General features: G+C 42.4%; 3 protein-coding genes across 18 annotated transcripts; 2 read left to right on the forward strand and 1 right to left on the reverse strand.

Annotated features, from left to right (window-relative positions):
* The first annotated feature begins 71,342 nt into the window (after nucleotides 1–71,342).
* Nucleotides 71,343–87,154, forward strand: Nsmce4a (NSE4 homolog A, SMC5-SMC6 complex component). Its single transcript, XM_052713367.1, has 11 exons — nucleotides 71,343–71,738; nucleotides 72,732–72,809; nucleotides 76,105–76,235; nucleotides 78,498–78,649; nucleotides 80,343–80,442; nucleotides 81,209–81,299; nucleotides 82,889–82,983; nucleotides 84,749–84,797; nucleotides 85,858–85,949; nucleotides 86,029–86,115; nucleotides 86,993–87,154. The coding sequence occupies exons 1-10, from the start codon at nucleotides 71,456–71,458 to the stop codon at nucleotides 86,101–86,103; spliced, it is 1,146 nt and encodes a 381-aa protein (XP_052569327.1). The 5' UTR covers nucleotides 71,343–71,455; the 3' UTR covers nucleotides 86,104–86,115; nucleotides 86,993–87,154.
* Nucleotides 87,155–87,941: 787 nt separating this feature from the next.
* LOC128094805 (uncharacterized) lies at nucleotides 87,942–105,759 on the reverse strand. 9 transcript variants are annotated; one of them, XM_052713370.1, is made up of 5 exons: nucleotides 105,619–105,759; nucleotides 103,642–103,742; nucleotides 95,928–97,214; nucleotides 91,323–91,398; nucleotides 87,942–90,071 (listed from the first exon to the last, which is right to left on the reverse strand). In XM_052713370.1, the coding sequence occupies exons 3-5, from the start codon at nucleotides 96,137–96,139 to the stop codon at nucleotides 89,265–89,267; spliced, it is 1,095 nt and encodes a 364-aa protein (XP_052569330.1). In that variant the 5' UTR covers nucleotides 96,140–97,214; nucleotides 103,642–103,742; nucleotides 105,619–105,759; the 3' UTR covers nucleotides 87,942–89,264. The 9 variants fall into 9 exon arrangements, 4 of the variants coding, with proteins under 4 accessions (XP_052569330.1, XP_052569331.1, XP_052569329.1 ...); XM_052713371.1 differs by lacking the exon at nucleotides 105,619–105,759 and adding an exon at nucleotides 105,177–105,288; XM_052713369.1 differs by lacking the exon at nucleotides 105,619–105,759 and adding an exon at nucleotides 104,266–104,378.
* On the forward strand, nucleotides 105,254–238,025 carry Ate1 (arginyltransferase 1). 8 transcript variants are annotated; one of them, XM_052713366.1, is made up of 13 exons: nucleotides 105,254–105,449; nucleotides 110,214–110,277; nucleotides 113,379–113,441; nucleotides 126,306–126,409; nucleotides 128,154–128,408; nucleotides 134,420–134,646; nucleotides 137,462–137,590; nucleotides 138,382–138,510; nucleotides 155,657–155,689; nucleotides 172,592–172,773; nucleotides 176,130–176,229; nucleotides 212,232–212,352; nucleotides 237,001–238,025. In XM_052713366.1, exons 1-13 carry the CDS (start codon nucleotides 105,365–105,367, stop codon nucleotides 237,177–237,179), a joined length of 1,671 nt encoding a protein of 556 aa, XP_052569326.1. In that variant the 5' UTR covers nucleotides 105,254–105,364; the 3' UTR covers nucleotides 237,180–238,025. The 8 variants fall into 8 exon arrangements, with proteins under 8 accessions (XP_052569326.1, XP_052569321.1, XP_052569322.1 ...); XM_052713365.1 differs by lacking the exon at nucleotides 105,254–105,449 and adding an exon at nucleotides 105,766–105,986; XM_052713361.1 differs by lacking the exon at nucleotides 138,382–138,510.
* Nucleotides 238,026–288,358: the final 50,333 nt, after the last annotated feature.

The following is a 288,358-nucleotide window of genomic DNA, read 5'->3' on the forward strand; positions in this document are numbered from 1 at the left end:
ATTAACCAGTTGGGTGTGATGGTACAATGCTTTTAGGAGGCAGAAGCAGGTGGATCTCAGTGAATTTCAGGATAGCCAGGGTTACATAGGGAGATCCTGTCTTAAAAAAAAAGACTGACACACCAACAGATTTACTGTGGTTTTTTACTGTTGTTGTTTGAGATAGGGTCTTTCTGTGTAGACCTGGCTGACCTGGAGCTCAGAGATGTGCCTGCCTCTGCCTCCTGAGTGCTGGGGTTAAAGGTGTACACCTCCACCCCATGCCAGATTTATCCTTCAAGAAATGGTAAAGGAAGGCAGCCCTTCACTAGGAGGGAAAGAATGCCAGATGATGACCAGATTCTACACCAAAGAACAACAAACGGGCACTGTGCACATAGCCTCCCCCCTTCCCATTCTAAATCTCATTTAAAACATAAGGAGTTGTTGAAGCAAAAGAATCAATTACCATATTTGTAACTTACACAGGAATAAAATGTGTAAAAACAATAGAAGACCAAAATGGGAGTTTTCTTTTTTCTTTTTCTTTTGTAAGATTTATTTTTATGTTGTGTGTGACTATTCCTGCACTGTGTCTGTGCATCATGTGTGTGCAGTGCCCATGGAGGCCAGAAGAGGGCATCAAATTCCCTTGAAACTGGAGCTACAGGCAATTGTGAGAGGCTGTGTGGGTGCTGGGAACTGATCCTGGGTCCTCTGCGAGAGACAAGTTCTCTTAAGCGCTGAGCTGTCTCTCCAGCCCCTGGAAGCTTACTCTTGCAAGACGCTCCTGATGTACATGAGATGCTATCCCATCATTCAAAGCAGATCCGGATACACTAACAATATATATAATAGTTCCTAAAGCAACCACGTAAACCAAATATCTGTGGCCACTGAGTCAAAAGGAAAAAAGAAAGAATCAGAAAGATAATCAAAACAAAAGAGATTGGCAAATAGAAAATAACTCTAGATTATTTATTGTAGACTATGGAATAATGCCAACTATTTAATACTCATATTAAATACTATTAAGCCTCTAGTTAAAAGGCTTAGAATTTTCAAAGTGGATTAATGACCTAAGACCCATATATATCTTGCCTACATACAATAGTGACACTTAACAACTTATTTTTTAAGTACCAATAAGTTAAAAGTAAGGATGTGGAGGCTGGATGTGGTGGTACATGTCTTTAATCCCAGTATTTGGAAGACAGAGGCAAGCAGGTCTCTGTGAGCTTGAGGCCAGCCTGCTGCTCTACATAGTGAGTTCCAGACTAGCATGGGCTGCATAGTGAGACCCTGTCTCAAAAAGGAGGAGGAGGAGGAGGTGTATAATATACAAACACTGAACAAGAAAGAAATCTGTTTATCTTGTATCAGACAAAGTAGATCTTTGTGCAAAGAATATTATAGGCATAAGATTACTTCATAATAAAAATGAAATCTTTAAGAAGATATTAAATATATTTAATAATAATAAAAAATATAAAAATAAAAATCTTTAAGAAGATATTAAAATTTCCTAAAACTCTATGTACCTAATAACAACAGAGCTTCAAAATACAAAAATCAAAAACCAACAGAACAGAAATGAGAAATGGGGTACCAGAGCAATGGCATAGTGGTTAAGAGCCCCTGATGCTCCTGCAGAAGACCCAAGTTTGGTGCCCAGCACCCACATCAGGCTGCTTACCACCACCTGGAACTCCAGCTCCAGGGTATCTGATTCCCTCTTCTGGTCTCTGTGAGCACCCACATACCCAAGCACGTGTGTACTGTGAGTGCGTGCACGCACAAATAAAAATAAAATAAATGTTCTAAAAGAAAGGGAGAGAGAGAGAGAGAGAGAGAGAGAGAGAGAGAGAGAGAGAGAGAGAGAAATTACTTGGGGGTAATTGTACCACCTATAATCCTAGCACTTGGGAGGCGAAGTAGGAGGATCAGGAGTTCAAGTTCATTCTTGGCTGAACATTGAGCTCAAAGCCAGTCTGGGCTACTTGAGACCCTGTCTTAAGAACAAAACAAGTGGACAAACAAAAAACAGGGCGGGGTGATGGAGAAACAGATGAAGATGCACTGTAGTTGGATATTTTTCCCATGCCCACTTTCTCAATCATTGGCAGAAAATCGTTCTGTGTATTTAATCCCTAACAACACGGTCATCCTGTTTGACCAGCCAACACTACCAACAATACCAAATCTGTATTTTTTATTTGTGTGTGGGTGTGTATGCCAGAGGACGATTTCACAGAGTCAGTTCTCTCCAGCATGTGGGTTCTGAGGATTCAATCAGATTGTCAAGCTTGGCAGCAAGAGCCTTTACCCTCTGAGGCATTGCTCCAGCCCAAAGGTAGCCCAGGCTGGCCTTGACTTTGTGGTCCTCTTGTCTCTGTCTCTTCAGCATGTCCTATGGGCATGTGCTGTGACAATGGCTTAAATAGTATCTACTAAAAATAAAATGGCTTCCTCTTTAAGAACAGAGAGAACAGCTATAAGACAGATCATATCTGCACTCAAACGGTCTCAGTAAAATCAAGATAATTCAGATAATATGAACAATCTGTCTATAATAGGATTAAATTATAGATCCCTAACAGAATGAAATCTAGAAAACCCACAACCACTTGAAGACCAAACAACACACTTCTCAATAGTCCATAAGTGAAAATGCAACCAAAGGGAGATGGAAGTGCTGGGACTGAGTGAAAATGAAAATGTAAAACTTTATGGGCTGCATCAAAAATAGAGCTTGGAGGTGGCCGGAGAGATGGCTCAGTGCTTAAGAGCACTGGCTGCTCTTCCAGAAGACCCGGGTTCAATTCCCAGCACCCACATGGCAACTCACAACTGCAACTCCAGTTCTGGAATACCTGACACCCTCATGCAGGCAAAACACCTATGCACATAAACTAAAAAAGAAACCGAGTTTAGAGAAACCGGCATGATACTGCCGCAGCTGGACTTTAGTCTCCAGGTAATCAGTTCAGCTTCCCTCGTACAACGGAAACAGACTGAGTGCACTCTTAACCCCACAGCCCAAGGTTAGAAATGACTGAGGGGGAGCGGGACGGGAGGCTCAGCGGCTAAAGGCGCCTCCACCAGCATGGACAATCTGAGTTCCGTTCCCAGAACCTACAGTGTGGAAGGAGAGAACTGACTCTCAAAAGTTACTCTCTCTCTCTCTCTCTCTCTCTTACACACACACACACACACACACACACACACACACACACTTACTTTTGAAAAATAAGAAAATGCTGAAATGGTAAATTTTATGTCCTATATTTTTACTACAATGAAATAATATTTGAAAAATAATCAACAAATAGCAGAGTATAAAAATCAAGTACCAAACCATACACATACACACACACACACACACACACACACACACACACACACACACACACACACCATTTAATCTCGTTCTAGGTAGTTAAGAATTAGCAAAGCCATAGCCAGGGGTTGGTGGCACATGCCCTTAATTCTAGCACTTTGGAGGCAGAGGCAGGTAGATCTCCTCAAGTTCAAGGCCAGCCTGATTAACAGAGTTCCAGGACAGCCAGGGCACAGAAAAACCATGTATAAAAAAAAAAGGAATTGGCAAAACCAATCAGTGATGGCAGAAGTCAGGAGAGCTGTCACTCCAATCTAGGTTTGGATGTGATTATATAAGGATGGAGAGGTGTAAGTGCTCACCAAATTCTCAGGCTTAGATATCTACCAGTATGCATTTTACACACACACACACACACACACACACACACACCCAATTTTTTTTTTTGAGACAGGGTTTCACCGTGCAGTCCTAGCTTGCTGGCCTAGATCTCACTATGTATACCCAAGCCTGTCTTAAACTCACAGAAATCCACCAGTCTCTAAGTGCTGGGATTAAAGGTGTGTGCTATCACACCTGGCTACTGATTTTAAAAATAAAGAAACTACAGGGATTCCTGGAAGAGGATCAGTAATTGCCAGGGTCTGGGGAACGGAGAAGGGAGAGATGACTAGGTTGAAGCCCAGGGGATTTTCAAGGCAGGAAACTATTCCGTATGACATCACAATGAAGGGGACATGACACGGCCATTCTGACAAACCCATCGCAGGTGCATCACAGTGAGCCTTAGTGTGTGTGCTGGACTGGAGAGAATAATACTGCTCCAGCATTGGCTCCATGGTGGGACAAATACACCAGTTAATACATTCACAATAGCAGAAACCGTAGAGAGGAGGGAGAGCAAGGTGCCTGGGGACTTTCTATACTATCTTCCTCCTCCTCCTTCCCCTCCTCCTCTTTTTCACTGCTTTTAAAAGCCATACACTGTGGTGCATGCCTTTGATTTAAAAAAAAAATTATGTGTGTATGTATGCATGTGTGTGTAGGGAGTGTGCACGTGAGTGGTGTACCAAACTCAAGTCCACTGCTCTTAAAAGCTGATCCATCTCTCCAGTCCTTATATCATCTTCAAAACTTTTCTGTACATCTAAAACTATTTTTAAAATAGCCTATTATTTTAAAAGTATATATGTATATATGTGAAGTGTTTATATCTACACACACACACACACACACACACACACACACACACACACACACACAAAATGTAGATGTAGCTTTCTCACAATTGAGAAGCAACTGGAAAGCAAACCCAGAAAAGCATGAGAGGCACCAGCATTTCCACAGATAAGAAAAGCAGGAGAGGTTTTCTACTCTCCACTTTCCTCTGAGTTCTTGGCTGTCCCAATGAATAGGTATTGTCTCACGACGGAAAAATACTCCCCTTCCTCTTTTTAAAGCTCAAGATGGCCAGTTGCCCCCAGACTGGGCAGAGAGCAGACCCAAGGCTCCTTTCCAGCCAGCAGCAAAGACCCACTTAGCCGGGACACTTCCAGCCAGCCGCTAAGGTGCCTGCTGGTTCCTGGCCTGCCTTCCACTCCCCTCCAGGGTTCCTTCTGGCCAGAGGTAAACAATGAGTCAGAAGAAGGACAAAGGCAGGCTGACTCTTCCCCTTAGGCAGAAGCCAGGAGAGCAGAGAGGTTGCAAAAGGCGGATGGCAAAACAGTGTGCTGCCAGGAGCCTGGGACCTCAAGAACGGACCCCACAGCTGCTCATAGCAAGGAACAAATCTCTAAGTTTTCTCCTTCTAAGACCTGACTTTGTTTACAGGAAAATTGGACACTAAGGATTGACAGGGTCTTCCGTTCTAATTATGAAGACCACAACACACTTTCAGGCCCTTGTGAAAGCAAGTCTGTGGGTATGAGTTTGGATGTAAGGTGGCATCGACCATGAATGCGTCTAACTCCATTGTGTCGTGTCCGTCCCCATCCCCATCCTCCTGGGTGAGTTGTCTAGCCTCTCTGAGTCTTGTTTTCCTCCCAGGGTTCCCTCAGGTCATCTATAAACACGTACACAGAATTCACAGAATTGCTTTGCATGGGGATGTGTTCAGTCTTGGACCTCATGCCTAGCACAAAGCAGCCAAGGACACGCCCTTGCCTTCCAGTGAAGCCCATTAATTTTTTTTTTAAATCCCCAACTACCTACCCCTATACTGCTTTTACTCATACATGAAGGGTTTTCTCTTGAATCAGGAGGCTGTCTTATGGAAAGCAGCTAGGAAAGGGATAGTTTATCCAGTGTCCATGTGATTCTGTCCTGCTCAGAGGAAGCACCTAGCTGCTGTTGCTTTGGGACTGACAGGGGCATGGGCGTTGCTATTTACCCAACACATAAGTGAATCTTATAATCAGGGAGACTGAGGACTACTGCTCCCCGCCCTGTGAGTCAATTCACTATGGTCCACCCCAACCCTGCTCCATTCCTCTGCTCTAGAACATGGTTTGAAGTCACTGAAATAAGAACACTGGGATGAGCTGGCCTATCTGGGCATAGCTATATAAATCATAGAAACCACAGCATGGACCTCATAGAATCTGGGGCCATAATCACCCCATTAAATTATCACCAGGGGCCTGCTTAAATAAAGGCCTTCCCAGCTAGTCTCTCCTGCTCATAGTCTTTCCTTCACCGTGTCTAAGTTGATCAATTCTCCACAGTTGATCAATTCTCCACAGTTGCTCATAAGCGAACTGCCTGGTTTCTTTGGTTGTTCTTGACCCCAAACCTTAGCACCTTCAACTCACCATTTCCACCATCCCCCATAGAGCACGATGAGATCTTAGGATTGTTTCTCAGATACCCTGAAAAGGATTATAGGTTGGCCTAGAACTTACATCACAGACCAGGCTGGCTTCAGACTCACAGAGGTCCAGAGTCTCTGCTGATAGCATTGAAGGCATGTGCCATCACTAATTTTTTTTTTTAAACAGAGATTTCAAATGAGAATGTAAAATTAGCAATCAACCATGCTTGAGGCCTACGCACAGGTGACCTTTGAGAGTCACACACTCTTGCCAGCTGAAAACAGTAATTTGCTGAGATGATGCACCTTGTTTACAGTCAAAACAAATGCCTTACCTTCCTCCTGACCTTCTTACAGTAAGGCGTTCGTTGACCTTTTGACTTTATTTATTTTTTTTTAACCAGACTATAATCCTGTCCAGTGTATCTGAGAAACTGCACTATGATCTCATTCTCATTAAAGAAGGGGGAAAAAGTTCCTTATGAACCCTGTGAACAGAGCCAGCAAGGAGACGCAGCGGGTAAAGGCACTTGCCACCAGGCCCGATGACATGAGTGAGCTTGATCCCCGAGAACCACATGGTCGGAGAGAACCAGCTCCCACAAATTGTTCTCTGACCTTCCGAAGTGTACCATGGCATATCTACACCCCTATAAATAAGTGCAATTATAAAAGGAACTCTGTGAACAATGACTTCAGAAGCCACCAGTATCTTCCTATATAACTAGTTCGAACTAGTATTACGATGGTCACCTGTGTACCTGTCCCTCCTGAGAATCCTGTCTCTGTGTCTTGAATGTGCACTGTTTCTCTCAAGAGCATCTTCTCTATAACACCCATGCTTAATTCTAGTTTATTTAATCTTTAAAATGATTTATTTTGCTGGGCAGTGGTGGCACACATCTTTAATCCTAGCCCTCAGGAGGCAGAGCCAGGTGGATCTCTGTGAGTTCCAGGCCAGCCTTGTCTACAGAGCGCGATCCAGGACAGGCACCAAAGCTACACAGAGAAACCCTGTCTTAGGGAAAAAAAAGAGAGAGAGAGATATTTATTTTTACTTATGTGTATGTATATGCATGTGAAGGCGTGTACCTGCAGAAGACAGACCGGAGTACTGGTATGATACTGTCGAGCTGGAGTTACAGGTAGCTGTGAGCCACTTGATATAGATGCTGGGACCTCTGCAAGAGCAGTAAGCACTCTTAACTGCTGAACCATCTCTCCAGCCTTTTGAATCTACTTTAAACCCTTTTCTCACTAAACTCTGACTTTGCTTCCTATGGAATCCTGAACCCTTTTCTGTGGCATAGTCAAAAATCCTGGCCCCACCTGAGTAGAGGTTTCTCCAAAGAAGCCCCAGTCGGGGCTACTGCCCTGCTTCCCCCCACTGCAGCCTCATAGCTCTGCTGGTCTACAAAGGTCACGTGACAAAAGCAGCTTCATTTTGTGGGGCTACCATTCTTAATTGTTGGTACCTAAGGAGAGAAGGTCCCCTGGACCTGATGGGCCTGGAACCAGTCCCCAGATGCAGACATCCGGGCCAGCTGTGTTGGGAAGACATGGGGAGCGGGCACAGGTGTTAGCTGGATCAAGCTAGCTTCACTCCGGGGGCACAGGACTGACTTCCCTCAGAAACCCAAGTCCAGGCAGGGATGGACACTTAATGAGTTTGGACTATGCAGGGTTGTTATAACAGTGACACCATGTGGCAATCAGGAAGCAAGGCAGTTGGACAAGCTCCTCTCTAGGTGAGGAACCTACCCCTGGGGGCCATATAAACCCCTGGTTCTACTACAATTCAAAGAGGGGGATAGTTCTTAAGGCAAAACAGTGGACTTTCTACCACTAATGAAGATCAGGAAACACTCCAAGTCTGTGTCTTTGTTTGTGGTGTGGAGATAAAGGCCTGGGCAGAGAGACCCTGGCAATAATTTGTGCCTTTTCCTCTGTCATTCTCTCTATTTGCAGAGAACTGACTCTAGGCTCCCCCAAAATCAAAGGGTACTCAAGTCCCCACTACTCAAATCCACAGTGTACTCTCCCAAATACTTCAGATCATCTTGATTCCTTTTTAAATCTGTCTGGTTGTTGTTTTTGAACAATGTCTGGCTATATACTCTGTTGTAGCCCATACTGGCCTCTGACTCATAGTGATCCCCCTGCCTCTGCTCCAAGTGCTGGGTTCAGAGTGGGGTCTACTACACTATAACTCACTAGACTACTTATATCTAAGAGAATAGAAATAGACGCCCCACTGTATTGTCTAGGGGGTAATTTTTAAATCTGTATATGTTCATTACAAATGCGTTTTCCCCTGTCCACAGTGGGCTGAATTCACAGATGCAGATGCCAAAGGATAAGGAGGGCAATTGTTTTCTTCCCACACCTCAGCTGTCGCAGACCTTCCTGCATTTCTCATCTCTGGAGCTTTTCAGAGTAGAAAACACAGTCTGAAGTTCATGGCTGTTCCTAGCTTCTGTAAAACCCTGCATCCTTTCAGAGAGAATGCTGGTTGTACAATTAGGCCACCAAAGAAGACAAATGAATTTAAAGATGAGAGAGCAGAGAAAAGTCCTGGATGGAGGTGGGGGTGGGGTGGGGTGGATGTATGGATCGGGGGTTTGGGGGATATTGTGAGGATCCCTCCCCTGGCTTCCTGACCATGTTCTGAGACTCAGAGGTGTGTTGTGGGATATTTGTACACTGTGTGAAGATGTATTGCTGTGATTGGTGTAATAAAGAGCTGAATGGCCAATAGGTAGGCAGGAGAGGATACCCGGGATTTCTGGGGAGAAAGAGGAAGAGAAGGAAGAATCTGTGCACATGGATTTCACCAGCAGACTTGGAGCAAGTCTGACACTCTGTACTGAGGTAACTGAGCCACGTGGCTGACATAGATTGAAAACATGGGTTACTTAGGTCTCAAGAGCTAGTTGGAAACAAGTCTAAGCTAAGGCCAAGCTTTCATAATTAATAATAAGTCTCTGTGTTATTATTTGAGGGCTGGCAATCTAAAGATAGTCCGACAAAGAAACTTGCTACAGAGGTGGATGAGCATTGAGGAAGCAGCCCCAACGGAATGGTCATGTGGCAAAGGTTACAGGGAGGCAGTATAGTCACGTTGTCAGTGGATAAAGAGGCTGGACCAATGGATATCTTAGTGGTGGTATAGGCAACCTCAGTACACCAGACTTTAGAAAAGGGACATTAGGCCAGGCATGGTGGCACACGTCTTTAATTCCAGCACTCGGAAGGCAGAGGCAGGAGGATTTCTATGAGTTCTAGGCCAGCCTGGTCTAGGACAACCAGGTCTATGTAGAGAGAGACCTTATATCAATCAATCAATCGAAAAGGAGTGCCCCAAGGACAGCAGTTGTGGGAATTCCCTCTACCCTGGAAGAGTTAAGGATTCAGAATCAGAGCTGAATCGGTTTAAAGAAAGCAAAATTTCATTTTGTAGCCATGGCTCATTTGTCATGGTGTCTGGCACCTGGATGCAAGTGAGTATTACACTGCTGTCCTTCTGAGTGATGCTTAGGCTGTTGTGACTCACACAGGGGCCCTACCACATCCTGCCTCCTATAAACAGCCTGAGTACATGAAGGATCCAGGGGGCAGGTCAGCTTTGGGATGAGTTCTGGCTCTGCATGAGCACAAACACTCATTTCCCGAGGGCTGCCCTGTTTTCAGTTGTGAATAAGATGTTGCCTTTTCCTAGACACACATCATCTCTTTCATGCTCAGTTCCCAGGCCTTTGAGAGACAGTTCTTCAAGAGAAAAATGATAAGTGACTAAAGCTGAGGAACATGCAACAAAGGAGCTTTGAGCTGCAGTTGCTCAGAAATTCGTCTGTGACACAAGCTGGGGACATGGCCCCTAGTCTCCTTAGAGACCCCAGGACTCCCTGAGGATGAGGCAGGAAGAACTGGACCTTGAGTCTCAGCCAGCAGTGGTTCCCAAGTGTGGGATCTCAAAAAAAAAAAAAAAAAAAAAAACCCATGTCATTGGAGTCAACCTAGACGTTTGGGTAGATCCGACGACTAAAAGCCTTGTCCTGTTATTTGTTTGTAACAGGGAACAGATGATAGCGATCTGGGGGACAAGGAGGTTCCCATGCTGAGATGACAGAGGTCAGAGGGGCAATGCAAAGGACCACTCCTGTGCCCAGCCTAGAGGTACAGGCCTTTAATCCCACTCCCCAGAAGCAGAGGTACGTGGGTTCTGAGTTCAAGGCCAGTCTAGTCTACATAGAGAGTTCCAGGCCAGCCAAGGCTACATAGTGAGACCGTGTATCAAAAAAAAAAAAAATCACTCTTTTGAACCAACAAAATACTATGCCCCATCTGACGATTTCCCTAAAGAAACTTAATGTTCATGCCAAGAAGAATTTCTTCTGGGTACCACTACCCAAGCTACCTAGGAAACACTCACCCTCTCCACATGGCAATTCCTGCCACCAGGGGCCACTTGTACATATCCAAAGTAAAACATTGTCACTTTGTACATGGAGGCTTGAATATGCTATGACGAAATATGCCGTGGTCCAGTTTCACTGTCTGTGACAGGGACTGTTCACTTCATTTCGAAGTTTTGGTCCAAGGAGCTGGTGTTTGTTCCTTCAAGGCCTGTAATTACAGACTCCTGGGAGCTGTTCAAGAGGGTTACACTAGCCAGCTCTAAGGCCTATTCATGACTTGAACCCACAAGTGGTCCCTAATCGACTCCACTATGCTTGGCCTATGTCCCTGTTGGGGACCAAGTATTCACATCTACTGGCTTTCAGCTTGTGAACACCTGTAGAATCAAAGGTGCAGAACACTAGGTAGAGAAAGGTTTATTAGGGAGCCGTGAAAACCAGGCTTGGCCATGGTCATGATGAGGGGCCACTGACCACTGGGCTACACTTGGACTGGCCACACGCCATGGCCACAATGTGGCTGTGTTGGCTTCTGGAATCTATCCACCAGCCTCCCTGGGTGGCTTGAGGAAGGGCCTCCTGGATCTTAGGTTCTGGGGCCCAGTGCCACATCTCTACTGCCTCCACCCTGGATTACACACTGCATGTAACCACATATTAAGCCCCTTGGAAGCCTCACTCTTTCTCATTTTTAGTTCTGATCTTGAAGCTGAACTACTTGAAACACTGCTGGAACAGAAATGTACCGTTATTAATTTCATCTCTGGGCAGAAAAGCTATGAATTCTCCAATCCCCGCAGGCTCAAGCCAACCACAGAGTGTTCCATGAATCATGGGTCTGAAAGCACATCCCTGAGGACTTCTCACATGTCTGAATTTCCCAACACAAGTGCAGTAAAGCAAGGGCTGGAGCAAGCAGTGAGTGGAGCATGCTGCAGGCTGCATCTGTGCATGCCCCAGAGCCGGGTCCCTACCTGCCAGCACCGGTTCCAGGAGAGTCCCCTTGCTGCTTCTGTAGAGATTGACTGTTCCCAGGTGGTTGCAATGATCTTGGACTCTGAACTGGTGAAGTCCTCTGAACCAGAAGAAAAAAAAAAGATATTGGAAAGGAAGTCAGGAATCTAAAACCGCAGCAATATTTTTCAATAAGCCACTGACCAAAGACATGCACGATAAAGCCTGTGATTCACAGGACTACTGCCACCAGCCAGGGGAGTGAGCGAGCGAGACTTAGAAGGTATAGCAGAGGTGTGGAAAGCTGAGCAGAGGTGGCCCAGCTCTCTTCACACACACAGTTCTGGTCAAGCAGGATGACTGCTTCAGTAAGAACCCAAGAGTGGGGGCTGGAGAGGTGGCTCAGTGGTTAGGAGCACTGGCCACTCTTCTGGAGGATCCAGGTTCGATTCCTAGCACCCACATGGCAGCTCACAACCATCTATAATTCCGATATCCTCTTCTGGCTTTGTGGGCACTAGGCACGCACATGATGCATGTATATACATGGAAGGAAGAAAAGAAAGAAAGAAGGAAGGAAAGCTAAGACTGGTGACACCTATCAAACTCTGGGGGGTTCCAGGATGGAGAAAGAGGATGTACTTTCTTTTCTTTTCTTTCTTTCTCTTTTTTGTTTTTGGAGACAGGGTTTCTCTGTGTAACCCCGGTTGCCCTGGAACTTACTCTGTAGACCAGGCTAGCCTCAATGGCTGCCTCTGCCTCCCCAGTGCTGAGATTAAAGACATGTGCCACCACTGCCTTGTTAATTTATTTTTATCTATTTATCTCTTTTTTTTTTTTTTGGTTTTTCGAGACAGGGTTTCTCTGTGTAGCTTTGCGCCTTTCCTGGAACTCACTTGGTAGTCCAGGCTGGCCTCGAACTCACAGAGATCCGCCTGGCTCTGCCTCCCGAGTGCTGGGATTAAAGGCGTGCGCCACCACCGCCCGGCCTCTTTTTTTTTTTTTAACCAGTGCTAAGGGTAAAGCCCGGGACCTTGCGCATGCTAGGCAAGTGTTCTGCCTCTAGCGCCACATCTCCAATCCCAGCCACTATTAGTTTTTCAAACCAAATCATACAAGTATCAGGCTCAGAATTTAAGTCAAGGGACAGAACAAGGGGATGCTGTTTTTTCCAACACTTGATTTCAGTAATGCTTGCTGAGGCACAGTTCAGAAATCAGGAGAGGAGAAGAGGCTCCTGTAAACCCCAAGGCATATTTCCAAAGGCAGTCATTGTGTTTTGTCTTACCAGAAATGTCCTTGCCCCATCTCCCCACTAGACAGCACACCCTTTGGGGAGTGGTCTGCCTCTGTTTAAATGTCCCACCTATGCCCTCTGTCCCTCAGAGTCTCTTAGAAAATGTAAAGCACGGTGCCCCTTGCCCACCCACTAGAGTGTGAACAGACACAGGTGTGGCCAGGTCCTTCCACAGGACTCTTTGAAGGAACAGAGACGTTAGGATCTGGTAGTGGGTTTGGTTTGTTTCTGAGCACCTTGATCTTAGTCATGGTGGAGAAGGCATCCTACAAGCGAGGGAAAGAAGATCATGTAGAACAAAACTAGGTTAACATTATGGAGAGTGCTCTGGGGTGTCCGGACCCCTAGATCCATTCTTACTGACCCACCTAACTAGAGGTGATTAGAAAAGGCATTGAACTCAATATTTTACCTTTCTGGTACAAGTTGGACATTTGTTACTTGGAACTAAAAGATTTCTGCATGTCTATTACTTGGTCAACTTGGAAGGAAGCAAAGCTTCCTTTGGTCAAATGAATCTGAGGTACTACATTTCATAACCCTCTTTCAGAAATCCACAGAGCACGTTAACATCTGAAAGGTTCTTGCGGGGAGGGGTCCCACATGAAATAACTTACTGGATTTTACTTTTTTTTGAGTCAGAGTTTTCTTACGTAAGTCAGATAGGCCTGAAATTTGTGGTCTTTCTGTCTCTGTCTTCCCAATGCTAGGATTACAGGCATGTACCACCACGACTAGATTTATTTAATGAATTTTAACTCAGACTACCCAAAGTTTCTTGGCCACTCTGTGTTTTTGACCTATTTGGTAATGTCTCATAGAACTGGTGTTATGGGCACATACTTTGGAAGGCTATTAGCACATGGCCTCCTTCCTTTTGCCCTTGCTCGTTCAATCTAGAAAACGATCCAAGTCCACAGAATAAGAAGTCCTGGTGCCTTTGCCTTTATGACTGGGAAGGTAGCAGTCTTCAGGGTCAAAGGCATGGTGTGAGAGCTGGCTTTGCTTCTTTGGGTGTTTTGTCCATCATGAGGGAGTGGTAAGAATGGGTACTAGAATCCAGACAACAAATACTGCAGTCCCTGATTCTGATTGCTGACCATCTTTCTCATCTTAATGGTTCCTTCACATGGCCCAGAGAGCAAGACCTCCTCTGTCCCTGCATTTCTCTGGGGCAAGTGGAGACACAGAAGTCCTCTGATAGACCAACCAATTCATCAGCTCAAGCCATGGACCCTGCTGTAGCAGAACATTCGATGAGTGTCTCTTCTCAGTGACAGTTTGGGAAAGAATTATTTTCACTGGCTATTAATTCTTTCAACCACCCAAGAAACATTCACCTAAAGCCTGCCATGGGCTAGAAAGTTGCCTGGGGAACATCTGGTTCTCCTCCTGAGCTGCTCACAGGTTAAGATGACACACACCAGTATTATGGTTGGAGCGTGTCAATATGAGGGACACCAAAGAATGCTCCCACTGTAGGAATGGCACACAGTCTCTAGCCTCTCAAGAAGGGAGCTCTCTTCTGTGCATGTGGGCATGAGCACTCCCTCCCCCAACCTCCCCCTAAAAAATAAAACAAAGCAAAACAACCTCCAGGCAGCGGGGGGGTTGAAAGTTAATTTTGGAGTTTCTGAAGGACAGAGCATGAACCTTCTACCCTCTCTGAACCTGGGGCTCTTTTTGAGATCTTCAATCCCCTGTTACATGGCCATTGCCTTTCCCTGGCTTTGTCTGCTTCCTTATCCGGGTTTATTCAACTATGTCCAAAGATAAACCATAAACGATACCTCAATATCCAAGAGCATGGATGGTCTGGTGTGAACATGAACACTGCAATGTGAAATCTCCCTTCACTTTAGCTGATAGATGGTACAATGAGGAGGGAATGGCCTGCCTATAACCCTAGCCCCCAAGAGGCTGAGACAGGAGGATGATGGGCTTGAAGCTACAGAGCAAGGTCCTTTTTCAAAGGCAAACAATTATGGACAAGAGGAGCAACAATGGCTTCTGTTCATGAAACACTAACAGAGGCACCGGGCTGGCATGTTCTCATGAACTCTCAGCAAATCATCACTACTTACAGGAAGATGCTGCCTACATCCTTGCTTTAGAGCCAGGGCCTTCAGAGGTTCAATAACTTGGACCACAGAGCAGGGGTCTATTGAGATATTTGTACACTGTATGAAGATGATTTGCTGTGATTGGTTTAATAAAAAGCTGAATGGCCAATAGCTAGGCAGGAGAGAATAGACAGGACTTCCAGGGAAAGAGGAGAGCTGGAAATGAATCTAGACATGTGGGAGATGCCAGCAAGATGCAGAGCAACTTGGGTGTACAGAATGGAAGAGAGGGGGTTGGGGATTTAGCTCAGTGGTAGAGCGCTTGCCTAGCCCTGGGTTCAGTCCTCAGCTCTGGAAAAAAAAAAAAAAAACAGAATAGAAGAAAGGCACATGGCAGCCAGGCAGTGCTGGTTCAAGCCTTTAATCCCAGCACTTGGGAGGCAGAGCCAGGCAGATCTCTGTGAGTTCGAAGCCAGCCTGGTCTACAGAGCGAGATCTAGGACAGGCACTAAAAACTACACAGAGAAACCCTGTCTCGAAAAACAAAAACAAAAAACAAAAAACAAAAAAAAGAGCCATGTGGCAGAACATAGATTAATAGAAACAGGTTAATTTAAATTATAAGAACTAGTGGGATAAGCCTAAACTACAGGCAAAGCTTTTATAATTAATAACGAGTCTCCCTGTCCCAAAGAAAGTCTGACTACAGAGGCCCAAGCAGACCTGCTTCTCTCTGCTCCCAGAGCTTGACACAGGATATTTCTTTCCTTGGCCACCTCAACAAGGAAGTGAATAAGGAGGCAGAGAAAGCTGAAAGCTGGTCCCCACCTTAGGGGAGGTCACTGCTGTAGTGCTGGAACTTAACGGGGTTCCCTACCTGCCTGCAGGACTCAGCCTCCCAGTTGAACATCCAGGGAGCACCCATCCCTAGGACAGTAGCAAGAGAGTGAACCCTTGGATCAATTGAGTTTCAAACTCTACACTCTTCAGAGGAAGGGTCCTCATCCGTTTGGTATCTCTACCCTTGCATGAGTGGTTTTCTATGATAACTCAAGAACCAAAAGGAGGAACATTTTTATATCAGGGTCTTGGATTTTTCAAGATTTATTTTTATTTTAACTGTGTGTGTGTGTGTGTGTGTGTGTGTGTGTGTGTGTGTGTGTGTGTGTGTGTGTGTGTGTGGTGGGTCTGTATGTGTCTATGTGCATGTGTATATGTATATGGGTGCCCATGGAGGTATCTGATTCCCCTGGAGTTGGAGTTACAGGCAGTAGTGAGCCACCCAATGTGGTTGCTGGGGACTAAACTTAGGCCCTCTGGAAGAGCACTCTTAACTGCTGAACCATCTGTCCAGCCCCAGGGTCTTGAATTTTTTAAAATCACTACCTAGTTCTTGCTTGTCTATCACACAAGTGCCAACCTTTAATGCCCACAGCCAGCTCCCTTCTCATTACTACGGTATCAGTGCTGAATATGCTGCAAATAATTGGCAAATAAATTCCCTACCCCTGTTCCTTGATCAAGGTTTCTTTCCAGTGACTCTGGAAATACATCAATTCATCTAGCGGCTCAGGCAGATACAACCAACAGAAGGGAAAGGAGGCTGATCTCAGGTCTCTGTTCAAGCTAAAGGCCACGCGGATGGAACAAGGGCTCAGTCCGTCTCTGGAGGAATCAAAGGGTCAGGCCTTTCCTCTTCCATCAGCCCAGCTCTTTGATGCCACGGCATGGTTCTCATAGCAGAAACTGGTCCGATAAGAATTCAAAGAAAAGCAGCAGGGCAGGGGTATAGCTCAGTGATGGCGCACAGGCTGGCATGGGTTTAACCCTCCCCTCTATCAATAACAGTAACTGTTATTGTCCTCATTGTTGTTGTCATCATAAAATAAAAGCAACAGAGCAATCCACATAAATGGCACACACACTTTTCAAAGACACCCCTGGGACTCTTGCAGAATCCCTATTTACCTAAACAGACAGTAAAGAAATGTTTTCTGTTTTCTAGATAGTAATGGGGAATTGAGGGGCTTGTCCAGTCTTCTGATTGGAAGTCTGCTCTTTCCACAATAGTAATAATAACTGCCACTTAGAGAGCATCCTGCTATGATGGAAAACAGCAGAGACATTATTAGATATGTGCTCTTAACTGTTCTATACATTTAAACCCATTTAATACTGCTAAATAAACACACAGATAAACAGAGCGGTTAAACCACTTGCCAAAGGTCGCAAAGATCACCACGGAAGTGGTGAATTTGAATATGGATGGTTTGTGCTCTTTTATTTTAGAGACAGGGTCTCTCTATGTAGCCCTGATTGGCCTGGAACTCACAGAGATAGATCCGTCTGCCTCTGCCCTCTGTGCGCCACCATGCTCAACTCAGTTTTACCACACAGTGGGAACAGTTGCTTTATGATCTCTGCCATGCTGCCATGCTCCATCAGGCTCCAGAACAACTGGGCATTCATTCGTGGCTGCTGCTGCCCAAGAGCCTGGGTCGGATGTCTAGACTCGCACCTGGTGTGGAGGAGGCAGTCTAGACTGTTGGCTAAGTATGTGAATCACAGCTTCTATCTATTCAGTCCAGCAGCTACTTCCACAACAGCTCTTGCCTTCGTTGCTTTTCCTACAGTGCCTTTGAATCCCCCTTTCCAGCTTCCCCTTCTTAGCCATGGTCCTAAGACTACTGTGTGCGGGATTCCTGCTGTGTCAGCAGACGTCACTATGAAACCTCATTGCTTCCACCATTACCCTCCCTCCACTTCCAAACAGCAGGCTGGAAAGATCAGAAGCAGTAAGCAACACTCAAGTGGCAACCCAGCTGCCCAGTAGCTTCACCTCACCTCTGAACTGTCATTGCTTGAGTAAACAAACAGCCTTCCTGGCCCAGAAATACTCCAGAGCCCTCGGTATGTCTCAAAGTAACCTTTAGACAGTGACAGCCACTGTCCAGTCCTAAAAGCATCTTCTGTCAAGAGTAAAGCATTTACCATTTAAAAAAAAATGTTTTTCACTGCTCTTACCTTTTAAATGTGTTCCATCTCTCTAGACCATGACAATAAAATTAAAGCAGGCTTACTCAGCATGGCTAGAACATGCCCAGAGTGCCTACCTACGCCATCCGTCCACTCCTTGAATGAGCTTCTGGGGAGCAGAATAAGTGCAGGTGAGGGCTGGGAAGTAGATCAAAGGTCATCCCCATGGTACTAAGAGTCAGATTTCAGAAATAACTGCCAGGCTGGTCAAATACGGGAGATGAGCACATGTCCATGCTCCAGCCAGGAGGCAGGCAGCCCATCTGCCTGTCAAGCAAAGGCAGCTGCTCAAACCAGTTCTGATCACCCCAAGTCCTTCACCCCAAGGGGAGCACAGGAAAGAAGACTCCCCAACACAGGCTGGGAGGACACCCCAGGATCAGGCAGGGAACACTGCAGTTAGGTCTACAAGGGAGAAACCCTCAGGGTGGGGTCTCAACTCATCAGACCTGAGTGTTTTCTAGTATGGATCAGCATGATGTCTCAGGAGGGATTAACAAGCTCTGGGGACAGCAAACAGGTCTGAGTTTGTGTGTGTGTGTGTGTGTGTGTGTGTGTGTGTGTGTGTGTGTGTGTGTGTGTGCGTGCGCGTGTGTGTGCCACTGCTGGGCAGCAAGAGTCCCAATTCTCAGCAGACACAGATGAAAGGTATCAGGTAAGGTGGCAGCTGTTATAAAAGCTGGTGGACTGTCCACATGAGAGAGTGCTATCTGCATTATCTGAAACTTTCCAGTAAGTCTGAAATACTCCAAAAGTTTAATTTAAAGAAGACACAATGCTGGGTGTGGTGGTATACACCTTTAATCTCAGGACTTAGAAGGCAGAGGCCAACAGATCTCTGTGAGTTCCAAGACAGCTTGGTGTACCAAGTGAGTTCCAGTCCAGTCAAGGCTATTTAGTGAGACCCTGTCTCAAGATAGATAAATAAATAAATAGAAACAAGCTTTGGCCTAAGAACATTCCACTACAGAGCAGAAGAGGGGCTCCTGAAGACTCTCTGGGCAGCTAACGGTTGAGGAGGAAGGGAGAGACATTTTCCTCAGTGCTGAGGTGGAAGGTGAGAGGGTGAGGTGCTGGAGCGTCTGTAAACTATGCCTCGTCCATGTTCCTGTGAGTCGCTCTGAACAAACTCAGAGGCTCAGGAAAAGAGAAAAGACATGGGAACAGAAGGGGACTAGGTGGGGAGAGAAAGGGAATCAGTAGAAGTAGGAGGGGGATAACAGAGGGGAATGAAGGGTAAATGTAAAAATATCATATATACATTAAAATATAATCAAAGCCATTATTATATGTAATTAATATATATCAGCAAAAATTTTAAAGACATTTCTTTTTTAAAAAAGGATTTATTTTTAACTTTTATTTATGTGTACATGTGTCTATCTGTGCATATGTCACATACACATGGGTACATGAGGAGACCAGAGCTGGGTCCCCTGAAGCTAGAATTACAGGGTTTGGTGAGCTGCCTGATGTAGGTGCTGGGAACTGAACTCCAATCTTCTGTAAGAGCCGTATGTGCTCCTGACCACTGAGCCACCTCTCCAATCCCAGTCAAAAACCTTCCAGAGTCCTCCCTTCTGGCTTTTCAACAAATACAGTACATGACTGTTACCTACAGTCACAGAGCTGCTCACTCGGGCTCGCTGGAACCTAGTATTCACAGACCACCCTAGTCCCTCTCTCCCCAGCCTCCTCAGTCTCTGGTAGCCCCCCACTCCCCCGTCGACTCTTGATTTCTGTGATATCAACTTTGTTGAGCCCATGTGAGTAAGATCACCTGGCATTGTCTTTGTGTGCCTGGCTCACGTCCATGATCATAAAGCTGTCCAGTTGTAAGCATCCATGTACCTTCTGAATTATTTGTTTATTCACTTGTCTGGTTTGCATGTAAGCTCCATGAGGCAGGGGTTCACCTGCCTCTCCTTTGGACCGGGTGGTGGTGGGAGTGGGGCTCCACAAATGGCCATTGACTAGGAGTCTCTGCCTAAGTCTTAGGCTCTGCTGCGGTTCCTTGTGCAGTGTCCTAAGCCAGAAGACCATACTATGGTGATATTTTATTTGTGCTGAAATGTGATTTTATTTGTATGTTAATAAAGTTGCCCTGGGGGTCAGAGCTAATAGCCAGCCATTTGGCAGAAGTCGGGCAGTGGTAGCACAGGCCCTTAATCCGATCACATGGCAGGCAAAGTCTCTGTGTGTTCAAGGACACAGCCAGCATGGAGACACATACCTTTAATCCAAGTACCAACCATAGAGACCTGAAGGTCTGTATAGACAGGCAGTGATGAAGTCATGTGGTTGGGTTTACAACCAATGAGAAGGCAGAACAGAAAGTCAATAAAAAGACACACAGGAAGTAGGTCTCTTTTGGAGGGGAAGGACGACATCGACAGCAAGGGGTAAGAAGGTGGTCTTGGTCTCAGCTCTTGGCTGCTGCTCTGACCTCTTGGGCTTTTAACTCTGCATTTGGCTCTGTGTTTCTTATTTAATAAAACGGTTCAGAATTACAACTGCACCATACTGCTCCTAGCCTTGCAGAGGTCCCCTTAGGAGCCTAGACCTGGGGGCCCCAGGACAGCCTGTTGTCCTGAATCCGTCGCAGATTTATGGAGGTGGGCAAATGCCTTGACCTTCTGATCAAACACAGAAAATTGAAAAACAATTGAGATGAAAATGTGGTGGCTTTCTTCCAACTTTGACTCCGAGCCTTACTTAGGTGCCATATTAGGCAAGCTGTGCTGGTTGGTGGCCTGGATTCTCCTCGAAAACTTTCTCTTTGACCTTGGGCCAGTCCTTAAGGATAGAAGAACTCAGCTCGGAAACCACTGGCCCTGGCATTTTTTTTTTTTTCAGCTTGCTGGAGGCCAGGGTTGTAATTCTCACTCATAGCTCATTCAAATGGCCAGGCTGATGAACAGCTAAGCCCCCTTTTCTGTAAAATGTGAGTGATCCACCAAGGCTGCTCACTCATGGGACTGTGAGGAAACCAGAGGACAGTGCACATGCATACAGTCTTCACCATGTACGCTCAGCTGTAATACCACACAACTTCAGAGCTGCCAGGTTAGGGGAGACAAATGCCTTGAGCACACCCACCTGGCAGCCACCTTCAGGGTGGAGTGGCTTTTTAAAGCAAACCACAACATCACCTGATGACAGACACACCTGTACAGGCAGGATCAGGATTGTAGCCTCCCTGGCCACACCCAGAGGCGCTCACCCCCACCACCTCTCCAGAAAGCTCCCCTTTCTTTGAACTGCAAACACCTCGAGCTACCCTGCCACTATAAGCTCAGCTAGCTGCCTTACTGTGCAACTGACACCCATAGCTGACTCTGAATCGAATCTTTCTAATGACAAATCATTTTGCCCACTGGCATGGAAGGTGGGGCCCGCCACACCATTTCCCAGCCTCCCTTTAGGACAAAAGACATCAAAGTCAAAGCCCGTGGAAGGATTAGTGCTGGTTCCCAGCATCTTCCTTCTCTTCTGTTGACAACACAAACATTCAGCATCTCACAGCCCATCCAGCAAGCCGGTTCTCAGAGAGCCACATTCAACATGTTATTTCTAAAATTCTAAACCCATGTTGCTGATTTCTAGTGTGTTTTGCAACTTAATAGGGAGAGACAGGAATAGGCATTGGGGCAGGGGAGGGGGCAGGGAGAGGGAAAAGCTAAATATTCCTGTGCCCACGCTCTGCCCACTGTCAGTAGCACCTAGATGTTGGACAGCTGAGAGACCAGCTGTGCAAAGTACACACGTCTGTACCTGTGGAGAGCCAGGGTTTGGAGGCCACAGGATGGGCTTGTGTGAGCCAGTGTCCTCCTGTTGAAAGCAAAGGGTCTTCCTGTTAGGCCACAGAGTGAGGAAGAAGCATCTTCCAGGACCTTTAGTTTCAACACCTGCCCAGCTTGTGACTTACTGTCTCTGTTGTTGCCATGACAAAACATTGACCAAAAGGGACGTGGGGAGGAAAGGGTATATTTCATCTTATAGCTTGTAGTCTACCATCTAGAGAAATCAGGACAGACACTCAAGACAGGGACTGACGTAGAGGCCATGAAGAAGTATTGACTACTGGTTTGCTCCTCGTGGCTTTTCCAGCCTGCTTTCTTATAGTACCCAGGACCACCAGCCTAGGGTGGTACTACCTACTGTGGCCTGGGCCCTCCTTCATCAATAAAAAAAAAAAAAATGCCCCACAGGCTTGCTCATGGGCCAGTTGGGGGTGGGGCATTTTCTCAATTGAGGTTCTCTCTTTCAAAATGACTCTAGCTTGTCTCAAATAGACATTAAACTAGCAAGAACAGGTACCCAAGGGAAATTAAACACTCCAGAGGGAGAGGAATCTAGAGCTTGAAGATGTGTGAGGCAAGCAGGGCCGGGGCTCAGCAGACTTCCCTCCTCCTTTGCCCTGGTGACAAAGCTGATCCTTAATCTAGGGACAGGAGGCTCACCAAAGCTCACATCTTCTCTCCTAAGCAGAATATAGAGGAACCCTCTGCCGAGTGTTTCTTCATAGATGAAGAATCTTAAGAAATGGAAACCTGGGCAGGACAGGAGAGTGTGGGAGGCATAGAAACCAGTTAGAACTGTTACCAGTGCTTCAGGTGTGAAATAAAAGGGTCATGGAATGTCAAGGGGAAAGTGGTTGGACAAGAGGACAGGATGAATCTATCTCCCTTTGTCCTCTAAGAATTTGCTCCAAGCAATGCTGACAGGCTGTCATTGTGCCCTACAGGGTGGATATAAGACGTGGGATGGACTATTTTGCATGCAGACACAGTATCTGCCCCCACAGTGGGAATATGACACATTCAGAATGGATCTGTGTGGAATATTCCTTTACACTGTGTGAATATATGTTGCTGTGATTGGTTTAATAAGCAAGCTGATTGGCCAATTGTTGAACAGGATAAAGTTAGGTGGGATAGCCGAACTGAGAATGCTGAGAGGAAGAAGGGCAGAGGAAGGTGTCGCCAGCAGATGCAGAGAGAAGCAAGATGGGCATGCTGTACTAAGAAAAGGTACCAAGCCACATGGCAAAGCATAGATAAGAAATATGGGTTGATTTAAATGTAAGAGTTAGCTAGTAACAAGCCTGAGCTATTGGCTGGGCATTTGTAATTAATATAAGCCTCAATATGTTTATTTGGGAGCTGCTGGAAGGACAGGAAAACTCCACCAACAGGTCTGATTCTTTACAGGGAGCAGGTCAGGCTGGACCACTAGCTGGGAAAAGCACGGACACTTATCTGCTATCTGCACCTCTTTTTTTCCCCCTCACTAGACTGAAGGCACCTCCTGAACACTTAGAACTGAGGGAAATAGAGCAAGATCCAAAGGGGAGAGCTCCTACATTATCTACTGGAGCCTTGGACTCAGCCAATACTGCAACTAGAGCCGTGGGCATCTCAGTTCTGTAAGCCAACACCCCTTCTGTTTGTGGTCATTAGTAGAAATGGGGTACCTGTCTCTTAGAGTCCTCTAAAGGCCTAAACAGAAATTCACAAGGCTAAATGTCCAGCCCACCAATTGACTAACTAACCAATCATAGGATGATGTATTAGGTGTGTAAGGAGACAGTGGGTAGAGTCAGGGTGACCTTCAGATTTTGGTTTTTGGATAGCAGGAGAGTTCATGCTACCCAGGAAGAGAAATGTAGCATGAGAAGCAGAATGATGAAAGATGTTGATTTGGGTTTGAGGAACTCAGGAGGCTGTGGTGGTACCAGTAGAGGTATCTGGACAATGTAGAAGATGCAGAAAGATGAGCCCACGGCCCCCTCTCCAACCTACAGCCACACATTCCCACACTTTATCCCTCTGCTTCTCTGTGGAAGGCAAACCTCATTCTGCTCCGGAGCCCTATGACAACCCGGCAAAGGCTCACTGGCTCGTGTCTGATTTGACTGGAGATGTGGAAACTCCCAGAGTCAGGAAGCACCCCCCTATCTACTCTAGGAAGGCAGAGCTAGAGGATAGATGATGAGGTTGGAGATGGTAGGAGGTGGGAACCGAGGGAATGATCAGGAGGAAGGTATTTCATTCACCTGCAGAGCATCTTTACTTTTAAGTAGCAAAGCCTTGAAGCATTAAAATAGACTTGCAATGAATAAAAAAATTTAAAAAAGAATAAAAAAAATAAAAATAGACATTGCTGGTAAGAGTACAGTGAGATGGTTAAAGAGCAAGATAGCATCAATTTGTTTTGAAAAGCCTTTTGCAACATATATAGCAAGAGCCTTGCAAAAGTCCTTGCCCTATGACCCAGAAGTTCCCTCTCTATGGAATCCATGCTTGGTAAATAGTAAGTATCTCATTCTGGACAGCATGGTTTGTGAGAATAATGGGGAGAAATTATAAGCCATCTTAAACTGCCAATATTCAGGTTGAAGTTTATCTCTTTTTTTTTATAACTTATTTCTTTTTATTTTATGTACATTGGTATTTTGCCTGTGTGAGGGTGTCAGATCTTGGAGTTACGAACAGTTGTGAGCTGCCATGTGGGTGCTGGGGATTGAACCTGGGTCCTCTGGAAGAACAGTCAGTGCCCTTAACCACTGAGCCATCTCTCCAGCCCCCTGAAGTTCATCTTGAGTAAGGCAGGCAGGGTAATTGGAATGAGAAAGGCCGCTCTTTTCCTCCGGCGCGCCACCGACGATCCTATTGTCATTATGGGTCGCCGCCCTGCCCGTTGTTAGCGGTATTGTAAGAAAGGCCTCCATAGGTGCATGTTTGAACATGTGGTCTGTGGTTTATGGAACTCTTCGGGAAGGGTTAGGAGGTGTTACTTGTTGGAGGTGTGTCATTGGGGGTGGGCTTTTAAGGTTTCAAATATATCATTCTCTCTCTCTCTCTCTCCTCCGTGTTTGTGTGTGTGTGTGTGTGTGTGTGTGTGTGTGTGTGTGTGTGTGTGCTCTCAGCTACTGCTCCAGTGCTTGCCTGCCTACCTGATGCCATGATCCCCATCATTATGGTGATGGACTCTAACCCTCTGAAACCATAAGTCTCAAATAAACCCTTTCTTCTACAAGTTGCCTTGGCTGAGGTGTTTTGTCCCAACAGGTTTGCTCATCATCCCTAGGGGTGTGTTCAAGTAGTCAAAGCAAGTGTTCCTCCAGTCTAGGTACATTCCTCATGGTTGATGACGTGGACTGTAGAATATTTTGCAGAATTCTGACTTCTCCCAACTACAGACTGATAGCACCTTTTATCACTGTGGTGACAACCCAAACTATTGCTAGATATTGCTACATGACTCTTTCCCAGGAAGACAGTATGACCCCTGGGTAAGAACTACTGCTCCATCCTGTTTGTACCTAGTAGCAGGGCCTATGGGGAGCTTGGAATTTATACAGATCTGTAAAACCTCAGAGAAGGGAAGCTAGCTGGTGTATGAGGAGGAACAAGGGCCAAAGTATGTCTAGTGCCCCTCAAGGGCTCTCAATTGATGGCCATGCCCTCCTCCACTCAAGCTCATGATGGAATGTTCCTGTAAGGGGCAAGTTCAAGGAGGCTGACTTGAGCCAACCCCAGCCAGCAGGCACCTTTATTGACTCACAGAGCATTTAAAAATAATTGGAATTAGCTGTTAACATGATTTTTATTGTTTTGATGGTGGATTTTTTGTTTGCTTGTTTTGTTTTTGAGACCAAGTCTTCTGCTTCATAGACCAGGCTGGCCTTGAACTCTGAGAAGATTCACTTGCCTCTGCTTCCAATTAAAGTTGTGTACCATCATGCCCAGCTGTGAACATGTTTTTAAATGTAAGACTTCTACAATCTTCGAGAAACACAGGAGCAACCATTTCCATGCATTTTGTGAGGTTAATAATACTCAGATACAAAAAACAGACCCCAAAACTAGCCAGGAGGTGGTGGCGCATGCCTTTAATCCCAGCACTCAGGAGGCAGAGGCAGGAGGATCTGTATGTGTTCGAGTCCAGCCTGGTCTACAAAGCAAGTACCAGAACAGCCAAGTCTACACAGAGAAACCCTGTCTTAAAAGACCAAAAAAACAAACAAAGAAAACCCTATATCTAATAGTTTACACAACACTAGAAAACTTAATAATCTCCCCCTTGAAATTAGGAATAAGGGCAAAATATTCATTCTTTCTACCCTTAGTTAACAAAGCAATGGGTGTCCTTATCACTATAAAAAAGAAAAAGAGAAAAAAAGGATTAAAAAAAGAAAAAGTCGCCGGGCGGCGGTGGCGCATGCCTTTAATCCCAGCACTCGGGAGGCAGAGCCAGGCAGATTTCTGTGAGTTTGAGGCCAGCCTGGTCTACAGAGCAAGATCCAGGAAAGGCACCAAAACTACACAGAGAAACCCTGTCTCGAGAAAACAAAAAACAAACAAAACAAAACAAAAAAAAAAGAAAAAGTCTCTTCAACAACAACAAAAAACGTTCAGAAGGGTGTAGGGGAAGTAAAACTGTCTCTATTTACAAATTACATGATTTCATAGGAAATCTCAAAGAAACAATGAAAACAACAACAATAAAAAAATCATTTGAACTAATAACTGAGTACTAATAACAGAATACAACAGCACACAAAACCCAACTCCCTAAATATAAATATGTGGACACTGAAGCGATTCTCTACTATCTATAGTCACTCTAAAGAAAAATGTAGTACTTAGGTAAAAACTCGATAGCACATAGGCAGGATCGATCTGTTTGCTAAGGAATACCAAATGATTAAAAAAAGAAGAAGAAGAAAAATGGCTGAATAAATGGGAACACCGTGGTTCATGAGCTAGAAAACTCAACATAGCAAGGAAGTCAATTCTTCTTACTTGATCGACTCTTTAATATAATTTTTATCAAGATCTCAGCAACTCTTTTGTAGACATAGGTTTATTCTAGCATTTAGATGGAAAAACCACAGATCACAGGACACCTAAGACAACATTCTGTGAAGATAAATGTGAAGACTCTCTATTTGACTTTAAGAATTAACACATAACTACCATATCAAGAGAGCAATCACAGCTTCTGTGTAGAAGTTCACTGAGGTGTCTAGACTTTCGATCTGGTTAATGTTGGTGTGATATTTTTATTTATTTGCAAGTTTTTTAAAATAAAGTTTATAAAAAACTTTTTTAAAAAAGCTAATTAAAAAGAGAGTCAATGTTGTAGAACAGAGGACCCAGACTAGACCTACACAAATATACCTATTCGATTTGTAAAAGAAGCAAAATCCATTCAGTGGAATAAAAACAGTCTCTTTTCAACAAATAGAACTGGGATATGAACATTCATGACCAAAACAAATAAACATCAAAATAACAAACAAACGAATTGTCATCTTCAAGAGAATGAGAACATAAATCAGAAATTGGGAGGAAAGTATTGGCAAAAGGAACATCTAAAAGAGGACCACGGGGAAAAAAAACAAGAATTTTAGATAGATTTTGTTAAGTCAAAGAAGTTGATCAGAAAAGACTGCACACTATATAATTCTAATTATATGACATTGTGGGAAAAGACACCCCTGTTGAAACAATACAAAGATGTGTGGTTACACCAGCAAGATGGCTCCTGGGATAAAGACATCTGTCATGCACATGCCTGGTAACCTGGATTCCATCCCCAGAATTCATATAATGGTAGAAGGTGTGAACTGATCCTTACAGATGTCCTGTGGTATGTGTACCCAAAAATATACATACTGATGATGATAAATATGAAAATAAGTCATTTTTGAAGATCTGTGGTTGCCAGGGCCTGAAGGATGGAGAAAGGTCAAGCATAGAGGATTTTGGGAATATAATACTATTATGCAAACTGCACGTGGTTATACATGTCAAAGTCCATAGAATGCATACCATCAAGAATGAATCTTCACATAATGCATGGACAGTGAGTGGTAAGATGTGTCAATATGGCCACGCACGCGGTGGTGGAGCATGCCTTTAATCTCAGCACTCGGGAGGCAAAGCCAGGTGGATCTCTGTGAGTTAAAGGCCAGCCTGGTCTACAGAGCAAGATCCAGGACAGGCACCAAAAACTACACAGAGAAACCCTGTCTTGAAAATGCCCCCTCTCAAAAAAGATGCGTCAATATGAATTTGCCAGTCCTATCAAATGTACCACTCTAGTGGAGGAAGCTGGTAGTGAGGATGACTATGAAACTAAAATTAACCTCAGGAAAGAGAGCAACAGTCAGGTAGGGTGGCACAGATCTGAAACTGTAGCACTTGGGAAGTAGAGACAGGAAGATCAAGAATGCAAGGCCATCCTCAGCAACATAGGGAGTTCAGGGCCAGCCTGGGCACATGAGTTGAGTGTTTGTGTGAGAGACAGAGACAGAGAGGAAAAAAGGAAAAGTGGATGAACCTCAAACCTACACTTTGTACCTTATAAAAGTTAACTCATGGATCATGGACTTAAATATAAAACGTTAAACTTTAAAGATTTTAAGAAAAAAGAAAATCTCCAGGATGTGGAACTAGGCAGACTTAACAGTAGAACTATCCAAGAAAAAACGAATACACTATATCTCACTAAAATTACAATATTTTGTTTTATGCAAGACCTTATTAAGAGGATGGAAAGATAAGTTACAGAACACGAAGGCATCTACAAATCGCAGTTTGACTTCTAGACTATGAAAAGAACTCCCAAAATCCAACACTAAAATAATAATAATATTTATAAAATGAACAAATTTTATAAATTTTGCCAAAGAGATTACTTGTCCCTTATCCACAGGAGATACACTCCTAGACCCTGGAAGGTTGCAAGGTGGGTAGAAACAGTGGGTAATATTGAACTTGCACTGATTCTGCTCTTTGCTGTACATACAGACCTGTGAGGAAGTTTGCTTACAAAGTGGTCAACTAAGAGAATAACAATAACTAATAAAAAAAAGCCGGGCGGTGGTGGCGCACGCCTTTAATCCCAGCACTCGGGAGGCAGAGGCAGGCGGATCTCTGTGAGTTCGAGGCCAGCCTGGTCTACAAAGTGAGTTCCAGGAAAGGCGCAAAACTACAGAGAAACCCTGTCTCGAAAAACCAAAAAAAAAAAAAAAAAAAAAAATTAGTAAAAAAAAAGCCATTAAGACAATATACTATAGTAAACGTTATGACTGTTTCTTTTTCTCCTTCAAACATCTTTTTTAAAATTTACATGTGTGTGTGTGTCTGTCTGTCTGTGAATGTGGGTGCAGATGTCCAAAGAGGCCAGAAGAGGGCACTGGGTTACCCTGGAGATGGAATTACAAGGCATTTGTAAGCCACCTGACACTGTGCTGGGAACTAAACCCTTGTCCTCTATAAGAGCAGCAAGCGCTCTTAGCCTCTCTCCAGGCTTCAAGCATCTTATTGTACCGTGTGTACTGCTGTGGATATCGCTCTGTATAAATAAAATGCTGATTGGCCAGTAGCCAGGCAGGAAGTATAGGCGGGACAAGCAGAGAAGAGAATTCTGGGAACAGGAAGGCTGAGTCAGGAGATGTTGCCAGCCGCCGCCATGAGTACCAACATGTAAGATACTGGTAAGCCACGAGCCATGTAGCAAGGTATAGATTTATAGAAATGGGTTAATTTAAGATAGAAGAACTAGATAACAAGAAGCCTGCAACAGCCATACAGTTTGTAAGCAATATAAGTCTCTGTGTGTTTACTTGGTTGGGTCTGAGTGGCTGTGGGACTGGCGGGTGAGAGAGATTTGTCCTGATCGTGGGCCAGGCAGGACTGGAGAAAACTCCAGCTACAGTGTACCTTCCGTACGACGGTATAAGATGACGCTGTCTATGGGATGATTGGAGAGAGGTGCATGGTAGACACTGTGATGTGGATTTGGGCTGCTGTGAAAGGGTAGCTTGAAGACAAGCACTACAGTATGGTTGGTCTGGAACCTGAGACTGCCATTAAGTGACTAATGTAGAGTGGCCTGTGCAGCATGCATGGCTTCTTCAGTGACTGATTCTCATCCACACAGGACAGAGTGAGGTAGTCTAAGAGAGTTCGACTGACGCTTCTCAGATGCAGGGAAAGTGATCTTTTATAGTGTACTGTGGGAAGGTAAGAAGGCATAGTGACTGGGAAACATAGTCACTGGTGACCATGGTGACTGGGAAACATAGTGACTGGGGACCATGGTGACTGGGAAACATAGTGACTGGGGACCATGGTGACTGGGGAACATAGTGACTGGGGACCATGGTGACTGGGAAACACGGTGACTGGGAAACATAGTCACTGGGGACCATGGTGACTGGGAAACATAGTGACTGGGGACCATGGTGACTGGAAAACAGTGATTGGAGACCATGGTGACTGGGAAACATGGTGACTGGAAAACATGGTGACTGGGGAACAGTTTGACAATGAAACTAAACATGCAATCATTATAGGAGCCAAAAATTGAACACTTGGGTGCTTATCTCAGAGAAATAAACATGAATACACACACACACACACACACACACATGCACACACTTGAGTGTGTGCACGTGCATGTATGCCTATACATAAATGCACATGACAACTCCATTGGGAATAACTAAAACTAAAAACAAAACAGATATGCTTCGATGTGGGGATGACCTGAAAACTGTATTGCACCTTCACAGCGTGGAATACAACTTCCTAGTGACAGAGAACAGAATGATACACAACAGCTTCTGCATTCTGCCCACTGAAAAAAGCCAGTTCGAAAAGATAACATGTTGTCTGACCCTGTCTTAGAAAAAGTTAGGATTTCTATTATGAAGACACCATGACCTCAGCAACTCTTATAAAGGAAAACATTTCACTGAGGTGGCAGCTTACAGTTTCAGAGGTTTAGTCCATCATGGTGGGGAACATGGCAGTGTGCAGGCAGACATGGTGCTGGAGAAGGAGCTGCTACATGTTGACTTGAAGGCAACAGGAAGTGGTATCTGACACTGGCATATTGAACATAGGAAACCTCAAAGCCCGCCCCCATAGTGATACACTTCCTCCAACAAGGCCATACCTACTCCAACCAAGCCACACCTCCTAATAGTACCACTCCCTATGAGCTTATGGAGACCAATTACACTTTCAAACTACCACAGACTCTATTTCTATATTAATCTTGAAATGATAAAACTGTAATACTGTCAGCTGCCAGAGTTACAGGTGGTAGACAGGAGAGAAGTAAGTACGGCTATAAAGGGCAGCAATAAGAATCTGGCTATGGAAAAGATTTGACTATCTCCATGTCTAGACTGTGAAACTGTAGAATAATTTTGCAAGATATCACCCTTGAAGTTCTCTTTGTATTTTTTTAAACTATACATAAATTTACCATCATCTTAAATTAAAAAGCTAAAAAGAAATGTAAGAACAAGACGGCTCAGTGAGCAAGGGTCCTTGCTGGTAAGTTTGATGACCTGAGTTTGGTCTCCAGGACCCACCTGGGAAAAGGAGACAACTGACTCCGATGAGTTGTCCTTTCTGCACATACGTTGTGGCATGTGCATGCCTCCACACAGACACAGATACAGACACACACTCTAAATAAATAAAACTGCATACAAAAAACATTAAAGACTTCGTAGAAAACTATAGGCTTCTGACTTCTTTTGAACAAATAAAATCCTGCTGCACCGGGCCCACTTCAGCCCATGACCACAATCAGCTGGAGTCCGTGGCTTCCTCCCTTAGGCCAGACCTGCCTGTTTACCACAGTTCCTACCTCTCGCTATTGTCTCATCCCCACAGTTACTGCTTCTTGCCTGTCCCCTAAAATCCCTAGAGTTTGACACAGCTTTTCTTTTCACACTGATATTTCCCTGCCTGAGAGAAGATTATTCAGAAGAAGGAGGGCAGTTGACAATAGACTGCCTTTTGTGTTTATTTTTAAACTGTGTGTGTGTGTGTGTGTGTGTGTGTGTGTGTGTGTGTGTGTGTGTGTGTGTGCAGGGTGCGCAATCCTGAATGTCATTCCTCAGGCACCACCCACTTTGTTCTTTGAGACAGGGTCTCTCACTGAAACTGAAACTTTCCCATTCTACCAGGCTGGTTGGCCATTGAACTCCAGGGAATCCTCTTGTCTCCACCTCCCCAGTGCTGGGATTAAATGTGCAAGCCACTGAACCTGACTTTATATGTAGGTTCTGTAGGACTGAATTCAGGTCCACATACTTGGGTAGCACACACTTTATCAACGAAAATATTCCCCAGCCCCAGGCTGCTTTTTAAATCCAATTTCTTCAATCAAAGAGGCCCATACCATTAATCCAAAATGTTCACACTGTGTGAGTCAATGGGAAAGTGTCTCTGACTTTGTTCACCGGGGCATTAAGCTAATATCCTCAAACTTAAAATGGATAATGGCAAAATTTGGAGATGTATTATTATCCCAGGCTTACACAATAAAACTGTTAAAAGTCCATTCTTCAACTGTGAAAACCTTTTCTGACTCGAAAACAATTATTTGCATGAAGTCAGCTCTGCATTCATACATTTGCAAATCATTTTAATCTCTGCTGAGTCTATGGAAGTGGCTGAGTAGATACAATCTGGAGAAAATGTGCTTGGTTCTCATGACATTGATTTTAAAAGCACAGGATAAAAAGCAGTGTTTAGGACTTGTAAAATGAGACTGGCTGTAGCGCTAAAGGAATTCCGAAAATGTAATGACGAAACGGCCCCACAGGTACAAATACACCACACGGATCCAGGAGGAGGCTGTGTCTGCCCTTGCCTCTGGACACAGATGTTGGGGGAGGGGGGCAGTGTAGTCAAGAGAGCTGTGCAGCAGGAGGCAGAGAAGCCTCCCGACCCACCTGGTGGTCCGAGGTGCTGTTCTCGTTGCCCATGGTGACTCAGGGTGCCCAGCGTCCCTCAGAATGTTGTCAGAGTGACTGGAAAAAACGAAAGGGCATAAACATCTGGAAAATGGAAGGAGAGCTGAGGTTTTTTTCTCTTCTGCTCATCTCCCCAAACTCAGAGCCAGACGATGGTAAATGTTTATCTCTTCAGCCACATCATGGAAAATCACTTTGGGTTTTCTTTTGCAACATGCCACCCAGACTTCTTTCCCAACACGGGCTGCTGTTCTCACTCCCCCGCCCAGGGTTGGCAGCAGCTTCTGAGAGGCAAGTTTGTTCCTGAGTCGGAGTTAACACCAGCGTGCACACATATGCACATACACAAATGAGTGACAAAAAGCTCCCCCCAATGCCAAGAAGCCCGGGAACACGCTCCCAGGAGGATTTTCTGTTTCCAATTGTACCCAGTTTGGAAACTCAGTGAGGCTGCTTTCGAGCTGTTGGGGACGGTACAGCCTGCTGTCAAACATTAGGAGGCCTGAAATCTACTTCTCTCCAACAACGTGGTTTTTGTTGTTCATCCCTCGGAACACTTGTCTCATCGACTCAGCTCCACTTCTGTGTGTGTTTTTATGAAAGCAGAGCGGGCTCCTTGCTGGGGAAAATAGGAATCTGGGGAGGGCGGGCAGGCTAGGAATACATACTCATATAAAACTGCTGAGACAAATAGAACCGTGCTGTGGGGCATTCGGTGACAATGTTAACAATCCTCGTAACTAAAAAGCGCCCTACACAGTGATCAGAGAGGCCCCACTCCTTGCCTGACGTCACTCACTAGAATTCAGGGATCATGTTAGCACCTTCACTTTTTTTTTTAACTTCATGGAGAAATTAAACCACGGAAACTTTGAAGAAGAAAAAAAAACATCAGACACTTTTTAAAGCTGGTGCCTCAGAGAACACCAGTCTCAAGCAGTGGGGAGGATCAGAGTTCAAGCTCCAGAACCCAAGAAGAAAGCCAGATGGGGCTGCGCACATCTGTATTCCCAGCATTCCTACAGCAAGATGGGAGACAGAGGCAGAAGAATGTCAGGGAGTTTGCTGAGCAGCTAGCCTGGAGTACGTGGTCCAGAAACAAGAGACATCTTGTTAGTCTTGACCAGCAGGTGGTGAGAAGGATTCCTCTGACCTCTGTAAGTGAGCTATAGGAGTATGACTTCTGCATGGATGCGTCCACGCGCACGCGCATACACACACACAAAATTAAAAGGAATTCATTTTAAAAGCAAAACGTAAAACTAACCTATTGGTTTGTTCAGTCATTCAACCAATACTGATGGAGTAACCAGAACATGCTCTGCATACTGGACAATCACTGATCAATACAATGTAAGTATTATAAGCAGGCCCAATTAAAATGCAGTGGGGGCTGTGGCTCAGTGAGAGAGCCCTTGCCTAGAATACACAAGGCCTTGGTTCAATCCCCAGTACTGATAAAATAAAATACTTCAAAACTGATGAAATGTCAATAATGTCACCCTTGTGCTCAAGTCTCTTGTTTCTAACTTTTAAATTAAAAGAATATGGCTCATCAATAATTTCAATTTGCTTTGAATATTCACTCCACATATGTATCATACTAAGTTGTAGAATGAAAAGAAAAGTCATTTATTTGAAATTGGTCTGTATTGTTTATTTTTATTTTGTTCATTTTGGAGACTCCTCATAAGCAAATAATGTTGCTAGAACCATTATTCCTAAATCAGTTATTAAATTCCTTGTATGTACCAGGCTAAAACATGACGTTAAATTTCATATGATCCATTGTAATATTAATTTTTTTTCTTTTTTAGCTTTTTTGAGACAGGGTCTCTCTACATCTCCCTAGCTATCCTGGAACTTACTATGCAGATCACGCTGGCCTTGAACTTGCAGAGATCTGCTTGTCTCTGGAATTAAAGGTATGCACCACCATGCCCAGGTGTAATATTCACTTTTGATACTCATTCACTAAATAAATTTAATAATTTTATTAAAAAACCATAAAAGCTAACTTTTTTCAAAGTGTCCTCAAACTCACCATGTTGCTAAGGATGCCCCGATCCTCCTGCCTCCACCTTCCAAGTGCTGAACTGACTTTATGAACAGTCAAAAACAAGTGGCAAAACTCCTTCTGACACAGCATGACCGAGACAGCAAAGAGAGGGCTGCAGAGTCCCATGGGAACCCTCGTCTGGGGACTCCAGGACGGCATCCTTCAGCTGCCCCTGGCCAGAAAGGCAGGTGCACTTACCTTCGGAGACAGTCTGCACTTCGGGGCTTTCAGCCCAAGGAAAGTTTGCTTTTCAGCAACTGGACTTTCTCCTTATCCATTCAAACGCCAGGGAGGTCTAAGCCAAGCCCGGCTCCAGTTGGACAAACAACTGTTCCCCACCCTGGTGCTGTCACAAACCAGCTGGCTTCATACCTGGGCTGTGGCTGAGTTTATCCAAGCCTTCCTGCCTGGGAGTCTGCACCTCCCAGCTGGCCCCTCCCAGGGCCTTTATGCGGAGCATTTTCCCTGCCGTGACATGGGCAGAGGCTCCTTTCAGAACAGGCTTAGTCTAACCAAAGCTGCCCCTGCCCTCTGATTGGTCACACCAAGCATTGCTTGCTTTTGTGCACGAGATCAGGGAACAGATCTCTTTCTAGAAAGAAGTCACATGTTCACAGAGCTTCTTGTGTGCACCTGGGGAAATTCCACTGCAGATACTATGGGAAGACAAAGAAAACTCGTGGAAACCAGATGACGTGGCAGTCTGGCACCGTTGGTGTGTGCAGAATGAACTTATCCAGGCGTGGCTTGAGTTTCAACCAGTGAAGTCATGAAGCACTGCATGACTGGATGTGCTGATAGGCAGGCTGCCTGCCCTCTGGGGTGAGGGAGACCCACAGGCCTGGCAGAGGAGCCACAGGCACCCAGAAAAATCATCTCCTGCCCACTCTCTTCTACTGCCAAGATTCCTTCACTTCTTACTCAACCTCAGCAAAAGAAAGTGCCTGCAGAAGGCTCTGACCCTGTGACCAGACAGAAGCACTCAGGGAAACAAATCAGTGTTTTGTCCAAGGGTCCCTGGATACTAGGGAGGATACCGCACACTCCCTGGAGGTGTTTAAGGCCCTCCAGGGGGAAAGCTGGAGGCAAAAGAACTCACTACCCTACTTTGCATTTGAATAGAGCAGAATTGTGTGTGAGGAGGCAGAGACCAGGTAACCAGTTTTCTAGTCGTACAATGAAATATTATTCAGCCATAAAAAGGAAGGATTGGTTCATGGTACAACTCTGATAAGCGTCAAAAGCATTGAGCCGTGAGAGAAGACAGACACAATGGGCCACACACTGTGTGACTCTGCTAACATTGACAGACTTGACAAATCCATAGGGACAGAAAGCGAAGCTGTGGTTCCCAGGAGTTAAGGAAAGAATATAACAGCTGAATGGGTTGTGGGATTTATTTTGGTGTGATAAAAGTGTTCTAGAAGTTGCCGGGCGTGGTAGCACACAGCTTTAATCTCAGCACTTGGGAGGCAAAGGCAGGCAGATCTCTGTGAGTTCGAGGCCAGCCTGGTCTACAAAGCAGGTTCCAGGACAGCTAGGACTGTGACAAAGAGAAACAGTCTTGGGGGAAAAGAAAAAAAAAAAAAAGAGGCAACAGCTCCACCAGTGACATCCAGGAACAGAATATGCACAAGAATACCACGACTGAATCAGTCATTTAAAATTAAATACTTAGGTCAAGTAGTGGTGGCACACGCCTTTAATCCCAGCACTCAGGAGGCAGAGGCAGGCGGATCTCTGTGAGTTTGAGGCCATCCTGGTCTACAGAGTGAGATCCAGGACAGGCACCAAAAACTACACAAAGAAACCCTGTCTCGAAAAAAAAAACAACCATAAATAAATGAATGAATGAGTGAATGAATGAATGTACATTATCTGAATTTCATCACAATTGTTTTCTTGAGTTTTTGAGATCTGTAGTCCAGGGTGCCTATGTAGCCCAGACTGGCTTTGAACTCCTGATTCTTCTGCCTCTACTTCTGAAGCACTGGGATCAAAGGTACACACTGCCATGCCTGCCTATAGTTCTTCTAAAGTCATGTTTCACATCTTAGGGTTCTATATAATGTATAGTTTGGAGGGTAGGGTGAGGAGAAAGAATTCTGGCATTGAGGGGGAAAGGTTTGAAGACCATTTCTTTTGTGTTTATCAAAGGTCAAGGTTCAGAGAAATGGGAAAAAGAATTCTTGCCTCTGCACTCTTAAATCACAGGGGAATTTTTCTAGGGTAGATAAAAACCCTATTAAGGATGAGCAGTTGCGGATGCCAAAGGGAATCTTCAACAGACATAAAGAACAATGAAAACTGGGCAGTGAGAAGTGGAAGGAATGGGGAGCTGCTCCTGAAGGAAGGGGAGAAATATGAAACTAGCCAACTCAGGTAGGCAGGGCTCTGGAGGTGGGGCATGCGCAGTACCCAGTTTTCAGGTCCACACATTTTGATGACGTCACTTCCTGTCACTGACCACCAGCTCTACAGCTCATACTCAAAAGGTTGTGAGTGTTCAAGATTTCTCCAAGAGTGTGAGTGGGTTCAAGGCCCAGTGCCATGAAGGGTCAGCTCTGAGCTGGCTTGGTTGAGTGACTGAGACTAATGTAGAAGAAAATGCCTACACACAGTGAGTCACCCTCTCTCCTTGGGAGTCCTCTCTCTGCCCTGGAGACATCTGTCCTCTTCCAATGCCTTCCCATGGTCATCTCTCAGTAGCTGCTTATAAGGACACCAGGCAAGTTGCAGATTAAGGCCCACCAATATGACCTCATTTTACTATAAGCCCCTCCTTCAGGGCTGTGTCTCCAAATATGGCCATATCCCCAGCACTGAACCTTATGAGCTCAATATATGAATTCTGGAGGATACAAACAAAATTTGGAATCTATCAGAAGAAATGTGAAGACACTTGGAAAAAAACAAAGCCAAAGAATTATAAAAAGCCTTAGGGAAGGCGAAGGTACCTTCAGGGCTCAGAGTGGGCGGATAAGGAGTTTGATCTGATTAGCTTTTGCAGTCTAGAGGTCTCTCGATACACAGGCTAGCTGCTTACTGGGCTGCTAGGGTGTAAAGTGCTGGACGTTTAACTCGTGAGGATACAGAAGGCCTGGCCTGGAACAGAGAAGGTATGAGGAAGAAAGGAAAGTTTGCAGGGCAGAGTGAAGTTGGGTAATTGCCCAGGCCAGCTTCATCCTAGTGCTGGAAGATTAAAGAGAGAGAAGAGGCTGGGGAGCACAAGGCAGACATGCAAAACATCCCCAGAGACCTTGCCCAGAACCATGCTGCAGGCCATTGCCCGCTGCATATCTGGACCAGCAGCCTCTACGCAGGCAGTGCTCAGGGCCTTGACACAGTGCCCTAGTCCCCTTTCTGTTGCTATGATAAACAACCCTGACCAAAAGCAGCTAAGGAGAAGAATTTATTTGGTTTACAATCCCAGGCTACACTCCCTTAGTGAAGGGAAGGCAGGGCCGGAAGGAAGTCAAGAGTCGCATCCAGTCAAGAGCAGAGAGAAGAGTAAATACACGGATCCTCGCAGCTCCCCTCTCAGTCCCCCTGGCCCACACTGTTCAGCACCCACTGTTCAGGAACAGCACTGGCCACGTTCAGGGTGGGTCTTCCCATCTCAATTAAACATCAAGACACTCAGACACGCCAACAGGCCAGCCTGATGTAGGGAATTCCTCATTTCCAGGTGATGCTAGGTTGTATCAAGCAGTTAAAGCTAATCAGCACACACACAAATGTGTTGTCCATGTGAAGACTCAGGTCTAAGAACCACCTATTCCAGTTGGACCCAAAATGGGCTTCCTCTTGCTTTAGTTCCCCTGGGAGCTAAAAACCCCAGACACCTCAGGACTAGAGGCTTTTTATTATGGAATATTTTTTTTACACTGTGTAAATATTTGTCACTGTGATTGATGTAATAAAGGAGCTGACTGGCCAATAGCTGGACAGGATAAGGTTAGGGAGAAAAACCAGACTAAGGACACCGGGAAGAAGAAGGGTGGAGTCAGAGGAGTCGCCAGTCAGACATGGGGAGGAAACAGGATGTGCAAGAGGAAAGAGAGGTAACACCACGTGGCAGAATGTAGATTAATGTAAATGGGTTAGTTTAATTTGTAAGAGTTAGCTAGTAACAAGCCTGAGCTATTGGCTGGTATTTATAATTAATAAGAAGTTTCCATGTGATTATTTGGGAGCAACTGTCGAGACACAGAGAAACTCCACCTACATTTTATCATTATGACTGTTATTGAAGTGAGGTGGCTCTTCTTGAGTAGTTATTATTTGCTGAGGGATTGCTATGGTCCTGGTACTATGCTTGGTTCACATATAATCTTTATGGCAAACCTAAATGGTCAGAACTATTATCACTCTTCAGCAGGTGAGGAACCAGAGACTCACTAAGGTCAGAATGTGGCCAAGTGACAGCCATCCTATCTGAAGCCAGGATTAGAATCCAGGCAGGACTTTTTGATCCTCCCCATGTCCCTTTTGCCCACAGGGGGCATAAGCTTCTATGGATTCATTCCAAGACAGAATTTACTGACATGCTGTATCTCAGGGAAAAACAAAACAAACAAAACACTCACATTACCGGGCCTCCTAGGCTGGCGTACACAGGGTTGTTTCCATAAAGCCGTTGCTGGCAGGGAATAAGAGAGCTGGTTGTCAAGCAGATCAGGGCATTCGGGTTGGCTAGAGCTACAACTGGTCCCCTTGGACAGAACATGTGACTACTCTGTCTGAGGAGGGCTGTGAGTGGGACACCAGGTAATGGGGACCGGCTCCTGATAACTGCACCTGGCTTCTGAATAAAGCACCTGTGTTCTGTCCCATTCACTCCAGTGATGGCTCTAGAGTGCAGACAGCTGGCATCTTCAGACAAGGGAATCTTGGAGAGCAAAATGGGCCACACTCATTGACACTGAGGACATTCAGACTGAGCAAACCTGAGCCACCGTCCAGTACTAAGGTCATGCCAAGAAGAGGTCTGATTGGGCATTTCCTTTGTTGTCTTAGTGGTGGTTGCTGTAACCACTGTTGATACCACCATTCCCCTTGGACACGGCCAACAGTCACCATGACTGGGGCTGCTAGATGTCACCTCTGACTCCTGCCCTGGCCACCATCAGGCACCCAGGGCTGCCACTGCCAGTGTGGAAGAAAGCCAAATGAATGCACAGACCATGCTGGTTACATTTCTCACTGTGATAAAGTACAGAGCAGGAACAGTTTATGTGTAAGAAGGATTTCTTGGTCGTGACTTGACGTTTCATAGCCGGCAATGCACGGCTGCCATTCACAGGGTGGCTCCACCCTAAACTCTGTGACAGCAGGAGCTTCAGGCAGCTTGCTCACACCTTGGTAGATCAGGAAGCAGAGACTGGGCCTGTAGGTGGAAGGCCCATCCGCAGGCAACCCACTTCCTTTAGTAAGGTCCAACTTCCTGAAGGTTCCACAGCTCCCAAAACAGTGTCACTATCAGGGACCAAGTGTTCAAAAACACGAGTCGGGGGCATTTCACATTTAAACTATAACATGGGCTTTTCAGCTGCTACCCCAGAAGCTGGGGCTGTGTTTCTTATGATCGATGAGGGACGGGACATAGAAACAGGCCCAGCACCGGAGCATCTGGTGCGCCTTGACCCTCTCTCCAATGGCAGTATTTGAAAGGAACTCATCGTCAGTTTCTGTGACTTACCACTGTGTGGACGAACCGTGGCAGATAAGCTTCTTCCTTTTCACACTGGCTTCCTCTGACCCAGATATGGTGCAGAGTGGCCAACCCTCCACCCTGACAGATAACTAAATGCATGTGTGTGCGGGCTTGTCCATTCATGCTTCAGGACAGCTTCACTCTGAAGGCAGTAGAAGGGCCATCGTCCCTTCCCACTACTCAGGTGATAAGTAAACTCTGGTAAGTTAGCTTCTCCCTAATCAGTTTTGTCGTTTCTAAATGGGCATCACAATAATATCTACCTTACCGGGCTACAGTGAGCTCACTCCTATAAAGCTCTGGAAGAAATCAGACTGTTTGTTTGTTTTGTTGTTGTTTTTTTCAGACAGGGTTTCTCTGTGTAGCCCTGGCTGCCTGGGAACTCGCTCTGTAGAGCAGGGTGGACTCTGAGAGCTCTGCCTGCCTCTGCCTCCCGAGAGTTAGGGTCAAAGGTATGTGCCACCACCGCCCAGAGAAATCAGACGTTTGATGAACTGTGGACCAACTCTTAACAGTGGGTCTCTGAAACCTCCAGGCAAATCCCTCTATAAAATGAAGCTCTCCCCTCCCCAACAGTAAAATTGTGTATTTTAGACACTACTAGCTCATCACACTAGAAGAAGTTCACATCTGCAAGAAAGCACAACTAAGTTGTGCACTGGTGGAGAAAGATGTTTGACTACGGAAAGGAATAGTTTAGGCCTGATGAGAAGAAGGTAAGTGCTTTCACCCAGCCATTTATACTGAAATAATTGTAGGGCTAGTGACTCCGGCCAGTCCCTCAGTGTGGCTACTCGTGGATGTTGGATGCTCACGTAGCTATAGACCCGTCTTTCTGCTTTCTGACCCACCATGATGTGAACACGCCACACACATGCTTCCACTGCTGTGTCCCACCATCATGGTGGACCAATATGCCAAGCCAAAACAAATTCCCCCCGCTGCTTCCTGCCAGGTATTCTGTCTCAGTGATGAGAAACAGAACTTATACAGGAGCCAAGGGTATAAATGAAGATATGAAGTGTGGGAGAGAACAACTGTACAGGAGCATCACTGTAGACGAATTTCTAAATGGTCTTATTACGTAAAAAACACGGAGCCAGATATAGGGGTGAAAACCTGAGGGATCCAGGAAATAGGGAAAACCACAGCTAACCTCACCTCACCGACTCCACCGCTTCCAAAAGTGAGCTACTTCCCGTCTACCCACGCCTATATGCCTTGCTGTTCTGCCATCTGATTTGCTCTCTCTGTCCAGCTACATCACTTCTTCTTCCTGCCCAGCTCTGTCACTTCCTGTCTGCACAGACCTCCAGACCTCCATGGTCAAATAGTGTTGGAATTTAAGGCATGTGCCACCCACCACGCCTGGCTCTGTTCCCAGTGTGGCCTTGAACTCACAGAGATCCAGATAGATCCCTGCCTGCTAAGTGACAGGATTAAAGGCATGTGCTACCATTGCCTGATTTCTATACAGTGGCTGGTTTTTTCCTCTGATCCTCAGGTAAATTTTATTGGGAGACACAGTATACTGGGGGACACAATATATCACCACACTTCACATGGGTAGGTCAGGTGGAGAACATGGCTGCTGCCCTAGACTGTGAGCCTGGGCTGTGCAGGCATGGGGAAGAGGGGAACTGGAGAATCAGAGATGACGCTACATGGAAGCACTCCCTCCATGATGGGACAGAGGCACAAGGAGGTTTTCTAGCCCCACCTGCCCTGGTAGAGAACTGTGTGTAACCTGCTGGGCTTTGTAGATATGTCAGAGAATCCATTACATTTTTCTATAAGAAAAAAAAAAAGAAAGAAATTCTCTTTTTCCTAGGTGTGCTCGAAACATGCATTTCAAACATTTGATAAACTCTGGAGATTCTCTGGATACAGATGTAATGCTGGAAAAACATGAAGGTCATCTTCTCCACTGCTTCCTTTCATCTGTGAAGAAATGATTTCCCCCAGCATCTCTGAGCATAAAGAAGCTGGGCCAGGACCAGCCTCACACAGGCTTGTCCCAGGAAGTCTTATCTGGCACAGCCCTCATGCCTGCAAGGTGCTTCTCTGGAGCAAGAGCAGAGAAGCCAGTACAGATGAGAGGTTCATGTCCCGTTTCCTATGGCCTCTGGCCATCGGACCCCCGGCAGTTGAGTGTGCACCAGTAGAAAGTGGAGCCCAGGTCACATTACTCACCATGGGACGATCAGGGAATTCTCCAGCTGCTTGGTCGGTCCAGTTGCCCACACCAGCTTGATCCTCCAGACCAGCCAGCCCTCTTCCTAGGCAGCCAGGAGCCTTGGCTTTCCCCTCCTGGATCCAGTTCAGTTGCTCTGACACCCTACCTTGCACAGCTAAGCCCAGAGCTACTTATAACTCTGTTATCATGTTCCCACTTCAATACAAACAAACAGCAGTCGCCCGGGAAAGAGATTGATGAAGAGACATCGCCTGGTTTTTACTCTGGCAAGAGGCCTTCAGAAGCACCAAGGACCTGCTGGCTCCCCTAGGTTTGAGTTTGAAATGACAGCTCTTCCTTCTCACCCTCCCTTGGGCATCTTGCACTTTTCCCTTCCTCCATTTCTCAGGCCACTGAGAAATTTGGATATCCAGAGTTCATCCCCACAGAACATTAGAGCCAGGAGAATGAAGGACCTCTGATCCCAGAGCCCTGTGATCAGAGATAAGACTGACATATTCCCTCCCGCTTTGCAATGTAGACAGACTGGACGAGCTGCTCAAAGGTTTGCTCCGCACAGGCCGTCTTTACCAGCTAGCTCACACCAGGAGCACACAGGATAGTTCCAGCTATACAGACCAGTCATGGAGGTCTGCACCAGTGGGGAGAGGCTTCCTGTGGTGTTACCTCCCCACCCCCCACCACACTCATTCACTCTGTCTTGCTTTGTTAGGTCTTGGTAGTGGTTATGGGGGATGAACTGGAAGAAGCGGCTAAACTTTACTCATGCTGGTGACTAGAGTACACAGAAGCAAAAGCCTGAATGCCCAGGAGACCAGAGAGGATGAGCCCTTGGGAAAATATAATCTCAGGTAGACTTCAAAGATCTGCCAGTTATGCAGACTAGAGCTTGAGCCTAAGGGACAGGGAAACCCCAGCTGACACCTGAGTAGACATACATGTGTGTACCTACTTCCTCTTCCAGGGCCTCCTGAATGTAGGCAAGGTGTCTACCAAAAAGCTACGCTCCCAGTACAATCACATTTATAAGCACAAAACCCACAAAAGCAAAATGGGATTTTGAAACTGCCTTTTATAAAAAAAAACTTAACAGTTATATAACAAGATTTTCCCATGGCCACAAAAGAATGTTTTACAACTGTAGTGGACACCAAGGTGTTTCCCGGATTTTTCTGGTTACAAACATATCCTTTATTCTCTGTAACTTCTCTCTGTCTGAGATGTTGTTGCAGTTATAAGAAGGGAGCCTAGGCCTGCTTTTGGTTAGATCAAGCCAGAAGACTGTTGAAACAAGGGAATTGTGAACAGGGGACAGAGCTGAGGCAAGTTCCTGCTGATCGTGTTGGAAGAGGACAAGGACTGAGCAGCTGCATGTAACTGGGGCAGAGAGCAGGCCAAAGCTGGTCAACAGGGACACAGGTTATTTGGTGAGATGGGAAGAAAAGCTGTAGCCAAACTGAGGACCCAGGATAGCTTGGGATGCAAGAAAGCAGGAGAGCTCCGCTCTGAACCCTTGTGCTGTATTTTAGTGGAGAGACAGAAAGTGGTAACACAGGATGTTTGAGGTATGTCTTGATGGCCCAGCCCACGAGCGCCATTTGGTTCTTTGGGGAGGCCCAGGTGCTTTTGGAACTACTGTCTGTCAAGTCATGACTCTTTAACGTAGAACCTGGGCTAATTATGGACTCTCTCGTACTGGTTTGGGTATTCCTAGTAGTAGGAAACTCACTACCTCCTGATGAAATAGACATTCTATCTGGAGAAGGTGACTCTGGATCCCTAGGAACTTATGTCCATTGTGCCATTATCTACGTCCCATCAGGACTCTGTAAAGTACTCTCCCAGAGCTCTCTGACCCATGGTGACGTCACTGGGCATGAACTGGGCAGCAGTCAGTGGTGAGGCCTGCAGACGAACGAGAACACTCTCATTGAATTTCTGCACCACCATCCGAACTTAGTTTTAGGTCCAACTTCAATTTGCCCCGTTCTGGGATTACACTGAGCCAGCATGTTCCTCTGTCTCTCCAACTGATTAGTGGTGGCTGAAAGCTAGCCAGCCCATAGTTGGCCACAGACATATGAGAGATCCCAACAGAAACCATGAGAACCACCCAGAAAAGCAGCTGGCCCACCTGAAAGTGTTAACACAGAGAATAAAAGCTAAAGAGGTCTCTCTTGTTTTAGACCATCAAGCTTTCGGGGTAGTTTGCTATGTAGCATAAGTTAACCAATCAGATTTCACTACAGGTCCTGCTAAATCCCTTTCACAGCAGCCCACGTCCAGTCCTGGTTGGCACTGGCCGCAAGGGAGGTCTGAGAGATGGGCCCCTCAGTTCAGATGGTAATTGACAAGCATGGCCCTTGCCTGATGGCTACTAGTGTCAGTCTATGCCAGACTTAGACCTCTGGGGATGAGGCTCTGAGGATCCTGTTCTGGAATAAAAAATGTGATATTAGCTATGCAGAGCCCCTGGGCGATGAATGAAAACATGAGCTTGCATCTGGATTTGGCGTAGAGGGTCTCTGTTCTTGCTACACAGATAATGTGATGCCACGCTCAAGGATGTGGTTCTCTTATTCACAATTTCCACATGTCCCTCTCTGCAGATGAGATTAGCAGAAACCACATGGCTTATGAAAACAAGCTGTAGTAACCCACAAAAAATTCAGACATCAATTTGAATCCAAAAGTTGAACTGCGCTGTCACATTTGGGAATCAAATGTAGTATCAATATAATTGGGAACTGTGGGCTAAGGGAAGGGTTGAGACTGGATAGAGAGAGGGTAGAGACTGTTCCAGAGCAAACCACATGACAGAGATCTTAAGTGGAGGAGGGATGGTATGAGTGTCAATTACAGCAGAGCCAAAGGTATCAGTAGTAACAAGACATCTGTTAGGGCCCAAATGAGAAACTGAAGACATCTGCCCTCCATATGACATTGTAGGACTTTATAAATACTGTTATTAGACTTTGCAATTATTATTTAAATAGAAAATAGCTTTTCATTTAAAAAAAATTTTTTTAATTAATGTATGCCTGCATGTGGGTATGCACACATGAATGTGAGTGCCTTTAGAGGCCAGAGGTGTCAGGTCCCCCAGGAACTGGAGTTGTGAGCTGCCCAACGTGGGTGCTTGCTGCTTCTGGGTGGTAGTGATGCACACCTTTAATCCCAGCACTCGGGAGGCAGAGGCAGGTGGAGCTATGTGAGTTCAAGGAGAGCCTGGTCTACAGAGCGAGATCTAGGATAGCCAGGGCTACATGGAGAAACCCTGTTTTGAGAGAGAGAGAGAGAGAGAGAGAGAGAGAGAGAGAGAGAGAGAGAGAGAGAGAGAGCTTGCTGCTCTTCCAAAGGAGTTAGGTTCAATTCCTAGCACCCACATGGCCACTCACAACCACTTCCAGGAGATCTGACACCCTTGTTTGGCTTCCACAGGCACCAGGCACACGAGTGGCACATGGACATACATGCAGACAAAACATCCATACACATAATTTAAAAAATCAACTAGAAATCTAATTACTATATATAATCTGAAGGGCTAGTGACCCAAAGCCTCAGGTGGGCTGAGAAGCTCTGGAAGAAAAGTTGCCTTGACTGACAACACCTGTGGAAGCTTCTGGTCAGGAGCGCCACATCCTAAACCTGCTGATATCTGCCACCCCCTGACTGCAGGGGAGCTGCCCCGCAGATGGGACTCTTCCATCCCCAAGCCTCCCCGCATCATGTGAGCATAGTCTCCATTCTGCAGAGGGACTGTGTCCCTTCAGTTATTGTGATTAAAGAACATTTCTCTCTGTAGACACCTGCCTGCTTTCTTTTATTCCCATGTCTTTCCACCAATCCCGACCTAACAGAATCTACAAATCTGAAGTCAACAGAGAGCTTGGTAAGTACTGTTCGGCTCAACTATTAACACTGAAAGGCAATGAGGAGAGTGTATACACACGGAACAAGCCTCTCTGCCTTCAGGGAATGAAAAGAGAAGTATAAGCATCCTCCAAAACAACTTTAAATAAAGAGTGCAGTCATAAAACCTTAGCACAATTTGTCAAATTTTGGCTTCTACACTCCTACAAATGTTTATAGGCCACAGACTGACGTACCTCCCAAGAGAAATGTAAGAAAGTAGAAGCAGGTAATAATGGAGACTAGATGGAACTAGAGTTCATGTCAGATCTTTAAATGGCCAGAGAAGGATCCAAATCAGATTTCAAAACATAGGGGTGTAGGGTAGAAAGGGCCGGTGAAAGAACACTCTGGCCCTGAGAACAGAACCAAGGAAAAACACCCTGCCCTTAACCAAGTTCCCCAAATCTCACCCATCCCCAAATACAAAATCCAACCAATCCCTGATTTTGGCCAAGAGTCTGACCACGGAATCCCACCAAGCTCAGGAATTGAAATCCCACCAATCTCTGACTTGTCCTATCCTCAAGACTTGAGAATCCACCAATCCCCACCCTGGAAAGCTCCACCCACCCAAAGACCCTGTATTCTCTTCACTTTCCTACTGTTTCTCGCCTGGGCAGAGGCAGACACTCTCCTAGTTTTTCCCTCCCAATAAATCTCTTGTGTGAGGTTTGTTGTGTGGTGTGACTTCGTGGTATTCCTTGACTCCCAACTGCCAGGATACCTTTCCATCCGAGCTGTAACGCTTACACAGGGACTTGAAGGGATAGACAGAAGTTAAAGGCAGTCTTCAAAAATGCATGGACTCTGGGGGCGGATGGGGGAGGGGAGTGACGAGCAGAAACAACAGAAGCACCCAGTGTGTTGAAGGAAGGAAGAACATTTAGAGTTCTCCAAGAAGGAAACAGAAGCACAGAAGCAGAGGCCTAGGATACTTTCCTGGCACCTGCTCACAGAAAACATGGCCTCCCTGGTGGAGTCAGAACCAGGGTTGACAACTGGGGATCCTGGGATAGACCAGAAAAGACACACAAAGCTGCCAACAGGTCCATACAGAGCCACTGAAAAGAAAAGTCAGGAGAAAACTCTCCACACACATCACTCAAGAAAATCTTATACACTGAAACTAGCCACGAGGTAGGAAGAAGCTGTAAGTCAGCATTCTCACCAAAATGACATATCCTCCAACATTTGAAAACATGTAAAGTAACTTGGATAAGAAATTTAACAGTGAAAACGGAAGTGGACAAAGCTGAAGGACCACTCACTCTTGATTTGAAAATCGAAGATCAAAAACTTATAACTGTAACAGAACGAGGCTCTGAAATAATTGAGAGAAAAAAAGGAAAGAAGGAGGAAGGAAAGAAGGATGACTAGGCACAAACAAAAAGGTTATTGATTAAACTCAGAAAAGAAAAATAGAGAAAAAGACAAAGCTGCTCTGGAAATAATAGATTACAAGATACAAATACAAATTTAATAAAGGACATTGAAGAGCACGAGGAAATAAAGAGAAGGACTGTCCAGAAGCGAGTAAAGAGTCAGGGGAACGGGAGACAGGGAGTTAGGCAGAAAAGGAGGAGGAGTGTAGACAGTACTTGGACACCTGAGATAAAAGGCAAACAGTCGGGGCTGTTCTATACACACATGTACGCGTACGTGTATTTTATGTATCCATATCCATACATAACGCAAGGTAACAGTTGCGCCAGTTCCTAGACCAGTCAGGGCTTCAGAGGTACAGCTCTAACAGAGACCATGAAGGATCACTGCTTACTGGCTTGCTCCCCATTGGTAGGTCACAAAGTGGGCCCAGAATGGCAGTGTTGATGGCAATGTTTTAGGGCAATGGCTTCATACCCCATCGGAGCTGGGTTTTGCCAAGAAACAGAAACATAAAGTGTTTCTTGAAGCCCTTAAAGGCTGGCTGAATGCTCCTGACTGCAACTGCCAGCATCACATCTGCCCGAAAGAGTCCCCACACCAATTACCTGGCTGCTCCAGTTTTCGAACAGGCTCCCTCTACCATGAACCCATATAAAACCCAACAAGCTTTTGCAACTGGATGCTGTCCAAGGCAGCCTGGTAGGTTTTTTTCTGTTTGTTTGTTTTCAAATAAACTGCTTTCTGTCCATGGAGTGACTTTGATAGGTGGTTTCTAAAAAGGTTTCCTACCTTTTTTTTTTTTTTTTTTTTTTTTTTTTTGGTTTTTCGAGACAGTGTTTCTCTGTGTAGCTTTGAGCCTTTCCTGGAACTCGCTTTGGAGACCAGGCTGGCCTCAAACTCACAGAGATCTGCCTGCCTCTGCCTCCCGAGTGCTGGGATTAAAGGCGTGCGCCACCACCGCCCGGCCTGAACCTACTTATATATGGTGCCAAAACCTGGAAGGAAGGGACACCAGAGTCCCCCTTTGGTGGTGCAGTCCCTTCTTGAGCCAAAACTGCGAACTTGGCCCTCCTGAGGTATGGATCATTTGCCTCTGCTGGCCTCTGTCATCAACCATTATCTGACTCCAAATTTAAGAGTTACTTAATTTCAGCTGTTTCCCTCCACCACCTACTCTGACCGCTAGTCTCCCCTCACTTACTTGGGTAAGGGCCCTCTGAGAGCTGACTGCTCTCTCTCATCCTCAGTGGAGCCTTCTACAAAAGCTATGCGGGTATGCTGGGCAGCCTCCTTATGCCCTTTTGGGTGTTCATCACAGAAAGAGGGGCACCCCTCCGCTGTCCCAGGGCATCTCTCTGACAATCCTTGATCTCTTGGGGATGCCCTCAGATCGTGGCTCTGTCTTGCAGCGCTTACCCTGTCCCCATTCCTTCACAATAGGAGTCCTCCCTCTGGCGAGATTCCTGCTTACAGTCCCTTTTCTAAGTCTCTCTCTCCTCTGCCTCTTGGAAATGCTTTGCTTTCACCCTTTTTAGGATGCCTCCTTTTGTACCTGCTCTGTCTCTTGCTTGCTCCTGGAACTTTCTCTGTCTCTCTTGCTGGCCTGCGGGAGCCTGAACTAACCGTGGGCTCTTATTATCCACATCGACTCCTCACCTACCTTCTCTAATCTCTTTCCCCCCTTGGACTCATACTCCAGGAAGCCTCACTGTCTTACTGTAAACGGCTTGGCCTCAATACAAACTAGATAAATCCGTCTCAATGGACAGAGAATGACACACTCCATTTCCAAATTCTCAAAGACCTGCCACCACACAAGCAAATGATCTCCAAATCCCTTGTCTCTAAGCTTCCTTTACTCTCTCTTCTCAAAAAAATCTCTTATCTCTAAGTCTTCTTTGCCCTCTGCTCCTGTCCCTCCCTCTCATCCCTGGATTTAGTCTTTCCGAAGTTCATGTCTTCCAGATAGGGATAATAGAGAAACATTGTTACATACTGTTCTGATCTATACAAGGCTGACTCCGGAGAGGGGATTTGGCATGCCTGCTCCAGACCCAAGTGTGTTTATTTACAAGTTTCCTCCAAAGTCTTTGTCCTGGGTCAGGATGACCACCTGACTCTGTGACGGGGAAAAAGAACAAAACAGAACGTCTCAGGAAAAGACCCCGTGCTTGAGAACAGCTGAGAGGTAAACTATTCCCAATAGAGGTTACAAATGACAAAGTATAATTTCAGAAGTTTAGTTCTCCAAATACCATCTCCTTTTCCTTGGTTTTGTTTACTTTCTTTGAAGCTTTTGTTGAAAATGTAAACTTTCTTTATCTCAGGGTCTGTGAGAATATTGGGAGTGTGGTTTAAAAAAAAATCTCTAAATTCTGTAATAGAAAAAGTTATCTTAAAACTTGTAACAAACAGGTTGATGGTTTAAAATCTATATATGGATAATCTTAATTTGCTATACTGTACTAAAATAGATTTGCTACAGCATACAATGTGTATATCTTGGACTCAACTCTTGCTTATGAAACATAGAATCTGGCACACCTCTTATGCCAGCACTCGGGAAGCAGAGACAGGCAGATCTCTGTGAGTTCGAGACCAGCCTAGTCTACAGAGAGAGTTCCAGGACAGCCAGAGCTGTTACGTAGAGAAACCCTGTCTTGAAAACAACAGCAACAACAAAAATAGAATCTATCTGTATCTATCAAATAGCTAACAACATATTTGACAATTAACATTTATGAATTCCTAAGGTTATAAAGGTCTGTTCAAACTAATAGAAACTGACTTAAATATGTAATCTAAATGCTTTGTCTTTGCTAACTTTGTTAAGCTTTATCTATTTGGAAAAACTGAGTAATATAAGAAACTGTGATATTTTGTAAAGATATACTATGAGAGGACCAGGAAATTGAGATTCCCAGTCTCTCCATGGATTGTGTTTATGGTTTAAATTTTATTCTGACACTAAAAAAACCTTCAATTCAAAAGTACATATTTTAGGTCTCAAACTTAACAAGAATAAAAATTATGAACTCGTAATCTTATAAAATCTACTAATTTGTTATAAACTGTTATGATTAAGGCATGCAAGTTACAGGTAAGTCACCTCACAAATGTTCAGACTCTTTAATGTGCTCACAATTATGTTTGTAGTCATGCCAAGTACAAATTAATTCATTTACAGGGACAAGCTTCAGCCTTCTGTATATCTTACAAAAATCTAAGCCTAAAGCAAGTAACTGAAAACAAGTAAATTATTTTATATTTATTATATAAAATGATATTCAAAATCAGGTATACTAAAAAAAAAAAGAAGAAGAAGAAGAAGAAGAAGAAGAAGAAGAAGAAGAACTTGAGAGGCTAGATGATGGGCCTCCAACCTCTCTGGAGAGATTTGCTGAATATGGCATTTGAGGTGTTTAGTGAAAGGGAGGAGCAGGAAAAGGCCCAGAAAGCCTCCTGTGAGAGAAATACAGCTTCTGGCAGCAGCCCGAGGTCGCCTGTAAGAAGATGGTGTACTAATGGACTCCACTCCAAACCTGTTCAGATTTGGCAGCATTGGTCACTGGACAAAGAACTGCTTCTCACCTCACCTGCTGCCAGGACCCTGCCTAAACTGCGGACAGGCAGGACACTAGAGGGTTGGTCCCCCCTCTTTGGCACGCCAAGGTAGGGCAGTCCCTCAAGTTCCTCCTCCGCGGGGGAACCTTTGGACCTCAGCCCCAGCAATACCATCAAGAGTACGGTGGAGGAGCTAAGGTAACTCTCAGATAATAAGTCTCTGTCATTCTTAACAGATTTTGGAGCGACATGGTCTATACTTCCTGCTTATTCCAGTAAAACTTATCCTTCTCAGATTTCTGTGATGGGGGTTGATGGCCAGCCGCACCGGCCTAGGGCTGCAGGTCCTCTTTTGTTTCTACTGTGACCACCTGAAGGCTTGCTCACGTCTTCCTTCTTACGCTTAGCTGCCTAACCTGGTTCTTGGGGAGGGATATCATGGCCAAATGACGCTTTTCCTTTTCTTTTCATCAAAGTCCTTCTGGAACTTTCCTTATTCTCTCAGCCTCTGATGAGAAAACCCCTCTGGTTTAGCTTTTCTTTTAAATACAAAGTGAGTATGTTTTCTTATTTAATATCAAGTAAAGAAGTCATGCCAGCCATGTGGAAAAACCACTGAGATGCCTTGACAGATAACAGACTTTTGGTACTTCAACATTTAAAAGGCTGCATTCACCTTAAAAACATTCTGGCTTTACAATGACTGTAGATACAAAAGGTAGACATGTTGCCTACAGATGATAGAAATTTGAGAGCTTTAAAGGAAAGTTTAAATTACTCAAGTCTCTTAAATAAAAAAGCTTCAAAGCTGAGGTGCAGTTACCTACCAGGCTAAATTGGTTTCAAGTGTATAAAAGTCAGACCTTGTTTTTTTCCTAGAACTAACAGGCTTTCTGCCAAAATGGGCAATTTCACAAACAGGTTTCATGAAAAGATAAAAACAAAAAAACAAAACACACCAAACCTTAAAACTACAATGCTGTTGTTACTGACTTTAAAAATTGCTTTTTATTATTCCCATGCTCCAATGATGATTTAAAAAGGACCCGCTTTATCAATGACTAATCTCAATAATCAAGCACCTATGTCTCATGGTATAAAAAAAAAGTTAAACTTCTAGTTATATCAATAGAGTTTTCATAAGTAATTAATCTACTGTTGGTGACAATTGTAAGTACTGGCTACCAAAACTCTTTAAAAAAATTATAATTATTATAGTCACAGACTCAAAAATTTGAATTTCCTTTGGTCATTTTAAACTTGTTCATGTTTATGTTGCTAACTTTTCAGACTTTATTTTTGCTATGGCTCAAAAACATGAGTCTGCTCAGTAGTTAGAAGAAATGACTACTCTTCCAGAGGACCTGTGTTTGATTCCCAGCACCCACTTGGTGGCTCACAACCATCTGTAATTCCAGCTCCAGGGAATCCCTCTTCCCATCTAGCCTCTGTGGGCACTGTATACACATGGCACACAGACATATATTCAGGGAAAACACCTATGTACATAAATAATAAAATAAAAGCAATTTATGAATCCTGTTTGGATCATGATTTTTTTTTAGGATTTATTTTTATCTTGTATGAAATTTGCATATATATATATATATATATATATCTGGTGCCTGTAGAGGCCAGAAGAGTAAAAATCCCTTGGAACTGAAGTTACAGGTGGTTGTAAGCAACCATGTGCATGCTGGGAACTGAATTCAGGTCCTTGTATAAGAGCAACAAAATTAGAAAGTGAGAGAGCCAGGGATATTTGAACAAAAACTAGACTTTAAATATTAAAGAATTATGTGGATAAGTACACTGTGGCTATGCACATACAAAGAGAGTCCTCATCTTTTAAAAAAGTTTAATTACATTTTGATTTATTATTGTGCATGCACATGTGTGTGGGGTGTGCATGTATGATAGCACATGTGGAGGCTGGAGGACAGTTTTTGAATGTTGGCTCTCTATGGTCACCATGTGGGTCCCAGGGGTTGAACTCGCTCGGGTTGTCAGTCTTGGTGACAGGCATCTTTACTCACTGAACCACTGTTCTGGCCTGAGTCCTTGTCTTATAAACAGATACTAAAATAGTACTGATTGAATGGTGGGCTTATTTGCTTTAGACCAATCTGTCAGTGAGGACAGGGCAGGGGATGGCAGTGGAAAGTGGGTTAATAAGCGAAATAAGACTGATTGGGTGTGGACAGTTGTTGAAATTAGCTACGGGCACATCAGGAGGTTCCCTCCACTGTCTTTATTTTTGTGTGTGTTTTAAACATCCATCATAAAACACCTTTAATCCCAGCACTCGGGAGGCAGAGCCAGGCTGATTTCTGTGAGTTCGAGGCCACCCTGGTCTACAGAGTGAGATCCAGGACAGGTACCAAAACTACACAGAGAAACCCTGTCTTGAAAAAAAAATTAAAGACAAAAAAAAAGGGGGGGAGGGAAAGAAACCCTCCCTCTCTCATTCCAGTTCCTCAGCTAATCCTGGCTGGGCCAAGTTACATCCTGTCAGTGGAAGACTCCACGGTTAGCTCACCCTCCCCTGACATCAGGCAAGCCGTGATGCAAACCACTAAAGCAAACTAGTTTTGATTTCCTTCTTTCCTTCCTACCATTTCTTTTTTAATTTTAATTTTATTTTTGAAATAAGGTCATACTATGTAGTTTTGACTGTCCTGGAACTCGCTATTATGTAGACCAGGCTGACCTCCAAACTCAAAGAGATCCTCCTGTCCCTGCCTTCCAAGGCCTGAGATTAATAGCCACTACACTTGACTTCATTTACTCACTTGTTTCTTTCCTTTTTTTTTTTTTTTTGAGATTTATTTATTTTTACTGGGTGGTGGTTGTGCATGCCTTTATTCCCAGCACTTGTGAGGCAAAGGCAGGTGGATCTCTGAGTTTGAGGATAGCCTGGTCTACAGAGTGAGTTCCAGGACAGCTAGGGCTACACAGAGAAACCACCTCCAAACCAACAAACAAAAAACAATAACAAAAAAATATATTTGTTTTTGTTCTATGTGTATGGATATTTTGCTGCATTATGGCTGCATACCACCTGTGTGCTTGGTGCCCTTGGAGGCCAGAAGAGGGCATTAGACTCCCTGAAACTGGAATTACATGCAGTTATGAGCTGCCACATGGGTGCCGGGAATCAAACCCAGGTCCTCTGGAAGAGCAGCCAGTGTTCTTGACAGCTGAGCCATCTCTCCAACCCCTACCCTCCTTTAAGATAAGGTCTCACTGTGTAGCTTTGGCTGGCTTGGAACTCACTGAGGTAGAGAAGATTGGCCTTAAACTTGAATGATCCTCCTGCCTCCGTTACCTGAGTGCTTTGGTTACAGGTGTGCACCACCAAGCCTGACTTAACTCTCATTTTCCAAACTGAATTTCTCTGTTGTACTTGAGACAAGGGAACCAGGGCCTCTAGTGAACTCTACGCCTAAGTGTTGCTAGGCTTCACTCGGCCCTCCCCCCATTGATGTGGGTTTGGGATGGGGTGTCTGACCATGACCTACTGCTAGGACTTGGACCAGAGGTCTGTTCTTACCATGTATGAATGCATTTCCTAAGGATAACTTTGGATTTCCCTCATGCTGATATCTATCAAGCTATGCTGCCAATCACTGGTTACCCGTGGGCATGTATCATTCCTTCTTCAACTGCTTCTCTAAAGTTAGTATCTGTGGACCAAGCTACATCAACCTGAATCTCTTTATGCTAAATGAAAAGAAGATGCTTGCAAACATTAGAAACTCCTGGGGCAGGAAAGCAAGGAGGAGCTGGGAAAGCAGAGGTGCTCCTGACAGGGTCATTATGAATGTTCCAATAGCAATGCAAACACATTGCCACCAGGCACTCTTCAGAGAACTGGGACACATGACACCATGATCTTATAACAGGTCAAAATTCAAGATGCGGTGGTTTCTCCTGTTTGCTATGAAATATGACACACGAAATCACTGTCAATCCTGCTTCACACCTCATGATCCACCTCAGCAGAAGCATATCCCCGGGAATAGTTTTCCAAATGACCAAAAGCTAATACAGAACCACGGTTTTTTGTTTTCCCTGCTTTGTTTGTTTGTGTTTGTTTTTGAAATGGGGGTCTTATGGAGCGCATCTGGCCTCCAACTAACAATTCTCCTGTCTCTGCCGCCAGCGTGCTGGCACTAACTGCATGTGCCACCATACTCAGCTAGAGCATTTTTTTTTTCAAGTTCACAGATTCATTTGTAAAATTATGTCCCCTCAAAATGAAAACCTTGGTTCTACTTATAAATGACCCGGTTGGTTTCACACACACCTATCCCCTTTTAACGCCTTTCACTCCATCTGCTTCTTCACCTACAGCCAGTCTCCGACTCTTGCCTCCTCAAATTCCTTCCTTTGACTCCGTTTTTTTTCCCCTCTCCTTCACTTGGGCCTGATCCCTTTCAGAGCCACCACAGAAGCAAGCTCCTTCTGTCCCAAAGTAGCGTTCTCAGGAGGTAAAGGCAGCAGGGATCTTTTTGAACTACCCAAGTCCTTTTTCATACAGCTGGGATATTTCTTCTTTGAAGGCTGTGAACACCTACATGTGGGTTCTTTCTGCTTTGAACTTTGTACAGATGTACAGAGCTTGACTGCCAAACACAGCTCTCTGTGCTGAACATAGGCTTGTGTTGCTGAGTTTAATCTCTTCATGATTCCTTGGTACCAGTTCTGGCACAGAACTCTGCCAACACTGACTGTTCCCCGACTTGAGTGCAGAGACAATTTCCCCTTTTTAGGTCACAAACTCAGAGCCTTCACTCGTCACAGCCTCTCTCCCCTGTGTCAATTTTAAACACTCACATGAATAACATTCACGAAACACCGGCAAGTCCAGTGATCTTGACTCTCTCCTGCTATATACAGGCATCTCACTGATTTAAAACACAGGGACTAATCTGCCTCTTCAGGCTAGGAGTATAAAAACACCTCTTCTAAACACAGACGAATTAAAAAGCCAGGGATGAGAATCTCATTAGGCTGTCAGTGACACACAAAAGATGCCAACGGCAAGCTTGTCTCAGCTTTTGGCTCTGCTGCCATGAACCACACACTTGAACAGCAGTGTTTGCAGGCTTGTTTTGTACTGTGCTCTGAAAGCTCTCATCCATCACCCCTTCCGCCTGCTAGTTCCCTGTTCCTTTTCTCATCTTCTTACTGATGGAGTAGCCTGGGGCCACACATACCCACCTCTGGATACTACTATTGGTCCCAGAACTAGATTCTGGCTCAAAATGGGTCAATCAGATATTCTCTCTTTGTATATTTGATAGGGGCCCTGAAAGTCAATCGAAAGAGCCCCCTAGTAATAAGGGGTGGAGATCAGTGACTGAGAACCCTCCTCCATACTTACTGAAATTAAGGAGGGGCAGGACAAGGGACCCCGCAGAGACTAGTCTTCCCCTAAGAGCTAAAGGAAGCCCCTGCTTGTGTGGAAGCTGGTGTGGAAGCTGCTGCAGGCCCATGATCCAGCCACACAATAAATACTCCCTACTTCCTCTTCAGAGTTCCTGCTTCTTGCATCCCGAGGGTACTAATTGACACTACACTCAGAACTCAGAAGCTGCTCATGACCCCAAACTCACACCTCATCTCAGACCCTCCCTCAGTACCTGGACAGCACTGGCCTCTTCCCTTTCAGCCTTCACAAACAAGGTGCTGCTCAGTTCTGCTCTACCTTCCACCCGCCCAGGAAAGCTGTTTCCTGAGAATTGGGACCTGGTCGCCTAGCTCGGTCTTCTCCTTGGAGAGTCTGCTAGCTCCCATGGACTTCTCACTTCTACCCTAAGTCAACTTTTTCCTCCCTACTGGGCACCCCTACTTAATGACTGCAGTGGACTCATCTATTTAGAAGTAAATTTCCCCATCTTTCCTCCTAAGCCGAGCCCTCTACCTCACCTTTCCATTTCTATTTAAAAGACCCATTCTTTCAGTCACATGATCTGACACCATTATGGCAACTCTCTGCCTCGTGGTGGTCCGCTTAGTATCCACCTCATCCACCAGAACAGGAGCTCTGTGTGGGCAGAGATTATGTCAGTGTGGAATACAGCCACAGCCTGTCTAGTTGAGAGCACCAGAGGAAGGGAGCCCTTGAATGTTGCTAAGTGGAATGAAGGGATGGACGTCGGGCTACTGCTTGCCCTCTGCTTCATTTCTCTAACTTTTTCATATACAGCCAATCTCCACACTCTCTGGATGCTTGCCTCCTCAATTCCTTCCATTGCCTCCTTTCTTGTCCTCTCCTTCGCTTGGGGAAGATCCCTACTAGAGTTACCACAGAAGCAAACGCCTTCTCCTGTCCAGCAAGTCTCGTTCTCAGGAGGCAAAGGCAGCAGGGATCTTTTTGAACTGTCTACGTCCTTTTTCATACAGCTGCAGAGTGACAAGATGTGAAACCGGAAACCCAGGGCCATATTTACAGCAAAACTAGCTAAGAAGTTTTCCTCCACACCGAACCATACATGAAGAAGGTGAGGGGAGCCAACAGGACTCTTACCACACCTGAGAAACATGAAGAAGGTAAGGGGAGCCAACAGGACTCTTACCACACCTGAGAACAGAGCCCCAAAGACAAAGGACAGTGGGCAGATCTGAAAGCAGCTGCTAAAACTTGGACTGCTGGTTTTGTTTTGTTTTGTTTTGTTTTGTTTTGTTTGTGACTGGGTCTTAGGTAGCCTAGGCTGGCCTTGAACTCTGTGTATATGGAAAGAAGGATGACCTTGACCTTCTGATCCTCCTTTCCCCAGTGCTAGGATTTCATGTGAACCACCCACTCCAGGTTTCTGCAGTGTCGGGGAGGTGCTGGGGATTGAAGCAAGGGCTGTGTGTGTGCTGGGAAACACTCTTCCAGCTGAGCTCCACCCTGCCCTCTGTGCAGATGTAGACACTTATATTACATGATAGATGTTACATGGTAATATAATTTAGATAAGGAATTTCAGTCTTGTTGCCTTTCTGGTTTGGGGGACATGGTGAAAAACAGTGTATACACACACACACACACACACACACACACACACACACACACACACACACACACCCCTTTTTGAGTAACTGAACAGGATTTTGCTTAACTCCTCATGAGTCAATTATAACTGCTATCAAGTGAAACTCAGAATTGCAGCCTTGTCGAGATCAGATGGCAGCTGATGGAGTTGGCAGCCACAACATCAACAAAAGGTCTGAGAAGCTACCAATGAGTGCTGATAGAAATATATTCTCAGATACCCCAAGGCCGACAGCAACATGAGTTCTAAAATAACTCACCCCCAAAGGCCTTAGGGGCCAGGGCCTTAGGGGCTCTCAAATGAGTATTCTACACAACCACCAATACTTGGGAAAACAACATGCAAAGCACAGAGCTACAGAGCCCAGGAAAAATTGCTGTAGTTATCTACTGCTCCAATCGCTCATTTTATAACCAAGGTCCAGTTTAATGGGGTTGTATCCAACCCAAAGTAACCAGTAATACCTTAGAAAGAAAATCAGACAGCTCGTTTAGTTTAGGAGGCAATGGGGGGAGGAGGGGAAGCACAGATCTACTTTGATTTCACTTTATGAGGAGAAAATTGTGAAACCTTCTAACCTTCGCAACCAAACCAGGTTAAAGGCATGCACCAAAGGAATGAAGTCGTCCTTCGGAGACTCACTTACCCGGTGGTATCCTCTTAGTGTGGAGAGCAGCAAGGAGGTAGGAGGCCTCTCTCCGAGGTCACATCTAAGCACTGTCCTCTGGCTGTGGTCTGCCTGCCTCAGGATCACATGGAATTGTTCTATAAATGTGCACTGGCTTAAGGTTGGGAACACTGGCTTGTGAGGCAGTGGTGTGTAAGCAATCTGACCCGGGCCAGGTGGCAGCTTTCCAGAAGGCTCTTTCAGCCCAGCAGGGAGGATAACAAGGAGCAGGGAGCTTGCAGGTACTTCTTGCCAGCCGCCCGCTCTCTGTTTTACTCCAAGTTCACCTGAAATAGTTAATGTCTCCGGCCATGGGCTGCAATTGAATCCACGTGGAACAGTGCTACATTTGGCCTGGGACAGCTGCTGCTCTGCAAAACAAAGCAACCTTTAAAAAATAAAATAAAATAAAAGCAACAAAATGAGAAGTGCTTCTAGTAAATTGGACAGGTCCTCGTCAGCTTCAGCTGACCTTTTAAATATCAAGTCGTCCTTTCTGAAATGCCAGTAGGCTTCCTTGAGAACAGAACGATGAACAATTACTAGCGCACCAATTGTAGGCAACCAGATGCCTACAATTCCATCAGTCCTTAGTGGAGTAAAGGAGCGACCATATAATGGCAAACTTGAAAAGGATATGGAGATCTCAGTGGACCAACACTGAAAATTCTCCAACACATAAGTGACAAGTGTAAGGGGCAGAGAAGTGTCTAGAGCATGCTGTCACTGGTGCAAAGGAAAGAAAAGCAGAGCTAGCCTTGATTTTCTGATGGTTTTTTTGCCTCAGCCCCCCTCGCCCAAATGCTAAGAAAAAAATTATTAAAGAGTTTGTTAAAAACTGAAGAGGCCATCTGTTTATATGGGACTTTTTCATGTGTGTGGACACGGAAAGTGGGTGGCAGTTTGGTAACAGAGGCAAGCAGGGCAAATGTGGCTCACTCTAGAGTTGGGTTGGCATTGAGGTAGAAGGGACCCAACCAAGCAAGATGCCTTGGTTGACCTAGAATTCAGAAATCCACCTGCCTCTGCCTCCAGCATGCTGAGATTAAAGGACCATTTTTATGTTGTTTTGTTTCATTTGAAACATGGTCTCTTGTGTCTCAGGCTAGCCTGGAACCCATTTGTAGACACAACCTTGAACTTAATGATCCTCCTGCCTCTACCTTCCCAGTGATGGGATTACAGGTGTGCACCATGATGCCTGGTTTTATATAACACGGGGGATTGAAGTTGGGGCTTCCTGCTTGATAGACAAGCACTCCACCAACGTAGTCACATGCCCAACCCAGTAGCAGACTCATTTTAATGTCAAGGAGTTTCCTGTGCTAGGGCTTTCAAGTAGAATATGATTTCCCTGTATCTTTGCACAACTGTTACAATCAAATCTCATTTCAAATGTCACCTAACATTTAAAAAAATATCCATAGCACTCAGACTTAGCAAATCATATGTCATTCTTTATTTTTTTTTTTAGTTTCTTTTTGATATATTGTTGTGGGATATTTGTTTAACTATGCAAAGATGTGTTGCATTTGTTTAACTATGTAAAGATTTGTTGCATTTATTTAATTATGTAAAGATATGTTGCTGTTTTACCTTGCCTGTCTAAGGCACATGATTGGTCTAATACAAAGCTGAACAGCCAATTGTGAGGGAGGAGGTATAGGCATGACTTCTGGACAGGGACAGTAAGTAGGAGGAGGAATTTAGGCTTCAAAGAAGAAAGAGAGGGAGACAGAGGGGGAAGAGAGAGACACCAGGGAGACTCCAGGGAGGCACCAGGGAGATGCCAGGGGCCAGCCAGCCAGATAGACATGGAAGAAGCAGAAAAGCAGGACATACAGAATGAAAGGTAAAAAGCCCTGAGGAAAAACATAGATGAATAGAAACAGGTTAAATTAAGTTATAAGAGCTAGCGGGGAGCCGGGCGGTGTTGGTGCACGCCTTTAATCCCAGCACTCAGAAGGCAGAGCCAGGCGGATCTCTGTGAGTTTGAGGCCAGCCTGGTCTACAGAGCGAGATCCAGGAAAGGCACAAAGCTACACAGAGAAACCCTGTCTCGAAAAAAAAAAAAAAAAAAAAAAAGAGCTAGTGGGACAAGCATAAGCTAAAGGCTGAGCTTTCATAATTCATAAGAAGTCTCTGTGTTATTATTTGGGAGCTGGCTGGCAGAACAGAGAAAGAGCTTGGCTACATTTGGTGTCCAATGGGAGGCCTGAATTTCCACATTGGGCCTGAGAAAGCTGAAAAAAAAAAAAGGAAAAACAAAACAAACAAACAAAGAAATGGATACTGCTCCATTAAGAGGCACTGCTGTGCAGCACAGCACTTGAGCAGCCGGCAGCCTAAGTAGAAACATTAAGCTAAGAAAAAAGCTTGCTCCAGTGCGGGCACCAACTTCCTAGAGCTGGAGCATTAAATGCAGCTCCCAGTTAAATGCAGTTCTCAGCCAGGCCCTCAGGCTTAAGGCTCAACTCTCATGGACCTGAGAAGGAAGTGGAGTCAACTGCCAGAGCCAACCAGTGGAGGGCTTAGCTGCCGCCTAACAGTTTCAGATTTGGCTCATGTGGTGCACAGTAAAACAGGTCCAGCTTGGAAAAAAAAAAAACAAAGCTGTAAACAGGTTACAACATGTGTAGATGCTTAAGAAAGAAAAAAAAAATGGGTATAGACAGTCATAGGAAAAAATAGTCTAAAAATAATTAAGTAAAGTCTTTAAAGAAAGAATGAAGTAATAAAAAAAGAATGAGCCATGTAAAGTTGGGAAACACACAGGGAGTCTGAATCCTGTATAGTGCTTTGTTGACTTTGAATTTTTTTGAATGCTGATGAGCGAGTGAGTGACAGCTGTTGAGTCACACTAGATTTTAAAAGGAATTGCTGAATTAAACCAGCCTAGATACTTTAGGGACATCATAACTTTAAAATGGAATTCAGAAAATGTATTGCATTAGAGAGGTTATCCATATTTTCCCCAATAGGAAATGAAAGGCCATGGATTCCTTCAAAGTTAATAGAGACCAGATTTGATTGGGGGAGACACCCTGAAAATCTTGGCTACAGATGTAAAGAAATAAACCCAGAAAAACTACAAGACAGGTGACATATATGCTGGTTCCTTGACATGGGAACAGCTCTGAGGCTGGATGAGCATGATAAATCTTGTTGGTTACTCGGGGTTTATTATTACATGCCATCCTTTTATACAGCATGGATAGAGGTTTGGTTATACAGTCCAAAACAAACTTATAAAGTTGACAGCTGTCTTTTACCTGCTTAAACATAAAACAACAACAAAAAAATCTTTGACTGGCTTGTGTACAATGCACAGTCCATACTTATGTTACTGCAGATATGTATGTTATCTTTGAAAGTTTGTGTCTTCTCAGAGCGAAGGGACCATCATATGTCATTCTTTATTTTTTTTTTTTTAGTTTCTTTTTGAAATATTGTTGTGGAATATTTGTTTAACTATGCAAAGATGTGTTGCATTTGTTTAACTATGTAAAGATGTGTTGCATTTGTTTAGTTATAAAAACATGTGTTGCTGTTTTACCTTACCTGCCTAAGGCACCTGATTGGTCTAATAGAAAGCTGAGTGGCTAATAGCGAGAGAGGAGGAGGGAGGGTGCACAGGTGGGACTTCTGGGCAGGGAGAGTAAGAAGGAGGAGGAGGAATTTAGGCTCAGGAGAAGAAAGAAAAAGAAAATGCCAACTACAGAAGATAGTCTTATACAGTATGTCAAACTGGCCTGAAACTTACTGTGCACCCCAGGCTGGCCTTCAGGTGATCCTCCTGCCTCAGCCTCTTCAATGCTGGGTTTACAGGTGTGAGCATGCTTGGCTTTCTCTTGCTAATTATCTGCCTTATTTCCCAGAGCTTAAAGCATACCTGGAATATGTATCTAGTGAATATTGTTTGAAGAGCTGTTTCAAGAAGCTTTTTAAAGAATAGTTCCTTTAAATTCTTTGGGGTTTATTATTCTTGTTATTGTGTGTCTCTGTGTAAGAAAGAGTGTGAGGTAGAATAAGATAGAAAAGACCAATTATAAGTACTGATTTATTGATTTATTTAGTGAAATCATTGTGTGCACTGCTTATTGTCAAACATAACTTCACCTTGTTACCTGGAACAGAACAACCTGGACAAGGCCCAAAGGAATTAAAAATTCCCAGCCCCAAGATGCCCATTGCCCTTAGCAACTGGACTATAAAAGCTTACACCTGTTACCTGTAACATAGGTCTTGGAAAAACAAAAGACCCCGAGCTAACTGCCACACATGCTTCTGGAGAAAGTCCTGCTCACTTACTTACTTCGCCTTGTGGTTTTAGAGTATAAAATGAGAATGTAACTGGACTTGGGACCGGAGACCTTCAGGAGCTAGCCTGATTCCAGTCCACCCATGAATAAACGCATCTCTCTTTCACCGTCATGAGTGCTGGAAGTCCATATTCCAAAAGATTCCCACAACAAGTGTGCATGCGTGATGTGTATGTGTGAGTGTGGAAATCAGAGGACAACTCTGCAGAGTTGACTCTCCTTTACATGGGTTCCAGAGATTGAACTCAGGTCACTAATCTTGTGTGTCGAGCACCTTTTTTGGCTGAGCCATATTGCTGGCCCCTCCTTTACATTTTTTTTTTTCATTGAACTAGCCTAAAATTTTCTTACTTAGCAAAGCTTCGTATTTATTTTGCTTTCTGATTTTGCTTGTGCCCTTATTCTTTCACAGTGACTCTCTGGTGATAAGGAAAGCACACGTGATCCTGTCACGGACTGCACTTAACACACATGGCACCACTGCAGGCGTGGCTGATGTGCCTTTTTATTTTAGTTGATCTCACAAAGTCTTTAGGTCTCATAGAACAAACCTCTTGAGCTTGACCTGGGAACATACCATATGAAGATTTTTGGTGCTTCCCTGACCTTCTTGCTATGAAGTTAAATAATCCTACTTCTAAGAGTTCACTACCTAGTTTTGCGAGAGGCTTGCTGGGGAACAATCTTTTTGTGTACTGTGAATATGTATTGCTCTCATTGGTTAATAAAGAGCTGACTGGTCAAGAGCTAGGCAGGAAATGGTTAGGTGGGACTTGTGGACAAAAAGAGAGCACAGGGTAAATGAGGGCGATTCGTCAGCCAGATGAGGAGAGAAGCAAGATGAACATGCTGTGCTGAATAAAGGTACCACCACATGGTAGAGCATAGATTTAAAAAAATGGGTCAATTTAAGTTGAAAGAGCTAGTTAGTAACAAGCCTAAGCTATTGACTGAGCATTTATAATTAATAATAAGTCTCTGTGTGGTTATTGGGGAGTCGGTGGTCCTGATGAAAAAACTCCGCCTACAGAAGCTATATTGTGGGAAATTCTATAAAGGTATATCAAACACCACTATTCTGGATACCTTGAGCACTGTCCTCAGAAGAGGCTTCCTTCAGAGTATTCTATATCCAGTCAATTCATCAACTAATTGAAGGGGTAAAATAAAGACTTTTTTTCGTTTATTTATTTGGCCTTTTTGAGATAGGGTCTCTATTATGTAGCTCTAGCTGTCCTGGAATTTGCTATATAGCCCAGGCTGGCTCTGACTCGCAGAGATCTGCCTGCCTCTGCATCCAGAGTGCTGGGATTAAAGATGTGCACCACCACACCTCACACAAAAAGGCATTTTTCTTGACTCTTAAAACTTTGTCAACTGGGCGGTGGTGGTACACACCTTTAATCCCAGGAGGCAGAGCCAGGCAAATCCCTGTGAGTTCGAGTCCAGCCTGGTCTACAAAGTGAGATCCAAGACAGGCTCCAAAGCTACACAGAGAAACCCTGTCTCAGAAGAACAAAACAAAACAAAACAAACAAACAAAAAAACCAAAAAACTTTGTTTTTGAAAGTTGGGAGTGGTGACACAAATCTGCAATTCCAGCCCTTGGGGAAACTGAGGCAGAAGAGCTGCAGAGTTCAAGGTAAACCCAGGCTATGTATCCAGACCTTGCCTCAATCCCACTCCAAACACATCTACACATACACACACCATCACCACTTCCACCATCCAACTTGGCCTTCTTTGTATCTCTTCTAAAAAAAAAAAAAAATTTAAAAGTACCCTAGGAAAGCCAGGGAATTAATCAAACACAGAACCTGAAGGGAGTAACCTTCACCGAGGACGCTGGTAAAGGGAGGCCCAATGGAAACAGTTGTGCAGCAAGACTGGAGTGACATCCAAGCCGAGGTGAGCAGGCTGGGGGCTCCTGGGATGCAGATCTCCAAAACACAAATAAAGGTTTCAAGAGAAGAGGGAAATGGGTGGAGAGCTTGGAAAAAGCTTGCCACTGTGTTGATTTAAACAGTGAAATAAAAGCAATCAGCAACTATAGAAGAAAACAAAATCACAAGAAAATATAATCATTGAGTAGAGTGATCACTTTCTCCACACAAAACCAAACAACAAAAACCAACACTCACAGGAACCCCAAAAAAAACATTCTTCAGTGAAATTTGAGAAGCAACCTGCAGAGAAAGGGCAGGTGACTCTCTTGTGGTCACAGAACAGCCTTAGGGTGTTGGGGTGGAGTGTGTGACGCAAAGTCAGGTATGAAAGAATTTATACCCCCAAGTGTTGAAAGTGCTTTAAGCAGATGGTCTCTCTGAGCTGCCTCCCCTGCAGAAAGACGCCTGGTGCGAAGCTCAGTTGCTTCCTCTGCCTGGTCTTGCTCCACCCTGCTCACCAGCACTGCCCAGCAAACCTACTTTCTGGACTGTGTTATGGTCTGCTTCTGGCAGCACCTGCCTCTTGTGCTCGCGTTTTGACGTGGGCTCTTCAACAGAGGCATCGGTGGGATTTGGGAGCTAGACTACTAGCCACCTGGACACTGGACACGATCTGAATTTGGAGAAGCTAACAGTGCAGTGTTAAATGCTTTCACAGTGGGAGCTTACGCGGTACTCTGGGAAGGAAACATGTTAGCAGGGATGTATCAGATGTTAGAGGTGTGAAAAAAAATGGTGACCACAAGGTTATTGCCAAACTTGATTAGGGCTTTGAAAAAAAATAATAAAAGCTAAGGGATTCATCAGCAACTGCCGATAAATATGAAAGGCCAAGAGCCCTGCACAGCAGAGATTGTTACTCACAGGAAGATTAGGTGAAAAAAGAACTAAATAGATGATAGTAGAAACCAGACTTCTCACTGTTGAGAAAGAACTTATAAATATAAAAAGAGGATGCATCAGTTAGTGAAGAACCAAAGCACCCCCATTTCAAGCAAGCTCCTCACCCCAGCTTGAAACAGGCCTGAGTTTCAAGATTCTCAGAGCTGCTGATGCAGGTCCCAGGACAAAGTCAGGATGTTTGAAGAGCCATCTGGTAGCAACTGATTAACCATAGAATGCCCCAATGCCAGAGATGATCAAAAGTACAAAGTCAGGATGTTTGAAGGACTATCTGGTAACAATTGATTAACCACAGAGTGCCCCAATGCCGGAGGTAGTCTATAAAGTTTGACAAACAACCGGTTAAAACTACAGAGTAAGATAACACAGAAATTCTGAAAAGCCCCTAAAACTTGAGCCAACCAGAATTGTACCCGTACTAGCACCCCTAAATGATGTAACCTTATGTTTTTTGCCTTTAAAACCTGAGCTTGAGGGTGGGCACCTCCTCCAGCCTCTACTGTGTTGGATGGCTTGACAAGGTCCCTGCCACAGCTTGAACTGCTTCAGTAAACCTTGCTTTTGCATTTCGGTGAGTGAGTTCGCGTCTCTGGTGGTCTCTTGGTAGGGGGGGTCTTGCACCCAGGGCACAACAGTTAGGGCTCTGTAGAGACCCATAACCAGACATCTGTATAGATACGAATGAGGAGATTTATTATATGCCTTGCCTCGGGCAGTAGGGAAAGCAGAAAAAAAAAGAAACCTCAACATGTGGTCTGGAGAATGAATTTAGTCTGTGTCTCAAAGCCAATGAACCAGGGAAGTTGGTGGTGTATTTCCTAGTCCAAGGTCAAGAGAGAGAAACGGATGATAAAGAGGTCAGGGCAGTACAGGTCCATGACCTAGAACCAAGAGTCCAATGTCTGAGGGCAGAGATAGATTGCCCTGCTCAAGGCAAGAGAGAAAGTTCTCTGTCTGTGCCTTTTTGTTCCACTGGATCAGGTCCTGAACTGCATGGGACCCACCCATGTTTCTGAGGGCAGATCTTCTTTACTAATCTGAAAACTACCCTAAACTCACCTACAAATAATGTTTCTGCTGAAAGGACCAAGCAGACGCCATAACAGGCTGCTCAGTCTTCTCTCAGAGATCAGGCCTCAATTTCAGTTTCCTGAGATTTAAGCAAGCAGTTTCTGGGAGGGCCATGAACAAAAGACAGTCCTTGCAGTAGTTCCCTTTCTGCACGTACTCTGTTGGCTCAAGGTTCAGCCAATTGTTTACTATCTGTGACCCCTCACCAACTTAGAGCTATGTGCATGAGTCAAGGACAGAGCCTGGGCCACTGAGTCAGCCCCAACAGTTACTACGTGCGAGGCCAGCCAGCCTCCATGGCAGGTCAAGGACAAAGCCTGGAATTTGTCCAGGCCTGCTCAAAAATGGTAATTGTAACCCCCAACTAACCCTAGCCAATTAAAAGTTAAAAGTTACTAACATGATTGCCACTTGCACAAACCAGTCCTGAGTCTGTTCCTATGTAGTCTGTAGGCCCCCAAATCCCCTTTGCTTTAAACCCGCCCCCCATTGCTACTTGGGGTCTCTCTTGCTCTGCTGCTGTGTCAGACAGACAGAGAGTTTTGAGTTAACTCATAGTAAAAAGACTCTTTGTTTTTGCATCAAATTTGGTCTCTTGGTAATCTTTGGGGGGACTCTGGGTACAACACCTGCCAGTATTCTGGGCATCCCTTATATAAGTTGTCATGTAAATAAATGGCATAAAATTTATCACCACAGAGTACAGAAATCCCCCCTGGAGTGCTAGATTAGAACCAGAGGCATTGCTATAAGCTTGAGTTTTATTTCTTAAAAACGATTTGTTATGTGTACACATGTATGTCTGGTGATCTTATGTATATATGCTGGAGCCCAAAGAGGGTGTTAGATTTTCTAGAACTGGAGTTATCAGCAGCTGTGAGCCACTATATGGATGTGGAGAACTGAACCTGTTATGCCCAGATCATGACCCCAAAGAGACCACCGAAGACCTTGGATGTCCAGAATGCAACAGCAAGGTTTATTGTATAGATACAAGTCTAGACAGGGAACTCATTCCTACACCCAATATAGTGAGGTAGGGAGGAGTTGCTCTTTCTTTGTGAGGCTAGCTTTTTAAAGGCAAAAACCACAAGTCCTTCAGGGCAGTTGGGGGTGGGGGGTGGGGTGCAACTCGGATTGGTTTATTTTTATCTCTGTTCTCTTTTAATTGGGTGAGGGTATGTAACTTTTGAATTTACTGGTTGGGGGTTACAATTATCATTTTGGGGGCAGTCCAGCACAAGTCCCAGGCTTTGTCCTTGAGCTGCCATGGGGGCTGGCTGGCCTAGCATGTACTGACCGTGGGGGCTAGCTCAGTGGTCTAGGCTCTGTCCTTGACTAATGAACATAACTCTAAGTTGGTGAGGGGTCGCGGACAGTAAAGGTCTGGCTGAACTTTGAGCAGTCAGAGTATGTGCAGAAAGGGAGCTACTGCATGGCCCTCCCAGAGACTGCTTGTTTAGTCTCAGGAAACTGAAATTGAGGCCTGATCTCTGAGAGAAGACTGAGCAGCCTGTTATGGCGTCTGCTTGGTCCTTTCAAACCCAGGTCCTCTGTAAGAGCAGTAAGTGCTCTTAACTGCTGAGCCATCTTTCCAGCTCCAAGTTTTACTTCATCTCACTAGTCTATATTAATATGAAGAATAATGGATTTCACCAATCACATTCACCTTCTTCTTCCCCAATCCTCTTGATTCCAATGCAAGTTTGTGTTTTAAATTTACCTAGCAATATAAACTATAAATACATATATTTATGTAGGTGTAAGGGTGTTTATGCATAATTTCCTAGCTCTTTTTCTTTGGAAGCTCTAGAAGCAATGATATTTCAGTAGCAATGAACACACTAGGCTTTGGGTCTTGGTTTCAAAATCCACTCAGCCCTTGGGAGGTAGTTAGATTCAGGAGGATCAAGAGCTCTGCATTATCTTTAGCTGCACAGTTTGAGGCCAGTCTGAGCTGCAGGAAACCCTATGTTGAGAGGAAGGGAGGGAGGGAAGGAGGAAGGGAGGCAGAGAGGACATGACCTCAGGATTCCTAATGCGGCATAAAAGCTGGTACTTGGTAGTGTGGATATATAATCCTAGTGCAGTAGAGGTGGGGACAGGAAAATCCCTAGGACGTGTGGTTGTTTTTTGTTTTTTTACTCTTAGTCTTTTGCTCTTTGGGGGGCCTGCCACTCCGCTCCCAAATAAACCACACAAGGAGACTTCTTTTTTTTTTTTTGGTTTTCAAGACAGTGTTTCTCTGTGTAACAGTCCTAGCTGTTCTGGAACTAGTTCTGTAGACCAGGCTGGCCTCAAACTCACAGAGATCCACCTGCCTCTGCCTCCCCAGGGCTGGGATTAAAGGTGAATGCCATCACCATCTGGCCTACATGGAGACTTCTTCTTTCTTATAAATGTCCAGCCTTAGTTTGGCTTGTTTCTAGCCAGCTTTTCTTTCTATCTATCTATCTATCTATCTATCTATCTATCTATCTATCTATCTATCTATCTACCTATTTATTTATTTATTATGTACAGAAGAGGGTGCCAGATCTCATTACAGATGGTTATGAGCCACCATGTGGGTACTGGGAATTGAACTCAGGACCTCTGGAAGAGCAGTCGGTGCTCTTAACCTCTCAGCCATCTCTCCAGCCCCTATAGCCAGCTTTTCTTAACTTAAATTATCCTGTCTACCTTTTGTCTCTGGGCTTTTTCCTTTTCTTACTTCTGTAATCTTACTTTCACTCCTAATCTGTGGCTGGCTATGTGGCTGGGTATCTAGCCCCTTCTTTTCTGGCTCCTTGATCTCTCTTGCTTCCCAATCTCTCTTTTTCTCCTATTTATTCTCTCTGCCTGTCAGCCCCTCCTATCCTTTCTCCTGCCTCGTTATTGGCCGTTCCGCTCTTTACTAGACCAACCAGGTGTTTTAGACAGGCAAAGTGAAACACAGCTTCACAGAATTAAACAAATGCAACATAAAAGAATGCAATACATCTTTGCATGATTAAACAAATGTTCCACAGCCTAAACAAATGTAATACATCTTAATATTCTACAACAAGGACTTGCTGGCTAGCTAAGTCTTGTCAAAACTATGAGTTCAAGGTTCAGCTAGAAATACCTATGGTAAACTATATGGAGAGTGGGGCTAGAGAGATGATTCAGAGGTTAAGAGCTCTTGTTGCTCTTGCGGAGGACTAGGGTTCCGTTGCTACCATCCACAAGGCAGCTCACATCCTCCTTAACTCCAGGGGAGGTCTGGATGTCCTATTCTGACATCTGAGGGCACTGAATGCATTTGGTACACGACATTCATGTGAACAAAGCACTTATACACATAAAAAAATCTAAAAAAATGTGAAGAGTGATGGAGGAAGACCTCTGAAGCCAACCTTTGGTCTACACTTGCAGATGCACACTTATGCATGTGCACCTATGCACAGTGCATGAACACACAATTATGTGGAGTGAAATGCATACACATATCTTTGAAACCACATTGAATATGATTATCTTTCTCAGACCTGTTATAGGGTATTTGTAGTTGGAGAATCAGCTGTGAACATGTCGCTGTGATGTAGATATTTAGAAGGATAGTTAACAATTTACTATGAGACAGATAGTCAAGGAACTCTGTTGTGTCCTCCCCAAGGTCAGAGTCGCCAAAGGAACTCTGGAAAGATGCATGGTTAATGTGGGGTGGGCACTGGGATCAGGGAGCCAAGGTCCCAAGTTTCTGGCTTGCACTGTGCGGTAAATGATGATAGCCACAGCAATGTCAAGGGACCTCAAAGAGAGCCGCTGCCAGGCACAATCACAGCCAGCCCCGCCTCCGACCTCCCACCAGAGGGGTCGCTGTGCGCTCGCGCGCAAGCCGGGGAGCTGCGTTGCGCCGGGAGCCGGCGCTCGAGCCCAGCGGGGGGTTTCAGTTTCTGGCGCGAACTTCCGCCGCTCCGAAGTTGCAAGGCGAATTGGCGCGATGTCTGGGGATAGTAGCGGCCGCCGGTCCGAGGGCCGGGGCCGGGGTCGCGACCCGCACCGGGATCGCACCCGCTCCCGTTCCCGCTCGCGGTCCCCGCTGGCCCGCCGCGGCGCTGCGCCAGAGCGCAGGGAGGCAGCGGAGCGCCCGAGCTTGGAGGACACCGAGCCGTCTGATTCCGGGGACGAGATGATAGACCCGGCCTGCTTGGAGGCCGAGTACGACCAGGGCCTGTGCCGCCAGATCCGCCATCAGTACCGCGCTCTCATCAACTCCGTCCAACGTAAGGTGGCGCTTTGGGGCTGCGCGGGCCGGCGGCGTTCCGTGGCCCGGGAGGGCGGCGGGAGGTGTGGGCGCAGGCCGGTCGGCGCGGGCTCGTGGCTGCGCGCCTTCGTTTGTTTACTCAGTGTACCCTACACGACCTTGGCGCCGGGCAGGCAGGTGCCCTGTTGCTGGTTGGAAACGGGGGAGGTCAGATCTGGTGGTGACTTGCTTGAGCTCAGCCGGGCAGTAGGGAAGACAAGCGGAATAAGCCCCAGGTGCTTTTTGTTGTTGTTGTTGAATCCAGAGTGGTCGCCTGAGCTACGGAGTCCCTCGGGATTGTTAAAATACACGTTTCCTTACCCATCTCGGATTCACTGTATCAGAAATGCGGGGTAGGACCATGCGTTTGTTGCGTGGTTCTTCAGGTGACCCTGTTGCTTGCTAAATTTGACAACCGCTTCCTAATCCAGCCCCTGTATGGGGGAGCGGAAAAGTCGGCCCGTTTGATTAAGGTTAAAGGGAGCAAGGCTTTCCTGTTAAAAGTTCAAGTTGGAGGGCTCGGGAGATGACTGAATAGGCAAGTGCTTCTCTTGGAAGCGTGATGACCTGAGTTAGAGCCCCAGAACCCACCAAAAAATGTCGAACTAGTGGTGCAAACTTGTATCCTCAGCTCCGGGGAAGCAGAGCCCCTGGGTCCCCTTGTCAGCTCGCCTAGCTTACTGGGCTAGTTCCAGGTTAGTGAGAGCCTGTCTGAAAAGGCAACGGTGATGGTGAGCTGAGGGAAAGACACCTAAGTTGTCCTCCTGGCCTTGTGAACAACACACAATACTTCAAGTTGCTTGAAACAGTAAGCATTACCTCTTTCTGTACAACTTGGTTAAAAAGATAAGACATTTTAAATAATTACCCAGGAAGTAGGGGTGGGACTTGGCGTCACTGCTGTAAGTGACAGTTGTCAGCTACTGGTTAGTGAAGGGTGAGCACAATTCTCTGTTTGTATTCTTTTAAATAGAAAACCGGGAGGACATACTGAATGCTGGTGACAAATTAACAGAGGTCCTTGAAGAGGCCAACACTCTGTTCAATGAAGGTAATTGGTGATTTTTTAAAATATGTTGTCGTAGCTTATACTCATTGAATTACTTTTTTTTTTTTTTTTTTTTTTTTTTTTTTGGTTTTTCGAGACAGGGTTTCTCTGTGTAGCTTTGCGCCTTTCCTGGAACTCACTTGGTAGTCCAGGCTGGCCTCGAACTCACAGAGATCCGCCTGGCTCTGCCTCCCGAGTGCTGGGATTAAAGGCGTGCGCCACCACCGCCCGGCTAATTTCTTTTTTTTTTTTTTTTTTTTTTTTGAATTACTTTTATAGAAACAAATTATTGTCATTCCACGATTCCCCTTTAGTGCACCCAACAGGCCCAGAACCTTTTCCATTTTAGCAACAATATTACTTTCACTGTGTATTTACCGTTTGGCTCAGCATATACTTAAGGGTTCTTCATGACTTTCTGGGAGTTGGGAGGAGTCATACAGTCTGTATTAAGAAGCCTTTTCCATGAGTTGGGTCCAGCACTCTGGAGGTGGTGGCACATGCCTTGAATCCCAGCACTTTCAGAAGACAGAGGCAGGCGGATCCCTGTGAGTTCGAGGCCAGCCAGGGCTACACAGAGAAACCCTGTCTCAGAAACCAAAACCAACGAACAAGAAAAGAAGTCTCTTCCTATGATTCTTTTGCCGATCCGAATTTGAGAGCTTTATATGTGTGTTCCATTTACTGAGTAGATGAATTAGAGAAGAGTGCAGCTAGCCTCAGACATCCTGGTTCTTTTCCCGGCCTTCTCATCTCTGCCCTCTTAGCTGTTCATCCACCTGTAACCTAGTGGAGGTGGTCATGTCTACAAGTACACTCATTGTATGTGGTGGGAGGCAGTCGGGGAGAAGCATGCACTTTAGGGTGTTGCAGTCTGCCTCCTGGGAGTTGTTTTTTGTTTGTTGTCAATTCCGAGGGTATGTGGATTTGTGCACACCAGTGCGGTTTCTGTGGTGGCCAGAGAGGGCAGCAGATTCTCCCCTGGAGCTGGAGTTATAAGGAGGGTGTGGGGGTTATGAGTTGCCTGACACGGATGTTGGGAACCAAGCTCAGGGCCTCTGGAAGAGCAGTACTCTGTGTGTTAGCTGCTGAACCTCCTCTCCAGCCCGCGAACGTGGAGTTTTCAACTACAATCTTGGTTTGAATTACAAGCAGTGGCGTGGTTGTAGTGGTAACCGCTTTGGCCGTTGTCCAGTGATGGAGGTGGAGGTGCCCCAGGACAGCTACGCAGACCATGTCCTCTTTAGCCCTCTCTCACTGCCCTGGGAACAGAAAGGGGCAGCTGCAGTGACATAGGATTGTCTTGTTCCCTGCTGACCACCATTCTTCACGTTCCTGAGGCCCATTTACTTCTGGTTGCCTGGTCTGCCTGGTTGTTTCAGTATTACCTCAGTGTGTGGTGCCTTCTTCCTTGCTCTGGCCATGGCCTCCCTTACAGTTCCCCTTCTGGGTCTCCACATGGAATCACCTCCAGAACTTTTCCCTGGAGTAGACCCCTTCTCCACTGGTAAGCTTTCTCTCCCGTCCCTAGCCTTGACTCACAGTTCCCTCCTGGTAATGGCTTATTTACTCCCCTGCTGTCTGCTGTACATCTGACTGACTTCATCCACATGTCACCTCCCTCGGTTACTGCCCATGTTTAAAGCAGAAGACAAAATTATTCACTTAACTGGGCCTCAAGGCTTTCTCTGCTTGGCATCCATGGCTGTTACACCTGTTTTACTTCTATAGAGAACTTGTTCTTAGCTAGACAGGATGTTTGCGCTTTCCTAGCGGTGGCTGCGGGGGATGTTGGGCAAGGGGTGTGTAGATGAGAGTCCAGCAGCCAGCATCTGCTTCCCCTTTCTCTTACTGCCACTTCTGCCGTGACTATTTGTTTATTTTTCCTTTTTCTTTTTCTTTCTTTTTTTTTTTTTGGTTTTTTGAGACAGGGTTTCTCTGTGTAGTTTTGGTGCCTGTCCTGGAACTCACTCTGTAGACCAGGCTGGCCTCGAACTCATAGAGATCCACCTGGCTCTGTCTCCCGAGTGCTGGGACTAAAGGCGTGTGCCACCACCGCCTGGCAGTTTTTTGGTTTTTCAAGACAGGGGTTTCTCTGTGTTACAGCTCTGGCTGTCCTAGAACTCACTTTGTAGACCAGGCTGGCCTCGAACTCACAGAGATCCACCTGCCTCTGTCTCCAGAGTGCTGGGATTAAAGGCGTGCACCATGACTGCCCAGCCTTGTAGTGACTCTTGAAGTGATTAGAATCTTGCCTTCTTTGAAGAAAAGTGATGGATAAAAACAGAAGCCAGAGCCAGCAAGTTCCGTAGACGTATATTTGCTATTTTTGTGAGGATTATTAAGGAACTCAGTGCCTCAAATGAAAGTGGTCTTGAGGGGCATGCTGGGCATTTCTGTTTGAATCTGTCAGGGTTGGTTTATCTTGATTTACATTAGAGTTTTTCTAGACGACTATTTCAAATTCTCTGGGACCCATAGGATAGGGGCTGTTAAACCCAGCATCCTTCGCTCTTCTGTGTTCTTCAGTTGAATGATTTTTCACCACCGTAGACTTGGTATCTTGTCTCCCCACCTGTAGTGGACATTCCATTTGAGTTACATCAGTTCAGATGAGGGTGGTGATTAGAAAATGTTAGTCGCCAGGCAGTGGTGGTGCATGCCTTTAATCCCAAGCAAAGGCAGGTGGATCTCTAAGTCTGAGGACAGCCAGGGCTACCCAGGGAAACCCTGTCTCAAAACAACAACAACAAAGAATGTGTTAGTCAAAGAGATAGGTGTTACGCACGACAGAAGTTTTGTTATACTGGAGTTAATAAGAGATTGTGGTTCATGGGGTCTGGAGAGATGGCTCAGCAGTTAAAAGCACTGGCTGCTCCTGCCAAAGACCTGGGTTGGCAGAAGATGTGTCGGCTCATGACTGTCCATAACTCCAGTTCCAGAGGATATGTTGACCACTTCTGATCCCCATGGGCATCAGGCTCACACATGCTGCAGTACATACATGTAGGCAAAACACTCATATACATAAATACATCTAAAAGAAAAAAAAATTAAGATTCTGGTTCAGTGACCAGGAATATGAAAACTAGAGAGTAAGCTTTAAGGAAGACTGGTTAGCAGTGATTGAGATTTTAGTAAGGTGGGGAGGGAACTGGTTTTTAGAAGTCCATGGGTCCGCTTCCAGTCTACTGAGGCTTATTTTGGCCCAGTGGAAGGGTACTAATAGGTGCTTGGAAATTTGGGGGAATATCTGTGGATTGTGTGTGTTTCTTAACATGTATTTCTTGCTCTACAGTCTCACGAGCAAGAGAAGCAGTTCTAGATGCCCAGTTTCTTGTTCTGGCTTCAGACCTGGGCAAAGAGAAAGCCAAACAGCTGCGCTCTGACCTGAGCTCATTTGATATGTTAAGATACGTGGAAACTCTAGTAAGTTCCAAGCTGCGAAATTTTAATTAAGTGCTTCTTGAAAATATCTCCTTATGCAATTATCTACCTGCTTATATCACTTTGCAGATGGGTTTTACTTTGTTTCCTTTTTATTCTTTTTTTTTTTTGGTCTCAGAGTCCTCCAAGGAGGTTTTAGGAAATGAACAGATCAAAGTTGAGCTGTGTGGAGGGATTTAGGGTGGGGGCTTTGAGCCATTTGAAACCTCTTGGCTCCCTCTTCTAAGACTCCGGGTGCTCTGGTTGTTTATTAATGGCCACTTCCTCAGTTACTTCAGAAGTGTCTAGGTCATTCTGGGTCATCTGTCCTAGGCTGGACCAGAGCTCACACTGCAGAGGGGGGCCTTATTGTGTGGACATACTCTGTCTTGGAAAAGATTTTAGAACCATATAAATAGGATGGTGGTTTTGTATTTAATTTAGTTTTAAATTTACCCACCTTTGCCTCTTAACAAGCTTGAATAGTTGGTACCTGAAATTTTAAAACTTTTCTCATGGATGTGTCCAAAAAAAAAAAAAAGAATAGAGTCTCTGGATAGAGTCTCTGGTGTTTTGTTTGTTTATTTTTGAGACAGGGTCTCTATGTAGTCCTGGCTGTGTTGGAACTCACTGTGTAAACCAGACAGACCTGGAACTCACAGAGATCTGCCTGCCTCTGCCTTCTGCATGCTGGGATTAAAGGCATGTGTTACCACACCCAGCTAAACACTGAATTTTGGACAGTGTTTTTATGCTTAAATGGTTATTAGGATGCCTTAAGCGGTGTGTGCTAGGACACACCTGTAATCCCAGCTACTTGGGAACTTGAAGCAGGAGGATTGCAAGACTGAGTTATAATAGAGAGGCCCTCTCTTAAAATAAAAATTGCAGAAAAAGGGGCGTGGAGGTGTAGTTTAATAGTATAGCTCTTATAGCATGCATGAGCCCTTGATTTAATACCCAATATTAAGTTTTAATGTTTTCTTAAAATAAAAATGGTGAAGTACAGTGTATTTTGGAAATGCTGACTAGTGTGCACATGATAAGTATTTTTAAAATAAAAAATAGGTTATGCTTTAACCTTTAAATAACATCACAATAAGTTAGTCTTAAAGCCGTCTGGTTGGGGAAGCCTTTCCAAGTATAACATCACAAATACGACACTAAGGAAAAGGCTGGGTGTGGTGGCCCTTGCCTTTAATCCCAGCTCTCCAAGGGTGGCAGAGACAGGTGGATCTCTGAGTTCTAGCCAGCCTCACATCTGGTTCCAGGCCAGCCAGGCCTACATAGTAAGGCCCTTTGGACTGGATGGCAGAAGAATGGAGGAGAGCCAGTTGCCCACTCTGAGCAGATGCTTGCTGCTTTTTCCCTTCAAAGTCTGGCTGCTTTGAGGGCTTTCTAATTATTGTTTATATATACTACTGCTACTTTAACTTAAGAACTTTTAGGCATATCGCAGCCTCGTACAATAAACATGCTCTTTCCTAAGAAACAAATATAATACCCACTACACCTGGCTCTAATAATACACTTCTGTAAAAGAGAGACAAGAGAATTGTTTGACTCGTTGCCAAGTCTCCTCAGGAAGAGAGACTGTTAGAAATCTCTTCTTGTGTGTTACTGCTCTCTGGGTATACTGAGATCCCTTCTAGGAAGTTGACCAGTCACTGGGATCTCAGAGCCATCTGAACTTCCGGTTCCGTACTGGAGTGCTTCGTGTGGGGTCTTCAGTTTCCCTGCTAGTATAGTTTTTGCTCCCGATGGAGCTGCTTGTGCTCCAGTAGGCCCCTATGAGCTTAATGCCTGCCATTCTCAAGCCCCTTAGGCTGGGATGGAAAGGAATGGGTTTCTCGGCCTCAGCACCAGTGATAATTTGGGCTGGGTACATCTCTGTATTGAATGCTTCTACTGTGCGCTGTCGGACAGTTTCTCTGGCTTCTACCCACTAGGTGCCACAGCATGTCAGTTACTGACTCGAAAATGTTTTATATTGCCAAAAGACCCCCTAGGGGCAAATCACCCTGGTTGAGAACTATTAAGCTAAATCATCTCACTGTCTTCACCAAATGTTCTTCTAAGTATATTGAGGAATATTTTCTCACAATGAAAGGTACTTTTGAATAGGAATTTATATGTAAGATTATCTTTGTAATAAGAAGTTGAGCCAGTATGAAAATAGGCTCTCCCTCTGGCCTGTTTATTAAATTTGGTGAATGGTTGCCTGTAGTTTAACTGACTCTTTTTCTTCATTTTTTTTTTCTGTAGCTGACACATATGGGTGTAAATCCACTAGAAGCTGAAGAATTCATCCGTGATGAAGATAGAACTGATTTGGAATTAATTGTCTATGATTCCTGGAAAATATCAGGCAAAACAGCAGAAAACACCTTTAATAAAACCCATACATTCCACTTTCTGTAAGATTATTTTCAAAATCCAACAGACCAGCCATTTGTAAACCTTAAGTTGTTTTTTATTGTAGGGACAAAGATAGTAAAGTAGTAAAAGAGGTCACAGTCATGAAGCCATTGTTCAGGGACTGGCTACACTTGGACAGATGGCCGTAAACGTAAACGTAACTGGAATCAACGGGTCTCTGTCCCCCTTAGCAGGGAGGCCGTGGGGCAGGACCCTACCATGGTGCTCTCTGCTTGTTTGCTGCCTAGCTCAGGGGTTTGAGGTCTGCGGCGTGTTTCTGATTGTTTATTACCCCTGAGTTTGTTACCGTGCTGGAGGATGAAGGCTCCTACTGAGGGTATGTTGAGATTATGGCAGTTTATGTCAGGGCCATTTATTCCAGCATCCTTTGCATGATCACTCACTTGCCCAGTTCATTGTCTCAATTTAGGAAATGACGGTGGCTAATCTAGTCCCGGCTCTGGCAAAACCAGGGATGGCTCTTGCTGCTTCTTTAAAGACAGCCTTCAAGTGTCTAGCCTTTCTTTCCTGGTAGGTCTTTTCCCTGGGGTAGCTGTCCAATGTGTTCGAGTCCTTCCTTCCCATAGCTCCAGGCTACTGGTCTCAAATTCCTTTAAGCCTGAGATTGGTAGAGTCTGTGTTAGACAGCTTTGGAGCTTGGGTTGTAGCAGGGCTGTGTCCTGGCCCAGGCATCTATAACATGCCTTCTGGCAACTCAGATGCCCAGAACTATTGTATAAAGATCACCTTTTTCTTAATGATGTGATAAAATCCAAGTCTGTGTTTTGTTTAGTGCTAATAGGTCTTGAGTCCTGGCATCTGAAGGGAAAGTCTTAGCCTTTGGCATCACCCAGCTCAGTTTCTAGCCACATGCAGTGTTTACAACTCTGTCTGCATACTGTGTTCCCTCACCCACTGACGTCCTTCCCCTCATATTTCTGGTGAACTCTACTTACCCCTTGGTCCCAACCTGGATGCCTCCAGTAACTTTTCCAGAGGGAATACCAGTAAATGATCAGTTTTCCCAACCAGATCCCTTCTGTGTTTGGGTAGATATTTCTGCCAAAAGGCTCTCATAGCAGTATATTATAGGAGCTATCACATTGAGATGATATGCAGATTAATCTCATCCCATCTATACGATATCCTTTTATCTCAAGTATAACGAGCAAATGGAACTAGATTCTAGGGGCCTTGAACTCTGCATGATACATATATTACTTCAGCTTAAGGCTGTATTAGGGTTAGTTTTGGTTGTTGTTGGTTGAATTTTTTGTTTGTTTGTTTTTGTTGAGAATAGAGCCTTAAAAGAAAAGACCCCATCATGATAGGGGTGCTCAGTAGTCCTCAGCTGTGAACTGCTACTCAGACATACCTAGACCCATGTACTCACCTTTCTGATCTTAAAAGTCGCCTTTGTGTGACAGGTAAGAGGCTAGTTGGAAAGATTCCACAGGTGCATTCAGTGGCTTTACTGCTGCCCAGAGCACCAGGAAAGCATGAGAGAATATCTGATTGACAAAGCGTAAGGAGTTCTTGTAGGAACACAGATGGAGCAGAGAAGATGTCACAGTCTAAGTCTCCTCACTGATGCCTGGTCTGAATTTGACTATGCTACACCAACTGCTTTAGTCATTGGAATGGGGTTGTTTATAAAGGAAACAGTAAAGACATGAAAGCCTATTTCCTTAGGTTGGGTTCAATACATGGAGAATTCCCTGTGCCAAAGCCGCGAACTGATCGTCCGAGACAACCTCGCATGATAGAAGAGCAGCGGGCAATGCCTGCTCAGGTTTGCTTTTCAGATACTGCTTTTTAGACTAACCTATGCTTAAATACATGCAGTTGGGCGTGGTGGTGCAGAGCTTTAACCCAGGTGGGGCTCTGGGAGTTGGAGGCCAGCGTGACTTACTTAGCAAGTTCTAGGTCAGGCCAGCCAGAGCTACATAATAGCACCCTGACTCCACTTTAAAAAAAAAAAAAAAAGTTGTAAGTATCTAAGTGTTAGGGTCTAGAGTCAGGTTCTAGTCATTTAGATATTTTATTTAAAATGTCTCAGTGTTTTGTTGGATTGACCACTTTTAACTCATTTTCTGTGGTTTTACTCAGTTCTCCTAAACCAGAGCTTCTCACCCTTAGTGCCCTCAGCATGTAGGGCTGGGTCATTTTTATTGTGAGGGAATTGTCCTGGGCGTTGGAAGTCAGCCCTCTGCTGACTAGATGCTAATAGCACTGCCCACCCCTGCTATAACCAAGAATGTCTCCAATATTGGCAGGTGTCCCCTATGGGTGGAGCAAGATCAAGTCCAGTCAAGAGCTACTGTGTTGTGACTTTGTGTTTTAAGACAGTTGAGGTAGCAGTTTGGTAATGTCACCCTTCTATAATAAGAATATAAGAATATTACTGAAGTGAGATAACTTTTTTTAAACTAAATTTTAAGACATGTTAAAAACTAGCAGGCCCAAGTGAAACTCTGAAGTTGGGATGTGCAGCAGAGAGAGAAAGGTTAGTAACTGACATGAGGGTGAGTGGGCGTGACGATGGCTTTCGTTCCCAGTTGAAATGCATGGAAGAGTCTCATCAAGAAGCAACTGAAAAAGAAGTAGAGAGGATCTTGGGATTGTTGCAGACATACTTTAGAGAAGACCGTGAGTATGGCACCACATTAAAAGGTGCAGCCATTGTGTGTATCGGGCGGGCCACTTCCTGCAAGGTTATTTTATTTAGAAGGCATTTCAGTGGCATATATTTGAGTTAATTGTGATTCTCCTCCTCCTCCTTTCTTTTAAAGTAGTCTATTGCCCAGGCTGGCCTGGAGCTAGCTCAGCATACTCTTGGCTGGCCTTAAACTCATGGCAGTCTCCCTGCCTTAGCCTCCAGAGTGCTGGAATTACAGGCATAAGACATAACATCTGTCTCATTTTGATTCTATTTTTGTCATATGTATTTAATGAATCTTTTCCCCTAGTACCTCACATGAGGATGTTGATAAAGTAACTTATTTTTTTAAACCATTCTTTTTTTTAAATTATTTATTATTTTATTTTATGTATATGGTTGTTTTGTCTGCCTGTGTGTCTGTATATGACATACATGCCTGGTGCCTCAGGAGGCCAGAGAGGGTATTGGATCTTCTGGAGCTGGAGTTACAGGCGGTTGTGAGCAGCCACATGGGTGTTGGGAATCCAACCCTGGTCCTCTAGAAGAGCAACAGTGACTCTTAACTGCTAAGCCATCTTTCTAGCCCCTAAGTTTTTTTTTAGGCAGATTTATGTGTATGAATGATTGTGGGCTTAGATATAAGTGTACCAGGTGCATGCAGTGCCCTCAGAGGCCAGAAGAGGGTGTCAGGTCCTCTAGAACTGGAGACTGCATCTTATGAGTGCTGGAACCAAACCTTGGTCCTCTTTAAGAGCAGTCAGTGTTCATTTTTTTTTTTTTTTTTGGTTTTTCGAGACAGGGTTTCTCTGTGTAGTTTTGGTGCCTGTCCTGGATTTCACTCTGTAGACCAGGCTGGCCTCGAACTCACAGATACCCATCCGTGTGGCTCTGCCTCCCGAGTGCTGGGATTAAAGGCGTTCGTCACCACCGCCCGGCGCAGCCAGTGTTCTTAATCTCTGAGCCGTGTCTCCAGCCCCCATAAAGTAAAAGTATCATCTCCCTCCCTCCTGTTTCCATGAGGGTCACTTGTCAAACATGAGGTGCCTGTTTTCATGGTTTTTCTGTTTATGTCATGTAATATGAATGCTGTTGTTGTTTGGTTTGGAGGTTACTTTCGTTTCCCTTTTTTTTTCCCAAGCTAATCATGATACGCACTTTCTGCACTATGACTTTGCCCTGTAGACATTCTTCTATATCATCCAGCTTTTCCTTATTTGCAGGGATTCCCATGGTATGGCTCTATCATAAATAAAGTTAATGACCCTTATCACTGGAAAGGCTCTTTGTTGCATTTTCCTGTTGTACAAACTGCTGAGGTGAAAGTCTTTGTGTAACTGGCATGTTTAGGCCATCATTCCTGAGGAGGGCTCTTTGGAAGGCAGCCAGGTCAGTGAGCATCTCCATTTTAATAGAAATGCCAAACTGACCTTCACAAGAGTTTACTCCCCACAGCAGGAGGCTTGTGTGTTCCTTCTTGTCTTTGGTGAATGTTAGGGCATAGAGCTTGTTGTGAAACAAAAATAATTTTTTGTGTTTTGAAGATTATTCTTTTTTCTTTTTTTTTTTTCTTCTATAGCTGATACTCCAATGTCCTTTTTTGATTTTGTGGTTGATCCACATTCTTTCCCCCGTACAGTGGAAAACATCTTTCATGTTTCCTTCATTATACGGGTAAGGTTTTAGATTTCTCTAACATCTTTTACATGTTTTAAAAATGATACACAGCTGATAAAGGTATTTGTCCATTATAGCAGAACATTGATTGGTATGTTAGGTAAACGAAAATTTATGGCTTGCCTTTAGTTTTTAAAAATCACAAGCTGATAAAGGTATTTGTCCATTATAACAGAACATTAATTGGTGTGTTAGGTGAACTAAAATTTATGGCTTGCCTTTAGTTTTTAAAAATACAAATCTGAGCCGGGCGGTGGTGGCGCACGCCTTTAATCCCAGCACTCGGGAGGCAGAGCCAGGCGGATCTCTGTGAGTTCGAGGCCAGTCTGGGCTACCAAGTGAGTTCCAGGAAAGGCGCAAAGCTACACAGAGAAACCCTGTCTCGAAAAAAAACCAAAAAAAAAAAATACAAATCTGAAATGCTCCAAAACTTGAAACATGAGAACATAATTGGAAAATTTCACAGCTACTGCATATGATTGGTCACAACTGAAAAGCAGGCCCATTAAAAATAGAGCATAAAGTGACCTTCAGGCAGTGTGAGGTATATATGGAGCATAAATGAATTTCATGTGTAGATCAGCTCCCATCTCCAAGACACCGCATTGTATCTATGCAAACAGTCCCAAATTCGAAACACTTCTAGTTCCAAGTATAATGGTATAACTATATGGAATTATTACAGTATGGTACATTTCCTGAGGTTTTCGTGTTATATAAAAATAAGCTTATTCTCAAGACACAGACCCTGAAGAAGCAGAAGGAGACAGTCCTAGCAGTCACCCTCATCTCTCATGTGATAATATAGAAAGCAGTCAAGTAAATGTGGCCAAACAGCTGGGGAATATGAATAAAGGGTCTATGGGAGGGCTTTATAGTAGTTTTATAGCTGATTAAATGTGAAAAATTTTAAAACTAGTCAAACAAAACCCTATCAATGTACCATAGATGTTTGAATTAAGACTCGAGTCTTACATCATGTTGCATTCCTAAACATGGAAGATGAATTTGGCTTTTTAAATTTAGACAGAAGCTTATATTTTTTTTTTTTTAAAGATTTATTTATTTATTATGTATACAGTATTCTGCCTGCATGTGTCCCTGCAGGCCAGAAGAGGGCACCAGATTTCATTACAAGTGGTTGTGAGCCACCATGTGGTTGCTGGGAATTGAACTCAGGACCTCTGGAAGAGCAGTTGGTGCTCTTAACTACTGAGCCATCTCTCCAGCCCGACAGAAGCTTATATTTATCCAAGTACTTTCTCAAACAACAAAGGCATGTTTGCCAGTGGTCCCAAGGATAGAATTGTGTGTAATAAAATGTGGAAGGTATATGACAGGATATGCATAAATCGTTAAAGAACAAGACGGTTGTTCCTTAGAGTTTCTAGGATTGAGGGCTGATGAGTTGGCACAGTGGGTAAAAACTCTTGCCAAGTCTCACCTGAGTTTGATCCCCAGGATGCACCCGGTGGAATGAGAGAACCAACTTTCACAAGTTGTCCTCTGCCTTCCATCTGTGTACCATAGTGCCACTCCATTCCAAAAAAAGAATCAATGTAGTAATAATAATAAAGTCAATGTGGAATCTGTCCAGTAAAAGTTCATTTGAAACCTGAGCAATAATCTTTTTTGAAGAAAGATGTGAGAAAAGTTTTGTCTGTAAGTTTGGGTAAATTTTGACTGTCCGAAGTACAGATTTTTCTAAGTGTTTTCATGCATTAGATTTTGGTGTTTGTTTCAAACCATGTTTTTGTTTTAGGATGGTTTTGCAAGAATAAGACTTGACCAAGACCGACTACCAATAATAGGTAAATTACACTATGTTTATAGAAGTTAGTTTTAAAAAAATATTAAGGAGTTTATGAAATGTATTTTATTTGAGTAAATGTAAGTGGGGTTTTTTTTGTTTTGTTTTTTGAGATAGTCTTGCTCTATGGCCCAGTCTAGCCTGGAATTTGCTATGTAGTACAGACTGGCCTTAAACTCTCAATCTTCCTGCCTCAGTCTTCTTAGTGCTAGAATTACAAGCTTCTGTTTTGTTTTGGTTTTGATTTCTTTTTGGAGACACACTCTGTCAATATAGAGCTCTGGCTGTTTAGGAACTTGATCTGTAGACCAGGCTGACCTTTAACTCACAGAGATCCACCTGCCTCTGTCTCCCGAGTGCAGGGATTAAAGGTTTGTGCCGCCACGCCTGCTTTTGTTGTTATTTTAAACCATAGAAATTCTGTGATGGAGACAGTCTGACTATGTATCCCTGGCTAACCTGGAATTCTCTATGTAGAACATGCTGGCTTTGAGCCCAAAGAGCGCCACTTGTCTCCATCTCCTAGATATTGGGATTAAAAGCAGGTGCCACCATGTCTAATAAGTTCCCAATTTTAATAAGATTTATATAAACAAAAATTCAAATAGTGTACCTTTCCTGGTTAACTGAAAATATGAGCGTGGTTTAAAACTGATGGATTGATATCATTAATTCACTGTCTGATGTAAAGATTAACAAAGTGATAAACTGTGATAGATTTTAGTAGTGTTTGTAATTGGAGTCCTGTGTGTGGTTTCCTTCTTTCCAACCACTCGTCCGTGATGCCAGCGCCCTCCCTTGAGTTTCTGGGCTATTTCATGCTTACCTGTTAGTCTTGCCCCTCTAAAGTCGTGGGTGGAGCATTTAGGACTTTGATTGCAGTTACTTGATACATGTTCTCAGTTTCATATGGGGCTCACTAGGGTTTAGCTGAATGGCTAGTGCACAGGTACGCATGGCATTCTGGGAAGTACATACAAGTCTCTTCTCAGGACAAACTTCACTCCTATAAAGTTACCTGTTCTGATTGATGATGCTTGAAAACTTTGTCTTTCAAACAGAGCCAGTGATTAACGAAGAAAATGAGGGAATTGAACAAAACACGCAAATTAGGAGTCAAGGCATTATAGCCCTGAGTTACCGTGACTGGGAGGTAAGACCCTGCAGTGCAGTTCTGACTGTGACTTCGTCTGCTATAAACCCACTGCCTGAATGTTCCTGTTTCCGACCAGGAGATTGTGAAGACCTTTGAGATTTCTGAGCCTGTGATCTCTCTGAGTCAGAGCCAGCAGCGACTAAGTGCCTGATGCCAGCTGAAGGTAACATTTCCTACATGACAGCCACACGGTTGTGTTAAAATTTTATTAGGCAACCCAAGCTATAGTAGTTCCTCATTCCCGTGAAGTTTGGGGTTTGCCTCCCTCTAGTGTCCCATTCCTAGAACTGTAACTGGTAAGGAAGGCAGGAGGCAGGCTGCTGCTGGTGGCTGTCCCTCAGGATTCCTTGCTTTGGTGTTCTTAAGGTCTGTAGATGAAAGAGCAGTGCAGGAGAATTCTATCAGTCTGTTTTCACCTAACCGTGGATGAGTGATATGTAATCCTCCCCGGCGTCGTTCGCTGCTCTGTTAGATGTCTTTATTTAATGGACACAAAGCAGAAAAGGAAGATAAGGCTCCAGTGACCTTCGAGGGATGCTCGTAAACGGACATTTCTGAAATGAATAATGCTAGGGAAAAAAACATTTCTTACAGAGGGGAAGATTTTGAAATCGTAGTGAATGATGTGGTATTCTGTACTGGAGATAGCAGTGGATGGAAATGACCTTGAATCTGTTGGCCCTGCCCCTCAATTTAAAACCTTGTGGAGCCATTTCATTTTAGTACACATTTATTTTATCTGTAAGTCTGTCTATAAAAGAACTTAATAGTTTTTTAGCTTCAATTTTCTCTCATTTTGAGAACTAAAATGAGCTTTTAAAGTACTTTATATAACCTCAGTGTCTATTTCAATTAACGGAACTTCTTTTGTTTCAAGATAGCTTACCTCTGTCAGACTATCTTGAAGGAAAGGGAACTATCCGAGCACAGTGGCTTAACCTGGTCCTCCTCACTGACAAGGGGCTAGTCACTAGATTGCATGTATGTGTATACTGGGTCAGCCGTTAACCAGCTATCTTTTATTTCATTTTCTTTTTTAGAACTGAAGGCAATAATGAAATCCTGAGAGGAAAGCAGCATATATTGTATATATGTATGATTAAATGTTTTTAAAGATGAAGATTGTTTTCAGTAAAATGTAGCTTTTGATAGTTAATGGATTTGTCATGGTTGTCTTTGATTAAAGAAAATTCACTGCCATATTCACAAATAATTGTCTTTATTGTCTCTTGGGGGGGGGTTATGGTCCTCCTTTTTCTAGTCCTGTTCCAATAAAAGTTTTAATTAGATTGTCAGTGCCTCATAGATTATCATAGTTTTTTTTGTTTTGTTTTTTAATGTTTTAGTTATAAAATTAGCTGGCCAAGCCAACAGATAGGTTGTGCCAAATGAAATTGGTTTTTTGTAGGTTAAAAATGGTCAAATATTTTTTGATGTGACTTGGCCTATGCTTTATACTTAAGACACCGTTTTATCCTCTGTCAAGTCAGACTAGACTGTGCCCCTGGCAGCACCAAGTGTGGGCTCATCCTCCTGTATGTCCCTCTGCCCTGCTCATCCATGTTGGGCCTTCTAGTTGGCCCTGGATGCTTTCTGGGTTCCTTCTCCCTAGCTTTCTATATTTAATTTTCCTCTTCTTGCAGGTACTTTTGTCCCAGGAGACAGCCCTATCAGTCATCTCTTCTACTTTGTCTGGTGTTTATCCTTCACCATGCTTCTCTCTCTAAAACAATCAATACAAAGTCCTGTGATTGCCATCTTACCTCTTTAAATAAGAATTGCTTGGCGGGGGTGGGGAGTGGGGGTGGGTAGGTGTGATGGTGCACGCCTTTAATCCCAGCATTCAGGCATAGGCAGAGGAGGTGGGTCTCTGAGTCGAGACCAGCCTGGTTTACAGAGTGAGTTCCAGGATAGCCAGAGCTGTTATACAGAGAAACCCTGTTCAAAAAAAAAAAAAACAACAAAAAAAACACAACACTTGGCGGCTGGTGAGATGGTTCAGGGAATGAATGTTTCATACCCATGTAAAGGAAGGAGAGAATCAGCTCTACAACTCTGACCTCCACATGTACGCTCTGTGACATGCCCCCTTCCCATGATATACACACACAGTAATACATAAGAATTTAATACAAATCATTTGGAAATCTGTTTCAAAACCCTGGTGGAGTAGCCCCTTTCCCACCAATCTTCTGAGTCTTTCTTTTTATGCCACTTTTACCAGTTGCTTTCCAAATTAACTCCAATGGATAATGCTGTATTTGATGTGAATTTTTACCCCTGAAATCTACATTCTCAGAGTTTCTCTCTCCCTGGCTCCCTCCCACTCTTCTACTCCTTTGCGTTATACCATAATGCATTTATACTATAAGGGAAGAGTCTCAGAATTTTGTGTTTAAAGAGGCTAGAGCTATGTTAAGTGATTATTGGCCATTTAAAAACATGTAATAAAACAATTTCTCAAATCTTAAAATCTTTGTACCAATATTTTTACCACATTTCACAGGCAAGTTCATTCTGTAAACTCCTCCCCTTCCCCCATCCTTAACCAGTCACTACTTTCCTTGTAGTCTTTTTGTCCATCTTGCTCAGGCTCTGCCCAGACATCTATGAAGTATCCATTGTTTTGTCTGTTCAAACCTCTTGCCAATTCCTAGTGATTATCTCTGCCTTCAAGATTTTATTTATTCTTATGTATGTGTGTATATGAGGCATGTGTGTGTTAAGGGCACGTGTGTACCACAGTACACATCTGGTGGTTAGAGGGTAACCTTGGGTCCCTGTCCTCTCCGGCCACCTTGTTTAAGTCAGGGTTTCTTTTGTTTGCTGCTGTACTGTGCACTACTTACTGTCCATGAGTTTCGGTGGACTTGGTTTCCACCTTCTATCTTGCTATAAGAGTACTGGGATTAGACATGTGCACCCATGTCTGGTTTTTACATGAGTTCTGGGGATCTGAACTCAGGTCGTCAGAACAGCTTTGCTGAGAGTTCATCCACAATCCAACTCATCCAATTAGGACATGATTCAGTGCCTTAAAATCATTGGGGCATGCAACCATCACCAAAAAATACTATAGAGCACCCCTCCCCAATCCTATGCCATTAGCTGCCATTCTGTCCTCATGTAATGTTCTTACTCCTTAGCCCTGACCCGTGAGTACCATAAGAATGGAACTGAACAACCTGTGGCCTCAATACCGTGCTTTTCCAGTATGTATGTCTAGAGCTGCCCTTTTCCCCTTAGATGTCTGTTTTCCATGATTTCATTGTACTAATTACTATAAAATATTCTAAGAAAGAAATACGATAATCAAGGAAATAATTGAAGCTTTTTTTTCTTTTCTAGTTGACTTTTCAGAAATGGTGGCATACTCAAGAGCTCTCTTTGGAGTGGTTTTTGCACTTTATCCACTTTCGACTTTTCCATCAGAATAGTCACCTCGATAAGTTTTTCCTGGGAAGGCTGGAAGATAGGATAAGCGGTGACCTTTTCAAACTCTTTCTTTCCCTCCTTCTTCACTCGTGATTTGAAGAGAGGACGGCCATGGCTGGGGCATTTTTGCGTCTTCTTTTCATCATTCTTCTGTTCTGTGAGTTCTCTCGCTCGAATCATTCGGTCTTTATGTCGCTTCATCTGCTCCTTTGCCCATGCTACTTTGGGCTTTTGGGGTACAGCTTTGTATGTTTTCTGGATATTTTTATTCTTTTCATTTTCTTGTATTAATGGTTTTGGGGAAAGTGTTTCACTTGGAATTCTCTCAGGGAGTAGTCTGTATTTGTTGTCTCTGAGGCCTCTAGCCCGCTCAGCTCTGAGTATGTGCTTTTCTATGTGATTTATTTCTCTCTCAGATACTAGATAGTCCCATTTTTTTTCATTGTCTGGTGTTTTTCTTCTTGACTTCTTCTCTTCCTCTGGGTTAATGTTCCATTCTGAATCTGGTGTATAATTCCATGCTTCTTTGATCATTTCTTGATGTTGTTGATAGTAGTAGGAATCTGCTTTAGCAAACCGCAAGTCAAAAGACATGGTCTTAAGTTTATCAACTGTTTTGCTCTCCTGTTGTAACTCCTGGACTAACAGTTTTCTCGATCGTGAAGAATGGGTGCCACCTAAACGCTTGTGAGAGGGAGTAATCAGAACTTTTTAAGTTGGATGTCCTTTATTTTAGTTCCATAGTACAGCTCTCAATGTCTGGCACTCCTATATACCACACCTAGTTTGGGTCTGACTTTCTCCCTCTTTAAGCCTCCTACCCTCCTACCCCCCACACCCAGACCATGTTCTGTCCTAGGTGAGGACTCTGACTTAGACTTCCTTGTGAAAATGAAAGCACCCAGCAGCAACCCCTTCCCACCATCAGAGCCACCACCCCTCTATCCCAGACTCCACCTTCCTGCTTTTGTCCTGGAAACATTCTTGTCTGTCAGAAGCGAATTCTTCACCTGTGCCTGTTGAGCTTCAAGGGTTTCCTTTCTGTATCATCAGAACTGCCTACTGGGTCACTTAGATCAGCATAAAGTACCCCTCAGCACAAATGGTCTTCAAACAAGAGAGACTCTTTCTTACTTCATTCATAGCCGTGGCTTTTACCCCTCTGCTATCTCATTTGCTGAATATCCCTGTATTTTTGTCTCCCTACCTTAGGGCTCCCTTATTAGCCTTACTAGTCTTACCAGCCTTACTCATCTGTCTGTAAGGTAGAGCATGATCTCGATGAGCCTTTCTTATATGGATGCCTCCCTGTGTATGGGTCAAGCACTGACTTAGAGTAGGAGGAGAGCTGAACGATTCATAAGCCACACTGAGAAGGTAATTCCCTGCTCTCACCTCTCAACTTCAGGCCTGGTTTGTTTGCTTGTTTACTGTTTTTTGTTTGTTTGCTTATTTTTCGAGACAGGGTTTCTCTGTGTAGCCCTGACTGTCCTTGAACTCACTCTGTAGACCAGGCTGGCCTCAACTCAAATATCCACCTGCCTCTGATTCCCAAGTGCTAGGATTAAAGGTGTGCACCACCACTACCTGGCAGACTTGGTTTATTTGATCTCTCTGCTTGCTTCTTTCTCCAGTTTCTACCTTTTGAATCTTATCACTTCCAGCTTCATTCATGTTTTCCTTTAATTCTCCTGCCTCCACCACAGGGTGCTAGCCCAATTGTTATCTGAGTCCACATGTTTGTCCTGTCTTCCCAAGCCCATCAAACTAATGACTATAGCCAGAGTGTCCAGCCAGCACTGCTCAGAGAACCAAATGTGGAACTAAGCATGAGTCAGGACATTCTCCCCTAAAATGCTGGGGCCCTTTTTACCTCCAGTAAACTTTATGATTTTATCACAGAATCCAAAGTTCATGGCAAATGGATTTCCTCACCTTTATTTTCTTTTCTAGTGGGGAATAGGAACCTACTGCAATCCGAGGGTCTTCAGAACACTTAGCCCAGGCCAATCTAGGAGAAAAGAGAAATGATACTGGGATTGGAGAAAGATGTCAGGAAACAAGCTCTGGAATGAACTGCAGAAGGGAGTTGATTTGGGACCTGCTTTTCATAGGTAGCAGAAGGCCCTTCTCTCTGCCAACAGGTAGAACTCTGTGTATGTTTAACTTCGGTCTTCACCAGAATGAAGGCCTGCTTGTACTTTTGATTAAAGTCTACAGAAGGAGCCATATTTGTTTGGGGTTGTAACTATCAGAAACAACTTTAACACTGGAAAGACTGAGTTGCTGTTACTGTTTCAAATACCACAAACTTCTGTAAGTAGGTAAAAAAAATAAGTTTTGACATGAAAAATTTCAAATATAACTTTTAATTGAAGTTACATATAAATATATATTAGATTTCCCACAATAGATACTTCACTATAATAGTTCATTTTTCTGTTTTTTTGTTTTTTTTTTTTTCCGAGACAGGGTTTCTCTGTGTAGTTTTGGTGCCTGTCCTGGAACTCACTCTGTAGCCCAGGCTGGCCTCAAACTCACAGAGATCCGCCTGCTTCTGCCTCCCGAGGGCTGAGATTAAAGGTGTTCGGCACCACTGCCTGGCCTAGTTCATTTTTCTTATCACTTAAAATTGATTATTTATTTTGGTTGTTAATCTTGCCGTTAATGGCTGAGCCACCTCTCTAGCCCTTTCTCTTTTTCTTTCTTTCTCTCTCTCTATCTCTGTCTCTCTCTCTTTCTTAAGACAGTTTGTAAAGACACAGCTCCTTTAAGAGGCACCTCGCAAACATGGGTGTGGCTCTTTTAAGAGGCCCTGCTACAGAACACTTACATGGGGTTTATGAGCAGGGGGCCGTATGCTACTCGGTGGCATTGTGGACCCAACACCTTCTGAGAGCTGGGGTGGTAAACACCCCCCCATACCTCTGCCATGAGGCTAAGTTCTCAGGGAACCAAGCGGGGAGGAGCCAGGTGCCAACCACCACGCACTACCGCCATCCACTAAGCTGAGCAGTGCCGGTGACGAACATAGCAGTTTAAGACTGGTTTCATGTGATGACAGAACAACACAGATGTTCAGTAAAGATAGATCTAGATGGGAAAAACCTCTAAATGGGTTACAGTGTATTTAAAAATGTACGTAGACTTGGGAGAGAAAAGGGAATGGTATGGACAGTCATAGAAAAAAATAGATTAAAAATAATAAAGTCTTGTGCCTGTGGTGTGACGCCTTGCACAGCCTTGGTGCAGTGGGAAGGGGCTTGGACCTGCCTAGGCTCAGTGTGCTGGGCTCTGCTGACTCCCCATGGGAGACCTCGATTTGGGGGATGTGGGGATGCAGGGTGGCTTGGGAAAGAGGGCTGGAGGGGTGGGAGGAGGAAGGAGGGGGTATCTGTGGATGGTATGTGGAGTGAGTAGAAAATTTCTTAATAAAGAAAAATGAAAAGACAGAAAAAAATTTCTGATTTGTAAAAAAAAAAATAAAGTCTTTAAAGAAAGAATAAAGTAATATAAAGGATAAAACCCATGCAAAGATGGAAAATATACAGTGAGTTTGGATCCTGTATGTTACTGTGTTGTCTTTGAATTTTCTGATTGCTGATGAAGGAATGACAGCTACTAAGACACACTGGATTATAAAAACTGCTGGATTAAACCAACCTATATGTTTAAAAAATATCTTTACGTCAAAATGGAAGTCAAAAGGTGTGTTGCTTTGGGGGAGAGGTTATGTTTTTATTTCCACAGGAAATGAAAGGCTAGGGTTCATTCAATGTTAAGGATGATCAGGTTCGATTGAGGCAGACTCCCTGAAAATCCCGACTGCAGATATAAAGAAATAGAAGAACCATAAGACATGCGATATATATTTCACCTGCTCAAACATAAAAAATCATTTTTGGCTAACTTGTATACAACACACAGTTTATACATGTGTGTTATATACATGTTTAATAACACATACATGTATGTTACTTTTAAAAGTTTATGTATTTTCAGGACAAGGGGACCAGACACCAATGAAAATGGATGGCCCAGGTGATCCAGTATCTCAAAATGCCTCTGTTACAGTTTCCTCAGAATTCTGCATCCAAAACAGATTCAAGGCTGCTGGCTGAGATGGACCAGCCTCACAGACTACTCCAGCCAAAACTTAATCATTATCCTGATTTCCTCAAGTTCCCTCCCAAAGATGCCAGTTCCCCCAAACAACAGGAAGCAATCTATAAAAAAATGACACCCACATTTTCAAAAGATGGGTTATGGATGTCTGTTATCATTTAAGGGTGGCTGGTTACAAGTTGTTATTGGTCACAGTCAGGAAAAAAGAAGTTAAATTCAAAGATCTGTTTCTAAAGGAAAGAAAAGGGGGATATGATATAGGAGTGATAGAAAAAAAAGGGTAGATTATTGAATCAACTTTAATCCAAAAAGCAACCATTAATCTCAAAATATTTTACATTGGTATGGATTTTAGTTTATTGATAGAAATTTAAAGTTAAGTTTGTTATATTGTATATATGCTTCTACTCTTGTTTGGGGTATTGAATTTAGCAGCTCATTTAAAATGTAATTTATACTTAAATACAGATTAATAGTCATTTATAATAGTCAAAATTATAGTCAGGTATTTCTTTCAAGGTCATACACAGATATATTAGATAGATAGTCTTCAAACACTTCAGAGATCTACAGAATATGGCATTTAATAAGTTTAATAACCTAAGGCTTTTCATGATAGTGAGACACATCTGATCTCAACAGCACCAATCTACTTCTAAGAAGATGATGGGCATCGAAGAACCTCTGTATGGAGTTTACTTTCTTTATAGTAAAGGTAGCCATTTGTGCAAAGAAGCTTCCTTTGCCTCAATTGCTGATAGGATACTGTCCAAACAGGACCAGTAGGATGCAAAAAAAAGTGACTGCCAAACTTTGCCAAGACAAGGTAGGACAGTCCTTCAAAATTCCCTGCTTCTCAGAAATGTCTGTCAGATATACTAGGCCTGTAGGCCAAGGTTGGATGCCCCAATGTTACAGAGGAACTTTGGTTGACTGTCCAAGCAGCCAGATGTCCCTGTGATTAGGTAGCATTACACCCTTCTGGAATCTTTTGAGGGAGTTAAAGGCTAAATAATTAAACTTATAATTTTCCTTAGTTATAAAAAAAGTGAATTAGGTATAAAACTTTAGATTCACAGAGATTAGATAATATTAATATTTTCTCTAATTTTGTCAAATACAAGTGGACTGGCTATTGTAACTAATTCTTTTTTTTTTTTTTTTTTTCGTTTTTCGAGACAGGGTTTCTCTGTGTAGCTTTGCGCCTTTCCTGGGACTTGCTTGGTAGCCCAGGCTGGCCTCGAACTCACAGAGATCCACCTGGCTCTGCCTCCCGAGTGCTGGGATTAAAGGCATGCGCCACCACCGCCTGGCCTTGTAACTAATTCTTACTTGATAACTTTTTGTTTTATATAATTTTACTATGTTAAAGTTAAAACTTCCTTTATTTAGACAAAAAGGGGGAAATTCTGTGGAATAATTCTTCCATATACTGTGAAAATGTGTCGTTTTCAGTATTAATAAAAAGCTGAATGGCTGATAGCTAGGCAAGATTTTCAAGGCAGAGAGAATGCTGGGAAGAAGAAGGGCAGAGTTTGAAGAATTGCAAGCTAGATGTGGAAGAAGCAACATGGGAAGTTCATAGATGAGGCAAACGAGCCTCGGGGCAGCACATAGTTGAATAGAAATGTGCTAATTTAAGTTGTAGCTTTGCGCCTGTCCTGGAACTCACTTGGTAGCCCAGGCTGGCCTCGAACTCACAGAGATCCACCTGGCTCTGCCTCCCGAGTGCTGGGATTAAAGGTGTGTGCCACCACCGCCCGGCCCCAATCAGCTTTTTATCAACAATGAGAGCAACACATTTTCACAGTGTATAGAAGGATTATTCCACAGCACAGGTTCTCACTATGTAGTCCTGTAACTTATAGAAACCTGCCTACCTCTGCCTCCACTATGCCTGGGTCTAAAATTTACATTTTAAATAGATTTTAAAACAATTGGAAGACAAGTTTTAAAACTTATGAAGAAAAATATGACAGGAAAATTGTTCTTTAGGATGGAGTAAAGTCACATTAACCTGATTAGTAAGCAAATTAGTGCTGTTTGTCAACTTAAGCATAAACACTGTTTTATCAGCAATAAAAGGTTTTTATAACAGAACTGAACACAACCTGTCTTTAATTTCATTTCTGCTACTTCTTTAAGAGTTTATGTTTCCATAGCAACATTTATTGAATTTACACTAGGTAATGTTACAGAAGCCTACATGAAATTACTTAATCTTCTACACAATCTTAGGAGGTTCATATTCATTATTCCCTATATGTGGCAAAGAGAATGGAAGCCATGAAAGTAATGACTCATTAGTGGTCCTAGTGTTAGTTTCTTAGGCAGTTGAGTCCTATGGGACTCCATCTGTTCCCAGATACAGACATATATTCTTTTGCCTATATCCCAAATGGAGGGAACACTTACTGTTCCTCTGCACTCAGACCAAACCACTCTGAGTCTGCTACCATGGGCGGCTGTGAGATGACAGCTCTTGGCGGTCCATTCTGCGGTGGTAGTCTTGCAATGCATGGTCTCCTCAAAGGCTCTGTGTTCACTTGTGCTAGCTCTGCACTCTGATGCTCTTTCTCCACGGTGTTCTTGCCTTCAGCCATCGTCCTGCTATTTGCCAGCTCCATGAACAGTATCTTTGCTCTTCATTCTTCCTCCCAGCCCCTTCTGCCCTGAGCTCTGATTTTTCATTCTCTATTCTGCAAAGAACTGGTTTCTAACCACGGAATTTCTGCCCTCAATTCAGATTTTCAACTACCTACTGTTGATCCTTGAGGTTGATTTCTAAGGCAACGCAAAGCAGTCACCACTTTCTGTGTGTCATCACTATCACAGAAGGAGCCTACTATGAGGTGGTATATGACGATATAGTCTGTTGGCAGGAAATGGACTTCCCTTTGTGTGAGCTGTCAGCAACTAGAAGGAACCATTTCTTAAGACATAGGAATTCAACTACAGTATATGTAGTCAAAAACAGTTTCTAATAGCACCAAGGGTATCTTTTCAATTTTTGTGCTTTAGAACATAAACTGGACAAACTCCATGTGAATGGAACCAATAGAAATACTTGGTGATCATACATATCTGTGTTGTTGGAGGCTAGATGTATATGCTGATGGTCCAGTCATATGGTGTCATATATTAGCTGGTATATCACTCAGCTAAATACTGCTTAGATAGAGGTTTTACTGTATCTTTAGTCACAGTATTTAACTTATAACTGACCAGCATTTAAAGACAAAGAAGCAGAAAATAACTCAGTGTTAAAATACAAATTAATTAAAATCATACTCAATTCATGACATTTTATGTGTGGAAATTATTCACCCAACAAAATTATCCTGTAGTCCATTGAGATATTTCTAGCTCTTAGAAATACAACGTGAAAAGAAGAGTTTGTAATCAATTACAACCTTGCTTTTTATTTAGTAGAAATCTGTCCCTCTCAAAATATGCTGTCTACAAACAAGTACTTGAAACTGCAGGCTCCCAATAAGACATCAGAAGCAAGGCTATGAAAGTAGATATGTGTATCTTAAGTTTAAAAAATCATGCTGGACAGTGGTGGCTCAGGCCTTTAATCTGCACTCTAGAGGCAGAGGCAGGTGAAACTCTGTGAGTTCAAGGCCAGCCCGGTCTACAAAGGAGTTCCAGAATAGCCAAGAACTGTTATACAGAGAAACCCTGTCTGGGACCCCTCCCCTCCAAAAAAAAAAAAAAATAAAGAAAAAAAGAAAAGAAAAGAAAAAAAAAGAAAAAAAAATCAACATACTTCAAATATTAGATCATAAAAGTTGTTATTTAAATTTTAAAATATATTTTAATATTTACTTGCTCTCTAAACCTAACATGATCATTTATCATTCTTTTCTTTCTTTCGGTTTTTTGAGACAGGGTTTCTCTGTGTAGCTTTGCGCCTTTCCTGAAACTCACGTTGTAGCCCAGGTTGGTCTCGAACTCACAGAGATCCACCTGCTTCTGCCTTCGGAGTGCTGGGACTAAAGGCATGCGCCACCACCCGGCCATTTATCATTTTAAACTTTATAGAAAACCATGTCACTCAGATCAGTCATGTGCTACTAGCCAAAAACTACACACCCAGAACCTGATCACACTGTATTATCACACCTGAAACTTACTAGCCAGGTACTGTATAAAGTGCTAAAAGGCATCATCTTGTGAAAACAGAATCAAGGCCTTTTTTTTTTCCCGTTTTTTGAGACAGGGTTTTTCTGTGTAGTTTTGGTGCCTGTCCTGGATCTTGTGCTGTAGACCAGGCTGGCCTCTTTGTTTTGTTCTTAATTTTATGGAAAACTATCTAGTTTGTTACTGTGGATTTAAAAAAATAAACTTTTTTTATTTAATAGACAGGGTTTTACTATGCAGCCCTAGCTGGCTTGAAACTCTTTGTAGTCCTGGAACTCAGAAATTCCTCTTGCCTCCACACCTAGTACTGTGGATTTGTGTGTGTGTGTGTGTGTGTGTGTGTGTGTGTGTGTGTAGATGTTCAAGTTCCCTGCTCCTAGTTTGACAAAAGTTCTCTTCATGAATGAGTTCTTTATTACTGATACTGTCATATGATTTCTCTTTCTTTACCTGTTGATATGACGAGTTATATTTGGTGTTTTTGTAATGTTGAGTCAGCTTTGTGTACCTGAAATCAACCTCATCTGCTAATGGTCATTTTTTAAAAGCTTGTTGGACATGATTACTAATATTCTGCTGATTTTTGCATGAATGTTCATTAGAAATAATGGTCTATAGTTTTCCTAGCATGATGCTAGCTAGCATTTTGAAATCGGTTAGAACATATTTCATCTGCTTTTCTCTTCTGTAATAACCTGCAGGGAACTGGTATTTTTTCCTTAAATATTTGGTAGAACTCACTAGTGAACCCATTTGGGCCTTGGGTTAGCTTTTCATAGTTGTGAGAAACCTGAAATAAACATGAACAATGGGGGTTGGGGCATTTCATATTTAAACTAAAACAGGCACAGAGTTTTCTACCCCCCAAAGGTCATTAATTATTGACTCAATATAGGCCTATTCCTATTTTGTCTTTTAGGATTTTTGGTCAATTACTTCTTAGTTAGGTTTCCATTACTGAGTTAAATACTATGACCAAAAGCATCTTGGAGAGGAAAGGTTTATTTTATTATACAGTTTTTAAGTCAAACTCTATTACTGAAGGGAGTCAGGACATGAACTCGAGGCAAGAACCTGGAGGTAGGAACTGATGCAGAGGCCATGGAGAAGTGCTGCTTACTGGCTTGCTCAGCCTGCTTTCTTATACACCTCAGGACCACCTGTCCAGGGATGGCATCATTCACAGTTGGCTGGGCATTCCCACGTCAATCACTATATTAAGAAAAGACAATATAGAACTGCCTACAGGCAAATCTTATGGAGGCATTTTCTCAACTGGGAGTCCCTCTTCCTAGATGACTGGCATGTGTCAAGTTGACATAAATCTAGCTAGGGCAGTATTTTTTTTTTAAAGAAATGAATCTGTTTCCTCTAAACTGTCATATTTAGGCACAAATATGTATTAATAATCTTTTATTACCTCATTAATGCCCATGGGATCAGCAGGAATTTTTTATTATTCTCTTCTGGGGATCAACCCTGGGGCCTTGTGTTTCTTGCCCTTCCTTACCTATGATACTGGTATTTTTTCTTTTCTTTTTCTTTCTTTCTTTCTTTCTTTCTTTCTTTCTTTCTTTCTTTCTTTCTTTCTTTCTTTCTTTCTTATCTATCTATCTATCTATCTATCTATCTACTTATTTAAAAAAGTTTATTTATTATGTATATACAGTGTTCTGCCTGCATGTATGCCTGCACTCCAGAAGAGGGCACGAGATCTCATTATAGGTGGTTGTGAGCCACCATGTGGTTGCTGGGAATTGAACTCAGGACCTCTTTAAGATCAGCCAGTGCTCTTAACCTCTGAGCCATCTCTCCAGCCCCTCTATTTTTAACTTACTGACCTTTACCCACTTTTTTGTTTCACTGATTTTTTTCTCTCTTGATTTCTTTAATTTTACTGATTTCTGCTCTTAATTTTTAATCTCTCCTAGTTTTGGATTTAATTTTCTCTTTAATTTCCTAAGGCAGAAATGTAAATTATTGATTTAAAATTTTCTTTTGTAATGTATTCATTTAATGCTTTAAATTTTGAAATGTGGCTGATTGCATCTCACAAATTCTAAGTTGTAGCTTAATATTTTGAAATTTTTATTGAGAGTTGACTCAAGCTTGCTAGCTTGCTAAGCTTGCTACCTTGCTTTCTTTGAGACAAGGTAGCCTTGGCTTTCTTGGAACTTGCTGTTTGACATAACAGCGTAGGCTCAAACTCACACACATCCTCCTGCTTCAGTCTCCTGAGTGTTGGGACTGCAGGTGTGCATACTCCTCTTTAAGTGTTATTTACAAGTGTTAGTTTGGAGTTTTCTAGAAATCTAGTATAATTTCACTGCACATATTGTATATAATTTTTGCTCTTTCAAATTTAAAGTACTTTTTCATAACCCAGAATGTAGTCTATTTTAGTATGCTGTGTGACCTTGAAAAGAATGCATTCATTCTGCTTTCGTTGGATGAATAATTTATAGGTGTCAATTAAATCCAGTTGATTGATTATACTGTTCAATCCAACTACGATTTTCTTTTTTCTTTTCTTTTTTTTTTTTTTTTAAAGATTTATTTATTTATTTATTATGTATACAGAAGAGGGTGCCAGATCTCATTACAGATGGTTGTGAGCCACCATGTGGGTGCTGGGAATTGAACTCAGGACCTCTGGAAGAGCAGTCGATGCTCTTAACCTCTGAGCCATCTCTCCAGCCCTTCTTTTTTTTTTTTTTTTTTTTTGGTTTTTCGAGACAGGGTTTCTCTGTGTAGCTTTGCGCCTTTCCTGGAACTCACTTTGTAGTCCAGGCTGGCCTCGAACTCACAGAGATCCGCCTGGCTCTGCCTCCCGAGTGCTGGGATTAAAGGCGTGCGCCACCACCGCCCGGCTTGGTTTTTTTTTTTAAGACAGGGTTTCTCTGTGTAGCTTTGGAGCCTGTCCTGGATCTCACTTTGTAGACCAGGCTGGACTCAACTCACAGAGATTCGCCTGGCTCTGCCTCCCAAGTGCTGGGATTAAAGGTGTGCACCACCACCACCGCCCGGCTGATTTTCTTTAAATTTCTTCAACCAGTTCTCTTCTGGACCTGTCAGCTACTGAGAGGGAAATACATCTCCAACAATAAAAGTGGATTCACATATTTTTCCTTGCAGTTCTATCAGTATATACATCATATACTTTGCCACTCTGTTGTTATGTGCACACATATTTAAGGCTGTTATACCTTGAATAATTTGTCATTTTATCATTATGTAATATTCCTCTTTATCCCTAATTTGTATTGCTATTGGGTCTTGTCTACAAAACTGATTTAGTGGTTTAAAGTTTCTCAAGGCATGATGTTTTTACTCATCATTTTCATCCATCTATTTTTGTTTAAAGTGAGTTTCTTGTGGATAACATTTATTATTATTTTGACAAGTTCTCACTATGTAGACCAGACAGGCCTCTCAATGCATTTTCCTCCTGCCTCTACTTGCTAGCTGATAGGAGTCCATGTATGTACCACATCTATGGGTTTATTTTTTTGTGGGGCTGGGTAGTATACCCAGGATTGGATTTAGAGCCTCTTATATCCTAGGTAAGCACCCTGTCATGGAGCTGTGCCTGCCCAGGGACAGTTTGTTTTTTCAATTGCTGTATTTTGGTCACTGGTATCTAAAGTAATTATTGGTTAGACTGTTGTCATATTTATTAGTTTTCTATAAGATTTTCATTTTATTTTTTTTTAAGGTAACCTTTCCCTATGTAGCACTGACAAGCTTTGAACTCTCAATGTAGGTCAGGCAGGCCTTGAATTCACAAAGAATTATCTGCCTTGGCCTCCTGAGTACTGGGATTAAAGGCATGTCACCATACGCATATATAAGTTTGCACATATATAAGTATCATCTTTCTTTTCCTGCATTTTTAAGTTTAGTTAGTTATTTAATGATTCCATTTCTTTTTTTTTTTTTTTTCTTTTTTTGGTTTTTCGAGACAGTGTTTCTCTGTGTAGCTTTGTGCCTTTCCTGGAACTCACTTGGTAGCCCAGGCTGGCCTCGAACTCACAGAGATCTGCCTGGCTCTGCCTCCCGAGTGCTGGGATTAAAGGCGTGCGCCACCACTGCCCGGCCCATTTTCTTTTTAGCATATTTTCTATACTTCTTTTCTCTTTTTAAAAATGGTTGTCTGGCTGGGTGGCGGTGGCATAGGCCGGGCATCGGTGGCACATGCCTTTAATCCCAGTACTCGGGAGGCAGAGGCAGCGGATCACTGTGAGTTCGAGGCCAGCCTGGTCTATAGAGCAAGCTCCAAGACAGGCACCAAAACTACTCAGAGAAACTCTGTCTCGAAAAACCAAATAGATAGATAGATAGATAGATAGATAGATAGATAGATAGATAGATAGATAAGTGGTTGCCCTTGGGTTTGTAGTGTATGTTTACAATGGATCCAATTTCTCTTTCAGATACAATACACTACTGTATGGGTTTTACAGTACCTTGTGATAGAGCATCTGCAGCCCTAGCCCACATCCTTAGAAGCCTACTGCCATTCATTTCCAAAGCTGGAATTATCACATTACTTATCCATAAACTATAATTACGGAATACAAGTTGCTATTATTTCATGATTGAGCAATTCAGATTTAAAAACAAATTATTTTACATCTATTTTTCTTTGCCTAGGGCTCTTCCTTTCTTTAGAACATCTGAATCACCAGACTTGCATTGTTTTCCTTTTCCTGAAAGAATTTACATTTTATGCAAAGCAGGCAGACCAGAAACACATTTCTTCATGGGAAAGTCTGGATTTTTCTTTCATTTTTGAAGGGTAAGCTCTCTAGATACAGAATTCTAGGTTTTTTTTTTCTTAGAATACTTAGAATATTTCATTCTTGTTTCCATGGTTTCTGAAGAGAATTCAGATATACAGAATATAGGTGGGGTTTTTTTTTTCCACTTTATTATTTCATTATTTTCTTTGATTTCCTGCAGGTTGAGTATGATAAACCTCTGGGTTGTGTTGACAAAAAATCATTTCATTTTATGTGTGCTTGTGTACACATGGCGGTACATTTTTACCACTGTGCAAGTGTGGAGATCAGGGAGTAACTGGTGGGAGTCAGTTCTCTCCTCCTCCCGTGTGGCTCCAGGGATGAAATCTGTGGAGGATGAGACTTGGCAGTAAATGGCTGTCCCTTCCGAGCCACCTCACCAGCCCTGTGTATAGCTTTTTGGAGGCATTTTCCTGCTTGGTATTTGGTAACTGTATTTGGAAAATTCAGATTTAAATAAAACTAAAAATTTTGTTCCCCAGTGATATAAGCTATACACAGGTGCTCAGTAGCCACATGTAGCTAGTATGTACCAGACTGAAGATCCAGGCAGGGCAGGCTGGGACAAGAAGCAATTTCATCACCTGACTCAGAATGACACCTAACTTAAAACTTCTGAGTTGTTTATTTGAGAATATTATATGCTTTTGGACATATTGGCATTATTATATAATTTTAGACAGTAATTGACTATGGATAACTGAAATAAGAAAGAAAAAAAAAGTGACGCCAGTACTGGGCATGGTGGTTCACACCTCTGATTGCAGAACTTTAGAAGTAGAGGCAGGCAGAGCTGGTTGAGGCTAGTCTGGCCTAGTTCCAGGACAGCCAGAACTACATAGTAAGGCCCTATCTCAAAAGGGAAAAAAAGTGAAACCAAGGTCTAGAGAGATGGTCCCGCAGTTAGGAGCTCTGGCAGGGGCCCTGGGACCAATTTCCAGTATCTATAAGGTGGAGCACAGCTGTCTGTAATTCTGGTTCCAGGGGGTCCGATGCCCTCTTGTGGATTCTTTTGGCATCAGACATGAACTAGTGGCACACACAGGCACGCAGGCACGCACGCAAGCAAAAGCACTCATACACATAAATAAACAAATATTTTTTAAAAAGCGAACTGATTTCTGGGGTGTGGGATGGGGGAGCTACTATTTAAGAAAGGATCAAAAAGCTGTTCTTCCTACCTTCTGTGCAGGGCATGGTGTGCCCTTTTTCAGTCAATCCACATGTCCTTGCTTTTATTCAAATCAGAGCTTCTCTGGGAACAGCCCGGCAAGAGTTAAACCTGCCATTAACACAAAACAAAACAAAACAGATGAAACTTTTCATGAACATATGGGCACTGAGCTGCAACAAGTTATCTCCAATGTTACCCTAATACACTGCAAGGTCATCTCTTAGGTTCTTTAACAACTGTATGAGATACAAATGATGCTCAGCAATGTTAAGTCACCAGGCCAGGAACTATAAAACTTAACTAGACACATCTCCAACACAGACAACCTTAGGCCCTAACGCTTAGGGTCAAAAAACAATGAAACTTGGGGCGATGGTGGCGTATGCCTTTAATCCCAGCACTCGGCAGAGCCAGGCGGATCTCTGGGAGTTCGAGGCCAGCCTGGTCTACAGAGCGAGATCCAGGACAGGCACCAAAACTACACAGAGAAACCCTGTCTTAAAAAAAAAAATAAGAGAAAACAAAAAACAAAACTAAAAAACAAAAACCACTGAAACTTAAAAGTCTATATATTTAATATTAATATACATTTAGTATATATTTAATATCATGTGCGGTGGTGCACACCTACAATTTCAGCACAGTGGACCCTGGCGCAGGGGTGTACAGAGTTCTAGTCCATCCTTAGCTCCATTAACAGTCGAAAAAGTTTATTCACAAGCAGGAGAGATGGCTCAGTGGCAGGCGGAGGAGGACTTGGTTCCCAGCACCATGTATGGTAGGTAGCTCAGAACTGTCTGCCAGGCAGGTTCCAGCGGGTGCAATGCCTTCTGGCCCCCTCTGGCACTGGATGAAGGTGGCACACATATCTGATATTTGCAGGCAAGACAGGCACAAACCATTTTTAAAAGTTTGTTTCATGATTTTACTTTCTAGACACTGCAAACGGGAATTAATGTTATTGTGGACTGTGGAAATTTGATGCCAGACAAGACTTAAACTGTTGTACCCAGAGGGAAAGGCTAAGGAACATTATCACGGCAGAAACATGCATTCATTTTTATACTTTGCCTCACACCCTGATTCCCTAAAACATGCTCCTTACAACTGGTTGAAAATTGGAGGAGACCCATGGGATGAATTCAGCCTATATAAATGTTTGGCCTATAGAGTAAGAAATTCTTTTTCAGTGATATTTAAATATTTTGTGCATAAACCACCATCTGGATTTCTACCTTCCCTTGAAAAGATATGTGGCACTTCATTGTTAGCTAATTAGCTCCTGCTAAGAGTTGTTTCAACTCTAGTACCCTCACTGGAGTGTTTCTGCTCTTCTACCTATAGCATTTAAGGCAGCTGGTTTGGGAAAAAAAAAACTCCAGCTCATCCTTTTCAGGTGGTCAGGCGGAGCGGTTGCGAGAGGGTAACTTTCCACCCGAGACCTGGGGGAATCCCTCTCTGGAACCTCAGTTTCCATATCTCTAGAACGGGCTGATAACTCGCGGAAGAGATAAGGATTGTTGATCGAGCAAGGAAACCTACTGGGCACAGACCCGGCCGGGGCTTGCCACCTAGGCTGGCGTCCAGAGGCCCGTCCTGGGAGCGGGCGGAGAGGCGCGAACCCGGCACCCGCCGCCCTCCCGTCCCTCCCGCCTGGGCTCCCGCGCCCTGCCGAGGTCGGGCCCCGGCTCCGAGAGGCGTGGCCGGCCCTCAAGCCCACAGCGGCGGCCATGGCCTCGGTGGTGGAGTACAAGGGCCTGAAGGCCGGCTACTACTGCGGCTACTGCGAGTCCCCGGAGGGCAAGGCGTCGTGTGGTGAGTGTCCCGCCGTCCGGGGGGGGCCGTGACCGCCTCCCGGCAGGCTCTTGCTACGTCCCGGCAGGTCCCTGGCGCGGGGTGGAGGCCGTTGGTCACCGGACTCCAGCATCCCCGGTCCCGTTCGTCTCTCCCTAGTCTGCCCTCCTTCCCGTCTCGGTCTTCCCACCTCAGCGTCTCAGATGATAGCCGCCCCTCGCAGAGGAGGAACGGAAATAGCGGGACAACTGCCCTCAGTCAATATGGCGCGGGCGGCGTCAGGCACGAAGGTTGCCCGGTCTTTCCGGCCCGCGAGCGTTCGAGCGGCTTCGCGCGATCTGCCGAGGCGCGCGCACGGCATTGTGGGGTGGTGGAGGCGACGGCGGCGGCGGCGGCGGCGGCGGAGGCTGCTGCGCGGGACTGGGTGGCGCTGAGCCGGCGGGGCCGAGGCGATGGCTTCCTGGAGCGCGCCTTCTCCCAGCCTCGTAGAGTATTTTGAGGACCGGTCCTTGTTCCACTGTGGCTATTGCAAGAATAAGTCGGGCAGTCTCTCCCATGGTGAGCGAGCGGGGCCGGCGGGCGTGGGAAGCCCGCAGCCGCGGCTTTGGGCCGGCGGGGGGGGGGGGGGGGGGGTCTGCGTGGTGACGCTCGAGGGACTTGGGCGGCCGCCGCCTGTGGAGCATCGGGAAGAACCCCGGGTGTGCTCCGCCCTCGCTCCGGTCAGCGAAGAGCTGCTGGCCTCTGCGAGACGGAAAGCGAGGCAGGGAGACGGGGAGGCATCCCCGTGCCCCCCCCCGCCCCCCCCCCCCCGCCGATGGGGCGGGAGAGCCGGGGCCTCCAGCTGCCTGTGTGGAGGGGGCGTGTGCGTGCACACCTGCGCACTGCCATCTTTGGATGAGTGTGCCTGGGAGGACACACGGGGAACCAGGGGCTCTATTTGCCTCCATCTGCTGGATTTTTTTTTTTTTTTTAATCAGGGACTCAGCCCTGCCATTCTGTCAACCCACCTCGAAGAGCACAATAGCGTCAACACACGGTGTTCTGTCAGGATTCGGGTTTCGTTCCTTTTCTTAATTTTTTGGTTTTTTTCGAGACAGGGTTTCTCTGTGTATCCCTGGCTGTCCTGGAAGAACTCACCCTGTAGTCCAGGCTGGCTTCGAACTCGCCGCTTGCTTCTTCCCCCCTTTCCCCCCAAGTGCTGGGATCAAGGGGTGTGCCGCCACCACCGCCTGGCTAGGATTCAGGTTTCTTAAGGAAGATTTGTTTGTAAACTGAATACCGTACTTAATGTCTCATGTGTCATGATTGGCAAACACGGAATGTAGGAGGAACGATTTAGATAATCCAACAGGTGGAAAACGAGATAATTGTGAAAAATATAAATTTAGGTTAGACGTTTGTGCATTTTGAAAGACTGTTAGGTGATTTAGTCGAGTATGGTGTGCTGGTTTACAGATTCATTAAAAGTGTTTATTAGGTAGCCAGGCAGTGGTGGCTCACGCCTTTAGCTCCAACACTCGGGAGGCAGAAGCAGGCGTGTTTCTACCTAAGTTTGAGGCCATCTTGGTCTACAAATCGAGTCCCAGGACAGCCAGGGCTACACAGAGAAACCCTGTCTTGGGAAACAGCAACAACAAAAGTGTTTATTGGGGAACAGTGTGTTATTAGGTGAGCTGTGGTCTTGGGTAGACAGTTACACAATCATTAGAAGTACCGTTATGAAAGACCAGTTAAGTGGAAAAATGCTTACAGCATAGGGTTAAATAAAATAAACAGGATGCAGATGGTTTACGTGACAGCTGAGAGGATTAAGGCCCAAAGAGAAGCACCTCGAGTATTAACAGTGGCTGCCTTTGAGTGATAGATGCACTATTCTTTTTCAGACTTTGTATGTTCTGACTATAATATCTGTAGGGCAATATTACAGTAAATATGACTGAAATTTGATACTTTAATAGGGAGACCTTATCACCTCCTCACCCCCAGTAATTGGCCAATATAAACGTTTTGTGTTTCAAGATTTGTGGGAGAAAAGTCTTTTCATCTAGAGAAATAATTATAAATTTCTAACATTTCAGTTTTAATATTCACTGTAGGGCACCCTTCTGTTGGGTGACTGATATTCCTATTATAGACCTGACTGGCCTCAAACTGCAGAGGATTAATTTGAGGTTTAGATGAGTAAATTGTTGGTATTAGAGAGTGACTGCCATTTGAAAGTTATTAGTTTTTCTATTGTTGTGATAAACACTATGACCAAATGCAGTTTGGGGTGTGTTGTTGGTTGTTTTTGCTCTTTTGAGGGGCCTGCCAACCAGCTCCCAAATAAATCACTCACAGAGACTTATTCTTACTTATAAATGCCCAGCCTTAGCTTGGCTTGTTTCTTGCCAGCTTTTCTTAAATTATCCTATCTATGTTTTGCCTCTGGACTTTTCCCTTTTCTTCTGTTTATTTTACTTTTACTCTTACTCCTTTACTGGCTGTGTGGCTGGCTGGCTAGGTGGCTGGCCCCTAGCGTCCTCCTCTCCTTGTTCTCTTGCTCTTTTTGCTATTTATTCTCTTTGCCTGCCAGCCCTGCCTATCTTTTCTCCTGCCTCTGGGCGCTTGAGCTCTTTATTAGACCATCAGGTGTTTTTAGACAGGCACAGTAACACAGCTTCACAGAGTTAAACAGATGCATCATAAAAGAATGCAAGACATCTTTGCATCATTAAAACAAATGCTCTACAAATGTAACACATCTTTTTTTTTCAGAGCTGAGGACCGAACCCAGGGCCTTGTGCTTGCTAGGCAAGCGCTCTACCACTGAGCTAAATCCCCAAACCCAAATGTAACACATCTTAAAATAATATTCTACATCAGGGCAGAAAGGGTTTATTTATCTTTTTGTGTTTTTTTTTTTTTTTTTTGAGACAGGGTTTCTCTGTGTAGTTTTGGTGCCTGCCTTGGATCTCGCTCTGTAGACTAGGCTGACCTTGAACTCACAGAGATCCATCTGACTCTGCCTCCCGAGTGCTGGGATTAAAGGCATGTACCACCGCTGCCTGGCAGGTTTATTTATCTTACAGCTTAAAATCCATCCTGAAGGGAAGTCAGGGCAGGAAGTGGAGGCAGGTACCTCGAGGCAGGAACATGGTGGCAGGAATGAAGCATAGGTCATGGAAGAACTGGTTTACTGACATTTCTATTGGACTCTGACACCATTTCTCCCCAATCTGCATGCCATTCTATAAAGTATGCTCTTATACATATCTCTGATATAATTTCCTTAATTTACAAAAGGAAGAAAAAAATCCTTGTCTTTTTAAACTTTAGGTATACCCTTTACGTGTTAATTCTCCTCATCTTTTTCTCTCCATAGTTTCATAGTTATTCCACAATATTGCTAATGTCAGATTCCCTGTCATCATCTTTTTGTACCCTTGGGATTTGAGTTACTGTCCGTTTACTTAACCTAAAATGAGTATTTCTATGTATGTTTTTATTGATCATGCCTGTGCTGTACATATTATGCATAACAATTATTAGAACTGACATAATTTTGTGCTGGTTAGGTTTTTTTTTTTTTTTTTTTTTTTTTGGTCAGCTTTCTACAAGCTAGAGTCATCTGGGAAGAAGAAACCAACTGAGGAAATGCCTCCATCAGATTGACCTGTACGCAAGTCTGCTGTGGCATTTTCTTGATTAGTGATTGATGTAGGAGGGCCAAGGTCACTGTGACTGATGGGCAGGTGGTACTAGAGTGTACAAGAAAGAAAGCAGTCCAAGCAAGCCAGTAAGCAGAGTTCTTCCATGACCTCTGCTTCCGTTCCTGTCTCCAGACTCCTGCCTCCAGCTTGCCGCCTTGAGGCACTGCCTTCAGATTCCTCCCTCCAGTTCCTGGCCTGACTCCCTTCGTGATGGATTGTAAACTGTAAGATGAAATCAGCCCTTTCTGCCCCAGACTGCATTTGGGCATGCTATTTATCACGGTAATAGAGAGTAAACAAATGCCAGCTCTCAGATAGGTGAGACCAGTGTGTTAGCTCATTGGAGATACCAAGGAAAGTTGGTGTGATGAAGACCAATTCCAAGGAGGATCTAGATTTCTGTCAGAGAGACTGTTTATTAATCTTCAGTTAAATGGAATTTGAATCACTTTTGATGTATTTGATTCTTTAGTTAGAATAGATTTTGTTTTGATACAGGGTTTCTCTTATGTAGCCAAGGCTGGCCTTGAACTCATAGAGATATAACTGCCTCTGTGTCTTTGAGTGCTGGGATCAAAGGCGGGTGCCACTACACCTGACTTTTTTTTTGGACACAGGGTCTTATGTTACCCAGGCTGGCTTCAAATTTATTATATAGTTGAGACTGGTCTTAAACTCTCTTGGTCCATCTGCCTCCACCTGCCTTTACTTCCTAAATTCTGGGATTACAGGTTTGTGTCACCATTCTTATCTTAAGAATAATATATCTTACTTTTGTTTGTGTTGTATGTATAATGTTCAGCATGAAGTGCATACAAATTTTTCATTACTCCAGTATGAATGTTCTAGAATTTTAGTCTAAGTTTGCCATTTTTATTTTTATTAATTTTTTTATATAGGACCTTACTAGGTATCCCCGACTGGCCTGGAATGCAGAGATCCACAAGATTCACCTGTTTCTGCCTCTGGAGTACTGGAATTAAAGGTGTACCTTAGCACACCTGATCTAATTTACCTTTTTTTTTCTTTTTTTAAAAGAGCACTTAGAATTCTAAAAAGACAGTGCAAATTAACATGGTACTTGCTTTTTCAGGCATGTGGGCACATTCCATGACAGTGCAGGATTATCAGGATCTTATAGACCGAGGATGGAGAAGGTAAAACTCTTTAACACAGATCCTTTCTGCTATTGCTCAGTTGTATCTTATAACTGCACAGTGAGAATCGCCTTCAGAATACCTTAAGTTGTAAGGAAGTTTAAGAAAATGTTTATTACATTCTTTTGTGTAGTTGATTTTCTCGGAAATTTATTAGCAAAGTTTAAAAAATTACACATAAAGCAAAGTACATTATAATGAACCTTGTGACAGTTACTGGAATTATTCTAGTCTTTCACTAATTTTCCATGCTGTCCCTCCTCTGCAAAACAATTGACAGCAGATTCCATGCTAATTATTATTGTAGAAAGCATATTGGTACAGATATAGCTAAGAAGAAATAGTTTTCCTTAGCCAGGTGGTGATGGCACACACCTTTAATCCTGGCACTCAAGAGGCAGGGGCAGGTGGGTCTCAGTGAGTTCGAGGCCAGCCTGGTCTTCAAAGTAAGTTCCAGGACAGTTAGGACTGTTATACAGAGAAACCCTGTCTCGAAAACGCCCCCAAAAAAGAAAGTTTTCCTTTAAACTTATCTATCATACCTTTATCATCTTATAAAATTAATACTAATTTTTTGCTGAGTGTGGTGTCTCATGCTTGTAATTTCAGCACTAGGAAGCAGAGATCAGAGGTAGGTGGATATGTGTGAGTTTGAGACTAGTGTGGTCTACATAGTGAGCTCCAGGCTAGCCAGGGCCTGCATGGTGAGACCCTGTCTCAAAAAAGCGAAAACAGGCCGGGCGGTGGTGGCGCACGCCTTTAATCCCAGCACTCGGGAGGCAGAGCCAGGTGGATCTCTGTGAGTTCGAGGCCAGCCTGGGCTACTAAGTGAGTTCCAGGAGAGGCGCAAAGCTACACAGAGAAACCCTGTCTCGAAAAACCAAAAAAAAAAAAAAAAAAAAAAAAAAAAAAAAAAAAGCGAAAACAAAAACAAAAATTAATATGATTTTTTGACACTCATTTAAAAAATTGTTTTCAAAAGATTTTATTACTTTGTGTGTGTGTGTGTGTGTGTGTGTGTGTGTGTGTGTGTGAGAGAGAGAGAGAGAGAGAGACAGAGAGAGAGAGAGACAGAGAGAGAGAGAGAGAGAGTGTGTGTGAGCGAGCGAGCACGAGCGCAAGCACAAGCTGGTGAGCTTGTTCAACCAGCTTGTGCATGCTTGGCAGCAAGCACCTTTACCTGGTGACCTGTTTGGCTGGCTTACTGAGTTTTGATTATTGTCTAGATTCACGTCTTTCTGTTTCTGTATGTTGTTTGGGTGGACATGTGTATAGGGGCTGACTTGAGAAGTTTTCCTTGATCGCTCATCACCTTATGTATTGTAGCAGGTCTCTCACTATGTCCAGAGTTAGTGACATTTTGGATAGTTGGGCTAGCTAGCTTGTTCCAGAGATTCCCTATCTGTGCCTCCTGCAAGCCCACATTACAGATGGCTGCTTGGCTTTTGGGGATCTGAACTCCAACCTTACACTTACACAGCAAGAGCTTTTATTGCTGAGCCTTCTCCCCAGTTCCTAGATTGTCTTTTAAAAAATTCCTTTTTTTATGCTTACTTATTTGTGTTTGGGAATGGGCTTGTGTGTGCTACAATGTATATGGAGGTCAGAGGACAACATATGGGATGTTGGTCTTTCCTTCTACCATGTGGGTTCTGGGGATCAGATTAGGTCATCAGGCTAGGCAGCAAATGTTTTCATCCATGGAGCTATCTCACTGACCCAAGATTGTCTTAAACACACACATGCACACAGACACACAAACACATATCCACACACATACATACACCCAGTTGATTAATTGATTCTGTAATTGTTCAAACGTTGTGTTTCTTGGTAGGATTTTTTTGTTTTGTTTTGAGACAGTGTATACTATCTACCCTTGACTGGTCTGGAATTTTCTGGGTAGACATGGGTCTACTTCCTGAGTACTAGGATTAAAGGTATACACCACTGAGCCTGGCTAGATAGTTTTTTTTAAGTAACTTATAGGAAAGTTTTTTATATAAATATAAACAATATGAAGCATTAAGTACTGAATGCCAGTATTCTCTAAAGCTGGGGTTGAGTGTGCCAATTAAAATGTTAACACACATTAAATTTAATGTGAGTCTCAAAATGTAGATGAAGGTCAGATGTTGTAGGATTTTGGATGACATGACACGGATCCTTGTTAAGGTAAGAATGAGCCATTCAGCGATTTTATGAGAGTAATGTGAGGAAATTTGTTTTAGAAAGGTTCATTTATAAGTTAGAGAGGTATTTGCGAGGACACTCATGGAGGCAGGAAGACAGAGTTCCAGAGAAGAAACAAGGGCTTCTGTCTTACGTTAGTGGAAATGAAGAGAGGACAAATTTAAGATATATTTTACACATAGAAATCTTTCTGGTAGGATATGGAGGTGAGTCAGCGTCATGATGTCTTCAGCATACAATGTGGTAACAATAGTCTAAAATGACCCTCAGGTTCCTGGCTTGAGAAATGAATCAGTGGTTCTACCACCCAATAGGCCTACAGTGCCTATAAATGAGGCTTGTTTTATGGTACTTTATGCGAGCACTTGTGTGTGTCACCCTGAACAAGGTCCATCTGTCCCACAGCATCATGGGCATTTCTTTTTTAATTTAAAAAATATTTTTAAAATTATATGTATAGGTATGTGTCTGAATGGTGCAATGTACATGTGAATGCAGGTACCTTCAGAGGCCAGAGGTGTTGGAGCCTTTGGAGCTGGAATAAAGGGGTTTTGAGTGCTGGGAACTGAACTCAGATCCTCTGCAAAAGCAGTACATGCTCATAGCCACTGAGCCAGTGCTCCAGCCTCATCACACACAGCTTTATTACTGTCCCTGTGGTACTGATACAGTAGCAGATGAAGACATTGAAGGAGTTGCAGGTGCTGCTGAGAATGTAATTGAGAGGATTGACTTTGTGGTATATCTGTTAAGGTTTAGGAAGGAAACAGTTGGTTTTTTATGCTATTGATTAGATTTTTACCCTTCTTTTAGAGTTTTTCTAATCTATTTTGGTACATGTGAAAAGTATATTTTGGTACATGTGAAAAGTATATAAGAAATTAACAAGCTATTTTTATAACTTTTAGAAGTGGGACATATGTGTACAAGCCTGTCATGAATCAAACCTGCTGTCCTCAGTATACGATAAGGTAAGGATCTACAATACAAAGATTGTGTGTATTCAAAGTAGAATCTTAGTCTTTTAAAATATTACTTCTACTTTAGTAAGATATTATAAGGGAAAGTAAAGTAAAAGAATTGTCTTTTCTACATACTGATTTGAAATCCACATATTAATAAGTAGATTCTAATATTGTTTAATTAGTCCTCGTATAAAGATGTTATGAAAGAAATACTTTCTTTGTTAGCTAGTGGATACAAATTATCTTTTTTTTTTGAGACAGGATTTCTCTGTGTAGCCCCAGCTGTCTCTGGAACTAGCTCTATAGACCAGGCTGGCCCCAGGATTCACTTGCCTCTGCCTCCTGAGTGCTGGAATTAAAGGTGTGCGTTACCACTGTCTGGCAGAGTCTAGTGTTTTTGTTTTTTTTTTTAAATGGAAAAAGTAAACTAATTTTTGCTTTGAAATTGCAGATAGCTTCTTGGTTAAGGGGGGGAAGCTCATGTCCACTTTTCCTTCTCAGTGCTGGGGCCCTGTCTCAGTAACAGTTTCTGTTGCTGCAATGAAACACCATGACCAAAAGCAAGCTGGGGAGAGCAGGGTTTATTTGGTTTATACTTCCAGATCATAGTCTCTCAGTGGAGGAAGTCAGGACAGGAACTTAAGCATGAAGTGTTGGTACCTGGTGGCAGGAGCTGATGCAGAGGCCATAGATGGGTGCTGATTACTGCCTTGCTCCCCATAGCTTGTCCAGCCTACTTCCTTATAGAAACCAGGACCACCAGCCCAGGGATAGCATCACCCACAATAGGCTGGGACTTTCCCCATCAATCACTAATTAAGAAAATGCCCTACAGCTGGATCTTATGGAGGCATTTTCTTAATTGAGGTTCCCTCCTTTCAGATAACACTAGTTTGTGTCAAGTTGACATAAAACTATCCAGCATAATTAACCCCTTGTCAAGTTGACACACAAACACATTATTGTTAAGCCACAACTTTTCTTTTCTTATTTATCCCCAAGATTACACGTTAATCACAACATAAAATATTTTAGTAACTTAAGCCTCATAGTCTTACAAATTTAAACAGTTTAAAAGTTGTGTCTTTAAAACTATCCAGTCTACTTTAAAATCCATATTCTCTGTAAAAACCCAAAATATCTTTTAAAAAAAAAGTTGAGTCTTTCAACTGTGGACTCTTGTAAAATCAAAAAAATTAAGTCCATTCTTAAAGAGGGAAGAACCAGGGCACTGACTGTCACTAACAGAACAAAGCAAAATCAAACTCCAAAAGTGTAAATGACTCAATGTCCAGTATGTGGGATTCATTCACAATCTTCCGGGCTCCTCTAAAGGGCCTGGCTCACTTCTCCAGCTCTGTGTACAGTTTGTCTTCCAGGCTCTGGCAGGCTCTACTCCACCACTGCTGCTATTCTTGGTGGTCATCCCATGGCACTGGCAACTCCAAAATGCTGGGGTTCACTGCTGCAACTGGGCTGCACTTTCTCTGATAGCTTCTTCTAGGTTCTCTTCATGGTGCCAAGCCTCTGCTTATCTGCATGACCCCTTCAGTCCTGTGTCTTCAGCTGCCCTAAGGCTGCACCTTCACTCCTCCTGGCCTCTCACAGTGCCAAGCCTCAGCTGTTCTCCATGATCCCTTTGTGCCTTCAAAACCAGTACTACCTGGGTGACTCTAAACGCTACCAAGTTTGGCTGCCTCTGGAACACAACTTGTGTGCTGACTCTGATAAAACTCTTTTCAGAAGATTTCATCTCAGTGATGCTGTTCTCTTATTAATCACCACTAATATTTCGGCTCTAGCTGACCAGTATCAAGTACCCCAGCAAAGCAAAGGTTTCACCTTAATAGTTCTGATATCTTTTTAATCACAGCTGATTTCTTCAGCCTCAGCTAAGCAGAACCACAGAATTTTTTTCTTTCTTTCTTTCTTTTTTTTTTTTTTATATCTTCTCTCTTTCTTTTTTTCTGGAACTTGCTCTGTAGACAGGCTGGCCTCAAACTCAGAGATCTGCCTGCCTCTGCCTCCTGAATGCTGGGATCTAAAGGCGTGTGACAACCCCGACTGGCAAGAGCCACAGAATCTTAATTTAAAATAACCAATGGTAGAGTCTTTAAACTTCCCTCTGAAACTTTACAAGCTAGACCTCCATCTTCTGCACTGCCCTCAACATTCTTATCTTCCAAGCTCCTACAAGACAGCTCACCAAGCACTAAACACTCAATGGCTTTTCTTGACCAAAGTTCCAGTCTCTGCAATTCTCTAAAACAACATGGTCAGGTCTGTCACGGCAATACCCCATAGACTCTGTGTGGCTTGAACCTGTGCAGGCCCTGTGTGTGCTGCCACAGCCTCTGAATTCATATGTACATTAGTCCTGTTGTATCTGGAAGACACTGTTTCCTTGGAATCATACATCCCCTTTGGCTCTTAGACTGTTTCTGCCCCCTTTTTGGCATAGTTCCTGAGCCCTCAGGAGAGGGGTTTAATGAAGACATCCCATTTAGGACTGAATGTCCCCAAATTTCTCAGTCTGTGCATTGTCCAATTGTGGATCTTACAGAGTCCAGCCTTCTGCAGGTCAGACAGACTGGGAGTGAGATGCAGAGTTGGTGAGAAAAAACACACAGACTTGTTTTTGAGGGATAAAAGTTCTTTTTCTTGTTTCTTTATTTTTCAGACACCCTTTTTATATTCCCCACCATTACAGAGAGGAGTATTTTTCTCATAACCAAAAGTCACATAGTTACTACATAATCACTGTAAAAACATTTTTCTGGAACAAGTCAACCCCAATACATTTCTAAACTACGTATTTATGCATTTTCTGAGAAACATACACTCAGTTAAACATTCTTCTTTTAGACGTCTCACATACCAGGAGCCTTTCAACCATAACTATTTACATAGGCAGTAGTTTTTGTAATTGCCAGGAAAACAGGTTACTTATTTCATTTTTCATATTTTAGAGTTCTGCTCAACTAATTAACCATCCAATTCTGTTTTCTAGTTACATGAAGTCAGTTATTTAAAGCTTTGTTTCAGCTGTGATATACACTGAAACCCATGAACACATTTCCTAACATCAAAAAAAACTTGAGCTAGCCTAACTCTTGGGACTTGATTGTTTTCCTTAATCATCAACCTAAACCACACTCTATAAGCTCCTCAAGTGAAACTCCTAAGTCCTAGCTGTATGATACTTCCTTGGTCCTATTTTCTATCCTCTGCAGCCTCTGCTTTATCAGGAGTGGGGACAACAATGTATCCTACCTTTACCTATATTCATTTTCCCACTAAACTAATCTCTATCAAATCCCTTACTATATTTATTAGAAATCCTTAATCATCAAAATTCTATTTAAACTAACACTATTGTATAAAGCCATTACTTCAGTTAAACAGTACAGCCTAAGAGGAAATCATCCTCATAATAATCCACAGGTAAAAATGCCCAGTAGAACGGGATATTTCCATGAAATAATCACATTTTGTTAAAAAAGGCAGTGGCAGTCCTCTCACACCCATTTACACCATGCCAGATGCCAGAGAAAAATGGCAGTAGCAAACATGTAAAGGCCAGCACTAGCAGGAGACATTCTGGAGCCGAAGGCCTCGGGGCCTTGCCTATCCAAGATTCATCCATCAGAACCTTGCTTCCTGGTGGGCTGACTTCCTGAAGCTCAGGTGCTACCTGCTGTTCCTCTAACATGGCCACTGGCAGGGTCTCTGTCTTAGTTATCACAGATTGCAAGAGGAAGCCTCTCTGTTGCTGTCTGAATGAGACACTGATTTATGGGTATAGCAAAATGTTGTTAAGAGTCAGTTTATGGATATATGTCCTTTTAGCAAGACCAAAATTATTTGATTTTCCCCTAGCCACATGGCCACATGGCCACATGAGCAGTGTCAGGCATTCCATCTCATGGAGTGGGTTTTCTATCCAATCAGAGTGGTTGGTCACTTCCACAGTGTTTGTGCCACAATTTCACCAGCATAGCTTGCAGGCAGGTCACTGTTGTAGGTCTCAGGGTTTGTAGCTGGATTGATGATTACCGTTCTCCTCTGGTAGCATGCAGTGCACCTTCCAGAACCATGAACACTGGTTAGTAAGTGTGAAGGCTCTAGTTAGGCACCAGCTCAACTTCTTTGTTTTCAGTGAGATATGATAGTGTTGTCTTTAGCAACAGGACTTTGTGGAGAGTGACCAATCGCCTTGGCAATAGCCTGGGATATTTGGGGGCTTCCATGGGGCCCATTTGGTCAATGACTCAACTAGATGTGACCTGCTCCCTGACTGGAGATGTCTCGTTGGGGCACTGTCTCTCTCCCATTATTTGGTGACTCCATTTATATTTCTTTCATATGTATATATTTCTCCCTCTCTCCCTCTTCCCCTCTCCCCCTCTTCTCTCCCTCTCCCTCTCTCTCTCTGAGAAGCTTCTAAAGTTGGAGGTTTCCATATGACCCCTCAAATGGCCTTTAGTGTTAGTTGTTCCCCCACATTCCCTCTCTTAACCTTCTTATCCATCCTCCTTGTGGTGGTATTGTGTTCCCCAAAATATTGTGCACCCTAATAAACTTATCTGGGGTCAGAGACAGAACAGCCACTAGATACAAAGGCTAGAAAATGGTGGCACTCACACCTTTAATCCTAGCACTCCAAAGGTAGAAATCCCTCTGGATCTCTGTGAGTTCAAGGCCACATTGGAAACGGCCAGGCATGGTGACACACGCCTTTAATCCCAGAAAGCGAGCCTTTAATCCCAGGGAGGGGTGGTAGAAAGCAGAAAGGTATATAAGGCGTGAGGACCAGAAAGTAGAAGCATTTGGCTGGTTAAGCTTTTAGGCTTTCAAGCAGCAGTTCAGCTGAGATTCATTCTGGATGAGGACTCAGAGGCCTCCAATCTGAGGAAACAAGACCAGCTGAGAAGTTAGCCAGGTGAGGTTAGCTGTGGTTTGTTCGGTTTCTCTGACCATCCAGCATTTCACCCCAATAACTGGCCCCGGGTTTGGTTTTATTAATAAGACTTTTTAAGATTCCTGCTACACCTCCTCCCCATTTCCTCTTATTCAATTTCCCCACTGTCTCTCCATGACTGTATATTCTAGTTCCCTTTCCTTGGGGGCCCTCTTCTTCCCTCCATAGTTCCTCTCTTGATTCCTAACCTCTGTGGTTATATGGATTATAGCATGCCTATCAAAGGCTTAAAAGCTAACCTTCATGTATAAGAGAAAACACACACAGGGTTTCTCTGTGAAACAGCTCTGACTGTCCTGGAACTCACTCTGTAGACCAGGATGACCTCAAACTCAGAGATCCACCTGTCTCTGCCTCCTAAGGGCTGGAATTAAAGGTGTACCTGGCATACAACTTTTTGTTTGTTGGTTTGTTTTTGTTTTTCAAGACAGAGTTTCTCTTTGTAGTCCTGACTGTCCTGGACCAGTCTAGCCTCGAACTGAGAGATTGGCCTGCCTGTGCCTCCTGAGTGCTGTGATTAAAGGTGTGCATTACCATGCCCGGTGGCATTCTTTTTGTTATTCTCTTGTCTGAAGTGTATTCTTTGAAGTCTTTTATGTCCTCAGTGCTCTGATACTTCAAGTTTGGTCACATGCCTGTTTTTACCCATCACATGCAGATATGAGAGGATATGAGAAGCCCTTTTCTGAGTTGCTCTCATTGTATCCTTCAGATTGGAAGCATTTGCTTGCAATCCTTTCTTAATAGTTTTTTTTTTTTTTCCTCTTTAGTGCTTCTATTCAAATCTTGAGCCTTCTAGATTGGTTGTCTGTGGGAGTCCTCTTTCCCTCTCAGCCTGTGACCACCAGGTCGAGAGGGGAAAGAGGCAGAAGGGGCGACAGAAAGCTTTGTGGGAGACCCATGAGCACAGATGGAGGGAGGGAGATGTCTTTACTCAACTTTGTTCCAGAGTATAAGGAATATGTAGGATTGGGGAGCCATCTTTACTCAACTTTGTTCAGAGTATAAGGAATATGTAGGATTGGGGAGCCTGGGGACAAACCCTAATTGTCAGTAAGTGGCACGCTGCTCTCATGAGGCTTAGTAGGTGGCAAGTAGGTTCCTATAGCAGAGCTCCTAGCACAAGTCTTAGAGGGATCTGTGCCAAGGGTCAAGTTAAAGTTTGGAGACAACTTTTAGATAAGGTCAGTCCTCTTGGCACAGGAGAGACATTCTCCAGATGAGGGCAGGTAGAGAGCAGGAAGCCTTGCTGGGGAGGGAGTGAGTTTCTGTATTGCTGGGCTTAGAGAGAAAGCTGCTAGGCTATGGCAGACTTCAACCTCTAACCAGCCAGCAATGTATTCCAACAGTTCTCTACTTTTTCTTTTTAGTTTTTCATCTCTTTATTGAATCTTTTGGGAAATTTCCTTTTTTTTTTTTTTAAACTCTCCTACTTAAAATTTTTCCCATCAGACTTTACTACTGAAAACAATTTTTTTTTCCTTGGCTTCTCTTTCTCTCTCTTTTATTTTTTTTTTTTTTTTGCGGGGGTGCTGTTATATTTCTAACAATTTTAGAAAAATAAGAGATTTCAAGTTTTTCTTCTTGTATAGTCTTCTGTATGCTTTTTTCAGTTTGTTTGGCACCTGTCTTTGTAGTAGATACTTTGCTCAAGTGTCTGGTGACCCCAGCTTTTCAGTGTCCCAGTAGAAATTTCTTGCATCTAAAGAATGGGTCATTTTTTTCTATACATTTTAGGTACATTGCTTTGGGTTGGCTGTTGTGTTGGAGATTCTGTGAAGTAAGTATTTTTAGGTCTGATCACTTGTTTGAGAGAAAGTGTACAATGCTCATGGTCAAGGGTTAGATGGAGCTGTCGGCATTCAATGTGTAGACTTCTTTCTGCTCCTGCTTTAAGTGCATGCAACATGGAGAAGGCCCTGTCTTTGCTCTTCCCTGAAAGCTGAATTGTGTAAACAGTCAACTATGTGGAGTTGAGAGGAGGTCATGGGACTGTCTTGAAAACAGATTTTGAAGGTGTCTTTGTTGGTTGAGCGGCGGCCATGCCGATGGAGGAGAGTGCTGGATGTATCTGAGACGGAAGAGTCACGAGCCATGGTTACCTTTCTAGAACTTTATTGGGAGACAGAGGGAGAGGGAGGGAGGGAGAGAGAGAGAGAGAGACCGACCGCGTGGAGGAGGGAGAATACGGAAGGAGAGGCCATACGGAAAAGACAAAGCATAGAGAGGACACGCCCGCTTTTAGGCTGGGATGCCGTCGCAGGATAGTGACGTAATTAAGGACATAATCCTTACATCCCAGACTTTGGCTTATTATAAAAAAGCAGGTAGATGGGAATAGGGGCGTCGTTTCTCTCAAAGACTGCTTCCAGCTGACTGTTGGATGTCGGTTGGCTCTTGGGGGAGTCTTCTGAGGTAGGCAGGCGTTGTGGATACTGTCTGCCATCCGTTTGCTCTGGAGACATGTATCCCTCTTGGCTGTGACTGGGAACCTTCTGTCTGACAAGATGCTGGTGACATAGAAAAAAGCTTAGAGAGAAAAGAATCATTATTATTTTATGTTGGTAGATCCAGTCTGTCCAGATGGATTTTGAAACATGTTAAACTTTATCAGAGACAGATTATTTTAAAGTACTTGTTTCCTTTACTAGTTCGGCATCCAGGAGACAGGTGATCAATTGTTAAAAGCATCTCACAGTAATAGATGTTTACATTAAAGTCTTTTTTGTAGTGCCCAGACGCTTTTGGGTCTGGGCGTGTAAATACCTTTTAGCTGTTACAGTTTCTTACTTGATGATCTTTGGACTCTGGTTCTGTGGTGGTCCTGTATCATTGGCTGAACAGTGAGTTAGAATAGGGAACTGGGAAGAGAAAAGCTTGTGGTGCATGAGAAATTATTTTTTGGAATTAGGGACAACGCAAAGATCAGGGCCCTGTCTGTGTGTACGTGAGAAATACAGGCAGTAGGTCTGGAGTGAGGCAATGAGCTCTTATCTTAGCTGGAAATCTTTTTTTCATTAAGTAACTCTGAAAGTGCAATTAAATCTGGTGAGGTAGGTAAGGCTGTCCTCTGTACCCGACAATAGAGAAAGGAGAGGTGACATCCCAAAACTCCCAGGACCAAGTCAGTGATTCTGGTGTCCAGAAGGAAAGAAATGGATCGCTTCCCTGCTGCGTTCTGGGTCCCCTGCCATGTCTGTAGCCAAGCCTAGGTCTGCTGGAGGTCTTAGCTTGATGTACCCATGCATTTTGGTGCCTGGGGGCAGTCAGCTGACTCGTTGTCTTTCTAGGTGGCACTTTTAACAAGGCTGTTGATGGCCTGGCAGGGCATTTGCTAGCTTGTGGCCTTTTTCCTTACTTAAAACAGGGACCCAATAGCTTTCGGGAGTCAGCGAGTGTCAGCATTTGGCAATTTTGTTTTCGGGCTTTTATCTCTTCCCTGGCACACCTTAAATGCCACAGATGACTCCTTTGCCTGTGGGGTCAGGAGCCTTGCTCTCCAGATGTTTAAGTTTTAGTCGGGGAGGTCTGGGGAGTGTAGCTAGAGTTTTCCTGCCTGGCCCACAGTCAGGACAAATCTCTCTCACCTGCCAGTCCCATAGCTGCTCAAACCTGACCAAGTAAACACAGAGACTTATATTGGTTACAAACTGTATGGACATGGCAGGCTTCTTGCTAACTATTCTTACAGCTTAAATTAATCCATTTCCATTAATCTATACCTTGCCACGTGGCTCGTGGCTTACCGGCATCTTCACATGCTGTTTCTCATCGTGGCGGCTGGCAGTGTCTCCCTGACTCAGCCTTCCACTTCCCAGCTTTATTCTCCTCCTTGTCCCGCCTACACTTCCTGCCTAGCCAATGGCCAATCAGTGTTTTATTTATTGACTAATCAGCAACACATTTGCCATACAGAACATCCCACAGCACTCCCCCCCCCTTTTTTTTTTCCAAAAAGGAAGGTTTTGACCTTAACAAAGTAAAATTGCATATAATTTGGGAATTTGGGCGTAGCTTCTCTTACTACTTCCTGCTGGAGGGGGGGGCGCTGTATCTTATGGGGACACAAAGAAAATTTAAGGATCATGGAGTAGTCTGTGAGGCTGTATCATCTGAGCCAGTTGCCTTCAAACCATTCTGGATGTTGGATCATCTGGGCCGTGGTGTCATCGGAGACTTTTCAGGTGGTCTTGGCTGGTCAAACCTGATGTATCTTAATCTGGAACAAATCCATAGCCTTTGACTTTCTGTGGGAACAAAAGCAGAGTCTCCTTTCCAAAGCAACACATCCTTACATCCAAATTTTGAAGTCAAGGTATCTTTAAAATAATACATATTGGTTTAACTCAACATCTTTTATGATCAAATGTTTTTTTGCAGTTAAAAATCCCAAAGACAACACAATCCAGATTCCCCTTGTAATATTCATCTTTACGTGGCTTATTTTTTTATATTAATTTTACTGTCTCTTTAAAGACTTTATTTTTTAAAACTATATATTTGTTTTTACAACTGTATATATCACCATATATCACCTTTTTCGTCTCTTTCAAGCCTATGTATATTTTACATACATTGTAAACTATTACATCTGAATCTGTCTTATTGTGAATCTATTGCTTTAAACTGCAGCAGCTATGGCTGCTGGCTCCGCCCACCTCAGCTTCCCAACATGGCAGTGGTTTACCGCCAGCTCTGGGAGCTATCATGGGTCTATGCTTTTAGCCAAGCAGCGTGTAGCCCAGAAACCTTTTTTTTTGTTTTGTACTAGCAAAGTCTAAATCCACCATGCAGCTTAATGTGCCACTTGCAGAGGCCTCATTCCCACCATACTGCAGGTCGAGCACGCATGCTAGGAACCCGCCAGTAGCTCAAACCGGCAGCTGCCACTCATTTGAAAGACAGTTAGGAACTGTTTTTAGCTCCGTTTTAGAATCTTTGCTCAGGTTTTAGGTGGAAACTCTTGCCACCACGTTGGACGCCATTTGTAGCTTGAGTTTTCCTGCCTGGCCCACAGTCAGGACAAATCTCTCTCACCTGCCAGTCCCACAGCCGCTCAGACCCAACCAAGTAAACACAGAGACTTATATTGGTTACAAACTGTATGGCCGTGGCAGGTTTCTTGCTAACTGTTCTTACAGCTTAAATTAATCCATTTCTATAAATCTATACATTGCCACGTGGCTCGTGGCTTACTGGCATCTTCACATGCTGTGTCTCATCGTGGCGGCTGGCAGTGTCTCTCTGACTCAGTCTTCCACTTCCCAGCTTTATTCTCCTCCTTGTCCTGCCTACACTTCCTGCCTAGCCAATGGCCAATCAGTGTCTTATTTATTGACTAATCAGCAACACATTTGCCATACAGAACATCCCACAGCAGGGGAGCAAGAGATGGATTTTATTCTGTGTGCTGAATTTTTTTTTTTTTCCTGATGATTGATGGCTTAAGGACAGCTTTTGGAAGATCTGCCAGGAGGCAGACTATAAACCGATACTTTTGGAAGACTTGCCTGAGGCTATAAGCTGATTTTTGGCTTAAGAGCCATCCTGACTACTGTAAACTTATTTGTATGGATCTTAGTCTCTACCCGACCTGTCTGTGCTTCTCACGGCATTTAAGAATGAGTTGGTGGAGTTAAGGTGAGTTAGGGCGAAAGTCAGTAGAAGCCGCTCAAGCCCACCCATTTGAGCCTACCCACTGCCGGCGGAAGTCAGACAGAAAAGGTTGCATGTGGCAGAGGCAGAACTGGGGAGGGAGAAGGGTTTAGAGCTTTAACAGAAAGCTTGGGGATAAAGTAACTCCTTTATTTGCCCATTTGCTGGCAGAAGTTCCTGCGACACTGTTAAGTTTCCAGGTTTATCAGTACCCACCCCTATCTGCCAATGTTAAGTGGTAAATGTATCCACCCCTTTGTCCCATGGCTGTAGCTGAGAGAAAAATAAAAAATTAAAATAACGAAGTGGGATCAGACTCCAATCTCGGGCGTCCCCAAGGAGTGGAGAGAGATCTATGAATCAGCTCAAGTTACCCATCCTCTTTGTCAAGGGATGGGAAGGGCTGCGGCTATGCTGCAGTTGGTCCCCTGTGGACCCGAGACAGCATTTACCCCCTCGTCAGGAGCGAAAATGTGCCTGCTGTTGTCAGCACAGTCCGAGGACAACCCACGGGGTGTCCGTCGCAAAGAATATAGCTCAGACTACAGCCGGGAGAACTGCAGACTCACTGTGGTGTAGAATCATGGCAGTAGCAGTAGTGGTAGCTGTGTGGGGGTCCAGCGGAGGTGAGGGACATTCGTGGTCTCGAGGTCTTGCGGTCTCGCTGGATGGGGGAGGAGGCGGCAAGCGGCAGTGGTCACAGCAGGTCCTTGGTGGTCTGTCTGAGTCTGAATGGCACCAAATGTTGGTTACTCTGGCAGTGCTCGTGGCTGACCGCCGCCTGCGGCAGCCATGCTAATGGAGGAGAGTGCTGGATGTATCAGTGATGGAAGAGTCACGAGCCATGGTTACCTTTCTAGAGCCTTATTGGGAGACAGAGGGAGAGAGGGAGGGAAGGGGAGGGAGAGGGAGAGAAAAACCGCGCGGAGGAGGGAGAATTTGGAAGGAGAGGCGATACAGAAAAGAGAGGGCACGCCCGCTTTTTAGGCTGGGACGCCGTCGCAGGCTAGTGACGTAATTAAGGACATAATCCTTACAGTCTTCCTAGTTTTAGATTCAGCTTCACTTACACTTTCAGAGGTCACATGTCAATAATATCTAGATTGTTAGGGATAGTATAGAGCAGTGGTCTCAGACTTCCTAATGCTGTGACCCTTTAATATAGTTCCTTATGTTGTGGTGACCCCCAGCCATAAAATTATTTTCATTGCTACTTTATACCTGTAATTTTGCTCCTGCTTTTTTGTTTGTTTTTTGTTTTTTTAAAGATTTATTTTTTATTATTATGTATGTAGTGTTCTGTCTGCTCATATCCCTGAAGGCCAGAAGAGGGCACCAGATCTCATTACAGATGGTTGTGAGCCACCATGTGGTTGCTGGGAATTGAACTCAGGACCTTTGGAAGAGCAAGCAGTGCTCTTAACCTCTGAGCCATCTCTCCAGCCCCTTGTTTTGTTTTTTGTTTTTTTTCAAGACATGGTTTCTCTGTGTAGTTTTGGTGCTTGTCCTGGATCTCGCTCTGTAGACCAGGCTGGCCTTGAACTCACAGAGATCCATATGGCTCTGTCTCCTGAGTGCTGGGACTAAAGGCGTGCGCCACTGCTGCCCAGCTTGCTCCTATTTGATAAGCATTTTGAATCCCTGGTAATGGGATTCTCTGCCAATGCAATGTGTCAAATCAAGCTGAATTGATAAGACCAGGTTCAATATGTGCAAAGCATAGAGATCCTGGGTGATCTCTAGGGAAGGAAGGAAGAGAAATCACATGGCAGGTTATGGACTGGAGCTTAAATAACTTGTAGGCGAGGTCTTGAGCAGCTCTCTGGGGGAGGAGCTGCCACTTGGCAGGCTTTCTGAGGAGTAGGGTTTGGAGTGGGGCGGGGCTGAGGTGGAACTTCAAACGGAACACTGTTATGAATTAATTTTGGTTACCCAAGTCAGTTACTACTTAGATATCTGTTTCCCACCTACCAGCATTTCTTGCCTTCTCTTTTTCTTCTGGTTTATGTGTTTTCCTCTGGTTTATGTGTTTTTCTCCTCTTTTTTGTCTTCTTTCTTCCTTTTTTAAAAAATCTCTTTACTGTAGTTACAGTGAGTTTTGGAGTTGGATTAGAGGCTGCTTTAAATCACATCTTTTACAAAAAATTTAAGGCATGAAATTTGCTGCATTCTACAATGCACTATCCTAAACTGACTTTATTAAAAGCTTTAAAAATATTTGCTTGCTTTTCTAGGTGTCATCCTTTACAGTTTCAGCCATCAAAATCTCACAAGAAAGTTTTGAAAAAAATGCTGAAATTTCTGGCTAAAGGGGAGATTTCGAAAGATAATTGTGAGGGTAAGAAGAGATCTGGTCTGGAAACTATTTACTCTAAACTAATGTATCTCTCCAAGGCTCCCACTCTGACATGCCTAACTCTGGTCAGGTAGGGGAAGGAATCGGTTAGAACATAATCCTATACTAATATCACAAGCTATGACACTAGTGACACTGCTATTTGTCTCACTAGAGGCTCCAAATGTAGGAAATACATACAAGGAGAGTCTGCCTTTGAGAGAAAACTGAGGGTCATTGTGAAGATGTGAGTTTTTTGAATTGAAATATTTGTTATTCAGATGCTTTGACAACCCATCTGACTTGCTTCTACTGATGTCCTTGTGGTGTAAATAGAGGAGCTGATGCTCAAATGATTGTATACAGAATTAAGCAGTTACTTTGCTGAAGAAAGACCAGGTGGGAGCGATGACTCAGCAGGTCAAAGTACTAGTTGTACTGCCTGATTTGGATCCCGGGAATCCAGGCAGAAGGCAGGAGGAAGTGTCGGACCCCGGAATCCCAGCACTCCTAGTGGAGATGAAGCTAGAGATGAGAGAATTGCCTCAAGCTTGCAGGCCAGGACACAGGCCTGGGGTACACAGCACAGTGGAAGAAAAAATGAGACCCTCCTTTACAGTCAAAGTAGAAGGCAATGACTGACTCCTAAAAATTGTCCTCTGTCCTGCATGACACATGCATACATGCATACATGCACACATGTGCACCCATACACACACGCACACACACACACACAAATGGTTTTTTTACTAAATAGTATTTTATAGAATTGTCTATTAGTTATCTGATGAATTTTAAATTATCAATGGCTTCCCTATACGTAAAAGATTATAAGTACCATTTAATTCATTTTACTTTTCAGTGTTTTAACTTTTAAACCTTTGAAGTTTTCCTATAAGTGATCCCTAATTCGGGGAATGTAAGACATGGCAGTGTAATTCTCTGAGCTCTTTCTCACTGCTGCCATAGGAAGCACCTAATCCTGGGAACCCCTACCCTCGTCCCAGCTTATTCATTCATTCCACAAGTAGGTTTTGAATGCCTGTGGGTGTCACGGTCACTGTCTTAAGTTCTGGAGAGATAATGGTTGGTTTTGGCCCAGCAGGTAAGTTCTTTGACTTCATGCACTGTCCTGAGTAGATAACTTGGAGCAGGGTTGGCTTAGCTGGGGTCAACAAAGAGGCCAGAAGGCTTGGTTTTAGAGGTTAAGTGCTATTTAGAGCCTTGGAATAGTTCTGGTGTAGCTCTGATGGAATATCAAATGTACATCATTGTAAGAAATGTTTTGAAAAAAAATGTTTTGAAATTTTTTTGGTGTCTAGAAATCACAGTCCATATTTAAATTAATGATTGCCTATGTTTTCATGTGGCCTGTACGTTTGGCGCTTTGTTTAACTTATCGACTTCTCAATTGTGTCTAAAACTGTTATTGTAGGAGGTGACGTAGTCAACAGGCCAAGGGGAAAGGGTTGAAATCTTAGGTCACCATTTTCTTTAAGTAAGACAAAATTAGCTAGATCAGTTGGGTAGCCATCATTGTGAGCTTGACCACAGCTGGCCCAATACTGGAGGTACATTCTCCTGCTAGAGTGACATGTCTCAGGTGTGGTAGCTCCCATGCTTTGGAAGGCAGGAGAGTGGGTTTGGCAGATGCACTGCAGTAACAGGGTTACTTACAGTTATATTAATCTTAAATGTATCAAATAATATAGCTGATGATGGACTTTCATTGTTTTCTCATTTGTAGATGAGCCCATGGATTCTACAATGGAGGATGCTGTTGCTGGTGACTTTGCATTAATAAACAAGTTGGATATAAAATGTGATCTTAAAACACTCAGCAGTGATCTAAAAGGAAGCATAGAGAGTGAAGAGAAAAAGAAAGAAAAAAATTTAAAGAAAGAAGGATCTAAAGAATTAATTCATCCACAAGCTATAGAGGAGAAGTTGGGCTCTGGTGAACCATCGCATTCAATCAAAGTTCATATTGGTCCTAAGCCAGGTAGTGTATATTTTGTATCAGTTGATAGTTATGCCTAGAGACTGATTAGATTTTCTTGTGTTTTTTTGGGGGAGGGGACTTGGGCAGGGATTTTGTTTGTTTTCATTTCTCAATATAGGGTTTCTCTGGGTAGCCCTTGCTGTCCTGGAACTTGCTCTGTAGGCCAGGCTGTCCTTGATCTTAGAGATCCACCTGCCTCTGCCTCCCAAATGCTGGGATTAAAGGTGTGCACCACACCTGCTTTGGGGAAATTTTTTTTTTTTAAGATTTATTTATTTATTTATTACGTATACAGTGTTCTGCCCACATGTATGTCTGCATGCCAGAAGAGGGCACCAAATTTCATTACAGATGGTTGTGAGCCACCATGTGGTTTCTGGGAATTGAACTTAGGACCTCTGGAAAAGCAGTCAGTGCTCTTAACCTCTGAGCCATCTCTCCAGCCCTGGGGAAAATTTTTAATCAGATTAATTAATTATTTATTGGAGGACAAGTAAGGTTACTTCAGGGGTGGTTGAGTGTTTTTTTTTTTTTTTTTTTTTTTTTTTTTTTTTTTTTTTTTGGTTTTTCGAGACAGGGTTTCTCTGTGTAGCTTTGCGCCTTTCCTGGAACTCACTTGGTAGTCCAGGCTGGCCTCGAACTCACAGAGATCCGCCTGGCTCTGCCTCCCGAGTGCTGGGATTAAAGGCGTGCGCCACCACCGCCCGGCTGGTTGAGTGTTTTTTTTCCAGTAAATATATAATGTCTAGGATCCTCAGTTTTTATTAGTGATAATAGGGCACATGGTGCCTAAATGAATTTAGTAATCGCTATTTGAATGGTGCATTGCTTATTTCCTGGTTGGGATTTTCCATGAAGAAGCTCTCATCTATTTATTTCATAAAATTTCAAAGGCAGTATAAATTCTTGATTCTTTTAATTACCATTTTTCATAATAATATGTAACAATGACCAGTTAGACTTCTTTGATATCATGAACTCATGAATTGAAACATTTTCTTTGTTGCCTTCTGCTTTTCTTGCAACAGCTCTTAAAGTTTGGCATCTGCATCTTTTCCAATCCTTGTAGTCTGACAGCTTCCTTCCTCTCTGATATAATGCTCCTGGGCCATCTTGTACCCACCCTTCATCAGGTTGCACAGCTGGAGATCATAAACTAGCCTACAAGTCCATATTATTACACTTAGCTTAGTCTTTGCCTTAGTCTAGGTCTTTTCAGTGAATAGAATTAGGGATCATGATTTCATAGTTATGCGTCTTTGTAAATTTGTGACTGGAGTGTTCTGCATTTTACTACTTATTTTTGTTTTGGTTTTACAATTGTGTCTTCTTCCTTCCATACACAGAAACTTTGGTTCCTAAGGCTATTGTTAGATTGGAAATCACATGATTACTTATTTGTTTATCCCATAGTATAGCAGTTTTAGAGTATTAATAACTACCTCAGGGATGGGGAGATGGCTCCATTAATAAAGTTTTTGGATACCTTAGGGTCTAATTTAAAAAACCAAGCATGGCTGAGTATGCCTATAATACTTGGAGGAGGCAGAGACACACAGATTGCTAGGGCTTGCTGGTCAGCTAGTTTTGTTGAGTCAGTGAACAGGTTCAGTGAGAGATGCTATATCAAAAATGTGATGGAAAGCTGGTTATGGTGGAGTTCACCTTTAATCCCAGTACCTGGGAGGTAGAGGTGGGTAGAGCTCTGAGTTCAAGGCCAGTCTGGTCTACATAGAGAGTTCCAGGTTAGTTAGGTCTACGTAGTGAGACTCTGTCTCAACAGTTAACAAAAGGAAAAATGCGATGGTGAGCAACTGAAGAAAACACCTAACATTGACTCCTGGCTTCTGTGTGTGCATGCACACACGGACACACAAACATGAATACACAGCTTCCAGGAATAAGACTACTGAAACATTAAAACTACCTTTTTACTGTTTTCCCTCCTCCCTCAGTATATTTCTTATTAAAAATGTGAATTAAAAAATTAAGAATCTTAAAGGCATGAGTTTGAGGCCAGCCTGGTCTACAGAGTGAGATCCAGGACAGGTGCCAAAACTACACAGAGAAACGCTGCCTTTTTTTTGTTTTTCAAGACAGGGTTTCTCTGTGTAGCTTTGAGCCTTTCCTGGAACTCACTTTGTAGACCAGGCTGGCCTCAAACTCACAGAGATCCACCTGGCTCTGCCTCCCAAGTGCTGGGATTAAAGGTGTGTGCCACCACCGCCCGGTTAAAAAAAAAAAAGAATCTTAAGGCTAGGAATCTGTGGAACCTGAAGTTTGTTTAGCAATAGCTACAGGTATGTTCTCTTGGAATTCATTAGAACTTATGCAGGTTTGCTCTGCTGTTCACATCATTTGAAGTGTGTAATGCCTAAGGTGCTGAATCTCTGTGGGCATGTGGTTGGTGTGGTGTACTGATTTTACATTGATGGTCTGTTTCCATTTGTTGATCTAGAACAGCAGTTCTCAACCGTGGGTCAAGCCTCCTCTGGGGTTGAGCAAAGGATCACCAAAGACCATTGGAAAACACAGATTCATAATAGTAGCAAAATTACCTTTTTGAAGTAACAATGAAAATAATTTTATGGTTGGAGATCACCACACCATGAGGAACTTTTATGAAAGGGTTGTAGTAATAAGAAAGTTAAGAATCACTGATTTAGAAGATCTGTGTACTCTAACTGAGCCGAAACCCTGACTTCGTATTTATTGTATGTCATGATCTGGCAGTATAAAAGAGTAGAGAGAAACAATTATAATGATTTCTTTTTTTTAAGATTTATTTATTTATTTATTATGTATACAATGTTCTGCCCACACACATCCCTGCAGGCCAGAAGAGGGCACCAGATCTCATTACAGATGCTTGTGAGCCACCATGTGGTTGCTGGGAATTGAACTCAGAACCTCTGGAAGAGCAGCCAGTTCTCTTAACCTCTGAGCCATCTCGCTAGCTCCTATGATGATTTCTTAATCCTATGAATGAATTAGTGTGAAGATGACATAGATGGTCATTCATAATAAAACAAAACAAAAACCCTAAAAATTGATTTTCAGCTTATTCCCTTTTCCCGTTTTCTATTCTTTGAGGATTTTTACACTGCATTTTGATCATGTTCACCTCTCCCCTCCTTCCAGATTTATGCCTCCTTCCCAGCTCACTCAACTGTCCGTCCCCCTTTTTAAACCCACCACATCCAATTTGTGCTGTGCATATATTCTTGGATATGTGGCTTTCACTGCAGGGTGATCAACCCAACAGGTCCACATGCCTTAACAGTGACTTTCCCTCTCCCAGCAGCTATCAATTGCTCCTTAGCTTAGGATGGGACTTAGAGCAATTGCAGATTGTTTGGACTATGGCTCAGGCTTCTTGATAGCTAGCTCTTTCATCTTAAATGAACCCATTTCTGTTAATCTGTGTATTGCCACGTGACCATGGCGTTACCTGTTAGCTGGCATGTTGCTCCTTGGGTGGCAGGCTGGCATCTGCTCTGACTCCACCCTTCTTCATCTCTGTCTTCAGTTTGAATGTACCACCTAACCTTATTCTGCCTTGCCATTGGCCAAACAGCTTTATTTATCAACCAGTGAGAGCAACACATGTTCACAGCATACAGAAAGATATTTCACAGCAATAGTGTTTCTATCCACTTCTTCCACAAGAAGCTATAGGCCTAAGGAGAAGACAGTGTGCTATAGACTTCTCCTTTAGGGCTGAGCGTTCCACTGTCTCTTATTCTATATACCTTGACAGCTGTGGGTTCTCCCTCTCTCCTTTTTCAGACATGGTCTATTGCAGCCTGGGAAACCAGAGGAGTTACATTTGAAGGTCACATTCTATTTCTTAAGTAAATGATAAGAAATAGAGTCATCCCAACAACTCACATGCAATAAATCTCAATATCTTAATTGGTGGGTTGTAACTTGCAGCTGCAAAGAAAGAACCAGTCATTGTTACCTATCTAGAGAGATAGTCTTATAAAGCATTTTAAAGGAGTTCTAAAACTAAACTACTGAGGAGTCTAAGAAAAATAAGAAAATTAAGTACTACATTCTACACTTCTGAGTATAATTAACATTTTAAACTAACATTTTTGTGGTTAACAGTCAAAAATGCTGGGCTCTCCTGGGCCTGGGAGTTTACAGAGAGAGAAGTGTTGAGACCCAGGATTACCTTAAATCTCTTAATATGAGCTTACTTGGCACTCTCCAAGGCACAGTGACATTAAAAGTGTTTTAAATCTTGAAATATATTTTTCTGTCCTGCATGTAACTTTAGGCCATAAGAAAAGGAAACTTGCAACTCTTTCGCAGGGTTATGAAGTCAGATTATTCTCTGTAGCACTGGCCATTTGGAAAATCTTCTCCTGTGATATATCTGTACGAAAGCCGTTGTCTCTAGACCTCAGTTAATTGCTCCCTGTCACCCATGCAATTTCAGGACCCAAAATAAAAAAGTTAGTTGGCTGAACTTTGAGTCTTCAGGTTACATACCCGTATCAATAAACTAAGGTTAGGAATTTGTGCAGAGAGTTATTCCTTGTCCTAGGTATCAGCCAGACCTAGCAAGAGAAACTGGCATAGCAATTAGTTTGCTTTGTACCTTTAATCTTGGTTCAACAAATCAGACAGCTGGCTATTATGTCCTTGTGAACTGAACTGTCTTTCCTGGGAATACTTTATCTTAAAAACCATTAGCAAGACTCCTGGTCTAATCTAAAGCTACTTTCACCTAATAGTGTACAGCTATCTTGGCAGCTAGGGAAATTTAACTATTTTCCTATGCCAACCTGAACTGTGATCTAAAACAACTTCCAGTGAATTTATAATCCCTGACTTAAGCTAACATTATTGATGTCAAGTAGACAATGCAGTTTAAGGAGGAGTCATCTTCTAGACAATCCACAGATAGAAATCCCCAGATGGAGCGGTATGCATACTTGAGGAAAACACACTATAATACAGGCAGTGGGGGGTTCCCCATAGCTGCTAGGGAAAAACTGCAATAGCACATGTGAAATTACAAACAGATCCAATCGATATTCTGGACTCTGTTGCCTCATGGCCTTGCCTGAACGGGGTTTCCGATCAGTGTTTTTTCTCCTGGTGGGCTGACACCTTGATTATCAGTTGCCATCTGCTTATGTTATGGCTATCGGCAATGGTCTGACTATGTAGTTCTGGTTAGAACCCTCTTTGAAGATGGGGCTGGCCTAGAACATATCCACAACCTCAGCCTCCCAAGTGCTGGACTTAAAGGGATGAACAACCCCACCAGATAGTTTTAAAGAGCTGTCAGTTAATACATGATCTTTTAATTAGAACAAAATTCATTAACCGGAACTGTGAGCTCTAACTGGAGACATAAATATGTTAAAATGAGCAAGGATTCTTCTTTTTTTTTTTTTTTTTTTTTTTTTTTTTTTTTTTTTTTTTTTTTGGTTTTTTTGAGACAGGGTTTCTCTGTGTAGCTTTGCGCCTTTCCTGGAACTCGCTTTGGAGACCAGGCTGGCCTCGAACTCACAGAGATCCGCCTGGCTCTGCCTCCCAAGTGCTGGGATTAAAGGCGTGCGCCACCACCGCCCGGCGCAAGGATTCTTCTTAATTAAAAGAAACAAACCCACCACCCACCAGTGTGTATTCTAGATTAAAAAATGTCCCTAGAAATATGGGCCAGAGAGGCAGAAGTAGAAATGTGATGATTTCTTCTTGCAGAAGCAGAAAAATGGGCAGATATTTAAATTGGATGGATGGATGGATGGATGGATGGATGGATGGATGGATGGATAGAGGATGGACAAATGAATTCCTTTCAATAATAGAACTGCCTTGAGAAGTTTGTATGACTACGTGCCTTCTTTGACTGCTCCTGTCTCTAGAATTTTAATGATCCTGTGAAGCTTCAATGTGAACTCTTTGTACTTAACTCTGTATAATCTTTAAGACTTGAAAAAACATTTCTAGAGTCAAATGTCATTAGTCTAATGTTTTGACATTCTTTTTAGGTAAAGGGGCTGATTTGAGTAAGCCTCCATGTCGAAAAGCAAAGGAAATGCGGAAAGAAAGGAAAAGATTAAAACTCATGCAGCAAAACGCAGCTGGAGCCTTTGAGGGTTTCCAGGCTCAAGGTCAGCCAGCGTCTTTGCTACCGAAGGCTAAATCCAATCAGCCCAAGTCACTTGAAGATTTAATTTTTGAATCTTTACCAGAGAATGCATCACACAAGTTAGAGGTACTTGGAGGGTTTTTGTGGCTGTTTGTGTTTTGTTTTGTGTTGGGTATTTATTTTCTTTGAACTCATGCCTACAAGTTGCTATTTTACTGTTTAGCATTTATTTTCTATTTAAGAAAATTCTTTAAGAGCTTTTGAAAATATTTTAGGAAACTATTATTAAAATTGTTTTTAAAATTCAGTTGTAGCATGTTATTAAGCAGGGTACTATGACTTTCTGTGTTACTTGATTCACAAAAACAAAAGTATTTAAAAATTAATTTAAAATTAATTCAATTTTAGAAATTAAAATGGTAAAAGATAGTTTAGATCATAATAAGTTTTATTATAATATTTCAATCTAGGTCTTGATCAAGGTAGCACCAGTGTCACATATACAAATCTGTACTAACTTATACTACTGTCTTAGTTAGGGTCACTATTGCTGTGACAAAACACCATGACCAAAAAGCAAGCTGGAGAGGAAAGGGTTTATTTATTTACCTTACACTTCCATATTGTTGTTCTTAAGGAAGGAAGGAAGTCAAGATAAGAACTCAAAGCAGGGCAGGAACCCAGAGGCAGGAGCTTATACAGAGGCAACGGAGGGGTGCTGCTACTGGCGTGCTCCCCATGGCTTGCTCAGCCAGCTTTTTTGTAGAACTCCAGGGATGGCACCACCTGCAGTGGGCTGGACCCTCCCTCACCAATCATTAATTAAGAAAATGCCCTATAGGTAGATCTTTAGAAGCCATTTCTCAGTTGGGGTTCCCTTCTCTCAAATAACTTTGCTTGTGTCAAATTGACATAAAATTAGCCAGCACAACTACCGAATCCTTTCTCATTAAGAAATCCTAACCAGCCTGGTCTACAGAGTGAGTTCCAGGACAGCCAGGGCTGTTACACAGAGAAACCCTGTCTTGAAAAATCAAACCAAAACAAACAAAAATAAATCCTACCCAATTTAGCTAATTTTTTTGTGTGCTAAATTCCCATTTTTCTCCAAACTGTTTCATATTTCAGCAGCAAATTGAAAATTTTTTTTGAGGTTTTATTTATTTATTATGTATACAGTGTTCTGCCTGCATGCCAGAAGAGGACAGGCACTAGATCTCATTCTAAATGGTTGTAAGCCACCCTGTGGTTGCTGGGAATTGAACTCAGAACTTCTGGAAGAGCAGCCAGTGCTCTTAACTTCTGAGCCATCTCTCCATCTCCTAAAATTTATTTGTTTTTATATGCATTGGTGTTTTGCCTGCATGTATGTCTGTGTGAGGGTTTTGGATCCCCTGGAACTGGAGTTACAGACAGTTGTGAGCTGCCATGTGGGTGCTGGGAATTGAACCCAGGTTCTCTGGAAGAGCAGACGACACTTTTAACCACTGAGCCATTTCTCCAGCCTTCACATTGGAATTTTCAGTATTAATTACATATAATAGAATTAATTTCTAAAACATTAACCATAATAATTTAAAAATATTCTTATGCTTGATTGAATTTGTCCAATCAAGCTTAATATTATCCAAGGATATTGATGCTAACCTTGATGGGGCTGAAGAGATGGTTCAGTGGGGAAGAGTGAAGACCTAAGTTCAAATCTCTAGCACCCATGGAAAAAGCATGGCAGTGTATGCCTATAACTCCAGTTTTGTGGGGTTTACGCAGGCAGATCCCCAGAGCTTCTTGGCTAGCCAACCTGCCTAGCTAAAATGGTGAACTTCTGGGTCAGTGAGAGGCATTAAGATGTAGAACAGTGGACCACATTCATCCTGCCAAACATAGGTATGTGTACACATACACTCCTGTGCATGCACTACACACACACAGACACACAGGGATTTTAAAAGGTTCGCTATATATGTATTAGACAAATTTTAACAGCTTTGACCATTACACCTGCTTGTTACTTTGATATAGGTATTGAGTTTCCTCCTTCCAGAATTGTAGAGAATTGACTATACTACTTAAAATACTTTAAGAAGAGGTTTTTATCCTTTGATCCTAAGTAGTTTATTCAGAGAATCAACTACACTTCAAACAGCAGTTCTGTAGGTATCAGCGTTTACATTTTTAATATTGTAGTACCCAGGGTGTGAGGAATTTGTTATCTGCTGGGTGTCACACTTCCCTGTGCCAACATGAAGTACCTAGTTATGCCCTTATTGTATTGCATTTAATTTCCTTTTGCTACTATTTTACTAATGCATCTTAACTGTTAGTAATTAATAAGATAAATGTTAGCTAGTCCTGTGCACAGTTACCATTTTTAAGTTTTCCTCATTTAAGGCCTAGAGAGCTTTGCTTACTTGTCCAAGATGTTGACATTGTACAGCATAAAGGAAACATAAGAGTCTGCATTTAACTCCACAGTGAAGTGGATACGCTTTGTGAAAGTTGCTTTTCATAGTTCCAGGGTTAGTTGTAGGTTTAGAGTTAATAATGAGGAGTGAAGGTGGCCAAAGGTAGTTACAGTTTTTAGTGTTTCTGACTGACTGACTTTTAGTAAGTTGTGGACAACCAAAATTAAAGAGTAGTTGTGTTATTAGTGCTAAGAAGGATCTGTCAGTTCACAGTAGTAATAGATGTTTTTAATTCCTCAGAGATAAGGCTTAAATATACAGGGCTTAAATATACTCTTTTGCTTTCTTTAAGTAGACTGTATATTGCTGCAATAACTTTTTCTTCATTTACTAAATTGATTTTTGTGTTAAAATATGTGTTTATGCTTTAATGTTTGTTGAAACATGGTTTTTGATGGGGAGTTTCTGTGACTGCATATTCTGCAGAAGTGAATCAACAAATGAATTAATGAACTGTTTTCTAACTCCTTCTGAAGGTGAGGGTGGTGAGATCTTCTCCACCAAGTCCTCAGTTCAAAGCCACATTTCAGGAGTCTTACCAGGTCTATAAGCGTTACCAGATGGTTATTCACAAGGATCCACCTGATAAACCAACTGTGAGCCAGGTCAGCAGGCCAAGTATGAGATCTTGGTTTAATTGTACTATATTTTTGTTTATATTCAATTTGTAGCATATTTGCACAAAGATAAGATTGAGTGAGTGGACAGTCTGTAAATGTGAAATCACTATTGTCATGTTAAGTGCCAATTATACATAATTTCAAAGTAGAAAGTCACATGCAAAGTTGCCTTTATTCAAAGCTGCTGTGTATAGATACATTTATCTATAAATCAGTGGTGGAGCTTCGAGTTAATACCCATGAGAAGAAAGTGTACTTGGCCTGGTGTGTTGCTATGCTTCATCCATGTTAGAACATTCTAGAAAGAGTTCATAGCAGCTCAGTTATTCCTTATTAACGGAATACCCATATATAACAGAGATGTGTAGGAAAAGGTCTTTAATAGACATCCTCGTCCACTTATAATTTAATATAGCAGATGATTTAAAAAGTATGGGAGTGAAAAAAGCCTAAAATACTTAATTAAGTAGAGGTGGCAGAAGTACTGGCTAAGACCAGTTAGAAACAGTAGTGACTACTGTATGTGACAGCACAGCTGGTTGATAGAGAAAAATCAAAGCAGAAACAAATTGGCTCTTGGGAGTTTAAGGTTTTCATGAATGTTGGTAGAAAGTTGGCACTAGTGCCACTTAGCTCCATTCCTGCTGTTTTATGACAAATCCTGGCTGAACTTTGGAAGTGGTTTGTGGAGATCTTCCTCTAGCCTCACCTTCAGAAATGTGTCAACAGGTAGAGTTGGTTCACTAGCATTGGCTCATATTTTCCTTGCTCTGAAGGTGAGGCTAGTACCTGCCTCCTTTGAGGACCCAGAGTTCAAGTCTTCCTTCAACCAGTCCTTTTCTTTATATGCCAAGTATCAAGTGGCCATACACCAGGATTCACCTATTGAGTGTGGAAAGACTGAGGTACTGTCTCTTAAACATTTTTCCCTGCATTGACATGATTGTAAAGAAATACAATGTATCTTAGCTGTTAAGTAGCGCTGATGACTATGAGTGTTTGTTACAGATCTTTTGTGGGAAGGATTCAGACCTAGCATTTTAAGTCCTTCAATGAAAAATAATTGTAAATTCAAGAGGTTTTCTTACATAGCTTTCTCACCAGAAACCTGAATACAGCATTGTTAAGGGTTTGTCCTTCAGCCTAAGTCAGCAGACATTTACTGCCTATACCATGAAGTGAAAGAACCAAAACTTTAGCTGGAAGTTTCTCTGGTCCCTGCGGTCGGGTTGAATCTCTCCCACCCGCCTCCCTCAGCTGCTTGGTCTCAAGTAAAGACACAGAAGCTTATATTATTTACAAACTGTATGGCCTAATGGCTCAGGCTTCTCGCTAGCTAGCTCTTACAACTTAACTCGGCCCATTTCTATTAATCTGTGCATTGCCACGTGGCTTCGTGGCTTACCCGTACTTTCACATCTTGCTTCTCCTGGCAGCGGCTTGCAGTGTCTGCCCCACTCTCCTTTCCTTCTCCTCTCTCCAGTTCGAATGTACCGCCTCACCCTATTCTGCCTCACCATTGGCCAAACAGCTTTATTTATCAACCAATCAGAGCAACACATATTCACAGAGTTTAGAAAGATAGCCCAGAGCACAAACCTGTTGAGATTAGTGTATAGAGCACCATCTAACAAGCACTTGTGGAGGGCCTCCATTTCTCAGCTGTGGATATTAAATGAATGAGAGTCTACAGTTGTAACAGTGGGGTAGTGATGTGTTGGAATAAAGGCACCGACAGGTGCAGAAGTGACCCTGAGCCAAGCATGGCAGATGAGTAGGAGTATGTCTGGACTGAAAGAGAGAAGGGTGTTCCTGGTAACAGTTGGAGCATGATCAACAGTGTGGAGACTGAACTACACAGTGTACTTGAGGAATCACTGCTTAGCTTAGTATGGTTAATGCATTGGCCGTGTGTCAGGTGACAGAGAATGGATGAGCTGGGCAGATTTAGTTAGGAGCCAGACTTCTTTTAAAAGTTGTTTTTGGAAGTACTAAACACCTAACTGCCATTTTCCATTTTCAGCAATTCTCAGCATGCTGCCATCTTGATTTTTGTCTCCCTCTTTGTGCTCTTTGCTATTTTGTTGGATTATTTTGTTCCAGATCCATTGTGCCATTTTGTCTTTCAGTACTTTAATATGTGTCTTGACTTACTAAAAAAGTTTGATAATGAACTGAGACAATCTAGGAAGAATTAAAAATATGTATAGAATAGTTTAGTTACTGAGAAAAATCAACTTGGTAGGCAACGAAAACCAACGTTGCACTGACTTTTTTTCTTGTGGTGCTGGGTATTGAACTTTGTACATGATACGCAAGCATTCTACCACTGAGCTACAACTTAGCCCTTGAAGTGATAATTTTCTTTTTAAACAAGAGAATTTTATTTGTATATATAATTCAGAACTAGCTTCATTCCTTCTAGGAATACCAGCTCTGTGTCTTGAGCTCATTGTCTTCCAGCTCCAGTTTTCTCTACAGTTGTTTAATCTCAGGCTGACTTCATGGCAGTAGAGATGGATGCTGTTACTGTAGGGTGCCTCATTCTAACAGTCTAGACCTCAGCCTTTAAAAACCAACATGAGTCTTTCCCAGTGGCTTCAGTGAAGAATCTGAAAGCATGTCCTGCCTGGCTCCTTGAGGTATATTCTTATCCCAGAGTCAGTCACAGAAGCTGGGGCAATGAAGAATTTAAAATTTCTGTGGAAGATGCTCTTTACCTGAACCACAAGTCTTACAGAGGTGGGAGTAATTGGTAGCATGCTGGATCATTGAAGATCCTGCCTGGTGTGAAGTCACCACGGTGGTGAACATACAGAGGATGTCTCTATTCAAGAGTGGGGAGTTTTAAGGCAGAGCCCAGAAGGCTTGATAGATTTTACCTACATTTTTTCATTCCTGTACATCTCCGTCATTTTGTTCCTCTGATGCTTTTAACTGTTTTCTTTTGTAATACATGATTAGTTTCTTATATAACATTTAAAATCCTTTTTAGATTATTTTATTAAATTTTTGAGTCATAAAAATATCTTGAAAGTACCTAATCTAGAACTTACGCTATAGATTTTACTTTACAGGGTCTGCTTCAGATTTATACTAACTTCATTCCTTGTAGATACAATGAAAGTGTTACTTCTGGGTAGCTCTAGTTTCTCTTGTTTGTTCCCTTTTTGTGCTGTCATGTTACTGTTAACATGTTTTATGTATGTTATAAATCAGTTATACTTTATATAATTTTGTGTATTGGGGCTGGAGAGATAGCTAAGTGATTAAGAGTAAGTGGTCTTCCAGAGGACCCAAGTTTGGTTCGTAGCACCCATATTAAGACAGTTCACGGGGCTGGAGAGATGGCTCAGCGGTTAAGAGCACTGGCTGTTCTTCCAGAGGTCCTGAGTTCAATTCCCGGCAACCACATGGTGGCTCACAACCATCTGTAATGAGATCTGGCGCCCTCTTCTGGCCTGCAGGTGTACACGCAGGAAGAACATTGTATACATAATTAATAAATAAATCTTAAAAAAAAAAAAAAAGAAAAAAGACAGTTCACAAGGGACCAGAGCTTTAGCTACAGAGGATCCAACAACCTCTTCTGACCTCCTCAGGCATGTATACATGGCAAATTTTCATGCACATAATTAAAAATAAGAATAATAAACCTTTAAAAGTGTTTATGTCTTTTATAAGCTGAGAAAAGGGATAAGAATAACTAAATATTGGGGCTGGAGAAATGGCTTAGCAATTAAAATCACTTGCTTCTTTTCCAGAAGACCTAGGTTTGATTCCTAGCACCCCTGTGGCAGCTCACAAACATCTTTATTTATTTATTTGCCTCTTTATTTATTTATTTATTTAGGTTTTTTGAGACAGGGTTTCTCTGTGTAGTTTTGGTGCCTGTCATGGATCTCTCTCTGTAGCCCAGGCTGGCCTCGAACTCACAGAGATCCATCTGGCTCTGCCTCCCGAGTGCTGGGATTAAAGGCGTGTGCCACCACTGCCCGGCCTTCACAAACATCTTTAACTCTAGTCCAAGGGGGATTTGATACCCTTTTCTGGCCTCTGCAGGCTCTACATGTGTGTGGTACAGAGACATAAATGCAGATAAAACACCCATAGACTTAAAAATAAATAAATGTTTAAAAAGAATAGCTGTTTATGTTTTGTTTTATTAAACTTACTTGCTTCTTCAGCTTTTATTTGTTCCTGTGGATTTAAGACCTCTTAGGCTGGTGTCACTTCTTCACTCTAGCACAGTTTTACCCCTGTCCAGCTCCATTCCAGCTGTACTATCACTGCATTCATTTTCTATATGTCCCTGCTCCAACAAAACAAGTATGCACATCAGTGAGGCAAAGAAAGGCGAGTATGCCCTAGTGTTTGAGAGTCTGTGTCATCTTGTTAAAGGCTCAGCCTCCTCGGTGACAGTGGCTTCAGTAGCATTCTCTCTCTCTTCCCTTGATCTTTCCCAGTGTTTGCTTCTGTTGACCTCACATGCAGCTCTTCTGCTCTCCTGGTGGTTTTGTTTTCAGCAGCACTTGGTGTGTGTTTCTCTGTAGTCAGGTGTAATTCAGTCTGGATTTCTTGGCTGGGGCAGTTTTTGAGAACTGGTCTGAGAAGGGTCTTTTGGTTGTTTCCCTTCCTGCTTCTCTTGGGAAAGCCCCTGGTCCACAGTTGAGCTGTTGCTTGGAAGGAACTTCTGGCTTCCTCTTAATTGCTTCCCACCATAATCTCCACTGTTGTCGAGAGTATTTGTGCTTGAACTCCCCCATACATAATTCATCTCACATATAGCCAGTTCCTTTGGGCGAGTAAAGCGTCTCCCTTCTTTATGCTTTTGCTCAACACTCATTTACCATGTGCAGAAGTGTTCTGGGTTTTTTGTGTGTTTCTTTTTTGTGACATTCCTGCGTCATTTATCTTCAGGGCACTGTACACAGTTCAAACCTTTGGTCTTCTTCTCCTAAGATAAATAAGTTGGAACTCCTGACTCCCAGGACCTTCCCACTTATCCCATGCTAGCTCTGTGTAAGGAGATGGTTTCTGCTGTGCATATGATCCTTCACCTGCTTCATTCCCATCCTAGGAGTCCTTCTGCACATGCCTCATAGGTGTTTTCTCTCTCTCTCTCTCTCTCTCTGTGTGTGTGTGTGTGTGTGTGTGTGTGTGTGTGTGTGTTGGGGGGGTGCTGGCCGCTAAGAGAAAGGGACTTGAGCATGCCGCTTTGTTCTTCCAGTTGTGAAGTCTGTTTTACACGGGGCTTGGTGGGACAACTAATTTTGACATGAGCTCCAAGAGAAATTCCCCCCTGTGTATGATTTCAATTTTCTCCATGAGCAAATAGCTAGTGTTCCTGTGTTTCATGAGACAAAAAGAAAAGTCAGAAGTGTTATTTTTTTTGAAAAAAAATTCTTTTCCTAGCTTATTTTAAGAGACTATAGTAACACATTGTAGTGTGTAGTTTTGTTAATTGTAATGGGAGAACTATTTTTCTTTTTTTGCTTTTCTGTTGTAAGAAATTTAAACTAACAATCTGTCATCAGTGTACAAAATCCATTTGGGCTGTGACATTAATCATAAAATAATCCTTTAAATTCCTTGTTTTTTTTTTTGAGAAATTTGAAAAAAAGATAAATATAGACTGCTTAGATATTCTTGATAGCAAATCAGTTTTTTTTTCCAGTAGCATCTTTAGGAAAGTGTCATGTAATTGCACATAGAAAAATTATATAGGATTTACAAATTATTCCAGTATGATTTTCATTCAGGCAGGTGTCAGATTTTCAGAAAATAATATTTATAAACCAAATAGATGATTTGTGAGCTGCCTTGTGTATAATACAGGATAAAGGCAACATTTAAGAATGTTTGCTTTCTAAAAGCCAATAGTTTTATATAAATATAAATGTCATTTTTTGCTGAAAATTTGATGTTGCATTCTAGAAAAATGCTATTATTTAATAAAAATTATTAAGCACCAGTTGTTTCTTAAAATAATTACTGTGACTTCTAGCTTTTAATTATCTAAAAAGCTATAGTCATAGCCTTGGTGGCCTCAGATTTTGTGCTCCATGATTGTTTTCCAGATTTTATTATGAGCTTTGTCTGACACAGAAAGCTGAAAGACTGCTGTCTTCATACCTATCTATGTATCCATCCTCTAAGTTGAACCATGTTAGTTTTTCCTTTGCTTTATCCTTTACAGTGTGAAGCATTTTAATTTACACATCTGACATTTCACTCCTAAATTCTTAAGCTTGCATCTTCAAAAAGGGAGACATGTTTCTGTATGGCACAATATAATAAACCTAATAAAATTTACTTTTATTATTAGGTGTAATGGTGTGTATGACTGTAATTCCAGTACTTGGGAGGATTGCCTTGAGTTTGAGGCTAGTCTGGTCTAGTGCTCTTAACTGCTGAGCCTCTTCACCATCCCCCAATATGTTACTTTTTAAAAATTTGATGACTTAGACCAAAAAAAAAAAAAAAAAAAAAAAGTCTGAGCATTGGCTGCTCTTGCAAAGGACCTGGATTTGATTCCTAGCATCCACGTGGTGGCTCTTAACTGTCTATAACTCCAGTTCTAGGGGATCTAATCCCCTCTCTGGCCTCCATTGTCACCAGGCACCCATGTGGTACACAGACTTAGATGCAGGCAAAAATGCTCAAACACATAAGAAAATAAAATAAAAATTTAAAAAGTGTCTAAGCCACTAAAAGCTCATTTTAAAAATTAACTTGTAGACCTCACTATGATGGAAATATAAGGACCTCTACTTTGGGGAAATTATTTATATTCAAGTACATGTGACCAGGCAGCCAGTGTGTGTTCCTTTCTGAATGTCAGAGACAGGAGAGGAGCCGGTGGGGTGTTGATTTGCTGCCTCCCTCTGGCCACCAGGTGGTGGTCTAGGCCTGAAACACCTTTGCTCTTCCCTTCAACTCCGTGCCCTCCCTGTGTGATGGGCAGCTTAGTGTTTGCAACCCAAGAAGTGTTGAAAATGCAGTTTCTCTTTGTTAGACTTCATTGCTTTGATTCAAGTGCAAGCACAAGTGGTTCATCACGTGGGAATGTTTTAAATGTCTTATGGCCATTTAATACAGAGACTCACGCTTTCAGCTTCCTTTTCTCTTGGTAGTGTTACTCTATTGTATTTAGAAAATCAGTCAATGTATCAGAGTTATGCAGAGACCAATCACATGTAGTCAGTCATGTACTACTTCATAGATACTGTACTCTACCTTAGAATTAGCTGAATTTGTATGGTGGCAGGATCTGAGTGTTTTGAATTGAGGGAGGTACTTGGGGATTGAACCTAGGGTCTGTTGCTTGGCATGTACTCTACCATTGAAACATACCCATGGCCTCTAAACTAAAATTTAAAACCTGAGTTAACTTGAAGTGGAAGTCTTAGGTAATTTAATTAAAAATTGCTTTTTATGAGCAATTTCAGAGTTAGGACTCAGTAGTATATTGTAGTCAGTCAAAAACTTCGTAAGAATTTGGAATTTGCTACTGATAGTAGTTAAATTACCAAAGGGTTTAGTTCATTTACTTAAATTCATTGGTGCAAAAGTACTGTCGAATTTCCAGCATAATGTTGTTAGTATTTTTTTTTTGGGGGGGGGATGAGGAAGGGGAATTCAAGCTAGTTCAGGGAAAATTTTTTGCATACAATTTCTGTTGCTTAAAATTTCCTAAACTTTGTCTCAGATCACAAGTCAGCATCATATATAACATTAGAGATAAGAGGATCTCTATATCTAGTTTAACTTACTTTCCTTCCTTTGTTTTTTTTTTTTAATTTATTTATTTATTGTGTATATAGTGTTATGCCTGCATATGTCCCTGCAGGTCAGAAGAGGGCACCAGATCTCATTACAGGTGGTTGTGAGTCACCATGTGGTTGCTGGGAATTGAACTCAGGACCTCTGGAAGAGCATTCAATGCTCTCAACTGCTAAGCTATCTCTCCAGCTCTCTATTTTTTTGCTTTTTGAGACAGGGTTTCTCTTGTGTAGCCCTGGCTGGCCTGGAACTCACTCTGTAGACCAGTCTGGCCTCAAACTCACAGAGATCTACTGCCTTTGCCTCCCAAATGCTGGGATTAAAGGCGTGTGCCACTACTGCCCCACTGAACTTTTGTTCTGTATGATAGAGGCTTAAAGAATTTTTCCAAAGAAACACAAGTGTTTAGTGCAGGGCACCATGTAGGAAAGTTAGCACTTTTTACATCAGACCATGGACTGCATATTAATATAGAACAACTAACATCAGTGAAAGAAGTGTTGAAATAGATTTTCCAAAGAACTGAAACATTCTACGTTCTCTGAGAATTTAAAATGACAACCTTCCCACAGTGTATTTTGTTCTTGTCTGTTCTCAAACAGAACGCCTAGCAGGACTTGCCTGTTGATTCTGGCTTTTGTATGCCCTTGGGAATATTGTTTTGCTCTTATTATATTTCAGCATCCCCGTGCCTCCACCATTGTCTTCCCCACAGGGTTACTGTGGGGAAGTGCTCATGGAGGTCAGAAGAGGGTATCAGAGTCCCTGAAATTGGAGTTATACATGCTTGTGAACTACCATGTGGGTACTGGGAATTGAATCCAGGTCCTCTGCAAGAACCTCTCCAGCCCCTGATGGTAATTCTTGATGAACCATGTTGTCTGAAAGTAAATGTGTTCAATGAAAAATTGTTTGGGTTGATGGGATGAGTGATAACAGTTATAATTCCATCTGTTTGGGTTAGAATATTGATGAGCTGAGAAACACCAAGGGTGAGGTGTAAACTGATTGATTTTCTGCCTTAAACCTTAGTCTTCCACTCATTTCTCATGTGGCTCTAAGCTGTTTTTTGTTTTATTTTGTTTTGGTTTGTTTTTGGAGACAGGGTTTCTCGGTATAGCTTTGGAGCCTTTCCTGGAACGCACTCTGTAGCCCAGACTGGCCTTGAACTCACAGAGATCCGCCTGCCTCTGCCTCCCGAGTGCTGGGATTAAAGGTGTGCGCCACCACCGCCCAGCTCTTCAGCTTTTTTACTTTTAAGTTCCCTATTGGTGCAATGTGAAAGGAGTACTACAACAGTGCTTATTGTGAGGAGTAAAATAAGATCATCCTTGTAAAGGCGTTTGACTCAGGGTGTGGATGGATGATGACGTACTAATCTGTACTATAAGGAGCTGTAAGGAGTCATCAGGATGTCACAAATACCAAGACCACTGTTTTCTTCCTGAGTACTTTACAATTTGGCAACCTCTGATTTCTTTCTCTCCAGCTGTTTCTTAAAAATAGTCTGCTCTGCTGCTTAGACATTTGCCAAGAGCTCATTGGCCTTTGCAGTAAGGTCAGGAGCAAATAAATGAGATGTCTGTCAGTTCAGTCAGTATTGGCAAGTAGAATTACTTTCTTATTGTTTTGTTTTTCCGTTTATATTACTATATTCATTTGAATTGAAAAGTCACATGTTTTATTTGGTTACTTATTTTATTGCAATATTGAGAATTGAACCTCATGCACTTTAGCTAAACCCTCCAGCCCTAGTTTTGAGTTTTAGTATTAATTTATTCCAAAGTGGGGGGAAATATGATTTGTCAACAGGTAATCTTAAGAAATTTTTATGCTATTTTGACTCATCCTGTTACACCACATGAAACATGTACAGAGCACCATTTGTGAGCTTTATATGTGTATTTCTTTTCTTTCCTTGAATCTGGAGGAGGAGGAAACATGGGCATCTCTAGGTTTCCGCAGGAGGCAGAACTTGCTTAGGCTTGGGTCAGTCCTTTCCTTTTGATAAATTGGCTATATTAGGTCACTAAAGTCAGTCACATACTTTGTGCTTGTTATTCTAACTTAGAAAAATGTTTGCCAGAGCCTGAAGAAAGGCACAGTACCCAGCAGTGTTCCTGGGACTCAGAAGGCCAAGCTTTGTCCAATGGATGAGCCTCAGAGTTGACAGCTTTTAAGAAACGTTGAAGAGAGAATTTAGTTGTTGTCAAATTGTAAACTACTCAGGAAGAAAAAGGAAAATTTGAATGATATCAGAAGCTCTTGACAGTTGTCTTCCTATAATAAATAGAAATTGCTTTTAATTTTCTGAGCCAGTGTTGAGAAATTTACCTACAATGAGTTAAGCACATTTTAGTGAGTGCAAAGCTCATATGACAGGATTAATCTTGCTGTGAGTGCCATTTGTCTTTAGGCTTTCTATTTAGTCTGCTTTTCCCATTAAATCTGAGGAACTATATAGTGAACAGTACTACCTACTGATGCCTAGTCTAAACAAGGAACACTTGTGGTTTTGCTGTAGCAGTTCATTGTGTATACCAAATAATTTTAGGTAACTGCTTGCGTGATTTAAAAGTAGTTGATTTTCGCCGGGTGGTGGTGGCGCACGCCTTTAATCCCAGCACTCGGGAGGCAGAGCCAGGTGGATCTCTGTGAGTTCGAGGCCAGCCTGGGCTACCAAGTGAGTTCCAGGAAAGGCGCAAAGCTACACAGAGAAACCCTGTCTCGAAAAACCAAAAAAAAAAAAAAAAAAAAAAAAAAGTAGTTGATTTTCCTCTAGTTGGTAGTTAAAAAAGTAAAGAAATAATACTTACCCAGAGAATAATTCTGCCTCAATATGTCTGAATACAGAATATTTGTGCTGGTTTATAAGTTTTGGTGCATATATTTCTGGGCTCTTTGTTACAGTCGTTCTAGAAACAGCTCAAAACTTTACATTTAGAGTAACTCCCATATTTCTTTCTCCTGGGTTGTAGAAGAATGTGATTCTTTTATTCACCAAATCATGAATGTTTTAATTCCTTGTATGTTTGTGACACTATGGTAGAAAGATACCTCAATGAATAAGGCATAGTCTTGCACATTCTAGCTAAGAAATTAAAAAAAAAAAGAACTAGTGTTCAAGTAGTTTAAAATAGTGTTGCAGTAAATGCTGCTACACAAGTGTCTGCCATGTTTCTTTGGAGTCCTTAACATAATGCGATAGATATATTTCTGTGTGCTCCTTTTGTTATCTTCTTCTTTTTTTTTTGGACAGGATTTCTCTGTGTAGTCCTGATTGTCCTGGAACTTATTCTGTAGATCAGGCTGGCCTTGAACTCAGAGATCTGCTTGCCTCTGCCTCCTGAGTGCTAAGATTAAGGCATGTGCCACTATGCGTGGCTCTGTATTTCTAGTTTTTTGTGAAACGTCCGTACTAATTTCCACAGAGATTAGACTAGTTTTCATTCCTTACAGCATAGAAAGACTACTCCAGTGAAAGCTTTAAAATGTTGGCGAAAGAAACTGAAGGAAGTACTGTGAGCCAGAAAGACCTCCTGTGTTCATGAGTTGGAAGAATTAAAATAGTGGAAGTACTTGTATTAACCAAAAGCAGTCTACAGATTGATTGCAATCACCATCAGAATTCCAGTGCCATTGTTCATAGAAATAGGGAAAAAAAATCTTCAGATTCGTTTGGAAGCATAAAAATAGCCAAAGCAGTCCTGAGAAGAGAGAACACTGATGGTTTCAAGTTCTGTTACAAAGGCCCAGTAAGTAAACTTGTTACTGGCCCACACAGGCTTAAGTTGTTCTCTGGGACAGAACAAAAGGTCCACATACACCGGCCCAAGCTAAAATCATCGGATTTTTGACAAAGATAGGAAAATAGATGTTGGCGAAATGACAGCTTTGTTAACAGATGTTGCTGGGGAAATTGGATATTCCAAATAGAAGAATGAAATTAGATTGTTGTCTCTCACCCTTCACAACAATCAACTTCAAATGGATCAGAGACTTCAGTGTAAGACTTGGAACTCTGAAACTGTTAGAGGAAATTGTAGAGAAAACTCTTCAAGACAGAGAAATTGGTGAGGACTTTCTGAACAGAATCCTACTTGCCTGGGAAATAAGGCCAACAGTTGACAAATGGGACCTCAGGATAAAAAGCTTCTGTATGGGAAAGGAAGTAGTTAATTGAATGAAGAAGCATCTCATAGAATGGGAGAAAATCTTTGTCAGAGATTCATCTGACAGAGAATTAATATCTAGAATATATTAAAAAAAACCCTCTAAACAGTATGGAAACAAACAATCTAATCAAAACATGGGCTAAGGAGCTGGCAGTTTGTGAAAAAAATAAATACAAATGGCCAATAAACATGAAAAAATGTTCCAACCTCACTATCCATCAGAGGGATGCAAATCAAAACTATATTGAGATTGCAACTTACTCCAGTCAGACTGTCAGTCATTAAGAAAATAAATAACAACAAATGCTAATTTTGATTTGTAGGTTTTGTGGTATTTTCTGCTTATCCTCAATTTATATTATTCTGATTTTTGGAAGGTATCCATTTTTCAAGGTCGATTTGATTTCTGTGTCTGATTATGCATGTGTGTGTAGAGGACAGCAGTTGGTGTAGGGTATCTTCATTCACACTCCAGCATGCTTTTGAAATAGGATCTCTCATCTGTGGTTTTAATGATTTTTTTCTTTTGGAGCCTCTCTAGGAGAAATTTAGAAGTAATTTCCCTCTTAAAAATTAACACAAATCTGACAGGTGTGGTGGCACATGTCTTTAATCCCACCACTTAGGAGGCACAGACAGGTGAATCTCTGTAAGTTCAAGGCCAGCCTGATCTACAAAGCAAGTTCCAGGACAGCCAGGGCTGTTATACAAAGAAACCCTATCTTGAACAACCAAAAAAACAAAAACAGCCGGGCGGTGGTGGCGCACGCCTTTAATCCCAGCACTCGGGAGGCAGAGCCAGGCGGATCTCTGTGAGTTCGAGGCCAGCCTGGACTACTAAGTGAGTTCCAGGAAAGGCACAAAGCTACACAGAGAAACCCTGTCTCGAAAAACCAAACAAACAAACAAACAAAAAAAAAAAACAAAAACAAAACCAACAACGACAAAAAACCCGTAAATCTTAGCTGGATAACATGAAATTTAAAGCAAGCACAAGTCCTTTATCATGTAACTTTGCAAACAATGTCGTAAATGAAAGTCAAGCTTTTTGTAAATGTGGAGTGAGAAGAGAGACTGTCAGTATTCCTTTTAATTCTGGAAGGCAGAGATGAGGCTGGACAGCTGTAGCTTGCAGCATTACCAAGCATATTTGGATCTCAAGTCATGGAAGTGTCTTTGGAGTCTAGCATTCATGGGGCACCAGCTTGGGAAAGTGGCTTGGCTGAAATTGGTTTACACATTAAAAAGAAAAAAAAAAGGCACAATGATTTAAGTGACTCAGATGAACATGTAGAGCCAATGAGATCCCAGACTACAGAACTCATAGTTCACTATTCTTTTCACCAGTATAGATTTTCATTGCCTTTTTTGGGGGGTGGGGTGGGGGATTGAGACAGGGTTTGTCTGTGTAGCCACGACTGACCTGAAATTGCTCTGTAGACTAGGTTGGCCTCAACCTCAGAGATCTGCCTGTCTTTGCCTTCCGAGCGCTGGCACTAAAGGAATCATTGTCATCTTTTAAGATTCCTTGAGGCCTGGTGTTATGTGCAAAGTTCTGGTTAGAATGTAGTATATACATGATTAACCTTTCAACCTAATAAATCTGTGACATGAATTTAGGGAATTTTTTTTACGTTTTTATTCTTTTAATAATTAAACATCTATTAGTTCTCATCTTAGTTTTGACTCACAGTTATGTACAGATTTAATTCTCATTCTCTTGAGAGACTTTAAAAATGGTTCTGGTTGTGTCTTTAGATTGCTCCTGAAGCTTTAAATTTTTTGCAGTGTAATATGAAACTTGGTTCCTGTGTTGACTTAAATTTCTAAGAATTGTATGTTTATAAGAGCCACATTTGTAACATAAAACTCAATTTTATCCTCCCTGAAAACAGCCAGTTTAAGACAGTATGAATGTAAATTGTAGGGCATTGCAAAGGAGTATAAAATGTGACTTAACACAATGTAGAATTGTAGCTGAAGTAAGACTTCCAAATTCCTAAGAGAACTGAGAATTTTACTATGAGGTTGATTCAGCTTAGCAATTGCAAAATGCTAAATAAAGATTTTATTACATTGTCTGAAGTAGAGACATTATAGACCATGTAATAAGGAAAAGGTCAAGGAAATGGGAGCAAAAGAGATGCCTTGCTAACACAAGGAGATTCTGGGTAATTGATATGAACAATTACAGGACTGGAATTCCATTTTGATGGAGATAGCTGACTACTGTTCTTTGTTTTAGAAAAAATTGTTGTCTTCTAATTAATTAATTAGGCTTTTTTGAGACAGGGTCTCACTATCTAGTTCTTGCTGTCCTGAACTCACTGTGTAGACCAGGCTGGCCTCAAACCCACAGAGATCCATCTACTTTTGCCTCCCAAGAGCTGGGATTGAAGGCATGTGCCACTATACCTGGCTGAGAAAAAAAAAAAAAAGGTTTTAATGCAGTTTATCTTTGTAAAAATTGCATTTTGGTATTCAGCATTAACCATGTTTCCTTACTAAACAGATGGCATTTCAAAAACATTAAAAGATTTATCTGTTGAGTGTTTTTAATACAAAGATAAAATAATTGATAATAATTTTACTGAATTTCTGACAAAATTAGAAGTGTGTACTCCTCTATTCTTTCCTCTCCTCATTCAAAACAGTCAAGTCTCAGGAAAAATGGAACTTTCTAAGTATAACTTATAGCTTGGAGAACAGTTTGCGTGTAGAATGCTGTTTAGGAAAACTTAGTATAAGCATTAGTTGCCTCTCTGAAACTGTTAGAAGGTGTCGTGAGACAGGCTACCAGTGATGAATAGCATAGTGGGTACCAAGATCAGAAATCAGAATGCCTCCTTGTAAGCAAGGTGAGCCGTTGCTAGGAAACACAGATGTTGACCTAAATGTTTTCTTACTTTTAGAAGTTTAAAGAATTTTTAAATTGGCAGTGATACATGATATGATGAATTCTAAATATAGACCATAATCTTTACAATTATGATCTTTAAATATACATATGATCTTAAAATACAAGATGTGGGGCGGGGAACAATGGCTTAGTGGTTAGGAGAGTATACTACTCTTCTAGAGGCCCTGAGTTTGGTTCCTAGCACCAGTTTGGGGTTGCTCACAGCCTTTTGTAACTCCAGCTCTAGGGGGGACGGACACACACACACAAAACTAATTAGAAAATAAAATAAATTAGAAAAAATTGCCAGGCATACATAGTAACACACTCCTTTAATCCCAGCACTCAGGAGGCAGAGGCAGTTGGATCTCTGTGAGTTGGAGGCCAGTCTAGTCTACAAAGAGAGTTTCAGGACAGCCAGGGCTGTTATACAGAGAAACCTGGTCTCAAAAAAGGATGATTAAAATTTTTTACACATTTTAGTAAGTGAATCAAATTAACTATTAACTTAAAATCTACCTGCCTGTTTTCAGTTAGATTAAGATTTTTTTCAGAAGGATTCTTTAAAATGGATAGATAAGGAATATAGATAAATAAGGAAGGTGACTATTTTTGCATCCTATTATTTCTAGAGTGATGAAGTATATTCCTATCTGTAAGTCAATAAGAAACTTTGTAAAACATGGTGAAAATGTTTATTTTCTCAATAGGCTTAAATATCTTGAGTAAGATCTTATTAACTATACCCATTGTTTCTTATTTATTAGCATGAATGTACCCATGTTAGAAATGGTGGCATTGTGGTATCAATATGTGTTACTTACTGTGGCCATAGTAATTTTTTTAAAACTGAACTTAAATTTTAGTAGCTTTAATTTCACAGCAGAATTGAACATAATCATTTTCTTGTCTTGTCATCATGCTGCTGTTGGTTGAAAGGGACCTGTTTCTGCTGTCAGTATTAGTGGACATACAAAGTGCATTTTACCAATCATTTTTCAAGGTGTTAGCATTTGTACTGCGAGCATAACCTGTACAATCTTGTTAGGGCTTCTCTAAGTAACTGACTGAAGTGGAACAAAACAACTGGCTTCACCTTCACACTGAGGCAGAGGAAGCGTTTTTGAAATGCTTTTCATGTCCTAGGAATAGTATGTATGTGCCTTGTGATTTGTTACTCTGTTTTTACTGCTTTATGGTTGAAAACTTACATATTTCACATTTTGGCAGTTCAAACATGATGAGCATTTCAAATTTCTTATTTTGAAAACCTGGCATCACTAATGTTAACTGTACTTATTACAAATACACATGCTAGGGTGTGTGTTTGTGTGTGTGTGTGTGTGTGTGTGGGGTGTGTGTGTGTATGTAAATTGTTGGACTTCAAGAAGGCATTAGCTTCCTTAGACAGCATTTACATAGTTCTTGTTTGTTATTTAAAGTGACTGCTCTCTTGATTGATGTATCACATGCTACTTACTATACTTGGTGCGGGCTGCTTAACAAGTCTAAAAGTATATGTATAGCATAGTTGACATGTACATATAGGAGTAAAGCATAGAAACCTTATAATATCAAAGTTCTGGCATAAAAATAAAAACTTGCTGTTCCCTATTGTTTTCCATTGTTAAACTGATCTAGTATCTCAGTTGTACTTTCTGCTTTGGGAAAGAGGAGTGTTTATTGCCATGGTTTGAGCTGTTGCAATAGACCTCAAGACCATACAATTAGCATCACTATAAAATTAATTGTGCCCTGTCAGCATTATGAAGGCAGCATTTTGATTTACCTTGTACTTTCAGAAAAGTTCTAACAATAGAATTGTGTTGGATATTAAAGAAAAAAACTTTACAGTCTCTATACTTTAATGCATCTTGCAGTTTAGAGCCTAGATGATACTAGTAGCTTTGACCTGCCCTGTGTTATTTTAGGAGTGTATTTTATAGTTTGGGGAGGGTGTAGCTGATACTTTTTAAAAACTGTATTAAAAGGGAAGTTTCTTATAGAAAACTAAACTTTGAGTGGAGCTAATCATCTATGAAGGAATCCTCTGTCTTTATCTCTTATACTCATTAGTTTAATAGGAGTAGTCTTGTTTTATTCAACTTCCATTACTTACCTCTACACCTTTCTCCAGTGATGTAGAAGGAAATCCTAGATATTATATACTTTTACTGCTATTTCAGTCCCTTCCTCTTCCAGTTTTGAAGCACAAACCCAAGACCTCCTGCAGGATGGGCATCGAACTATATCCCTAGCTCCTCTCTGTGTATCTCAGAGAGAGTAGAAATTCTTTGTATCCCCTGTGAGTACAAATTAGCTTTGTTATAGAGTTCACGAGTGCTTGGAAACAGGCCTGTCACTACAGCTTACTGTTGTTAATATGAATTTAGAAAGATGAATTTATATTACTTGGATATTTGATTATCACAGTGATTCTCAAAGGGGATTCTATAAATATATCTATGAACACGTGAATTTCCTGTCATCTATATGTATGGACATATGACACTTTGTATTGTCAATAGTTCCTGCCCCTCCCTCTAGAATTGTTTAAATACTGAGAGACAAGCAACATGTAATAGTAATTTAGTGTTCTGTTATCCTATGTGTAAGTCATTAATGAAAGAGAGGTGAAAGAACACAATGGGGAGCAGGAGAAAGAGGAGAACAAAAAGGAAAGGAGGAATAGGGCGTGAAGAGAGATGATAGAGGAAACGTGGCAGTGGAGATGCCACATGCGGGCATGCCACACTCTCACTCCACTGGGTCTTGGAGTGGGTCTTGAGTTCTACCTATTCTTGGCATTAACTAAACCTTACTCTACATTTGAGATCAGAAAGATTGTTGACTCCTTTCTTACTGACTCTTTTTGTTTGTTTGGTTTATGCTCAGAGATTGTGAGATAAAACTTAAAAATGTAACTATTTTAGGACTAATTGTGCTGTATTTGCTTTTACACAAATATTTACCGTTGTTTTTGTGAACTAGTTCAAATAGTTGAGTACTTTTTATGGGCTGAATTGAACTGTGTGCTCTGGATAAATTGTACATTATAGAAAACATTAACTTTGTATAGACTTTGGCTTCAGATGTTCTCACTGGAAAATTATGTAATATTTTTCTTTGTGTGTTCTTTCTTACTGCTCCTTTCCTGGATGAAATTGATCCTATTCAAACTGGACTCTGCAGTTCACAAGATTCCTTTGCAGCTCACCGTTGGAGGTAAGAGATGCTCTCAGATCTTTGTGTTAGCATCACCAGTAGAGTGGCTCTGCTTGGTCTTTCGTCAGGCATTTATCTGATAATTTCGGAGTGATTGTTCTAAAGCAATACAGTTTTTCAGTAATAGTAATGGGATGCACACAGCCATTGTTTTGGTAACAGCGATTCACCTCTGTAATAGCCACTGCCCCTTTAGGTACATTTGCTTTCTCAGTATAGAGAGGAGTCAGCCCTAGATTGTATCTCTGTGACCCCTGTGCTGCTTCATCCCTGCTTAGATCTCTGCCATGTTTCAGCAGAGCTGGGTAGGCCAAAGTGGTCATCAAAGGAGGCTTCACCTGGGTCAGAGACTGGAGGAGCAGAGGACCTGCCTTGCACTGAGCATTTGCTTGGATCCAGGCGTTGTTCTCAGTGTTTCCTTTCCTTCCCATTTAGTCTTCATCCTGGTTCTCTTTGGAACTCAGCCGGGGATAAATTGTGAGGTTAGAACAGTTACTAGATGTTCAGAGGACCAGAATCCTAGCTGTGATTGCAGAGGAGCTGATTGTTGAGACTTAGAAAGGGCAGAGCGGAAAAAGCAGAGCGCTATGCAGAGAGGCTGGACTTGAGGCCAAGCCAGGGCTTTACCTACTAGCCACAGGATACTAACAGTCAGAGCTCCCCTGAGGCAACAGATTTGTGAACAGAATTGTGCTGTTCATATCCTGTAATATTTCGTATTCTCCTCTTAAGCTGGACTCCCTTTATGCTCCAGTCTTAGTTTTGTTTTTGTTTTTGTTCTTTTGCTTACCCTTGTCTTTCTCTTTGCTTCTGTTGTTTGTGTCACTTTAAGAGCCCCTCTTTCTCAGTTCTCAGCCTCAAATCATTCTCCAGTTCAGAGCTGAACCATATATATATATATATATATATATATATATATATAATGGAACTCCCATTGTAGACTAGACCAGGCTGCCTTGAACTCACAGAGATCCACCTGCCTCTGCCTCCTGAGTGCTGGGATTAAAGGTGAGCACCACTATGCCCAGCAATAGCCTTATATTCTTTATGAGACCATCTCTGATCTCCTTACACATTGAGAGTTGTTCCTTTTTTAATGGTTTTTATAATGTTGTTTTCATTTGATTATTGAAACTATTCTTCTTAATGATGAGTGATGGCCTGTGACCAGTTGGAATCATCACTAGGGGAAATGGACCAGACCAGAGAAGCTGGTACTAACCAGGTTTGGTCACATTTTCTAACCCTTCAGTCTTCAAATGGAGGCAAAGTAAACTGTGGAAGGATGCTGTGCTGTGAGTTGAGAGGGACATGGGTGGCCCATGGGCAAGTCATTTAATCCTTCTAGGCTGCAGCTTTTAAATCTGAAGAAGAAAGTAACACTAACTAGGTTATTATAATCAAATGAAGTGAATTGTGGCCAACACTGAGCATAGAACAGGATTGAAAGCTTTGTCTTTTCACCTTTGAATGCTATCAGTTGTAGAAAGAGCTTGCAGTTTACTAACTACTCTGGTTAAAAATTTGGGGCTGAGGGTATGGAGTCTGTAATCTTTGGTGAAAAGTAGAAAGGAAGAACATCATGATCAAAATTGAGTGATTGTATTTTCTGTTAGTTTTCTTCACTCAGTGAAGTTGTTTTGAAGTTGTGCTGCATCTTGGCCAAGTTGATTTTTTTTTTTTTTTTTTTGTTTTTTCGAGACAGGGTTTCTCTGTGTAGCTTTGCGCCTTTCCTGGAACTCACTTGGTAGCCCAGGCTGGCCTCGAACTCACAGAGATCCGCCTGGCTCTGCCTCCCGAGTGCTGGGATTAAAGGCGTGCGCCACCACCGCCCGGCTGATTTTTAAAACAGTTTTTATTATTAGGCTTATTGATACATAGGACAAAGATAAAATAAAGATGGTCACCCTCCCCCCTTCTCTTATAGGAAATACGGTGAGGGTTTCTGTTATTCTTCCTTTAACTTGGAATCCACAAGTGCTGCCGGATGGTTTGCTGGGTGGCAGCCATCCCCAAATCTCCTGCAGAGCTCAGTCAGCTCCATTTCACTCCATGCTGCCTAAGAGGCAAAGCAGAGCCCAGGCAGGAGAATGTGGGAGCCTCTACCTGTGTCATTTTACTGTGAAGCTTATGTTTTAGCCAGAGATAGGCGTGTCACCTTCCACATTTTAAGAACAGAAAAAATCTTTTCAGTAGGCAGTAAAATGTGGGAGACTTGCAGTTGACAAACTGACTTTGAGCTTCACTTTGTCCATAGTAAGTCCCATGAATGAACCAGGTCCCTTTGTTGTAAGTTCTGGCCGTTTAACTGCCACATGAATCTAATGAAATTGTCAGGTTATAGTAATTACATCAGTAATCTGATACGTTGTCACTTGAATGGACCATGTGTGGAGAGTCAGTTACTTCTCTCTGTGGGGTTGACCCTTTTTCATTCCTGAAGACTAATAGTGCTCATTAAGCTTTATGGGAAAGGAGCTTTTATCACTTGTCAAGTCAGGCAGCATATTTCTATTATATTTCTAAATTTGTGTGGCTGTGTGTAACTGCTGATGTACACTTTCCTGCTAGGTTTAGTGGGACTTCTGCCTTATAGCATTTTTATTGACATTTCTGAGTCTGAGTTACATTTTGTGTGGCACCACTTACAGATGTCTTCAATTAAATCAGGTAAATAAATGGGATTTTGTATTAGAGGTCAAAAGCTTCTTGACATTCTCTTTAGAGTCACATTTTGCCAGCCAGCCCAGTAGGCTGTGGTCCACTGTGATGTTTAGAAAGCAGAGAGGTAGCTGCAGCACAAGGTAACACACATGAGGTCATGTGTCACTGTGAGGACTTGGGCTTCTCTTCCGGTGTGTCCTGCTGTTAGGAGTTTTAATAATTACTTACTGAGAAGCTAGCATCTGTAATAGCCAGGATTGTGCTTATCACATTCCTTATATTAATTCTCACAGAATATGTACCTCTTACGATGAACACTGAGCCCAGAGAGGTAGAACAGACTAGGTAGGTGCTGAGAACCAGAGCTGACAGTATGGGACAAAGTGGGAAGGGGGAGATAGGATGGCACTGCTGGGAGGTGCTCACAGTCAAGACTCTCTCTTGAAGGAAGCTAGCAATCAGAGATGGAGTTAGTGAGCTTCAGAACAGGATTTAGGAACCTCTGCAGTGTGGGCCTCTTGGGCTTTGCTGTGAGCAGTGGCACTGACCATGGTTGGAAGCTCAGCTGCATCTCTGCCTCTGCCCACTAGATGCCAGTAGCACCCTCTTTATCACTGTGCTAAGCACAGAGCTGCAGATGACAGACTTTGCCCAATGTCTCTAAGAGCCAGAATTGTTCCTCTTGAAAATCATTATGGGATGTGTGTAGGGAGAGTTAATGAGCCAATAGTGAAGAAAAGATACAGTGGTAAATGTTTTCAGCTCAATGAAAGATAAGTAGGAAAAGTGAAATAAAAAGGTAAACAGGACAAATATAAAAAACTATAAGATGAATGGCAAGATGGCTCACTTTAATCCTTTTAATTATTGCAATAAATGTAAAAGCCTAAATCAAACTTGGCTGCATGGGAACTTTTACCTTTGCATTGTTCCAGGCTATCCTGTGACTATATATGGCTACTGTATTATATTTGATTTTTTCAGATTTTTGTTTTCGTTAAATCCCAATAGCCATACTTGGCCAGTGGTCATACTGTTGTACAGTGTAGGGCCACATACTCCTGTTAAAGTTAGAGATTGTCAGACTAGATAAAAGAATACAAGCAAGCTCTACCCTTAAATATGAAGATGTGGATGACTTGGAGGTAAAAGGCTGCAGTAAGATGGTCCCATGAATATTTACCATAGTAATATTTGATGGGCTGTCTTTAAATCACAGTCTTCAGGATGGAAACTGAGGGCAAAAGCATGCTTCATAATTAAAAAAAAGTCAAGTTATTCTAAAATGTGAACCATTCCAAATAAAAGCCTCAAAATAAAAATAAAAACTAGGGGTTGGGGATTTAGCTCAGTGGTAGAACCCTTGCTAGAAGGCCCTGGGTTTGGTCCTCAGCTCTGGAAAAAAAAAAAAAAACCTAATAGAAATGGGAGAAATAGTCAAATTCAGTGACAGATAAAGATTTTAGGACAATTTCTTGATACTTTGAGAGAAAATTTAGACAAAATTACAAGTAGTCTAGAAGACTTGTACATTGTGGTCACAACTTTACTTAATGGATGTCTGTCAATACTATACCGTTGCGTGACAAAAAGCCACATTGAAGTCAAGCAAGTCATAAACTATAGATAGTATGGCTCATTGGTAAAGCAGTCCCTGCTCTAACTGACTTCCCAGCTGCTCCTGTTGTTTTTGATTTTCCCAGTACTGGAGATTGGACCCAGGGCATGGAATAGCCTAGGCAAGTAATCAGCTACTGAGCTACATCCCTTCATTGCCCAGTTTTAAAATTGTAAGTTAGCATACAAAGTGATGGGTTTCATTGTGACATTTAAAATAGGTGTATTTTTCAAGTACATAAGGATAGTCACCAAAGCAGAGCATATTCTGGACTATTTTACAAAGTTCACTAAATTGAAAAGGATTGAAACTGTAATTAAATTGGCATCAAGAACTGGCCACATGCTTATAGCACTTTAAAAATAACAGGAGAGCTTCGTGAAAAGTGGGTAAGAGACTTGCTGTTGTGCTTCTCCAGAGGAGGTATGTCTAGAAAACATAGGAGAAGCTGTCCATTGATATTCACTGGAAATGAAAGTTAAAACCACAGTGAGAAATCACCATGAACTCACTTAATGGCTGGAATCAAAAGAGAGATTGGCACGCTGTGGAGAAGTCCGAACTCTCTTAACTTTTCTGATCAGAAGGTGAAATATAGAACCATGGTCTGGCTATTTTCCAAGACATTACAGACACTACTATATGATCTAGAAACCCATTCCTTATGATTATGCCTAAGTGAAATAAAAATATTTATCTTCATAGGAAATCATGCATGAATGGTTACAGCAGCATTAGTTATCATAGCCAGAAGCTAGAAAAAATTCAAACATCTGTCAGCAAGTGAATGAATACAGTGGAATAGTAGTCAGCAATAAAAAGAGCTTGGATGACTCTTGAGGAGACTGCAATAGACGACATAAGTCAGACACAGACTTTATTGTGTTCTTTTTATGTGACTTACCCAACAAAGAGAAATTGATAGTCAGAAAGCAGGTCAGTGATTGTCTGATATTGGTAACATATGTGGAAGGCTGACTGCAGATGGGCTTGGGAATTTTACAGGTTATAAAAAAAAAAGTGCTAAGATGCTGGAGAAATGGCCCAATGAGAAAGAGCACTAGCTGTTTAGTTCTCAACACTCAAACCATTTGTTGCTTCAGCTTCAAGGGATGCAACACCCTCTCCTGGCTTCTGTGGACAATTGTCTTCATATTCACATATCCATGCAGGTACTGACACACACACAGACACACACACAGACACACACACACAATTTTAAAAAAAAGTCTTTAAAAGTTCTAAAGTCAGATTGTGGTTATAGTTTCAGTTTCATAAATTTTTTGAAAATTCATAGAATTTTATGCTTAAAGTGACTAGTATTATGTTATACAAAGGTATCTCAGTAGAAGTAGATGTATCATTTTATCTTTGAATTCTCAAAGAATTGTAGAAAGATCATCTGACATGGCTGGGCATGGTGGCACAGACATGTAATCCTAGCAATTGCAAGTGGAGATAGGAGGATCAGAAGTTCAAAGGCATCCCCAGGTAAGCAGTGAGTTCAAGACCAGCCTGTGCTACATGAAAACAGAGAAAAAGGAAATCTCACTCAGTTTGATATCCTCTCCATTACTGTATCCTTCAGTGTGGAATGTTAGCTATAGTTTTATTGTTCATCAAGATAGTAGTATAGGGCTGGAGAGATGGCTCAGAGGTTAAGAACACTGACTGCTCTTCCAGAGGTCCTGAGTTCAATTCCCAGCAACCACATGGTGACTCACAACCATCTGTAATGAGATCTGGTGCCCTCTTCTGGTCATACATGCTGTATACAAAATACATAAATAAATCTTTAAAAAAAAAGATAGTAGTATATGTTGAAATTGATATACTTTAATTAATATTTTAGCACTGTTTTATTAATGCTCATAATATCAGATCACAAGCCATGAATACTCTCAAAACCTTTTAAACAGTTTTTTAAGATTTTGTTTTTGAATGGGGAACTGTTTGGCTTTTTGCAAAAGACTTAAAGTACTCTGAGAAGACACAAGAACCTCACTGTCTCTTCAGTCAACATACTATTGTGAGGTAGCTTCTGTACTGGGTTATTTATTATCAATGGTCAGAATTTTTTAAAAGGGAATAGGGATACAGAGACCTGGCTCCTGTAGAGAGGGAGAGAATTCAAAGAAGGTCTGGAGAGATGAGGGGGATGGAGGCCAAGTTGTTAAGCTGGAGGGGTTCAGATAATTTTCCTAAGTATGGAGGACACTGAAAGTCAGATATGCTGAGAGCTGGCATGAGCTGGAATGCTGTGGGGATGAGGCTAGGAAGAGGGTTGAGCCTGGGAGTTGACGGGAGCTTTTACCTGTTTATTAAGTGCTTGGGCCCAGTTTATTTAAAGAAGTAAGCCAGGTAGAAGGAGGTACTCTACAAAAGCATAGTTGTTTGTAGGTGATGGTAAGCCGTCTCTTGGTGGTACTGAAAAATCAGAAGAGGAAGACTAGGCTGTGGCTTGAACCACTGGGCCAAAACAGAGGAATAGGGTTTTGTTGCTTGTAGCTGTATATGTTAGGAAAGAGTCCTGTATTTTCAGACTGTGATCCATACACCTGTATGGGAAGTTGAGTGGTATTGCTCAAGGGCACCAATTAGAAACCTGGACAGAATCATCAGGACTGTCATTTGAGTACTGTCTCCTTCCCTTGGATTTAAGGCCTGTTGGGCAGTTCTGGCTCAGACAGAGCTGCTAGTAAGTACAAAGGGGTTAACTGAAGACATCATTCCTTGTCTCGAGTTCACTTTGCTGAGTACAATGTAAGCACATTGTGTGTGTGGCCAGATAATACTCCCAAAGCTTATTGATCAGGAGGGGATGTACTTCAGTTAGGTTTTGGACATCACATGATTATTGAGACTATAGTAGAAAATGTGTATTGCTTAGTGTAATGACAATTACTGAAGTCTTTTCCTGGAAAGAACCTCAGGAGACTAAAATGTAAAAGTTGATTTTGAGAATAAAGGAAGCACACTTAAAGTAGAAATTCAAACACTAAATAGAAAAATGCCACAAATTTGTCTTGTTCAAGTTTTTTCTGCACAAACTTGAGTTAGTTTGGGGATCTTGAAAATTCAAGATATGTTCTTGTTGGACTAGCTAGTATTCATCATCACTCCCAAGACCTTTTTAAACTGTGTTCAAAATTAGGGTCATCTTCCCTGACAGTTTTCATTGCCTATTAGTTGTGCATGAATGCTTCAGAAAAGGCTTGAATAGTAAATCCTGGGGTGGATTAGTTTCCATGGGGACATCAGTCTTGTTTGATCTTGGCATTCATTGAGTTCTCAGTCTGGGATATCACCATGGAATATGTTTTCCTATAAGAAGGACTGGAGAAGCAGGAGTTGCCAATTGAACAGCATTAACCAAAGCTCACTGTGTAATTCAAGGTGTGTGTTGTAGAGCTCAGTAAATACTGTAGTCAGGGTTCGGAATTCTGTTACTTTTTGTAAGCCATTTGAAGGTGCCTTACTTTGTAAAGTCTTTTTATTGGGAGAGTTAGGATTTAAAATACACAAAAATCAGATTAAGGCAAAGTATTTAGCATTAGCAATTTAATTTTTAAAAACTATAAATTCTAAGGTAAAAATACTTTTTTCTTTCTCACTTTGGTACATTTATTAAAACTATTTATGATAAGTCCTTCATCATTTACCTAAGCTTTGTAAAGTTCAGTTAATTTATGTCTATTTGTGATACTTCATTGCTTTTGGTTTTAAGTTATAGATGAGTGAACCTTTTTTGCTTTTTTTTGAGCATTTGAATTCCTAAGAAATACATTTGTTTGCTCTTCCTTTGATTTTGCAATTTGCTGAAATGTCTTAGTTCTTTGTATTGAATAGCACATGTGAGTCCATTGTAACTGTTAGCATGGTGTACCACAGAAGCTGTGTCCACTGGAAAAAGTACTGACCTGAGATGGAAGTCCAGCTTTTGTTCCTTCCCAGCATGTCCCCAAATTGACTTAGTGACCTTGGACAAATCTCTCAGCACCTTGTTTTCCTCAGCTGTGTAAGAATGTCCAGAGGAAGAGTTCTCAGGACCGAGCAGGTTAAGCAGTGTGTGAGCAGATCTGTTGCTTTTCAGGCTCAGGCATTATAAACATACACGTCAAGTTCACTCCCTGCACCTACAGCTTCCTGTTCTCCATGCTCAGCTCTAGGCTCACTGTCTTTTTCGCTGTTCTTTTATGATCTGGCACAAATTGCTACTTTACTCTAGAATAAGCCTACTCTGTTTTTTTCTACAAAACAAAAGTCATCCATCTCCTTGCATATTCAGATGTATATATCTTATTTTTAAATATGGTTTCTTTTATCCTTATTAATAAAGCAGTGACTTGTTTTTCTTTTAGTAAAGTAATTTCTCTTTCATAAAGAGAACTGGGCAGCTAGAAGTCTTTTGAGAACTGTTTGTTACATACAGGCATTGTGGCCAGTAGGAGAAGGCATAAATACAAACGCTATCACTTCTTGAACATCCCTTTACACTTGTTGAAGTGGCAAAGATGAGCATGCTTACGTGACCCAGTGATGCAGTAGTTATTTAGAGTATATCAGTAAGAAGAAAGGGGATGTGAACTATATGCTCATTAGTGATTTATTTATTTTTTTTTTATTTATTTATTTTTTTTTTTATTAATTTATTTTGCAATACAATTCAGTTCTACATATCAGCCACGGATTCCCAAGAAGAAGAGTGATTTATTTTTTACTATTACTTAGAGACTGTGGGATTCCAATGAGGGCCCATTCTGTTTCTTGATCTATATTTAAAATTTAAAATTATTAAAGGGTTTTAGAATTTGTTTAAGCTGAAACAAAATATAATACCTAAAATGTCAGTTGTTTACCACCAGAAATTATTAGGGAATTGCAAATCTAAACCATAAAGTATCACTTGGTACCCAGTAGGTTAACTTTTAACAAAAACTAAGAAATAGTGTTGGTGTGGGTGTGGAGAAGTTGCAGCCTTTGTGTATTATTGGCAGACATATAAAATGGTGTAGTTACAGTGGAGGAACGTTCTTTAAAAACTAAATTGAGCTCAGTGGGTGGTGAACATTTTTGGTCTAAGCACTGTGGAGGCAAGGGCAGGTGGATCTCGGTGAGTTTGAGGCCAGCCTAGTTTTCAGAACAGCCAGGGCCACATAGTGAGAGGCTGTTTTTAAAAATAAACAACAAACTCAAAGCAAAACCAAAAAGATGACCTGTGCTGTAGCAGTTCCACAGGAAAGAAGGGCAAGTGTAGCAGTGATTGTAGCAGCTGTTCATAGCAGCCACAAGGTAGATCAACCAGGTGTCCATTGATACATGAATGACTAGGAAAGTTACACTGGCATGCAGAATACTGTTCACCTTTCAAAAAGAGGGCAGTTCTCACACATTGGAGGGAACTCAAAGACACTTATGCAGATCACAAAAGGACAAGTACTGTACTATTCTCTTTAAGGAGGCACTTATCATAGATGATCAAGACATACCACTTTACTCAGTTTTCTACTTAAAAAACATTTAAAATGCTATATTTTATGTATATTTTACTGTAATTAAAACAATAGTTTAAAATAATTAAACATGCCAGTATTATAGTTCAGTTTAGGTGAATACAAATTTACATTTAAAACATTTTAAGCATTCTATATGACTAATGTTAATGTGTAGGTGTATGTGCACGTGTCTGTATGCATATGTGGATCCCAGAGGACAACCTCTCAAGTGTTGTACCTCAGGAGCCATCCACTTTACTTTTTGAGACAGTCTCTCACTTGGCCTAGAATGTGCATGGTAAGCTAGCCTGGCTAGCCAGTGAGCCCGGGGCCTAGCTCTACACCCCAAAGCCTGGGATTATAACCCTGTGCCACCATGCCTGGCTTTTCCGTGTGGGCCTGGGCCTGTAACTTAGGTCCTCATGCTTGTGTAGCAAACCCTCTGTAACTGCAATTGCTCCAGCCCAGTGCTAGCTACTTTGATGCAAGCTGAGGTGTAGTTTTAGATGTTCAGTTAAACTGTTCTCATTAGAAATAAAGCCATAGCCGGGTGGTGGTGGTGGCGCACATCTCTAATCCCAGCATTCACGAGGCAGAGGCAGGTGGATCTCTGTGAGTTGGAGGCCAGCCTGGTCTATATAGTGAGCTAAAAACAAAGAAATATATCTATAATCTATTTAAATCCAGCGATACTGCTTACAAATTTGAGAAGATATTACTTTTTCCTTAAACTAAGAATTTCATGCCAGTTGATTTTTCCAGAGTCACCGTAATTATGTGTATTTGGATTGTTACAATTTGTTTCTGAGCTGTTAGTTTCTATAAGGAGCTTGTTTTCTGTGAATTTGAAGACTTTGATTTATTACCTGCTTATCTCAATAAATCAGTTTCACAGAGCTCATACTTGACTATAATTTGATATCACCTGTAAGTGGGAACTATTTTACATAGAAATAGAAGGAAAAGCTTTTCTGATTATGGACAGACATGTAGAAAACTTTTAGTTCTGTAACTAGCCATACATCAAACACAGTGGTTTCAGGTCACAAAGAACTGTTTTATTAATTGATTAAACTTACAAGTACACAAATAAAAATACTAAAAACCCAGGTTCTCCATTTTCAGTTGTTTGAAAGAGAATAATTCTTCATCACCCATCCAACATGACATCAGATCCAACTCTTGGTTCAGTAGTGGGAATACAGTCCTGGTCCTGGAAATGGAAACACAGACCTAGGAAAGAGAAGGACATGAAGCAAAGAATGAGCAGTGATAGATAGCACTGCATGGGAACCACCATGGGGTGTAAGAACAAGTATGCCTTGCTGAGTGCATCTCATGTGTCCTCCATCCAGTGAGCTCACTCAAGCTTCTCCGGAGATGACCTCTAGGGCTCTTAACTGTAATTTTTAAAAAGATAAAATAGTGTTCTCACCTAGACAGTGTAAATACATGTCTCATTTAATCGACTTGTTATTTGATACAAAACCAGTAAACATTAAAACTGATTCAAAGATCATTTGCAGATATAATTTAATGAAATAAAGGATTGAGATTAGATTGCTAGGTAGATTAAAACAACTACTAATTATCATATAGGTGGTATACTCACATTTGGAATTACTCATTCCCTTCTAAGAACTCCACAGGTTAACCTCTGTCCCTACAGAGTTGTAAAATAAGATACTCACAAGAAAACCAACTGTAGATTTTTGTGTCCTAGAGGAACCATTTGGGAGAGGTGGTTTGGGGCTGCTTTGGAAGGGAGGGGAACTCAGGTTCTGTTCTCTGAAGTCTTTCTCCCTCCCCATCCTTACCCTCTTTTGAAAATACTCTCAACTGACTTCCTCTTTGCTAGTTACTCTGAGCCTAGCAGAGTTTGTTTGGAGCATCACTGAGGCACAGGAAGGCAGGTTGGTGAGGAGACAGGTGTACTTTGTTAGAATAAATAAGCACCCATTTGGGGAACAGTTTGGCTGGAAGTGAGAATTGGCCTATTAATATTCATGTCACCTCTCCATGGTGCTTTGGAAATGGATATGCACCTCATAGCTCATTAATCACTAAAGTTAGGCCATCTTTCCCCTGAATTCAAGGTGAATTTTCTTTTGTATAGCAGAGGGGAGCTTTATTATTTTTTCCTGTTATCAGCTAAATCCTTGAAATGGAGGAAACTTGTGAACATTTTCTGATTAATTCCTTTACAGATCCTAAACTGCAAACTGCAAACTTGGAAAAAAACATTAAGTATTGCTAAACCCCTCACTGACTGATTTATGAGCAAATTAAAGGTAGCTGCTGTATACATGACTTTGCTTTTAAGTGACCTAACTGTAATTCTGTAAACGCTTTGGGAATGTGCCATTCAGAGTGAGCAAAAACTGACCTAAGCTTGCTTGTTTGTCTCCTTTATTTGTATCTTACCTTTGTTTCTCAAAACTTAAATAGAAGGAAAGCACCAGTATGAATCCTGTTTGTGTTACGTTTTTTAATTTTGTACCTTATAGTTTATAGGCTCCTCCTCATATTTTGAAGATACAGGATGTGGTTCATGCATTGATGCATGTGTCAGAGGGTCCTCAAGACCAGTGCTTTTTTCATAGTGCCTTCCTGACTCTCACTCTCATGAGTGTACAGTCTGTTTTCCAGAGGATCCATGATGGCAGCAGATTAAATTCAGAGGCTGACATGAGCATCAGGTGATCTTCTAACACAGATTTGTTAAAAAAAAAAAAAAAAAAATCCAGAACTATGCAGCTTTCCGTATATATTGTTTTTTGATTTTGGAAAGTACAGTGTTTTATGTTTTCTTTTTTGTTGTTTTTAACCACAGAATGAATCAAATATATTAAATTTATTGTTAATTTTAAATGAATTATTAGATCTATTTCTTAAATTTCACTTTTGTTTTCTAATTGATAAATATCTGTATATATATTCCATTAGACATGAACTCTTGGGTGTTCTCTCTACTTTTCTGAATATAAGGGGGTTTGAGGCCATGAAGTTTGAGACCTGTCAATTTACATGATGTTTTTTGGCTTTAAGACAAATAGCCCTTCACTTTTTTCCCAAATAGTGTGCTTTCCTATGTAATATGTAGTTTTTTCCTCCCACTGTGCTTGTGATAGCTGAGTAATGTTGACAAAGGGCCTTAGCTAATGAGATTTAAGACATGTGATAGCTATATATTAATGAAGTGGGATTTCAAGTCAGTAAGCACTGGTAACTTGGGGTGCTTCTCTAGCAAGGGCTCCTGAGCTTCCTGGAAAAAAAAACGCGGGGAGGGGGGTACTATTCTAAGACTTAGCTCTTTCTGACCTGGTTGACATGATGGTGGAAGAGGAGAGTATTGTCTAAACTTTTGATGTTGTGACAGGATGATGTCACCTACAGAGTTCATACTAGAGAAACATGCAATTGAATTACAAAAACAAACAAAACAACTCCTGACCTCCCTTATGCATAGCTATCTTCCCTTGACTCAGGGCAGAGTATCTATGTAAATTGGCATTTTTCTGCGTGGGAGATTTCCCTCTGTTCTTTTATTATTTTTTCAATGATACATAGTAGTATGGGTGCACAGGTTATATATAGATCACTTTTATTTTGCTGCTTTAAATAGTCCAGCAATGAATTGGCTCTTTCAGTTAACTCCCATGCCTCTTTGAGTGCGGATCAGTTGTTTGAGTACTACCTCTCTGACACTGAGATCCAGTAAGCTCATTTTGTATAGTTCCTGCCCAGTCCTAAAGTCAGCCACCTCTCCTCCTAGCACTGGTTCCTTTGGTTGCAGAAAATGTACCAAGATCTTGGCAGTACAGTCTGCTCATTTCTCTTGAGGTGTTTCTTTCAGGCCCTCTCAACTGACAGAAAAAGAAATGTGTGTGTATAGTAACTCATGAGTGTGTACATACTTATAGTATGCACATTTCTGTGTGTAACCATCTGTGTTTACAGCAAGCCAAGCGTGAGTTCTCACATTTTCAACTAAAATCCATCATCACTTGGATCACTCTTATCACAGCAGTGAGAACCTTACCATATGCTGTCTGTTTGCTTGTTATACATATAGCAGTGTCAGAACTGCTAACCTGTCCCCACATGGGAAGCAGTTTTATCAAAGTACAGTATTTATATGTACTTCCTTTTGTTCATCCATTAGACCCCTTTCATTTCCAGATTTACTTATTTCACCTTTTTTCTCTGTCCAACTCTTTTCGTAAGACTGTTCCATGCATTTATACTGCAGTTATATTTATTGTTAAAGTCTCTATGTTTTCACAAGACCTTCTAAATGATTTGCAAAATTTTTCATAATTACATTTACTCTTTTATTTAAAGTGCTGAGTTTTAGCTGGGCGGTGGGTGCTCACACCTTTAATCCCAACACTTGGGAGGCAGAGGCAGACGGATCTCTGTAAGTTTGAAGCCAGCCTGTTCTACAGAGTGAGTTCCAGGACAGCCAAGGCTACAGAGAGAAACCCTGTCTTGGAAAACCAAAATAAGCAAACAAATAAATAATAAAGTGCTTACTTTTGATAAAAAGGCATAGTATAGTGTCTTTGCGGTTATAATGTCATACTGAACAGTCTCATAACTTAAAGGACCTGTGTTTCATCTATTAATCCCTAGTCTAGACTTCTCAAACTCCTCATAGTATGAAATAAACTGTGCATACTTTTGCCTTTTTTTTTTTTAACTTTTGCCTGTTATACAGTGTAATTGTAATTATATAGGATGCAGACTTTCAGACTGGCATTTTTTACTTAGCAATATGCATTTTAAGTGCACGCTCTTTCTCTCTCTCTCTTTCACCCTCTCCCCCCTTTTCCTCCTTCTCTCTCTCTCTCTCTCTCTCTCGTGTGTGGATTTCCTTTGTTAATCAATAATAATACATTATATGGATGAACCAGTTTATCCATTTATGTATTGAAGGATGTCTGGGTTGCACTGGTTTTGGCCAGTTAGGAATAAATGTATAAACATCTTGTGAGGTTTTGTCTTTAGGTAAGTTTTCAAACCAAATGAATAAGTACAGAGTGTGATTGCTGCTTTTTTATGCTCAGAGTATGTTTAGTTTTGTGAGGAGTCCCTGAAGTGCCTATAACTGTTTTGCCTTCCCAACATCAGAGAATGACTTCCTCTTGCCCTGTATCTCTCCTGACGTTTGTTGTCCAGCCAGTGTGGTATGGTGTTCTGATATGTAGGACTGCTTCATGTTCCTTGTGTAGATCTGTGGTGATGGTGAGCATTGTCCCTTGTGATTAAATGCTGTCTTTCTGGTAAAGCATGTGTTCAGATCTTTTGTCCATTTTTAATTTGGTTGTTTAGTTTCTTATGGTTGAATCTTTTTTTTTTTTTTTTTGGTTTTTCAAGACAGGGTTTCTCTGTGTAGCTTTGCGCCTTTCCTGGAACTCACTTGGTAGTCCAGGCTGGCCTCGAACTCACAGAGATCCGCCTGGCTCTGCCTCCCAAGTGCTGGGATTAAAGGCGTGCACCACCACCACCCGGCTTATGGTTGAATCTTAAGGCTTTGCACATTTTATTAAATATGTCCTGTGGTGTGACTTTGTTTTCTTAACAACATTTCTTATAGAGCAGAAGTTTTAAATGAATTTAATAAAGTGTGTACAACTATTTTTTTCATGTATTTTGTTTTTGATGCTATATCTGAAACCTCATTAACAAAGCCATGATCACCCAGATTTTCTCTCCCAAATGCCTTTGTCTAGAAGTTTTCTAGTACTGAATTTGACATTTGGGTCTGTGATCCACTTTGAGCTCACTATAATGAAAGGTGGATGTCCAACTGTTAAGCACTGTTGTTTGTGGAGACTTACCTTTCTCTACTGAATTGCCTTTACTCTTTGTTCAAGGTTACTGTGTTTGTTGGATTTGTTTAGTCTGGTTTGTCTATTTATTGTTCTGTCAAGACAATCACAATGTCTTCATTCCTCAGTAGAGTTGGGTGTCCTGAGCCTTTTGTCTCACATCCAACTTCAGAATGAATTTATCGATACTCATAAAACAGCTTGTTGCAGTTGTGATTGGGATTGTACTGTCTGGGCAGCAACTTGAAAATAACTGGCATTATAACAGTTTTGATCAAGAAAAATGTGTTGTTTCATTTATTTGGGTCATTTATGATTCCCTTTATAGATGTTTTGTACTTTCTTGTGTATAGATTCTGTGCATATAAGCTTTAAACTTAGCTTTTTTTTTCATTGTGTTTAAAATTTTATATTCTAGTCATCATCATTATAAAGAAAAAGAATTTCACATCTTAACTTCATTCTAGGCTTTGCTATAATTACTTATTAGTTACAGTTTTTTTCTTTGTTCTTTGGGATTTTTTTACTGTCATGTCATCTATAAAGAAAGACAGTTGATTTTTCTGTTCTTCTTCACTCTGAATTAATCCCCTCATCTCTTTTCTCCTCCTCGTCTTCCCTCCCCCCTCTTCTTCCTCTCCTTCCTTTCTTCCTTTCCTTCCCACCCCATCTCCCTCAGGACTTGCACATGGTAGGCAAGCACCCTACCACTGGTCTACTTCCACAGCTCCCTTCAGTCCCTTCCCCTGCCTTACTATATTAGCTGGGATTTCAAATCTGATACTGAATAGAGTCAGCTGAATTCATAATCATAAGTGGGGAAGGACAGGACCTGGTTTCTTGATGTTAACTGTGCTGTTCGCAGTGGTTTCTGTGTGTTATTAAAGAGCTCAAGAAATCTCTTCCCTGTCACTTGTTAGCAGATTTGGTCAGCTGTTGAAATGTGCCATGTATTTCCTGCACTGATTAATGTATCACATTATTTTCTTTTTGTATTCCTGTGGAGGAGGTGGATCACATTGCCTTCCTCTCTTTCTTTTGCCCCTTTCTTTAATTCTTTTCCTCTCCTTCCTGTTCTCTTCATTCCTTCTTCCTCCTTCATTCCTGTCTATCCTTCCCTTTAAAAAAAAAAAATGATTTTTTTCATGCCAAAGCACTCTTTATTGGAAGGTGGTCACAACAACGCAAAATTTTAAATGTATTAACCTGAACAAGATTACTTAGATTAAGAGCTCTTTTTAATGTAAAGAATATGCTCCCTGTTGATGTGTCTGTACTTGCTTTTTCATAGGCAGAGCACCCTGCTAATGGACCGGAGTGCGGTTATGGCTCCTTTCACCAGCAGTACTGGCTCGATGGGAAGATCATTGCTGTGGGTGTGATAGACATCCTCCCATACTGTGTGTCTTCAGTGTATCTGTACTATGATCCTGATTATTCATTTCTGTCTTTGGGTGTCTATTCAGCATTAAGGTAAGACTGCTTTGTACAGTTGTAATTAGTTTCATGGAGGTTCAGTTAATTACTCAATTTGTTTATATTTCATTATGTAATAGGAATCTGTTTTTGATAGTGTGTTATAATAATCTGCTGCTACAGTAGTCTTGAAAAACAAAAGCAGAACAGTTTCCAAACCTCCTCCTTTTAGTTGTGCTGCACACATATATAGATAAGCAGGAATAAGAACAGAAACAGATATTCAGGAGAAGAGACTCCCACCGAAACCTTCTCGCCATTAAAGACATTTGTGCTGTGTGACACGTATCTGCAGCTATGGCCACAAATGGGAAATCATTTTATAACAAGGGTCACAGATACCAGCAGACAGTCAGGAACTTCCCACTGTGGACAACCACATGCTTCATGACACTGTTGCAGTCAGTAGCAGAGCAAATATGTAAGTGGTCTCCTAAGACTGCCTGATGACACCATACCTTCTTAGTCTGTAGATACATACACAACTATATTTTCATAAAACCATGTAAGTGTCTGATGATATGACTGTCAGAATGGGGCCCTTTCCTTAAACAACTCTGTTTCTTCAGCACATGCACATTCCTTCCTTCCTTCACATCACGTTAGCTGTATCTTTAACTAACACTCAGAGAATATATATGCTAGGATAACAATATAGATAATGTTACATTTATGGAGCATAAAGAATTCTGACAGGGGAGCTTAGAAAATATATACCCGAAACAATAATCATCTCTTAACATGTGCTTTCTTTTTGAAAAATATATTTATTATTATTTTGTGTGTATGGTGGGGGTGGAAGGAATGGTCATATCATGGCCTTTTAGAGTCAGTTCTATCCTAGCACTTTTCTGTGAGTCCTGGAGATGAAGATCTGAACATCAGGCTTACCCAGAAAGCATTTTACTTGCTAAGCCATCTCACAGGAGTCCACAATGACTTCTTATACTCTAGAATTTATAGAAACATTAAAAGCTAGAAAATTAACATCAAATATTGGCATCATTTCTAAAGCTGTTACTTTTTTGAGAAAGGTTTCTGTTATTCTCTCCCCCAACCATCTCCCCCATCACCGTGTGTGTGTGTGTGTGTGTGTGTGTGTGTATGCACACATGTTACATGCAAATTCCTGTAGAGGCCAGAAGAGGTTCCAGCAGGATTCCCTGGAGCTGGAGTTACAGGTGGCTGTTAACAGCTAGATGTGGGTGCTGGCAACTGAATTCCTGTCCTCTGAAAGAGCAAGAAGCGCTTTTAACTGCTGAGCTATCTCTCTAACCTCCTAAAACTGTTACTTTTAAATATTAATATAAATTTCCCATTTGTTGCCATAGCTGCAGATACGTGTCACACAGCACAAATGTCTTTAATGGCGAGAAGGTTTCGGTGGGAGTCTCTTCTCCTGAATATCTGTTTCTGTTCTTATTCCTGCTTATCTATATATGTGTGTAGTACAACTAAAAGATGGAGGTTTGGAAACTGTTTTGCTTTTTTTTTTAAGGTAGCTTGAGTCTCTTTTTCCTTCTGTGTTTTTCTCACTGTGTTCTCTAGTATTTATGTCTTATAGTCACATTCTTACACCATTATGAAGTGTACTGCCAGATTATCTTAGTTTTTGTATATGTATTATTTTCCTGAATTATCAAAGTAGAAGCCTTGATGCTTTTTTTTAAGTTATCAATTTGAATTTTACAAATTGGGCTGATAATCATTTTTTGCCTATGTCTCAGTGCCCATCTTGACATTTCTTGCCTGACTTTTCTCTTAATGCATCAATAACAAATTTACAATTATGCAGTGTTGGTAACTGATGTCTGACAATCCTTTTTCCTATGTGTTTAATTGTGCTTTATATAAAATAATTTAAAGGCTAGAATATCTTAGATAGAGGTTTTAAGAGGTGGTCAGATTGAGGCTGCATTTTGGAGATAGATCCCAGTAATTTGTTGGAGCATTGGACATGGGTGTGAAGAAATGGCTGAGGATGGCTCATGGATTTGAGTCAGTAGTGCTGCAGTAATCCAAAGTAGTCAGGTCCAAGAAAATGCCACTGTGGCTAGTCAGGCTGTGGTCAAGAGCTACTGAGGGTGGGTGGGTGTAGGGGGCCTCTTGCATTTGCTTGAATCTTTCGTCAGTTTGAATCTTGAAAGTAGATTAGTTCTAGGAACAGTAACATTTATTCTTTTATAGAAACATTTTAATTTTTGGATTTTCTTTCAAAGATTTAAATTTGTATTGGAAAAATGAAGAGAGTAGTCCTTTAAACATGGACTTTCTCAACTGGAGAATGTGGCATATGCCTGCAATATCAGCACTCAGGAAGCTGAGCTAGGAGGAAGAGAGTTTGAGGCCAGCCTGGGCTATGGAGCAAGTTCTGGGATAGGCTACACTACATAAAAAAGCCTCTAACAGAACAAAACAAAACCTCTTGAATTTTATGTATCTATTGCTGCTATTAAAGAGAAGGAAAAAAAAAAAACAGGGAAGAAAACTCTAAAGGACAAAACCAACATTCTTCCTGCTTTAGAAATTTAAATTTATTAAAACTCATATACAGCCTGCCTATTCAGCTGGACAAGTAGGGGAAATTTTGTGTCAAGATTTATCTTAATACAAATTACAACCACTTCACACACAAGCATTTCAGTGAAGATTCAGCTTCTTTGTTTCAGCAGCCCTCATCCCTGCTAATAAATAGAAAAGCATGGAGGGAGAATGTGATATTGTCCCTTTCATTTTAGGGAAGCTGTGTATATAAACTGTGTTCCTAGCTACATAGTAAGTTGTGAATCAGATACAATCTAAAGGGTTGTGTGAAAATGCATATATAATTTTTCCTGATGTGTATGGTATTGGCTATTAAGTTTTAAAAAATTTGTTGTGCTGTTAAAACAGCCCAGATTCCTTGAATATTCTAGAACATATTGAGTATTATAGATAGCTTTGTTTTCATGTTATGTTGGCTATAGGTCAGCTCTTTTGCCCAATAAAGTATAAAATTTGAACTTAGATGTATTTCTTCAAAATAATTTAGAAATTTTGGGGGCCTCTCTTTAGAAATAATTATCCTGTGTTTTAAAAATCATTTTTCTTGCCGGGCATGGTGGTGCATGCCTTTAATTTCAGCACTAGGGAGAGGGAGATGAATTTCTTGAGTTTGAAGCCAAACGGACTATAGAGTGAGTTCCAGGACAGTCAGGGCTACACAGAGAAATCCTGTCTTGAAAACAAACACACAAATCATTTTTCTTTTAAGAATTGGGTATTTTGATACTTTCCATTAGATTCTATTGAATTACATAGATTTTCGAAAATTGAAACCAGAATTAACTGTACTTTTTTTTGTTTTTTGGCAGAGAAATTGCTTTTACTAGACAACTACATGAGAAAACATCGCAACTCAGCTATTATTATATGGGTTTCTACATTCATTCCTGTCCCAAGATGAGATACAAGGTAATGTCAGCTTCATGCCTGTGCCTGTTTTCATTACAGAACATAAATTTTCAGTAAAATGTGCATCTTGGGGCAGAGGATTTGGAGTGTGTAGAGGCGGGAATGGGTTATTACAGAGACTTTTTGCTTGTTCATAAGTTCTTTCTGAAGTGAGAGCCACAGCCTTCTTGTGCTGACAGGGATCTCTTAGTGTGCGATTTAAGTACATTTTGCAATTTCCTTTTAAAAAATAGTTGTCAGAGTCTCAGCCAGGCGGTGGTGGCGCACGCCTTTAATCCCAGCACTTGGGAGGCAGAGGCAGGCGGATCTCTGTGAGTTCGAGGCCATCCTGGTCTCCAAAGCGAGTTCCAGGAAAGGCGCAAAGCTACACAGAGAAACCCTGTCTCGAAAAAACCAAAAAAAAAAAAAAGTTGTCAGAGTCTCTAGTGAAGGCTGTTGATATTTCCTAAGTGCTGGTACAGAACTACAGCGGAGCAGACTTCTGCCACTGTGCCCGGCACTTCTGTCTGCTTCACTGTGTGGTGTTTAGCTCTGAGATGTGTGGAGATGGGGGTGTTCTCACTCTTAAAATATCTAATGCAGGTGATGCTGGGGGAGTTGTAGCATAAAACTGGGTCATAGAGTGGTTGATAGATGGCCTACGAGGATGTGGGGTTTTCTTCCAGAGTGAAGGAGGAAGGAAGGAAGGGCTCAAATGAAGAGTAGGTGTGATAGAGATGCACAGAGTTCAGGGAGAGATGCTTGTAAGTAAGGGGTCAGAGTGCCAAACCCGTGACGCCTTCATAGGAGAAAGAATAGCTAGACACATAAAAGACCTGTCCTGGCTAAAAGTAGGATTTGTTTGTTTGTTTTTAACAAAGTGAAACAGCTTATAAACATGCAAAAATAAAAACTGTTCGCTGGGATCCCTGTGTGCCCACTACCCTGCTGTTACTCATCTATCTTCTCTTACCTGTTCTTTTACTCCACTCCCACCTTCCTCTCCTTTTGAATTATTTTGGAACATAATAAGGATATCCCTTTTTTGGAAGACAGGGTCTAATATAGCCATAGCTGGCCTGGAATTTGGTATGTAAACCAGACTGGCCTCAAACTCTGATCTGCCTGCCTCTGCCTCCCAAGTGCTGGGATTAAAGATGTGAGCTACCATGTCAGCTGTATCTTTTTTTAACTGAAGAGTCCAGGACTGCTTTTTCCGTGCCCCGTCTTGTATTTTGAGGTACTGGTAATCTAAGACCTTGCACATGCTAAGTAAGTGTCCATTAGTTTTACCTGGACCTTCTATATGTAAATGTTTTAGTGGGTATTTCTAAAGCATAAAAACACTTTGAAAATGATTATAATCTTATCATCACACCTGAAGAGTATTGACAGTGTTTCTTTTTATTTTACTTTATTTTAATTTTATTTTATGTGCATTGGTGTTTTGCCTACATGTATGCCTGTGTAAGGGTGCCAAATCACCTGGAACTGGTGTTATAGACAGTCATGAACTGCCATGTGGGTGCTGGGAATTGTACCCTGTTGCTCGAAATCTAAATGGTCTTATAATAAAAACCCGGAGCCAGATATTGGGGTAAATGCAGAAATATCAGAGAGACAAAGGAACAAGCCACTAAAGAAACTTCTCACCACTACTGAATCCTCAGGCTGAATGGAAGGTGAGATTCTATCTCCACGAATCCTCTGACTGAAAGCCTCTGAGTCCTCAGCCAAAAAAGCTCCAGCCGAAAAGGCTTTAGTTCAGTACTCTTCATACCTTATATACCTTTCTCTGCCTAGCCATATCACTTCCTTCCTAGTGAGGGAATTAATGGTGTGTGTGCTTCCCAAATACTGGTAGCAAAAGCATGAGATCTCAAGTGCTGGGATTAAAGATGTGTGACTCCCAAGTACAGGGATTAAAGGTGTGTGCCGCCACTACCTGGCTCTGTTTTTCTCCTAGACTGAATCTCATGTAGTCCAGGTTGGCTTTGATCTTAGAGATCCAGTTTGATCTCTGCCTCCCAAGTGCTAAGTCTGTGCCACCACTGCCTGGCCTCTATGTTTAATCTAGTGCTGGCTCTGTCCTCCGATCTTCAGGTAATTTTACTAGGGTACAACAAAATGTCATCACAAACTCAGTCCTTTGGAAGAGCAGCCAGTGCTCTTAACCCCTGAACCATCTCTCCAGCCCTGACAGTGTTTCTAAATATCTTATGATATCTGGTATAGTCAGTGGTCCTACTTTCTTGTTTTATAATCTGTTTCACCACCAATTTATTTGACTTAGGACCCCAAAAAGGGTCATATATTCATTTAATTTATATATCTTAAATCTCTTTAATTTATAAGTTTGTTCTTTCACTTTTTTTCCTTCCTGTCCTTTGTAAGAGTAATTCACTGGACTTAGTAATTGTGATCGTGACTTTGAGCTTGAGTCAAAGCTTTGAGGTTGAGTATTGAGGTAGCTGGTGGTTCCATTGTCAGCAATCATGGTCTCTAGAAGTGTGACTAGCTACGTTCAGTTTTCTCAGCTGTCATTTCTCTGTTTAGGGATCACTTTCTCCTACAGTCTGTACTGGATGCTAAAACTAGATTTGAAATAAAAGTAAAATCTTAAAATAAACCCCAAACCAAACTCTAAATTGTCATTTTTTTTTTTTTTAATTGAGCAAAGGTAACATGAAGACTAGTTTTTACACATGGGAATTTCTTCCTGGCATTTTTGGTATGTTTTTAAAATCATGAATCCTGAGGGAAGTCTTTTGAAAAGTCAGGAAATTGGGGGAAAGTATGTAATTCTTCCATAAAAGTTAAAGCTGAAAAACAACATTAAAATGTTACTGGTTTGAGAGCCAGGCACGGTGGTGTATGGCTTCAATCCCAGCACTTGGGATCTCTGTGAGTTCGAGGCCAGCCTGCTCTACAGACCATGTTCAGCCAGCGCTACATAAAGAAACAAAACGAACAATTGTGACTGGTTTGAGGAATCCTGTGTCAAGTGGAAGGAAGATCTAGAGACATGGCTGAGGGAGCTGAACGCTGGTAGGACATTGAAGGAATTATGGTGGAGGAAGCTGGGGTCTGATCAGAGTCCTGCTTATGGTTGCAACTGTTAAAGTAGGGCATGGAGCTGTTTGCTGTTAACAGCCTCAGTTTAGTGGTGTAACTATAATGAGAATTTAGAAATGTGTAGAGCTAGTTAGGTGTGATGATACACATCTGTAATCCCAGCACTTGGGAGCTCAAGGCAAGAAAAATACTATCAGTTTGAGGCCAGTCTGGGCTACACAGTGAATATGTTCCAGGCCATCTAGGGCTCCATAGCAAGATAATGCCTCAAAAGACAAAATAAAAAGAAAAATGAGGACCGGGGAGAGAGTTCAGCAGATAAAGACACTTAACTCTCTCATGCTGTCTTAGAGTTTAGTCCTTAGGACCCACCTAGTAGAAAGAAAGAACATGCTCCTATAAGTTGTCCTCTGACCTCCACACGCACGCCATGGCAAATGTGTACATATATGTTACACACACACATATACACACAAGTTGTCCTCTGACCTCCACACGCACGCCATGGCAAATGTGTACATATATGTTACACACACATATACACACAAGTTGTCCTCTGACCTCCACACGCACACCATGGCAAATGTGTACATATATATTACACACACACACATATACACAAGTTGTCCTCTGACCTCCACACGCACGCCATGGCAAATGTGTACATATATATTACACACACACACATACACACAAGTTGTCCTCTGACCTCCACACGCACACCATGGCAAATGTGTGTACACACACACACATACACACAAGTTGTCCTCTGACCTCCACACGCACACCATGGCAAATGTGTACATATATATTACACACACACACATATACACAAGTTGTCCTCTGACCTCCACACGCACGCCATGGCAAATGTGTACATATATATTACACACACACACATACACACAAGTTGTCCTCTGACCTCCACACGCACACCATGGCAAATGTGTACATATATGTTACACACATATACACAAGTTGTCCTCTGACCTCCACACGCACGCCATGGCAAATGTGTACATATATATTACACACACACATATACACAAGTTGTCCTCTGACCTCCACACGCACGCCATGGCAAATGTGTACATATATATTACACACACATATATACACAAGTTGTCCTCTGACCTCCACACGCACGCCATGGCAAATGTGTACATATATGTTACACACACATATACACACAAGTTGTCCTCTGACCTCCACACGCATGCCATGGCAAATGTGTACATATATATTACACACACATATATACACAAGTTGTCCTCTGACCTCCACACGCACGCCATGGCAAATGTGTACATATATATTACACACACATATATACACAAGTTGTCCTCTGACCTCCACATGCATACCACACGCATGCCATGGCAAATGTGTGTATACACACACACACACACACACACACACACACACACACTAGATAAAAGTAATTAAAAAAAGAAAGAAAAGTGTATATACCAAGTCTCTGAGTAATGTTCCAAGAAGTAATAAGTTTTGGAAGCAAATAACTTAATAAATTGGCAACTTGAGTTTGTGATTCTGTGTAGTACTGCCGATCTACTAATAGTTATCATAATAGTACCAAAGGAGGTTTGCTGGCAGTTTCCTTTATTTCAATATTTGTAAATAGTATTAAACTATGTATTTGTTACTTATTAAATGCTTTTAAAGGTATCTGTAATGGTGAGTGAAAATATAACTTGGAGTTCTAGGAATTTTCCATCTCCATAGCCTCCAAATCAGTATCTTTAGAATTTGATCACATCATCGAAACGATAAAATACAACAGATGACAAGAGGATGACTTGGAAATCAGAAAACCTTTGACTTTTTGTCCAGTTAATTTATATCCTCATTTTATCTTCTAGGGAGAGATGTTTTGTCATGAAATTGTATCATTAGTGACTTTGTAGATCTCTGTGAGATGATAGAGTTTTTAATATTTAAGCCAGCATTGCCTGGAATCACTGTTTTTGAGCACTTGGGTTTTCAAGAACATACTGCTTTTAATTTTTATATTGTTTCTTAAGGGCTGGGGTGATTGCTCAGTGGGTAAAGCTCTTGCTGCGTGAGCATGAGGACTTGACTTTGGTACCCCAGCACCTATGTAAAGAGCTAGATGTGGTGGCACATGTCTGTAACCCAGTGCTGGAGCACAGGATAGAGAGGTAGGGTTTGCTGGCTAGCCAGCCTACCCAGACCAGTGAGCTCCAGGTTCAAAGAGAGACTGCATCTCAAAAAATAAGGTAGAGATAGAGGAAAGCACTCGAATTCAACTCTGTCCCCTACACAGCCATGCACTAAGGAAATTTAGGGCTTGTATGTATTTACAAGGCGGTGCATAAAGCAGTACCAAGTGCCCTTAACTATGCTTGAAGATACGTACGTTAACGCTTCATTTGGATTTTCTTGTACAGATTTGTTCAAATTAAGTTAACAGCCTTTACTATATATATTTGTTATATAAAATATATTACATGTACAAAAGTAGGTCTAATATTGACAAAACAGCTTATTTTACCTGCATTGTATTTTTGAGTAAGAAACTGTCATAAAGTCATGCTTAAATGACGATTCTTTCTTTTCCATGTAGAGATGACTGGAGGTTCTCATTATCACTGCCTTTTCCCTCCCCATCAGAGCTAGTGTCCACTTGCCTTCCCTAGATGAGACTGGCCTGGTGACTGACTTTTACTGGCTAATGGATACCATAAAAATTATTGTTTAGGATTTCTGGGCTATAGTCTTAGAGGGCTGTCATTTTTCACTTCTGTCTTTGAAGCCCGGTGTCATGTAAAAGATCCAACTGCTCGACTGTAAAGAGAGTCCTGAAGCTGTCTTGGATATTTTAGTACAATTGTGTGATTAAATCCAAGAGACCAGCAGCAAAAGCACCAACTGAGCTCCAGTCTGCTCAGAGTCCTGAGTTACGAATTCCTGTTTTAGGCTGCTGAGTGTTGCGGTCCTTTGCTACTCAGCAGTAGATGACAGAAGCATGGTGTGGATATGGAAGTCATACTTCATCCTGTGTTGATTGTGCAGGCTCGTGTCCTAGAATGAACTGATCTGGGCAGTTTATGGTGGCTCAAAGTGAGAGGTTTTACAGAGCCACTGAATTTCTCTGTGGTTATACAGAAATGCTGTGAGCATTATAAGAGTTCATCTTAGAAGGTTTTTATAGAATACTCTTATTGAACCTACAAATTGTCTTCCCGTGTCAACAGATTTTGCTTTTGTTTGAGTTGCTAATGATGACCACTCAAGATAAAATCACCATGTTTTTATTTTCATAGTTGTATAAACAACGCATGTTACAGTAAGTTCTCCTCTCTGCTTATGGTTTCTCAGTTTACAGCATTTAGATTACCTAAGATGGTTTTGGTTAAAGATTTATTTTTAATGTGTTTTACTTGCATGTATGTCTGTGCACCACTTGTGTGCCTGATACATGAGGAGGCCAGAGAGCGCATTGGATCTCCTGGAACTGGAGTTACAGACAGTTGTGAGTTGCCATGTGAGTGCTGGGAATCGAACCTAGGTCTTCTGGAAGAGCAGCCAGTGCTCTTAACCACTGACTCATCTCTGTAGCCCCTATATTTTATTTTTAATGGTGCCATTGGTATAAATGTGTTCCTGTGTTCATAGGTTTACCTTTGTAACTTCTAGTGTTACGGAGTAAGCCTTTACTATAAACAAATGATTTCAGCTTATTTATTTGTTTATTTAGTTATTTATCTCTGTCTCCTTTCTTTCTTTCTTTCTTTCTTTCTTTCTTTCTTTCTTTCTTTCTTTCTTTCTTTCTTTCTTTCTTTCCTTCCTTCCTTCCTTCCTTCCTTCCTTCCTTCCTTCCTTCCTTCCTTCCTTCCTTTTCCATCTTTGGTGTGTTATTCTCTCAAATTTCTATATTAATTCACATCTCAATATTTATCCTTATTTGTCTATATACTTTTTCTTTTCTATATGTGCTACAAAGGATTTTTTTACTTAAGAAAATTTTACTTTGCTAAAACTTACAAAGCATTTCCAATGCTTTCCAAATGTTCACTATTTACATATAAAGATTACTTTATATTCTCCTTTTTACCTGCTTCAATACATTTAAAAACCAACTACTTGATTACTTTTGAAAGTAGAAATTGGAGTTTACTGAAGTGTTGTTAGGTGTAATTTAAAATACTTTGCTCCCATGTTATTGCTCAGTGCCACTGAGAGGCTGTTGTGTATTCTGAAAGGGGTGTTTTGATGAAGTCCTTTAAGCAGACCTGTATGCAGGCCAGAGTAAACAGTGATTTTAAGCAGTTTGCTCTGGTGTCATGACATGGCCAGACATCAGTGGAAACATCAGAAAGGGTTCTGAAATAGCAGAAAAGAAACAAAGAGCTAATTCATCTTTGAGCAGTCCTTACACTGAATGCCTCAGCTGGACTGTGGGCAGACAGAACCTCTGGAATTCTGTAGGACTTTGCCCACAAGAAGGCTTTTGGCATTACTGGTACAAAAGTACCTATAAAAATGTTAATTGGCATCAGCAGAGCTGTGTTAGCAAAATTGTGTGCTACTGAAACCCCTGAGCTTCAAAGTTTCTTGACCAAACAGACCAACAAATGTTATTTTACCATAGTCCAGCAAGCAGCCCAGGGTCTTGCATGTGGGTCCATGTGGTAGTGACTTTCCTATTGCTGGGCTGAAAGGAATACAAATGATCTCATCAGTTACCCACAGCACAGAACAAAATACTGGATTCTTTTGATTCAGCATCTGTTTTTTTTATGTCAACTGTCCAATGGATTAGACATAGCCAGTAAAATAAACCACCACAGAATAATTTTAGTAAGGGATTTTGATGCCTCCTAGAGGCAGTGGGAGGTAAAAGAATCTGCTCTCATCACCAAATAATGTTTCTAAAATTGTCTCAAGCAAAGACATGTGGCACATTGGAGCCAAAAGTAGTTCCTTGAGGGTCATCTGTTCTAAGCTTCTCATTACATATGAGAAAATTAAAGGTGGTTGACTTTCCCAGTGTTTGCATTAATTCACATTTAATTTTAGTGACATAAAGGAGCATCTAAACTAAAGAATTAGATTCAGGGGCTAGAGAGATAATTCTGGTTAAAAGTATTTGTTGCTCTTGTGAAGGACCTGAGCATGGTTCCCCAGCATCCACATACCTGTAACTCCGCTCAAAGGTATGAGTGCCCTTTCTGGCCTCCTGAGACCAGACAAATGCACACATTCAAAAATAAAGATAGATTGTTGTCAAAAAGAATTGGAGTTCATATAAATAGTATTATTTAATCATATTTTTTATAAATTGTATATATATATGTTTTTCATTTTGAACTATCCTAGCTGGGTGGTGGTGGTGCATGCCTTTAATCCTAGCACTCGGGAGGCAAAGGCAGATGGACCTCTGTGAGTTCAATTCCATCCTTGTCTACAGAGAGAGTACCAGGACCGATTCCAAAGCTATATAGAGAAACCCTATCTTGAAATACAAAAAAAAAAAAAAAAATTCCCTAAAATGCTTAAGTTGTTTAGCTAGTTTTAAATTTCTTACAATTGTTTGTGTGAGTGCACATGCATGTTAGAGCACATGAGAGATCAGAGAACAACTTCTAGAAGTTTGTTCTCTCTTTCCTTCATGGGGACTTTAAGGCTGGAATCTAGGTTGTCAGGCCTTGTGACGTGTCTTTACCCACTGAGCCATCTTGTTGGCCCTTGATTGCTTATTAAAGTTAAATACTAACTGGGGGGAAAATTAGTCCTTTTAACCACAGGCCATATTATTTATCTTTATCCTTTTATCATCTCTTTGCAGTGAAATAGAATGTTTAAGGGTAGTGCATAATTCTTAACCTTTGAAAAAAAATCAGTAATGTGGAACCTTGGAAAAATACTAGTTCCTGAACTTTATCCTGACCTAGTAAAGAAGAGTGCTTGCTCTCCTCTGTGTGATCCAGTCCCTGGCAACCAGTCACTTTTTCCTTTGCCCAAAAGCTTCCTGCCTCTGTACTTCTCACTCTCCTTTACATTAGAAATGTCTTTCTCTCCTGTGCCAGTATGGCGCTTTCTTTCTAAACTCAACTCATGCCACCAGAAAACCATCCTCTGTTTCTCCCCTGCCCCGTTCCTAGCAATCCTGTTCTTGTTAAAGCTAGAAGTACATCTCTGCTTCTCAGAATTCAAGTTTAAGTTTGTTACCTGGCGCTCCCTTGAGCCCTGTCTTACAGATACCTGCTTTGTCCATGTTTATGGAGGACCTGCTCTGTGCAAAAGATCATGACAGATGTCAGGGCAAAGGAAGATGATCAGACAGGTCCTGCTTGTTCCTTCTCAGGCATCTTATCAGTTGTGGTTACTCGTGTTCAGCAAATTTATTGGCAGATTGAAAGTAGTCAGAAGTTTTTTGGGGTGTTTTTTTTTTTGGGGGGGCATGCACTGTGTAGGAAAGGCAGATGAGTGTCTGTGAAAATAAAACTGAGAAGTAAAAGGAAGTCGTGAGTACTGCAGACAAAGTAGGCGGTTCTAATAGAAATAGGAAAATTTCGGAGTCTCAACTCGAGTATAGCTTGTATTTTCTGTGACTTGTTTTCACTTCTACTTCTACTTTATCAGTTTTTTATTTTTGGCAAGACAGGATCTCACTGTGTAGCCCTGACTGGCCTGTAACTTGCTATTTAGACAAATAGAATGGTTTTCAATTAAAAAAAAATACTGCCTGCCTCGGCGTCTTCAGTGCTGAGATTAAAAGTGTGCATCACTGTGCCCTGCATATAGTTAATTTTGTTAAAAGAAGACTTGTTATTGGAGTGAGATATGTATATATATATAGATATACATATATAATATATATATGTATATCTATATATATGAGATACACACACAGCACACATATTCAGAAAATGCATCAATCTTAAGGATCTAACTTAATACACTTTGACATGGCAAACATCTAGGTGTAACCTAAAATAAGAAACAGTATGACTAGCACATAAGGCTCCACTGATTACTACACCTCTTCCAAAGATTACCACTGCTTTCTGACCTTATTCTAGTTTAACCTGTTTCTATACTTTATGTAAATGGAAGAATATGTAATATTTTGAATGGCTTTTATCCAAACATTGTGTCTGTGAGATTTATCCATCTGGTTGTATGTAATGGTAGGTTGTCTTCAATAGGTGACTGTAGTATTATATTTAATGAATAGATTGTATTTCATATTTCCTTTCTGTGGTGAATAGACTGCTTCTCTTTTTTGATGAATGCAAGTGCAGCTGTGAACATTGACTTACATGTCTTCGGTGACCATCTTTATGTATTCTAGTGAGTATAGACCAAGATTGCCAGGTCACAAGATATGTATATACTTGTTTATTTCATATTGCCTATTTTTTTGAAGAGGCTATACAAATTTATAACCCTATTCCCAACATCCTTTTAATATATGTATAATGTTGTGGTTTCATCTTGCATTTTGCTGTGTATGGTCAATGTTGAACACCTTGTTATATGATTGTTGGCTTTTTGTCATGTGCCCAGGTTTTATGCCCACTTATCAGTAGGGTGACTTTTCTTAGTTATTTGTAGGTATTCTTTTCTTTTCTTTTCTTTTTTAATTCTTTCATACAATATATTCCGACCTCAGTCTCCCCTCCCTCCACTGTTCTTGCATTTCCTTTCAGAAAAAAAGCAGGCTTCTTGGTGATATCAGTCAAGCTGATATCTTATTACAATATGCAATAACACCAGGCATAAACCCTCATATCAAGACTGGATGAGGCAACCTAGTAGGAAAAGGAAAAGGGCCCTAAGAGCAGGCAGAAGAGTCAGAGACACTCCCCCTCTCTCACTATTGGAAGTCTCACAAACACCCCAAACTAAACAACCACAGCATGTATGCAGAGGACCTGGAGCAGACCCATGCAGGCTCCATGATCGCCTCTTCAGTTTCTGTGGGACTCTATGAACCCTGCTTAGTTGATTCTGTGGACCATGTTCTCCTGGTGTCCTCGACCCCTCTGACTTCTCCAGTCCTTTTTCCCCCCTTTTTCCCTGAGTGCCACCTAATGTTTGGCTATGGGTTTCTGCATCTGCTCCTATCAACTTCTGGAGGAAGCCTCCCTGATGATGACTGGGCTAGGCATCAATCTATGAGTCTAGGAGAGTATCATTAGGAATCATTTCATTGTTTTGTTTTGTTTTTTTGGTCATTTGTGTTTGGTTTTACCCTAGGTCTCTGAGCCATCCAGCTTCTGGTTCTTGGCCATCCAGGCAGTGTCTGGCATGGGCTCACTCCTGTGGCTTGGGCCTCAAGTTAGACCAGTAATTGGCTGGCCATTCTCACGAGCTCTGAACCACCATTGCCCCAGCATATCTTGCAGGCAGGACAGGTGTGAGTTGAAGGTTTTGTGGCTGCGTTGGTGTCCCAGTCCCACTACTGGGAGCCTTGCCAGGTTATCAAAGATGTTCAGGCTCTGTATCCTCCATTACTAGGAGTCCTAGCTAGGATCACACTCATTGGTTCCAGGAAGTTTCTACTGTACTAGGTTTCCACACCACTCCCTAATGCCCCCCCATTCCTTCCAGTTGTCTCTCCCTCCATCCCTCCATCCCTCCATTCTTCCCTCCTTCCCTTTCCCACCTGATCTCTCCTGTTCCCATGCTTACCTGCCCATAGTCCACCTGAAAAATTTATTCTATTTCCCCTTCCTAGGGACATGAGATTCCTGTGTTCCTCCTAGAGCCCTCTTTGTTATTTAGCCTCTTTGGATCTGTGGATTGTAGTGTGATTATCCTTTACTTAACAACTAATATCCACTTATAAATGAGTACACATCATGTTTGCCTTTCTGAGTCTGGGTTGCCTCACTCAGGATGATTTTTTTCTAGTTCCTTCCATTTGCCTGCAAATTTCATGATGACATTTTTTTTTTCTAACAGCTGAGTAATACTCCATCGTGTATCTACATTTTCTTTATCCATTCTTTGGTTGAGGGACATCTGGGTCGTTCCCAGTTTCTGGTGTAGGTATTCTTTATACATCATGGATAAGGATCATTTGTTGGATAAATGCTGTATGGATAACAACATTTACTCATTGCTTGCTTTTCCTTTCTCTTTATTATATATTTTAAGGAGCAGAATTTCTTAATCCTAATGTTTACCAGTTTTGCCCCATTATGAAAGTTGCTACTTTTGTGTCTTATTAGGATATTTTTGCCTCCCCTATTGCCATGGAAATGCCTTATGTAGTACAGCCTGTTTTTTATGGTTCTTGCTTCTGAATCGTGTTTTTGAAAGACCATCTGTGACCTACATATTAAAATAATGGTGGTATCTAAATTTATTGATTTAGAGGTATCCATTATATTAGGTGACAAAGTACAACAGCATCATTGTATGATGCCATGTATAATAAACATGGCATGTCTGTTTCCATTTTTCGTTTTAAAAATTAAAAACAAAATCCAAAACAAAACAAAAATTTAAAAAACACAAGTGATTTATTTCTGAAATTTCTGGAGTCTGGGAAGTCTGAGATCCAGGCACTGGTAGTTTCTATGTCTGATGAGAGCTGTTCTCTCTGCTTTCAAGATGGCACCGTGAACTCTGTCTCATGTAGAAGGGACAGGAGGACACAGGGAACCAATGCTGTGCCTAAGGGAAGAACAAAAGGGACCTAAGCTAGTTTCCTTCCTTTAAAAAAACCGCCAGTCCATTCATCAGGATGGAGTCCTTCTGACTCAGTCACTTCTTAAAGCTCACCTCCTAATACCACCCTCTTGAGGAATGAATTTCAACATGAATTTTGGAGAGAGACATTTGGACCTCAACAGCATCTAATTGTGTATGACCCACTGTAAGTAAAACTCTTGAAATATTAACTAGAATATAGCATAAAGAACTTCTGGGGAGTATAATAGTAAACTTTGTATAATTGTATAATACAACCTTATAGTGTAAGCATTTTATCAAAATAACGTTAACATGCTCTAACATATTAGTTAGAGAAGGGGAGTGAAGTGAACTAAAAAGAGACCCACTCTGCATCCCTCTCTCTACTTGGAATAGTGCTTTTCTTTTGGGAGTCCCTCTAGTGTCTACAGATGTTATTGATGACCCCAGCTGGGATGGTTAGAGAAGAATGTGTATTACTTGCTTCAAATGAATTAGAAGTCAGTGGAGCTGTGAACCTTTCTGCAGTGCACAGGATAGCCCAAATAGCAGGGAATTACCTGACCCAAAATGTCCGAAGTACCAAGGTTCAAGGACCTTGTTTAAAATGTTATTGGCAGCCGGGTGGTGGTGGCGCACGCCTTTAATCCCAGCACTCGGGAGGCAGAGCCAGGCGGATCTCTGTGAGTTCGAGGCCAGCCTGGGCTACCAAGTGAGTTCCAGGAAAGGCACAAAGCTACACAGAGAAACCCTGTCTCGAAAAACCAAAAAAAAAAAAAAAAAAAAAAAAAGAGAAAAAAAAAATGTTATTGGCTTGCCATTCAAATCCATAGGCTGACCTCTAATTTGTGATCCTGTTTTAGCCTTCCAAGTTTTAGCACTAAAAGTTTGTACCTGTCACATCTACATTAACACATTCAGATGCCTTATTAGCAAACTTTGAGCAGCAATAATCTTCTTGGCTGTGCTGCAGAAAATCAGAATGCTAGTGCTGAGAAGCACGGTGCCCACCGCTAGGACCTTCACCAATTTCTACCAGGCTCCCGACTCCTGAGTTGTGATATTTAAAAATGACTTGTGTGGTATGTGGGAATCATTTTGCTAGAAAGCTGTGTTTCGGCTGGTCCTCTGAAGTCCAAGTCCCTTTGCTTGGTCTTAGGGTTCCCTTTTCTCCTGGTCTTCCCTGTTTGCCTGGAGGTGTGTCATTGTTGTGCAGGAGTGCCTCTTCCCACTCGGTCTGCCAGCAGTGCGCTAGTTACTTTACGGTTCATATGTGACCCGTTTCATTTATGGTAATCTGTCCATTTTGTAACCCTCTCCTCCATTTTGTAACCCTCTCCGTTCATTCAGATGTTTGCTGTGTCCATGTGTCTTTTCTGAGGAAAGTTGCCAAAGAAAATGCTGCCTTTGACTCTATATCAGCATACTTAGTACTGTGTGATCCTGCCATCTTATCTGTGGTTGTTGGCCTAGAGATGGGGTGCCTGACCCCAAAATCTCTGCCAGCTGTTCTAGGGGTAGATTAGTATCATGTAAGGCTTAGTGGTAAAACTTCGGCTCCTGAAGAGGAGATGAGCAAACCTATCAGATCCTTTTCTTTAAGGGTAAGGCTAGGATTGGTTGTGGAGAGGAGTCCTAGTTACAGTGAGGACATTCATAATGAGAAACAGCAAACAAAAAACAGATTAGGTTTTCTAACTATGGAGCAGCAAAGATGGACATTGTAGAACATGCTTGTTCTAAGACACATTATCTAGAGAGGAGAGACCTTGAGTTTCTTTTATCTGGTTTTCAAAGAGGTCAGTGACTCAAAAGCTATCAAGATGAGAGAACCCGAGATGGCAGGGGAAGCAAAAGCTGAGAGGTAGTAGAGATGAGAACACAGATTGGAGCCTCCTGCTGAGGGCACATAAATAACTGCCTGCCAATTCTAGACTATGAGCTTGAATCCATGGAGCTTTCATCTAGCCGAGTTTCCTCTTGCTAGATAGCCTAGAACTCTCTAGGGGCCTGACTCTGTGTAGCGAGTATTTCTGCCTTTGTCTCTATAAGCATGTGGACCGTTTTCATATTAGTATGAATATCTTGTGAGGATCATGAGTGAATTTATGTCCTCTAAGCAGAAGGCCACTAGAACAACCTGGTCTACCAGCAGCATGTGTGCATTAAGGGAACAGCAGCTAAGGCAGGTTTCCCAGCATGCTACTCATTTGTGACCAGTACCATTTAATCTACCCGAGGTTGAGATGAATAGTGGAGAAAAGAGCTTGGTGAAACAGTGAAAATTCTACTCCCCACCCCAGGTATTATGTCACAAAATTGGTAGCATGCAGCTCTTCTGCTGTGTCCCAAGAGAACAAAAACTGACCCAGGAAAGACATCCTTGGAGGTAAGGGGCATGCCAAATGAGCTGCTCTTTAATTTGGATTCTTTATTTTCCCAGAAATGGAGTCTTTTGGCTATCCAGACTTGACTATTTGACAGATATTTTCTCAGAGTGAATGATAAGAGCTTGTGACTTCAAAGAAAACAATTGCTTTTATTATAATGGAGTACAAAACGTCTATAGCTATGACTGTAAAATATACCTTGTGAATAAACTTTAAATAAGTGCTTAGACTTAAAGGTGTGCACTACAACATGCTTCCAGAGTGTTCTCATAATCATTCACCCAGTTTGTTTCGCCGAATGCATTTGTTAAAATCAGAGAAATCATTGTTGGGACCTGAGTGTTAACTAAAGTCCATACCCCATTTAGATTTCACCAGTTTCTACACTTAATAGCCCTCTCCATCCTAGATCCATTCCACTAGCTGTTTTTAGTTGTCTGTCCAGGCTTTTGTCTGTGATAGTTTCTTAGTCTTTCTTGCTTTGTTTTTGACATTGAAAATTGAGCAGTACTGGCAGATACTCAGGAGAAGGTCTCCTAATCTTGAGTTGTGGGTTTTCTGGTTAAACTGAGTTGGTGGGCTTTTATGAAATAATGCCACAGAGATATAGTTCCCTTCTTATAGCACATCAGAACTACCTGAACTAATGTAATTAAATAGGTCTAATGAGTCAGTATTAGCAAGCAGTATATAAGCCTTCAGTCTGCATCTGGATACATCTGACTGAGATTTGCAAGTGACCACATATACCTGTGTCCACATGTTTACACAGTTGAGCCTTCGGTGCTAATTTGCCTTAACTTTCTGGTTGCACATCCCCCAGGCCACCTCTTGAACCCATGTTGTGCTTGAGTTAGAAGCTACTGTTACTGTCTTCCTTAGTTACACTGCTCTGAATGGTTTGTGTAGGGGGATGAGTGTGATTTGTATTTGTGGCCCTCTCCTCTCTGTCTGGACTCCTTGTCACAATCAAACCCTGATTCTGAAAAGAGCTTTGAAAAATCACTGTCTTACTTTGATTTTGGAAACATGGAAATGATATCTGCTTTGTACATCTTTAAATTCACAATGATGATACTTTTTTTCTTTTTTCTTTGTCTTAAAGAGACATACTTTACATTTATAAAAGTTTGTAGAAGTATAGGTCCTCATGAGTAGCACAGAATAAACAGACCTACGAGTTCCCATTGTCTTCTGGAAATTGAAGTTTCTCCTTCTGGAATCATATTCATTTATAACAGTGGCCAGCAAGCATTTTCTGTAAAAATCAGGTTGTATTTGAGGTTTTTGTGGATTGCCATTATATCAAAAGCAGCCGTGACTATATGTTAATAGGAGAGCATGGCTGTGTCCCAGTAATACTTTTATGAACTTTGAAATGATGTCATAATTTTCATGTCATAGAACATTTTTCATTTCTTTTCAACAATGAAAACATATAAAAGCTGTTCCTAGGTTGTGGGCCCTCCATAAGTAACCAAATATGGACCAGGGCCCACAGTTTGCTAACCCTTCTTTTCCAGTATGCTGGCAGCCTACTTTGTTCTACTCCCTTGCTAATCAAGGCCTTGCATGTCTAAATCAAGATCATTGTGTTCTACATTGTATGGTGCATTTTAGCATTAATTTGAAAATATAAAACCAAAGTATATAGACAGTTTGCTATGTGACATTCAGTAATAAAATTGTACAGTGTTTCTAGAACAAACATCATTACCTTGAGATACAAATTATAAAGTGAGATTATAGTTATAGATTGAATTTTTACTGTATGAAATAGTAAACCTTGAACTATCTATCCCTTGGTGTTTCATAAGTTAAATATTGGTTAGTCAGCATTTCTATTTTTCTTAAGATTTATTTTTATTTATGAATATGTGTCTGTGACTATGTGAATGTAGGTGCCTACAGAGGCTGGTAGAGGATGTCAGATCCCCTGCAGCTGAAGTTACAGGCAGTTGTGATTTACCATGTGTAGCTAGAAGTGTCTTCGGTCCTGCTTGGGCCCTGCAGTCCCGTGGCCTGCTTATAAAATAATCACACAGAGGCTTAGTATTATTTATAACTGGTTGGCCATTAGCTCAGGCTAACTACTGACTAACTCTTACACTTAACCTCAGCCCATTTCTGTTCATCTATGTCGCCACGTGTTCTGTGGTTTTACCTGTGTGTCATTACATGCTGCTCCCTGGACGGTAGGCTGGTATCTCCTGACTCAGCCTTCCTCTTCCCAGAATTCTCTCTGCTTATCTCGCCTATACTTCGTGCCTGGCTACTGGCCAATCAGCATTTTATTTATCAATCAATCAAAGCAACACATTTTCACAGCATACAGAACATCCCACAGCAACCATGCAGGTGTTAGGAACCAAACTTTGGATCCTCTGGAAGAACAGCAAGTGCTCTTAACTGCTGAGCCTTCTCTAGCCCCTAGCCAGCCAGCCTGCCTGCCTGCCTGCCTTCTTTCCTCACCTCACCTCACCTCACCTCCTCTCTCCTTCCTTCCTTCCTTCCTTCCTTCCTTCCTTCCTTCCTTCCTTCCTTCCTTCCTTCCTCTTTAACATTTTTTTTATTGATTCTTTGGGAATTTCACATTATGCACCCCAATTCCACTCATTTCTCAGTTCCCCCCATATCTGCCCTTCACCCTTGTAGTGTCCTCCCACAAAAGAAAACTTTAAAAAAGATCAAATCAAACCAAACAAATGAACAATAGCAACACCAAAACAAACAAAAGACACTTTTCCCTCCTCCGTCTTTCCCGCCTCTCCAACACCTCTCCATTTGTCTTAGTGGCATTGGTAGCTTTGATGTGCCATATAGTATTCCCTTTTGTCTAATCAGCTTTACTTGCACATACATTGCTGGTTCATTGCTGGTACACCATCATCACTGAACCCTCATTGAAGTTCCTCTTGGCCACGCCCTGCCCTGAGTCTATAGATCCTTGCACACTCCAGCAGGTCATAGATGTGGTAGATGTTAGGATGGGCCAACCCAAGGCCCTAGAGGTGGGCCTGGATGGTAGCTGAGCTGATCAGTCCTGGCCATTGGGCTGCCCCCCTCAGGCAGGGGGCAGAGCCAGCTCTCCTATGCCCATGCCATCAAGGCCAGTTCTCCCATGCCCATGATGAGGGGTGGGGCTATCTCTCCCAAGTTCAAGAAGTGGGAGGAGCTCTCTTGCTGCAGTGTCCAGTGAAAGGCAGGGCCAGCTTTCTGAGGGCCAGAGAAGGGTGGGGCTGGCACAGCATGGCCCTCTGATTTCATCCCACATGGTTCCTCTGGCCCCCTAGGGTAACACAGGCCACAGACATCAACACAGACCCAGACACAGGTGGCGACCTAGACCTCAGGCATCTGCATGGCCTTCAGTGGTAACAGAGCAACAGATATCAACACTGACTCTGGCTGCTGTAGGGCCACAGACCCAGACATGGCCAGCAGCAGCAACTCGAACCTCAACAACACCATGGTCCCGTGTGGTAGCACAGGTCACTCAGACCTTTATGGCCCCAGCTGCAGCATGGCTCTCAGACTTCAACAAGGCTACAGGTTGTGACCCAGACCCCTGAGCTTCCATGTGGCCTCTGGTGGCAACCTGGGCCATGAAGGTTAACACAGATTCCAGCTGCAGTAGGACTATGGACCCAGACATGGCCTTTGGCAGCAGCCCAAGCCTGGGGACCATGGCCCCAGGTGGCAGCCCAGGCCACTCAGATCAGTATGGCACAGCTATAGCATGGCTCTTGGACACCACATGAATTCAGGTGGTAGGCCAAACCCCAGACATCCCCACAGTCTTTGGTGGTAACAGGAGCCAAGGACATCAACTCAGACCCTGGCTATAGTACATCTTCACCACACATTTGTTCATCATAATGACACCCACCTGCCTGAGCCGAAAGGCATGAGGTGAGCCCGAGTATGTCTTCTCACCAGCCCAGGCCTTGAGGACCCAGGCTGGCCTATGGGGTGGCTAGCACCCGCCTGAGCCTAAAGGCATCATATGGGTCCTGCCTTTCTTTTTAATAACCCTTCAGACACTTAATTTAAGATTATTAAAAATGTTAAGGATTCCAAAGTATATTTTGTTAGTATGAAGTAGTTGTTAGGAGTCATTTAAATGCTTTTAAAATGCAGGTACCTTGCAAAAGCAAATATTTAATTCAACTGAAGGTTACTGAGGTGTGGTGAGTGAAGACCCTGGTGTTGATGACTTGAATATAAGCATTTCTTCAGCATACTTTTGGAGAAGAGAAACAGTCAAAAAGTATCTGGCAAGGTCAAATATGTTGAGTTCTGGAAAGGACAGAGAGGGAGAGGAACAAACATACCTAGGACAAGGTATAGGTACCAAGGACATGGCTTCCTTCCTGTAACTAGGTCTTACTTCTGAAAGCATATACCATCTCCTAGTAATGCCATCAAGTTTTGAATCCACCAGTGGGTTGATCCATTGGTTAGGAGAGTCCTCAAAGTTCCATCACTCTCAATAATTGCAATCTACTAGCTTGGGACCAAACTTGGAACACATGAGCCTTTGTGGGGTGCACTTCATACCCAAACCATGGCAGAAATTTAGTACTCTGAGAACACAGATAAAGTAGAAAGAAGTTGTGTGTGTTTGAATTTGCCCCTGCCAATTATGAAATTTTCAGAGCTACAGGAAAAATGAAAGAACAGTAGTACGCTGAACACATGGTTTGTATATTTTACGAAAGTGAGTTTGAGAGATTGTGTTTTACTCCAAGTACTTGAGCATGGATCACATAAGCATACTTTTCTGTTAACCAAAGCACTGTTACCACTTTGAAGAAATGTAATATGCTTAGAGTAATGCAGACAGGGCTGATATCCCACAGTCAGACAGTCAGACTTCCTAATCATCGTGGTGTCTTTTATTTTTCTTCAATCCTGGATCCAGTCAAAATTTGCAGATTTCTTTTCATTTTATGCTCCCCCCTCCCAAGTGCTGGGGATTAAACCCAGAGCTGTGTATATTCTAGACAACTACTCTACCACTGAGCTACACTCCCATATCCCTTGCCCATGTTTTATAGATTTTTTTTAGAATGGTGCTTTATATGGAATTGTAACTTTGCTTTTATGTTTCACAGCATTGACATTTTTGAAGTCTGTGTCCTATGCTTGAATTAGTCTCACTTATCCTGGTTAATCTTACTCTAGTAGTAGATTGCTGTGGGATGTCTTCCTTTACTCTGTGAATATGTGTTGCTCTGATTGGTTGATAAATAAAGCTGCATTGGCCTATAGCAGGGCAGGATGGAGCCAGGCAGGAAAATCCAAGGGAGATAGTGAAAGAAGAAAGGAGAGGCAGGGGAGATGCTATCCTGCCGTCCAGGGAGCAGCACGTAATGGCACACAGGTAAAGCCACAGAACATATGGCAACATATAGATGAATAGAAATGGGCTGAGTTTAGTTATAGGAGCTAGCTAGCAAGAAACTTGAGCCATAGGCCATGGCCATACAGTTTGTGATTAATATAAGCCTCTGTATGTTTATTTGGGTCTGAGCTGCTGCGGGACCTTGGGGCTAGGCGAGACAGGAAAAACCTTCCAGCTTCAGCAGATAACAGCATTTTCATGTAATTATAGACAAAATTTTCTATCAAAAAATGCTTCAGCTTTTTGTGTGTTTTGTATATTTGTGTGTTCATGTGCAGCTGTGTGTGTGTGTGTGTGTGTGTGTGTGTGTGTGTGTGTGTGTGTGTGTGTGTAGCTGGGAATTGGACCAGGGCCTGATGTGTTCTGGCAAGTATTTAACACTGAACTATATTTCTAGTCCAATAATCTTACTGAGATTAACCACCTTTGACAATAATTTACTCAAGTGATGCTTTATCAGACTCAGGACCTCACCTCAGGAGTCCTTTCCTGTCCGTTTATTCCAGGGTCAGTGATGTTTAATTAGATCACTTGGTTAAAGTGGTACCTTCCAGATTTTCCACTGGAATGTTGCCTTTTCCCCAAGGCAGTTATACATTTGTGGGCTCATACTTGGAGACCAAATTATTCTTTACTGTCAGGGTGTACCGTGGTGCACCCTGTAGTGTGGGTCGGTTGAAGAAAGAAGGCACTCCCAAGATGAATTTTTAGGCCTATGTGGCAGCAGAAAGATCCAGACTGATAAATTTGAACCCCGAACAGCTGTACCAAGCCATATTTGTTGAAAGTTACACAAAGTATTTCCTCATACCAAGGTCCCTAATCTTAATTTACATGTCTTACTGAAGGAGAGTATCACATGCCTCCATGACTCTAGTCCTTTATTATGTATCATGTGTAAGACACAATAATACAAGAGCCTTAGGTGTGCCTGATGTCTTGTGACCAAAGTCAGGGATGGCTGAAAAGCCCTTCAGTTAAACAGTCACTGTTTTCCACAAAGATTCTTTAAGGTCAATGTACTTCTAAAAAACAGCTGTTCGTTCTAATATCTACCCCATACAGTGATTCTACTAAATTCCTATAGCACTTTACAACCTTTTACCCAGGGGTAAAATCCTTTTCAATTTCTGAACACTAGTCTATAATCTCCATAATTTGTGAACATTTAGCATGTATTTCTGCATTCTTAAATCAAATGCCATTGAAGTTCTAATATACATTCTCACAGAATTTAAGCATTTTAATTTTCCATTTTACCAGAGGTATACAGAGTAAAGATGTATTTCCCGAAGACAGAGAGCTCAAACCTTAATTTCATGCCTTATTGTGTGTATAACCATTCTGAGCCTCTATCTGTAAATGAAGCCAGTACCTACCCCTCCATAGAGGGTTCTCAAGAGAATTAATGTGATAGCATGTGGATAGCAGGCTGTATAGTGACGGGTTCATAGTAGGTAGTGCTAGTGGATACTAGCTTTTTATTTTTACTAATATAAAAATATTTAATTATATATGTTCACCAAAATTTTGTAACTGTTATAGAAAGAAAAATTAAACACTTTTTTATTTAGTGCCTTCGTATTCTATACTTGTACTCCATTGACTCATTCTAGATTTTAGATTTTTGTTTTTATTTGTCTTCTCTTAAGGCTAGATCTTTAGTAGAAGTGCTTTGGAAAACTTGATTCTGTCTTGTGTGTTTCTTTGTAGCTGTGGTGTAAGTGCTTCCTGCTGTTTCTGCAGAAAGAAGCCACTCCAGTGATCATAGATCACTCTGTTCTCCAAGATTAAGTAGCTGGATGCAAGCGTAGCTTATTTGGTGATAGATCTTCAGATCCATAGCTCACAAACACACAGTCAGATCTGAGGATTGTTAAGATGCTTTTAATAAATAGTCTCTGAAGATAAAAAGAAGTCAGCAAGCATGGAAGCTATCATAAACTACTAGGGCTATGTTGGAAACACTCACAAGACAGCTTAAATTGGCTCCCACTGGCCAGAATGTGTACAGATTGAGTATCAAAAAGGGGTAACTGCAGTGGATTCCAACACATTGAGCATCTTTAGATCTATGAGTTCATGATGATACAAAAGCGTTGCTGGAGTGTGCTTGGTACCAATTTGAGTTACTTAGATACTGCATCACCAAAGCCAGCAGATTAAGAGCTGATAGGTCTTTGACCTGTATATCAGCAGCTTCCAAACACATTTAACATCCCAAACTTCTAAATTCAAAACTGTAATCATCTTTCTGAAAAATAGCATGGTTTCAGGCTCTGTGTAATAGTAACTTGTCAGAATTACACTTTCTCACATCTGGAAGTTGTAGATTTCAGATTCAATTGTATCCATGCTTGCCCCACAAATGTGATAAATAATAATTATTCTGTTTTGATTTCTGCAAGCTCTTATTGGATGGAAAGGTGATGATTGGCTCTTTAAGTTTTAGGAAAATGTATTTTGGTGTGTGAAGTCCAAGGTGGATATCATAGACAGGGTAGTCATTGAAATTTTACCTTTATATATATTATATAAATATAAATAACTGCAGTGGATTCCAAAGAAAGAAAAATTAAACACTTTTTTATTTAGTGCCTTCGTATTCTATACTTGTACTCCTGCTGTTGGGAGTCCCACAAAAGGACCAAGCTACACAACTGTGACATACACAGAGGGCCTAGGTTAGTCCCATGCAGGCTCCCTGGTTGTCAGTTCAGTCTCTGTGAGCCTCAGTGAGCCCAGGTTAGTTGATTCTGTGAGTTTTCTTGTGATGTCCTTGACCATTTTGGCTCCTACAATCCTTTCTTACCCCCACTCCCCTCAGGATTCCCCAAATTCCACCTAATGTTTGGCTGTGGGTCTGCATCTGTTTTCATCAGTTGCTGGATGACACCACTCTAATGACAATTGGGGTAGGCACCAATCTGGTCACAGGAGATGGCCAATTCAGGCTACATATCTGCTGTTGCTAGGAATCTTAGCTGGGGTCATTCTTATAGATTTCCTGGCAGATTCCCTTGTGTGTAGTCAGACGTTTCTCTCCCACCCGCCTGTTCCCAAATACTTGGCAGGTATTTCCAAATAATTGACTGGAAGGCTTAATATTACTTATAAATGCTTGGCTAATAGCTCAGGCTTATTTCTAACTAGCTCTTAAATTTTAAGTTAGCCTATATTCCTTTATTAGCATGGCACGTTTATCTCCTGCCCCTCTGCGTCTGGCTGGTGACTCCTCACTCTGCCCTTCTCTTTCCTATCATCCTTAGTTTGGTCACCCTGCCTATACTTCCTACCTAGCTACTGGCCAATCAGCATTTTATTAAACCAATTTGAGTGACAGATCTTTACAGTGTACAAAAGGATTATTCCACAGCATTTGTGCCAGGTTTTTACCTGACCATGAAATGCTCCCCACTTTCAGTAGTCTCTTTCAATATTCTCCCCCTTGCCCACCTCCCAACCTAGTTGGGTGTTTTTTTAGATTATTGATCAATGAGGAGAGCCTAGGTACATGGTGCTATCTCTGGGCTGGTGGTTCTACATTCTATATGAAAGCAGGCTGAGCAAGCCATGATGACTAACTAAGAATGTCTTACCTAGTCTTGGCAAAATTTGGCAGTCACCTTGTTTTGTGTCCTGCTCATCCAGTTTGGACAGCATGCTATCAGCAATCAAGACAAGGACAGTTTCTTGCTCAGTGGTTAACTTTGCCACAATGAAAACCAACTCCATATGGAGGTTCTTTGATGCCCAATATCCTTTTTTGAAGTAAATTGGTGCTGCCAGGAGGGGACATATCTCACTGTCATGAAAAGCCTTATGTTATTAAAACATCTTAAATGCCATATTCTGTAGGTCTCTGAAATATTTGAAGACCATTTATCTAAAATATATCTCTGACCTTGAAAACATACCTAACATGCCCACGAATTTAATTGTTATAGATGACTAACTACTAACCTTCATTTTTTAATTATCCTAAACAGTTTGTAATAATAGCTTTCAAGGACTAGAACTTTATATTACATTTTTAAATGAGCTACATAGTACATAGGCACAATACCTTAAACAAGAGTAGAAACATATATATGTAGTATAACAAAAATAACCTTAAATTTGTATCAATATACAAAAATCCATACCACTGTAAAACATTTGAGATTAATAGTTACTTTTTAGTTTAAAAGTAGATTCAATAATCTACCCTTTTATCCTATCATTCCTGTATCCCCCTTTTTTATGTTTTTAGAAAAAGATCCCCAAATCTAACCTCCTTTGTTTAGTTTTCCTCCCCGACCATGACCAATAACAACTTGCAACCAACCCCCTAAACAATGACAAACATCCATAACCCACAAAACAACCAAAAACCATCCACCCTACCTCTCGGGAATGTGGGCATTGTGTTCTCTAGACTGCTTCCTGTTTTCTGTGGGTGATGGCATCTTTTGGGGACCCTGAGAAAATTGGGATAATGTTCAAGTTCTGGGAGAGCTGGCTGTATCATTTGTTGTTCAATCTCTGCGTACTGGAAAGTAGAAGGCTTATAAGAAGTCCTGGCTGGAGTAGTCTGTGAGGCTGGACCATTTCAGCTAGCCACTTTAAAGTTGTTCTGGATACCCATTGTTGAAGAAACTGCAATAGAAGCATTCTGAGAGGCTGGATCACTTGGGCTACTTGTCTGCATTGATGGCTGGTCTTTTTTTTTTTCTGAAAACACAAACTTTTAAAGGTAACTTTCATATCTGCAGTCACACAAGTATGGAATGTATGGTGTGCACAAATCAGCTAAAGATGATTTTCTGCTCTTTGTTTGAGCAGGTTAAAAGGCATCTTTCAGCTTTATAAGTTTGTTTGGGCTGTATAATCAAATTGTAATATAAGTCTCCATCTGTGCCCTATGAAATGATGGCATGTAATAATAAGTCATGAGGACTCTGTAGCTAGCAAGATTTATCATGTCTCATCCAGTCTCAGAGCTGTTTCCATAGTAGAGGAATCAGCATATATATCACCTGTCTTGTAGTTTTTCTTGGTTTCTTCCTTCATGTCTGTAGCCAAGATTTTCAGGAGATCTCCTTCAGTCAAATCTGACCTTTATTAATTTTGAAGGAATCTATAGCTTTTTGTTTTCCGTGGAAACAAAAGCATAACCTGTCTCACAAGGCAACACATTTTCTGACTTACATTCTAAAGTTAAGACATCCATAAAATATATAGGTTGGTTTAATTCAGTAGTTTTTTCCACAATCCACTCTCTCAGCAGCATTTGTCGTTTGCTCATTAGCATTCAAAAAATTCAAAGTTAACAATGCATCCAGACACCCTTTGTGTTTCCCATCCTTATGTGGCTTTTTCTTTTTATATTACTTTACTCTTTCTTTAAAGATTTTATTATTTTAAACTATTTTTTGCTATGACTGTCTATACCCATTTTTCTTTTTATTTTTTAAGCACATTTCAAGCATACTATACCTGTTCAGAGGTTTTCTCTGTCTGGACTTGGCTCTCTGTGTGTTTGCAGCATTAGTCTGAGCGCATGAGCCAGACCTTAAACTGCTAGGCTATCATTGCCAAGTGGCTAGTTTATCACATGGCACTGGAGGCTGGCTCCACCCTTTCTAGTCATCAGGCAGCATTGGGAGCCATGCCTAATCATCCTAGCTCTGGGAAACTGGTGTTTGTGGTGCTGCTGCTGCAGGCAGGTGTTTGTGCCCAGGGCTCTATGAAGCCAGAGAACTTTGAGAACTTTTCTCAGCTTTCTCAGGCCCTCTGTGGATTTTTGTTCTGCACATTGGGCACCAGTTGTAACAAGCTTTCTTGTCAGACTTTCTTGAACCGCTGCCCCCAAAAATGACACAGAGACATATTATTAATTATGAAAGCTTGGCCTTTAACTTAGGCTTGTTCCCAACTAGCTCTTAAAACTTAAATTAACCTGTTTCTTTTGGTCTATGTTCTGTCACATGGCTTTTTATGTTTCCTTCATTCTGTATGTCTGATTCCTCAGTGTCTCACTTGTGTCTCCCATGTACCTAGATTCTTCTCCAGTTCCTCTCTCTTTCCAGAAATCCTGCCTGTTCTCTCCTGCCTAGGTATTGGCCATTTAGCTCTTTATTAAACCAATCACAGCAATACATCATCACACAGTTCCCTAGAGAATTGAACCTTGGTTTGTTGCTGGTAGCTTAGGAGGAGGGCTAGACATTGTTTATGTCTCCATGGAAGGGATTTTAGTGACAGTAGTGAAGTGGGAGAATCCAAAAAGGTCTTAGTAAAGAAAAAGTACATGGTAGTTGGATTTGGTTTCAGAAGCGAATAGGCTTTCATACTAAATGGGAGGGCACCAGATAGCAGCTAGCCAGTACCCAACTATGAGTGCCCTTGGGCTGGTGTGTCCCAGGTGAGAGGCTAGTTGGAAACCTTATTTAATGCCATGTGCTCAGATGCATCCCTGATTTATGTGAGGAGCTCTGACTGGAGGTCTGGATTCGTATGTACCCTGTGGATGTTCCTTAGGGATTATGTGTGACTTCCTTAGGGAACATGTGAACAATACGAATTACTTTATAGACATCTAGGCAGATTGTGTTGTGATAAATAAAATTGAGGCTCTTCAGTTTGTGGTGGGTTTTCATCTTGTATAATTCTTACCAGCTTTAAGTAATATCACAGTTCTCACATAAACACCTTCAAGCACTTTACTTTAAAAAGAAATTGTCCCACTTTGCTGTGGATACTGGGGAGCCAGTAAAGGGCTGCAGGCAAGGATCCACACGGCCTGGCCCTGTTGGTTGCAGTAGGAGAATGGACTTGAGAACTTGAAAGTCTCCTCACTGCTGGCCACATGACGGTGGCTTCTTTGAGGTAGTGGAGACCAAGGGCCATTGGGTGCTATTTCTTAGGCCTGAAAAAGCAGATAAACACCTGAATGAACTCTGTTCCCCAGCATGGTGAATCAGTTCCCCACCCTGGCCCCTCTCGTGTATCTTTAACAGAAAATAAAGCTTTGAATTTTACTTTTTTCTCTGAATATTATTTTCTTTGTCCTGATTCATTCATTTTTTTCCTTATCCTTTTCAACTTGTGACCCTTCAGTTAAAATTAAATTTGCACTGTAAGTTGACTCTCTGAATCTTTTCTTCACAAGCTTCCTTTGTATTTTCCAGAAGAAAAAGGATTAAACTCAGGGTTTCCAAAGTAAAAGCAAAGATTGTGATTAAAACTGAATTAGAATCTTTATTCTCTATTATTTGCCAATAGCAAAATAAATAGCCCAGTCTTAAAGCAGCTTTAAAGTTAGTCCTGGAGCCTTTGAGAACCCTTGGATTTTAATTAAAGAACCACAAAATACCATTACTTTCTGTTTGTCAGGGGAAAAAAAATATGTATTTTTAAAATTTCAAAGCTTAGTCTAGCAGCACATGGAGTCCATCTGTTGGTGTTCAGAATTGGGGTGCACAAATGGATTCAGATGTTTAGGCCTTTTGTCTGTACTGGCCCCAGCACACTCACCATCTGAGTGTGGCACAACCACAGTTCTTGAGAACAGAGCAGCTCGAGTTACGTCTAAAGCACTCTCTTGGGGACTGATAAAGTCAATCTCTGTTTATGTAACAAAGTCAGGAGCAAGGGTCTGCTGCAATGCTCTGAGGACGGGATTCCACTGGTGTTGTCTTTCAGGGAAGGGACTGGGTTTAATAAGCCTGAATTCTGACCTGAGGGGCAGGCTGTGCAGGGCAGCCCACTCTAGTGGGTCGTTTTGAAATATTTTTGCTTAGGTAGTGTTAGAGCAATTGGTTTTAGTAAAGTCAATAGGTGTATTATGGAAAATGGGATAGTGATACATTTTACCTGATAAAAGACTAAAATGTCTGAGACCTCTTTTGTGTACATTGCCACTGGTATTCAGCAGGGGCAGGGGAGTGAGTGGTTTGTGCATGTTCAGTGAGTTCATCTTTTTTATATACTTAAATTTCAATTTAACTTGAACTTTCAAAACAGACTCTGCCAGTTTAGCCTGTTCTCAAATGCTCATGAAATCCTTCCCATTTCACAAAATATTGACCAAGTATTCTTGAGAGTAAAATCTCATAAAGGTCTTTGGTTTGGGACCAGAGTTCAAAGGAAAGTCCGTTTGGTTTTGATTTGAAAACTGTAAAAACAAAATACCCTCAAAATGGCAGGGTGTGAATTGGTAACTTCAATTTTATTACAATCTGCCAAGCCCATCCCCAGATGTTTCCAATTAAAAGCCAAGAATGTAACTTGGGTGAATATCATATGAAAGCATTTCTTTACTTTTCTGATTTTTTTTTCTGAGAAAAATAACAAAGTCTCAAATCCTTTAACTTTAATTAAAGAAATAACTTCTCATTTAAATGTTTGAACTTTCATAAAGAAAAATGCAACAATCAAAGAGGATTTTTACATCTCAGTTTTGCAAGCGCTCGTGGCCCCCAAATATATAAGGGTTCACATACTTCATCTTCCAAAGGCCAAAAAGAAAAATTTGAAAAGATGTTAAAGCCTTTAGAAATTAAAATGCTGTATTTCTGGATTTAGTTTACAATCAAAGAATAGTTCTTTTAACATTGTAGATTGTTTAAAGAAGAGTGTTCACTCATTTTATTGCTTTGTTTTGGATTGTTTAGGGCATTTTCCATTATAATGTAAAGACTACAACCTTCTTTGATTTTTTTTTTTTTTTTTGATCAATTGTGTATTCAGTTGTAAGCAGTGCTTTGATGGGAATCTGGGAAGACAGGAGATGAAACAAGATGAAAGAAAGCATAATGCCATTTTAAAGCCCCAAATTTCATGATATTTCCCCAGATAATACCAGATTATATATGGATCCATTCATGAGCTTGAAGCTTGCTTCAAATGTGTCAGTCTGTGTTAAGAGGAAAGTTAGTGGCAAAGAATTTGACTGTATGGAAATTTTTATATTTTTCAGAGAGAAGATGGAGTTATTCTTAATAACTAATTCAACATTAACATTTTAAATGGAAAGCTAATGATAAATTTGGTTTTGAAGCTTGCTTGGACCATGAAGACACAGGACCACATAACTAGCTGTAAAGATGAAACAGTTGTTTCACTTTTCATCTCCTATTTGATGGAATTTTGATGTACATAGATTTGGAATGCCAGAGAGAGACAGTGATGCAGGTCTTCGATCTGTATTTGCTGTTGGTGAGGACTTGTCACTGACTCCCCTCCCCAGGATGCTACTTAGCCTTTAAGACATAATGCTTAGGGACCTTTGCTGCTGCTCCAGAGAAAGCTGGGCCTTTAGCCTTTGAGTTTCACCAGCAGCTTGTGTACAGTCCTCATTCTTTTCAGTACAACTGTTGGGCCACTGTCCAGCAAGTCACTGGACACAGCTGCCTCCTCTTTTCCTCATAGGTGGGGAACATATGGGAAGACTCAGCTTATCTTCTTTTGTTGAATGCCAAGTGCATGTATTGAACTGGCTTTGAGTTTTAGACCTAGAGGGTATTTTGTAAATTATGTGGGAAAATTGTGAATAATTTTAGATTAAGCTATGGAATGACAAAGGAAACGTAGCTTGTCACTGACATTGCATGATTGTAGCTAGAGAGTTTTCTCTCTAGGTCCCGCCAAGCCCCGGCAGCAGACTTATAAAATAAGCACACAGACGCTTATATTATTTACAGACTGTATGGCCTAATGGCTCAGGCTTCTTGCTAACTATTCTTATATCTTAAATCAACTCATATCTATTAGCCTATAAGTTGCCACGTGGCTCGTGGCTTACCAGTACCTTACATCTCGCTTGTCATGGCAGCATCTGGCAGCATCTCTGACTCAGCCTTCTATTTCCCAGAATTCTCTTCTCTCTTTGTCCCGCCTATACTTCCTGCCTGGCTACTGGCCAATCAGTGTTTTATTTATTAACCAATCAGAGCAACACATTTAACATACAGAACATCCCACAGCACATGATCTTGCTGTTTTATTTCTACAATAGTAATGTCTGAGATCTGGAAATGTAGCTCAGGGGTAGAGTGCTTGTCTTAGCAATGCATCGGTCCTGGGTTTAGTCCCTAGTATTTTGCCTCCACCACCAAAAAGAAAGAATGCCATTTTCGCTACTTTTAAAATTGTCACAAGATTTGATTCAGATAATATGAGGATTATGCTCTTTAAATTTTATTATTTTATGTGTATAGGTGTTTGCCTACTGTATGTCTTGCACCATGTGTATGCCTGGGGCCTGTGGAGGTCAGAAGAGGGTGTTGGATCCTCTGGAAATGGAGTTATAGACAGTTGTGAACTTCCATGTGGGTGCTGAGAATTGAACCCAGGTCCTCTGAAATTTCAGCAAGTGCTTTTAACCATTAAGCTGTCTCTTCAGCCTGAGGATTGTGCTCTTAGCCAACACAGGGAGAAAACATTACCATCTTTACCAACAAAAATGAAGAGGCTCTTCCTCAAGTTGCATGTTACCCCCTCCCTCTGTTGTCTTCATTTAAGTGAAGCTTAATAGGAAAAGCCATGCTCTTCTTTGAAAAGAAAATGCAAGGTTTTTAAAAAATAAATGCTTTGAGAGGAAAAGTGAAATTGACAGGAGCGGGTAGTTTCTAACTTCGTTGAATATGAAACCTCTTTAATTTCAGTGACGTTTATAGACCCTGTCATGATAGTGAACTTTAGCCTTTCAGCATTTGGGCGTTCTAAAGGGAAAGAAGCTAGTTTTATACAATACAGGGATGGTAGAGCTGCATCCATAGTATGAATTCAACAAATACTGATTGACTCCTGCATGTCATATTAGTACATAAAGCAGGACACCCACTGTGTTTATAAAAAAGAAAGGTGGAATGTGGTGTTGGATTCATTGTTTACTAAACATCAATGATAAGCTCAGGCTGAAAATAAAATCTCTGACCCTGAATTATAACAAAAAGTTCTAGATAGGTACAGATTGACAAAAACAAACAAGAGTGTTGATACGGCCTACAGGTGCAAAATAGTAAGAAGGATTGATGGGCTTCATTGAGAGTGTGACATTGAGAAAAACTTAAAGTAGATAAGATTGAGCTTGATGGTGAAGGACTGTAATTCCAGCTACTCAAGAGCATGAAACAGGAGGGTTCCAAGTTCAAGGCTTCCCAGTACAATTTAGTGAGACCCTGTTGCATAATAATTTAAAAATAAAGAAAAAAGAAGGCCAGGAATTTAATGTAGTTCCTTAGTACAGGGTTTATATAACATGCGTAAAGGTCTTGGGTTTAGTCCCTTCTACTATATACACACAGACAACAACAACAACAACAACAACATCAATAACAAAAAACAGGCTAAGAATGACTCAGTCCAGAGAGACACATTGAGAAGCCCTGAGGTGTACACAGGTCTTCATGTTCCAGGGGCTACAAAGAAACCAGTGTGTAGCCTAACTGACATGATGCAGTTGCAGAAAACCAGGATCATCTAGGGCCTTGTAGACTGTGCCACAGGCTCTGCTGCAGATCAAGCATACATGGAAATAAAATATGCCTGGCAGTATGAGAAAATAATACACTATTTATTTTTGGGTTTTTTGGTTTTTCGAGACAGGGTTTCTCTGTGTAGCTTTCCGCCTTTCCTGGAACTCGCTTTGTAGACTAGGCTGGCCTCAAACTCACAGAGATCCGCCTGCTTCTGCCTCCCGAGTGCTGGGATTAAAGGCGTGTGCCACCACTGCCCAGCTACTATTTATTTTTAGCTACATTTTTTTTTTAACATTTTGGACAGGGGTTGGGGGCGGGGTGGGATTCATGCATGCCGTAGTATGTGTGTAGAAGTCAGAGAACAATTTGTGAATGTTGGTTGTCTCCTTCCACCATGTGGATTCTAGGATGCACTCAGGCCACCAGGCTTGGTGGTGAGCTCTGTTACCCACTTTCAGGCCTTCCATTATTTTTTTAAGTGTTCTAGATTTTTTTAAACTTATTTATTATGTATACAGTGTTCTTCAGGCCAGAAGAGGGGACCATATATCATTACAGATGGTTGTGAACCACCATGTGGATGCTAGGAATTGAACTCAGGATCTCTGGAAGAGCAGTCAGTGCTCTTAACCGCTAAGCCATCTCTTCAGGCCCCAGGCCTTCCATTTTTAAATGGATTGCCTATACACTGTGGGAGGGTAAGGCATTGGGGGCTCATGAATCTAAGGTTTATTTAGGATTTGATAGAAATGTACAGGGATGATGGCTGTACAGCTTTGAAAAAGTAAAGAAACAGTGGACTCTTTGATAATGGGGGAGATTTTGATCGTTTATGAATCCCTTCAGTACGAATATGACAAAATTGATGCTTAGAGCTTGCTAGAATCATTTCTTGCTGCTGCTTCATGTCATCAGACACTTTTTTTGCCTTTAGAAATTCAGATTTCTAACTAGATATGTCTTAACTGGAGGAAACTGCCTAAGTGCTGTTTGCTGTGTTTCACTGGAAGTAGTAAGATATCAGTTTATTTTAAAGTTTATTGTTACTGACAGATTACTGCCATACTTTACATACTCTGCATACATGTTGAGTAGGATGTGAAAGTGAGATAGTTTTTTTTAATTATTCTATGTTTATCGGTATTTTGCCTATGTATATGTCTCTGCCTGTGGAGGCCAGAGAGGGTGTTGGACCCCCAGAACTAGAGTTGCAGATAATTGTGAGCCACCACACGGGTGCTGGACATTGATCTCAGGTCCTCTAGAAGAGCAGCAAGTGCTCTTAACCACCGAGCCAACACTCCAGCCACAATGATGAGATATTTTAACCCCTGGTTATCAAAAAGTGAATATAGTTTTTAGGCTGAATTCTGGTTATTTTGCTAGACTAATATTTTTTACATAATTTATTTGGTGGCTCTTTGATAGGGTGGAAAATCAGACCAATATGGTAATGATCTTCAAATTATGGTCTAAAGCACGCAAGTGAGAAGAATGCCTTTGTTCATTGCATTGACCAAAACCAAAGCAAACAGTCCCCCTTCCAGAAGACAGTCTTTTTTAATAGATGTGGAGCAGAAAATGTATTCAGCTAGGGTTCGGAGGATTTGTCCTTGCACAGTGTTTTAACTAACATTTTCTAAACTCTTACTCTATGACAACCTAGTAAAATTGACTGAAATATTATATAGCCATGTTGTAATCTCTCTCGTTTTCCAAGTAGCCTTAAGCAGTTCTCACTAAAAAGACAATTACTGAGTATTACAGCTCTATTTGGAGTAAAATAGGAACTCTTCTGTAGCAACCCGAACTCTGGTCACTTCTCTTCTGAACTCTTTGTCATTTTGAAAGAACTCCTCAAAAAGCTGTGGAATAAGCTGTCAAAGATGTTACATTTTCAAAATTCTGACTACTTCAGAAAGCTGTGGTAACTCACATTTCTCATTTACCCAAAAGTCAGCACCCTAGGAAAGAATTAATCTGCTTTTACTCCATTGTTCAATCTGAATGAGTATACTTAGAGGTTGATTAAATATTTTTTCTTTTGACCCCGGGAAAGTATGTCCAAATCCTTAAGTAATTACATTCTTAATACAAATATCTCTCGTTTTTCTTACAATAGGGCACAGGCAGGGTAGCTTTCACATCCCTGTGGTTTTCGTTTGTGTGATGGTGACTCTGAATTGAGCTCTAAACACTTCAGTCACATAACTTAACCAGCTTAGTTTAGAAAGCACAATATTTCACAGTAGTTTATTCCATAAAACTGCATTCTTTGATGGCTTGAGAGAATATTTGAAGTATTGAAAAAAGCTTATACTTTGGAGAATAGTGTTTAATTGGCAAATTTGATTTCAAATGATATGAAGAATTTAAAATGTATTTCTGATTGTTTAAGCATTAAAAGTAAATGTAGAACTCTGATATGAGTGACTGTGACCTTCAAAGAACGTTGTGAGAACCCAGGTGCTTTGAGGACTTGTGCCTGTCACACATAGTTTCTGTGGACCCAAAGTGGGTGCAACTTGGTCACTCCAGTGGGCTCATTGCCAGTTATCTAAAAGCATGAATTTGTCACCTTCTTGTGGCGGTACCTGCTGCCTCACTGAGTCTTAGTCAGGCTTGTTAGATTCAGACCCTCGTTCCGGGTGTTTGTTCATGAATCTGTGTGTACGTAAGGACTGTGCTTAAAGGGAAAGTCCATTATTTCAGCCTTCAGGACTCCGAGCCACGTGAGGTCTGATTACCCTCACTCCCAATGTTTGCCTTGACTCCACCTCAAGTTAGAGAATAGGGTTGTTTGGACAGTTGGGATTTTCATTGTTATTTTAACACACTTTTCTCACTAGATATTCTTGGGGGTTCTCAAATGTTCTTGCACTACATGAAAATATGCTCTTCAATTTTTATTCGTTTTTAAAATCATGTTGGTTGTATTTTTGCGCCAGATTGAGCATTCTAGGATAATAAAGCAAAATGGAGAAGATTCTGCAAATAGAGTGATGAGAGATTAGATTTACCAAAGAGTAAAACATAACATGAAATTTTAGTATTGAAAACTATGTGGCCCTGGCACATGACAAGCTGAGAACTCAGTATATATAGGAATTTAGCAAGGGACACTTTTAGTCAGTAGGGAAGTGAAGAGTACTCAAAAAATCATGTTGAGGCCATTGAGTAAATACAAGAGAAATTAGGTTGGATTGTTCCTTATATTAAAGTAATTTCTTACACTGGATAGTAAAAAAATTAAAACACTAGATTTTAACTTGTATATCAAATTTGAATTTAAATATTCAGACATTTGGAATTTTGAACAAGTTCAGAGAACATAAAAGCTTTGGTTTTCTGAAAAAATTCACTAATGCTTTTTACAGTTTGTATCATTCTTTCTTAATTATGTATTATCCATAAATGAATGATTTATTTACTTCAGCAAATATTGTATAGTGTTGCACACTTGAAGTATGTAACTGATCTACATATTTTTCTGAAATAGAATTTTTTAAGTTATATTATTACAGAAGTTTTGTTAGAATTTCTTTTTTTTAAGCTTTTTATTGTATATTCACTAGTTTGTTAGTAGATGTATATTACTAGGACTTTTTAAGACATTTGCATGGACTGAATATTATCAGCCTTGAGTCTATAAACTAAAAAATTAGTGACTGAGGACAGTAAAGTTCCACTTTTGAAAACAAGTTTGCTTATCTGGCTTTGTATGGTTCTCTAATATATGCAAAGAAGCTTCGCTCTGTTCCTCACTAGCTTTTCAAAGAACTTCCATTTCTTCCAAAAGAGGAAAAACTTCACTTCTAAATCAGTATAGCCTGCTAAATGTTGATGTGTCACTGTTAGAGAGCCTTGCATTACATATGTGTTCTCTAAACATGGCAAAGCTTTCCTGTCACCATACCTTTTCTTGCCCCATGGAGCCTCAGAACTCAGGAGTTAGTGTTTGTAATATCTGTGCCTTTTGTCTTCACCTCTTTTTAGGGTCAGTATAGACCTTCTGATTTGCTGTGTCCTGAGACGTATGTCTGGGTGCCCATTGAGCAGTGCCTCCCTTCTCTTGACAACTCCAAGTACTGCCGTTTCAACCAGGACCCACAAGCAGGTATGTCTAGAGCAGAGCCCAGCTGGACATCTTTATTCTTTTTGTGGCTCTTCGTAGTTTTTAATATAGTGTACACTGTGTGCAAATATCACGTACGTGTGTGTGTGTGTGTGTGTGTGTGTGTGTGTGTGTGTGTGTGTGTGTGTGTGTGTAAGAGAGAGAGAGAGACAGAGAGATGTAGGGAAGACAAGACATACAGTAAAGAAAAGACATGTGCTCTTGCTGCTTGTTGCCTGTGTTTTTCCTGTTGGATTAGTTTTCACATGCTTTGAGGGCTGTTGTCTTTTATCTTTTATTCTTTAACAGTTATCGCAATATAAAAATTATCTACTAGTTTGCTTATTTGACCAATGTAAAGACAGAAATGTTGAGCAATTGAACTAAGTGAGGTTGTAGAACAGTGTTGTGGGGATAATTGTATGAAGTTTTTGTGCTGACACTTTCTTCTTATATCTGGTATGTCTCCTTTTCTACACTGTCTTCCACTCCCTGCCTAGAATAGCCTCCACACATTTTGTTACTATTAGTCTCTGTATTAGTATATATAGACACTAAAAGAATAGCCCCAAGTTAAGACCCTGATTTCATGACCAATAGGTATACTATGTGCTTTTAGGCAACCAAGAAGCTTCCCTGCTTTCAGATTCCTTACTTATTATTAGGATAAAAATAAAGCTGGGCGGTGGTGGCGCATGCCTTTAATCCAAGCACTCTGGAGGCAGAGCCAGGCAGATCTCTGTGAGTTCGAGGCCAGCCAGGTCTACAGAGTAGGTTCCAGGAAAGGCTCCAAAGCTACACAGAGAAACCCTGTCTCGAAAAACCAAAAAAAAAAAAAAAAAGGTGTCAGGTGTGGTGGCATATGCCCAGAACCCTAGCAATTGTCAGTTAAAGGCAGGAGAGTCACTCATTCAGGGTCAGCCTCAGCTGTCTTGTGTATTTGGGATGAGCCTGAGCAACATGAGACCTTGTCTGAAACAAAACAAAAGATAATAATAGGACCTCCATGCTTGATCAAAGTATTGTATGTATGTACAAAAATGCCATAATGAAACTATTGTATACAGTTAATATATGTTAATAAGAATATGGTAAGACCTACCTTATTGAGTTATAACGAGAGGAAAATCAGACCCAGTATTAAGAATTGCCCCTGTTGTTTTGGTTTTGTTAGCCAAATTAGGATGTTGCATCAGATTTATGCCAGAGGCTTTTGTCAGCATTTATTTCCATTTGTTCTGCCCATTCTCTCTGAGGAAAAAGAAAAAAAAATTGTGTGTCCTGTTTACCTCCCTGGAATCTGAGTACCACTCAAAGTGTAAAACACCTCATGTCTACAGGGCGTCGAACCATGGCTTTTTTAAGTTGGCACAAGTTGGATGCTCTTGAGATGGCTTATATTATGCCACTGTGTGCAGCTTCCCCAGACTGAAGTCCTTTGGTGTTCCAAATTGTGCTTACTTGCTTTGAGTCTTCCCAGAGTCTGCCACTGAGATGATGCTTGAGCAGACTTCATTAGAATCCAGAAGGAAGGAAGGAAATGCAAAGCCCTGCAGAGGGGAATGAGTAAATGAAAGTCAAATGTGAATGAGGGGGCGAAGAAAGAAGTGCACTCATTTCTCACTTCTGAGATGACCAGTTTTTCCTCACCAGCAGGTTGGGTTTTTTTATGAAATTGGTATATGTAATATATTTTGTTACCTTGAAAAGCTGATATGAAATCATGAGTGAAACAGCTTATCCATGGTAGTACCTTAGAATCTGAAGAGTGACCCCAGGGGCCCAGCTGTCTCATTTGCCAGGCACTCTAGCTTCACCCCAGGTTTTCTAGCCAGAATTTAAATCCCACACCTTCAATTGTTAATCAGAATGGGATTATTTCATTCTAAGTTATACTTTACTGATCAAACAGATAATGTTGCTTTAAAACAAACATTGAATTTGTCAGTCAGCTTTGGTGTGAGGTCCATAGCCAAAGGCAATCGTGTTCAAGAGGAAAGCCCATAATTACCCACTGTCCATGCCTTAAAAAACACTTTCCTCTTTGCCTTCCTCCAGGTCAGTAGCTTATGATGAAAGCTGCTGACCATCTTGTTGAATTATTTCATATTCACTAAATAAGAATAGTACTGTGTTCTTAAATTTGTTTCTGGCTCTCAAACTTAAGACACAACTTTACTTCCTCTCTTTCTTAAATCTAGTTTAAAGGTTACTTGGAAATGCAAGAGACTATAGGTTCTCCATGTTTTGTGAAGTTGAAAAGGTGACTGAGTCATTTCCATGCATGAGAATGAGATGGGCATGCAAGTAAATACTCATTGAGTTTATAGATTTTAAAATGCCTTTCCCAAACAACTGCTAATAAGCATTTTATGGCAAAAACAGTTTAGTCTTGCATTACTTACTGTTCTCAAAAAGACACTTACACTGATGAGTGATGGACACATACATGTTATTTCCTGTGTTCTACTGGGTTCAGTTCCTCAGGGCAGACACTCTAGCTGTTAACTATCCATTGTTTAGAATTCATTCCAGTCTGAATAAACTTCTTTGAGAATAGTGCTTTCAAACAAATGAAGAGCACTTTCCATGTGTTGTGTCTTTGGAACTTTGAAGAGAATATTGTATAGTTTTATCAATATTGAATATCACAGTCCAGGCACTATTTGAAATCACATTTATGTCCTGTGGTTTTAGGAAATTAAAATGCAGTTACATGCTGGAATATATTGAGCCTGCTGTGAGACATGGTCATTGGAGGCTTAAATGGCAAACTGTGAGAAACTCTCCTCCTCTCTGGGGCCAGTTTTACTTTTATATGACCCAAACTCTGACTCAGAAAAAAACACAGTACCTGATGTGAGTAATATTGCTAGCCGGCCTGTTTTTTAATCACCAAGTCTTTTTCTCACCCAGATGTTCTGTGGTTCAAGTGCCTCCAGAAGGTGCCTCAGCTGATGTCATTATGCTCTGTAAAAGTGGTTTCAAGGTGCATCAGTGGTCCCTCGTCACAGAAATCTCATGTTCTCCACCCTCCGTTGCTGACTGAAATACCCACCCCAGTACTCTTGTCAGCCTCTGCTCCCCACCTCTTCCTCATCTTGGGTTTTATGAGTGTTTCATTCTCTAGCCTGTGCAGCAAACCCTTTGTTTGTTTTTACTGTGTTATGGTACTATGTGGGCAAGAGTTGACTGTCTAACTTCTAGCAACTTTAAAGAAATTCTCTTGTTGTAGACAGGTATTTTGTTTCCAATTTAGAACTTACACCTGTTCCAGTGAAATAAGTTTAGAAGCTTCTCAAATAACTTTTAAGGAAAATAATGTCCCATTGTTTTTAAAATTAGAAATTGGTTATACATAGACTTAAAATAACCCAGTACCACAGTTACACTTTGCTTTCTTAAGTATTTATATATTATTATTGTGTGTGTATGATGTGTATATGAGGTACAAATACCAAGGCATGTGTGTAGGTCAGGGACCAACTTTATAGAGCCAGTTCAGTGTCCCTTATTAGATGGACTCAGGGAATGAACTCAGGATCAGGCTTTCATGGCAAGCCCTTTACCAGCCAAACCATCGCACTATCCCATATTTTACCTTTTTTCCTTAAATCATTCCTTTAAAAATATTTTGTGGGAGCCTTTGTGGAATTTGGCTCAGATGTGGAGTGAACATGTCACTGAGTGACAGAATGCTTGCCCAGCATGCACAAGGCCCTGGGGTTAATCAGGGAAGGGGACTAAGAGCTAGAGTCAGAGGATGCAGTCTTTGCTTCAGCAGCAGAGAAAATGTCTCATGCTCTCCACTGCTTTTCCCCCTGTGAATGGATCTGTGGATGCTTTATACAGTACAACAAGGGTCATGTGTCATGCTTCTGTGGTTGCTTGTGTTAATTTTCTTTTGATTAGATAAAAGTCATTTTTGTAAGGTAAAAACTACTTGGCTATTAATTTGACCATTAAGAAAACAAATACGGGGGGGGGGGGGGGTGAGAAAAAAAAGAAAACAAATACTACTCTTATATGGCAGGCATTATCTTAACATAGACAGTTTGTTCGCACACACACACTTCGTTGAAACTTTAGCCAGTATTTTGGAGTTGATTTTTAAGCCTTGATAAACTGATTTGACTCACAGTGTTGAGCAAACAATTTGTTATTACTCAAGGGTTTACAGTCCTTGTTTCAGTGTTTTTCAGAGTGAAACTTAGGATTGAATATATATCATTTCTCAAGTATGTATTATTTCACCATCCTGTTTTTCCCCCATGTTACTCATTTGATCCTCAGACATAACATTTTATATCTACTGTTCAGTGTTTGTTGCAAAATACAGGCAAATTCATTTTTGTCAAAGGGTGAAAATACATTTTATACCAGTTTTTCTCTGTACTTTTCAAGTACTTATTTTTATTTTTATTTCTGTTTTCACTTATAATTACAGTAATGTATACCCTTTTACCATAGAGTAGTCTAAAGTTGGCTTGGTTCTATGCAGACTTTGAAATGTTGGCAAGAAATTTTCTAATTTGTCTCTAATGAGACCAAGCCATATATCATTGCTTTTGAACTTAAATTTGCTATGAAAACAATGATACTTAATTTGGACCAAGTGCTTCGTGCATTTTCCTAGGGTAGACTGTTTCTAGAACATCTTAACTCTTCCCAGAGTGGCTGGAAATCTAAACTAATATGAAGAAGCTTCATACTAGTGTGGCCCCCTGAAGCTCCAATTTGTGTTATTTTACGTTATTTCAAAGGGGGCCTCTTTTCTTTTTACTCTGTTCTTTTTTCTTCCTGGCATGACTCCCTGACATTTTTCCTACACTTCTGTAGTTCTCTAGCTATGTCCATAGAAAACCCAGCCTCGCCGGGCGGTGGTGGCACACGCCTTTAATCCCAGCACTCGGGAGGCAGAGCCAGGCGGATCTCTGTGAGTTCGAGGCCAGCCTGGGCTACCAAGTGAGTTCCAGGAAAGGCGCAAAGCTACACAGAGAAACCCTGTCTCGAAAAACCAAAAAAAAAAAAAAAAAGAAAAGAAAACCCAGCCTCACTCAGATCTTGAGTGTCTGTGGAGCAGCCAACCCAGAAAGTCTCTCTCCTGTATTCACTGATTTGTAACTGTAGGTCTGGCATCAGTTCCTGAACACTATTTATGCTCCTTCAGAAGGGTATACGAGCCAACATGTCCTCGTAATCTCTAGGAAACAATGCCTAACAAGAAAGCAAACTTGCCAAAACTTCTTTTGGGCCCCCAGAATCCTCTGCGGTGATCATTCATGACAAAGGAAGAACTGCCCTAATAGGTGCAGGGTCCAGTTGCTGTTCTTGAGGACTTCTGAGGATAAAATTGTTTTGTTTTTAAATAGTAACTTTCATTAAAAACAATGTGTGTGTGTGTGTGTGTGTGTGTCCGTCCGTCCCACAGTATGGGTCTAGCTCACCTATCTTGTGTGTTCCAGGGATTGAATATAGGTTGTCAGTATTGATAAGAAGCAACAAGTACCTTTCTTACTCAATAAGCCATGTCAGTGGCTCCCAGGTAGTTTAAAAAAAATTTTGATGCCAGCCTAACTACTCAAAGTTATAAAATAAGTGGTATTGCTTGAAGAATAGTTAATAAACAAATATTCTTTCTTGTCGGTAGCAATGGTGATGATTAGATATAGCCAGCTGGAGGTAGAACCAGTTGTACCAGACTACATGTTATAATGGAAATAGGCATCAAAGCAAGAAAATAACCTGGATATTTGGTTCAAATAATTGATAAGTCTGGGGAACTTGTGTTGATATGGAAAAAATAGACTGTTACGTTTTGTGAACAAGATTTGTTAGAAACATAGGTGAATTCATTTTTGTCTTTCTACAGTGTCACTCTACAATTATGAGTGACAACTAATTGACAAGATTTCATTGGCAACATTGTGCCAGATTCTCCCATTTTCCTTATGACCATGGCCAAGGCAAACACAGGCTCTTTTAGTACAATCTTAATTACTAATATTAACAGACAACAGTAGATTTATCTATCTACCCACCCATCCTCCCACACATACACACACACACACACCCATCTATCCATCCATCCATCCATCCATCCATCCATCCATGAATCCATGAATGGCTGGAAAATGTTAAGAGACTGCAGCAGAGTTCAAGATGTTTCAGAAGACCCCAAGGTGCAGATTCTGAGGAGTGAAATAATCAGAAGAAGGTCTTTGGAGAGGCAGCTGTGGCTGCTGTCATAGAATCCAGTGGTAAGGCTGGAGTTGAGTAGAGAGTTGAGTCCACCTGCAGAGGCAAAAGGTAAGACCAGGTCAGATGAGTGACTGGATGGATGAGGACCGCAAGTCTATACATGCAAAAAGGAAGATGGACAGATAGCAAGCAGTTCAAGTAAATTGTACCAACAGCAGGGTTGAGCCAAGCTGAAGCCTCTGGGACAGTCTGAAGTTGTCTATCCCATCTTTGATGAACTCACCAGGTGTTGCGATGACAGGTTGGTGGCTGCTGTCACCATCACAGTGTTATGTATACACCTCTTTATGGAATACAGGTGAGGAAGTTATAACACGCTTTCCTTGGTCTGGTGCGTCCCATAGGTTCTTAGACCTGATTTTTTTTTAAATGTAATTTTACAGATAGTGCTCTCCATCTGTCCATTCTGCCTCTCAGAAAGGAGCTGCTGTAAAATCGAGTTTGTCAGGGCAAGGTATAGTCTGCAGAGCCACTGCTTCACATTGTATTGTATAAGGTGTGAGCATCCCTGGGTTTGGGGATTTGTGTGGAGTCCTAGAACAAAATTCTGTAGCTGAAGTTTTCCTGTGTCTCAGCCTGCCGGCAGTCTGGACAGATCTCTCCCACTCGCGTCCCCCAAGTAATCACACAGAGGCTTATATTAATTAAAACTACTCAGCCATTAGCTCAGGCTTCCTATTGACTAGCTCTTACACTTGAAGCTCAGCCCATTTCTGTTAATCTATATGTCGCCACGTATTCCGTGGCCTTACCTGTGTGCCATTACATGCTGTTCCCTGGAGGGTGGGCTGGTGTCTCCTGACTCAGCCTTCCTCTTCCCAGAATTCTCCTTATCTACTTATCCTGCCTATACTTCCTGCCTGGCTACTGGCCAATCAGTATTTTATTACACCAGTGTACAAAAGCATTATCCCACAGCAAAGTTCTATGTGTTGAGGGATGGTAAGTGGGACTCCTGATCTTAAATTAGAGACTAAATCGCCCTAGTTTGCTTAGTTTGTGTTGTCCTTTAGTGAGGACTCTAGGAAACAACAGCAAAGGTCTTCCTATAATATTTGCATATTTGACAAAAGGTAAGGTCTTGCTGCTTGTATTTTTTATTTTAAAATGTCAATGCTCAGACATATTAAGGTAAACTTTGCCAATGACTAAGTTTTGAAGATTGTTTCAAAGCCAGTCGTGGCAGAGAATTTTAAAGCAGATTGTTGCATGTTTGTCAACTTGTTTTCGTTGAGTAAGCTTGCACATGCAGAGCATGCATGTACAGTACATGATCTGAGTTTGAGTTAAAGGTGAATCCAAGGAGGTGAGCAACAGTGCCCAGAGGTCGGACACAGAAGAAATGCAAACTGATGCAGCATGTTCCTTGGTGTCAGAAGGGGAGCCTGTGACTTTTATCATCCATGTAACTGGGTCCTGAAGGAAAACAAGTGAAGAGAGTACAGGCTGCTTATTGATGTGTTGCAGCCATCGCAGCTCTGGGGACGGAGCTGATTGAGGCAGTGAGAAATGAAGAGAAACAGGTAGATGGACACACTAACAGAAAAGCTGGAATCGGATGGACTGGGTTCTCTGCTAGAGAAACCACAGCATCCCAGAAGCTCAGCCTGTTTATTGTATGGAGTTGAACAGAAAGGTGGGGTTATTACCTACAGATATACAATGAGGTAGGGTTTATGCTATAAATGACTCAGACTTTACTCACTCAGGGCTTCCTCTGCTCCCTACATTCATGAAATCGGAGTACATCAAGGTGTCTGAGAAATGATGAAACATCAAAAAATATGGAGGACAGGTGGGAAGAGTAGCCTCGGATAAGAACAAGCTACCTTTTGGGATGAGAGGTAGGGAGAGTGCTGTGGAGGCCTAGAACTACTTTTCCTGTGTCTTTCTCTTACTAGTGCAATGGATGCTGGGAAAACAGCAGGACAAGAAATTTGAGTAGATGTGTTGAGGTAGCTACTGAAAAGTGTGGGAGACAGAGCTGACTGCCAGGCCTTGCTAAGACTGGTGTTCTTGGAATTCTGTAGATGAAGTGCTTCTTCCACAAATTGTATGCTGTGACTGTGTAGCTGCAGGGTTGAGACTTGTCTGTTACAGAGAAAAGGCAGGAATTCACAGAGATGATTGGGATGAAGAAATGGTATCTGAGTTCAAGTTGGGAAAAACTGAAGGTGGTGTGAGTAGAATAAAATGCTGAGGAATAAAGGTGAAGAATTGGAGGCCTCTGAGAACTACGTCTGTGGGTTAACTGAACAAGCTATAGAGTCAGGAATGGTGTTCCGACAAGTGCTTGCTTTTCTGATTTAGAAATATGACAAATTTGGCATTGGGATTGGGAATGTAATATAGAATTAATGTGACAGTCATTGAAGAAGATTCTGAAGTAGTCACGTTGGTGAAAGCTCAGAATGTCTGAGATTTTCATTCTGGGTACCATTTAACTACGAGTAGTAAATGACCTAAACGAAGCTCCTTTTCATTTACCAAATAGCTATGATGCTCATAAATCTGAATGAAGGTAAATGTATAGAGTGCATTATTAATAGAAAAACACCAATGCAAGCTTTTAGAAAAAGAGAATTTGAATTGACGATGATCAGCAGGGCATCTGTCTTAGTGTTTTTAAAAGTTCTCTAGTGCACACACTTGTGCATGTGTTGCTAGAGAACTGGAAAGTAGCTTGAGCCTTCCACCTGGGGTTAGATGTGCCTCTTCTAGAATGCAACTTCTTAAACTTTGGAGTGCCGACCCTATGTGGGGTCACATAACTGAATGTGGAGGTTATAAAAATTCTGGCAAAAATAAAAGTTTTTCTAACGTACAAGGTCCAAAAATTAGTTCAAAAATCAGACAAGTGGAGGTGTTTTGGCAATGCTGATCCACGTGTGTTGCAGGACTTCATGACAGCCTTTGCTCTGCACATGGCATGCTGAGCTCGGATTTGAGACTACGGTAGGTTATCAATTGCAGTTTTTTTATATGCAGAGTTTTCTGTTCTTATAAAAATTTATTTTATTAAGGAAAATAAAGACTTCACATTTTCCTATCATTATTCCTCAGCATGTATTGAATTAATGTATCTTTGAATTATATTGTTAGAATGTTTGATTTTAAAAATTGCTATTTAATTTGCTGATTTGAGTTTAATAAATTATTAAATGAATTTTGGTTTTGGAATGAGACATAATTTTCAACACTTTTTGAAGTGGCCCTAAACATACTTCTGCATTTTGTACTATATATTTATGTGAAGCTGCTTGCTGAGCATTGATAATTATAAAATCGAACTATCCATCAGCTGTGGAAAACATTGAAGACGCTTCATCAAATATTTAGCCAAGAATGAATTCTTTATGTGAAAATAAGCAAGCACATCTGATTAGTATAAAAGTTTGCTTTTGCCTTTAATTTAGTATAAAATTATATGTTTAACAAAGAATGGTTTTAAAATAAATTTCTTTATGATTTATTATTAAAAATGTCTGGCTTGTGTGTGTATTTTATATACCCATATACCTGGGACTGTATAAACATTCTTAGGTGAAACAGGATTGTGAATGGAAGCCCAGGATGGCATGAACCTTGATTTGGAAACTACACTCCACTTCCTCAGACCAACTAAGGAAGAAATAACTTGGCACAGTCCAGTACTGTTGCTTAAGCTTTGCAGTCAATCAGTATGTGAATTATTCAGTGTAGTCTAAGACTCAGAATGAGTGTTTGAGATAGTAGATAGCTAACCACAAACTTTTAACTTGTTAGCTTTAGGCCAGGAAGGCACAGCTTACTGTATTTATTCCTTATTTGGGGCATTCAACTGCTCTTCTAGTTCATTTCTGCTGAAATAGTAGCATTTGAAAGTTTGAGCTGCCTCCTTGAAAATCTTCCTCCTTATCCAGTTCTGTGACTCCTTGCCTCTCCCAGCACAAGTGCAAGTATATGGAAAGATTTAAAATTGAAACAAGTTTCAAGAAGTGAATTTACTCTCACTAGATATAATGTGCTGTTGATAAGAATGACTTTAATTTATAGGAAAGTGGATTCAAAGATTTCCTCTAGTTTAAAAATATAGTATTCAGCTCATTAAGGTAACAGTCTATTAAAGAAACTTTTGTCCTGTTTGCCAAATCTGAATGCGGATTTTACAAATCTTATTTTCAATGTATAAGGCTTTCAAATTTTAGCAATTGTTTAAATAAAAAGGACTTTTGAATAACATTTGATTGCATTTACAAGACACTAATTCAATATTTAACATTTAAAATTTTTATAAAGGTATTCAATTTCCCACTTAATTCAATTGTCTGACAAAGTATTCTTATAAACTTAATTCAATTTGTGGACACAATGAACTAAATATTTACTTAGTTTGAAATCACAGTATAAATCAATTATTTAAGCATTTCCTGTTGAAGTAATAAATCATTGTTTATATAAAAAAAACCTTCAGGAGTCTACTGTATAACTACTGGAATTAATAACTGAATTAAACAAGATTGTAGCTTATAAAATTAATATACAGAAGTCAATTGTATTAGCAGCAAACAAAAATGAATTATAAAAGAATCCTCTTAGAATAACAAAAGAATATTCATTATTTAGAATTACATGTATCAAAAGACACTCAAGACCACTACATTGAGAACTACAAAGCATTGCTTAGAGAACTAAACATGTTCTGAGTCTTGAAGACTCAGTGTTGTTAACATGACAAATGAAGTCTTGAGTAGTTCCTATTGTTGCTCTAATGGCCCAGTTCTGGCTAATAGTATTAATACATAATAGTCTTACATTCATCAACACATTCATGTGTTTATTCTCATCAACATTTTCATAATGCTTCTACCAGGTTAAAGCCTATTTACAGTGACTTTCCAGTGGTCTCCATATCCCAAAGGAGGTGGTTGTATTGTTCATGACCAAGTGCTTCCCTGTCTAATTATTTGGTCAGCCCAGGGAAGCCTGCATCTGTTAAGCCCATGAGGTCATGTCTTGATCATTGTTTATGTTCCTTTAACTCTTAAGATTATGTTCATTCTCATCTAACTTTAAAGAGAATTGAACCTGATAGAATCCTACATTGTATCATACTCATAAAATTACTCAAATTTTAGTTATTCAAATTCTGTTTGAATTTCAAGTTCCTCTCATTACATTTTTTGTTAATAACTTCCAAACTTACTTTATTCACATTCACATTGCTTATTCCTAATACCTAATCATTGCTCTGGAATAGTAGGTAACTACCAGCTCATGGAGTCTTGTTAATTTAGTGTTTTAGCTAGAAACCCAAAGATAGGTTCTTTAGATTTCACTTTAGAATTGTGACTTTCCACAGGTCACTAGCTCTCAAGCTGTTTGATTATCAGTGAAATGACTACATGAAGTTAAGGTCCTACTGTGTTTTGTGACCTCTGGATAGTTAAGAACTTGATGAGGATTGAGCTACTTTTAAACTTGGACATATTAAACAAACTCAAAATGGGTGATTCTGAATCACCTCAAATGAGCATGGACCTGATTGTAACATTTTCCACAATTACACAGAATCTAGTTCACTGAACCCTTTACTCCATCTCTCTTCCTCCTTGTTGTGAACAAATTAAAAATGTGATTTTGGGTGAATCCATGACTGTTTGGAGAGTACTTTCTGAACACTTGATCATGAGCACCTATAAGAAATAATTTTGCCGTGATAATAGTAATTATTTTTATTAGTATTTGTTGGTCCAAGAAGTTTTGCTAAATGCTTATGTCTTAGTTAGGGTTTTATTGCTGTGAAGAGACACTATGACCATGGCAACTCTTATAAATGAAAACATTTAATTGAGGGGACTCCCTTACAGTTTTAGAGGTTCAGTCCATTACCATCATGATGGAAAGCATGACAGCATGCAGGCAGACATGGTGCTGGAGCTGAGTACATCTTGCTAGGTAGGCAACAGGAAGTTGACTGTGTCACACTGAGGGAAGCTTGAGTAAGAGAGACCTCAAAGCCCAACCCCACAGTGACACACTTCCTCCAACAAGGCCACACCTTCTAATAGTGCCACTCCCTTTGGGGGCCATTTTCTTTCAAACTGCCACAGTTTATAAGTACATATATCATTTCATTTAACTCTTACAGTGACTCCATTGGTTTTCCTTCTAAATCCATATTCAGGAGGCAAAAGCTGTTCAGAAACAGAACCAGGTTGGGATGGAATATGAATATTAAAAAGTACTATCACTTCCAGAACCTGTATAAATTACTAGACATCTCATAATTTTGATTAGTGAGAGTCCTTTGCCAAGTGATGGATACTGTCTGTATTATGCTTACTTTTCCAAGCTTTGGACCTGAAAGTTGATTGTAAGACTGATGAAGTCCTGTGACCATTTTGATTGACAGCTTGTGGACAGCTACAGACCGGATAGTAGAGTCTTTATAGTAAAATTCAAGTGTTTGAAATAGTGGTCCCATTCATCAGAAGCTCAAATTGTGGCTATCGGCAAGCAAAAGGACAGGTTAAAAGGTTTCTCTGTATGTAATAGTAAAATCATACTTTTCTGAGATTTTTTTTAAAATTACTAGTAGGCCTGTTCATCTTTTAGTTTTGTCAAGATCCTGTTTCTATATTTTAATTAGTCTTAAATTTTTATGTCTGTATTTTCTGTGTGTGTGTGTGTGTGCGCGCGCGCGCGCGCACACGTGCTTAATTATGCACTCAAATGCCCTGCAGTTTGTGTATGGAAATCAGAGGACAACTTACAAGAATCAATTTTCTTTCTTTCCTTCCATTGTGTTGTTCCTGGGGTTTGAACGGGTCTGTTGGGCTTGGGGGCGAGTACTTTTATCTACTTATTGAGTCTCACCAGCTAAGAATGTGGTTTTTAAAGGGTCCACTATCAATCTTAGTTAAAGATATTATTATGTATATATACTAAGGTCTAATTTTATAGTTTTATTGGTTTAAATATATTTAAAGGTAATATCTCAATGAAATATTTAACTGAAAGCTGTCTAAACCTAAATGCTGTTCTGTGGTGTCACACAATATTACTTATCTGTGTTTAGCTGTTTTCAAACAACTTTCCTTTTGTTTTCTTTGCAATGTAGTTATTTTTGTCTGCCAAGTGTCTGGATTCTCCATGGCTACTTTTTGAGGAAGGTGTGACTTTTTAAGCTTGAACTTAAACCCTAGATTGAAATACCTCATCTGTTTATATAATGTACTCAAAGGTACACTTTGTGTGTGTGTGTGCACGCGCGTGTGTGTATGCACACACACACCAAAGGATGACATCAAATGTTTTTCTTAGTCAGTGTCCATCTATGTGTTTGAGACAAGAGCCCTCCTGCACCTGGAGTTCTGCAGTTTGGTTAGACTGGCTGGCAGACCACCAGCAGGGGCTGCCCTGCCGCAGCTTCCCCAGCCTTGCGATCACAGACTGACACACACTCTATACTTTGCCTCTTATGTGAGTACTGGGGATCTGAACTCATGTCCTGATAGTTGCCTGGCAAGCATTTTACCAGCTAAACTATCTCCCAACTGTACATTTAAAAAACATTCGTGTGTCTATTAAGGCTTCCAATATAGTGTTTTAATGGGATTCCTGAGTGTGTGAATGTGTGTACGAGTGGGTCTGTTTCTTGTGCCTTCTTTTTTTTTTTTTTTTAAGTTTTATATTACATGTGAGTGCTCTATCTGCTTTTACAACTTTATGCCAGAAGTGGGCATCAGATCCCACTGTAGATGGTTGTGAGCCACCATGTGGGTGCTGGAAATTGAACTCATGTCCTCTGGAAGAGCAGCCAGTGCTGTTAACCTCTGAGCTCTCTCTCCAGCCCTTTCTTGTACCTTCTATTGGACTAGTTTCTTTCTGTTTGTTTTGCCCAATTCTGATGTATTAGTGTTTTTTTATTTCATTTTATTATTTAATAAAAGAAAAATTTTTACTCTAGTGAACATTATTTGAACGTGTTAGGTAAGCTTTAAGTAAATTTTATGGGAGAATTTGTTCTCTTTTGGTTCACTTCATTCATTCAGTAGTCTGAGCATTGGTGTGGAGAACTCTTGAATTGTGGATTTGCAGTTCCAGCTCTTTTTTCTTAGGGAAGAAAGCAGTTCTGTCTCCTCCAAAGTGTAAGTTGTGGCGTGCTGCTGTAGAATCTGTGATGCATGTGTCAACTCCGCAGCTGCCTCTTGTGCTGTGGACCAGCCTTTACATCCCATAGTAAAGTGTTGCTTACATGGGAGCTCTGACTTGCATTTCAAATTAATATCATCTAATTCCCCAAACCTGAATTAAACCCTTTTTTTTTTTCAGGTTATTGACTGCTTAATTATTTGATCTTGACCTGTGCAACTTAGAAGTTAGGGAGTATTAGAAAGGTGAAGACACTAGGTAACTGTCATGTGTGGACTAACTTTAGACTTGTTTATTATTTGAACAAGTTCATTTGCCATTTAAATGAACACTATGAACTGTAGTTGTAGCATCTCCTTCTTGAAATACTTTATTAAACCCGTTGTTGTGAATCCTTTGATAAAAACAAAGGTTCCTGTGCAGCACACCTCATTTTTAAATTAGGAGTTTCCAGCATGTTTTCTTAAAGCATTCCAGCTGCACTCAGGAAGGCAAGCAAAAGAAGGAGCCCTTCAGTTCATTTGTACTTTTTGGATGAACCAGTGGTACTAGAGTTTGCTTTTGGACATAGTTCTGGCTTTAAACTGCAAACTACAGACTTTTCTTTTATATAACTCCACAGTTTCAAAGCATGTCTGAAAACAAATAGTGCTTTTGGAGAAATTTTTTTCAAGGAGGAAGGGGAACACAGGAGCAAGCCTTTGCTTTGTAGCTTAGCTGTTTCTCTGTTACTCACACTACTTCCTTTGCTTTTCAAAGTCTTCTAAAGAGAACTGCTTTTCTCTTTTCAAGAGTTTACCAGGAGCATCTGTGTGAAAGTGAGCAGCAGCCTTGCTGTCTGGAAGGGCCCTCTGTGTCTATAGACTCCTGTTGCTGCTTGAGACTTACAAGGTTTTGATAAGGGAAGAGTTCGGAAAGATTAAACATTGAGAAACTGGAATGTAGAAAGTCTTGACTTTGGAGGACTTGTGAGCCCTGTAGAAGTTGAGCTTTGTGAGCACACAGCTGCTTTTACCGCTCATGTTGTCCACGTCAACTGACGTGGCTGCTGCTTCGCTGTGTGTTTAAGACAAGAAGCTTAAAAGGCCTGTTGCACCTTCTCATTGTGAAAACCTTTTGCTTCAAAGTGGGTATTGAAAAGTGCAAAGTGTAAGTAAAAATGAAAGCCAAGAGCACTGGGTCATCTGGGGAGATGCCATTCGGGAGATGGCAAGTAGATTTCAGCATAAACAAAAGTCATTGCTGAAAGCACATATAACTCTGAAGTACACGGACCATGCCCCTGGACTGCTACACACAAGAGAGGCTTGGAAGGGCATTATAAAAATAAAGGCCAAAATCAAACCTGCACAGCTAGAGAAGTTTTTGAGAAAACATTTCTTCTCTGAACAGGAAGGTAATTCACCAGGAACATAGCAAAACTTATTCTCTGCAGAGCACTTTGTTTATCCCTTTTGTGAATAGAAGTTGCTTTGTTGAGGCAGATTGCAAGTCACAACCTAGTCTCCAAATGGGACTGAATCATGACTCTTAGCTATGTGCATTGAAATTTTGGAGAATTTGCCAGTTCCCAAGGTCCTCTCTTAGGTTCTTTTTTTTTTTTTAAATGTTTTAAATTTATTTATTTTTATTTCACATACATTGGTGTTTTGCCATGGGTGTCGGGTCTCAGGAACTGGAGTTACAGACAGTTGTGAGCTGCCATGTGGGTGCTGGGAATTGAACCAGGGTCCTCCGGAAGAGCAGTCAGAGCTGTTAACCACTAAGCCATCTCTCCAGCCCCCTCTCTTAGGTTCTTGTTGGTAAAAGAATTTAAGAACAGACTCAAAAGGAAGCTTAAGGACAATTTTATTAGAGTTTAAAAGAAAAATGGAAGGGCAGCAAGCTGTCAATCTCAGCAGCTGCCTGGAGGAGGAAGATATAGCAGAGAAAGAAGAAAGGCCGTGCCTTTTGAGTCAACTGGCGTGGAGTATCTTAGCTCATGTCCTTTTCTCTGCCTTGATCTTGTGTGGGCAACCATAGCTGCTGTGAGTCCATCAATGCAATAGTCATTTCGTGTACAGAAGAGAGTGTTTCACAGCACTCCATCCCATCCTCTGGCCCTTACTATTCTTTTTGCCCCCTCTACCACAGTGTTCCTAAGCTGTGATGAGGGTGGTTGTAGTGGTGATAAAGATGACCTTGACATTTTATTAAGGATATAGTCCCGTTACTTTGTAGACTATTCCTTACTTTGTGTTCATCATATGTTCTCCGTAATTAGTTGTTACATAGTTTTGGTAAGAATATTGGAAATGATGAAGTCATATCAGGAGGCGTGTATTATCACTCATATGACAATTGGTGACCTGATAAAGTGGGGTGTGTCACAAGTCTGCACTATAGTCAAAGTTAGTTTTTTGTATAGGTCAAGTAGTTAATAAATATTCTGTACAAAGATATCTTCAGATGATGTATAAGTATCCTGTCATATCAAACTTAAATCTACTGGTTTTTACACCCTTTGATAGAATGCTTAGGGTCAGAATACACAGAGTAGAAACTTGAGAGTCCTTTTTCATTGTTGTCCTACAGTTTTACAAAATATATTTTTAATTAAAATTTATATTTAGGGCTGGGGATATGGTGCAGTTGGTATAGCACTTAACATTGCAAGTTTGAGGACCTGAGTTCAGTCCCCAGAACCCATGTAGAAAACTAGTGTGGTAGCACTTACTTATGATACTAGCCATGGAAAGGTGACTGACAGAGACAGGCAGATTCCTGGAAACTCTCTAACCAGCTAGTCTAGCAAACCTGGTTGGCTTCCATTCAGAAAATAATCATAAAATTGTTTAGAAATTAAAGGAGCCCAAAATAGTCTTTTTTTTTTTTTAAGAATGGAATTAACACTGTGTTTTTGTCATAATATTCATTGGACTAGTATTGTGAGTTAGAAAAAAAGACTTTGTATTTAAGACCAAATACTTTTCAAAAAAATGTTTTCAGACAATTCAGTGGTGGGCAAGAAATAGTGCTGTCATTGAAGGACCTGCATTAGTTGGATATCCAAATACAGGAAATGAAATTGGTCCCCAATTTTGCATTTGCAAAATCTAACTAAAAACAAGTTGAACTTAAAAGATAAAATTAAAAAGCTTAGAAAAAACAGAAAAATCTTCTTGGCCATGGGTAAGGCACTGGTTTCCTAGGTATGGCAGGACATGCAGCACTAAAAGGAAAAGGACAAACAAATAAACCAGACTTCATTAAAATCAAACCTTTTTATGCTTATAAAGACTACACCATCGAGAAAGGAATGTAGCTGGGCTTGGTGGCACACGCCTTTAATCTCAGCATTCATGCAGCAGAGGCATGAGTTTGAGGCCAACCTGGTCTACATAACAGGTTGCAGGCCAGCCAGAAATACATAGTAAAACCCTGTCTCAAAAAAAAAATGAGGAGAAATAAAATTAAAAGTACAGTCCAAAGGAGAAAGTACTTTAAAACCAGATAAGCCATTCATGAAAAGATGCTCAATATCACTAGCCATCACAGAAATGCAAATCAGAACAAGGTGCTACTTTATCCCCACTAGGAAAACTAGTCAAAAGGCAGAGAGTAAAAAGTACTAACAAGGATGTGGTGAAAACCTGTGTACTGCTTCTGGGAATCCAAATGGAGGCCAGTGCTGCGGACAGCGCGTGGCTGTTTTTGGATATGATGACTGCTAACAGATGGAAACTTTATTTCTCAGATGATGGAAATGGGCTAAAATTGGTTAAATATTCGGCAGGACGGTAAATGCACTGGAAACTATCCATTCAGATCGTTGGTGAGCTGTTTGATACTTGAATTTGTTATGCCCGCATCATGAGTCCCCCAGAGACCATAAGGAGTCAAAGTTCATATGCAAAAGCAAAGAACCTTTATTGCAAGCTCAAGCTTGGGCTCTCCATTCCGACACAGCAATTGGATCAGGGAGAGCCTCGAGCTCAGTTGAGGCAGGGTTTTTAAGGAGTAAAGGATGAGGGGGTAGGGGAATTCCAGATTCAGATGAGGGTTGAACTGATGGGATTGGGCAGGAGTGAGGTAACAGAAGTTTTGTCAAACAGTGATTGGTACTGGTGTTGCTTCAAGGAAATTGGCAATCTATATACGGATTATGTAAGCTATCCTTAATGTTCTAGAGCATTTAGTACTTGTTTGTCTCGATTCTGATTGGTCCCCTGCAAGGTACAGTTTGTAACTTTCCCTGGTTATTGTAATGGTGAGGTCTAGTCCCAGTATTGATAGTCTAATGTTAAGTTAGTCCTCTTCAGGTTGTATTTCATAAAGCTATATTCAATGACAAGTTACAAAAATGCTAAGTTGCAAAAAATGGCTGTTTAGATTTGTCTTAGTTTTCACTTTTTTTTTTTTTTTTTTTTGGTTTTTCGAGACAGGGTTTCTCTGTGTAGCTTTGCGCCTTTCCTGGAACTCGCTTTGGAGACCAGGCTGGCCTCAAACTCACAGAGATCCGCCTGGCTCTGCCTCCCGAGTGCTGGGATTAAAGGCGTGCGCCACCACCGCCCGGCAGTTTTCACTTTTTAATAAAAAAAAATAGTTTGTAGTGAAGTTGCTAATGATATTTCTTATAGAATATATAAGTATATCAATGTTCTCCATGATGGATTCCCAAAGCAAATTTTGAGCCTCCCCACCTGAGCTTGAAGAAGGGGACAGGAGCCGACTGGATTGGAGGGGACACTGTGCTGACCTCACCTGCTGCTTAGCTGCCTGTGCTGAGCAGCTTCCCTTCTCGGGTTCCTTTTCCTGTAGAGGCGGAAATACTGTTCCTACCTCCTATCACTTTGAATTTTCAGAGTTGAATATTGATTACATATATATCTCCCTTTAGTGTATCTGTTGTGATAAAATACCCTGACAAAACCAACGAAAGGGTTTAGTTTCGAAAGGATTTATTCTGGATCACATTTCAAGGGTTTATATCATAGTGAGGAGGTCGAGGCAGCAGGAGCTTAAAAGAAGCTGGCCATATCACATCCACAGTAGGAATGGGAGAATGATGAATGTCTGCTGCTGCTCAGCTGCTTTTCTCCACTTACACATGAGGATCTCAGCCAGAGTGGTACCACCCAACCCAATGAATGAGGTCAAGATAATCCCCCACAGGCATGCCCAGGTACCCTTCTTCCAGTTGGTTCTAGATTGAGTCAGGATGACCATTAACAGTAACATCACGTCCCCTGTTGCACATTTGCTCAGCATTTCAGTTCTTGTATCAATTTATTTGCTGTATATACCTGTATTCTTTAAAAACTATAAAGTACTTGTTTTCATTTTTATGTAGTATTTCTGTAACAATAAATTACAAAGATATGCAAATAGACTCTTGAATCATTTTTAGAAAAGCCTAGGGAAAAGATGAAAGCCGGGTGGTGGTGGCAGTGCACACCTTTAATCCCAGCACTCAGGAGGCAGAGGCAGGTGGATCTCTGTGAATTTGAGGCCAGCCTGGGCTACAGAGAGAGTTCCAAGACAGCCAGGGCCACACAGAGAAACCCTCTCTCAAGAAACAAAACAAAAAAGAAAAGCCTAGAAGTTTAAGTCTCTGAGAACAACAAATAAGTTAAGACCCCCTAAGAAGTACAACTTTGATCTCTAGCTTCTCTTGCTTTGAAAGCACCTGTTTAACAGTTCAGCTCCTGTGAGTGAACAGTTATATGGAATGAGCGATCAAGCAATCCCCTGCAGAGTTTTCCTTCATTAAAATATCATAGAACTGGCAGCACATTTGAGTCATTAGTGATCAAATGCTCATCCCCAAGAACTGGCAAGACTGTTTGTGTTTTTATTTTATGAAATTAAGCTATGATACAGCTTTGAGAAAGGAGAAGTAGTTCTTGTATCACAGGAAGCTGGCAGCTTTCCTTGGCTGCCATGACAACATCTTCATATCAAAATAGCTTGTTCCTGGGTCTCTTCAAGTCCCATCAAGGAAAGGCCTTTATGCCTGTTGTTTTAGCATTGTAGATTTGTCTGTGAGCACTGATGTCATGTTTATGTTTATAAGATGATTCTAAAGGGATTTTGTAAGAATTTGAGCTACATTTTCCTCCCTGCTAACTAAATCATAATTTTTAGTTTTTTAAGTATCTTACAGTATTTTTTTTGTTTAAATTACTTTTAGTCTTAACTGTGTGAGATGTACTAAGAGTGAATGTCCCTTCCTTGAGGATATGACCAGATGATCATAAGCCACAGGTAGTGCAGCGCAGCAGCAGAATGACCATGTCTGCATCTGTGATGATTGACAGGCTTTCTGAGGTTCATGCATTATGCCCACTTCTGGGGTGATTTGATTTCATTTTCTGTTTTAAAGCATGGTAGTAATATGATCCAAAACTCCATCTTTGAATACTTAAATGCATTTGATGAATCAGACACTGGGAACTGGTATTGGAATTTGAGAAGACAAGGGACAAAGTGTAGGCACAAGGATTATATATGTGGACTGCCATTTCCACTTTGTTTCTCTAATATCTGAGTTTTACAACAGAGGTTACTTTTACTGTTTTAAAAACAGTGTGACTACTATAGGATATCCATTAATTCATAAAAAATGAATTGCTGAGTAGCTTGATAATTCTGTCTTTTAAATAGTGAGTTTTTAAAAAGAATATGTAATTCCTTCCATCTTTTTTTTGTGTCTGTTATTATGTATCTTAATTGATCTGTGTTTCTTTCCAAATACTGAAGGTTTTACATTATCCTTAGCTTCTTTGTTTGGGCAGAATTCTGTTTATATTCTAAGTCTGAATTGTAATTAAGATCTTAAATGATTTGTTTATTTTATGTATTATATATATGCATGTGCACACTGTGTAGATGCTTGTGAAGAGAGGGCATTAGATCTCCTCAAACTAGAGCTACAGATGGTTTGAACTACTGCAGGTTCTGGGAACCAAGCCCTGGTCTTCTGCAAGAGCAGCAAGTACTTTTAACAGCTGAGCCCAACTTAAGAGTTTTAAAGGAAAAGATGGACTACTTTAAAAATAGCTAAATTTTGTCGTTTGTTTAGTTATTAGTAGCTTAATATGCCTAAATAAATAAAATTACTTCCAAGAGAATTACCAGTTAAGTTTACATTGATATGACTGCTGAATTGTGTTATCTTAGCTGGGACTTGAGGGTTGGGAGAACTGTGAGAAGCCAGTGTATTAGGTGTGGTGAGCAGTAACCTAGTGAAGTCAAAAGGTGTGAAGAGAAGTAGGCTGACCTTTGATAGATGCAGGCTTGTTCACCACTTGTTACAGTGCCTTTTTTAATAGAGTGTAATAGTGGGACTATTAAGAAACTAATTTTTATTTCAGAAAATTAATATATTGATAAATATTTGTATTATGCCTCAGCCTAATCTGGTGAGCCAGTGATGGAATCGGTACCATGTTATTTGCAATATTAAATAATCATAACAGGCTGGTACAGCACTTGCTTAGCCTGTACAAGACCCTGAGTTCAATCCTCAGCACCACCAAAACAGAAAATAAAACAAAACCCCCACAAGCTTCTGGGATTTCAGATGACAGATTGTATTACTATCTAAGAGGAGATGATGCCAAAAGCTATTAACACCTGCTCTTATGATAAATGACTCTTCCAGGCTGTTTCTAATCAAAAGAATAAGGTCTTCTCTGACAGGGCATAATTCCTCTTTGGCAAGTAGTACCTGATCATGAAGTTCTTATTGGAACATGACATTGCAGCAAGCTGGCAGCTTTCCTTCGATGCAGTGACAACCATCTTTCGTATCAAATGGCTGTTCCTTGGTCTTCGAGTGCATTAAGGAAAGGCCTTTATGCCTGTTGTTTTAGGGCTGTAGATTTATGTCTGTAAGCACTGATGTTGTATCTACCCAGCAACTATTATAAGAGGATTTTTTTTTTAAGAATTTAAGATACATTCTTCCCCTTTGGGTAAAGAAGTTTATTTTTAGTGTTTGAAGTATCTTAAATAGGATTTTGTTATTGTTGTTTAGATTGAAATAGGTTTTAGTGTTAACTATATAGAATGGACTAAGAATAAGTCTGGGGCTAGAGAGATGAGTCAGCGGTTAAAAGTACTTGTTGCTCTTGCAGAGCACTCCAGTTTGATTCCCAGCATTCCCATGATGGCTTACAACCTTCTGTACCTCCCAATCCTGGGGATTTTACACCCTCTTCTGGCTTCTGCAGGCATCAGGGACACAGGTGGTACACATACATACATTCAGGCAAAACATAAATAAATCTTTTCTAAAAAATTAATAATTCTGCCTTCCTTGAGGATGACCATAAACCATAGGCCATGCAGCCCAACAGACAGAACGAATACTCTACTCCAGACCTATAGGCAGGCCTGGCGTCTGAGATTGGACGGGCTCCCTCTCTCATGGGTGGATTTGGATACAATACATTGGTGCTCCCTCTGTTTCTGGCATCTGAGGAATATTGTTCTTTTCTCTCCTGAAATTGATCTACAGTGAATTCTCCTAAGTTTGATGCTACTTTCGAGCAACAACTTCTGAGAAAGAAGAAACTTTAGGTGTTGGTGGCTTAGTTACAAACTCCATCCCTGGCCTTTTGTGGTAGATCATAGCCACGTGTACATTTAAGATGTTCTGGGTCTGTTTGGGGTGTATAGAAAACAGTGAGTTTCGTGCTTTGGCTTGGGCTCCTTTCCTGGGTCTCTTTACAAGTATACAGATATTCCAGAATTTACTATCAGAAGCCCTTGTGTACATTTCCTTTGGTTGGGTTGCATTGTTTTGGTTTTTGATTTTTTTTTTTTAATAGTCTTGGCTTAGTAGCCTAGACTGGCTTAGAACTCTCTGTGTAGACAGGGTGGCCTTGAGCTTTATGATCTTCCTGCCTCTAACTCCCAAGTGCCAGAATCACAGGTGTACCCCACTACACTCAGTTCATCTCAAGTGTTTTGAGTCAGGGGCTCACTACCTGCATTGGGCTTTCAGCTGAAAGACCAGTTGGCTGTTCTTCACCTTCTTTCTCCCCTGTGACTGCTGCAGTATTGTGTCTTTAACACGTGCCTCGCAGGTAGACAATTGGGGTGTGTTATTTCCAGACACTGCTCTGAGCACATGTACACAAAAGCATTTCTGCGGTTGTTGCCCTGCTCTTAGAACTTACATACTTAAGAAAATCCTGGTGCTCAAGGTTCATTCAGACCGGTTTTCACTTGGGATTTCTACAGAAGGATTCCAAGATATTTGGGGACTCCTAAAAGCTTCCTCTGGTGATTCCAGTGTGAAGTCAGGCTATAGGTAGCCTGGTTCAGTGGTTTAAATGTATGTACATGTCAATGGATATAGTGTAACACTGTTCTCTGGATTATAACTAGCAATGATTCCAGTAATAGGGATCTAGAGTAATGTCAGCTCAAACATGATTGTATGGAAATATCCAAACATGACAGCCCAGGGCTGGCTTGACCGTTTGTTCCCTGAAGTCAGAGCCTGTCCACTTGGAGGCTTTTGTTGTCACTAAACCAAAGGTAAGCTCCTGCTTTTACGTTGGTCCATGTACAGGCTATAGCCTGAAGAGAGGGGTACAGATGAACTTGTTCTCTCTGAAAGGATCTTGCAGTCCCATGAAACACTGCTTGTGCTGGCCAGATCTGAGTCATGAGGCCACACCCAGCTTCAGGGAAGGCAGAGGCACTGGTGTTCTTCTAGGTGGTTGCATACCTTGATACAAGCCATGAGCTCCTGTATGTGGAAGCCAAGAAAGCCTAGTAGCAGCAGCCACAGCACCCTGTGCTGTATCTTCCATGGAAGCTGTGAGAATCTGCTGTCCATAGAGCACAGGAGCCAGGCCTCCCTGTGCTGCTCTGTTGGCTCTAAGTTTCCATGCAGAGCCAAAGCCTCAGGCAGCATGTTAGCTGGAGAGGCACTGGAGATTTGATAGGGACTCTGGAATGATTCTGAAACATTGTAGATGCCACTGCACTTCTGAAAATCAGAAAGGTATAGTATGGCCAGTGGTTTTCAGTTGAATGTGAAGTCTTTGACTCTACTTTAAGTAGTTTTGGTTATCACACTAGGGAATGCTTATTGCCTTTCATTAAGGAACTTCCTGTTTATTCTTAGGAACGTGCTCATGAATGTGCTGCACAAAGAGGACCTACTTGTCCATCATGTATGTTTCAGATTACATACTTTGGTTGCACACATCTTTGATATATGGCAGTCTTTGATCCATATTTGTTTCTTTGCAGTGGATGAAGGACGCTGTAAGGACCTTGACCGAGTACGGGTATTTCACAGGCGAGCGGCCATGCCTTACGGTGTTTATAAAAACCACCAAGAAGACCCGAGTGAGGAGGCCACTGTGCTGGAGTACGCAAACCTTGTGGGGCAGAAGTGCTCTGAGAGGATGCTGCTGTTCAGACAGTGAAGAGCTGCACCGCAGCCCGGCACCAGCCTGGGCACTCTTGTTACGTCCTGCCGTGTCTCAGTTCCTGCAGCCGCTCGCCAAGTACATTCTTAGAGCTTGTAAAAAGTATTTTGTGGAGTTGTATTTATGAGAATCTTGTGATTAATATAAAGATTTTAAAATACATGATGATCTAGCCCCTTAATCGGGACTTGTCCTTTTGGAGTTTCCTTCTGGAGCAAGGTGTGCTAAATGTCTCCAGTAAATACTTTGGGGAGAAAAGTGAAGAAGTGAATCTAAGTAATTTCCTCACATTGCTGTTTTTGTCTTGAAGAAATTCTAACACAGAGACACTTTGCTTAGACCAGTGGTTCTCAACCTGTGAGTCTCGAACCCTACAGGGGTTGTATGTTGGATATTTACATTATGATTCATAATGGTAGCAAAATTACAGTTATAAATAGCAATGAAATAATTTTATGGTTGGGGGTCACCACAACATGAAGAACTGTATTAAAGGGTGGCAGAATTAGGAAGGTTGAGAACCATTTACTTAGACCCATGCAAGATGTTAGCTCATGCTGGGAAGTTTAGGTGGGGCCAAAAGTGAAGAGCACTTCCATAGGAAATATGTCTTCCCCACAAACAAAAACTCTGTTACCCTGTTCGATATTAAATTCTGCTGATGTTACAGTGTGTCATTAATAAACAACCTGAAAAGGAAGTGTAAACATTGCAAAGATCCGGTATTCACGTTGGGTATATGTCCAGGATGGTCCTACTTATGTCTGTTGTGTTGGCATAATAGTTTCCTGTTGCTAGTGTTCCCATGTGCACCAGAGGATGATAAAATATGCAATGACCTTAGTGGTGTTTGTGCTGTTTCTACAAATCTAAGAAACAACATTTTAAAGAAACATAGTAACTCCTGCTTGATCTGAGGCTTATCCAAAGAAAATAGGTACCTACTTTCCGTTCCCTGGAACTCAGGACACTTTTCTGTGGTAGAATGGTTAGTGCTTTAGTCCTGTAGCTGTGCACAAGCATAGTGGAGCTGCTGGGGCCTATGGCTGTGTGTGTCAGAGATAGGCCCTGGCAGAGGTACCGGAACCTGGAGGCTAGCCACTCTCTCTCTTGTGCTGTGATGGGTAGCTGGCTGGTTAGAGACACGTCAGACGTGGTGAGGGGAGGCTCCCCTGAGTGTGTTGGAAGCTGGAGGAACATATTAGCTCTTTGTTTGTACTTATCTGTAGCTGGTCCCTTCTGCTGCTACTTGCTTGGCTACCTAGTCTTTTTAGCCCCATTTTTCTTTCTTCTATTGATTTTCTTAAAGCCATATTGTAACACTTGTAGTTTGAATCCCAATATCCATTTTTAAACTTTTACCCCAAATACACTGAACTTCAGTAAAACATTAAATAGTAATCTTTAGCTAGTTAGAATAAAGGGATGATAAAAGATTTAAAAATTCCAACATCCATGTAAACTCTTTATAACGTGTGGGGGGGGGGGGGGTGAACTGTTGTATGACGTGTTTTTTGCTATCAGGGATAGCGTCAGAAGAAAGCCATTTTCTGATTGCCAAGATCTTACATTCTTCTGGATTTGTGACCTATGAAATAGTCTCCTGAGCACGTTTAAGAGAGCCAACTTGGAACTGTCCTACAGTGAGGGTAGTGTTACTTTATTTCTTTTTATAAAAATTATTCCATAATAAGCAACTAAAATGCTAAAAATTAAAAGGCATCTGAAATCCTACCAAGCTAGAGGAGCATTATATAAACCCACACAGCACTAGTTTGCCCCAAATAAAATCACTCCTTGCTGTTCAGTTGCCCTCAATGGCAACTTGTGAATATATATGAGATTGAAGATTGTAGAAAATATGATAGGTAGTCTCAATATTAAGTAGAGTGGGTCAGTATATATGCCCTTGGCACTGGGTACCCAGGCATACTGCATCCCACATTTCTTTGTGGGTGGTATATCCATGGTACTGAAAGGTGGGAAGAGAATTTCAGCCCAATATCTTACCCCCAACTCTGAGTTCCTCCTGAAGAGTTTAGAGGGAAGTGGCTCATTGTCCCTGTTTCTACACTGATGAGCCACCCCAGGGTGGCCCCAGTGACACTTCAGAGCAACTGGGGCATGAAAATTCTTCAGCTCAGTTGCTATGTTCTCTCCCCCATGCACACTCACACATACTCCAATTTATTATTTTTTTAATAGTATGAATCTTAGGAGTCTGTATGTTGTCAAAGATGTATACTTGGGTGGGGCTGAGGAGATAGCTCAGTTCAGTGTTTGCCTGACAAAGCTTAAGGACCTGAGTTCAGGTCTGTAGAACTCATGTAAAAATTCTGTGTCTGGTAGTGTGTGTGTGCTTAAAATCCCAGCACTGGGGAGTCAGAGGAGCATCCCTCAAGGCCACCAGCCTACTGAGCAAGCATCAAGCCACTGAGAGACCCCATCTAAAAGGAGGTAAACTGCATTCCTGAGGATGACAGCCAGTGTCCATCCATGGGTTTAAAAGGACGCGTGCTTATGTTTTGAGCTCTTGAGTGTGCAGTACAGCTAGTACAGGGCAGTCAAGGCAGGTATCCCAACTTGGTGCTTTGCAAAGTCTGAGATACCTGAGTCTGTGTCATCTAAATAAAGACACATGGAGCTTTTCAGAGACTCTCTCTTCTCCAGGCAAGAAGCTGTGCATGTTCCATCTCCTTGTTTTAGTCCCCTTCTGAGTTCAGGTAGTCACCCCTCCCTCCATGCCTGACAGCACAGACATTATTTTGGTTCTCAGTGTACTGTCTTTATTTAAATTATTTTCAGTTCTCTGAGACTTTTGTTATTTTTATTACAGATAATCTGAGCACTTTTATATTCTAAGATAGAGGCTATATTATCAGATGAATATATTCACTCAATTGAAATTATTTAGATAAAAGAAATTATTGTTTATGTTTTCTTTCCAGCAGTCTATCCTATTTTTATCCATTTACAAAGTTTTGTGTGGCTTCTCAGCATATCAAAATTATTATGTAAAAGAACCTTTCCAGCTTTCTGAACCAGATAGTTTGGTTTATAAATATTGTATTTCAGGCCGGGCGGTGGTGGCGCACGCCTTTAATCCCAGCACTCGGGAGGCAGAGCCAGGCGGATCTCTGTGAGTTCGAGGCCAGCCTGGGCTACCAAGTGAGTTCCAGGAGAGGCGCAAAGCTACACAGAGAAACCCTGTCTCGAAAAACCAAAAAAAAAAAAAAAAAAAAAAAATATTGTATTTCAGTACGAATAAAGGTGAAAGAATACAAACACTTACCTGAAATGATTTTACTGTGGCTGACTTAGAAGGAAATGAAGTGGGAACTTGAAATGTTTGAATTACAAGTTATTCAAATGTGTGTTTCTTTCCTAAGGAAACCAATGACTATAAGACAAAGTAAGTGTGATTGCATTCAATATTTTTGCTCTTCTAAAAAAGCCCAAAATGAAAAAAAATAAAGCTGTTTCTATCTGCAGTGGTTCTTGTCAGTCATTTCTTAAAAATATATAGACACTGCACCATTTATGCTTGTAATCCCAGCACTCAGAGGATGGAGGCAGGAAAGTCATTCAAGGTCATCTACAACTATATAGCAAGTTTGAGATAAATGAGACCCTGTCTCAAGAGACACACCCACCCCCACACACGTACATGTATAGTGTTGAATACATTTCACCTGTAATAAATAGGTAGAAAATGTTAGCTATATGAATTATAAAATTTAATTGTCAGTAACCAGCCGTAGACCATTTGATTATGTCAAACGAAGTATGGGGTGACTTCTCTGGAGAATAAATCTCAATTCAAGCAAATGTGTAGAATTTCACATAGTAAATTAAGATAGGGTGAACTTTTTGTTTTTCAAGACAGGGTTTCTCTGTGTAGTCTGTTTCTCTGGCTGACCTGGAACTCACTCTGTAGACCAAGCTGGCCTTGAACTCAGAGATCACCTGCCTCTGCCTCTGGAGTGCTGAGATTGAAGGCATGTGCCACCATGCCTGGCTGAATTTTTTTTATCCTGAGGGATTTTCTAAAGTTTACAGAATTATTTTCAAAAATACAAGGCCACAGTGTATTTAAGTCACAGTATATATTGGTGGGATACATGTACTAGTGTCTGCCTTTCCATGTGATTGTTGACAATGAACTGTACTTTCAAGAGAGTTAAGTATTACTTTCAGTTTCTGTGGACATTTTTTTTCTGGATAAAATGGTTATGCTGTCATTATTTTTCTGACTTGAAAGTGACAGTGTTTGCTGGTGTGGTGGTGCACAGCCTGGTCTACAAACGTAGTTCCAGGACAGAAAATCACTTTCTACTGTCCAGATTTTGGTATGTATTCTTTCAGACTTATTTTCTACCATTCGTGTGTGTGTGTGTGTGTGTGTGTGTGTGTGTGTGTGTGTGTGTGTGTGTGTACATGTACATATATGTGCATATATGTGTTTTTTTATTTTTAATTTATTTTGCAATACAATTCAGTTCTACATATCAGCCACGGATTCCCTTGTTCTCCCCCCTCCCGTCCCCCTCACCTTCCCCCCAACCCCCCCCATTCCCATCTCCTCCAGGGCAAAGCCTTCCCCACAGACTGAGGTCAACCTGGTAGACTCAGTCCAGGTAGGTCTAGTCCCCTCCTCCCAGGCCGAGCCAAACAATCCTGCATAGGCCCCAGGTTTCAAACAGCCAACTCATGCAATGAGCACAAGATCTGGTCCCACTGCCTGGATGCCTCCCAAACAGATCAAGCCAATCAACTGTCTCACCCATTCGGAGGGCCTGATCCAGTGGGGACCCCTCAGCCATTGGTTCATAGTTCATGTGTTTCCATTCATTTGGCTATTTGTCCCTGTGCTTTATCCAACCTTGGTCTCAACAATTCTCGCTCATATAAACCCTCCTCATTCTCGCTAATTGGACTCCCAGAGATCCACCCGGGGCCTAGTCATGGATCTCTGCATCCAGATCCCTCAGTAGTTGGATGAGGTTTCTAGCACAAAAATTGGGGTGTTTGGCCATCCCATCACCAGAGTAGGTCAGTTCGGGCTGTCTCTCGACCATTGCCAGCAGTCTGTTGTGTGGGTATCTTTGTGGATTTCTGTGCATATATGTGTTTTTTGTTTTTAAAGTGAAATGTATATGTTCTCATACTTTTGGGTTTTAATGCTTGCATATTATCCAGTGTGTACTTATGTTTGGAGCAGGCTTTTGACCCTGAGCCCTCTTTATGCATAATGGGTATTATTATTAACCGCATTACCAGGTTTTTTGATATTATTTATTTGTTTCCTTTTTAAGAAAAATCAAGTTTTGTTTTTAGAATGTAAATAACTGGCATTCTATATGCATTATTCAAACAAGATAAACGATTAAATAAGGAACATTCTTTATCTGTAGTCCTAGGGATCAAACCCTATACATGCCAGGCAAGCATTCTACCCCTCAGCTCCACAAAGAGGAAGGCCACCTCTAGCCCTGTTATGAGGTTATCAGTGTGGAATTAGTGTCAGCACTGTAGTTCCTTCTCATTGCGCTAGATGACCTAAGTGAAATAAAAGGTATCTTAGGGATTCTATTGCTGCAACAAAACACCATGACCAAAAAGGAAGTTGGGGAGGAAAGGCTTACACATCCATATTGCTGTTCATCACTGAAGGAAGCCAGGAAAGAACCCCAATCAAGGCAGAATCCCGGAGACTGGAGTTTATGCAGAGGCCTTGGAGGGGAGCTGCTTACTGGCTTGCTTCCCATGATTTGCTCAGCCCATCTTCTGGAAACTAGGACCACCAGCCCAGGGATGGTACCACCCACCATGGGCTGGGCCCTCTCCCATTGATCACTAAATGAGAAACTGCCATACAGCTGGATCTCATGAAGGCCTTTCCTCTACTGAGGATCCTTCCTCCCTGATGATTCTAATGTGTATCAAGTTGACACACAAAACCAGGCGGTACAAAAGGCTTTAAAATATTTATTCATTGATGATTGCATATACGTCTGTAACGTATTGTACGTTTACCCCATTACCTTCTTTTATCCACCCTTTGTGGTATTTGGGGCTTAGACTGTGCATGTCCCGCTAGGAATTCTATTCAGTATTGAACCCATCATGCCACTGTGCTGGCTTAGAAGGTGAGGCCCATGGCAGATCATCAGATCACAAGGGCAGAGATCCTCTTAAGTTTGTCTAGTCCCCTTGTAAAGCCATATCCCTCCCATCACGGGAAGATACAGCAAGCTAGTGTCTAATTGGATAGTGTGTCCACATCAGACACCAAGTCTCCTAGTACCTTGATCTTGAGCTTCCCAAGAAGTTCCTCCAGAACTCAGGAATTCCTGATTTCAAGTTGTCTTAAGCCACCAATCTATGTATTGTAGAGCAGCCTCAACAGACACCCATTAGCATTATTTTCACCCCTCATTCCCCAGCTCCTCTCTTCTCACTGTTCTTTCTACTAGACATCTATACTACTGTTTTTAAGTTTGTACACCTCTAAAATTCCAACAAAATGCCTTAGCTTATGTTAACTTATGTTAAAGGCTTGTGTTTATTTAAAACATTAAGGTTCTGAATTACTGAGTACTTCAAAATCAAAGGTCTTTAAATGGAGTTTACAGAAATGAGTGAGTTACCATGCCACTGTTATTGAGCTCACTGGCTGTGTTAAGGGCTTTTTGTGTTTCGGGTTTTTATAAGACAGGGGTTCTCTGTGTAGCCCTAGCTGTCCTGGAACTCACTCTGTAGACCAGGCTTGGCCTCGAACTCAGAGAGATCCACCTGCATCTGCTTCCCAAGTGCTGGGATTAAGGATGTGTGCCACCACACCTGGCTTGGCTGTGTTTGAAATTTAACCTGAGTGAATTTATACTTTTCTATCCAGTCAGTTACTAGAATGTCTTCTCTCCTGTTCAGAAACTATTGTCTGTGAACTATCTCAACCAAGAGCTAATTACTAGTTTTTAAAAAGCATTTATTATTGTGGGGAGGGGGGAGAAAGGGGTCTATGAGAGTAAGCACGCAAGAGAGTGCACACATTGGAGAAATGGGGTGCGCGTGCCGCCGCCATGGTGTGGCGGTCAGAAGACAACTTTCAGGAGGCTAGGCTATCTTTCACCTTGGTTGTGAGGCAGCGTCTTTGTTTCTGCCCTGCTGAGTATTTGAGGCTAAGCTAGTCCTCAAGCTTTTGAGCTAGCCTGCCTGCTATCGCTGCCTTCCATCTCTCCGTAGGAGTCCTGGAGTTAACAGCTGTGGACCGCCACACCTGCCTCTTTCACATGAGTCTGGGCTTGAGCTCAGGTCGTCAGGCTCGCCCAGCAGGCACTTATACCCCCCCACCCCACCCCCACCCCCGAGCCATCTTGCTGCCCCAAGACTGAGTTGTCTCGGGCTTTGAAACAGCTTGGCTTTCTCAACATAGCTCTTCATTTGCAATATGAAGAATCAATGCCCAAGAAAAGTTTCCAGCACGGGTCTAGCTAACCCCACTGTGACAAGGCGTTTGTGGTGACACTCAGGAGGGGGTGTCACATCCTCCACAGAGACAGAGGCGTCCTTCACTTGTCTGGCATGCATAAAGCAGACTCTTGGTGACGAGCACAAATGTTTTCTTGTTTAAAGATCAAAGGGCTGTTAAAGTTTGAGTAAATGCAGTATGAGAAAAATAGCTTTAAATTTTTATTTTAATGTTGCAAGCTTGAGGCATTCACTGCAAGGAATAAATGTACTCTTGTATAATTTGACTGTGTGGTTTGGGATTGAATTTTCTCTGAGCCAGGGTCTTAAAATCATTTAACGTAGGCCCTTTAAAGAAAAATTAGCGTTAAATGAGAACTCATGAATTCTTCATGAGGTCCAATTCATCATACTTTGTTAATTCACTACTCAGTGAGCCTGAATAGCACCTCTCAACTAAGGGAGCCTTTTGACCATGAAACAAGAAAAGCATTTCAAGTTTGTGGATTCAGAGCATAAGCTGTTAGTTCAGTTATACACACGTATTCCACGTGCCTGTCCACCATCTTTTCAGATATGGAGAGATGGCCAGACTAAGGAGTTATCTTACTAACTTCTGTGTGCATGTGCGTGTGCGTATGCGTGTGTGTGTGTGTGTGTGTGTGTGTGTGTGTGTGTGTGTGTGTGTGTGGTGGGGGTAGCCGGGGAGGATGTTTATAGGCCGGGGTAGGATGTCGGAAGCCCTGAGCTTTTGTCATTCTCTTCACTCCTTTGAGTCAGCATCTCTTGCTGAACCAGGAACTAGTGTGGCAGTGTCACAGCTACACGGTGTGAACTTGTAGTTTCTGGACACTGTGGGATTGTCTCTATTTCCTGATGTCACAGCTGTGTCAGGATTTACAGTGACAAAATGCACAGAGGTGGCACTTCTTTAAAGAAAGGCTTGAATTGCTGAAAGATTGAGTCACAAGGTTTTTATGTTCCTCCTACTGCATTTCCATTTTAAAATATTTTCTCTTGTTCAGTTTCCAGTACTCATATCAGGTGACTCACCGCGTCTTCAACTCCAGCTCCAGGGGGTCCAGTGCCCTTTCTGGACTCTGAGGGCACCTGCACACATGCACATATCCACACAGAGGCAACACATGTTTACATGGAATTTTTTAATTAATTAAATGAATTTTTGTCTTACATTTCCTTCCAGCATTTTAGTGGTTCTAATTATGTGTTTATTTTAATCAAATAGGTTTTTGTAAACTTATCCATACCTCTGATAATATAATAGCAATAAAAATATTTTCATGATGAGCCGGGCGGTGGTGGCACACGCCTTTAATCCCAGCACTCGGGAGGCAGAGCCAGGCAGATCTCTGTGAGTTCGAGGCCAGCCTGGTCTCCAAAGCGAGTTCCAGGAAAGGCGCAAAGCTACACAGAGAAACCCTGTCTCGAAAAACCAAAAAAAAAAAAAAAATATTTTCATGAATCTCCCCAAAAATGTTTACCCCAAATCTAGAGGCCTGGCTTTGCAGAAGAGAGGTGGGAGAAATGCTCATTACACTCCTCTTCCCTATGAACAGTTTGATTTGCAACTGCTACGTCAGTCACCAGTCAGCCTGCCCAGAAGGCAGAGTGGTAGAGATGCAGCTCTGTCTTTTAAAAAAAAAATATATTTTGCCGGGCGGTGGTGGCGCACGCCTTTAATCCCAGCACTCGGGAGGCAGAGCCAGGCGGATCTCTGTGAGTTCGAGGCCAGCCTGGGCTACCAAGTGAGTTCCAGGAAAAGGCGCAAAGCTACACAGAGAAACCCTGTCTCGAAAAAACCAAAAAAATATATATATATTTTATTTATTGTATTTTTAGTAATTCTTTGTGTGTGTGTGTGTGTGTGTGTGTGTGTGTGTGTGTGTGTGTGTGTGTGTCTCCCCTGCTCTGCCCCAGATTCCCTTGAGACAGGTTCTCTCGCTGAGCTGGAACCATGCTGGTGTCTAGCAAGTCCCAGGCAGCCTTTGGTCTATATCCCCCACAACATTGGCCTTACCACCCTGTACTTTTCACATGTATGCTGAGGATTTAAACTCAGGTCCCTTATGCTTACATGCCAAACAGAGTATACTGGTCCATCTTCCCAGCCTCCTTTTACCTCCCTAGAGCAGCCTGGTTCTAACCAAAACTGCATTGATGTCCTCAACACACAGATCTTAGGGAATCTCAGTGGGAACATGCTATTCAGATAGAAGGGTTGGGTTGACTTCACCAGAGTCATTTTGCAGTTTCCTTGATCAGTGCTGGTGGTGGTGGGAAGTTGCTAGGAGCAACCAGAGGTGAGTGGTGGCCATGTAGTATGAGGGATGCTGTCTCCAGAAAGGAAGAGTGATTGTCTTAGTTAGGGTTTCTAATGCTGTGAAGAGACACCATGACCATGGCAACTCATAAAGGAAAACATTTAATTGTAGTGGATCCCTTACACTGCAGAGGTCTAGTCCTTTATCTTCATGGCGGGAAGTAAGGAGGCATACAGGCAGACATGGTGCTGAAGAAGGAGCTAACAGGAAATGGTCAGAGACACTAGGTGTGGCTGAGACCTCCAAGTCCACCCCCACAGTGACACACTTCCTCCAACAAGGTCACATCCACTCCAACAAAGCCATACCTCCTAATAGTGCCACTCCCTTTGGGGGCCATTTTCTTTTAAATCATCACATTCCACTCCCTGGCCCCCAAAGGCTTGTAGCTATATCATAATGCAAAAATGCATTCAGTCCAACTTCAAAGATCCCCATAGTCTGTAACAGCCTCAACAATGTTTAGAAGTCCAAAGTTCAAAGTCTCTTCTGAGATTGTAATCCCCTCTAAAATTAAAAAAAAAAAAAAAAAACAGATTGCATAATTCAAACATGTAATGGCTCAGGATATACATTACTGTTCCAAAATGTATGGAAGAGAGCGAGGAAATAGTGGACCTATTTCAAGACTGAAAACCAACTGGGCAAACTCCAGACTCTGCATCTCCACGTCTGAATTTGAAATGCTCTTCAGCTCTCCAACTCCTTTCAGCTTTGTTGACTACAACACACTTCTTTCTCTTGGGCTGGTACCACTCACTGTTAGCAGCTTCCTCAGCAGTATCCCACAACATTTTGGGGTCTCCAAGGCAATCCAGGCTTCTTCTTCACAGCTTCATACAATGGCCTCTCTAGGCCTCCATTTAGGGACACCCCTGACACAGGCCTGGCCCCAGCAGCTTTCCTTAGTCTCAGAGGAATATTCCATAGCCCTTTTCTTCTATCTTTAACTCTAAAGCCAGAACCACATGACTGAAGCTGCTAAGTTCTGTTGCTTGCTGGGGCTGGAACAAGGGCTGGAACATGGCCCCCTTCTTCAATTACATCTTCACCAGCTTCCTGCTTCCCATGGTTTCCTTCACTGCCGAAGCTTGGCTGTCCTGAAACTGGATCTGTAGACCAGGCTGGCCTCAGACTCAGAGATCTGCCAGCCTCTGCCTCCTGAGTGCTGGAATTAAAGGCATTACCACCACATCTGCCTCTAAGCTTTTCTTTAATTCCTTTTCACAAATTGGAAACTTAGCTGGGTGGGATCTTGTCCTGAGATCCCCACTCCCTTTTTTCCATTTCTTAATCTGTTTGTCTCCTTGAACACAGGATTTAGCTCCATTCCACTTCCTGGTGCTCCTTTTCTTCTCAGATTATGCATTTTGTATTTTACCTTGCTCAGCTTGCTCCTTTTCATTATAAATCTTCATTAGAGTTACCACTAATAACTACATGACAGAGTCTACACTAGGGTATTTTGAGATTTCCTCTGCCAATGGAATTAATACAAAACTCTTCCGTTTAGCCTCAGGCAGACTCTTCAGACACGGGCAAAAGGCAGCCTTTTTTTTTTTTTTCCACCAAAATATCACAAGAACAATCTCTAGGCCACATATTAATTAATTCTCCTCTGAAGCCTCTTGAGCCAGCCCCCTACAGTTCAAATCACTCTCAGCACCTCTGTCTTCCATGCTCCTACTAGTAAGGCCCATGAAGCAGCGCTTAAAGCATTCTACTGTTTTCCTAACCCAAACTCCCGTTATTATTCCATACTACTCTAAACAAAAACATGGTCCAGCCTGTCACAGCAATACCCCGTCCCCAGTCCCAACGTCTGCCTTAAGGTTTCTATTGCTGTAAAGAGACATCATGACCATGGCAACTCTCATAAAGGAAAACATTTCATTGTGATGGCTCTCATATGAGACCTCAAAGCCCACCTCCACAGTGACACACTTCCTCCAATATGACCACACCCACTCCAACAAGGCCACCGCTAATAGTGCCACTCCCTTTGGGGGCCATCGCTGGCCTGGTTTCCTGTCTGCTCTTGGGAGGTGGTGTCTTTCATCCAATTCTACTGATTATCTTAGTAAGAAGGTCAGCAAAATAGCCAGAGTGTGGCTGAGACTTAAGGCTTCTGCTTCTACAGCAGCTAGTGGCTCTGCTTGAAGTCTGGAGAGCAGTGTTTTGCGGGCCTGAAACATCTATAGAGGGTCATGTGCCTAGTGGCCCAGTGCTTTTGGAGCTTTACCCTGAGCTCACTAGCCCACTCCTCTTCTTGGGAATGCTCTCTTTTCTAGTAAACAGTCTCTTGCCCTGGCCCTTCGGGCAGCCTCACTCTTTCTCTGAAGCCTCCTCTTCTGCCATGCATCTGTCCCCATTGCTGGATGCGCCTGTTGTCCTAGGCCCTAACTCAAACAGGCATGGCTTTCTTATTCCTTTCCTCCATTCCCCTCTTCCTGCAGCTTGCTTATGCTATTCTTTAGTAGGACATAGTCGTGTCACTGGAGCATTCAAAGTTCCCTTTTGTGAGTTCTTAGTCTCGTTAATAAAAGTACTTAAGAACAGACTCAGAAGAGGACAACTTGAAGTAGTGAGTTCTCTCCTACTCTGTGCGTCCTGGGGATCACACTCAGATCATCAGGCTTTTTGGCAAGTGCCTTTTACTGAGCCATCTCACCATCCCCCCAAAAATTATTTTTATCTTATATATATGGGTGTTTTGGGGTGTGTGTGTGTGTGTGTGTACCACAGAAATGCCTGGTGCCCCCTGAGGTCAGAAGTGGGCATTAGATCCCCTGGGACTGGAGTTACACAGTTGTAATTTGCCATGTAAGTGCTGGGAATCGAACCTGGGTCTTCTGCAAGAGCAGTGAGTGCTCTTAACTGATGAGCCCTACTCCAGTCCCTCCTCCTTAAAATTTTTTTTGAGGCTGTATCTCTTGTAGCCCAGGCTAGCCTTGACTTGATATGTAGCCAAGAAGGATAGCCTTGAACTTTTGATTCTTTTGCTTCTCCTTCCCCAGTGTTGGGGCTACAGTTGTATGCACCTCATTGGTTTATGCTGTGCTGACGATCAAATCCAGGGCTTTGTGTGTGCAAGGTAAGCACTCTACTAGCTGAGCTGTATCCCTTAGCTCTAAATGAAGTCTTTTTTAAATTTGAGGTTATTTTATGAGTATTTGTGTGTGCATTAGTGTGTATTTTCACCATGTGCATGCAGTGCCCATGGAAGCCAGGAGAGGGCGTTGGATCTCCTAGAACTGGAGTTACAGGTGACTGGCTGTGAGCCACTAGATGTGAGTCCTGGGAAGTGAACCCAGTTCCTGTGCAAAAGCATCATGTACTCTTAACCACTGACCCATTTCTCCAACTGTTTTATTAAAAAAGAAAAGAAAAGAAAGAAAGAAAATGTGTAAACCCTGTCATTATTTCAAAGAGCCCCTGAGCACTGGGTCCTTTCAAGCTATTTCAAGCTAATCAGATAGTTGAAGGAAATAGTTAAAATGCATTCACTTTAACCTAAGAAACACCCAGTGCCATTTAAATATTGCCATTCAGAGTCATTTAAGAAATAAGAAGCTTCTGTTAGTGGATAATTACAGTTATCTGCAAGTTCACAAGACTGAAACAGGTCTTGGAGACCATGTAATTAGGATCCATTGCAAATGGCCCTTCACAAAGAACAGTCCAGTGTTAGAATGGTAAGGACTTACTGATGGCTGCCTTTCCCTAATAGAACATGCATAAACAATTATTCATAGGCGCCCAGGCAGAGCCTTTCTCCAGGGGCACCCTGTTCTGGATCCCTGTGGCATAATGGGGCTAGGGAAAAAAATGAGCTCAAGACCTCATACAGTTATGCATATTTTTGTTTGTTTTGTTGGAAACAAAACCAACCAACAGGCTGTCTGGAAAATCAGCCCCATTTCATGGGCTGTGGGATTGCCTCGCTCAGCAGGTTGCTGTATTCGAACTGAAAATGCCTGTGACTGTTTCCAGTTTGCCCACCCCCCACCCTCCACCCCCACCCCCTACACTCCACCCCCACCCCCTATCCCTGCTCTTGCCTTTTTTCCTCCTCTCTGTTTCTTGTCTGCATGCAGGCATATTCTGGAGGAGGCTTTGCAGCTTAAAATGAGCGTTTCACTGAGCCACTCAGGTTAGCTGAGAGCTGTATTAAATAGGTCAGGAAATCAGACACACTTTTTGGAATGGAGAAAGGGTGTCGTTGTGTAGTGCCATAGAACACTGCTTAAATGGGTGGCAGAGCAGGGTACAGTCTTACCCTGGAAAAAAAAAATGGGTTTGTAACTGGTGTCCCCAAAGGCTAGTTCTGTATTGAAAAGCAGTTTGCTGTAGCCTCATTCCATGTGAAATCAGCTACGTGCTGAGCTGGGCGTCCAGCCTCTGGGGCAGCGGGCCATTGGCATCAGCACCAATGCTCTGCTCACAGGGCACATGCTGGCCACCACTCTGGTCCCCATGGGAGCTGAGCTAGAGCCTCAGCAGCTGCCTCTGTCCAGCTGAGAGGAGCAGTGTCTCCAGCCTCAACAGGATGAGCTGCTGTGGGGAGGAGGTTTTCACCTTCTTCATTGTTCAGACAGGTCCTGACTCAGTAGACTTTGGTTGGGTACAGAGTGGAGCCTTTACTCTCTGCCCTTTCCCTTAAGCTTTTCTAAAAACCACCAGGGGGCAGAAGGAGCTCCCTGGCTTGCTTGTTTGTTTTTTTTTTTTTACTTCTGCCTGTCCATGGAAATGAGTGCCTTTCTTTAGGTCTCAAGGGCTATGTTTTTAATATCAATTGTAATTTTCATGGCATTGCCTTCTTTCAGATTTGAGTAGATCTGAATGCATTCTTCCTTCTGCCACTCAGGAGGCTGTGAGGGACAATCTTCACAGAGTAGTTGTTACTGCTGGCCATGCCTCAGTTGCCATCCCAAGTGGAATGCAGTGGCATCTGTAGTAGGCTTTGTCTGTACCGCCATCTCCAAAATAACGAACGATGCAGAGACTTCTTATTGATTATGAAAGCTCAGCCTTAGCTTAGGCTTGTTTCTAACTAGCTCTTATAACTTAAATTAACCCATTTCTATTCATCTACATCTGCCACATTGGCTCATGGCTGTTACCTCTCCTCCTGCATGTCCTGCTTCTTCTGCCTCCAGCTGATGACTCGGCCTTTCTTCTTCCCTGAGACCTCTCTGTCCCAGAACTCCCACCTAACCTCTTCCTGCCTAGCTATTGACCATTCAGCTCTTTATTAAAGCAATCACAGTAACACGTCTTCACACAGTGTAAAGGAATATTCCTCAACAGGCACCCCCCTTTTCAGTGCTCTCTACACTTCCAGCCTTGCTAGGCCAGGGCAGCCTTATTCTCTGGGATATGGATTTTGGCAATCATCTTTGAGTTTCCCCAACCACAGTATAGAGAGGCCACAAGGTTATCTACCCAGCATGTCCTCTCTACCTCAGGTAGTTCTTACCACTGAGGATTAAGCCACCCATCCTGGCAGGCTTACCTTTCACCTTTGCACCCCATAATGTCCAGCCCAGTTGTCTCTCTCCCCTCCATCTTTCTTGATCCTCACTGAGTATTTCTCCAGCCACCAGGCCCACATCTCTTCCAGCTTCATGAGTTCAAATCTCCAAGATCTGTATCAGGCCTCACAAGCACCTCATTGTCTACACTATCAAATCCCTTCTTCCTTGGCCATTTCTTTTCTTTTTTCTTTCTGTTTGTTTGTTTGTTCTTCAAGACAGGGTTTTCCTGTATAGTTTTGGTGCCTGTCCTGGATCTCCTTCTGTAGACCAGGCTGGCTTTGAACTCATAGAGATCTGCCTGGCTCTGCCTCCTGGGTGCTAGGATTAAAAGCGTGCGCTATCACCGCCTGGCTTCCTTGGCCATTTCTTAAGAGTCTAGGAAGTCAACACCACAGTTGACGTCGTGGGAATGGCGCCTGTGGGTTCTATCAAGTGAGCACAAGACTGGGCCTATCTGAGAGTCCTGTGTGTCATATGAATGCCCAAATTCCAGCATCCAGGACCCACACTGGCTTTGCCTCTCACTGACACAGCACTGGGGAATGTCTAGGAAGCATTCCCAAGAAGTGAGACCAACCTAGACCACATTGAATTTTACAGGCTCTTCACGCATTAAGAATATCGGAAACACCCATAAAGGAAAGTTGTAAATTTAAGGCATATAAAAGAATTTTGCTTTATAACCCTAGGGAAGTACCAATTTGTTTGCTTCCAGACATACAGTTACTAAGGATCATCTCTGAGGAGCGCGTCCTTTGTTCTGCCTGCTTGTGTGGCCACTTGAAGCCAGGAGACAGGTAGGTGAGTGTGAGGTCCATAGGTAGCATGTGGACATGTGTGCCAAGGAAGGGACCTTCGTGTTCATCTGCTCATTTGAGTGACAGCAAGAGAAGGGACCAAATATAAGATCCTACAAACAAAAGTGGGCCAAACCTTTGAGTAGGGAAGGGTACACATGAGGAGGAGCTGTCTGGGGACATTGGGTGTTGGTAGAACAATTGCTTTGCGTAATAAATTCCTGACCTAATGAGTGTGTGGAAATTGGTACTTGTGAGTAGCCTGTTTTGGATTTGGACTTCACATAACAACAACAACGAAGTATGCTTAAAAGAGATCAGCGTAACTGCCACTTAATTTGCCTTTTTCTTAAGTTCCTGTTCATGAAGGGCAAGATATTCTAGCAATGGAGTCAAAGCTATTGGAGCACTTTCTGACCATACTTCATCCTGGGGAAAGGTCGATGCATCTATTGGAGATCTTGAGGAAGGGGAAACCTGGCCAGCCAGCCCCTGCAAATGCATAAGAGAGTTTCAACCCCACGGAGAGGCTATAGTCATTTGGATTCCACTTTGCCTTGGAATTTCTCATGCCCTGGGATTCTTTGATAGAGGTGTCTGGGACAGGGTGCTGTTGAAATCCAGCTAAACAGTAACTGGTGATTTCATAGTGTTGATTAACCTGCCCTTGAGTTCTATGGCCTCGAAGGAATGTCACTTTTCTTTGATGCCACTGAGACATTCAAGAGCAGTGTAGCACAGAGATGAGTACACATTGTCCAATAAAGAGGTGTGTTATTTCCAGCTGTCTGCAAGATGGGGTGGTCACATGCTAGACAGACAGCCCTAACGCTAACCCAGTACATCTCTGTGATGCAGATTGACACCTCTTCTAGGAGCCTGGGCTCTCAACCTGCTTCTTCTCTGTAAGCACTGTGCAAAAATCTAAGTACACAGTCCTGATCCATTCATCTGTTTCCTGTTTGAAAAAAGTTTATATTGCCGGGCAGTGGGCACACGCCTTTAATCCCAGCACTCTGGAGGCAGAGCCAGGTGGATCTCTGTGAGTTCGAGGCCAGCCTGGGCTACCAAGTGAGTTCCAGGAAAAAGGCGCAAAGCTACACAGAGAAACCCTGTCTTGAAAAACCAAAAAAAAAAAAAAAAAAGTTTATATTACATGTACATGTTAAATTATTTATGTGTAGTCCCTCTTTTCAATGTTTTTTAGTTTTTACTACTGTTTTGGGATGGAATCTTGCTCTGTGGCCCAGGCTTGCCTCAAGACTCAGAAGCTCAAAATATACTCCTGCCTGAGCCTCCCAAATAGCTGGTGGTGAGAGTGTGTATCACCATGCCCAGCTGGCATTTATTTATTATTCATTCATTCATTCATTCATTCATTCACTCAACAACTGTCTGAGCATCTGATATGCCAAATACTGCTCTTGCCACTGGGTAAGTCTCTTTCTTACACTGGTTGCAGTGAGGAATAGAGAAGTACAGACAGACAGACAGATAGGAAGGAAGTCCAGCTTGTCTTCACACACAGATTTACATATACTCTGGACATTTATGTGAGATGGATGTATATCTGCTCAGTTGAAATCACCATTCAAGAATCACTTTTTCTTTCAAATTTTATTTTATTTTTTGAGACAGGGCCTCAGAGTAGCCTAGGTTGATCTAGAATCCCTGTGTAGTTGAGAATAGTCTTGAGCTCTGAATCCCCCTGTTTCTCTCTGACTCTGGAGTGCTAGGGGAACCCAAACCATTTTCAGTGAAGGGATACGTAAACAAGACTGCTGGACGGTGCTTGTAGCATGAGAGACATTTTGGATAGGGCGATCTGGAAGGGTCTTTTTAAGTAGTGACAATAAACATGTGCTGAGTGGATGCAATCATGAGTTCATGAATACCAGGAGTCACTGGAGAAGCAGGGATATAGTGATCACCATGTCTGCTTTTTAGAAGTTCCCAGTCTCAGAGGATGGACTCAAGACCATGAGATGGAATGGAAATTATTAGAGTACAGGTAAGATAGTTGGTATCCCTAGGAAAAAGGCAGAGACGGACCCTGAGAGAGGAGATTTGGGCCTGAAGTTGATTTTAGAGATGAAAGCAAGCCAGGCAATCCAGGCAGGAGGAATGGAGACCTGGCTGTGATGGAGGCAAAAGCTCAAGGCAGGTCCAGGGAGAAGGGAGCAGTGTAATTTAGCTGCTTAATGGCATCACACAGAGGATCTCTGAGTACAGAAACACAGATGTAAGCAAATGGTGTCTGAGAACAGTTATGGCAGGCTGTAAGGACCCTGAGGAGCTGCCATGATCTCCCATGCCAGAAAGGAGAGGACTTGCTATGTGATGCCTTTCTGTATGCTGTGAATATGTGTTGCTATGATTGGTTAATAAAGAAGCTGCTCTGGCCTATGGCAAGTCAGGGTATAGCTAGGCAGGAAATCCAAGAGAGAGACAGGAAGAAGAAAGGCAGAAGTGTGAGAGATGCCAGCCTGCTGCCCAAGGAGCAACATGCCAGCAGACCGGTAACACCACGGCCATATGACAATACATAGATTAATAGAAATGGGTTAATTTAAGATAAAAGAGCGAGCTAGCAAGAATTCTTAGCCATAGGCCATAAAGTTTGTAATTAATATTAAGCCTCTGAGTGATTATTTTATAAGCAGCTGTGAGACTGCAGGTGAGAGAATTTGTCCCGACTGAGGGCCCGGGCAGGCAACACTTTCCAGGATAAAAATGGAGCAGATCAGCTGGGTGTATAGCAAATGTGTTTATAATCTAAACACTTGGGAGAGCCGATGCAGGAATATTATGAATTTGAGGCCAGACTGAGCCACAGAGTGAGACACTGTCTCAAAAGCCGCAAGACAGTGCTGGGGAGATGGCTCAGTGGGTAAAGGGATTGGCATGTAAGCTGGGCATGGTAGCTCACATCTGTAATCCCAGAACTCAAGTGTTGTGATGGGAGACAGAGGCAAGAGACTCCCCAGAGGCTTGTGGGCCCGCTAAACCCGCATACTCAGCCGTGAACAAGAGACCCTGTCTCAAACAAGATGGGAGAGAAGGACTGATAACCGAGATTGCCCTCTGACTTCCACGTGCACACCCATTTACACCATGCATGCACAAGAGTGGGAGGGTCCAAAAGGAAGGAAGGAGGGAAGCAGGGGCAAGGGGAAAGAAATGGAGCCCGCCGCCAGAGTCAACAAACCGGGGTGAAATTTCCACCACCAGCTGGAAAGGCCTCATTCCGCTGTGTGCAGTGTAGTCCTATCTTGCTTGCTTGTTTGTTTGATACAGGGTCTCACTGTGTAGACCATGTTTACCATGTTTACCCCAAATGTGAGATCCTACTGCTTCTACCTTCTGAGTGTTGGGATCCCAGGCATTTGCCACGGTGTTGGGCTTTGGCTTCAGTATTTTTTTTTTTTTTTGAAGTCATTTGTGTGTATGAGTGGGGGCACATGTGTACATGGCATACCTGTGGAGGTCAGAGGACAACTTTGGATGTCAGTCTTCACCTTTTTCCTTTAATTTGAGTCAGGATCTCTTATTGTTTCCTGCTGTGTATGCCAGGCTAGCTGGCCCATGAACTTCTGGGAATGATATCTCTGTCTCTTACCTCACCATAGGAACACTGGAGTTACAAACATGCCCTGCCTTGTCCAGCTTTGCCAGTGTTCTGGGGATTTGTGTTACCCACTGTGTTGCCCTAGCTCCTAGTTTGGGCATTTCTGTCCTGCTGACACTGCTTAAGTTTGCTTGGCTTTGAACTCACAACTCAGAGACTAAAATGGGCTCACTGGTGTTTCTTCAGCATCGTCTTTTCTCCCAAATACAGTAGGGATGTTGCTGGATAATAATAGGACAAGGACTTCCTTCTGAAGAGACGATGAGGTCATGCGCTCCTTGCCAGTTCATTGGCTCCAGATAGTTCTTTCATTGACTTTGATATTTATCATATACTTGGAGGATAAACTTAAATTTTAAACCTCATAACACATCGGCTGGCAACTTAAAAAATTAGTTTTCTAAGGAAGTGAAGAAATTGGAAGCTGTGCACTGTAGACAGATTTTTCTTTGGGCTGCCAGCTCACAAATAATGACATGGAGTCTTATTATTTATTATGAAAGTTAAGCCTTAGCTTAGGCTTGTTCCTAACTAGCTCTTATAACTTAAATTAACCCACATTTTTTAATCTACATTCCTCCATGTGCTTGTTACCTCATCTCCATTATGCTCATCCTGCTTCCTCCATGTCTGGCTGGCAACTCTGCCTTACTTCTTCCCAGAGCTCTCTCTGTCCAGAAGTCCTTGTTATATCTCCTGCCTAGCTATTGGCCATTTAGCTTTTTATTAAACCAATCACAGTGACATATCTTTACACAGTGTAATCAAATATCTCCCAACATTTCCCCTTTTTTGTCTAAATAAAAAGGAAAGGTTTTAACTCTAACATAATAAAACTATAAACAATAAGAACAATTATCAGGTAAGAATTACATTCATAATATCCAGTTCATTTGTATTTGGCATATTCAGAGAAAATTCTATTATCTATCTATCTTATCTTGATGAATTGAAAGTTTTATACCTAAACAATTTTTTTTATCATAAGTTGCATTACCATCTTAAAACTATCTTCTTTTTTTACCTCAAAACATTTTCTTAGATAAACAATTTAAGGTTTTATGTCTCTCAACCTTACACATTTTATACCTTTTTTGTGAGTTTTTTTTTTTAATTTGGTAACAAAGAAAACTGTAACTATTATCTGTCCACAGTGCACCACTGATAGGAGTGTGGAGTCATGCAGATGCTATGGGAGACTGTGGCTGGTTGTTCCTCACAAAACTACAAGAGGACTTGCCCTAAGGTGAGGCAACTCTACTGTGAAAATGACCAGAAGAACCAAGCAAGGATCTTGAAGGACCACGTGTTCATGACAGCATTGTTCTCAATAGGCAGGAAGCAGCCATAGACGTGTGCATGACAGATGAGTGGGTGATCAAATGTCGTCTATTCATGTAATGGAATCTCATACAGTCTTGAAAAGGAAGGAATTCTGAAGCATTGTATAATGTACGTTCCCCTGTGGATTATGGTGAGTGAAATGCACCAGATGCGTGACAGAGACTGTCCATGCTTGTCTGAGCCGGCTAGGATTCCTAGAGAGAGGGAAGCACAGTGATTGACTTGAAGTGTTCACTGGGTACAGAGGCTCAGAGTTGCAAGATGACAGGGTTAGGGGCAATGTGGACCTAACAGTCCACATACTTTGAACACGAGGCTGTGTGCTTAAAAATGGTTGCATGGCAAAATTTATGTTGCATACGTTTTATCACAATTTAAGTGATGCTGAGACTGTGTCGTGGCCTCCTGATTGTCTGCTTCACTGTTTTGTAAAGATAAATTTCACTTCAGGCTGGTTATCTGCTCTCTGCTGTGCCTGAGACCAGAGTGTTTCTGTTATTTTTAGGTATTTGAATACATATATGCATACATGGTATCCTAGGATAGGACTCAAGTTCAAACACAAAATTCATTTATGTCTCCTGTGTGCCTCATTCACATATCCTGAAGGTGATTCTATACAATACTTAGTGTGCTTTTTTGATTTGAGACCCATCAGTTGAGTTGAAGTGTGAGATTCTCCTCCTGTACGATCCTGTCAGCACACAAAAAATGTCGAGCATTTCAAATTTGAGATCCGGGGGTTAGAGGTGCTCCACCTGTGTTTGATGGAAGTTGACATGGAAAACGTGGCACTTACAAAGAAAAGGAATAAACTCTAAAGGCTGAAACTTTTTCTAATAAGAAGAATTAATCTGATTCTTTGTGGTAGACTCATAATAATATTGGAAATTCTTTTGGACACATCCGACTGTGATGTTATTCTGTCCTTAGCATGACCAGAGGATATGGGAAAGCCAAGAGCATAGACTCCCGGGAAGGTAAATTTCAGAAGTCTACTGGAGAGGAGTTACAAAAGCCTGGACAGGGCTTCTGCTGCTTTGTCAGGAGAATTTCCATCCATTTCAAAGGGAGAGACATAGTAATGAGTGTCCAGGCCATCTTAATAAATACAAAATTCCCCAAATGGCCTATTGTTCCAGACTCTATGGCTCTAACAAATCCTGTAAAAATAAAGATTGAACTATACAGAGTACTTAGTGTTTTTGTTTGGTTTGTGTTTTCCTTATTATTGTCACTTGGCTTTGCTGCTAAAAGTCACTAGGCACCTGGCCTGAGAGTATGCTGATGGCTCTGACCTTCGGTACTGTTCCTCACCACTCTCACAAGAACCACATCTCCCTGAATCACAGCTCTGCACTGCCCACAGGAAAGAGGGTGACCCACACTGTCCTTGGCGGACCCACGGCAGGGAGCAGGCAGAACTCAGCTGCCACTCAGGGGAGTGCTCAGCTCTAGGACCGTGGTGCCTGCTTCTCAGATTCCTTATCCCTTATTATCACTGTTGTGTGTATATGATGTATGTGTGTATATGCACGCCAAAACACACACGTGAAGGTCAGAGTGAGTTTGATACTCCCCCCACTTTGTGTGGGCTCCAAGGTCTGAACTCGGATTGCAGGCTAGTACAGCAGGTGCCTTGACCCACTGAACCACCTTACCTGCCCTTAGTTTGTTTTTTGAGACATAGTCTCACTTGGTAATCCAGGCTAGCTTGGAACTCACTATTTAAAGTTCAGGGTGGCCCCAAGCTCATGGGCATCTATCTACCTTAGCTCACCTACATGCTTGTTAGAGTGACAAGATTCTAATACATCTTTTCATCTAGCAAGCAATTAGGTATAGCTAATGCTGTTGGCTCTTGGCTCACGCTTCAGCCCCGTACTCCGAGGGTACAGATGACTGCTTAGAGAGTGTGTCTGCTTAGAGGACACTTCAGGGCACTGCAGTCTTTACTAACCTGTCCTTGCAGAGATGTCACATCTTCACGTTAAATACCCAGATAATAGGCCTGCACACTGAACGTAATTACAAGACTCTTTACTTCACAGATTTATGTATTATTAGCACTTGGAGTCTTCTGTTAGGGTTGAAAGTCTGGGTAATAGTATTTCTAGCATAACAATAATATAAATGAATTATTTTCTAAAAGAGAAAACAAATCACAGTAGTGTACAAATTTCTTGGCATTATAAATATTTTGATTCATGGCCTCCATCCAGTTTTCTTCCAACACTTTTGAAAGTGTGAAAAATTATACTTTATGCCAGTATAAATAGCATTTTTATTTTCTGCAGAAATCTAAGCATTTTAAGTACTTTTAAGTATGTTATCTTTTCAGCTTCATTAATGAGAATAGAAGTGAGCATCCCTGGGAAATTTGCCTGGCCTGCTCAGGCCTGGCACAGCCATCCTCGCTCCTGGTACTGCTTTGAACCATTAACTCCCAGGTGGATAGTCTGTCGGGGACTTTCCGCTCTTCTCATACCCTAAGTATTCTGGTCATCAAGACAGCATTTTGGAGGTTGGATCCTGGGGTTTTCTTTCCTTTTTCTTCTTTTCATGTGTTTGTGTGCATGGTGTATATATATGTCTGCATGTTGTGGAGACACACCTGTGTGTCAGTACAAGCATGCATGCACATGTGTGCCTGTGTATACCAGGGCCTGAGACTTATGGCAGGAATTGTCCTCAATTACTCTATTGCTCTTCCATTTTATTTTTTTATTGTTTTTGGTTTTTTGAGACAGGGTTTCTCTGTGTAAGCTTTGCGCCTGTCCTGGAACTCACTCTGTAGACCAGGCTGACCTCGAACTCACAGAGATCTGCCTGCCTCTGCCTCCCAAGTGCTGGGATTAGAGGCATGCACCACCACCGCCCGGCTCCATTTTATTCTTTTGAGGCAGGGTTTCTCATTCAAAGCTAGAGCTTGGCAATGTGGCTGGTCTTGCTAGCCAGCTTGTTCCAGGGACCCTCGGGTCTACTTTTGGAAGCTGGCATTACAGACAGGTTGCCACATCGATCCAGTACTTACGTGTGTTCTTCCTGGCCTCTCTTGGTTGCATTTCTAGCTGAAGAGACTTTTCTGCTTGGCCTGGCAGTGCTTAGGGAAGGGAGCTTTGACCTCCCTCTCTGAGGCATAACCAGAACCATCAGAATTGCAGTGGCATTGTGTCCTAGGAGGTAGTACAAATTTAGCAGAGCACTGTTCTGTGTGATAAAAGTAATTTCTGTTTTTGAGCAGTGTGTGTGTGTGTGTGTGTGTGTGTGTGTGTGTGTGTGTGTGTGTGTGAATTTTATGTGAATTCTGGGGATCTGAACTCAGGACTTCAGGTTTGCGTGGCAGACACCTCAGCAACTGAGCCATCTCCCTAGCCCAATGAACACTTTTGCAAAGTGCTTTACTTAGTCCTTTCAACCACCCAAAGAGGCAGGTGCTGTTGTTTCAAGTGGGAAATTAAAGCCTGCACAGATTTGGTGACTTGGTGGAAGACACTCAAATGAGTGGCTGGAGCCAGATTCAGACCCAAGTCTTCAGACTCCAGATCAGAAATATACCAGAAGATTCTGTGATAGCCTAAGAACATAGTTCGGATGTGTGTAATTCTGAATCTAGATGTTACACTCTATTTCAGCTTTTTGAGAGTCACAGCTGATGCCTGCTGGCTTCCCTAGCCCCAGCATCTGAAGTACAGCCCAGATGAGGAGCTAAACGTGCTATGTGCTCAGCGTGTGTTTACAGATGCTTTGCTTTACCTTGGTGGTGGTAGGGCAGTCCAGGATGCCCCCTCCCAGAGAAGCCAGGATGCTGCCTCCTGTGTTCTGTTCTAGCCATTACACCTGGCGGAACTGTGATTTCACACCTTTCTGTTTTCATCTGGAGGTTCACTTCTCTTCTCTCCAACTTGAAAACCACTAACTCGACAATGTATAAGACATAAAGATATTTATAGATGGAAAGGGGTCCACCTGCTCCTCTCTGGCCATCTCAGGGGCATTTTAAAAACTAGTTAAGGAAGCACGGCGCTTCTTTGGAGCTGACTTATCAGAAGCAAATACTGGGGAGTTACTCCCCCCTCCTCTAAATAGGAACAGAGCTTTCTTCTCTGTCCCTGGACCTCCTCAGCTCAGTCCGGCTATGTCCCGCCCCCAACCCAGGGTCACATGTCTGTGACCCACCCCAGCTGGGAAGGAGAGAATAGGGCTTTAGGGAATGTGACCTGAGCAGTCAGCTTAGGCGAAATGTGCACAATAAACTTCTTTCTGGACTGAATTGCTCTGTAAAGTGGCAGTCACTTCCCAGGCAGTCAGGCTGTGGAGGACCTGCCATTCTGCTTGTACTAATCACTGTTGCTATGGAGAAAGCCACCATTTCATTAGAGAAAGCTCCGTAATGCAATTAACACAGACTTCAGTTCCTCTCCATCTCTTTCAGGTCTAGAGATGAGGGGTTCTGGGGTGTTGCTTTCCCTGGAGGCCCTCCCAGACAGCAGGCTAAACTGGACAAGAGGGGTCTCAGGATGCAAACTGTCCCGGTTGAGCATTGAGATAGGCTGGAGGGAGGGTAAATGGAGGAATGAACAGGAAACATGGTGGGGGATGGAGGCCTTCAAACAAAACAAAACAAGACGCAGAGAAACCTCTGCCTGTTGGGATTTGGGTTTGGAAGTATGATAAAATTCTCTTCCATCTTCTCATGAAATCAGTATTTCTACTAAGCCAGTGGCCTGACTGAGTGTAGACAGGACCCCTCAGACACCTCTGGGATCCCCTGAGCTTGCTTGGCCCTCTCTTGGACTGTTTCAAATCCCATCCCCAGCTCATTTGCAAACCCAGGAAGATAGTGTTTTCTCCATAACCGGGTCATCCTAACAATCATCCCCAGGGTTCCTGCCTGGCTCGAAAAAAGGAAATGCTAATGAAATGATGACTTTTGATGGTTATGAAATGAGGGTTGAGGACAAGTTTTCTAAAGTTTCTAAGAGCTGGGCATCTCCCAGGAGGGGGCTGGAGCTTCATGCTTCCCGCCTTCCTCTGCCTGTGTGCAGGAAAAACTCAGGCAATAATCCAACTCTCAATTAACAAGGTATTTTTTTTTAAATGAAGAAAAAGAAGCTATACTTATGCCTCCCCTCTTTGAAAGAATCCTTCTAGAAAGAGAGGGCAACAGAAAAGTTGGCCAACAAAATGGCCAAGCAACGCCCGCATCATCTCTAATTAGCTAATGTATTTCTTTCCGCCCTGCTCTTGGGGGAATTCTCAGGCTAGTCCCCTGCCGCTCCTGGAGACAGCAGCAAGGCAAACGACACCAAATTTTCCCTTCTTAATTAAAATGTTAAATAGGGTTAAGATGCCAAGCCAGCATCGGAGTGTTTGTTCCCCTGGTGAACTCGGAGCCCTGCCGAGGTCAGTTCAATGGGAGTTCTTTGAATCCAAACGTTATTAAGTTCCCAAATGTAATCAACCCAGAGAGTTTAATGGAAACTTTCTCCTTTCTTTTAATAAGCATGTGAAGAAGAAGAAGAAAAAAAAAAGCACCCAGGTTAGGTGCATTGCCCTTCTATAACCAAATCACTATGGCAACAGGCAGCTGGTCTCCAGAAAGCCTGGTGACGCAGGGAGGGGCCACCCGCAGGAGCCCAGCTCCCCAGGGCGGTCCCCCAGGTCAGGCATAAATCTCTTCAACGGGATTAGATTGTTTAAGGGGCCATGGGCTGTGGGAAAACTTTTGTGTGCTGTGTTCATCGTCTCTGCTGCGAGTCCCAACATTTCCACTCAGGGCACAATGGGGTTAAAAGTAAGAGCAAATGTTTTGATGGGTTTATTTTGAATTAGGAATACATGGAGCTGCATAATCGCCTGTCACCATGGCCCTGCCCCTGGCTGGGCCCTCTGAGGACCGGAGGGTGGGTGATGGAGAGAGCAGTGAGAATCAGCACTGGGGAGCGACTTCAGCATAGAGAATGAATTACATGGGCTTGAGGGGACCGACACTCTGTATCCTAGAGACAGGTGCCATGCTCACGGCTCTGCTGTGGGGGTGCACGTAGTTCCAGAAGCCCGCCTTTCTCCTGACCGGTTGGTCCTTACAGAGGTGATTGCTGCCCACTAGGTTATTAGGTTTCCTTCTGGTGGTCTGCATGCTCTGAGAGCCTGATGCAATGCTGTGTTCAGGGCTCTGTCCAGTACTCCCTGTCATGAGACGATCCGTGCCCCTCCTCCCCCATCCCAATTCGTATGTTCAAGTCTCAAGCCCAGAACCTCAGAACCTTCCTGCAGCTGTAGTCAGGCTCCGTAAAAGGAGATGAGCTTGTTGAAATGAAGAAGCTGAGACCGATCCAATGAGACTGACATCCTTTTAGAGGAGGAAATTTAGGAATACAAAGATACTAAGAGTGTGTGTGTGTGTGTGTGTGTGTGTGTGTGTGTGTGTGTGTGTGTGTAACACTGTCAAGAATTCTCCAAGAAGGGCCAGGCCCTAAGCCAAGGAGAGAGGCCTCAGAAGAAATCAGCCCTGCTCATGCCTCCACCTGAGTCTTCCAGCCACTAGACGGGGAGACAATATCCGTCAGTTGTTTGAGTCGTGTGGTCTATGGCACTTGCCTTTGGCAGCCCCAGAACGCAGTTCCCACTCTGCTGTCTTCCAGCTCTAGCGGTGTTGGCAATCAGTGTCTGAAGAAGTGGTGAGGAAGAGGCTCTGAGGGGACACACGGCCGGAGTCAGTCTGCTCTTTTTTTTTTTTTTTACAAGGCTACAATCCTAAACTGAGGCTGCTGCCACCAAAACAAAGTTAGTGTGAGCGTCTCTCAGCCCGTCCCAGGGGCCCAGCCTGTCCATGTCGCCACTGTATTAAGACCCCCCTCTTCCAGGTTCTACAGTATTGATATGTTTAATGGAACCCAGTCACTTTAGTTTTCAAATCTTCTGTATTAAATGTGAGCAAAATTTCTTTCTCAGCCTCTTTTCCTCAACATTCTTTCTTTCTCAGCATCCTAGGAGTTCCCAGTGGTGATTCCAGACTGTGTCCACTCTGGGACCCCGGCCCCACACCATTAGCAAGGGAAACAAATCCCTAAGGAGCAAAGTTTGTGGGTCGTGGGGGAACAGGGAAGCATGATCCAATTTTAAGCAGACCCAACATATTACACCTGGACTTGAAAATGTCAGGCTGATGATGAATTTTATAGAAATAATTATTAAAAATTGGAGATATCTCAGTGATAGAGAACATGGCTAGAAATATTTATTCACTGTGTATAAGCATATTCAAAGGATGCATTTACTGATCGTCCCTTCGCGTACATTAGAGTTGGAGTCAATGTAGAAAAACTTGGATTAGGAGAATGTCTTTCAAAAACTCTTGTACAAGGTTGGGTGGGGATGTAGTGCAGTTGGCAGGATGCTTGCTTAGCATGCACAAAGACTGGGGTTTAACCCCCAGCATTGCATAACCTGGGTGTGGCCCACACATCTATATTCCCAGCACTTGGGCAGTGGAGGCAGGATAATCAGAAGTTCAAGGTCATCCTTAGCTATATAGCAACCTTGAGCCTAACCAAGGCTACATGAAGCCTGTCTCAAAGAAACACCACTTGCATGACGCAAGATCCACCCAATTAGAGGACAAGGCACCGGTCGGTAATTGACGTCTCTTTCTTGCACTGGTTGCGGTGAGGAATAGAGCGGTACAGACAGACAGACAGGACGGAAGTCCAGCTGTCTTCACCCACAGATGCACGTACACTCTGGACATCTGTGTGAGATGGATGCGTATCTGCTCAGTTGAAATCGTCATTCAAGAATCACTTTCTCTTTCTTTCAAATTGTATTTAATTTTAATTTTTGAGACAGGGCCTCCGAGTAGCCTGGGCTGACCTAGAGCTCCCTGTGTGGTTGAGAATAGTCTTGACCTCTGGATCCCCCTGCCTCTCTCTGACTCTGGAGTGCTGAAATTACAGGTGTGTACCACCATGTCCTAAGAACCATTCCGTGAGTTTTTGTTTTAGGATCTGTTATGCCAAGTACTTAGCATACGAGGACACCACATGGTCTGTTCTGCTCTCAAGGAATTCACCATCTATTAAAGGAGAGCAGTGGAAATAAACAATAAGTACACATATGTACTGAATGTGGTACAACATGAGATAAGAGAGATTTGCCTGTCACATGCTCCAGAGCTGTGCTCCCAGGACCACACAGCTACCATTTGAGACGTCCAGCCTGAGTGTGTCAAGGTCACCTGCCATTCTGTTTCTAGTTTTAGGGAAGAAGAAGATGGGATGTGGCCATATGGATACTAAAGATGAGAACTGAATTAAGCATATTGTAATTTTGTCTTGAGGTTGTAATGTCAGTTGGTCTGACATAATCTCAAAAAGAATCTGAAAGCCAAAGGAGACAGACTTTAAGGCCCAAAGCCTCTGAAGTCTCTTGGTTTGGGAATCTGGGATCACCACATCCAGCAGCTGCATGAGCCAAGTCTGTGTGTCAGTCACCCATGTCCCTTCTCCTCCCACTTCATTCCCACTCCCCTCCCTTCCCTCTTGAAGGTCACAGGAAGCCCCAGTGGCCCTCTGTCCCCCACTGTGTTCCATGGCCTAAGGTGCAATTTTAGTTCTATTGCTGCCCTGTTCCAGAGCTACCAGCAGCTGCTCACTGCTGGAGGATGTGCATCTGGGTAGCCAACAGAGCAGTTCCTGGCCCTAGGCGTGCACGGGCTCTGTGGTCAGGCCTACCTGGCTCTCCAATGTCCAATCATCCAAGGGCTCTGTCCTTGCTATGCCCTCCCACACACCTTCTGCCCTCCTCCCCACTCACCTGCTAGTCTCGCCATACCCTGGAAGGACTCACCATGAATGAAAAAGAAAGGTCACAAACATAGTCATGAAAAAGAACAAGAATCATGCAATGAACAGCGCGTGGAGAAGCAGCAGCAACTCTCCTCAGTGAAAGAATTGGGAAGATCAGTCACCAGACATTCTGAGTGCCTATTTCTAGGCACTGGGGTCTTGTATGTACTTTCTTTTTCTTCCTCTGCTTCTTCTTCCCTCTGCTTCTTCATGTCCCAGTTAAAAATATTTGGGGTTTATTCTGTTTTTGTTTTTCGTGTGTGTGTGTGTGTGTGTGTGTGTGTGTGTGTGTGTGTGTGTGTGTGCATGCGCGCAGAGGCCAGAAGAGGGCATCAGATCCCTTAGAGCTGGAGTCATGGTGATTGTGAGTCACCTAACATAGACGCTGGGAACCAAACTCTGGTCTTCTGGAAAGACAGCAAGTGCTGTTATCTTCTAAGCCATCTCTCCAACCTCCATATTTCCCAAATTTTTAATACCCAAAATATTTTGTTTTAATAAGGGGAAGAAGAAAAAAGAATACTAAAAAGGGGCTTGAATAATCAAACTTGCAGATGTTTCAAGACCTAACTCAACTTGAGCTTCAGATGGTAGAGAAGGGGAATGAACTTGTACCAAGTCAAACCAAGTTCGGGTCAAATCTTTCACTTTTCTTACCTTTAGCATTTATCAGGCTCTGCTGTGTGCTGTGATTATGTGTATGGCTAGTAACTCCCTGATTGGATGGAGGATTTAAGAACAGAGATGCTGCCTTGCACAACCCCTCTTCCCAGAAGTCATCCCCAACATGCAAATGTGAAGCTGGAGTAGGTGATCGACCTCTATACAGAACACAAAATTCACCACAAGAGCACTGAGACACTAAGATATAATGGGAAACAGATGCAACCAGAACCAGGAAAATCAAACACAAAGGTGTAGCAGTGATCAACCTCTAAAGTCAGAGCCATCGGAAAATTCAGAATTACAGCTCTGCTTCCCACCGTAACCTGTTTACATCACACATATGAACTGGAGACCATAACTGTTAGCTCCACAGTGACACACATTACAAATAGATTGAGCAGTGGGGCTGTTGACGCAGCTGCAGAAGCCATGACTGTAATTCCCTCACTCGTATACAGGTGTAACGACATAGGCATAAGTCTGCATTAGCAGCCGGGTTGCTCTGAAATCTGAACTGAATCGTTAACAGAAGCACTACTAATGACCAAGGCCTTTAAGTTGCCCCTGGAGTCTTGGGGGCTTTATCCATGACTGCCAAGTGACTGTTTCAGAAAGCTGTTGGTATAAATGGATAGAATATAGTCTATAACTTTGGTCAAAGGTGATGAATTGGCTGTTGCTGAGGGAGCTTATTGTAGGGACTTGAGCTTTGATAAAATTGGGATATTACAGACAATGAATGTGTGCATATTTGACGTCAGTCTCTGCTGCAGGCCGCAGGAATCTATCATAAGAACTCCACTGGTTATGGCAAAGTCACTACCTGGAGGGATCAAGGATTTCCTCCAGAGGAAGCCAAATTCCAAGGAGTTTTTGGTGTTATTTGGCTTGTTATATATCAGCTGTCTTCTGTTATGAAAATCATGTGTGCCTTCATAGTTTTCCCAATTGATTTTTCCCTAAGAAGGGCTAACAGTGTGGACTGATCACTCTCTGGACATACACATTCCAGGTATTTGGAGAACAGCCTCAGGAAAGGCTTTCTCTAGAATCAGAGATCTCCCTTAGCCACTTTCAAAGACTAACAGTGATATGCTAACTGGTCATTAGCACTCAGTTGACCTTCTCTTTTACCACTCCCATTTTGGATTGTTAAAGAAAGCCTGGTGGTCACTGCCGGAGGAAACATTCTTACCTGCCTTTATGACCCTGTAGAATTCAAGCCTGGTGATCAAGGGGCTTGATATAACTGGATTCTGGGGAGACTTAAGTAGAATGTGGAGAACGGAGGACGGAGAAGAGAAAAGAGAATGGAAGAACTAGACGGGTAAGAACTTGAGAGGAACAAACTGAGATGGGGAAGAACTAGATTGAAGGGCTAGAAGAGAGGACTAGAGGAACGAGATGGAAGATGAGGAAGAGTCAGATGGGAAAGTTCGAGCTGAGTAAGAACAAGGTGAAAAGGACGTAGATGAGGCAGAGACGAGAGAATTAAGATAGAACTTAGAGGAAGCAATAGATGAATATAGAGAGAAATCAGGCAAGAAAGGAGCTAGGCACGAGAACAGAACTGAAGCTGTGTATATAGGATGTTATGCCAGAGGAATTAAAGCAAGTGGACTATAGAGCTCGGTGTGCTGAGGTTCTATTTCCTGAAAATAGTCCTCGGCATTTGTAGTTTCTCTCCTGAGCCCCTGGGATGTATAATGTTAAGGCTGGACCCTCTAATATTATACAAGAAGTCTCTCCATGTTTTCGGAACTCTGTATCTTTTTTTTTTTTTTTTTTTTTTTTTTTTGGTTTTTTGAGACAGGGTTTCTCTGTGTAGCTTTGCGCCTTTCCTGGAACTCACTTGGTAGTCCAGGCTGGCCTCGAACTCACAGAGATCCACCTGGCTCTGCCTCCCGAGTGCTGGGATTAAAGGCGTGCGCCACCACCGCCCGGCTCTGTATCTTTTTTAAGGAAGCCACATGCTCCGAGGAGATGGCAGATGTGCCACCTAAGCTGAGAGGTGAATGGGTTTTCCATTGCCGTGGTTCCGGCTGAAATGTCCCACCACACCCTACATGATCTCAGGGCCTGCACCATTCTGAGGTTGAATCTGCTGGACCTATGGATTGCATCTGTTCCTTAAAAGATGTACGCAGGGCTAGGAAAAAGTAAAGCATTTGCCTCTCAAGTTCTAGGTTCAGCTCTTAGCACTTTCCACAAACGTGCACATGCACAGCACACCGTGTGTGCCAAACCAGGGCCGCCCTCTTTTACATCCGTGCCTCGACTGCTGACCTGGCTGTGAGATCGCACTTCCTTCTCACCGTGACCCCTTTCCTGCTCTGAACCTCCTGCTATGCCTGCCTCGCCCTGCGGAGAGTGGACACAGACTCATCTTTTCAGGAGCCCTGTAACCTGAAGGGCCTCTTTAAGGCTGGTGGCACCATCTTTTCCTGCTTTAGTTGAGTCTGGTAGACTTGAGCGTTTCTTACTTGCGGATCTCTGCTGCCATTCTCTCGGGGACGCGGGGGGGGGGGGGGGGGGGGGCTTCAGATATCCCACTGTCCAGAGGGTAAACCCACCATCACTGGGGAGGAGAATATACTGAGATGCCATGGTGGCTGGAGATGGGTCTATCGAGAAAATGTGGAGAGCAGGCAGGCTTAGATCTGGCTGAGAGCGGGAAAAACCCTAGAGTGAGGAGGGCTTTTATGTGGATTTATTTCTGTCTTCTATAATTGTCTCAGAACAGGCAGTCTGAGTTGAATCGACAGCTTCGTGAAGTCCTTTCTTCTGCCTGTTTTAACTCGTAACTCAAAGGACAGAACAGTTGCTTAATCCGCACCCATCACATTCACCTCTTCATCAGTAGAAAGCAAGAGGAAAGGAAGACTCCTTCATACCCCACTGGGTAGACGTGAGTTTGCAAGCTACACCCCCTTGCAAAGGCATCGGAGAGACACAGTTTCTGTTTGGAGTAACTTCGTCCCTCTGGAAACAAACAAAACAGAAGTGTTATTTGGCAGGGGTGGAAGGCAGGCATAGGGTGGGGTGGGTGGTAGGTGGTGGTGGTGATGGCGGTTCATGGTGTTCCCGGGAACTGAACCCCAGAGGACCCTGTTGATGTTCGACAGGCTTTTCATCTCTGAGCTGTATTTGAAGCCCTGAAAGCGCTGTTTATAAAAGAGGAGATAATAAGCAGCCTGAAGACCTATTTGAAAGAGAGAAATATTTTGAGACTTCTCTGAAAAGTAGAGACACACAGGGAGACTTTAATTAGAACACCAGCCACACTAGAGTTCATTTAATGGAAGTTGGACGTCAATAACGATCAGAACTAGGCAGAGTGGGGACCCTCCATAGTCTCAGCTACTTAGGGAACTGAGGAAGGGTCACCTTGTTGTGGCTACATCATGAGACCCCTGAGCAAGACCACCACAGAGCTGATATCCAATGCAAAACACACAGGGGTTTATTGGTAACAAGCAAACCAGGGCTTGGTCCGTGTCCAACATCCGACACAGTGGGTGGAGGAGGACGGCCCTGAGCTCTCAGGGTGAGGGGTTTTTAAAGGGAAAAACTACAAGCAGGTGCTTCATATGATTGGGTGAGGGTGTGTAACCTTTGAATTTACTGATTGGGGGGTTACAGCTATCATTTTTGGACAGGCCTGGACAAGTCCCAGGCTCTGTCCTTGAGCTGCCATGGAGACTGGCTGGCCTCGCATGTTCACATTGACCCATGCGCGTAGCTCTAAGTTGGTGAGGGGTCCCAGACAGTAAACAACTGGCTGAACCTTGAGTGGTCAGAGTACGTGCAGAAAGGGAGCTACTGCAAGGACTGTCTTTTGTTCGCGGCCCTCCCAGAAACTGCTTGCTCAAGTCTCAGGAAACTGAAATTGAGGCCTGATCTCTGAGAGAAGACTGAGCAACCCGTTATGGCGTCTGCTTGGTCCTTTCAACCTGAGGCCAGAAATTGGAGACTAGCCTGAGCAACACAGCAAGCCCCATTTCAAAAGCATAAAAACAAAAAAGGGCTGTTGTTACTGGGGGTGTAGCTCAGTGGGGCCTCCAGTCCCTCCCAAACTGTAACTCATCCAGAGGGAAGGACCAGGGATTGGAAACACCTTCAGTCCTCTGTCCTCCTTCCTCTTTCCCAGATCTTCCTAAGGGAAGAGCAGACTCTGGCCAGGCTGCTTTCGGGCACTGGGGTCAATGCATCCCCACCCGACCTACCCCGACCCAGTGGGGTGCTGAGGGCCTGAGAGAATCTACATTCCTTGGTGATGCAGTGAGCAGCAGAGCGGTTTCCCTTAAGAGGTCCTGCCTCAGTATCTCACATGACAAAGGAAAGCAAACAGTCCTTACCCATCCCCTGGTCAAGCTGATAATTATTCAAGCTGCTGACGGGCCCATCACACACTTCTGAGTAGGACAGGAAATTGTGAAAGTTTTGATTTTTTTTAAAACCAATTTGGGCCAGGCGGTGGTGGCGCACACCTTTAACCCCAGCACTCGGGAGGCAGAGCCAGGTGGATCTCCGTGAGTTTGAGGCCAGCCTGGACTGCAGAGCGAGATCCAGGACAGGTACCAAAACTACACGGAGAAATTCTGTCTTGAAAACAAAAACAAAAACAAAACAAAAAAAACTAATTTGGAAAAAAAATGGATTAAAAGAAGGATTCTAAAGACTTGCTCATTTTTAGGTCAGCTGGGCCAGCTGGGTGGCTTGGGATCTGATCTTTAACCTCTTTCCGATCAGGCCTAGCAGACCTTGTAGACAATGCTGGGCTCTCCAATGCTGTTATCACTATTAGGGAGGCCCGGGGCACAGGACAGAGAATGGTCACACTCACCCAGTGCCTTCAGTGTACTTGAAATGACACCTGGGAGGCTGGCATGACCGGCCGCTTTTTTTTTTATTCTCCAGGAACCTGAGGCTCCGCCGGAGTGGGAGCATTTGTCAGGCTGCAGTGCCAGGGACTTGGCCTTCGCTTCCTTGTCATGGAATCCAGTGACTTTTACACTTCTGTTGAAGACAATGCCCGCCAATCCCTCAGGGACTCTGGCTTCCCTTACTTCTAGTCACTGGTGATCAGAGAGCAAGGTGTCTGTCACCCAGCACAATGCCTAGATCTCACCGGCTGCCTGGTAGCTGTCCACAACCCTGAACGGAACACGGATATGACAGTCAATTAAGACAAGAAGAGTCAGGTAGCTTCTACCAGAGTTGAGACTCTGCTGCAATGGTGCCGAATCTCCCCTCCACCCAGATCCTGCCCTTGGCCAGACAGCAAGAGTGCCCATAATGGGGCTGGGTTTCTCTGGATGCTTACACACGCACACACGCACAGCACCCAGCCTTTGGTAATAGGACTGTTCCCATGCTGGGAGCCCTGTGGTCACATCCTCAACTTCCTCTGGGCAATGACAAAATAAGCCAGAGCTGAGACAGACAACAGCACTTGGTGCTGACATGCCTGGTAAATGAGTGCTTAGTGTCTAAGGAAGGAGGAAGGATCCTCTCCCACCTCCTGGAGCATCTTACCCTGCCTGGCAGCCTGGCTTCACCATTCTACAAGGAAAGTTGCTAAGTCTCTTCCAGTCTCAACATAACTCAGTAAAGTGCTTACCACTCAAGCATGAGGACCTGATTTTGGTCCCTAGAAGCCAACTAAAAAGCCAGGCATGGTGATGAATACTTATAATCTCAGGACTTGGGAGGTAGAGCTAGGTGGATCTCTGGGGCTTGCTGCATAGGTAACCTCCAGGCCAGTGAGAGACCCTGCATCAAAACACATGGTGTATGTCACCTGAGGAGGAATGATATCCAAAGTCAGCCTCTCTCTGTCCAACTCCACTCATGTGCACATGCATCCATTCACATCTGCACATACCTGAACACACATGTGCACATTTCTGTAGCTAGAGTTTTCCTGACTGGCCCACAATCAGGACAAATCTCTGACACCCGCCAGTCCCACAGCCTCTCAGACCCAATCAAGTAAACACAGAGACTTACATTGCTTACAAACTGTATGGCCGTGGCAGGCTTCTTGCTAACTGTTCTTACAGCTTAAATTAATCCATTTCTATTAATCTATACCTTGCCACATGGCTCGTGGCTTACCGGCATATTTACATGCTGTTTGTCATCATGGCGGCTGGCAGTGTCTCTCTGCCTCAGCCTTCCACTTCCCAGCTCTATTCTCCTCCTTGTCCCGCCTATACTTCCTGCCTGGCCACGGGCCAAGCAGTGATTTATTTATTGACCAATCAGCAACACATTTGACATACAGACCATCCCACAGCACATTTCAATAAATAAATACAGTAATAATGATAGTACCTATCATAAAGGATTGAGTTAATGTATATGATATGTTGAGTGTGATACTTGTCTCATAAATACATTTATTTAATACTCATCATGGTTACCCTGAATACCAACAAGGAAACAGGTCTGTGATGATCGGCTGGAGATGTGTTGAACATTACGGACACATTCTTTAGAAAGCCAGGCACCTCCTTCCTAAGGGTCAGAGGTGATTTATGAGAGAGCATCATAGTACTGGGCCTGTGGAGATGGAGCTAGCTGAAGAATCAGACACCAGGCTCTTAGGTCTAACTGACGAGCTTGTGTGGCTTTTCTTATCCATCCATCCATGCAGTCATTCATTCACTCACTCACTCATTCACTCACTCACTCATTCACAGATATTTATCAAATGCATATTAGGAGCCAAACATTGCTGAGTCCAAGGGTTCCTTCCTGATAAGCATGATCATGTACTTCTATCTTAAATGAGGGACTATCATTGGAAAGGCCCAGCACAGCCAAGTTTACAGCTAGACCATAGACAGCAGATGTGGGGACAAGGTCATTTTTAATAGCATGTTAGCTATCGATTGGGATATATCAAACTGTCCTAACACAAAGTTGCTTCCAACAATGGCCGCCATCTGTCTACTTATGATGCTTCATTTTGGGCAGAGACTACCTGGGACAACCTGTCTTTGCTCCATGTGGCATCATCTAGAAAGATCAACTACCAAAACGAGTACTGGCACCCTTAACTGGCCAGCTGCTGGTAGCTGGTAACTAGGGGTTCAGCAGGAACCATTGTGAGGTCCTTGTTCTCCATGTGGCTGCTCCGCCCAGCTAGGGAAGACCTCTCAGGAAGAAGGCTGATGATGATAATCATTCCAAGAGATTATCAGGGCCTGGGAACCTCAAAAGGATGCCAGCAATCTGATGGGCCATTCACTGTAGCCCCCTCTGGTCACCCACTGCAAGCTCTCTCTGTCCTGATTCTTCATATTCTCACTGAGAAGCCGCCCTTGCTGCTGCGCCGCCGAGCTCTCTGCTTTCTGCAGGCAGTTTCTGCGCGAGGGTCCGCTCCACTGTCATTCTGCAGCCAGAAAAGCTGTGACAAGAGGCATAGGAAGACTTCCTGGATGTTTTCCAAGAAAAGGCATAAAACCCATTAGTGCAGGAGTGGTCCATACCTGCCCCAGGCTGTGCTGTGAGCCTAGTTGTCAAGTACATCCTGCCAGCAAATAGAGTAGACCAGGAAGGCAGATTAAGTAAACCCCCTTTTGAGAAAGAAGAAAGAGTATCAATCATCCAGGAATCTAAGAGGGTTCGGTTGATCTAGTCTAGGCAGGTCTGGCACCTAAGCCAAATTCCAGTGAGCCAGTGGACCTGAGGCTTGGTGGCCTGGGGGAGGAGGGGAGCATCAGGACAGAAATCTTCTCTGGAATTTAATTAAATCAAGATGGGCGATACATTCCTCAAGGAGGGAGCTGAGTAGTTAAATTATACCAGTTATTTTTCCTTGGGTATCTGTTCAGGGAGCCACAAGCCCACTAAAGATATGTGATAAGGAAGCCACTTGTGTCATTTTAAACTAGTTCCAACCAGCTAGGCTGCTCCCCGTTCTGAGCTGCTGGCGATTAGCTGTCATCCAGCCTGCACAGGAGAGGTGGGTAAGAAAGACATCACCTCCTCAGCCTTTGCAGGAACAGGCAGGCAAGATGCCTATCATCAGCGCACATCTCGCAAGCAGGCGCAGGCTCCAGCATGAAGCCGCAGCTGCAAGGGGCTTTTTCATTTCAAATGACATTTTTGGGAAAGGTTAGAATCTAATCCTCTCTCAGGATAGAATTATTTCAGTTACCACTGATCCTTCTGATAAGTGAGACAGGGCTTCATTTCTTTCTCGCTACTGAGGTATCTAATTTTATAAAAGCCTTCAACAGTGTCGTAATTTATGGTAGCAACAGGATGGCTACGTGTAGGGACTTGCCTACTTTCTATTAATTTTCTAGATGAATCCCTTCCCTTGCCTCAAGAAGTTGTACGTGCCTTTCTCTGTGGGTTTCATTAAGACCGTTTGAAGTCATGATTGTAAGATCATTATGATGTGTTTGGAAGATAGTGGATTTCAAAAACTTGTACTTAAGAGACTTGAGAAGAGCACCATCTTGATTCCTGTCCCGGGCTACTTTTTCCGAGCTGGCTGTGATCTAGGTGTGCGGTAATTGATACATTTTCTTAATAGTTTTCCCCTCACACCCATTGTTCATGCACTTCCTACCCCTCTTCTGAGATGAATATGGAAACAAGAAATTTAAATTAAGAGTCTAGCATCTTCCAAGGAATGCAGAGCTGATGCACTGACTGCATCAGTACACATAACATAAAAATAGAGTTAGTGTATACACATCCCTTAAGGGGGGATAGTGGTGACTAAACCAGGGGCTCTTTGATAATAATTCACCATTTCTTTATTTATGGGATGTCTATGGGGTGCCTCTGTGTGTGTGTGTGTGTGTGTGTGTGTGTGTGTGTGTGTGTGTGTGTCCATGTTCCTGCATATGTGTCTGTGAGTCTGCATGCGGAGGTCAGAGGAAGATGTCAGGTGTCCTACACTATCAATCTGCACTTTATTCCCCTGAGACAGGGCCTCTCACTGAATCTGGAGGTAGACTACTAACCAGAGAGCTCTATGTCCTCCTGTCTCTACTGCCTTTCATCCACATTGCTGGAACCATAGGTATGCATGGCAATACGCAGCTTTTTTTTCAATGTGTGTAATGTATATATATATATATATATATATATATATATATATATATATATATAATTTTGAGATTATAATATAATTACATTTCTCCCTTCCCCTTCCTCCCTCCAAACCCTCCCCTGTACCCCTCCCCACTCTTTTTCAAGTTCATGGCCTCTTTTTTCACTATTTGTTATTGCGTTCATATGTGTATATGTATATACATGTGTATTCCTAGGTAGAACCTATAATATTACTTGTATGTGTGTTTCAGGGCTGACCTTTTGGCACTGGACAATCAATTGGTATGGTCTTCCCTGGGGAAGACCACCTCTCCGGTTCCCAGCTTTCCTCAGTTGCCTGTGGTTCTTTATGTAGGGTTGAGGCCCCATGGGATTTTCCCCAGCCACTTTGGCGGGTCCACTGGTGTTGTCCTTGGTCAGCTCATGTATGAACAGTCATGTTGGTGAGACTTTATGGGTGTAGCTTCTGACGTTACTAGGAGACACAGTCTCACAGCGAACTCCCTGATCCTCTGGCTCTTGTAATCTTTCCGCCCCCTCTTCTGCAATGTTCTCTGAGCCTTAGGTGTGGGACTGTTTTGGAGATGTGTTCATTGGGTCTGGGCTCCATTACTCTGCGCATTGGTTGTCTGTAGTGCTCTCCATCTGTTGCAAAGAGAAGTTTCCTTGTGAGGGCTGAGGACTACACTCGTCGGTGGGTGTAAGGACAGATGTTTAGAGATTGTTGTTAGAGATTGTGCTGGCTTTGTAAGTAAATTTGTGCCTGTAGATTTGCCTCTAAAAACTATGACTTCATGAGTGCTGAGTAGCTAGCTAGTCTTCCAGTACCAGGCATGGTGTCCCTCTTGTTGAGAGGGCCTTAACTCCAATTAGAAAGCTGTTGATTATGGCCTAGGTATGTGTACCACTATTGCATCCTTAGTGTTACTGTGCCATGACACATTTTTTTTTTTAAATGTGAGTAATGGGGATTTGAACTCAGGTCCTCAGGCTCATGCACAAGTACTCTTGCTCTTACACATTGAGCCATCTCCCCAGCTCCTGTTTGTCTGTATCTTTAATTAAGATAACAATTTCTTGCAATTACACTGTAGCCCTGATAGAGGGAGGGTTAGTATGGTCATCAATTAGAAATCAGTAGATAATTAGCAGAAATGCTTGGCAATGTCCCTAGCCTCAGAGGGCGGGATAGAGCGGAAGAAGGAAAAGGAAGTCCACCCCTGGTTCTAAGGGTCATGTTGGAGCTTTCTGACTGGAAGGAGAAAGGGAGGCAGATTGGAGTGGGACAATTTGGGAACAGAGAGGTTATTCTCACCGATTCCTGAGCTCGGCTTTGATTTCCCAGGGGGTGTTTACATTTGCATCGTAATCCAGGCCTTCTCAAGTTGTCTGTTCAGGAGAACCTCTCAAAACAAGTCTCTGTTCTGCAGAGAAGTTAATTTGAGACTCAGATATGTCAATGAACTAACTCCTCTAAGCTCAAAAAGAAAGATCACAGATTAGAACGAAAGCTGTTGTTCCTAGACTTTTGAGCAACTGACTCTGCCTGCCCTGGCTGCTGAAGGAAGCAAAGGTAGTCTGTGTGGTATGAGCCACAGGGATTTCCTCCGGCTTACTGACCCGAGGTATTGGTCATTTCTAGTATTTTATAGGAATAGTTCACAGGTTGAGCTGTTTCAGACCCATACAGATTCCTGCTTTGTTTTGTTTCATTTTAATGATTCTCCTACCTCTGTCTTCCAAGTTTGAGGACTCTTGGCACACGCTATTATGCTAATCTCAGGTCTCAGGTCCATTCTATTTTTAAATTGCGTTTTAAATGTGTGTGTGTGTGTGTGTGTGTGGTGTCATGGCTCATGTCTGGCAGTCAGAGGACAGTTGGAAGGGTCACCCTTCTCCTTCCACCATGGGTCTCTGGGATGAAACTCAGGTCCCCAGGCCTGGCAGCGAGTGAACCTGCTGACTCTCATTGGCTGGGGTTCCTTCTTTTACAGGTTTGTTTACAGAATAGATACAGCATGTTCTGTAGCCAGCTGTGTCTTGCTTTAGTCCTTAAAGTGGGGCAAGTGTGGCAATGCCAGACACAGTGTGATAGATGAGCCCTGTAGCAAAGCGAAGCAACAGTTTCGCCACTCAGTAGAGACAAGGCAAAGACATGCGGAGAAATTTACCTCCTACTACTTGGGATGTTTTCTTTTACCTGAAAGTGGGGCTAATGGTATCGATGTACAGTTGAGGAGGGTCTTCGTCACGTAGGCACGGTAAAGTGCTGTGTGCCCCTTCTGGGTCCACAGTGTTCTGAGGCTGTTGTGTCTACTCATCTCAACCCAGCCAAGTGCAGCGCCGCTCTTTGTGAAGGGCCCCATGGGCGCAGTCACGGTTGGCAGGGCTGTGAGCCCACAGTTAGGGCTCTGGATGCTGAGATGGTCTGGGGTGGCACTCTTAAATTTGGTTGCCATGTGCATTTCCCTTTTGGTAGGTTAGAGGTTTCTGCTTCAAGAGTTTCCTGACTTAAAGAGTGGACTTGCTATCATCATAAACATGTCAGAGAGAATATTTCCCACGAGGGAAGTAAAAAGCGCTGTGTAGTCCGTTGTTGCTTTCTCAGAACACGCAGACTCAGACGCACATGGGAGACAATTTTAGAAACATAGCCAAGGTCACATTTGTCAGGAACCCTTCCAACCCAAAGAGGAGCACTTGTTAACATCTGTCTTAATGGATGGCGGAGTCAGTTCTCTGTGTGTTGGTGTGCAGCTGGGTAGAATTAGTCTTGCAAGTAGGGTCTCTTTCTCCTGTCCTATGCTTACTCTCTCTTTTTTAAATTAAGTGTTTTTTATTTATTTATTTATTTATTTATTTATTTATTTATTTATTTATTTTTCTGGAGACAGGATTTCTCTGGGTAGCCCTGGCTATCCTGGAACTCGTTCTGTAGACCAGGTTGGCCTCAAACTCAGAAATCCACCTGCCTCTGCCTCCTGAGTGCCGGAATTCAAGACATATGCTGTGCTTTCTCTCTCTCTCTCTCTTAAATATTTTTAATTAAAATAAAAAAAAACATTAAAAAGCAAAAGAAGCCATTTCGAATAATGCAGGTAAACAACTCTAGAAAAGGGCATATACTCTTCATAAACCCAAAGGCTCAAAATTGTTACGTGACCATGCGCTCCCACATTCCTGAGTTGCTACCTGATCTCCCGTGTCGCAGTACTGGGAGGCGAGACGGGGCCTGCTAAAAAGAGGCAGAGGGACCGGATCATTGTTGCGATTGCAGGAGCAGGATCCACATAAAAATAATCCAAAGACAGGCCCTCCCGCTCCTGCCTGCCTCACTTTCCCTACTGTTCTAGATTTGACCTCTGAAGAGACACAGGAGACTACAGGACTCGTGCTGCTCCCGCATCGTTCACTTTGTAACCTCTAGAGCTGCCCACCCACACAGCCCTGCTCCGGATGCAAGACCCGCTCTTGAGTCTCCTGTTATAGCAGCACACAGACCCAGACAGAACTCTCCAGAACCGGAGGGAGGAACGGAGTATTGGGAACACTGTCTTCCAGGCCCAAAGTGCCTGTTGAACACACACTCATGGCAGCTGTGGTTACCTCAGAGATAGGGCCTAGCAATATTCCCTCATGGATGATGGAGGAGGGAGAGTCTCATGAGGCCCTCCCACTGTGAGGACCATGGCAGTTAATAGTTGCTGGGGAGGGAGAGAGATTTTCTGAGCATGTAGGTTGTTAGTACTCCTGTAAAAATCCCTCACCCTATGCTCATGCAAGCAACCCTGATTGCATTTATTGGATTAAAAAAAAAAAAAAGACAGCCCACCACTACCACACACGAAGAAGACTTGAAAGTAGTGAGGGGACTGGGGACTTGGGAAGAGGATTGGAGCAGTGGCAGTAGGATCAAAATACATTATACACATGTGTAAAATGCCATAATGAAGCCCATTATTATCTATAATTAATAGATGCTAATAAAAATTGAAATGGAAAGAAAATAAAAGGTCTTCAGCTCCCCAGCTCCCTGGGTTGAAGGAAGCAGTGAGAAGACTCTTTACAAGGCCTTTGAAAGACCCAACAGCCCCTTTAGTTCTGGAAGCCACAGCAGAAGCTGGGAGGAGCCAGGTAGGTCTGGAGGTGACCCCTCCCGCACAACCCAGCCTCCTCCAGGAAGCCAGGATGTCTGGCCCTCTCAAGCCTGGCTCCACGTCTACACTTGAACTGTTTCCTTTTACCCAGAAGGAACCAGGGAGGCTCATGAGAAGACTTGCCCTTCTCAGACACCAGTCAAGTTTAATAGGTGAGATGTCAGGGATCCAGCAACGTGAAAAGGAAGGTTGATGAATCAGTGCAAAGTGGCTTGTTCTTATTGGTGAGAAATGTACTTTTTTTTTCTTCCGGGGCGGGGGGGGGGGGGGGGGGGGAACGACACACAACTGTTTTCAATGTTTAGTGGCATAGAGGTGCATGCCTGTTGTCCCAGCACTTGGATGGCTGAACTAGGAGGATCTAGAATTTGACAGCAGCCTATGCTACAGAGTGAGACCCTTTCATAAATAAATAAACAAGTGGATAAATGAGTGAATGCATTGGCTTCTAGTCACCCCAGGATTAACTGAATATTGGTGGGTTGCTCAATTGTCTTCTTGGTAGCAACAGTGTCTCTCTAAAATCCTGTGGTGGTGCATATACACAGGGTATGCATCTGCCACCAACAGGCCCCCAGCCTGCACACACCACCAACACGTCCCCAGTCTGCACACACCACCAACAGACCCCCAGTCTGCACACACCACCAACAGGTCCCCAGCCTGCACACACCACCAACAGGCCCCCAGTCTGCACACACCACCAACAGGTCTCCAGCCCGCACTTGGGGATAGATACTCTCAAAGAAGAAGCACTGTCTTGGGGTCCCTGCACCTGCAGAGCTCAGGTTTGCTGGTCACAGTTCTCCTAAAGTGCAGCAGCCCTCAGTGCGCCTGGGTTGCCATGTCTTTGTTAATCAGAACGTAAGGGCTGACCTCCCTTTCTTTGGACAAGCTGGACCATGTTGGAGCTGTAAATGCAGGGCCATAAATCAGCTGCCCTACAATGGCAGAGTTCTTGAAAGCCCTGAAGGCCCATATGCATTCCTCCTGGTTAATGAACAACGAGGTAGAGCCTCTGTTCAGCTCAGGGGAGACCAAGTTAGAACCAGAAGATGGATATGTGAAAATCAGCTGCCCGGGAAAACCGAAGCCATCCAGGAAACACAGCTGACTTCAAAGGCCTCCTGCCTCCTCTACACAATGCTTTGCTGCCTGAATAATTTGTATAAGAAAGCAGATGCACCCGCCATGAACCCAGCTGTGTGAGCCTATTTTGCCCGTGTCCTAAGTGAGAGGGATTTTTCTCTTAAAAACTATCTTTACATCTTCTCCTTGAAGTGCTGGGTGGATCCTGTGGCCTAATGGGAAGCTTTTCCAAAAGTCTAGAGACCCTGGTGCCCTCTTGATATGTCTTTCTGTGGCTCCCAGGTGCAGAGACCTCTTCTCAGCAGCCCATGAGGGGTAAGATCCCATAGGCTTTCTTTTTTTCTTTTCTTCTTTTTTCATTTTTAAGAAAAAACAATTTATTTTGGCCTAATGTTCTAGAGGGATTAGAGTTCATCATGGGAAGTATGGCAGCAAGCTTTAGGCATGATGGCAGAAGCCAAAAGCTGAGAGCTGGCGTCTTCAAATGCAAGCACAGAACAGAGAGAGAACAGAAAGCAAGACCATAAACACTCAAAGCCTACACCCAATGATGTATTTTCTGTAGCAAGGCTCCACTCCCCAAAGGTTCCACAAGTTCCCCAAACAGCACCAACCCAGGCCTTTTGTGCAACCCTGGCTGTCCTGGAACTCTCTGTAGACCAGGCTGGCCTCGAACTCACAGAGATCTGCCTGCCTCTGCCTCCCAAGTGCTGGGATTAAAGGTGTGCACCACCATCACCTGGCTCTATAGGCTTTCTTAACGATGAACTTAAACAAGTTCTTGCTGTTGGCTGGAGATCCTGTAGGAGTTTCTCTTTCTCCGTGTGATGAGATGCCCCCAAGTCTCTGCAGCAAAAGACAAGGGGAATACTCAGATCCTAAGAAAGAGCAACCACCCTGGAGATGGCTCAGTCTGTGAGGTGCTCATCACACAACCACCCAGGCGAAAGCCAGGGCTGGCAGTATGCTCCTGTAATCCCTGCGTTGGGGAAGTGGACACCAAAGAATCCCTGAGGCTGGCTGGCCAGCTAGACAAATTGGTGTGTTTTAAGTTCAAAAACAAAGGTGGAGAGAAACTGAGGAAGAAGGCTGATGTCAGCCTCTTCTGGCCTCCACACGCATGTGCACAAACACACGCAAACATGCAAGCCACACAACCTACTTATTCTCTCTCTCTCTCTCTCTCTCTCTCTCTCTCTCTCTCTCTCCCCGTAACTGTAGTTTATTGGTCTTTTCACATTTATTTCATAAGCTTAGATACAAATCTTCTAACTTTAAAGTCTAGGGCAAGCCTTTTCATGTTAGTTAATGGGCTGGGGCACGACTCAGTTTTTCCCAGTACCATCAACCACGTGGGGATACACATTAAATAATAGCTAGAGACCCATAGAGATTGTCTGACTATGCAAGGAGAAAGCACGTATCATATTTGAAAAAAAATATGTGTTTACCTAGACTGGCATTGATTTAATAATAAAAGGAAAATGTGTTCAATGGTTTTACCTTTTAAAAAACACACAGCTCACTTTTTTTCAGGTCCAAGATGTCTATTCATCCACATATTTCAAGGGAGAAGGAATGCAGCAAACATGTCCAGGGTGACAAGAAGTTCAGGTTTGCACACGTGCTCTATTTGTCACTGTGAATGAGGACCTCTTGATGTGAGGAGCTAGGGCCCCTCCTAGAAACACATCACTAGTCTGCTTGCAGGAACCTGTGTGGCCCAGGATGTCTCTAGTGACGTAGGAACTTCTTGGGTCCATTTTGAGCTCAGGGAAGGTCTGAAGTCGGAAGTGAGAGACAAAGATGCAGGTGGCTGGGAAAGGTGGGCTCCGAGCAGCTCTTCCCACATCTTCCTATCGCGAAGGCTCTGTGTTCTTCCTCAGTTCCACACAGGAAGTGCTCTCCTCAGTTCTGTGTCGCAGGTCATCAGCCAACATAGTCTTGGTGTCTTTGGTTCCCAGCCATGGTTCTGCGGACCAGCATGCTGTAATGGTGGAGTTAGCTGCTGCCGCTGAGAGCTTCTCGTGCAGGTTCAGAGCAAAGCTGAACCATGGCGCGTTCTCTTTCATCCATGTGGGAAACCTCTCTTGAAACTCTGAAGGACCCTGCTTAGGTATGGTGTTTACACCCCTGTAATCCTAGCACTCTCTTGAAACTCTGAAGGACCCTGCTTAGGTATGGTGTTTACACCCCTGTAATCCTAGCACTCTGGGAAGAGAGACATGGAAGATGGAGAGTTTGAGGCCAACTTGGTTTTACAGTGAGACACTATCTAAAAAAAAGAAAGAAAGAAAGGAAAATGGAGGAGGGTGAATCCAGTTTGGTCACAAGGGGTATTTCTTAGCTGGGGGCCCTTGGACCCTGGGAGCAATGAATGGGTGTTAGGGTAGGTAGCAAGCCTTGAGACCACCTGCACAATTTATGTGAAAGCTCTCGGTTCCTAGTAGATTCTCAAGGGACTCTAGCCTGTCCAAAGGTCATTGTCATCACCTGAGCTGGGCTCCTCCTACTCAGAGCCCATTTTTCTTTCCTTGTGCTGAATGAACCTCAGCCAGTGGGGCCCCCTTTCTTCCATGGTAACATACACTCTTTCTTCTACTGGCTTGCTAATTGTCCTTCCCTCCCTTCCTCTCCTGTGGGAGAGCCACCCCCACTTTTTCCCCAGGGTGCTTTTGAGGAGACAAGGATAAGAGATATTTAGGTAGAAAGACAGAGGGGAGAGAAAGAGATAGAAACACAGGATAGCCTGGGAGGGGGGGCTGGATCCTTATCTACCGGACCCTCCTGTATTTTCTAAAGGGCCTTTTATAGGAATACCAAGGGGTGGAGCAAAAGACCTCCCCTAGCACAGCCAAGTGCAGACCATTCCAGTCACCTGGTAACCACGCACATGGTCATCGATCCATCCTCTAATGCAGCCCTGCTGGGTAAAACAAGCTCGGATCTCACTAGGGAACCTTTGTGGGTCTTCATACTCTCCATACCTGTCACTCTTTCTACTATAGCCTCCCTTATGTGCCGTGTAACATCCATCCCTGCCACTCCCATCCGGTCCTCACACACTGACTTCCAACTCCCTTCAAGTCAGACTTTCCCACCGAGCTGCTTCTGTGAGCCCACAGCTCCATTCTTTTCCACATGCTTGTTCCGTCTCTGTATGCTTTCACGCTTAATCACAGACTCCTTGTTACTGTATTATTTATGTCATATAATTATCCTCCCATATATGTGCTTTCCCATACAAATTGGATTACGTGGACAAAACTCTAGTTCTTTGCTCAACAGATACTTAGATAATGTCTTATTTAGGTCATACTGGGCCTGATGCAAGATTTGGAACTAGACACACACACACACACACACACACACACACACACACACACACACACACACACCAAAACACTGAATGCATAAATGAGTTCGGTTCAAACCATGCCACTCAGCTTGGTGCCTGAGAACTTCTGAAGGGAGAAATACCCAGCCAGGATTTCCTTGATTCGGGGCAGAAGAAGGACATGCCATCATGACAGCTTTTGACATGTGACCTTCTGGAGGGGGGCTCAGGAAACCCCAAGTGACAATTCCTTCCACATCCAGGGAGTTTGCTTTCTGCTGACTGCTCCATGGCAGTTCCTGATTTTGGGAGTTCTCATATGCCTCCTTAGCCATTCCTTCCAAGAGACAGCCCAGCGGAAGGCCGGGCCAGAGTCTCCTCTCTCTACTGAGCTTGACACACCAGCTCGCTCTCTCTCTACCAAGCTTCCTCATATTCTTGTCCCTTGGGGCCAGCATCTAACCTAATATTCCCACCAGACAGAATTCCTTCCTGAAGACGCTGGGCTTTGGAAACAGCAATCAGAACATTACCTCTCTCTGCAGTGAGTCGAGTCCTTGTACCCTCAGGTGGGCCCAGGGACTCTGGCCAGCCTACAAGGCTCTGCCCAGAGAGCTCCTTTGAAAGCCCCGAGCTGTTTGTCTTGGCAGATGTGTGGGCAGCTGAGCTCTGCCAGGGAAGCTGAGGCCGAGAGAGAGGCCAGGCCTCTGCATGGTTTCCTGAGCCTGCATCTTGTTTGGGGATGGGTTCTGCTGTGCTGGGCTCCCTGCTCTCCAGGCTGGAGCTCCAGTGTGGTGAGCCACATCCTGAAGACTTCCAGCTTGGCACTACTGCCCAGGACTCTCTTTTCCTCTTTGCGACAGCCCAGAGCATCGATGCCCAGGAAGGCCTCAAAGACTGAGTTATTCTTTCCCACCTCCTGCCTTCTCCTGCCAGGAACAACAAGAGAGGGGAACGGCGGGGATGCTGGGCCTCCCCCCTGGCAGCTGGAGCAGAGCCTGTGTACCCTCTGAGAGCATCCTGTGGTGTGGCCTGTGTACTTACTCCTCAGGAATCTCTGCTCCTGGATTATTGGAGGCAAAATCTCCCCATAGAGGTTCTGAGCAAAATAGTATATTTGAATCTTAGTGCAGCATGTTTAGGTGGGGTTGCCAACTGTATTTTCTAGGGACTCATTATAAAGATGGGACAGTACGCGTGTACATTGGGCCACCATTCTTTTTTTCTGAGAAAACATACATACTACACATTTGTCTTAGTTAGGGTAGAAGCCCTAACTTATAACCAGTTAGTTATCCCCAGTCTCTGACTAGCCAGTTAGTTATCCCTAGTCCTCTGGCTAACCAATTAGTTATCCCCAGTTCTTTAGCCAACCAGTTAGTTATCCCTAGTCCTCCAGCTAACCAGTTAGTTATCCCTCGTCTTCTAGCTAACCAGTTAGTTATCCCTAGTCTTCTAGCTAACCAGTTAGTTATCCCTCGTCTTCTAGCTAGTCAGTTAGTTATCCCCAGTTCTTTAGCCAACCAGTTAGTTATCCCTAGTCCTCCAGCTAACCAGTTAGTTATCCCTAGTCCTCCAGCTAACCAGTTAGTTATCCCTCGTCTTCTAGCTAGTCAGTTAGTTATCACCAGCCCTCCTCTCCAAAACCCCCTGATAACCACCATTGAACATTTTGTCTCTATGGATTTTTTTCTTTCTGGATATTTTATATAAACAGCCTTAAGCAAAACACGGCCTTCCGTGATGGCTTCTTTCCCTTGGCAGAGCGTTTTCAAGGTTCATTCATGCTGTCATATGTGGCAATATGCCACTTCTTCTTGGTTTTGTTATTTGTTTTTATTTTATTTTGTTTTAATGGTCTCACTATGTAGCCTTGGCTGGCCTGGAATTCTCTATATAGACAAGGCTGGCCTTGAACTCACAGAGATCCATTGACCTGCCTCTACTTCCTGAGCACCGGGTTTCTCTTTATATCTAAATAGCTGCCTCAACTTTGGACTTTTCTCTCTTCTGTATCCATCCCCACTTTTACTCTGCTTCAAGACTTTCTGAAGTCTTGACCATCTGAAATTGATTCCTTCGAAGCCCATCCCCTCCAATCTGTCCCCAAACCCATACGCCATACCTGAGAGCCATATGTGTGCCAGACTCCCTGACGAACTGGTTACAACTGTAGCTTTAAGACTGGAGAGATGGCTCAGTCAGGGAAGCGCTTGCTGTGTGAGCATGAGGACCTGAGTCCAGATCTTCAGCATGATGCAAACAGCCAGGAATGGTGCACATGACTGTAGCACACACACACACACACACACACACACACACACACACACACGCACACACACACACGCACACACATACACACACTTCTCCAAAAAGATCTTGCCTATGTCTCCTGCAGGGCCCTTAACAATGAGAGAGTTCAAATACTCCTTGACATACAACAGCACTGCATCCTGATGAAGCCACTGAGAGGACCAGTGCAAAGCAAAAATGCATTTAGTACCAGGCAGGCGCGGTGGCACTCGGGAGGAGGAGTGCAAATGAAAACCACAGCGGCGCTATGTATATACTTTCTGTTTAATGGTAAAGTCCAAGCATGGGAAGTTGAACCACTGTGAAGTTGGGGACCTTCAGTCATAGATGTCTAAATCCAACCACAGTCTTGGGATGTGCCTGTGTGTAGACTGGCATGTGAGGTGCTACTTACCAATGAGGAAGGGGAACACACACACACACACACACACACACACACACACACACACACAAATCCGACTCACCAGCAATGCCGTGGAGGGGCTGGTGGCTGTTCTAAAAAACAACTGCTATTTAAAGCATGTGGTTAGAGTCTTCAATCAGCCTCAGTTATTTGCATATTAAAT

Source organism: Peromyscus californicus, unplaced genomic scaffold, assembly GCF_007827085.1.
Source record: "Peromyscus californicus insignis strain IS unplaced genomic scaffold, ASM782708v3 Scaffold_4__1_contigs__length_199733344, whole genome shotgun sequence".
Lineage (NCBI taxonomy): Eukaryota > Metazoa > Chordata > Mammalia > Rodentia > Cricetidae > Peromyscus > Peromyscus californicus.

What these genes read in the sequence shown, in the direction of transcription:
- LOC128094805 (XM_052713370.1), bottom strand. Translation starts at nt 96,139, where the DNA reads ATGGAGCTGGCAAATAGCAGGACGATGGCTGAAGGCAAGAACACCGTG. An exon ending in GGTCTGAGTGCAGAGGAACA is followed by an intron (nt 91,399 to 95,927) that starts GTAAGTGTTCCC and finishes CTTTTCTCCTAG; the next exon opens with ATTGGCCTGGGCTAAGTGTT. An exon ending in CACTAGAAAAGAAAATAAAG is followed by an intron (nt 90,072 to 91,322) that starts GTGAGGAAATCC and finishes CCCTCTCACAAG; the next exon opens with CGTTTAGGTGGCACCCATTC.
- Nsmce4a (XM_052713367.1), top strand. Translation starts at nt 71,456, where the DNA reads ATGTCTGGGGATAGTAGCGGCCGCCGGTCCGAGGGCCGGGGCCGGGGT. An exon ending in AGCGGGCAATGCCTGCTCAG is followed by an intron (nt 80,443 to 81,208) that starts GTTTGCTTTTCA and finishes TTTCGTTCCCAG; the next exon opens with TTGAAATGCATGGAAGAGTC. An exon ending in TGAGTTACCGTGACTGGGAG is followed by an intron (nt 85,950 to 86,028) that starts GTAAGACCCTGC and finishes GTTTCCGACCAG; the next exon opens with GAGATTGTGAAGACCTTTGA.
- Ate1 (XM_052713365.1), top strand. Translation starts at nt 105,881, where the DNA reads ATGGCTTCCTGGAGCGCGCCTTCTCCCAGCCTCGTAGAGTATTTTGAG. An exon ending in ATAGACCGAGGATGGAGAAG is followed by an intron (nt 110,278 to 113,378) that starts GTAAAACTCTTT and finishes TATAACTTTTAG; the next exon opens with AAGTGGGACATATGTGTACA. An exon ending in TTCGAAAGATAATTGTGAGG is followed by an intron (nt 126,410 to 128,153) that starts GTAAGAAGAGAT and finishes TCTCATTTGTAG; the next exon opens with ATGAGCCCATGGATTCTACA.